A 228150-nucleotide genomic window follows, 5' to 3' on the forward strand; every position below is an offset into this window, starting at 1 on the left:
TGGATTGGATATGAAACAACCAGGACTTGAAGCAGCACTCTGATTTGGGATGCAGGCATCCCAAACAGTGGCCAAACCCACTGCACCACAATACCCACCCCAGGAATATTTTAAAGCACTAAAAGAAAGGAAAGTGTAGAGCAAAGACCCAATTGTAGCAGTAAGTAAAACTGGGAGCTGCAGAGAGAGCACGTGGAGGGGCACTTCTCCCTACCCCAGGCCCTTTGCAGCTGGTTGGTTGAGAATTGGATAGGGGCCTACAATAATCCACTCATCCGTCAGACATGACTGAGTTGCTTTTTATCTGCATAAGAAAGTATTACCATGAATTGATAATCTGATATGCCGGGCACCAGACTAAGTGCTTTGTATGGATTTCCTCTTTTAATGTTCCCACACTTGCAAGTGTCAATAATCTGTTGTGGAGACTGAATAATGTGCCCAAGAATATACAACAGAAACCTTTTCCAAACCTCTGAGACCAGCTTCCTTCTGCAGAAGCTGAATGCTCTACTTGGGATGTTGACTGCTGCCCAAAGGCCCGTACCTTAAAAGCTTAGTTCCCAGGGTGGCACGGCTGGGAGGGGGTAGAACTTTCAGAACGTGGGGCCTACTGGGAAGTCCTTAGGTCATTGGTGGTGTGCCATCAGAAGGTAGTTCTCACAAAGGGCTGTCACAGAGGCCAGGGTTTGGCCCTACCTAGTCTCTGTTGCCATGTGATCCTTCTTCCACGTTCACTCCACCATTTGCCATGGGCCTCTCATCAGAGCCATTTGAACTTTGAACTTGCAAAACTATGTGCTAAAGAGACCCCTCTTCCTTTCCCAAGTAACTTGTCTTGGGTACTTCACTGTAGGAACAAAAAGCTGGCTAATACATGGTGTTTTTGAGCCAGGATTGGAGTCTGGCATTGTTGCTAAAGCTGTGCTTGAGAACGGCAAACGGAGGGAAGACTGGCGAATTGCAGACAGCAGTGGCCGGCATGGGCAAGCACTCAGCAACTGCTGCTCTCAGGCAGGTACTGCCCCTGCTCAGGAAAAGGAGGCTCCCAACACAAGTAAAGATGGGGCCACAGGTGTGCGTTATCCCGACAGTTGTCACATAAGAGATCTGATCCAAGAAGGAGAAAGAAGAATCAAGGTGATTGCATGATGGTGATCAGCAGGGACAGCAGAAGGCAGCAAGAAGCAGGTGCAGGCCGTGGTGTTGGGCAGTTCCCAAAGCTGTCTGTGACCCTTCTATGGAGATAGCCAACATCTTAATGGTAGCAGCAGCTCCTCAAAGCATCCGTGAGAGAGAGATTGGCATTTGCATGTGCATCAAACAGGTGGTGGTAGTCAACTTTTGATGATGGTGGCCAACTCTTGGCAGATGGGGGGAACTCAAGCTAGGGAACAGTCATCTATGGCGATGTTTGCCTCATATGTAATATATTTGTAATATACTAATATATCAGCCAGCGCCGCGGCTCACTAGGCTAATCCTCCGCCTTGCGGCGCCGGCACACTGGGTTCTAGTCCAGGTCAGGGCGCCAGATTCTGTCCCGGTTGCCCCTCTTCCAGGCCAGCTCTCTGCTGTGGCCAGGGAGTGCAGTGGGGGATGGCCCAAGTCCTTGGGCCCTGCACCCCATGGGAGACCAGGATAAGTACCTGGCTCCTGCCTTCGGATCAGCGTGGTGTGCTAGCCGCAGCGTGCCGGCCGCGGCGGCCATTGGAGGGTGAACCAACGGCAAAAAAGGAAGACCTTTCTCTCTGTCTCTCTCTCTCACTGTCTACTCTGCCTGTCAAAAAAATAAAAATAAAAATGTAATATACTAATATATCAAAAGGCAATGCATTACCAGTGTATCATGTATGAGAAAGCCTTTACCCAGTGAAAATCCTATGCTTGTACTTGAGAGAGAAGGAGAGAGGGAGATGTGCAGGCCTGGATGGTGCCTGGAGGCCTACAGGCAGTGAGGCCCTCTCCATTCTGCCAGACGCCGCTCCTGGCTCCTGGTTCCCAGTCTCCCCTCCTCCCTCAGCGTTGGAAGTGGGGAAACCTCACAGGTCAGCTGGTCACAGAGAGGTCCTGGAATAAAGACCACACCGCCAGGTCCCCTGACCCCAGGTGTGACCACATGACCGAGCCCAGGCCAGTGAGGAAACCTGCCTCCAGAGGGGAGGCACCTGCCTCTGCCCCATCTCTTTGTCTCCTCTTCCAAAGGCTGCTCGGAATATGGATGAATGGGAGCTCTGCTCGCTGGTATAGACCACAACGGTGAGAGCCACACTCTTGGGATGGCAGAGTAGGGAGCTGGAAAGAGCCTGGGACTCTCAGGGCTTCTCAGAGCTGGGCCGCCTGACTCCCCTGGCCTTCCTCAGGAGTGGGCAATGATCTTGTCTGGAAGGAGTCATTGTATTTTAGCCTTTCTAGCAAACACACAGGGGACCGTTTCAGGCTCTCAGATTCTTCTGGTCTTTTTTAATTTTTTAAAGATTTATTTTATTTATTTGAAAGAGTTACAAAGAGAAGTAGAGATAGAGAGAGAGGTCTTCCATCTGCTGGTTCACTCCCTGGATGACTGCAACGGCTGGAGCTGTGCCAGTCTGAAGCCAGGAGCCAGGAGCTTCCTCCAGGTCTCCCACGTGGGTGCAGAGGCCCAAGGACTTGGGCCATCTTCTGTTGCTTTCCTAGGCCACAGCAGAGAGCTGGATCGGAAGAGGAGCAGCCGGGACCAGAACCGGCACCCATATGGGACGCCAGTGCTTCAGGCCAGGGCTTTAACCCCTGCGCCACAGCGCCCGCCCCTCAGCTGAGTTTTTCTTAAACTTCGGAGGTTTATAGTTAAAAGGAAAGGAAAATCTCAAAAGAAAAGTGTAAGCTCTGTGGTCTATGTTGGATTTTCAGGAAGCTATTGGTCCCTTGTTTGCTGTTTTGGGGGTGTTTTTCTGTGATTTCCTGGCTATTTATTGAGCCCCCACACTTAGGCTCAGCTGCCAGCTAACTGGGACAGGAAAACGGAACCATTAGCATGACAAGGAATCTGCCGGTAGCCCAGGCTTTCCCAGGACTCAGCTGGCTGGCAAGGGTCTGGGGGGGGGGGGGTTTGGTGCTAGGGAGGAGGGTGTGATAGGGACACGAACTGAGAGAGAAGGGAAGCACCTGCCAGTAGGCAGCTCAGAGATGGATGTGTGTGGACACTGAGCTGGCTGGGTGCACAGGGCCTGCTGCTGGGGACTCTACAGGAGGGCAGGGCACAGGAGAGAAGTGCAGAGTCGGGGGGGGGGGGGCAGAAGTGATTCTCTGTAACATAAGTACCTCCCAAGGAAAGAAGGGAGGAGGAAGAGAGGGTAGGAAAGAAAGGAAAGAAAGAGGTTGCTAAGACTCGGGAAGGAGTTGAGAGCCAGGAGTTGCTTCAATAAATAAATAAGACAAGAAGGGGCATGCAGGTATACCAGGGTAATAGTTCAGCTGGGTGAAACACACACACATACATGCACACGAAGGTACACAAGATGGTACTTCTCATGGAAGCACAGAATTAAATTTTGAATTCTTTGCATCATTTTTTCACAGAACGCATTTTTCATAGACTTTTTGAAAATCTCTAAATGCATGGATTTCAAGATGTTTTTGCACCAGAAAGAAACTGATCTTTCAATTCCATTTTCCATGAACTTTTTGCAGTACTCTTGTATGCAGAGTCGTGAATATATACAGACAGACACGTTGGATATGTGGTAGCCAGCCTCCCACATGGCCTCTGACCTTTGCCTCCGTTGTGTCGTTCACACCTACATGAATGAGGGGTTCATGGGGAGTGACTTCCGAGGTGAGATGGCAAGAAATCACAGAGGCCTCCTCCTTGTCCTCTCCATAAACCGAACTCTCTGGGGGAAGTCAGCCCTCGCCTGGGGCGGGGGGATGCTCAAGCAGCACCATGGAGAGTTTCGTGTGGTGAGAAACTGAGACCTCTGACACGGACCAGCCAGCCACGTGGCGCGACATCTTGGAGATGCATCCTCCAACCCATTGCAGCCCTCAGCTCGAAGTGACTGTGGCCCAGGCCCCAATCTTGATCACAACCTCATGGGAGACTTGAAGCCAGAACACCCCTCTGAGTCCCTCTCGGATTCCTGACCCACAACTCTGAGACAGTTGGTTTCTTAAGGAAATGTGTTAAGCAGCAAGAGATAACCAGTACAAACTAGGAATATATTTTTCCACACATATATCATTTACAATACACACACACATTAGTATTCCGTAAGTAGCAAATTAACATGCATTTATTGGAGAGATATTAGTAAATATTAGGTCAGCGAAAATCACCACTGTTCCATCCCTACAAAGATGGCAACATGTTCTGGATATTATTCCAAGCAGAATATGAATATCTGTTAAGTAATTGGAAGCTCACCACGAAACTTAGGAAGTAAGTACTGTGATAATCTCCATCTTACTGGATAGGGAAACTGAAGCGCAGAGAATTCAAGAAACTTGCTTGAGCATCAAGTAGAGAAGACAGAATTGGATCCCAGGGAACCTGGCTTCATCACTATTAGTGTTGTCTTAGTTTGTGTTCTGTTTCCATGGCAAAATGCCCTGGACATAGTGGTGAATGAAGAATATGCATGATGTATGATGTATGAAGAATAAGTGTGATGTATGAAAAATACATATGATGTAATATTATGATGTATGAAGATGTATGATGTAATATTATGATGTATGAATAATAGGTGGCATGTGTCTGTGCAGGCTGGGAAGTCCAAGAACATGGTGCTGGCATCTGCTAGGCATCCACTGAGGTCCTCCATGCTGCATCAGACCATGGTGGAAGGAAACACAGGATGAGACAGAGCAGGCTGCTAGTTCAAATCTCTCTTCCTCTTCTCTTAAAGCTACAAACGCCATCACCAGGGCTATACTCATGACCTCATCTAAGCCCAACACCTCCTCAAGGCCCCACCTCCAAATGCCACTCACTTATGAGCTGGGGGATTTCGTCCAACACGTAAACTTTTTTGAGACACATTCAAACCATAACAACCATCTGAATGGGTGGCACAGTCTGTTGTATTCCCCTCCCCTGGTCTTCTTTCTCAACTATTTTTTAATTAATAGATTTTTTTAAAGATTTATTTTATTTATTTGAAAGTCAGAGTTACACAGAGAGAGGAGAGGCAGAGAGAGAGAGAGGTCTTCCATCTGCTGCTTCACTTCCCAGTTGGCAGCAATGGCCAGAGCTGCGTGGATCCAAAGCCAGGAGCCAGGAGCTTCCTCCAGGTCTTCCTGGGTGCAGGGGCCCAAGGATTTAGGCCATCTTCCACTGCTTTCCAAGGCAACAGCAGAGAGCTGGATTGAAGTGGAGCAGCCGCGACTCAACCTGGTGCCCATACGGGATGCCGACACTGCAGGAAGTGGAGCAGTCTTACCTGCTGTTCCACAGCACCGGCCAGTAATTAATAGATTTTTTAAAAGATTTATTTTATTTATTTGAAATACAGAGTTACGGCGGGGGTGGGGGGGGCGGTCTTCCATCCACTGATTCATTCCCCAAATGGCAGCAATGGCCGGAGCTGCGCTGATCCAAAGCCACGAGCCAGAAGCTTCTTCTGGGACTCCTACACGGGTGCAGGGGCCCAAGGACTTGGGCCTTCTTCCACTGCTTTCCCAGGCCATAGCAGAGAGCTGGATCAGAAGTGGAGCAGCTGGGACTCGAACTGGTGTTCATATGGGATTCCAGCACTGCAGGCAGTGGTTTTACCCACTAGGCCACAGTGCTGACTCCTACTCAATTTCTGATCCAGTTTCCTGTTAATGTGCTTGGGAAAACAGTGGATGATGGCTTCATTACTGGGGCCCCTGCCACCCAGGCTTCAGGCTGGCCCTGAATTTGCTGTTGTGGCCATCTGGGAAGTGAACCATACGCTATCAAGAACAAGCTTACATTAGTCCTCAATCTTTATGTTGTACATTCTATGAGCCTTGATGAATGTCTAGTGGCATGCATGCACCATTACTGTACACAGAACAGCTTCAATGCTCTAAAATCCTCCTTTTCCCCACCTATTCATCCATCCCATGTATGTCTTTTGTAAGTAGAGCTCATACTACATGTATGAATTATGCACTGTTTTTCTAACTAATATTACATAATGAGCATTTTTCCACATCAGTCAAATTTATAAGCACCATTTTTAGTGCTTGAATAGTACTCTAAGCTTGCGTGGATAAAGCATAACAAAATTAACCTATTCTCTGTTGCTGGGCCTTGAGATTGTTCTGATGGATTTTTTTTTAAGTCCTGGCATGGGGGACTCTTGCCAACTCAACTCAACACCCTTAATTGAAGAACACATTTATCCAAAGACACGTGTCGGCTTCAGCAAGTATGTACAACTCTTGTGATTTAACATCCTTGGCCTGGCTGTTAGAAACTTGGAAACTGTTGATCCTGTAAGTGATTTCTAGCTTGTGAGTGCGTTGGTTCGCCTCGTCTCCACCCCCACCCCCAACCCCAAACCTGGCTTCTAGAATAAGCTTTTCTCAGTTCTCCGGAAGTGGTTCCTTCTGAGTAGAAAATGACTCAGAACTTGCCTTTGGTACCCTGCCTCCTGCAGCAGACCCAGGCTCGGACCTGGATGCCTTTCCGGGATGAACAAGTGCCTGGTAACAAAGAAAGGAGAAGTAGGGACGATCAAGCGAAGTGCTTGTCTCTGAGAAGGAGTGGTCAAATATCTTGGGTTTCTTTTGCTCATCTCCAAATTCCTTCATTTAATTCTACATCTGACTTTAACAGCCTATAAATTCCTACTGGATGGAATTGTTATGACTCAGCTGAAGTTTCAAGTTCCTCTAATCGAAAATCCCCTTTCTGTGTTATTTACTACTTACTATAATATCTCTTTTGCATGCCAGGGGACACCTGGGCCTGTATTTCAGGAGGTTCACAGACCTGTTTGGACTGGTCCATTAGTCAGACTTCCATTAACAAGAAAGAATGATGCACAGCAAACTGGAGCCTCAGGTTTAAATCTCTCTCTCTCTCTCTCTCTCTCTCTCTCTCTCTCTGAAACCTGATGCTCAGCTAGGAAACAGTGTTCTAAATTGTCTGACTCCAATAACCCTCAGAGCTTCTACTGGTATTAGAAGAATCTAGGGGCTGGCGTTGTGGCTCAGTGGGTTAAGCCATGTTCTGCAGCATCCCACACAGGAACCGGTTCAAGTCCTGGCTGTTCTACTTCTGATCCAGCTCCCTGCTAATGTGCCTGGGAAGCCAGTGGAAGATGGCCCAAATCCTGGGGCCTCTGCACCCATGTGGGAGGCCAAAATGAAGTTCCTGGCTGCTGGCTTTGGCCAGCCCTTTCCCCAGCCATTGCAACCATTTTGGGAGTGAACCAGAAGATGAAAGAATGAAAGATCTCTCTCTCTCTCTCTCTCTCTCTCTCTCTCCCTCCTTCTCTGTAATGCTGACTTTTGAAATAAATCTTTTTTAAAAATGTTTAAAAAAAAAAGAAGATTCTAAAGGAATGAGGAGTTGGAAATGGAAAACCTGAATTGACAATAAGACTGTAATTGATTTTGGTTGAAAAGATTATTTATCTCAGTCATCATAGGCAGTTAATTTTTTTCTTTTTAATTCTTAGAAAGTTCAACCTAAGGAGAGTGAGGAATGGGCCCATTGATGTGGTACACTGGTTAAGTCATTGCCTGCAATGCCAGTATTCTGAATGGGCACCAGTTAGAGTCCTAGCAGATCTGCTTCCAATCCAGTTCCTGCTAATGCCTCTGGAAAAGCTCAGATGGCCCAAGGGCTTAGCCTTTGCCACCCACGTGGGAGATCCCGAAGGAGTTCTAGGTTCCTGGATGGAAGATCTCTCCCTCTCCCTCTCTGTAACTCTACCTTTCAAATAAACAAACAAACAAACAAACAAAAAATGAATGTGAGGCATGACCTTAATTTTTATTTAATGTATTCTTGGAAATTCAGATTGAAGAAGAAAAAATTTATCACTTGCTGAATGTCTACCAGATAGTTTATTTTTTTCCCATGAAAATTATTAGGCCACAATAGAATACTGTCTTCATTTATCAGACATTCAATAAAAGATCACTGTGGTACAGATGATAGGGGGGCTAGTGGCCCTTCCTTGAAATAACATGAACTTGGCCGGTGCCGCGGCTCACTAGGCTAATCCTCCGCCTTGCAGCGCCAGCACACCAGGTTCTAGTCCCGGTCCGGGCGCTGGATTCTGTCCCGGTTGCCCCTCTTCCAGGACAGCTCTCTGCTGTGGCCAGGGAGTGCAGTGGAGGATGGCCCAAGTGCTTGGGCCCTGCACCCCATGGGAGACCAGGAGAAGCACCTGGCTCCTGCCATCGGATCAGCGCGGTGCGCCAGCCGCGGCGGCCATTGGAGGGTGAACCAACGGCAAAGGAAGACCTTTCTGTCTCTCTCTCTCACTGTCCACTCTGCCTGTCAAAAAAAAAAAAAAAAAAGAAATAACATGAACTTTGGTTGGTGATTAACAATGAACGTGAAAGATAACCGTTTGTCATAATACTTCAGGAGTTTGGCTTCACCTCCAGCAAAATTTCAGACGCAAAACTGGCCTCATTATTCAGACTGGCTAGGTATATAATAGCACAGCACAGTAGGTTAATCCTCCACCTGTGGTGCCGGCATCCCATATTGCACTGGGTTCTAGTCCCAGCTGCTCCACTTCCAATCCAGCTCTCTGCTATGGTCTGGGAGAGCAGAAGATGGTCCAAGTGCTTGGGCCCCTGCACCCACATGGGAGACCCGGAAGAAGCTTCTGGCTCCTGGCTTCGGATTGGCACAGCTCCAGCCATTGTGGCCATTTGGGGAGTGAACCAACAGATGGAAGACCTCTCTCTCTCTCTCTGACTCTCCCTCTCACTGCCTGTAACTTTACCTCTCAAATAAATAAATAAAATCTTAAAACAGCAACAACATCTGACTTCTGGCATCTTACCTGGCATCTTAGACATGGCACAGACTGCCCTCAGCATCAACCAAGGTTCTCGTAGCAGGGATTTAACCAGGGATGGGACCCAGGGAGCGTGTGCAATCGAGTGGGGGCAGAGGGGTGGGGGCAAGCATGGATGTAGCATCTGAGATGATGTTAAAGCAGTGGTCACTGTTTCAGCGGGTCTGCCAGGTTCAGTCATTGCCCCACCCTAATCCCTCTGTCCTCAACGCCATGAAGCTGATCTTTCATACATCAACAACTTCATCATACGGCCTTTCTTCCTTCCTCCATCGCCTGCCGTTTAATGCTCATACACTTCAGGTTGACTTTCAAGGCCTAACTGCCCCCAAATCCATTAGTAGAAGTTCTAACAGGTTGTAACATCTGGTTATAACCTACCACTACCATGACCAAGCTTTCTTAAGATTAGAAGCTAGTTCCAACTCCTACCACTCCCAGGCTTAGTATCAATTACCCTGTGGGAGCCTGCAGCACCTGCATCCCATATGGACGCCAGTTCGAGTCCCGGCTGCCCTTCTTCTGATTCAGCTCCCTGTTAGTGGCCTGGGAAAGCAGTGGAAGATGGCCCAAGTGCTTGGGTCCCTGCACCCACATGGGAGACACAGAATAAGCTTCTAGCTCCTGACTTTGGATCAGCTCAGCTCCAGCTGTTGTGGCCATTTGGGGAGTGAACCAGTGGATGGAAGACTTTCCTGTCTTTCCTTCTCTCTGTCCATAACTCTGCCTCTCAAGTAGATAAATAAACCTTTTTTAAAAAATCAACCTATGAGAATGGAACTAGAAAATCAATTTCACCAGGTTTTTTTTTTAAGATTTATTTATGGGGTCAGCACCGTGGCTCATTTGGTTGGTCCTCCTCCTGCAGTGCCGGCATCCCATGTGGGTGTTGGGTTCTGGTCCCGGTTGCTCCTCTTTAGTCTAGCTCTCTGCTGTGGCCTGGGAGAGCAGTGGAGGATGGCTCAAGTGCTTGGGCACCTGCACCTGCTTGGGAGGCCAGGAGAAAGCATCTGACTCTTAGCTTCAGATTGGCACAGCACCAGCCGTGGCGGCCATTTGGGGAGTGAACCAATGGAAGGAAGACCTTTCTGTCTCTCTCTCACTATCTATAACTCTACCTGTCAAATAATAATAAAAAGACTTATTTATTTATTTAAAAGTCAGAGTTACCGAAAGAGAGAGAGAGAGAGAAAGAGAGAGAGAGAGAGAGAGAGAGAGAGAGAGAAATCTTCTATGTACTGATTCATGCTCTAAATGGCTACAGTGGCTGGTGCTGGGCCAGGCTGAAGCTTGGAGCCAGGAGCTTCTGCCAGGTCTCCCACACAGGTGGCAGAGATCCAAGCACTTGGGGCATTCTCCACTGCTTTCCCCAGGTCATTTAGTAGTGAACTGGATCAGAAGTGGAGCAGCTAGTACTTGAAATGGTGTCCATATGGAATTCCAGCATCACAAGAGGCAATTTTATCCACTACACCACAATAACGGCCCCAAACACTTTTCAAGGCTCTTCTATCTATAGGACTTCTGAGACTGCAAGAGTAAATCCAGTGCCTCTACTCTAAGAAGTTTAAAAGTCAACTGGGAAGAAGAGGAATTTAGTTCACTGCAGCTTTATGGACTATGTGCTTTGCTGGGGCAGAGTTGAGCTTGGGGTGATTGGAGATTGAGGCTGGCTTTGGGGCAGGAGCCAGTGTGAGAGTTGAAATCCAAAAGGTGAACAGGAGGGGTCAGCGCTGTGGCGTAGCGGGTAAAGCTGCTGCCTGCAGTGCCGGTATCTCACATGGGTGCCAGTTCGAGTCTTGGCTGCTCCTCTTCCAATCCAGCTCTCTGCTATGGCCTGGGAAAGCAGCAGAAGATGGTCCAAGTCCTTGGGCCCCTACACCAGCACAGGAGACCTAGAAGACACTCCTAGCTCCTGGCTTTGGATCAACCCAGCTCCGGCCACTGTGGCCATTTAGGGAATGAACCAGCAGATTGGAAGACCTCTCTCTCTCTCTCTCTCTCTCTCTCTCTCTCTCTCCTCTGCCTCTCTGTAGCTTTGCTTTCAAATAAATAAATTAATAATAATAATTTTTTAAAAAAGGTGAGCAGAAGTTTGGCAAAGAAAGGGAAGTCAGGGCCTGGTAGGCAGAAGGAAAACACCACATATAGAAAAGGTGAGGACAGGCCGGCGCCACAGCTCACTAGGCTAATCCTCCGCCTTGCGGCGCCGGCACACCGGGTTCTAGTCCCGGTCGGGGTGCCAGATTCTGTCCCGGTTGCCCCTCTTCCAGGACAGCTCTCTGCTGTGGCCAGGGAGTACAGTGGAGGATGGCCCAAGTGCTTGGGCCCTGCACCCCATAGGAGACCAGGAGAAGCACCTGGCTCCTGCCATCGGATCAGCACGGTGTGCCGGCCACAGCATGCCAGCCACAGCGCGCTGGCCGCAGCGGCTATTGGAGGGTGAACCAAAGGCAAAGGAAGACCTTTCTCTCTGTCTCTCTCTCTCTGTCCACTCTGCCTGTCAAATAAATAAAATAAATAAATAAAAATAAAAAAAGAAAAGGTGAGGACAAGGGACCAGGTCATGATGCTGAAGTCATCTGTGGACCCAGTCTGTGCTGGATACAGTTGACGAATACATTGCCCATAAAAAAACCTGAGATCACTGAAATCCAATCAACGTGACCTGGGATACCCTCGGAAGTGGTTTAAAACCAGAGAAAGTGCTCATTCAACAGGTACACTGAAACCACCTTCTTAAGGTGGTGAAGGGAATCTTCAGTGTGGGTGGTGTCAACCAATGACCACAGGTCCAATGACCACTGCGTGGCAGCCAGCCAACAGCAGGTGTTTATCACACACCTAAAGCACACCTGACAATGCTGCAGCAGGTACCGGGTGACACTCTAGGAAGTCTTGAAAATTAGTGAAGATTTTCCAAACTGATGATAGAGCTCTTACAGACAAAGCCAACACATGCAACAGAGCACAGATGTGTAGCCCGACAGTACTCACCTGCAAATACAGTGCCGTTCATGTGCCAAGCAGGGGCCAGAGCCTCTCTCTCTCTCTCTCTCTCTCTCTCTCTTTTTCCTAAAAGCAACACAGTGATAATTCACCTAATGGGAGATTCCTCGAGTTGATGTCTCTGAGTTGATCAAATAATTCACTAAAAACCCCTCAAGGTCTCCCCGCTACCCAGGTTCCCTTTCATAGGCTGTCCAGCCTCAGGAGGGTGACCCTGAATACAGCACACAAGACCACTTTCCAAACTTGATCTTCAGATGCTGGAAGCCTTGACAGCATAAGGCAGCAAATGCACCGGTTGCTTGATCTCCTTCTACTGCTTTCCCTAGCACTCGAGGCTCACCCCACTCATTCACTTACTCAAAAACAGCAACTGAGGGCTGATTCTGTCTCAGACATTGGCGAGGCCTGGGATGGAATGAGGATGAGGGAAACACCACGGTTCTGTCCTCGTGGAGTTTATTGTTGAATCTACGCAAGCACCGCCCACTGTAGCCTGTGCTGTTTATTTGTCTGCTAATTCTCCCTTCAGAACAGAAACTCTCAGAGTCTTTAAATCACTGAGAAGAAAGGAAAAAAAATTTTACATCACCGCCCACACACCTACAAACTCATAACCACGTAGTTTCACGTTTCAATGCTTATCTTCATGTTGTGTGATGCACTCGGATACTGTCTGCTCTATTCTTGTTCATTCCTTTCCAAAATGCTGATCATGAGCCACTCAATTTATTCCACCCCCTACTAACAAGTCACAGTCCTAAGAATGAAAAATATTTGCCTTGAGGAGAAAGACCACCTCCTACCTGTATTTCCAGTAACCAGCAAAGGATAAATGAACAACGCATGGTTTTTTTTAGATGAATTAAGATTATGAGAGCTAATTTGCATTAATATTTCAATTAAGAAGACTTAGATGCAGGTTAAGTAGCTTATCATATTCTAAGAATATACTTCTGTGTACCAGTTATATTCACATACATCTGCAGGCAATTTTTTTCAGATAATATACAGATCCTTTGCTGGACATTCCATGTATGCTGATGATGTTATCTGTTTCAGGCACAATCTGGAGATCACATATTTTAAATTCATATGATTAAAAATACGTTCATCTTAAAAAAGTAGTCACGAGGAAGAATTAACTCTTTCAGGTATTAAATGTTCCCTTGCATAGCAAAAGGCACTGTGCATTGAGCTAAAGATTCTGAGGTGGAGATATTATCCTGGATCGGGTCAACCCAGTGCACTCACAGGATGGTAAAAGCAGGCCCAGAGGCCCAGAAAAGGTGGTGAGAGAGAGATTTGTAGATGCTGTGCGGCTAGGTTTGAAGACGGAGGAAGAAGGGATCGTGAATCAAGGAATTCAGAGATCTCAAGATGCTGAAATCAGTGAGGAAAGAGAAGCTGCCTCCAGGATCACAGCCTTGACTCATTTGGGGCTTCTTTTTAAGATTTATTTTATTTATTTGAAAGGAGGGGAGGGTGGAGGGAGTGTGTGTGAGAGAGAGAGAGAGAGAGAGAGATCTTCCAACTGCTGGTGCACTCCCCAAGTGGCCTCAATGGCCAGGACTGGGTCAGACTGAAGCCAGGAGCCCAGAGCTCCATCCATGTCTCCCACATGGTTCTCAGGGGCCTAAGCACTTGGACCATCTTCTCTGCTTTTCAAGGTCTGTTAGCAGGGAACTGGATCAGAAACAGAGAAGCTGAACTCAAACTGCTGCTCTCACACAGGACAACAGTGTCACAGGCAGAAACTTAACCTGCTGCACCATAACAGCAGTCCTCTAGCCCTGACTACTGTCAGCATTTGAGGAATGAACCAGTGGATGGGCACTCTGTGTGTCTGTCTTTCTGTTTCTCTGCCTCTCAAATAAATAAATCAACACACACATACACACACAGAGCTTTTACAAATACCTAAAAGTATGGTCTTGGCGCTGTGGCACAGTGGGTTAAAGCCCTGGCCTAAAGTGCTGGTGTCCCATATGAGTGCTGGTTCTAGCCCCAGCTGCTCCTCTTCCGATCCAGCTCTCTGCTGTGGCCTGGGAAAGCAGTGGAAAATGGCCCAAGTGTTGGGCCCCTGCATCCACGTGGGAGATCCAGAAGAAGCTCCTGGATCCTGACTTCAGATTGGCACAGCTCTGGCCATTGTGGCCAATTGGGGAGTGAACCAGCAGATGGAAGCACTCTGTCTCTGTCTCTACCTCTCTCTGTAACTCTGTCTTTCAAATAAATAAATAAATCTTTTTTAAAAAGTACTAGAAAAGAATATAGGGAGTTTTTCATTTTTCTTTTTCTTTTTTTAAAGATTTACTTAATTATTTGAATGGCAGAGCATGGAGGAAAGGGAGTGATGGAGAAAGAGAGAGAGAGAGAGAGAGAGAGAGAGAGAGAGAGAATATCTTCCATCTACTGGTTTATTTCCCAAATGGCTGCAACAGCCAGGGAAGGGCCAGGTTAAAGCCAGGCGCCAGGAACTCCATCCAGGTCCCCATATAGGTAGAAGAGGGCTCAAGGAGATGGATCAGAAATGGCGCTGCCAAGACTCAAACTAGTGCTCTGATATGGGATGTGGGTGATTCAGGCTGCAGTTTAACGCACTGTGCCACATCAGCCCTGGTTTTTCTGGTTTTGCTTTTTTTCCTTCCTTCCTTCCTGCCTGCTTGCCTGTCTTCCTCTTTCTTTCTTTTCTTCCTTCCTTCCTTCCTTCTCTCCCTCCCTTCTCTCTCTCTCTTTCTCTCCCTCCCTCCCTCCCTCTCTCTCTCTTCCTCTCTCTCTCCCTCCTTCCTTCTTTCTTTCTTTCTTTCTTTCTCTCTCCTTCCTTCCTTCCTTCCTTCCTTCCTTCCTTCCTTCCTTCCTTCCTTCCTTCCTTCCTTCCTTCCTTCCTTCCCCCCTCCCTCCCTCCCTCCCTTCTGTCTTTCTTCCTTTCCTTTTCTTTCCTTCTCTTCTCTTCTCTTCTCTTCTCTTCTCTTCTCTTCTCTTCTCTTCTCTTCTCTTCTCTTCTCTTCTCTTCTCTTCTCTTTTCTTTCTTGAAAATCGAAAACCCAGAAACAATGAGGAAGAGGTCCCATTGTCAGTGGGTGCAATTAGTACTAACCCAGGCAACATTTATCAAAATGAAACATGAGGTGGCCGACACTGTGGTGTAGTGATCTAAGCCTCCACCTGTGTTGCCAGCATCCCACATGGGCTCAAGTTCAAATCCCGACTGCTCTACTTCTAATCCAGCTCTCCGCGATAGCCTGGGAAAGCAGTAGAAGATGGCCCAAGTCTTTGGGCCCCTGCACCCACATGGGTGACTCAGAGGAAGCTCCTAGATCCTGGCTTTAGATCGGCCCAGCTCTGGCCGTTGTGGCTATTTAGGGAGTGAACCAGTAGATGGAAGATTCTCTCTCTCTCTCTCTCTCTGTCTTTCAAATAAATAATTAAATCTTATATATGATTTCCCTACACATTTGTAAGAGAAATATGGTATGTGGAGTAGGAATCCTGATGTGTAGGGAAGACACATACACAGGGAACCGATGCACAGGAAGGAAATTCTGGAAGTGTTCAAGGACAGGTAATAGCCCTTCCCTCTGGCAGGTGGGGCTGGGAGTAGGAGGAAGTCTAGGTTTTAAAACATCTATGTTTTCTGCACCATCCTTGATCTAAGATTGGTGCTTGGGTCTTCTGAAGGAACGAATTGCTGGCCATCGCTGAGGGAGAGAACTGTTGACAGAGTGACAAGTCTGGGGGTTTTGTCTCAGAGGTGTAAGCTACCTGATTTTAAAACATTTTTTTAAAGTGTATTTAACGCATCTCTGTGATCAAAGGAAGCCCCGGATATGGAATTCCGAGCTGATTGGAGAACATGGAAGGCGCTTCTTTAAATCCTTTCCGTTTCCTTGCTTTGTTTTGCTTTCAGCTGTGCGTGAAGCTTCCAGACAGGTTAAAATACGACATTCTCCTCTGTAATTGTCCGGTTACTGCACTGCAGAGCTCCTGTCAGGAGCCAGGCTAGGATTCCCCCCCCCCCCTTTCTTAGACCCCCTTGCACGCCCCACCTCGCCAGCCTCTGCAACAAAATCAAGTCCTTTGAAGTCATGTGAGTTTTCAAGTTGAAGTTCACATCACCCTGCGCCCTACCTAGCCAGCAGAGCCGTGCTGCTTTCCTGGGAGATCTGGTTCCCTGGATGCCCCAGGTGATTCCAGGGCTACTAATTCCTGCCAGAGGGGTCCTGCCCTCCAGGGGGTGGTGGCGGCTGGTGAGTCAGCTACAGCATATCATCAAAGTGTCTCTTGCGCTGCTGCTCCTGTGGTCACTGCCAAGCCCCAGGCAGCCAGCCTTGGCTGCACAGGCTAGAACAAATCCTAGTCCCTCTTGGCTGTAGCTAGCTTGGCTTAGGAGAGGTTCTACCAGCAACCACATAATGCAAAAAGGCCAGTCCTAGCCTGCCAATAGCCTCCCAGGACGGATACAATCTTTGCTCTTCCTTCCCAAAGTGCAGCCAAGGGCAGGCTGCAGACAAGGGGGAGAAGTCAAAGTCAACTGCAGTGTCTGCAAACAGCCAACAATGTTTCAGGATGGGTTTAAGTGGAAAAAGAAAAAAAATCTTGCTAAATCCCAACTGTTACAATGTTTTCATTATGTTCCTTAGTTATGGGTCAATATTGGATTAGGTGTAAATTCTTTGTTCTTAGAGCTTTCCACATCCTTAGAACAGTTTTTTTTTTTTCAAATTAAATTCACGAAACTTAAAATTCAGTTAATATTTTGTATGCAATGTGGTGGATAATGTTATTATGCTTCAATTACATTTCCCTTGAGAATATGAATCCCATTGATGTGGGATGGGCATTTCAATTTGACATTCTTATAACTGATTTAATTATCTCAATATTTTCCTCTATTTGAACTTCCGCTAAACCTTTTTTTAATTAATTTATTTGAATGGCAGAGTGACATTGGTGGGGGCGGGGCACGGGTATACACACACACACACAAACACACACAGAATGAGGGGGAGAGAGAGAGAGAGAGAGAGTCTTCCATCCACTGATTAATTCCCCAATGGCCCCAATGGCGAAGGTTGGACAAGATGGCAGCCAGGAGCCAGGAGCTCCATCCTGATCTCCCACATGTGTGGCAGCAGCCCTGTTACTTGGGCCACCTTCGTAGGCTCATGGGAAGTGGAGCAGCTGGGACTCAAACCAACGCTCTGATTTGGGATGCTGGTGACGCAAGTGGCAGCTTACAGTTGCACTACAACACGGGCCCTTCTGTTAAATTTGTATACAGTGTGCTGTAAGGCCACTCGACCTTCCTGTACATAGAATGCTGTCATTTCCACAAGAAGTACTCTGCCCTTTTCCCTTTAGCCCAAGAAAATTAGTTACAGTTGGTGCTAATACAAAATTGAGTATAAGGCGGCTGTCCCAGGATCTAGAACAGGCGAGTGAACAATTGAATTTTTAAAGAGTATAATGTACATGAGAGCAAAATTTTACATAATTCCGTAGAGAATTTGCAAATATATATTCCGAGACTTCAGTTGAAGGAAGAGTGTTATATGATTAGTGGGATATTCCAAGGTGGTCCAGGGATCAGAGAATTTGTTAGAAATGCAGGATCTTAGGCCCCACTCCAGACCTAATGGATTAGAACCTACATATTTTTTCATTTTGTTTTTAATTTGAGAGGCAGAGAGAGAGAGAGTGCTCCCACCTACTGGTTCATTCCTCAAAAGCTTCCAATGGCTAGGCATGGGCTGGGCTGAAGCCAGGAACCAGGAACTCAATCCAGGTCTCTCATGTGGGTGGAAAGTACTCAATCATGTGGGCTATCATTGCTGCCTGCCAGGGTCTGCATATTAAGCTGTATCAAGAGCCAGGGCTTGGGATCAGTCCCAGGCACATGGGGAGCTTAACCATTAAGCTAGACACCCACTGTAGAACCTGCATTTCTTTTCCTTTTTTTTTTTTTTTTAAGATTTATTTCATTTATTTGAAAGACAGAGTTACAGAGAGAGGTAGAGATAGAGAGAGAGAGGTCTTCCACCTGCTGGTTTACTCTCCAGATGGCCACAATGGCCTGGAGTTGAGCCGATCCAAAGCCAAGAGCCAGGAGCTTCCTCCGGGTCTCCCACGTAGGTGCAGGGGCCCAAGCACTTGGGCCATCTTCCACTGTTTTCCCAGGCCATAGCAGAGAGCTGGATTGGAAGAGGAGCAGCCGGGTCTAGAACCCATGCCCATATGGGATGCTGGCACTGCAGGCCAGGGCTTTAACTCGCTGTGCCACAGCACCGGCCCCAGAACCTGCATTTCAAACAAAATCCTCAGGGACCTGTAAGCACACTAAAATTTGAGAAGTACTAATTTGTTGTTTCCTAATTTATTCTTCAGAAGGTCCCCAGGCAAATGGGCATAAAACTTTCTCTCTCTCTTTTTTTTAAAGTAGAATTATTTATTCCTGTTTTTTCAGGGTTGCTGGGTATGTAGATTTAAGGTGAGTTCAAATTTCTCTAGAAATAATGGTGATTATTGGTGACTCCAAAGAGCCCATCCTGGTGATTTTTTTCTTTTTCAAGACTTATTTTATTTATTTGAAAGGCAGAGTTACAGAGAGAGCAAGAATGAGAGAGAGATAGCTTCCATTTGCTGGTTCACTCCCCAAATGGACACAACTGCAGGAGCTGGGCCAGGCAGAAGACAAAAGCCAGGAACTCTGTCTGGGTCTCCCACATGGATGCAGGGGTCCAAGCACTTGGGCCATCCTCTGCTGCCTTCCCAGGTGCATTAGCAGGGAGCTGGATCGGAAGTGGAGCAGCAGGAACTCGAATTGGCGGCCCCACCCTGGTGATTTCTACAAAGGAAGCTCTATTCCGGCATTTTTGTGTCTGGCTTCAGGCCAGACACCAGAGACTACATATTGTGTTATTCCTTTGTATGAGATGTCCAGAGCAGGCAAATCCACAGCTGCAGAAAGTGGATTAGCGCTTGTTAGAATGACTGCTCATGGGGTGGAATTTAGATAGTAGTGATAATTTTTGAGATTGAATACTACAGTGGTGACCGTTGCACAACTTCATGAATATGCTAAAAAGCCCTAAATTGTACAGTTCTAGGGTGAATTGCATGGCATGCAACTATATCTCAATTTTTTGGAAAAGCAGCCTCATAGTTTTCCTCAAGAAGAGAAGATGGATATGAGGTTCACGCCTGTTTATCTAAAGAGCTCATCCTGCAGAGTTTCCCAAAACAAAGGATGTCCCCCTCCAGCCGCCGCCAATGTTGAGACTCTAGTTATATTTATGCTACCGGTCAGATTTATATTTTATAAAGGTCACTGTGGTTTACAGATGGGTGTGGGAGGATCAGGCTGCAGGGGAGGTCCTGGAACTGGAAAGATTGGCTGCCAGACTAGTTACAACTGTCTAGAGGCTTCAGTAAGGAACATCCAGACAAGACTAGGCCCACCCAGGGACGCAACAAAGGACTGACTTGGGAGCTTGACATGAGCCTGTTTCAAGAAGTCTTAAGAATTTCAAGCCTTTTATTCCTTTTTAAGAAACTTCTTTCTGACCAGGAAGTGTCACCGGGCCCTAGAGAGGTGACTAAGGCCAGGATCTTGCTTTCCAGGAGCAGTGCTGGGAAGACCCTGAGCGGTGCTTGGAACTTAACAGAGCTAAGTACTGTGTAGTGAGATGTGCCTTGTGAAAGGTAGACACCTTCCTAGCGGCGTCATCCTGACCTCTGGCAGGATGCCCACCTAGTCTGTGGTTGGAGGCCGCCTGCGTGCTGAGGGTGGAGGAGAGCGTGTTAGCAGCGGCAACAGCGCGAAGGAAGGCAGAGACCATGGAGAGCTAGCGCCGAGTGTGCATTCGGGGAGGAGTGAGGGCGCCCTGGCTGCCACACAGATTTGGGGAAGAGAGTAAGCACGGGGGTAAAGCAAGAAAAACACGGCCCTGGCAAATTGTTTTTTTCCAAACGGAAATACTGGAGGCACAGCGTGCGAGGGACAAGAGACGACAGAAATTGCTGTGGTTCAGATTGGCACCAATTTCCTTGATGTGGTAAATAAGCCATTTTTCGGCTTGGAGGCGAAGTGATTTTTGAAACAATGTTTTTAGGAAGGCTGGCTCCGGTGAGCGCTGCAGCGAAGACCAGGAAGGGGCAGGAAGGCGCCTGCCGACACGGACACGGAGTGGCACTGCCAAAACTGAGACGAAAGGGAAGGGTGACCGAAGCGCTCTTCCCCCATGTCAGCCGCCATCACCCAGCCCTGCGGCATCTGCCTCATCACCAGAAGTTTGTATCATTAATAAAACATCAGAATGCACCCAGCTGAAAGCCCTGGCCTCAAAACACCCAGCACGTGTTTATTAGAATGGATTAATGCAATTTTTAAAAGCGCACAGAGGGCCCCCCACGCCTGTTGTGTGAAGGAACGTCGTCGGCTCGGGCTTTGCTTTAGGACACGGTGCACAACTGGTACCCAGACACCTACAGCGTCTACCAGCGCGGACCGCCACACCACCCGGCGCGGGCAGCGGAGCTCTCGCTCTGAACACTTAGACGCCCGGCCCCTCTGCGGATCCCTTAGGTCAGTAGATCCAGCGGGGGTGGGGTGGGGTCACCGTCCACGCAGCCAATCAGGGCGCGGCGGCGCGGTCACAGCGCTCCACCTCCGCCGTCCAGCCAGGGTGCCCGCGCACCTGCGTGTCCCTCCGCGCTTTGGCTGGTGCAACCGCTCCTCCCCGGCGCTGGATGGGGGGGGGAAGGGGCGTGGCCTCATCTCTCGCGAGACCGCCTCCTGTGGCCGCCGCCGCCGCTCCTGGCCGCTGACTGGCCGCGCCTGCGCAGCCGCCATGTTCGGTTGCTATGCTGCGGCCTAGGAGACGGGGTGTGCTTGAGGGAGGAGGAGGAGACGGAGGAGGAGGAGGAGGAGGAGGAGGAAGAGGTGGAGAAGGAGGGGGTTGACTGAGCGCCTCCTGCACTCTCACACACAAACGCTGCTCAGGATTACCCGCCTGCTCGCGCCGCGCTGCGCGCTTTTCCGCTCCTCGCGGCTCCCCCACATTGTTCTCCCGGGACTCCTGGGTCTGCAGGGGCTGAAATCGGGCCTGAGCCCGGGAGGAAAGAGACTTGGCTTTGGCCGAAAGGGTCGGCGGTTTGGGGCCAGGCCCCCCGCTCCGGGCTCCCCTCCCCCCGGCACTTTTGGGGGTGTGTGGATTATCTCATCCCCGCAGGGAGGTGGGAGAGGACGCCGGCTGCCCGCCTCCCGGCCGCCTCCCCGGCGGCGCCGGCCCGCGGCAGCCCCGCAGTATGAGGTGGTGCTGGCGGCTCGGGGCCGTGGCGCGGCCGCTGCGGCGGCGGCTGCTCGGGGGGCGCTGAGGGAGCCCCCCGGAGCGGCGCGGCGGACGCGCTTCCCTGGGGCGCGCCCGGGCCTCGGGGCTTTTCTCCTGCAGCCGAGAGGACGCGGCTGGGATACGAAGGTAAGAGGCTCCCGGGTCCCCTCCGGCCTCCCGGCCCTGCGCGCTGCACGCCAGGCTGTTACCTGGGGCGAGTGTGGCTCGTGGGAGGCGAGCCAGGTAGGGCAGGCTGAGGCACCAGGTTGGTTTAAAAGGGAGCGGGGGAGAAAATGACGCTTTCCCCCTTCCTGGGACCTCTGCTCTTGCAGCTCCCGCGGCATCGAGTTGGAATCTGTGTAAATGGGTGAGCTCCGGGGGCTAGGGACGGGATGAGGTGGAGATGGAATGTTCTGTACCTAAACTCTAGGTGAGGCTTTAGAATCTTCTGAGTTTTCCATTGCTGGTAGAATTTTTTTTTTTTTATTGGCTAATGTGAGCGCTTCTTGCAAGCTGCATGAGCAGACCGTGCTTCCCTATATGAAGTTTTAAGCCTCTTAGCGCTTCTGCCAGTATATACCGGTATTCAGGAATCTGTAGGAGGTCCCCTGAAAAAGTTGTGTTGTATGGATGCGTTTCCCAGGGTTTCCTTAAAACGTAACAGTTCACGGTTGCACAGGTATATGTCTGGATGCTTCTGCGAAACTTAGGATGGGAGACTTTCTGTAGGGGCGTGCACCGTGGAGTGACATCAGTGTGTGCAAGGATGATCTGTAGGATTTTTCAAAGCGCTTGCAGCAGAACCTGTCAGGTACCTATCTGTGGTCCACCAGCTGCTTTTCGAATAAGAGACTTTGGTAACACTAAGTTTATGGAACGAGATCTTGGGCCCCGTCGACCCAGTACAACTCATGGGTCACATTTAAAACATGTTTATGCAGAAATCCAAAAAGCCAGTGTATCTGATTTGTGAAAGACGATCTGAGTAGAAAGAAGACAGTAAAAGCCAGGGCATTTTAAAATCCTGGTTTTCTGAACCTTAACGTGATAGTGGAAAAAAATTATTTTTCATCTTTTAAGGGAGGAGGGATGACCTAAAAGCAAGATTATTCCGAGCTCAGAGTGTGCTTGATGGAATACAGTTAGATACAGCAGTTTGAGCTTGAATTTGATTAAATAAATTCAACTTTTTTTTAAAAACTATTGTAAGCCAAATTTGTGCCTTGAACAGAACTTATTTACTAATTCATAAGAAAGAGTGCAATTATTTTGTGACTACCACCATTTTTTTGTCAGAATAAATTTATGCTCCAGTTACCACAAAAGCCATTTTTATATTCTTTGTTAGTTCTGCATTGAAACATGCACGAGATTCCATTATATGATCTTGAATGGTTTTTGAGAGAAACGTCATTTTTGTATGTGGGAATATTTGTGCGTTAGCTAATCTATTTTGAACATTTGGCAAGAGATCTTTAAACACAAGGAGACATCTCTATTGTGCAATGTTTCTTAATATTGAGTAGGTTAAAGTTCATTAAGTTAGCAAATCACAGGTTCTTCAAAAGTAGTAATGGAAGAGGATGTGATTTTTATTACCCGATTTCTAACAGCTTTAGGGCTGTGGGTGTTGAATTGTGTCAAACTTGTATCCCCCCCCCCCCATTCTAATAGAATATAAAAGATCCCTAGTAACATTGTTACTTTAAATTTGTGACACCCAATTTCTAATTTAAGCTAGGCATAAAACCAGCATTGATTGAACACACTTGCTAAAAATACTTTCTAGGTCGGATGTACTTAGAATGCAGCCTCAGGAAAATTCATTTGAACTATTCTGCTGTGACCAATGTACACTTTATTATCACTGAGGGACTTTTAAAAAATTACAAAATCTCACAAATTAGATTTCTTTGGCACAGGCATAGATGGCAAACTTTTTTTGTAGTGTATAAAGTGGGGTAACAAATTATGTGGGATAATAATAAAAACTTTTTTTAAACTTAGTGACTTGTGACTCCACAAACTTAATAACTCTGTGGTATGTATGTCTAAAATACTTTACTTTTGTCTATTAAACATAATTTGAATTGTAAAGTGACAGTACAATGTGCATTGTTATCTGTTTAGTGTTTAGGACTTCCTCTGAACTCCCTAAGGGGAAATCAGTGGTCTTGTTTTTGAATGAATTATCTTTAAGGAACAAAGTAAGAGACCACCAGGTAATTTCAAGGAGATGCTGTTACCGAGAATGCTTTCTTTTCCTCTCTGAAAGTCAGTTAATGTGGTCACTTTTAAACTACGAGAAGACTTCTCCAAAATATGTAGAACTCTTGTTGGTGGGTGTTTAAAGGCAGATGATTAAAAGTTCTCCTTGAATTCCTAATTATTAGAGCAGTGAACTCAGTGCAGCCAAATATGAATTGATTCTCCTCCACAGAATTTAGTTATTGATAGAATTGCATTGCCTACAAACTTGAGCCGAATTTTATTTTTCTGGGTTACTGCATGTTACGAGATTTTTTTTTTAATGTGCTGTTGTCCAGATTTGTTACATCTGCCAGTTTACTAAAGTAAGCTATGAAGCCTTGAAAATGGGTTTAGCTTTCTGGAAATCCTTTTTATTGTTTGCCAGGAAAGTACTGTTGAAGGAAGGTGTTATTTCTTCATCTATATTCAATCAGTACAGATGGTGAGAAGGACTATAATGTGGAAGTACGGTAGAATTCTCTATTGGTGTGGAAGTACAATCTGGGAAAAGCATAATTTATTTCACTTCATTTCATTTGCGTAAGTCAGCATAGTAAAATATAATTGGGATGGGGGAAAAGAGGAGAAATTTATTACATTCTCTTTGGTTTCATTAGCTGCACTTTTCCTCACATTCATTTCATTTCATTGTTCCTAGTAGAAACGCTGGAAGAAAGGTGTGAATATTTGAAGAAATTAGTAAAGGAAACAATGAAAATCAGATACTTTGGACTGTCTTGAGGGGAAGATATTAATGTAGGTGGATTATCATGTTTGGATGTTTTAACCAGGAAGCTATACAGAGTAGTAGAGAGAAAAAAGGATTGAGAAGGGAAGAACATTAGTATTTATTGTCTGTTAAGTGCCAGACAGCCTACAAGGGGCTTTTCATGTTATCCCGTTTAATCATCAAGTATACTTTGTGAGGTAAGTATTATTAATTCTCTGCCTGCCTCCCTTCTCCTTGAAATAGAAGCTAAGGGATATTAAATAACTTGTCCAGGGTCATGTTCCTAGGAAGTGGAATTCAGACGAGCTCTAACTCAAGCTTGTTCTTTGGATCAGTGTTATCCAGTTAAACACTGCCATGATAAAAGTACTTTTTTCCATCCCTTCTTTATTGAGGTATAATTGATAAATGTGATTGAAAGGGTTTTTTTTCTGAACTGTTAGATTGGGTAGCCATTAACCCTGTGTGGTTGTGTAGCACTTGAAATAATTTAAAATTGTGTTTAATTTTAATCGACTTTAAATTGATAGCCAAATGTGGCTGTTAGCTACGCTGTTGAACAACACAGCTTTAGATTTTACTTCCTAGAAAATCTGAGGTCGAGTATTTAATCTTCTATTTGCTTATATATTTGACATTAAGCAAGTTATTTACTTCTTGAGCCTCTGTTTAATCCTTTTGTGAAAATGAAGGGGTTGCCACTAAAACATTATCTGGACCGTCCCTTCTTGCTCTTAAGTGCTGTGTTCTTATTTAAATGTACAGTGGCATCTAGTAGTCACAGCCCTTATATCTGATAGAGCCTCCTCTTCCCAGCATGCTCACCCCTTATGTAAGAACTGCTGTTTAGGCAGTTTCTCTATTTGAGGCATATGTGTGAAGCACACACAAAGGTTGGAGGATAACCGCTCCCCTACCTCACCCCCACCCCCCAGCCCTTACAATAGTTTGGTGAAAATGTTTGTGATCCAAGGCAGTACATTATGTTGAAACGGTATTTGAATCTTTAAAGGCCTCATTTCTGCGTGCCACCTTCTACTTTAAGAATACATAGCAGTTCCCTAACACTTATCAAATCGATTCCAAACTGAACCGTTTGGCCTTGAAGACTTTCTACCAATTTCATTTTATCACCCTTGTTTCTCATTCTTGCTTAAAAATAAAACATGGTTTTTTCCTCTGCTCTTGTTTCTTATGCATACCTAACTCTCAAGTCTATGTGCCTCCTCTTTAACTCTTCCTCAGAAGTCATGTTTTTCTGAAAGAATATTGCTTAATCCAATCACAACCGATCAAGCTTTGAATCCTGTAATAAATGCCCTAGGGTTAACATATGCTTATTTGGATATGGTTTAGTACATCCTATTTATGTGTTTCTTCTCTTTATTTTACCTACCAAAGCCATCATCTGTTTCATTTTACTTAATTAGCTTAGTGTGTTGTTCAGCAATACTGCTTTAAAAACTTGCTAATTTTTAAAAAATAATAGATACTATAACAACATTTACCATTAATTACCACTTGAATAGATATTTTTGTTTCCTTGCAGGCAGTTGTTCATATTTTAAACATAAACACACACACACATACACACACACACTCTTGAGCCTGTTGGCTTTGAATTGTGAGGATTCCGATGATACATATAAAGCTTCTAGCTTTGTGTTTTAAATGGAAGAGTTGATTGATAAGTGGTAGATGAAGGTGCTTCTCCTGGTCTCCCATGAGGTGCAGGGCCCAAGCGCTTGGGCCATCCTCCACTGCACTCCTGGGCCATAGCAGAGAGCTGGCCTGGAAGAGGGGCAACTGGGGCAGAATCCGGTGCCCTGACCGGGACTAGAACCTGGTGTGCCGGCGCCGCTAGGCGGAAGATAAACCTGTTGAGCCGTGGCGCTGACTTATTTACCTGTTGTTAAACTTTGTTGGTGATGGTGGTTTATTTTTACTCTAAAACCAAAGGACTAGGATAATGCTCCAGAGTTATGAAAATTTCTGTGTCAAATCTGACTTTTACAAAAGTATCTACAGTAGATGTTCTTGTTTTGGAAAACCTGATGATATAATTATATGATTTAATATATATATTTTTTTAATTTTATTTATTTTTTTGACAGGCAGAGTGGATAGTGAGAGAGAGAGACAGAGAGAAAGGTCTTCCTTTGCCGTTGGTTCACCCTCCAATGGCCACCGCGGTCGACGCACTGCGGCCGGTGCACCGCGCTGATCCGATGGCAGGAGCCAGGAGCCAGGTGCTTTTCCTGGTCTCCCATGGGGTGCAGGGCCCAAGCACCTGGGCCATCCTCCACTGCACTCCCTGGCCACAGCAGAGAGCTGGCCTGGAAGAAGGGCAACCGGGACAGAATCCGGCGCCCCGACCGGGACTAGAACCCAGTGTGCTGGCGCCGCAAGGCGGAGGATTAGCCTAGTGAGCCGCGGCGCCGGCCAGTAATATATTTTTTTGATGGCTGGTGCCGCGGCTCAATAGGCTAATCCTCCGGCTGCGGTGCCAGTACCCCGGGTTCTAGTCCTGGTCGAGGCGCCGGATTCTGTTCCAGTTGCTCCTCTTCCAGTCCAGCTCTCTGCTGTGGCCCGGGAGTGCAGTGGAGGATGGCCCAAGTGCTTGGGCCCTACACCCGCACGGGAGACCAGGAGAAGCACCTGGCTTCTGACTTTGGATCAGCGTGGTGCACTGGCCTCAGCGGCCGTTGGGGGGTGAACCAACGGCAAAGGAAGACCTTTCTCTCTGTCTCTCTCTCTCTCTCTCACTGTCCACTCTGCATGTCAAAAAAAAATTTTTTTTTGGTATATGGAGAAAGGACATGAACATTCCTTTATGTGATAATTAAACATTTGAATGTCCATTAAAGTGGGAACAATGGTATAAAGGTAAATAAGACATTCTTGTCCTTGAGGTAAAATTCTAGGTTGGTAACATATGTCAATAAACAATTAGAATTCAGAGTGTAATAAAATCTGGGGGAAATGAGAAGTGGCATTTGAGCCTGGTCTTGAAGGATGAGGTGGAATTGATCTTGGTGGAAAGAACAGCATGTCCTAAAATCCAGAAGTATGAAAGGGTGTATGGTGTGTTTGGAGAAATTCAAGTTGTCTTTGTATATATCTATCTCTGAGTGGGTGTGGGTGTCTGTCTGCTCCTGTGTGTGTGTGTGTGCGCGCGCCAAGTGGAAGATGAAGCTCTGTGAAGGTACTTGTGTTGGGGCAATGAGTGGGATCATATTGAGGCTTTTAAAATAGAATTTCCCAACTGGTGTGCCAGTTTGGTGCAGTGAGGCATATCTGAGCACCCAGGATGGTTTCTTTTGGCTTTAAATAGTTCTTTGGTTTGTTCCAGTGTGCTAAAAAAATTGTCATTTTCTTTGGTGCCAAGTTGGGAAAAAGATTGAGAAAAGCACTGTTTTAGATGCTGTATATACTGAAGAGTTTGTGGTACCTTCTCACCCTTGGCATCCAGTAAATCCTAAAATATGTGTAAGGAAGGTCAAATCAAGGTTCTTGTTTTCCCCTCCATCCACCCCTTAATACCTACTGTTTCATTCTTTTGTGTGTGTGTGACTGTGAGGATACATGAGGAACAGCTTTTTCTTGCTGTTATGTTACCAGTGCCCTGAACATGCATTTAGGCTGCCTCTTGGGAAATTGGTATTAACATTAGGGAGTAATTGTAGGTATTTGAATAAGGGAATGGTAAGATTAAATGTAGGTTTTGAAAGGTAACTTCTGACTTTTAGATAAAAATACAAGAATGTAAGGATGGTGCAAGGATGAAGTCAGTCAGGGTGCTGTTGCAGTGGTCCAGGTGAGAAATGATAAGAACTGGAAATGCGAAATAGAGATAAGATTGCATCTATAGCTGAAGCTGATTAGGTGGCTAGAACTGAGAGCCCACTTGGATGTAGGGGAAAGAGGAAAAGAACTGATAATGCTAAGATTTCTTCTTTGGCAGTTTCCCTTTGGAAAGGAAAAGCCAAGTGATTTTTATGGCGCGCCTTCAGTGAACCACGTATTTTGCCAGGCATCAAGGTTGTCATAAGTTCCCCTGAATTGCCTTTAATTAATGTTTTGAAATAATGTCAAATCTAATGAAAAGTCTTAAGAAAAGTACAAGGAGGTCCTGAGTGCTCCTCAACCAAATTTCTTTTTATTTTAAAGGCAGACAGGGAGGGAGGGAGAGAGAGAGAGAGAGAAGGAAAGGAGGAGGGGAGGAGAGAACGTGAAAGGGAAAGAAAGAAATGGGGAATGAAAGAGAGAGACAGAAAATGCAGAGAGAGAGCTCCTGTCCACTAGTTTGCTAGTTTGTTCTCCAAATGCCCACAACAGCCTGTATTAGGCCAGGCTCAGGCTGAAGCCAGGAGCTGGTAACTCAGTCTGGGTCTCCCACGTGGATGGATGGCAGGGGTTCTACTACTTAGCCATTCATTGTCTGCTGCCTTCCAGGGTGCATATTTGGCAGGACACTGGAATCAGGAGTGGAGCCAGGATTTGAACTCTGGCACCCTGGTGTGAGATATGGTGTCCCAAGTGTTGTTTTAACTGCTGCACCAAATGTTTGCCCCCTTTCAGCCAATTTTGAATATTATATTACCTATATTAATGTAACCTATATAAACAAATATATATACTTGTATACTGTGTGTATACACAAGATAAGCTGGAACATCTTGGTGTGCCTGGCTCCCTGTAGGGGCCTCAGTAAGGCCCTCCCTTTCATATGTCCCCAGGAGTAACCTTGGCATTGTCTTTGGCCCTTTCCCTCTCTCTGCTATATCTAATTAAGTTCTCAAGTTTCAGTGAAACTATGTAATCATCTCTCATTCTGATCATTCATTTCAGGGGAATGTGCCATTTCTAATCTCTTTAGACTTGTTCTGAACCATTTGAGAGCGAAATATAGACATCGGGCCCATTTCCCCTAGATATTCTAGTGTGTAGTTACCAAAACATGGACAGGCTCCTACATAACCACCAAGTCAGGAATTCAACGTTGACACAACACTTCCTTCAGATCCCTAGATGCCATTCAAATTTTTTCATCTGCCCCATCAGTATCTCTTTTTACCTTGTGTTCAGGATCCAGTTCGGGATCATACATTGCATTTAATTGTCTTGTCTCTTGAGTCTTTTTCCATTTGGAACAGTTCCTCAGTATTTTCCAGTTTTTTATGACCTTGACAGTGCAGCCCTTTTTTTACTTAGATACATCTGAGGGTTGCTCACATGCAGACCGAATGCATTGTTGGCAGAAATAGCATAGAAATGATGCTGTGCTATTCTTAGTGCTTCGCTGGGAGACATACAGTATTGTCCCACCACAGGTGATGTAACCTTGAACACCTTGTTAAAGTCATGTCTACTGGTTTTCTCTACTGGAAAGTCGTCATTTTTCCTTCTCCAGTTGCTAACTCTTGGGTGGGAAGATACCCAACACTGCCAATATTCCTCATCAAACCTCTGACTACACCAATCCTTGTGTCTACTGGGGATCCTGCCTGAATCAACCATCATTATGAAGGTTGCCACCTACCTTTATTAGTATTCTGAAAGGAGATTTTCCCCTTGTTCTCCATTTATTTACATATTTATATCAGTGTACTCATAGGGTTTTCTGTTTTTTTTTTTTTTTTATTTAACTTTTATTTTGGTGCTCAGATTGGTCCAGGTTTGTCTAATGGAACCCCTGCACGTTGGTTCCTGCATCTTCTTGACATGTTCCCATCCTTGGTGTACTTAAATGTTTGGAGCTCCTTTTATACATTCCTGTCCCAGTTCTAGAATCATTTATCCAGGAAATCTTAATTTCTTTTAAAAATGGAGATGATATTTAGGAACCAGGATTGGGATGGTTAGTATAGTCATTTCTGATGGAGTGCCATCACTTTTGGGGGGTCAGAAGTATCTGTATGTGTATACACAGCTCAATCTATTTTCTGTGCCTAACTCTGTACATATTTTAAAAGTTCACACTTACACAACCAATTCCAGTCTAACACTTCAGGATTCTTTCCGGCTCTTTCCTTTTTTGTATATATAAATCTTTTATTTTTCTTCAGCAGGGAGAAACTGGCTCCCCCTTTCTCACTTATTTACATACTCAGTGTCTGCATGTCCCAGTCTCCTGACTCCACACTAGGTATCTCCTTGCCTGTCCCCTCTGAGCCACATGACATGTGGTCCTCAGGATATGCTGTCAGGTTCTTATAGGGAAGAGATTTCCCCCACTGAATCAGAATGAAATTTGTTAAAACTGTGTCATCCTCAGTTTTAAAGGAGAACAAAGCTGAAATTCAAGAAGGTATATGTCTTTGGCCATGTTGCTGTGTAAATAGCAGAGCAAATATTTTGGAGTTCAGATTTTTCTGATACAGTAGCATCTTCTTTCTCCTACACTGTATAACCTCTGACTACCCGTATCAAAATAGTTTGGAACCCCAAGTGGCAGGATTTGAAGTTGTATGGGTGTTAGCTGAAGCAGTGGGCATGACGGTCACTGCTTATGGAATGTGTGTTAAGTTAGGCTGAGGTTTTACTGATGGAACTCCCCACCACCGTTTTTGAATTACTAAGAACTCTCAGGTGAAATAGCCAGTGAAGAACCCTGAGTCACGGGACTGAGAGGAGAGCGTCTGGTTTGTGTCATAGCAGGCAACGAAGTAGGGAATTTTAAGGTGTCAAATGCTGCTGAGAGAGAGAAGACCAAAAATGCTTTGAATTTGACTCTTGGAAAGTTATTGATGACCTTAGCTAGTTGGTTTTCAGGTAAATCCAGACAGACCACCTCTATCAGAATCATTGAGATGCTGATTAAAAACATAAAGTCCCAGGTCTCATTTCAGACCTTACAGGTTCTTCAGGGTAGGTGTGGAGCAGAGAGGTGGTGATACAGGAACTCTGCTGAAGTGCTGTAGAGCTTTTCTGAGCTGTTCTAGGTTGAAATTTGTTGTCTTATTTTAGCAGAAGAATTACAGGAGAGGGTGTCACAAGAAACCAAACCGAGGAAACTAGATACATAATGTAAACTAGACAAGCAATTCTTAAAGAAATTTGGCTATTAAGAGAAGAAAGATGGTCTCTGGGTCATAGAGAGATAAGGTACAGCATCAGGAAAAATGTCCTTTTTTTATTGGTTACATGCACTCTAACATTTGTTGGAATTAAGAAAAAGAGACTGTGGTAGTTATTTGAAAGATGTACAAACGAAACCATATAGCCACACCTGCTATCAAAAAATGCCCTGAGGGAACTTTAATAGATATCTGGGACAGCTGCCTGCCACCATTTCAAACGATTGCCATCTTATGGTGTATCTTTGGAGTCATCCCAGGGTCAATGTTAATATTACTGTATTATTAGTTATATGATACCTTTTTATTATATAATTAAAGTGTTAAGTAAAAGCTTTTCCCAATCATTTTTATAAAAACACAGATTCTAAGTATATTATTGTATATGGACAAATCACCAACAATTAAATGAAAACTTATTACCAGAAGGAAAACATTTAACCAATCCAGAACCAGTCTTATGCAGTCTTGTGTACTCTTTGAGCATGAGTTGGGTAACAGGCCCTCTGCTTGGCAGTGGGGATACGGAATTGATTAAGACAGGATCTTCATCCTCAAGGAGATTATTTTTCTTTCTTCAGAGGAATTTGAAATTTTGTATAGAATTAGAAATTTAGTACACTGTGTAGATCATAGTATTAGTGTGATTATACAGCTAAAATATGTACAGAGAAGTCACAGTTAATAAATACAGTGGTAAATATTACCAGAACCCTCAAGACTTCTCGATTATCTTTAAAAAGTTATTTAAATTTTATTGTCTTTTTTGAATTAATAATGTGGCTACTTTGTTCAACTTTAAAAATTAAGGAGTGGGGCTGGTGCTGTGGTGCGGTGGGTAAAGTGGCTGCCTGTAGTGCTGGCATCCCATATGGGCACTGGTTCAAGTCCCGGCTGCTCCACTTCCCATCCAGCTCTCTGCTGTGGCCTGGGAAAGCAGTAGAAGATTGCTCAAGTCTTTGGGCCCCTGCACCCACATGGGAGACCCAGAAAAAGCTCCTGGCTCCTGGCTTCGGATGGGTGCAGCTCCAGCCATTGCGGTCAAGTGGGGAGTGAAACATTAGATAGAAGACCTCTCTGTCTGCCTCTCCTTCTCTCTCCGTGTAACTGCGCTTTTCAAATAAATAAATAAATCTTTAAAAAAAATTAAGGAGCAAGTGTTTGGCACTCACAGCAGTTAGATTCCACTTGGGATGCCCACGTCCCATATTATGGTGCCTTGGTTCAGGTCCCAGCTCCACTTCCAAATCCAGTTTCCTCCTAGTGTGCACTGTGGGAGCCAGCAGATGATGGCTCATGTAATTGGGACCCTGCCACCCACAAGGGAGAATGAATTGAATTCCGGGCTTCTGGCTTTGACAGGACCCATCCCCAACTGTTGTATTTGGAGGAATGAACCAGCAGGTGGGTGATCTCTTTCTGTCTGTTCCTGTTTCTGGCTTTCTAATAAAATAAATAGATTTTAAATTTCAATATAATATATGATAGTATATATTGAGAAGTCTCAACACTACTCTGTCCCTGTATGTCCTTCTCTTCCCTGTTCTTTATATGTAACCACTTTTATTTTTTGTATTTTCTACAATATTTACACACATAGAACTAAATACAAATGCAGTTTACTATTTTACCCCTACCTTTCTATATAGAAGATATATTAATATCTTATATATTAATATAATTATATATTGATATTTTATACTATAATATTTTTATTTAATCTGTACCTTAGAGATCAGTTGACTTCAGTATATAGAATTTCCCCTCCCTTTTCCTCTTTGTTTCTTTTTAAAAATAGTGTCACATTCTACTGCGGATATACTATTAAGCTAACTAATTCTAATTATTTGAACTTTCACTATACTTCAGTTTTGAGACCCTTTAACTTGTGTAACTCATTTGTTTTTACTTCATTTTATGAACTCGTGTTCCCATGAGGCATTTTGCATTAATGATCTGCCTGCCTTTCTCAGTTCCTCTACTGCCTAGTTGTGATCAGGCTAAAGACTTCACCTTCATTTCAGTAGCTTAGAGGGAAAAATGTGAGAAAAAAAGAAAGGGCTGAAACTAATTTAATTTGTTGGACTCTAACTGAGCGTTTTTATGTATGCTGTCTCATTTAATTCTCTCCGCCACCCTGTGAGTAGGTAGTACTATTCCCTTTTTAAATATGAGGAAGTTGAGGCTCACAGCTGAGGAATGGCAAGATTTAGGTTTTAGAAGTGAGTTTACTTGCGTTCAGAATCTGTATCTCCTGCTGCTGCTGTCCTGGTTTTCTGTGCTATAATGTCCTATTTTTGAATTCTTGAACTCTAGCCTTGTAGCTGGCTCTCTCTGCTGTCTGCTTTTGTGTCTTACATCAAGAGCCACAAAATTAGACATGTTGTTTGCTGCCATGTTTTCCTGTTGTGTTTTTCTTGATCACTGGGATACCACCTGCTTCTCTGACCTCTCTGACACCAAGGCCCTGCTTACCTGGACCATTGCCTGATGCCTGCTACTGTAAGCTCTGGATATCATCTTCTCATTGCCTGTCTGGAGTATCACTCACCACTGTTCAGTTTCCTCTCTACCCTCAATTTCCCTTTAGTACTTGAGCTTTGGATTGTCAATGTGAAGGTGGGGCAACACTTCAGAAATTATTTGGGATGATTTAAAATTTTCTTTGTTAATTGTTAGAAGTCTATCTTGTCTTGGGGAAGGCATTGTGGCCAGGTGGGTTAAGCCACATTGTGGGATGCCTGTTTCCCATAAAGGAGTGCCAGCTCCAGTCCTGGCTACTCTGCTTCCAATCCAGATTCCTGCTAATGTGCCTGAAAGGCAGCAAATGATGGCCCAAGTATTTGGGCCTCTCCCTCCCTTGTGGGAGACTCCACCGGAATTGCTGGCTCCTAGCTTCAGTCTGACCTAACCTGGCTGCTGTAGGCATTTGAGGAGTGGCAGATGGAAGATCTCACTTTGTCTCTCCCTCTCTGTCACTCTGCCTTAATCTTAAGAAAAAAAAAAAACAACAAAACAACACTTTTTAAAAGTATCGTGTCTTAACTGGACTTTTACAGTAGTCTCCTTAAAGTGCTTTCTGCAATTAGTTTTATCTTTTTCAATTCCTGCTGCACTGTAGCAAGCATAATCTGACATGCATATTGAAACAGAATTTTACATTGTCTCTGTGTCTTCCCATGAAATAAAATTGGAATTTTCCAAGAAGATTAAAATTACTTAAGAAATAAAAACTTCAAAGTATTTTGATATTCTTTTTGTCTTTCTTTTAAAAATGTTTCTTACTGTATGGAAGCAAAATATTACAAACTTCAAGAATTTTCAAATTATTTTATTTGCATTGTAATATAATCCCTATAGTTTGCTTATTTACATTGCCAATTTATCTTACTTTTTCTAGCCCAGTGCGTGTTATAGTCAGTTACATTGACTTACTGAAGAAGCTACTTAGGGAAGTGGGACATCTTCATTGGGAAAGATTTTGTGATTTGGAAAGATTCTCTTGGCTGATTCTCATAATTGGTGACTCACTTTTATTTGGCTTTTTTTTTTTTTTTAAGATTTATTATTTGAAAAAGTTAGAGAGGAGAAAAGAGAGAGAGAGAAAGAGAGGGACAGAGTTCTTCCATTTGCTCTTTGACTCCCCAGATGGCCACAAAGGCTAGAGCTGAGCCAGGCTGAAGCTGGGAGCCACCAGCTTCTTCAGGTCTCCCAGGTGGGGGCAGGATCTCTCACCATGCCCCCAGGCCTGCTTTCCAATGCCATTAGCAGGGAGCTGGATTGGAAGTGGAGCAGCAGGGACACAAATCAGTACCTTTATGGAATGTTTGTCTTACAGGCAGTGACACTACTGGCTCTGCCACATCTCAAGCCCCAAAAAGAGTTGTATAAGTCAGTAGTTCCTCATGTGCAACTCTGAAATCCCAAATCCTTAAAACAACAAGAGTTTTCAAGGCTCATTTGGCAGCCATACTTGCTGTTTAACCTTTGTTCACTAACTGTATCCAGTGTGCGTTCTTCAGGTTCTCTAAAGATGCTTTAAATAACAATGAAGTTGAATATAGAACTTTGCCTTAGAACCAACCAAGAATGTTTTTATCAGCTCTATGTCAACTATTCTGAAATTCAAGTGGTTTGAAACCAAAGGTTTCACACAGAGGATTGTGGGAGTCATCTAGTAACTTCTTAGCAATAGGTGATAAATGGTACTTTGTTTTATTTTTTTAGTGATAATATGGTTGGGATTTTTTTCTTGTTCAATTATTAATTTCATTTCTTTCTGAATACAGTTTTCAGACTATTTAGATGCTAAAGTTTTAAGTATTTTTCTTACCAATTTGTAGTGTTGTATTTTTTATATCTAATATATGAAAAGAAAATGCTGCAAGTTGAAAAATGCATCTACTTACATCATAAAGGAGATGATCTTGTTGCTTTGCTCAAAATCCTGTAATGGCTTTTTGTCTTACTCGGAAAAGCTAAGTTTTTACTATGGCCAGCAAAGCCCCATGATCAGTGGACCCTACTCTCTGTTCTCATCTCGGACCACTCCCCGTTCCCTTTTCTCAGGGCTCACTGGCTTCCTTTCTCCTGCCTGGCATGGCATACATGCTCCGACTTCCGACTTCCGGTCTTTGTGTTTGCTCTTCCCTCTGTCCTGAACACCTTTTCTCAAGTGTTGCAGGCAGATCAGTGACCACATGGCTCACTCTCTCACTTCCTTTCAAGTTTCTTCTAAAAAATGAATTTCTCAGGCCTGCCTTTCCTGATTATCCTATTTTAAATTGTACCCCTACTCCCACATGCCTTCTTCAATATGCCTGCTTCCCACTTCCCAACATACTATATATATATGTTTTTTCTTTATTTATTAGAATGGACGCTCCATGAGAGTAGAAACCTTCATCTTGTTTGTCTGATATCTTCATGTTTTTCTCTGTCTGGCATGCTATGAGACATTCAGATTTATTGAATGAATGAAGGGATGGAGGAAAGAAAAAAGCGAAGCTTTATGCAATCTTTTAATGTATGACTACTTGATTTAAAGCTTTAATAATACATACTCTGTTAATTCTGATTTTGCTAGATTTTTTCAAAGGCTTATTTATTTGAAAGAGTTACAGAGAAGGAGGTAAAAGAGCACACGAGAGCGAGATTGTCCTATCTGCTGGTTCACTCCCCAGGTGGCTGCAACTGCCAGGGCTGGACTAGGCCAAAGCCAGGAGCTTCTTTCAGGTCTCCCACGTGGGTAGCAAGTGTCTGAATTCCTGGGCCATCTTCTGTTGCTTTTGTTAGGCCGTTAGCTGGGGACATGAACCTGCCCATACAGGATGTTGACATTGCACTTGGCGGCTTTACCAGCTGCGCTATGATGCTGGCCCCTTGCTAGAATAATGTGATAAAAACAATACATATTTACATGCTTTTCCCCTTTTAAAATCAATTTTGAAGACTTAGAAAGGTAGAACCTAATAAAATATGATGATGAAAATAATGGCTAGTATTTAGGGTTATTCCCTCCCTCAAAAAAAAAAAAAAAAACACACACAGAGAGTGCACATGCGCATGTCCACTTCCATTCACTGAATCACTCCTCAAGTGCCTCCAACAGCTGGGTCTGGGTCAGGGCTGAAAACAAGAGCCAGGATCTCAATCCAACTTGTCTCCTTGGCATTACGGACCCAACTACTTGAGTCACTACCACTGCCTCCCAAATTCTGCATTAGCTCTAGTCAGGAGCCAGAGGTAGGTATCAAACCCCAGCGCTCTAACATGGGACATCCTAGGCCAAACTAGGTATTTTTACACTGTGCTAAAGACTTCTCATATATTAGCTCATTGAAACTTTTTTTTTTTTTTAAGATTTTTTATTTATTTGCAAGTCAGAATTACACAGAGAGAAAAGTGGAGGCAGAGAGAGAGGTCTAACATCTGCTGGTTCACTCCTCAGTTGGCCGCAATGGCTGGAGCTGCACCAATCTGAAGCCAGGGGCCCAAGGACTTGGAACATCTGCTGCTGCTTTCCTAGGCCATAGCAGAGAGCTGGATTGGGAGTGGAGCAGCCGGGACTCAAACCTGCACCCATATGGGATGCCAGCACTGCAGGCCACGGCTTTACCTGGTATGCCACAGTGCCGGCCCCTCACTGAATCTTTTTGACAGCTCATTTTTGTAGATGAGGAAGCTGAGGCACAGAAATGTTTAGATTGTGTAGATAGTAAGGATTTGACCCCTTGGTCTAATTCCTGAGAGCCCACAATCTTAACTATTAAGTGCTGTCCCTTCCCACGTGTACTACTAGTTTGCGTATTTATAGTTTTGGCCCCTTTGCAGAGCTCCTAATCTTTTTTAAAACTTGATCTTATTTGGCCGGCGCCGCGGCTCACTAGGCTAATCCTCCGCCTTGCGGCGCCGGCACACCGGGTTCTAGTCCCGGTCGGGGTGCCGGATTCTGTCCTGGTTGCCCCTCTTCCAGGCCAGCTCTCTGCTGTGGCCAGGGAGTGCAGTGGAGGATGGCCCAAGTGCTTGGGCCCTGCACCCCATGGGAGACCAGGAGAAGTTCCTGGCTCCTGCCATCGGATCAGCGCAGTGCGCCGGCCGCAGTACGCAGGCCGTGGTGGCCATTGAAGGGTGAACCAACGGCAAAAGGAAGTCCTTTCTCTCTGTCTCTCTCTCTCTCACTGTCCACTCTGCCTGTCCAAAAAAAAAAAAAAAAACTTGATCTTATTTGTGAAAGATTTGATAGTTCTTTTCAACAGACATAAGGATGTAGGAAAATGTGTATGAGCTAATAGAATTGTATTATGTCACCAACATGTAAGAAGTCACTGGCCTTCCCATTATTTAGACCTCACCCCAACTTCAGAAATATTTTACATCATGGCGCAGTTATGCTCTTGAATAATTTATATTCTGTTCTATTTTGTTAGGAAACAAACTGGTTTTGATGTACTAAATTGATTTCATAGCCAGTGAGTCTTGACCTGAAGTTTGAAATAGTTTATTAACCAGTTAGATGCTACTGACATAAAACAGTTGGTTTCTAAGGAAGGATGAAAATTCTAGAAGCTAGCATTCTGGGTGTTTCCCTCTAAAGAAATGTTCTACACCATATCTCTAAGAAGAAAGTAATAGCTGCTGGAAAAGAAAGACCATCAAAATCTGAAAGATGGTATCTCATACATTATAAACCTGGGTCATTGGATTTATTTGTTTATATTTATTGGAGATGCAGGGAAAAAGAGGGAGAGGGAGAGACACCAGCAGGTCTAGATACCAACAGATAGATTGACAGACAGACAGTGATAGGGAAAGAGCTTCCATTTGGTGGTTTATACCCCAAATGCTCACAGTAGCTGGGCTGAGCCAGGTCAGAGCTGGGAGCCGGAAGCTCAGTCCAGTTCTCGCACATGGGTGGCAGAGTTCGCTCACTTTGGTCGTCATTGAGGAACTGGAGCTGGGTCTCAAACCCAGGCATACTGATGGGAGACATGGATCTAGAGTCGTAACTGCTAGGCTGAACACCCACCCCAAGGCTGGGTTTTTAGACAAGGAAAAAAAGAACATCCTCACTGACTGATTCTACTTATAAAAAGATTCGCTTTATTGCTGGGATCTCATATGAAGTAGCCTTAAGAATAAAAATTCAGAAAATTTAGAAAAGGGGAAGAGAACTGTCTGGATGCCGAAATTGTAGTTTTTAGGCAATGAGCTCCACATAGGAGGAAGGGTGGTTCTTTGACTTGCTAAAACTGTTTATTTCTTTTCTAATATATCATTTCCCTGAATTATTTTTCCCCATGTGAATTCTTTGACAGAGATCTAGAAGTATGTATATATATATCTCCAGAATCCAGTACCATGTCTAGCAACTAGGTGCTGTATACACATTTACATAAATAAACAGGTATATTGACGACACAGGTTTCAGGAACTCTGTGTGGGCCTTAGTAGGTCTGGCGATCTCTCGCTCTCTCTGTTGTGTAGGCAAACAGATACACATAGTAATTTAAATGCTGTAATATATAAATAGCATATAATGAGTTGTAAAAGATTAAAATAAGTAAAAAAAAAAAAAAAGGAAAAGTCTCAGGCACACAGATTCAATCCAAGAAATGATCTGAATTAGATCCCTGCAGCTAATAACAAATCTATTTTGACATCATTATTCAGGATTCTTAGCAGGTCTGTAACACGTGAATAAAGTCCATAACAGGCTGTTTGAAGAATTCTGTCTGTACATCTACAATCCGTGTGCAGGTCCAGGGCAGCACATTCATGTCTCAGGTGATTTATTTGACATATAATTACCTGAGAAGCTTTTATTTTGATCTTTTTATTGTTTTATTTGTTTTTAACTTAGATATCTTCCATCTGTTGGTTCATTCCCCAGATGTGTGCAACAGCCAGGGCTGGGTCAACCTGAAGCCAGGAACCATGACCTCCATCTGGGTCTCCCATGTAGGTGGCAGGGACCCAAGTACTTGGGCCACCACCTGCTGCTTCTCAGGCATATTAGCAGGAAGCTGAACCTGAAACAGAGGAGCCTGAACCCAAAAGTCCAGTATGGGATGTAGGTGTTGCAAGCAGTGGCCTGCCCTGCTGCACCACAGCACCCGCCCCATGGAAAACTTCTTTGTTGTAGTGTACTATTTCTTAAGAAATACTATTTCTTAAGAAAGAAACCGCTTTCTCTCTCTCTCTCTCTCTCTCTCTCTCTCTCTTTTTTTTTTTTTTTTTTTTAAGATTTGTTTGTTCCATAGAGAAGGAGGAGACACAAAGAGAAAGATTTTCTGTCTACTGGTTTATTCCCCAAATGGCTGCAACAGGGCAAAGCCAGGAACTCCAGTCAAGTCTCCCATGTGGGGAGTTCAGAAGGCTTTAGGGACAATTCCTTGTACATAATGTTATAGCAACATACTGTTAGTCTAATATCTTATAATACCAACATTTTAGCTTTTAGTTAAATCCAGAGCATTATATAATAAATTAAGAAAATAACAGAGCAGATGGTTCATTTGAGAACATTCCATTTAAAATAACTGTAAAGTAGTGTGGGCCTTTTGGTGCAGTACATAAGATCCTGGTTGGGATGCCCACATCCCATATCAGGGTGCCTGCGTTCAAGTCCTGGCTCACTTTTAACTGCAGCTTTCTACTCATGCACACCCAGGGAGGCACAGCAGTTGATGATTCAGTACCTGTGTCCCTGTTACTCACATGAGAGACCCAGATAGAGTACCTGGTTTTTATGTGGTGCAACTGGTTCTTGTGACCATGTGGAGAATGAGGCAACTGATGGAGTATCTCTGCCCTCTCCCCACTGCCCTCTCCCAAGTAGTCCATAGGATGATAATTTCAGAGAGTGTCTTGTTTCCCAACAAACTTTCACTCGGTGGCTTTATTTTATTTATTTATTTGAAAGGCAGAGTTGTAGAGAGGGAGAAACAGAAAGATACCTTCCATCTCTTGGTTCACTCCTCAGATGCCCCAACAGCCAGGGCTGGGCCAGGCTGGATCCAGGAGCAAGGAACTCCATAATGGCCTCATGTGTCTGGCAGGGGCCCAAGCACTAGGGCCATCTTCCACTGCTTTCCTAGGCACATTAGCAAGGAGATGGATTGAAAGTGGAGCAGGCAGGACTGAAAATGGCACTCCCATGGGATGCAGACTGGGGCCTAACGTGTTGCACCACGAAGCTGGTCCCTCATTCACTGATTTTAACATTCGTTGACGAACCTTGGCTGAATCAGTTGTAGTAATTGTAAAGTGTCAATTTTCTATTTCTGTTACTCCTTTGTATTTGTCCTTGACTTTCTTCTTCTTTTTAAAAGATTTATTTGTTTATTTATTTTTAAAGAATTAGAAGGAGAGAAAGAGATCTTCCATCCACTGGTTCACTCCCCAAGTGGCCGCAACTGCTATGGCTAGGCCAGGGGGCCCAAACGCTGGGACCATCTTCCACTGCTTTTTCCAGCCTTTTTAGCAGGGAGCTGTATCCAAAGTGGAGCAGCTGAGACCCACTGTTACAGGCGGCAACTTTACCTGCTATACCACAATGCCAGCCCCGATGTTATTCTTTAAAGAGGAGTTATTTCTCTTTCACTTAAAAAAAATTAGGTTGGAGCCGGCGCCGTGGCTCAATAGGCTAATCCTCCGCCTGTGGCACTGGCACACTGGGTTCTAGTCACAGTCGGGGCGCCGGATTCTGTCCCGGTTGCTCCTCTTCCAGTCCAGCTCTCTGCTGTGGCCTGGGAAGGCAGTGGAGGATGGCCCAAGTGCTTGGGCCCTGCACCCTCATGGGAGACCAGGAGAAGCACCTGGCTCCTGGTTTCAGATCAGTGTGGTGCGCCGGCCGGTAAACCAACAGAAAAGGAAGACCTTTCTCTCTGTCTCTCTCTGTCTCTCTCTCACTGTCTACTCTGCCTGTAAAAAAAAAAAAAAAAAAAGCAAGGGGGAGCAAACTGTGGCCTGTGGGTCAAATCTGATTGCCATCTGGTTTTCTAAGGCCTGTTAATCAATAATGCTTTCATGATCCATGAATATTATACAAAATTTGGATTTTAGTATCCATAAGGTTTTATTGCAACCCAGCCATCCTTATTTGTTTATATATTGTTTATGGCTGCTTTCATACTACAAAGATAGCATTAAGTTTGCAACAGAGATTATATACTCTGTAAACCCTAAAATATTTTCTGTCTGGCTTCTTACCAAAAAATCTTAACAGTGTTGGTCAAGAATATTAGCAAACTTCACAGTGTTGTCTTTTTGCAGTGATATCTTCAGTTAATTTATATGCTTTCGGGGCCGGCGCTCTGGTGTAAGGGTAAAGCTGCAGCCTGCAGTGCCAGATCCCATATGGGCACTGGTTCAAGTCCTGGCTGCTCCACTTCCCAATCCAGCTCTCTGCTATGGCCTGGGAAAGCCGTAGAGGATGGCCCAAGTTCTTGGGCCCCTGCACCCGAGTGGGAGACCTGGAAGAAGCTCCTGGCTCCTGGCTTCGGATTGGTGCAGCTCCGGCTGTTGTGGCCGTATGGGGATTGAACCAGCGGATGGAAGACCTCTCTCTCTCCCCTTCTCTCTGCCTCTCCTCTCTGTGTATTACTCTGACTTTTAAATAAATAAATAAATAAATGTTTTAAAAATTTATATGCTTTCAGGGTTGACTTTGAAGAGAACAATCAACAAGAATAATTATAGCAGGAGGAAGTAGAAATCATGATGTGATAGAGTATCATCTTTGATAATAGATCTGGATTCAAGTGCGACTCTGTTACCATTGTCTGAGTAAACTGGGCAGCCATTTAATCATTCTGAGGGGTTAAAACTGAACTGACATTGGTTTAAGAATTAGGTGACAGAATGCAGGAGTTCCAGTTATTGCTGTGTAAAAATCATGCCAACACTTAACACAAACTAATCACTTTTTGATTACTTACAGAATCTGTGAATGAGGAATTCAGACAGGGCATAAGATGGTGACTCTTCTCTGCCCTACAAAATCTGCTTGTTCAGCTGGGCATGGAGCCCTTAGGGGCTGGAGGTTCCACATCTAAGAGTGCTGGTTCATATGTTTATTGACTGAAGACTGGGTTCAGAATGTTGATGACAGCACTTGAACAATTCCTCCTGATGGCTTGGGCTTTTTGCAGCATGTTAGCTGTGTTCTGAAAGAAAGCATCTTATGAGGAACTCTGTAAACGCAAGTCTCAAGACTCCTTACCCTCCAGATTCAAGAGAGATGACATTGATCCTCCCACTCCTGATGGTTCGTGTATCTATGCCACTTTTGAAAAAAGCAACATTAAGTCATTTTCTAGTAATGTCAGTCTGATTTTCTCATCTCGTCCATTTTCTTCTATATGCTTCATGACATTCAGGGGAAAAGACATCATTAAGGTTCCTTTTATTATTTGTTAAAGAAAATTACTTGTCTGTGTCAGAGTTTTCAACTTTGGCATTATTGACATTTTGGACCAGATAATTCTTTGTTGCATTTTGTGGGAATACTGTCCTTTGCAATGTATAGCAATCACCAGAAATTTTGTTTTTGTTAAATTTAGTAGTTTAAAAAGTTGGGGCTTGTGTTTTGTGTACCTGTCACAATTTTATTTTCTAGTCACTTTCATTGTATTTGCAAAAATACTGTGGTCTATGTTGTAGTTATCTATTGCTTTATAACAAGTTATCTGCATCCTTAGTGGTTTAAAACAATAACAGCTGTTTATTTTGTTCTTGAATCTAATTTGGGTGAGGCTTGGCAAGGAAGATTGCTCTCTTTTCCATGCAGAGTCAGCTGGGGCAGCTTGGCTGGCAAGTTGGTGCTGTGTGTCAGCTGGAACTCTGGCAGGGCTCAGGGCTGGGGGACCTCGCTTCCTTCTCACATGTGGACTGGGCTTCCTCAGAGGTTGGTGGCTAGGTTCCAAGAATGACTGTCCCCATGACCAACCCAGGTGAAAGTTGTATCTCTGTGATCTAGCCTCAGAAGTCAGCGTGTCATTTTTGTGAACTCTTATTCATTGAGACAGCCACAAAGCTATGCCCAAATTCATGGAGGAAGAGAAATAGACTGCACATCTTGGTGTAGTGGCAAAATTCTAGAAACATGGCGGGGGGGGGGGGCTGGCATTTCAGTGTAGCAAGTTAAGCCGCCCCCACAGCACTGGCATCTCATATGGGTGTCAGTTTGGGTCCCGCTGCTCCACTTCTGATCCAGCTCCCTGATAATGTGTCTGGGCAAGCAGCAGAAGATGGCCCAAATACTTGGGCCTCTGCACTCACATGGGAGACCTGGAAGAAGCTCCTGGCTCCTGGCTCCTGGCTTTGGCCTGGCCCAGCCCTGGCTGTTGCAGCCATTTAGAGTGAAGCAGCGGCAGAAGGAAGACCTCTCTCTGTCTCTCTCTCTTTGTCCCCCTCCCCCCCCATCTGTAAATCCGCTTCTCAAATAAATAAATCTTCTTTAAAAATTCTAGAAATATTGTTGCTGCCAATTTTGGAAAATACTTCCTGCCATAGTGTGTGGTTGATGGTAAATGGGCGGTAGTCTGGGATGTCCATATCCCACATTGGTGTGCTTGGGTTTGATTGCTGGCTCTGGTTCCTGATTGCAGCTTCCTGCTGGTGCAGACTCGGGGAAGCAGCAGTGATGGCTCAGTGGTTGGGTCCCTGCTCTCTGCAGGGGAGACCCAAATTGAGTTCCTAGCTCATGGTCTCAGCCTAGCCCAGCCCTGGCCATTGCAGACATTTGAGGAATGAGCCATGAGCATGAGGGAGTGTTCTCTCCCTCCTCTTCTTTCTTCTTCTTTCACTCTCTCCCTTTGCCTCTCAAATAAATAAATAAAACTTAATAAGAGATATTTTAGCAGATTGAAAATGCACAGCTTGAGAGATACCACTCACCTACTCACAGATGATATTCTGTTGGGCACTTAGATACTAGTTTCTGCAGTACTGGTGTATATTGTTTAACTCCTATACATTTGGGGAGTGCCTTGTTCTGCTTTTATGTAGTAGACATAATATGGCACAGTTGTAGGAGAGACACCAAAAGGCTGATAGAAAACTTGTGCTTGAGTGTCTCTGTGTTCAGTGGTTTTATTGGCCTGTAGGCTTTAGGATTTCGGAGTCTTTTCTGAGTCGATGGTTACTTTTCCCCAGCAAGATTTACAGGATCCTTTCTGGGCAATAAACCTAGCTGCTCATGTTTAGAAACCCAGTTAGCGGCTGGCATCGCGGCTCAATAGGCTAATCCTCAGACTGTGGCGCCAGACACCAGGTTCTAGTCCTGGTCAGAGTGCCGGATTCTGTCCCGGTTGCTCCTCTTCCAGGCCACTTCTCTGCTGTGGCCAGGGAGTGAAGTGGAGGATGGCCCAAGTGCTTGGGCCCTGCACCCACATGGGAGACCAGGAGAAGCACCTGGCTCCTGGTTTCAGATCAGCGCGGTGCACCGGCCTTATCGGCCATTGTGGGGTGAACCAACGGAAAAAAGGAAGACCTTTCTCTCTGTCTCTCTCTCACTGTCCATTCTGCCTGTCAAAAAAAAAAAAAAAAAAAAAAGAAAGAACGAACCCCAGTTAGGGGAGGATATGGGTGCTTCTGTATTAGACACACATATTTTTTTTTGAATACTGCTGAGTACAAAGGTCAGTCCTAGATGCTAATAGAATACAAAGGTACACATGACTTCTGCCTTTAAGGAGCTTGAAGTCTTATAAAGGAAAAACGGGTTTGATAGACTTTAATGCTTAAGTGATATTAATATTAAATGTATATTAATATTCCTACTATAATATTCCTATTAAAGGTAGTATTGTCTTTTTTTTTTTTTTTTTTGACAGGCAGAGTGGACAGTGAGAGAGAGAGAGACAGAGAGAAACTTCTTCCTTTTTGCCGTTGGTTCACCCTCCAATGGCCACCGTGGCCGGCGCGCTACGGCCCGCACACCGCGCTGATCTGAAGCCAGGAGCCAGGTGCTTCTCCTGGTTTCCCATGCGGGTGCAGGGCCCAAGTACTTGGGCCATCCTCCACTGCACTCCTGGGCCATAGCAGAGAGCTGGCCTGGAAGAGGGGCAACCGGGACAGAATCCGGCGCCCCGACCGGGACTAGAACCCGGTGAGCCGGCGCTGCAAGGCGGAGGATTAGCCTAGTGAGCCGCGGCACTGGCCGGTAGTATTGTCTTAATACTAGTGTATCACTTTAAAAATTACAAATTGTTTTTCAAGTACTTTCTACCTCCTTAGCTCTAACATATGAACTCTAAGAGGTCCCAAGTGCTTGGCGTAGGACTCAGAACATAGTGGATGCTTCTTAAATATCTAATTACATAGACAAATGCATTGTTGAATTGTTGTAGAATGATTGCAGCCTCTGGTGTCTGGCTCACTAATTCTTTTCTTCTTCTTCTTCTTATTTTTTTTTTAAGATTTAAAAGCAAGATTGCCAAAGCAGCATGGACAGGGGCTCCAAGATAGGAAAAATTCGGACCGGGCCCGTGGCTCACTTGGCTAATCCTCTACCTGCAAGGCCGGAATCCCATATGGGCGTTGGGTTCTAGTCTGGGTTGCTCCTCTTCCATTCCAGCTCTCTGCTGTGATCTGGGAAGGCAGTGGAGGATGGCCCAAGTGCTTGGGCCCTGCACCTGCATGGGAGACTGGTAGGAAGCACCTGGCTCCTGGCTTCAGATCATCACGGTGTGCCAGCCTTAGTGGCCATTGGGGGGTGAACCAATGGCAAAGGAGGACCTTTCTCTCTGTCTCTCTCTCTCTCTGTAACTCTACCTGTCAAATAAATAAATTAAAAAAAAAAAAAAAAAAAGAAAGGCAAAATCCAAAGGGGCTGGTGGTAGTGGTAGTTTTTTTTTTTTGTTTTTTTTTTTTTTTTTTTTTTTTTTGGACAGGCAGAGTTAGACAGTGAGAGAGAGAGAGACAGAGAGAAAGGTCTTTCTTTTCCGTTGGTTTACCCCCCAAATGGCCGCCACAGCTGGCACATTGCACCATTCCAAACCCAGGAGCCAGGTGCTTCTTCCTGGTCTCCCATCCGGTGCGGGGCCCAAGCACTTGGGCCATCCTCCACTGCCTTCCTGGGCCACAGCAGAGAGCTGGACTGGAAGAGGAGCAACCGGGACAGAATCCGGCACCCCACCTGGGACTAGAACCCAGGTGCCGGTGCCATAGGAGGAGGATTAGCCAAGTGAGCCACGGTGCCAGCGTTTTTTTTTTTTTTTTTTTTTTTTGTAGTCGGGTTTTTAAGCACAATTTTTAGGGAAAAAAACTTAACAGCTTGATATTCAGTTACAAGGCGGGTCACTAATTCTTACACTTGTAAGCAGTATAACATTGAGGGGGTTATATAACCTCTGTTAGTCTGTTTCGTTGTAGATAAAACATATATTTTTATATATAAAAATTAATTGAAAGTTTCAGATAAGAGCTCCTAAGACACTGTTTATGTTTTCCACCTTTAGTTTTAAAGCTCATTGTATATGAAAAGTAGAATTTGCTAGTGTGGAATACTAATGTATTTTAAGTAACTGAAGTTTTAAAAACAACATGCTGCCCCCTAGGGGCGGTGCAGTACTAATTGTTGAAATTTTTATGCTCCCTCATGCAGCATAAACTTATATTTGGAGTGTTAAGATAAACATATTAAGCAGAATTTAAGTTTATTTTGACTTGTTTTAATTTTCATCCTTTCATACTCTACTGACATGTTCATAAGAGAAGTTAGGATTTCCTTTTGCCGCCTCCCCCCCCCAATTAATTTGCTAGTCTTACATTTCTCTTTACTTAAGATTTTCCAGGGATTTCAAAAAGAAATACACATTCTTTAAAAGGTTATAGATAAGGAACTCCAATGGAACATATTTATTTAGAATAAGAGCAGAGATTACAAGTGATGAAAAGGTAATATCACAAATTTTACAAAATTAAAAAACAATTTTTCACTAATTTCTTAACACTCATTTGTTGACTATAGAAATTTAAGTCACGTTTTCAAATGAGATTTTTCTGAAAAACTGGGAGGCAGACACACACACACCCCAGAGGAAAAAGAACTCTGCTGTATTTGTTTACTCCTAAATGCTACAGTGGCTGGGTCTGAGCTGAGCCAAAGTTAGAAGCAAGGAACTCATTCTAGGTCTTCTACATGGAAGTCATCATCTGCTACCTCCGAGACTACACATTAGCAGGAAACTTGAATCAGTAGAGGATCTGGGACTCGAACCCCAAGCACTGATAAGGAATGTGGATGTCTTAACAGGACGTCTTAAATTTGCCATCTTAGCCGTTTTTTACGTATACAATTCAGTTGTGTTGGGTGCATTTACATTGTTACAGAACTATCACTACCATCCATCTCCAGCACTGTTTATTGTTTTTATTTTATTTTATTGAGAGGTAGAAAGAAAGAGAAAAATCTCTCCTCTACTGATTGACTCCCCAGATGCCCACAACAGCTGATACTGGGCCAGGCTGAAGCTGGGAGCTGGGAATGCAAGTCTTTCATGTGAGTGGCAGGGACCCAACTCCTTTAGCCATCACTTGCTGCCTTGCAGGGTGCACATTAGCTGGGAGCTGGAACTGGGAGCAGAGCTGGGACTAGAACCCAGGCATTCTGATACTGGATGTGGGTATCTTTACCATTATGCTTAACACTCACCCCTCTTTTCATCTTTAAAGTCTGCAATTCTATACCTATTAAACAGCAACTCTCTTTTCCTCATTTTACTTTGTGTCTGATTTTGACTACAGTAGATACCTCATATAAATAAAACCATACAAGTAGTTGACCTTTTGTGACCAGTGTATATCCCTTAGCATAGTGTCTCCAGGTCCTTTTGAGTTGTAGTATGCCAAAATTTCCTTCTTTTTTAAGGCTGAATAAAATTAAGTGTCCACTGAAGCAAAATGTTATTTGTTTCTACCTTTTGGTTATTATGAATAATGCTGCTGTGGACATGAGTATACAAACGTCCCTTGGAGACAGCTTTCACTTCTTTAGGATATATAACCTGATGTGGAATAGCTAGATCATCTGCTAATTCTCTGAGCATTTGTAGTTCTTTGAGGACCTGCCATACTGTTTTCCACGGTGGCCACGTCATTTATATTCCCACCAGCGGTGCGCTTCTAGTTTCTCCCCATCTTAGCCAACAGTTGTTACCCCCTCCTTATTTCTTTCTTTCTTTATTTTTTTAGAGGGAGAGGGAGAGGGGAAGAGAGAGAGAGAGAGGATCTTCATATGCTATTTTTTTTTTTTTTTGACAGGCAGAGTGGACAGTGAGAGAGAGAGACAGAGAGAAAGGTCTTCCTTTGCCGTTGGTTTACCCTCCAATGGCCGCTGCGGGCGGCACGCTGCGGCCGGCACACCGCGCTGATCTGAAGGCAGGAGCCAGGTACTTATCCTGGTCTCCCATGGGCTGCAGGGCCCAAGTACTTGGGCCATCCTCCACTGCACTCCCTGGTCACAGCAGAGAGCTGGCCTGGAAGAGGGGCAACCGGGACAGAATCTGGCACCCCGACGGGGACTAGAACCTGGTGTGCCGGCGCCGCAAGGCGGAGGATTAGCCTAGTGAGCTGCGGTGCCGGCCCCCCCTCCTTATTTTTAATAGTAGTAGCCATCCAGATAGGTATAAGATGGTATTTCATTGTGGTTTTCATATTTCCCTGTTGATTTTGAACATCTTTTCTTGTGTCACTGATATCTTTTTTAGAGAAATATCTGTTCAAATTCTATGCCCATTTTTTTTTTAACTTTTGTTTATTTACTTAGAAATCTCTTCCATCTGCTGATTTACTACCCAGATGGCCTCACCAGCCAGGCTGAAGCCAGCAGCCAGGAGCTTCATCTGGGGACTCTCATGTGGGTGACAGGGACCCAAACAGGCCATCTTCTGCTTTCCCAGGCTATTAGCAGGCAGCTGGATCAGAAGTGGAGCTAGAGGGACATGAACCTGTGTCCAAATGGGTTGCTGGCATTGTAGGTGGCAGCTTTACTCACTGAGCCACAAAGTGGGCCTCTCTATAACCATTTTAAATTAGATATTTTGCTTTTGGTCAGGTTATAGGTTTTTTTTGTTTGTTTTTGTTTGTTTGTTTGTTTTTTGACAGGCAGAGTGGACAGTGAGAGACAGAGAGAGAGAGAAAGGTCTTCCTTTGCCGTTGGTTCACCCTCCAATGGCCGCCGCGGCCGGCGCACCGCACTGATCCGATGGCAGGAGCCAGGTACTTCTCCTGGTCTCCCATGGGGTGCAGGGCCCAAGTACTTGGGCCATCCTCTACTGCACTCCCTGGCCACAGCAGAGAGCTGACCTGGAAGAGGGGCAACCGGGTCAGAATCCGGCACCCCGACCGGGACTAGAACCCGGTGTGCCGGTGCCGTAAGGCGGAGGATTAGCCTAGTGAGCCGCGGCGCCAACCCAGGTTATAGTTCTTAATGTATCCTTTTTATATACTGTTGGATTAATTTGTTTTGTATTTTGTTGATGATTTGCACATCCATAATACATTAGATTTATCAGATATATGGCTTATAAATATTTTCTCATTATGGTTTTATTATTCACTTTCTTTTAAAAAAAGATTTATTTATTTGAAAGGTAGAGTAAGAAAAAGAGAGACAGAGATTCTTTGGTTCAAATGCCTATAACAGCTATGGCTAGGCCAGGCTAGAGCCAGGAGCCAGGAACTTGATCCAGGTCTCCCATGTGAGTAGCGGGATTTCAAGTACTTGGGCCACCATCTACTGCTTCCCAGGCACATTGGTAGAAAGCTGGATTAGAAGTGAAGGAGCCAGGCTCAAATACACACTCCGCTATGGGATGCTGGTGTTACAAGTGGCAGTTGAACCCACAGCTCTACAACCCTGGCTCCAATATTTATTTTTTAAATGCTGCTATCACTATAATTACCTTCCTAGTTTCATTTTTGTATTTTTTCTCGTTAATAGATACACAGTTTTTATGTTTTCTTACATTCTACAGGATTTCTGATGTCACTTGTTAATTGCAATTATTTCATAGATTTTTTTGTGTGTGTGTGTGTCTGTGTGTTCATGTCATCTATTAATAGAAGAGTGTTACCCTTTTTTTCCAATCCAGTTGCTTTTTGTTTCTCTTTATTGCCTGATTGCCAGAGAATCTTCAGTACAGTGTTGAATAGAAGTGGTACATATCCTAGTTTTGTTCGTGATATTGGGTGGAATTAAATGTGTCATTCATTATTATGTATGACGTTACCTGGAGTTTTTTGTAGAGACAAGAGTTTGAGGAGAGTCCCTTTTATTCCTGCATTATTGAGTATTTTTACCATGAGTTTGTCAAATACTTTTCCTTTATTAATATGATCAAGCTGTCATTTTCCATCCTATTAATTTTATTTATTTTATGGTTTGCTTTTTGGATTTTAAATTCAGTATGATTCTTGGTATAAGTCTCAGTATGTTTCTTGGTATAAATCCCAGTTGGTTCATAGTATATAATTCCTTTTATGTTTTTTGGGATTTTATATACTATTGGATTCATTTGTTTCATATTTTGTTGATTTGCACATCAGTAGTCATAGGACATATTGGATTAAAGTTTTCCTGTAATAACATGGTCTGTTTTTGCCATCTAGATTATACTGGCCTCATAGTACCAATTGGCAGTCTTTTTCTTGGTTTTTTTTTTTTTTTGGAAGATTTGGTGTAATATTGGTGTTATTTCTTTACTTGGTATAATTCATTAATGAAGATGTCTGTGCTGATTTTTTCTCTGTGAATTTTTAATTATTTGTTCTCTTGTTACATGTCTGTTCACATTTTATATGTCTTTTAATGCCCATTTCAGTAGTTTATTTCTTGGAATTTGATCATTTCTTCTAGGTAATGTAATTTGTTGGTATACAGTTGTTCTTTGTATTGCCTTGTAATTCATTCCATTTCATGAAGATTGAAATGTTTCTTTCCTTCCTGACTTTACTTCTTGATCATTGTAGCTAACAGTTTTTTTTTTCTCCATTTTATGCCCTTCCTTTTAGTTTAATTTTTTTAAAATTATTTTATGAAAATGAAAAGTTGGATTATTGGTTTAATACCTTTCTTCTAATAAAGTTCCTTCTGAACTCTGTTTAAGTGCATCTCATCTGTTTTAATGATGTATTTTTGTTTTTGTTCTTCCATCTCATAGTATTTTCTGATACCTTTTTCTTCTTTAATTTTATTTAAGGTATACAAGTTTCATGTATTTCATATATACAGATTTAGGAACATAGCAATACTTCTCACCTTACCCTCCTTCCCACCCATGCTAAAACCTTTCTTGCTCTTTCCTCTCCTATTCCCACTCTTATTTTTTTTTAACTTTTTATTTAAGGACTACAAACTTCATGTATTCATAAGTACAACTTTAGAAATATAGTGACTATTCCTACCATACCCATCCTCCTACCCACTCTTCTACCCCTACACCTCCTCCCTCTCCCATTCGCAGCCCCATTCTCCACTAAAATCCATTTTTGATTAACTTTATACATAGAAGACCAACTTTATACTAAGTAAAGTGTTCTACAGTTTACATGGAAAAAAAAAACAAAAAACTGTTCCTCAACAGTTGAGACAAGGATTGTTCAAAAATTGCATCTTGAAGTTAATTTCACTTTTTTTTTTAAAGAAGCACCCTAGAATGATACATCTTTTGCGAGCACTTAGACATAATTATAATACAACTGTTTGAGGACAGAAGTCCTGCATGGGAAGTTAGTGCACAGTGACTCCTGTTAATTTAACAACTAATACTATTATGTGTGACATCAGTGATCACCTGAGGCCCCACTTTTAATTTTTACAAAGATTTATTTTCAGTATACTTTAAACTCATAAGGATAACCCTACACTAAGAGTTCAACAAATAGTATGAAGGAAAAAACCGCTGTTCTTCAACAAAGGAGACAAGGGCTGAAAACTGTCATCATATCTCAAAATGTCCATTTCTTTCCAATACATTACATTTTAGGTACTCTTATTAGTTATCCCAGATCAGGGAAAACGTATGATATCTTTTTGGGTGTGGTTTATTTCACTAAGTATAATGGTTTTTTTTTTTTTTTTTTTTTTTTTGACAGGCATAGTGGACAGTGAGAGAGAGACAGAGAGAAAGGTCTTCCTTTGCCGTTGGTTCACCCTCCAATGGCCGCCACGGCTGGCGCACTGCGGCCAGTGCACCGCACTGATCCGATGGCAGGAGCCAGGAGCCAGGTGCTTTTCCTGGTCTCCCATGGGGTGCAGGGCCCAAGCACCTGGGCCATCCTCCACTGCACTCCCTGGCCACAGCAGAGAGCTGGCCTGGAAGAGGGGCAACCGGGACAGAATCCGGCGCCCCGACCGGGACTAGAACCCGGTGTGCCGGTGCTGCTAGGCGGAGGATTAGCCTAGTGAGCTGCGGCGCCGGCCCAGTATAATGGTTTTCAGTTGTATCCATTTTGTTGCAAAAGAAGCATTTCTTTTTTTTTTTTTTAATCTGGGTAGTACTTCATAATGTATATATAACATACTTTATTTATCCAATCTTCAGTTGATGGACATCTGGGTTAATTAAGTATCTTAGCTATTGTGAATTCAGTGGCTATAAACAAGGGGGTACATATAAATCTTTCATATGCTGATTTCTTTTTGTTTGGGTAAATTCTCAGGAGTGGGATTAATGGGTCATATGGTAGGTCTGTATTCAGATTTCTGAGGTATCTCCAGACTCTTCCACAGTGGCTGCACCAGCTTATATTCCTACCAACAGTAGATTAGGGTGCCTTTTTTCCTACATCCTCACCAGCATTTGTTGTTTGTTGATTTCTGTATGAGAACCATTCTAACTGGGATGAAATGAAACCTTAAACCTCATTGTGGTTTTCATTTGCATTTCCCTGATGGCTAGTGATCCTGAGCATTTTTTTAATTGTCTTGACCATTTGATGTCCTTTCTTGAAAAATATCTGTTCAAGTCCTTTTGCCCATTTCTTAACTGAATTATTTCTTTTGTTGTTATTGTATTTCTTTTTTTTTAAATTGATTATTTATTTGAAAGCCAGAGTTACACAAAGAGAGAAGGAGAGGCAGAGAGAGAGAGAGGTCTTCCATTCCCAATTGGCTGCAATGGCGGAGCTGTGTCAATCCGAAGCCAGGAGCCAGGAGCTTCCTCCAGGTCTCCCACACTGGTGCAGGGGCCCAGGAACTTGGGCCATCTTCCACTGCTTTCCCAGGCCACAGCAGAGAGCTGGATCGGAAGTAGAGCAGCTGAGACTCAAAATGGCACCCATGTGGGATGCCGGCACCACAGATGATGGCTTTACCTGCTATGCCACAGCACTGGTCCCTGTTATTGGACTTCTTGAGCTCTTTGTAGATCCTGGATATTAATCCTTTATCAGCTACATAGTTTGTGAATAATTTCTCCCATTCTGTTAGTTGCCTCTTCACTTTGCTGAGTGTTTCCTTTGCGATGTAGAAGCTTCTCAGCTTGAAGTAATCCCATTTGTCAATTTTGGTTGTGACTGCCTGTACTTCTGGGGTCTTTTCCATGAAGTCTTTGCCTGTTCCAGTGTCTTGCAGAGTTTCCCCAATATTCTCTAGTAATTTGATGGTATAGGGTCATAGATTTAGGTCTTTGATCCACTTGAGTGGATTTTTGTGTAAAGTGTAAGGTAGGGTAAGGTCTTGTTTCACACTTCTGCATGTGGAAATCCAGTTTTCCCAGCATAATTTTTTGAAGAGACTGTACTTGCTTCAGGGATTGGTTTTAGTTTGTTTGTCAAAGATAAGTTTGTTGGCCGGTGCCATGGCTCACTAGGCTAATCCTCCGCCTAGTGGCGCCAGCACACCTGGTTCTAGTCCCGGTTGGGGCACCAGATTCTGTCCCCGTTGCCCCTCTTCCAGGCCAGCTCTCTGCTGTGGCCAGGGAGTGCAGTGGAGGATGGCCCAAGTGCTTGGGCCCTGCAGCCCATGGGAGACCAGGAGAAGCACCTGGCTCCTGCCATCGGATCAGCGTGGTGCGCCAGCCGCAGCGGCCATTGGAGGGTGAACCAACGGCAAAGGAAGACCTTTCTCTCTCTGTCTCTCTCACTGTCCACTCTGCCTGTCAAAAAAAAAAAAAAAAAAAAAAGATAAGTTTGTTTAGAGGCATGGATTGATTTCTGGAGTTTCTTTTCTGGTCCATGGGTGTACACATCTGTTTTTGTACCAGTATCAGGCCATTTTGATTATAACTGCCCTGTAGTATGTCTTAATATCTGGTGTTGTGATGCCTTTGTCTTTGTTTTTGTTATGTAAGATTGTTTTAGCTGTTTGGTCTCTTTTGTGTTTCCACATAAGTTTTAGCATCATTTTTTTCTAAATCTGAGAAGAATGTCATTGGTATTTTTATTGGGATTACATTGAATCTGTAAATTGCTTTTCATAGTATGGACATTTTGATGATATTGATTCTTTCAACCCATGAAAATGTGAAATGTTTCCATTTTTTGTGTCTTCTATTTCTTCCTTTAATTTTTTGTGATTTTCATTGTAGAGGTCTTTGACATCCTTGGTTAAATTTATTTCACAGTATTTAATTTTTTTTTAGCTAAATGTAAATGGGATTGATCTTAGAAGTTCTTTCTCAGTCATGGCATTGTTGGTGTATACAAAGGCTGTTGATTTCTTTTTGTTGATTTTATATCCTGCCACTTTTCCAAACTCTTATGTGTTCCAAGAGTGTCTCAGTGGAGTCTTTTGGATCCTCTATATAGAATCATGTTATCTGCAAAAAGGAATAGTTTGACTTCCTCCTTTCCAATTTGTATCCCTTTGATTTCTTTTTCTTGCCTAATGGCTCTGGCTAAAACTTCCAGGACTACATTGAATAGGAATAGTGAGAATAGGCATCCATTGTTTTGTTCCAGATCTTAGTGGGAATACTTCTAACTTTTTCCCATTCAATAAGATGCTGGCAGTGGGTTTGTTGCCTTAATTGTGTTCAGGAATATTCTTTCTATACCCAATTTGCTTAAGGTTTTTATTAAGAAGAGATGTTATATTTAATCAAATGTTTTCTCTTCATCTATTGGAATAAACATGGTTTTTGTCATTCTGTTTGTTAATGTGATTTATCTTGTTTATTGATTTGTTAATGTTGAACCATTCCTGCATACCAGGGATAAATTCCACTTAGTCTGGGTGAATGATCTTTCTGATTTGTTGTTGGATTCGATTAGCTAGTATTTTGTTGAGGGTGTTTGCATCTATGTTCATCAGGGATATTGATCTGTTTCTTTGTTTTATCTTTTTCTGGTTTAGGAATTAAGGTGTTGTTGACTTCATAGAAGGAATTTGGGAGGATTCCCTCCCTTTCAATTGTTTTGAATAGCTTGAGAAGAATTGGAATTAGTTCTTCTTTAAATGTCTGGTATAATTTAGCAGTGAAACCATCCAGTTCTGGGTTTTTTTTGTTGTTGTTGTTGTTGTTGGGAGGGTCTTTGTTACTGATTCAATCTCTGTCTTGGTTATTGGTCTGTATAGGTTTTCTATGTCTTCATTACTTACTTTTGGTAGATTGTATGTATCCAGGAATCTATCTATTTCTTCTAGATTTTCTGATTTGTTGGCATATAGTTCTTTGTAGCAATTCCCAATGATTCTTCTTATTTCACTGGTATCTGTTGTTACATTTCCCTTTCATCCCTGATTTTATTGATTTGGGTCTTCTCCCCTCTTTTTTTAAAATTTTTTTTTTTTTTTTGACAGGCAGAGTGGACAGTGAGAGAGAGAGACACAGAGAGAAAGGTCCTCCTTTTTGCCGTTGGTTCACCCTCCAATGGCCGCCACGGCTGGCGCACTGCGGCCAGAGCACTGCACTGATCTGATGGCAGGAGCCAGGTACTTATCCTGGTCTCCTGTGGGGTGCAGGGCCCAAGCACTTGGGCCATCCTCCACTGCACTCCCTGGCCACAGCAGAGAGCTGGCCTGGAAGAGGGGCAACCGGGACAGAATCTGGCACCCTGACCGGGACTAGAACCTGGTGACCCGGCGCTGCAAGGGCTAGTGAGCCGCGGCGCCGGCCCTAACCCCTCCTTTTTTTTGTTATTTGGGCCAATGGTGTGTCAATTTTTATTTTTTCAAATAACCAGCGCTTGATTTCACTGGTATTTTGTATTTTTGTTTGTTTCAGTTTTGTTTATTTCTTCTCTAATTTTAGTTCTTTCCTCCTACTTATTTTGGGTTTGGTTTGTTGTTTTTCTAGGTCCTTGAGGTACATTGATAGCTCATTTATTTGGCCTCTTTCCAGTTTCTTGATGTAGGCATCAGTTGCTATAAACCTCCCTCTTAACACTTCTTTTGCTGTGTCCTATGGTTTTGTTATGATATATTGTCATTTTCATTTCCAGAGATTTTTTTTTTGTTTCTCTTTTGATTTCTTCTGTGACTTATTGTTCATTCAGTAGCACGTTGTTCAGTCTCCATGTGTTTGGGTATGTTCTAGAGATTCTTGAGTTGTCATTTTCCAGCTTTAATCCATTGTGGTCAGAGAAGATACATGTATGATTTTGATTTTTTTGCATTTGCTGAGGCTTGCTTTGTGGCCTAGCATATCATCTATCCTAGAGAAAGTTCCATGCACTGATGAGAATAATGTGTATTTGGCAACTGTGGGGTGAAAAGTTCTGTAGATATCAATTAGATCCATTTGGTCCATATAGTGTCTATTAGTTCTGCTGTTTCTTGTTGATTTTCTGTCTAGTTGATCTGTCCATCAATGAAAGGGGTTTTGAAGTCCCCTGTTACTATTGTATTGGTATCTATTTCTCCCTTTAGATCCATTTACATTTCTTTTGAATAGCCAGACACCCTGAAATTGGATGCACATACCAATGGTTATTTATGAGTGTGTTATAATTTTCACATTTTTGTGAATTCCCCACATTTTCTGTTATTTCAGTTCTAATGTTATTAATGTTATTCTGCTGTGGTTAGATAACATACCTTGCATGGTTTTCATCTTTTTTTTTTTTTTTTTAAGATTCATTGATTTATTGGAAAGTCAGAGAGAGAGAGAGAGAGATCTTCTATCCACTAGTTCACTCCCCAAATGGCCACAACTTGGGGCTGGGCTAGGCAGAAGCCAGGAGTCAGCAGCTTACTCCTGATCTCCCACCTGGGTGCTTTCCTAGGGACATTAGCAGGGAACTGGAACAGAAGTGAAGCAGCCAGGACTTGGATCCGTGTCCATACAGGATGTTGGCAGCGGCTTTACCTGCTGCGCTAAAATGCATGTCCCAGCTTTCATCTATTATTTATTTAAAAGAGTTATGCAAAGAAAGGGGGGGGGTCTTCCATCCGCCGGTTTACCACCCAGTTGGCCACAACAGCTGGAGCGGCACTGATCTGAAGCCAGGAGCTAGGAGCTTCTTCCAGGTCTCCCATGCATGTGCAGGGGCCCAAGGGCTTGGACCATCTTCTACTGCTTTCCCAGGCCATAGAAGAGAGCTGGATCAGAAGTGGAGCATCTGGGACCCAAACTGGTGCCCATATGGGATGTTGGCACTGAAGACAGTGGCTTTACCCACTACGCTTTCATCTTTTAAAATTTATTGTTTCTTGTTTTATGGCTTGATACATGTTCTGTTGTGGGGAGGGTTTATGGATACTTGAGTAGATACTGTATTTTGTTGTTGGATATGATGTCTTGATAGAATATAATGTATGGGGCTTGATTGGTTTATAATGTTGTTCCTGACTTCTATTTTGTTTTTTATTTTTCTACATATTATTCTATCCAGTATTCAGAATGAGGTTTTTTTTTCAACTCCTGCTTTTCCCCCCCTTTATTTAAGGAATACAAAGTTCATACATTTCATAATTACAAATTTAGAAACATGGTGATTCTTGCTACCTTACCTGCCCTCCAATCCACTCTGCCACCTCTCTTCCTCCTCTTTCTCCTATTCCCACATTCCCACACTTGTTTTTTACTAAGATCTATTTTCAGTTAACTTTATACACATATGATTAACTCTATGGTAAGTAAATAGTTCAACAAATAGGTGCAAAAAAAAAAAATTCCACTACAGTTGAAACAAGGTCTGTTCAAAGTCATTGCTTCTCAAAGTGTCAATTTCTACAGATTGCCTTTTAGGTGCTCTATTAGTTATCACAGATCAGGGAGAACATATGTTATTTATTCCTTTGAGATTGACTTATTTCACTAAGAATGATGTTTTCCTGTTTCATCTATTTTGTTGCAAATGACCAGATTTCTTTTTTTTTCAACCATGGTGTAGTATTCCATGGTATACATATTCCATAATTTCCTTATCCAGTCTTCAGTTGATGAGCATTTAGGTTGATTCCAAGTCTTAGCTATTGTGAATTGAGCTGCTATAAACATCGGTGTACAGATAACTCATATGCTGGTTTCTTTTTGTTTGGGTAAGTTCCCAGGAGTAGGATGGCTGGGTCATATGGTATGTCTGTATTCAGGTTTCTGAGGTATCTCTATATTATCTTCCACAGTGGCTGCTCCAGTTTGCATTCCCACCAACAGAGGATTAGCGTACCTTTTTCCCCACATCCTTGCCAGCATTTGTTGTTTGTTGATTTCTGTATGAAAGCCATTCTAACAGAGGTGAAGTGAACCTCATTGTGGTTTTCATTTGCGTTTCCCTGATTGTTAGTGATCCTGAGCATTTTTTCATGTGTCTCTTGGCCATTTGGATTTCCCCTTTTAAAAAATGCCTTTTTAAGTTCTGTGCCCATTTCTTAACTGGGTATTTTTGTTGTTGTTGTTGTTGAGTTTTTTGACCTCTTTATATATTCTGGTTATTAATTCTTTTTCAGTTGCATAGTTTGCAAATAATTCCTACCATTGTGTTGGTTCCCTCTTCACTTTGCTGAGTGTTTCCTTTGCTGTGCAGAAGTTTCTCAGCTTGAAGTAATCTCATTCGTCAATTTTGGTTGTGATTGCCTGTACTTCTGGAGTCTTTTTCAAGAAGTCTTTGCCTATGCCAATGTCTTGCAGAGTTTCCCCAATATTCTCTAGTAAATTGATGATATCGGGTTGTAGATTTAGGTCTTTAACCCATTTTGAGTGGGTTTTTGGGTAAAATGTAAGGTAGGGGTCTTGCTTCATATTTCTGCATGTGGAGATCCAGTTTTCCCAGCACCATTTGTTGAAGAGGCTGTCCTTGCTTCAGGGATTGGTTTTAGTTCATTTGTCAAAGATAAGCTTGTTGTAGATGCATGAATTGATTTCTGGAGTTTCTTTTCTATTCCATGGATCTACACGTCTGTTTTTGAACCAGTACCAGGCCATTTTGATTATAACTGCCCTGTAGTACATCTTGAAATTTGGTATTGTGATGCCATTGGCTTTGTTTTTGTTGTATGAGATTGCTTTAGCTATTCGGGGTTTCCTGTGTTCCACATGAATTTTAGCATCATTTTTTCTAAATCTGAGAAGAATGTCATTGGTATTTTGATTGGGATTGCTTTGAATCTGTAAATTACTTTCAGAAGAATGAACATTTTGATGGTATTGATTCTTCCAATCCATGAACATGGGAGTTTTTTCCTTTTTGGTATCTTTTTCTGTTTCTTTCTTTAATGTCTTGTAATTCTTTTTTTTTTTTTTTTTTTTTTTGACAGGCAGAGTGGACAGTGAGAGAGAGAGACAGAGAGAGAAAGGTCTTCCTTTGCCGTTGGATCACCCTCCAATGGCCGCCGCTGCAGCCGGCGCACCGCGCTGATCCGATGGCAGGAGCCAGGAGCCAGGTGCTTTTCCTGGTCTCCCATGGGGTGCAGGGCCCAAGCACCTGGGCCATCCTCCACTGCACTCCCTGGCCATAGCAGAGAGCTGGCCTGGAAGAGGGGCAACCGGGACAGAATCCGGCACCCCGACCGGGACTAGAACCCGGTGTGCCGGCGCCGCAAGGTGGAGGATTAGCCTATTGAGCCACGGCGCCGGCTAATGTCTTGTAATTCTTATCATGGAGATCTTTGGCATCCTTGGTTAAATTTATTCCAAGATATCTGTTTTTTTGTAGCTATTGTGAATGGGATTGATTTTAGAAGCTCTTTCTCAACTGTTTCATTGTTTGTGTTTACAAAAGCTGTTGATTTTTGTTTGTTGATTTTATATCCTGCCACTTTTCCAAATTCTTTTATGTGTTACAAGAGTGTCTCAGTGGAGTCTTTTGGATCCCCTTTATATAGAATCTTGTCATCTGCTAACAGGGATAGTTTGACTTCCTCCTTCCCGGTTTGTGTCCCCTTGATTTCTTTTCTTGCCTAATGGCTCTATCTAAAACTTCCAAGACTACATTGAGTAGCAATGGTAAGAGTGGGCATCCTTGTCTGGTTCCAGATCTCAATGGGAATGCTTCCAGCTTTTCCCCAATTCAGTGTGACGCTAGCCATTGGTTTATCATAAATTGCCTTGATTGTGTTCAGGAATTTTCTTTCTATACCCAATTTGCTTAGAGTTTTCATCAATGAAAGTATGTTGTATTTAATCAAATGGTATCTCTGCATCTATTGAACTAATCCTACTGTTTTTGTCTTTCTGTTTGGTAATGTGATGTATCCTGTTTATTGATTTGAGAATGTTGAACCAACCCTGGGATAAATCCCACTTGTTCCTGGTCAATGATCTTTCTGATGTGTTGTTGTATTCAATTGGCTAGTATTTTGTTGAGGATTTTTGTGTCTTTGTTAATCAGTGAAGTTGGTCTGTAGTTTTCTTTCTCTGTTCTATGTTTTTCAGGTTTAGGAATTAAAGTAATTCTGGCTTTATAGAAAGAATTTGGGAGGATTCCCTCTCTTTTAATTATTTTGAGTAGTTTTAGAAGGATTGGGGTTAGTTCTTCTTTAAATGTCTGGTAGTATTTAGCAGTGAAGTCATCTGGTCCTGGGCTTTTCTTTGTCCAATCACTGTTGAATTCTCTTTCTCCATCTAATTTTTTTTAACTTTTATTTAATGAATATAAATTTCCAAAGTACAGCTTATGGATTGCAAAGGCTTTCCCCCCATAACTTCCCTCCCACCCACAACCCTCCCCTCTCCCGCTTCCTCTCCCTTTCCATTCACATCAAGATTCATTTTCAATTCTCTTTATATACAGAAGATCAGTTTAGTATATATTAAGTAAAGATTTCAACAGTTTGCACCCACACAGAAACACAAAGTAAAACATACTGTTTGAGTACTAGTTATAGCATTAAATCACAATGTACAGCACACTAAGGACAGAGATCCTACATGAGGAGTAAGTGCACAGTGACTCCTGTTGTTGACCCAACAAATTGACACTCTAGTTTATGGCACCAGTAACCACCCTAGGCTCCCATCATGAGTTGCCAAGGCTATGGAAACCTTCTGAGTTCTCCGACTCTGATCATATTTAGACAAGGTCATAGTGAAAGTGGAAGTTCTCTCTTCCCTTCAGAGAAAGGCACCTCCCTCTTTTTTTTTTTTTTTTTAAGGGAAAGGATTTATTGGGGAACACCCAACAGACCGGAGTGAAGGGGCGGCGAAGGGTAAGAGAGAGAAAGAGAGTATAAGAGAAACAGAGAGCAGAGAGGAGAGAGAAGAGAGACGAGAAGGGCCAAGAGAGCAGGAGGGAAGAGCTGAGAGAGCACGTGTTCAGGAACAGGCCCTTTTAAAACTTTGCCTGAGGGCGGGCAGGGAAGCAGGAGCAGCGAATCACATTAGGATGGGGGGTGGAGCCTGGCTCAGGTAGCTGGGCCATGCGGCCACCTGGCTAAAACTGCTTTCTCCATCTAATTTTGTCACTTCTTGATTGATGTATTTTGGGGTGTTGTGTTTGCTTATATGTTTATGATGTCTTGCTAATGTTTGACTTTTTTGTTATAAAATATAAAATGTGTCTCATAACACGTTTGCTTGAAAGTCTGTTTTTTTCTGATATTAGTAAAGCCACTGTACTGTTACTGTCTTTGTAGTACATATTTATACATGCTTTTACATTCAGTTTGTGTTTTTGAGTCTGTAGTGTGTCTTGTAATTTAAAAAAAATTTTTTTTAAAAATTGTTCTGCCAATCTTGCTCCCCCCACCCTGCTTTTTGAGATTTCTTTTAAAAATTTATTTGAAAGGCAGAGTTACAGAGAGGGAGAGACAGAGAGTGACAGAGATCTTCCATCTGCTGGTTCGCTCTCCCCGATAGCTTCAATAGCTGGGGCAGGGTCAGGCCATAGCCAGGAGCCTGGAATGCCATCCATATCTCTCATTTAGGTAACAGGGCCCCAAGTACTCAGGCCATCATCCTCTGCTTCCCAGGTGCTTTAGCAGGAAGCTGGATTTGAAGTGGAACAGCTGGAACTGGAACTGGTGCTCACAATAGATGCTGGTGTCTCATGGTGACTTAACCTGTTTTATCACAGTGCTGGCCCTCTTTCTTCTCCTTTTGATTTGTTTAGACTACTTACATATAATGTAAATACAGAGGACCTGCGCTGTGGTGCAGTAATTTAATCCTCTACCTGAGATGCTGACATCCCATATAGTAGTTGGTTCTAGTCTTGGCTGTTCCTTTTCCGATCCAGCTCTGCTATGGCCTGGGAAACTAGTAGATGGTTCAACCACTTGGACTGCTGTTCCCGTGTGGGAGACCCAGAAGAAGCTCCTGGCTCCAGGCTTCAGATTGGCCCAGCTCTGGCTGTTAAGGCCATTTGGGGAGTAAACTAGTAGATGAAAGACCTGTCTTTCCCTTTCATTGTCTGAAACTCTACCTCGCAAATAAATAAAATCTTTCAAAAGAAAAAATACAACAGGGTAGTACTGTTTTGCTAATTGGTTTCTATATGTTTTGTCTATTCTCTGTTTTTCCATTATTACTTTCTTTTATGTAACTATTTTTTAGTGTATCATTTTAATTCTGTCACTTACTTTACTATATATTCTTTGAGTTCATTTTTGAGTGATTGCCCTTGCAATTTGCTTATAAGCAAATAGTTGGTGGTAATTGCTATTTTATATCAATAGTATATGGAAAGTTTGCTTCATATAACTTACCTTCTTTTCCTCTTCTTTTGTACTGTTGTCATACCATTATTGTAAGCCTGTCAGACAGCTCCTATAAATATTGATGTATGTGGTTACCTGTGAAGTCAAATAGAAAAAAGAGTTACAAGCACAAAATATGTTTATATTGTTATTTTATATAGCTATCTAATTACTCTTACAGGTGCTCTTTATTTTGTCAGATTTGAGTTGCTATTTAGCGTCCTTTTGTTTCAGCATTTGGTATTTGTTTCTAGGGCAGATCTGCCAGTGATAAACTCTTACTTTTGTTTATATGGGAACATTTTAAATTATTGTTTTTTATTTTTTTAAAGATTTATTTATTTTCAAAGAGTTACAGAGAGGGAGAGATCTTCCATCTGCTGGTTCAACTCCCTAGATGGTCACAATGGCCAGGATTTGGCCAGGTTGAGCCAGGAGCTTCATCTGTGTCTCCTATATAGGTGGCAGGGGCCCAAATATTTGGGCCATGTTTCACTGCTTTTCCCAAGCCATTAGCATGGAGTTGGCTTGGAAGTGGAGCAGACAGGACACATACTGGCAGCATTTGGGGATGCCAGTATTGCAGGCGGTAGCTTCACCTAGTATGTCAGAATACCAGCCCCTGAAATCAAGTTTTCAGATACAGGGCTGTTTAAATGATCTACTTTACATTTGTTGAATTATGATTGGTTGTGCCTTTTGGGGAATTGTTTACTGTGTCAAATTTGATGTTTGCAGAGTTTAAATGGTGTCATCTATTTCACTGCTAATGTTAGTAATTTGTCTACTTTTTAGTTTCCTTTTTGTATTTTCTTTGTTAGTGTTGCTAGAGGTTTATCGTATTTATGAATCCTTTTGCTCTTCCCACACTATGATTTTTTTTTTGTCTTTTTTTTTTTCATTGATTTCTGTTCTTTGTACTTTTTTCCCTTTTGTTTGCTGTAGGTTTATTTGGCTCTTTTCTATCTGGGTTCATGAGGAAGAAATTACGTTATTTATTTGAAACATTTCCTGTTTCCTATTAAATGCATATAATAATATAAATTTCCCTGTCATCACTGCTGGAGCTGGACTCCGCTAGTTCTGATGTATTGTTTTATAATTTTAATTTAATTCAGTGTATCTTTTAATTTCCCTTGAGCTTTTCCTTTGTCTTGTGGATTACTTAGAAACATGTTGTTTAATTTCCATGTGTTTGAGATTTTCATGTTATCTTTCTGTTGCTGATTCTGTTCTCAGAGAACATACTTTGCATAATTTCGGTTCTTTAAATATGTTTAGATTTGTTTTGTAACTCCAGGATGTGCTCTTCATTGGTAAATAGTCAGAATTTGAAAGTAATATGCATTCTGTTGTATTGGTACGGTTTTTTTTTTTTTAATGTTAATTAGATTCTGTTGGTTAATGTTATGGTTAAATTCTATATTGACACTATTTTCTTCATCACATCAATTATTGAGAAAGATATTAAGTTCTATAATTGTGGGTTTGTCTACTTTTTAGTTTCCTTTTTACAATTTTTGCTTTCATATATTTTACGTTTCTATTTTGTTGGTGCCTTCACATTTAGGATTGCTGTGTCTTCTTGATGGATTGACCCTTTTATCATTATATGGTATTCTCTCCTTGTTCCTGCTGATTTTCTTTTTTTTGAAGCCTACTTAATCTGATATTAATGTAATCACTCCCTTTGTGTTGATTGCTATTTCCATGATATATATTTTTCCATCATGATACTTTTCAGCTGCCTATATTCTTACATGACTGTACTTTTAAGAAGTTCATGGAAATTAAAATTGAAAGGTAAGTATTTTGGTGCAAAAATTTTTTGAAATCTACATATAATTTTTCCAGGATACATGTCTTCCATGAACATTTTGAAGATACTTTTCATGAATTTAAAAAAATGTTTTGCACCAAAATAAGCATCATATATATGATATTATACGTATATGATATATATATCATATACACATATGTGTGTATGTGATGTATGTATATATATGTGTATGTATATGTGTGTGTATATATATATATTTGTCTTTACTTGACAGGCAAAAAGAGAGAGAGACATACAGAGAGAGACAGAGATCTTCCACCCACTGGTTCAATGTCCAATTGCTTGGACTATCCAGACACTAATGGCATGTGGGGTCCAAGCAGTTGGGCCATCTTTGTAATTTTAGTTTAGATAAATCTGTCTCATACCTGTGATTCTTATCCTGATGTTTCAGAATTTATAAACATTTTCTACCTGTTTGACTTTAAAAATATACAATAACTTTATTTTTTAAATTGCATTGTATCTTCCACTATTATTTTATTTAGCAGCTTTTTGTTTTTTAATTTAGATCTTGTGTGGACAGTAATGACCTCACGTTTCCGGTTGCCTGCTGGCAGAACCTACAATGTACGAGCATCAGAGTTGGCCCGAGACAGACAGCATACAGAGGTGGTTTGCAACATTCTTCTTCTGGATAACACTGTACAGGCTTTCAAAGTTAATGTGAGTATTTTATGCCTTTTAAAAAATTATCTGTTTTATAAATTTAAAATAAAGATATATTGAATATGTTTATATTAATATAGATATATTTGAAAACTAGAACCATTAAGTTGTAATACAGTTTGAACAGTCTTATTCAGTTAACAAAAATCTTTAATGTGTGTTTGTTTTTTAGGTACATGTTCTCATTCAGTTTGAGTCTTTTGAAAGTGTTGCTCATTTGATACTATTGACAAACCCGCAGTGCATTGTGATTCGTAAAGCAGATCAGTAATTTGTGGATGTTTATTTTTTTTTAAAGATTTATTTATTTATTTGAAAATCAGCTACACAGAGAGAGAAGGAGAGGCAGAGAGAGAGGTCTTCCATCCGCTGGTTCACTCCTCAGTTGGCTGCAATGGCTGGAGCTGAGCTGATCTGAAGCCAGGAGCCAGGAGCTTCCTCTGGGTCTCCCATGCAGGTGCAGGAGTCCAAGGACTCAGGCCATCTTCCACTGCAGGGGCCCAAGGACTTAGGCCATAGCAGGGAGCTGGATTGGAAGTGGAGCAGCTGGGACTTGAACCGGTACCCATGTGGGATGCTGGCACTGCAGGCAGTGGCTTTACCCACTATGCCACAGTGCTGGCCCTGTGGATGGTTTTTATAAATATGCTTGAAGGTGCTTGAAAGGAATTTGTTCTCTTAAATAATTTACATAGTTCCATTGTAATTGTTCTTGTACTGTTTATAAAGAAGACTTTGCTAAATAAAGATAAATGACAGCCTTGATCTTATCTGAAGTATGCATCAGTAAGTATTTGTTCATGCTATATGTAACTAGTTTCATTTGCTCATTGTTGTTTGTGACTTTCATCCATATGTGTCAACAGTGGTTAGTTAGCTCATTTCATTGCTATATAGGTACTCCTTTATGAATATGCCACAATTTACTGTTGGGAGTATATTTGGATGGTTTCCATTTCGGGCTCATCAAGTAATACTGCTGTGAACGTTCTTGTACATGTCTTAATATACACACAGATTTCCTCCCTCCTTGTTACTTTATTTTTTTTTAATTTTTTAAAGATTTTTTATTTATTTATTTGACAGGTAGAGTTATAGACAGTGAGAGAGAGAGACAGAGAGAAAGGTCTTCCTTCCGTTGGTTCACTCCCCAAATGGCCGCAGCGGCCGCAGTTGTGCCTCTCTGAAGCCAAGAGCCAGGTGCTTCCTCCTGGCTCCCATGCGGGTGCAGAGGCCCAAGCACTTGGGCCATCCTCCACTGCCCTCCCGGGCCACAGCAGAGAGCTGGACTGGAAGAGGAGCGACCAGGACTAGAACCGGCACCCATATGGGATGCCAGCACTGGAGGCAGAGGATTAACCTAGTGTGCCACGGTGCCAGCCCCATCTCCTTGTTACTTTAAAAAATTTCCAACCTATAGGAAAATTGAATGAATGCTAGATTGACCTGGTGTTAATATTTTGTGCATTTGTGTTATCTTTCTTCTGTGTGCTTATTTTTCTGAACTAAGACTTTCCTAAAATTATCATAGCACTTACCACACCCCACAAATTTAGCATCATGAAAATAATAGTATCTAATATGTAGAGCATATTCTAACTGGAATGCTTTATTCCTCATTTCCAAATTTGTATGATGGCTGTCTGTTTCCTACTGTTACCTGTACTTTGAAATCTTTAAATGACATAAAGTATTCTATTCATACCAGTTTCTTAAGCTTAAAATTTTCTTTGTATTATTGTATAGTGGGATCACTTATTTATCTTTTTATCCCAAAGTCCAAGGCATTTCACATTGGAAAAGGGACTGCAGGGTAGTGAAAGTTGCATCAGTGAAAGTACCTTTGAGGAGGTTATTTAACATCTCCAGTGAGTTCAGTGTTAAACTTAATTTCTTTTGTATCTTATCATCTGTTAATAGAGAGTGGAGTATAGGTTGCCAAGCAAAGATAAAATTAAATGAAGGGAAATATGTTTCATAAAAATCTCTGGTTAATACCCACTCTCGTGTATTAGACATTGACATAAGAAAATAAGCCTTTTTTTTCCTGTTACTGACATGTTAGAATCTCTGGAGGGTGGGAATTGGTAAACTTCACTCTTAGCTTAGTATTAGTTAATATTTCATTTTTAACATAATTCTGTATTTGTTTAAAAATATTGTGAAAGATTTGCTGTTTTTTCCATTTAGCATTATTTTTCTGTTGGACATCTGACATGATAGTAATTTGCTGTGTTTTTCATTGTAGTAATCCATCTACTACCTAATTACTTTTTGGAAAAAAATGTACATTTAATATATTTGTATGTTCATATTTATATATTTTAATATATTTTATTCAAGGGAACTTCCAAAAATTCATGGAAAATGGAATTAAAAAGACGATGCTTATTTCCCATGGACTTTTTGAAGTATCCTTAAATATAGTACCTACCAGTTCCAGTAGACCTGAGTATATTACTGGAATAATAAGTACTATGGTGCTGGGAACATTTGCCATTATCTCAGGTATTTATGTTGGGTATGTAACATTTTTCCTTTAAGTGTTTGGACCCAAGTCAAACTATTTTTGTACAAATTGCGCATATTTTAATCTGTGTGACTGGCTCCCCATGAATGCCCTTCACAGTCTGTGTAGTGGTTTGTAGAAGCCTGCAAACTAATTGGGGCTTTATGAGCTTTGATAATTGTTTCTCTTGTCCATTAAGTCTCAGAAATCTTCTTTGTGAGCAGCTGCTAAGTTCACTAACATCTCGGTGTTCACCAGGAAGGAGAACCATTCATTGTTCTTTGAAGATTATCAGGCAGTGATTTGTAAGGTCAGCTGTTGGAGTCTTAACTTCTCCTGACCTAAAAGATTTTTGCACCACAGGTGAAACACTCATTTTTACAAAGATTGCTTTCTTCCTTGTGAAATCAATATATATATAACTTGATTAGATCTCGCTTTTTTTTTTTTCCCCCTGCTGTGTGCATGGAAGTAAGATAAACGTATTAGTGTTGCTGAAGTTTCAAGTTCTGTTTTCACTGTGACTTTGGCGCAGCAGTTTATCTGCTGTGGGCAGCCTGTGGATTGTGTTATCTTCCTCTTGCCCTAAATTCATTGTCAGTTCACCAAAAGCATGTTTCCATTAAGATAAATGTAAGAATGTATACTATCTGTATTACATGGATTGATTTCTTTAACCAGTGAAGATTTTTTGGCCTTATTTTTCCTTTGCAACAGTTATTTTCAAAACTTTTTTTGTTAAGTATTATTTAAGTAGTATTTGTTGAATATTATTCATAGCCCTTACATAAGTTTAATCTGTTAATTCCTTTTAAAATATCAATTATACATACCACTCAGATCTCCTCAAACCTTTTTTCTTAACATTTAGTGCTTTATTTATGTACACAATTTAAAAAACTAAATAATTCACAAGTCATGTAACAAAAACTAGCAGATCCTTGCCCTGTTACTCCTAGGATTAATCACATTTATTTACAGTATGTATTGCCATGGTTCTAATAAACATGGCTTATGTCATTTTTGGTTTTATCTTTGTTTTGGGGTTATTCATGTTATGTATTGACTTTGGGGGATGAGAATTTAGGTCTCTTGTAACTCACTTCCTCTTCCATATACAAATATTTCCTCTTTGTCATTCTCCCAGTAAACACAGTAGCTATATAATAATATTTGGTTAGTTCAGTATTTATTTTCCCTGCAGAGGACTCTGCAGTTGTTCATCCTGTGTTTGTAGAACCTTACTACTGGTCCTGTTGAGCTGATGGAGAGAAAGGGACTGCAGAGGTCGCAGCATGTAGTCTGTTCAGCGTGTAGACTTTCACTTCCTTTGCAGGCTCTGCCGGTTTTTAGTACAGTTAGAATTAATGATATGTACCTGATATCCCTGAGTCCAGATTCCTTCTGTTTCATTTTCTTCAGAGAGTAAATCTGTAAAGACAGTAGGCAGGGGAAGGTGAGAGATGACCATGAAACTGGCTGTTCCTTAAACAAACTTTAAAACCATCTTTTTGTTCACTCCCCTCCAGTTTTTCAAAGTTAATTTATTCCTCTTTTTTTCTAGAATTTGTGGGGGTGAATTAACTTGCTTCTATGCTTTATTTATTTATTTATTTATTTAAGCTTTCTTCTGGCTGTTAGTTGGTTACCACTTAGGTTGCTTTTCATTTTCTAGAACCTTTTTAGTGTTCTGTTTTATTCCTCTCACTGCTGTTTTAGTGTGCCTTAAGCAAACATTTGTGTTCAGTCTGCCATGTTTAACCTTGACAGTACTCAAATTGATTTTCAGCAATGTCTACTTTGAAGGAGAGTTTATTAAAAATCGCACTTTTCTGAGCAAAATTAGATGTTTAGGTAATCCTCTTAGTGCTAAAAATATATAATTGCCAACTTTTGTAGTGTATGAAAATTCTGGGGCTGGCACTGTGGCACAGCAGGTAAAGCTGCCACTGCCTGCAGTGCCAGCATCCCATATGGGCGCTGATTTGAGTCCCAGCTGCTCTACTTCCGATCCAGCTCTCTGCTATGGCCTGAGAAAGCAGTCGAGGATGGCCCAAGTGCTTGGGCCCCTGCACCCATGTGGGAGACCTGGAAGAAGCTCCTGGCTCCTGACTATGGATTAGCACAGCTCCAGCCGTTGTCGCCATTTGGGGAGTGATCCAGCAGATGGAAGACTTCTCTCTCTCTCTTTATCTCTCTATCTGTTTTTCTCTCTTTCTCATCATCCAGCTCTCTGCTAAGGCCTCAGAAAACAGTCAAGGATGGCCCAAGTGCTTGGGCCCCTGCACCCACGTGGGAGACCCAGAAAGAGCTTCTGGCTTCAGATCGGCTCAGCTCCGACCATTGTGACCATCTGGGGAGTGTACCAGCAGATGGAAGACCTCTCTATAACTCTGCCTTCCAAATAATGCTTTAAAAAAAAAAAAGAAGAAAGAAAAAGAAAATTCTGACTTTGTAGTTTGTGATAGATCCTCAAAGCTTTTTTCCTTATATTTTGAAGTGCTTCAAACTATAATTGTTAAGGACTAGAAAACTTTCATTATTCAGATATATAGTTGTATATAATTAAGGTGACCATATTTCTTGGGTTATTCTTCCTGTTGTGTTTTTTTGTTTGTTTGTTTTTAAAGATTTGTTTGTTTATTTGAAAGAGTTGCAGCCAGAGGAAGAGAGAGGTCTTTCATCCACTGGTTCACTACCTAGATGGCCACAAGCTGAGCTGATCCAAAGCCAGTAGCCAGGAGCTTCTTCTGGGTCTTCAACGCGGGTGCAGGGGCCCAGGCACTTTGGCCATCTTCTGCTGCTTTCCCAGCCGTAGCAGAGAGCTAGATGAGAAGTGGAGTAGCTGGGACTTGAACCTGCACCCATATGGGATGCCAGCACCGCAGGTGGAGGCTTAATCTAGTACTCTGCAACGCTGACACCACAAACTATATTTTTAAAGATTTACTTATTTATTTGAAAGGCAGAGTTAGAGGGAGTGAGAGAGAGAGGTGGAAATCTTCTGTTGGTTATTTATTCCCCAGATGGCCACAATGGCCAGGGCTGGCCCAGACTGAAGCCAGTTTGAAGGGCAAAAGGGCTGGACCATCTTCTGCTATCCCAGGCCATTGCAGAGAGCTGGAACCGAAGAGGAGCAGCCTGGACTAGAACCGGCACCCATATGGGATACCGGCGCTTCAGGCCAGGGCATTAACCCTCTGAGCCACAGCGCCGGCCCCATTCAAATAATACCGCTTATTTGGCATGTGGCTGTGGGCAAGCCACAAAATCCCTGAGTTAGTAATTTGATTATACAAAAAATAAAAAATAAAAAAAATAAAAGCCTTTTCTGCAGAAACACATCCTAAGTATATAGCTGGGTCTCCCCATGTAGGTCTAGTGGCCCAAGAACTTAGGAGACATCCTCTACTGCCTTCCCGGGCACATTAACGGAGTTAGAAGGGAAATGGAGCTGCTGGGACTTGAATCAGCACCCAAATGGGGTGCTGGTGTCCAAGGCAGTAGCTTTACCTGCTGTGCTACAATGCCAGTCCTGAATACAAACAGTTTCAAGCCATGTTAAAATCAAGCAAGATTTTTTTTCTATTCACACACTTCTTTTTAAAAAATTTTTAAAAATTTTATTTATTTGAAAGAGAGGGAGGGAGGGGGAGAGAGAGAACACTCTCATCTGTTGGATCGCTCCCCATATGGCCACAAAGCCTGGAGCCAGGAGCTTCTTCCTGGTCTCCCATGTGGGTGGCAGGGGCCATCTTTGGGCCATCTTCGGTTGCTTTTCCCAGGCCATTAACAGGGAACTGGATCAGAAGTGGAGCAGCCAGGACGTGAATTGGCACCTGTATGGGATGCCAGTATCGCAGGCGACAGCTTTACCTGCTATGCGACAAGACCAGCTCCACATGACATCTGAATAAATTCTCTCAGCTTCTCATCTGGGAAATTCTCTTGTTTATCATATAGTTCTTTGCCTTTGAACTTGCTTGATCTAAATATATTCTTAATCTGCTTTATTTTTTGATTTTGAATAATACTTAGGATATGTTTCTGCAGAAACAGCTTTTTTTGTATATACAAATTATTGTCTTGGGTAACTGTTTTAGAATATGTCTTTCTACTCAGTTGTGGATTTGTATTCATATCTATTAAGCAATATGAATCTATCATATTGGTACTTTATTTTCACAGCTTTCACATTTGTTTTTGGTTCTTGTCAATAAAAATGTGAAGAGGCAATTACATCCCCCTTTTTTTTTCTTTTTTACAGATAAAAAAAAATAAAACTCAGGGATTTTGTGGCTTGCCCAAAGCCACATGCCAAATAAGTGGTAAAGCTAAGACTAGAATCCAGTCCTTTGGCCCTTCAAACTGGTGTTTTTATCTTCCACACCATCTGCTATCAGTTAGATGTTATTCTGCTCCATCTCTATGTCCCCGGGTGATCAATGACACAAATTTAAAACTTAATTAAAGTTGTAGCCATGAAAGATTAGCGATAAATAGTCTGTGGTGCTGTTTTTCTTATGATCTTGTAAGCAGAATACTATAATGATGGGTTATTAGGGAAAGATTATTACAAGTTCATATTGCTGCCTCCATGCTCAATTTCATGGGTCTGTGTTGGGACTCGGGAATGAATATTTTAAATGACTTTACAAAGCACACATTCTCTGGCTTTGTAGAGAAATGCAGTTGGGAGAGACTGAGAGTGCCATGGCCTCATTAACATTCTATAATTAGCTATTATTTATAGAGCACATTTTCCTGTTTCAGTGCATTTATTAAATGGACAGAATAAAAAATCCATATTAAATCCTAGCTGTACTTAGACTTACTGTTCTCCTCACTCATGGAATAGGGCTTTATCTTTCGTACTTTTCTAAACTTGAATGAGAAACCTATCTGTAGTTTTACAAAAGGGTACTTTTAGTAAGAGTTCTTGAGGGGCTGGTGCTGTGGCGTAGCAGGTGAAGCCACTGCCTGCAGTGCCGGCATCCCCTGTGGGCGCTGGTTCAAGACCCGGCTGCTTTACTTCCGATCCAACTCTACTGTGGCCTGGGAAAGCGGTGGAGAATGGCCCAAGCCCTTGGGCCCCTGCGCTGGAGGAAGCTCCTGGCTCCTGGCTTTGGATCGGCACAGCTCCGGCCATTGTGGCCATCTGGGAAGTGAACCATTGGATGGAAGACTCTCTCTCTCTCTCTCTCTCTCTGTCTCTTTCTGTCTCTTTCTCTCTCTTTCTCTCTTTTTCTCTCTCTTTTTCTCTGCCTCTCCTTCTCGCTCTGTGTAACTCTTTCAAGTAAATGAATAAATCTTTAAAAAAAAAAAAGAGTTGTTGAGCCCAAACGTGAAACTCTTAAGTGTACTTCTAAAGCAATTGTTCTCAAACGGGGAAGATTTTGTAGCTTCTCCCATCTCTGCTATCTCTTCCCATCCCAGAGATATTTGGCAATATCTGGAAACATTTTCGGTTGTCACATTGGGTGTTGGGTGTTTTTGCCATCAAATGGGTAGAAGCCAAGGATGATGCTAGACATCCTACAGTGCACAGTGCAGTGTTCTCTGCCACCCACAACAGTGATATGATACAAAATGAAGACAATGCCAGTGTTGGTTGAGAAGTTGTGATCTAAGTTTAACATTTCAATAACATTTTTTTGGTGAATAAAATTTTTAAAAATCCTTTATCTGCAGTTTTGATCATTAGGAATTTCTTATTCAGAAAATTCAGTCAAGAGATTTTGTTTTGCTCCTAACCATATGTGCATACACGTACATTTGCTTTCTAAATTGATGGTTTACATTGTCAAGATTCTTGAAGGTTGACTGAACAAAATATTAATCACACACTAGATAAATAGGAATGATTAAATTGACAAAATGCACAAATCTTTTATCTTCATGGAAAGATATCTATTTGAGTTCATCTTTTAAAGGAAGGCAAAGTGGCAAGTAGAATGTTTCAGGTGCTAATTTTGAAATAGAGGGCTTTAAATACACAAAGTAAAATCTGCAAGTCTTATGTCTATTGAGCATTATAAGAGTTCCCCAGGAGCTGTTCACCTTCTACTTTTTTGTGGATTACATTAAAAAAAAACTGACTTTACTAGTCTGTATGAGTGCTAACTAGTATTTCCTTGAGGATTTTGATAGTGTGTGGGGGTCAGAAGTATTCTGTAACCATCATTCTGGTGTCCTCATCACCAGTTTTTGGATGTTTTAATTGTCAGCAGTGTCACATATCATTCAACCTCTTTTCTCAGAATTACTGTATAGCATACCAGTTATGGTAGCTAGCCCCCAAATGTGGACCCCCGTAAGCCATGCCTTTTGCCATTTATATTTTGTGAAGTCCCTCACCCCTTAAATCTTGGCTGATCTCTGTGACTTGCTTTTGTCCTTGGTGGTGAAGTTATCCTTTGTGATTCCCAATTATAAGAAGCTTTGCAGCTTCCAGCTGTATCTCCTCTTGGAACAGTCTATCTCATACTTCAGCTGTTGTGGTAGGAGAAGTTCACACCATATAGAGAAGCCGTGTGTAAGTGTCCTGGTTAACAGTCGCTGCTGGCTTCCCAACCAACACTCAGCATCAACTACTGCTATAAAAGTAGATCATCTTTTAGTATGTCCAGTTCAGTCAAACTTAGATGACTTTACTAGCTGCCATCTAGCTATAACCACAGATGAGAATCACCAGCTGGGCCCAGTGGGTTTGGTATATTACAGTATTTTAAAAAATTATAAAACATAACATAAAATTTAGCAATTTTTAAGTCTAAAATTCAGTGGCCTTAATTACATTTACAGTGTGATATAACCATCACTATCAAAAAGTTTCCAAAACTTTTTCATCACTCCAAACAGAAACTCTTGTAACTGTATAGGTGCCAGTTCATTCCCAGCTGCTCCACTTCTGATCCAGTTCAATGCTTATGTGCCTGGGAAGGCAACATAAGATGACCGAAGTGCTTGGACCCTGCACCCACATAGGGGAATGCACCTCACTGCACTTACATCTGCTGGTTCACTCCCTAGATGGCTGCCATGGCTGGAGCTGTGCTGATCTGAAGCCAGGAGCCAGGAGCCAGGAGCTTCTTCCAGGTCTCCCACGCGGGTGCAGGGGCCCAAGACTTGGACCATCTGCTGCTGCTTTCCCAGGTGATAGCAGAGAGCTAGATTGGAAGTGGAGCTGCTGGTACTTGAACCGGTGTCCATATGGGATGCTAGCACTGCAGGCTGGGGCTTTGATCCACTGTGCCACAGTGCCTACTCTTGTTTATATTTTTATCAAAAGTAATTTTTTTCCTATAAAAATAACCTAGAAGGGAAAACCTAAAGTGCAAAGTAAAAAACTGCTGCTTGCTTTGGTTCACCACTATGTGTGATAAACATGTGTATTCTCACAATGCTTACTCTCTATATACTCTTTTCTTCTCAGAGCTGAAACATAAACTAATTTTTTATTATTTCTTTTTTAACAGTGAAACCATCTGGACCTTGTCTTTTCTTTGTGACAACTTATTGCATTTCTAACTCAATCTCTTTACTTTTTGTTGTATTAATACTTTCTGTTTTTTCTTGAGTCAATTTTAGTAGCAGATATCTTTCTAGAAGTTTGTCCATTTCATCTAAATTACCTGATCTGTTGGCATTTGAAGGGGTCTTCAGAAAGTCATGGAAAATGTGTTCTGTGAAAAGTGGTACATGGATTTCAAAACGTTTTTGCGCCAAAATACATATCTTTTAAGTCCATTTTCCGTGAACTTTTTGAACTTTCTCTGCATTTGTTCATAATAATCTCTTAACATCTTTATTCTATAAGTTCAGTACTAATATGCCTTCTTGCATTCTTGATTTTCTCCTTTTCTTGTTATGTCTACCTTAAGATTTATCAGTTTTCCTGATCTTTTCTAGAACTTTGTTTTATTGATTTTTCCCTATTTAAAAAAATTTTATTTGAGAGAGTGACCATGCACTAGTTCACTCCCCTGATGTTCATAATGATGATGGGGCTGGCCCAGGACTGAAGCCAGGAGTCAGGAACTCAATCCAGGTCTCCTGTGCTGCCTCCCAACGTCTGCAAAAGCAGAAAGCTGGGATCAGGAGCTAGATCTGGATATCAGGTCCAGCTAAAAAAGGCTGGCGCCTGCAGTGCCAGCATCCCATATGGGTGCAGTTCAAGTCCTAGCACTTCCACTTATCATCCAGCTCTCTGCTAATGCCTCAAAAAGCAGTAGAGGATGGCCCAAATGCTTGGGCCCTTGCACCTGCATGGGAGACCCAGAAGAAGTTCCTGGCTTCTGGCTTTGCTCCAGCTCTGGCCATTGTGGCCATTTTGGGGAGTGAACCAGCAGATGGAAGACCTCTCTCTACCTCTACCTCTACCTCTATCTCTACCTCTACCTCTACCTCTACCTCTCTAACTCTGCCTTTCAAATAAATAAATAAGTCGTATAAAAAAAAAACCCACACAGGTAAAGATGCAATATAGGCATCTTACCCAGCATCTTAACCATCTAAATGCTCATACCCTGCTGTTTCTTTTTTTTTTCCTTCTTTTTTTTTTTTTTTTTTTTTTTTGACAGGTAGAGTTATAGACAGTGAGAGAGAGAGACAGAGAAAAAGGTCTTCCTTCCTTTGGTTCACCCCTCTAATGGCTGCTACGGCCAGCACTGCGCCGATCCAAAGCCAGGAGCAGGGTGCTTCCTCCTGGTCTCCCATGCGGGTGCAGGACCCAAGCACTTGGGCCATCCTCCACTGTCCTCCCAGGCCACAGCAGAGAGCTGGACTGGAAGAGGAGCAACTGGGACTAGAACCTGGCGCCCATATGGGAGGCCGGCGCTGCAGGCGGAGGATTAACCAAGTGAGCCACAGCGCCAGCCCCCCCCCCCCCCCGCTGTTTCTTAATCTTCCACTTCAGATATTTCTGCTCAAATTATCATTTAATAGGAGGACTCCATTTTTTTATGTAGATATTTACAGCTATGAATTTTGCTCTGGTTTAGTTGAATCCTATCAGTGGTGGTATGTTGTCTTCATTTTCATTGATCTCAAAGTATTTTCTGACTTCCCTTGTAATTTCTTCTTCAACTCATTAGCTATTTAGGAATATACTATTTAATTTCTATGGATTTGTAAATTTCCTAAATTTTGTTTTTATTGAGTCCTAATCGATTGCGTATATTGTTGGAGAACATTCTGTGTATGATTTGTTTCTGTAAATTTATTAGGGTTTAATGTAGTTTCTCCTGAAGAATATTTCGTGTGTACTTGATAAGAATGGGCATACTGCTGTTTATGCCTGATCTTTCCATTAAGTCTCTCTCTCTCTTTTTTTTTTTTTTTTTTTTTTTTTTTTGACAGGCAGAGTGGACAGTGAGAGAGAGAGAGAGAGAGAGAAAGGTCTTCCTTTTGCCATTGGTTCACCCTCCAATGGCTGCCGCGGCTGGCGCGCTGCGGCCGGCGCACCGCGCTGATCCGATGGCAGGAGCCAGGTGCTTCTCCTGGTCTCCCATGCGGGTGCAGGGCCCAAGCACCTGGGCCATCCTCCACTGCACTCCCTGGCCACAGCAGAGAGCTGGCCTGGAAGAGGGGCAACCGGGACAGAATTCGGCGTCCCTACTGGGACTAGAACCTGGTGTGCTGGTGCCGCAGGCGGAGGATTAGCCTAGTGAGCTGCGGCGCCGGCCTCCATTAAGTCTTATTAGTTCATGGTGCTGTTCAAATCTTCTGTTTCTTTATTGATACCTGCCTTGTTTTATAAATTATTCAAAGTTGAGTGTAGCAGTCTCCAACAATGATTGTTCAATTGCTTATTTCTCCTTTTAATTCTGACAGTTTTTGCTTTGGCTATTTAGAGGTTTTATTTATTATAAGCCCAAGTTGTTATGTATTGTTTAATCAGTTGTCTTTAAAATCAGTTAAGGAACAAAAAAAGGATGTGACTTTTATTCTCTTTTATAATTGTATGTTTACCTACACTGGTGCTCTTTGGTTTTTCATGTGGGTTCATATTACTGTCTGGGGTCACTTGCTTTCAGCCTGAAGAACTTCCCTTTTTTTTATTTTTTTTTTAAGATTTATTTATTTATTTGAAAGCCAGGGCTACAGACAGAGGCAGAGAAAGAGAGAGACAGATATCTTCCATCCACTGATTTACTCCCCGAATGGCCACAACAGCTGGAGCTATGCTGATCCAAAGCCAGGTGCCTGGAGCTTCTTCTGGGTCTTCCCTGTGGTTTCAGTTGCCTACGGACTTGGGCCATCTTCTACTGCTTTCCCAGGCTACAGTGGAGAGCTAAATTGGAAGTGGAGCAGCTGAATCTTGAACTGGTGCCCATATGGGATGCAGCACTGCAGGCTGCAGCTTTACCTGCAATGCCACAGCACCGGCCCCAGAACTTCCTTTTTTTTTTTTTTTTTTAAATTGTTTTTTGAAAAGCAGAGTCAGGAAGGGAAAAAGGAAAAAAGACATTGGGGTGGGGGTGGGGGAGAGGAAGGAGAAAGGTAGTCCATATGCTAGTTTATTCCCCAGATAACCACAATAGCCTTTAGTATATCTTGTAAACTCAATTTGGTGTTTATGTATGAATATCTCTGTTTTGCCTTCATTTCTGAAAGATGTACTCTGTAGGGGGCTGACGCTGTGGCACAGCGGGTTAATGCCCTGGCCTGAAGGGTCAGCATCCCATATGGGCGCCAGTTCAAGACCCGGCTGCTTCACTTCCGATCCAGCTCTCTGCTATGGCCTGGGAAAGCAGTAGAAGATGGTCCAAGCCCTTGGGCCCCCGCACATGCATGGGAGACCCAGAAGAAGCCCCCTGCTCCTGGCTTCGGATTGGCACCACTCTGGCCATTGCGGCCAACTGGGGAGTGAACCAGTGGATGGAAGACCTCTCTGTTTTTCTCCCTCTCTTCCTCTTCTCTCTCTGTGTAACTCTGCAGGCATCCCTACTGGTGGCTTAATCTGCTGGGATGTAGTGCCCGTCCCTGAGAGTATCTGTTTGTATAGCTCTTTTTTTGGTGGTTGCTATTGGTATTATAATTTACATTTATAAATTTCCATAGTATATTGGTAATGATATTTTACCACTTGGAGTGAAATATTCAAGCCTAATCTTTCAGAGATCCTTACCTTCTACCTTCATAATGCAAGTATAATTGCATTGTCTTCCCTCCAGGATAATAAATTATCTTAAATATTCTTTCTGTAGACATCAATGGAATATCAGATAGTTATAATTTTTTTAACTATCAAGCTTAATTTAGGGGCTTTTTATTTTTAAATATTTCAAATATTACAGAAAAGTATAAAGAGTTCATTGGCACACATAGATTTAATATTTAATGATTTTGAACATTCTGCCATATTCACTTTCTAACTTAAATATTATATAGATGCACGATTTTTCTTTTTCTAAAATATTTATTTATTTATTTATTTGAAAGGCATAGTTAGGGCCGGTGCCGCAGCTCACCAGGCTAATCTTCCGCTTGCGGCACCGGCACCTCGGGTTCTAGTCCTGGTTGGGGCACTGGGTTCTGTCCCGGTTGCTCCTCTTCCAGTCCAGCTTTCTGCTGTGGCCCGGGAGGGCAGTGGAGGATGGCCCAGGTCCTTGGGCCCTGCACCCACATGGGAGACCAGGAGGAAGCACCTGGCTCCTGGCTTTGGATCGGTGCAGCACGCTGGCCACAATGTGCCAGCCGTAGCGGCCATTTGTGGGATGAACCAACAGAAAAAGGAAGACCTTTCTCTCTGTCTCTCTTTCTCACTGTCTAACTCTGCCTGTCAAAAAAAAAAGAAAAAAAGAAAAAAAAGAAAGAGTTAGAGAAAGATAGAGATAGAGTGATCAGTCTTCTGTCCACTGGTTCAATCCCCAAATGGCTACAACAGCCAGGGCTGGGCCAGGCTGAATCCAGGAGACTGAGATTTGATCCAGGTCTCCTACGTGGGTGCAGGGGCCAAATACTTGAGCCTTCTTTCACTGCTTTCCAGGGTGCGTTAGCATGGAGCAGAATTGGAAGTTGGTTGAACAGCTTGAACTTGAACTGGTGCCCATAAGGAATGCTAACTTTGTAGGTGGTAGCTTAACCTGATGTGCCACAACACTGGCCCCAGCCATACGACTTTTCTTGAAAGCAGGGATATTAATATCATATAATGTAGACTTCATGACCAAGATACTAAAATTAGGAAAAGGGGTTATATTACTATGTAAAGGGTAAAAATCAAAGAGGACAACAATTATAGAGGCTACCAAATAATATGGCAAGTAAACATGTTTTATACTACATATATTAACTTCCCCAACTGAGAGAAAACATGGGATTTATCTTTGGCTTATTTTCCTTCGTACCAGTGATCTTCAGTCTATGCATTTTGTTACAAATATCAGGATTTCATTCTCTTATGACTGAGTAGTAGACCATCATGTAGTTATACCACATTTTTTTTACCTAATTATCAGTTGAAGAGCTTCAGTGTTCATGGATTGAAACAATTAGTTTTATCAACATATCTATACTACCCAAAGCAATTTAACAGATTCAACACAACCCTTATCAAAATACTAATGACATTCTTTAGAGAATTAGAAAAAAAATCCTAAAATTCATATGGAAACATAAAAGACTCAAAATAGCCAACGCTCTGTTGAAGAGGAATCACAATACCAGATTTCAAAAGACACTGCAGGGCTTTTATAACCAAAACACCATGGTACTGGCATTAAAATAGACATGTAGACAGTGAAACAGAATGGAAACTCCTGAAACAAATCCACAAATCTGTAATCAACTTGCCTCTGACAAATGTGCTAAAACATTCTGTGAAAAAAGGATGGACTCTTAAATAAATGGTATTGGGAAAATTGAGTTTCCATACTAAAGAGAATAGGCTTTTATGTTTAGTTCTGTTTCTCCAATTCCATTGCTCTTTGCTCTGTTGTTCAAGTTTCTTCATGTTATTTCCATTCTAGTTGGAGAACTTCCTTTAGAAATTCCTGTAGCGATAGTCTCTGAGTGATAAGTTCCCTTAAATTTTCTTTTTCTGAGAAAGTCATTATTTGCTCTTCATTTCTATAGAATGATGCAAGTTTTGTGTCAACAGTTGTTTTCTTTCAGCACTTGAAAAATGTATACCTCCTTCTGGTCTTCATGATTGCAGGTGAGAAACTTGTTCTTATTGAAACTGTCATTGTCTCCTTTTTTCTCCTAGCTACTTTGAAGATTTTCAATTTGTGTTTAAGTTTTAGTATTTTGGGGCCGGCATTGTGGCTTAACAGATAAAGCCACCACCTGCAACACCACATCCCATGTAGGCGCTGGTCAATGTCTCAGATATTCCACTTCTGATCCAGCTCCCTGCTAATGGCCTGGAAAAAACAGCAAGAGGATCGCCCAAGTGGTTTGGCCCCTGCCACCCACATGGGAGACCCTGTTCAAGTTCCTGGCTTTAGCCTGGCTCAGTGCTGCCATTGTAGCCATTTGGGGAGTGAACCAACAGTGGAAGATATCTCTCTCTCTCTCTCTCTCCCTCTCTCTCTCTCCCTCTCTCTCTCTCTTTCTCTCTCTCCCTCTCCCCCTCCCTGTTTCTCTTTAACTCTTTCAAATTAATCAATTTTAATATTTTGATGATTAATTTAGGGTAGATTTCTTTGGATCCATTTTGCATGAGAATCAGTTGGAGTTGTTTGGATTCAGTTTGCCTGGAGATCACTTAAATTCTTAGATCTGTGTTTTTGCTTCTGATAGATTTATAAAATGTTCAGGTAATATTTCTTCAAATATTTTATTATCCTAAAACTCTCTTCTCTTTTAGAGACTCTGGTGAAATGAATGTTACATCATTTTTCCCTTGTCCACAAGTCTCTGGAGGTTTCATTTTGTTTTACTCCTCTCTGTCTTTCCTGTGTTAGTCATATTGAATAATTTCTATTGATCCTTCTTTAAGTTCATTGATTTCTTTGTTACCTCCATTTATCTCTTGAGCCCATCCACTCAGTTTTTGTTTGTTACTATATATATATTTTTTTTAGTTATTTAAGTGTAATTGCTGTTTGGTTCTTTTATGTGTTTTATTTCTTTGGTGGGCATTCATAATGTCTCCTTGAAACATTTTTGTGGTGGTTACTTCCAAATCCATGTCAGATGATTCCAGCAGCTGAACTGATATTGGCGTCTGTTGGTTGTCTTTCCTCAGTCTAGTCGAGATTTGCCTAGCTCATGGTATGATGGATGTTTGGATCCTATTCAGTCTTCTCTGTAGCAGAGTCATGTAGGTCAGATAAATACCCTGACCTACTTTTGTGGGTCATAGCTTTTTTTTTTGTTTTGTTTTGTTTTGTTTTGTTTTTGTTTTGTTTTCACCCAAAGACTTATTTGATTCAAAGGCAAGTGACACAGAGAAAGGAAGAAACAGAGAGAAAGATCTTTTATCCACTGGTTTACTCCCCAAATGGATGTGATGATGGGGACTGAGGCTGGGCCAGAATGAAGTCAGGAACCAGGAACTCCATCTGGGACTCTCCTGTGGGTGACAGAGGTCCAGGTACTTAGAGCATCTTCTACTGCCTTTCCAGGTGCATTAGCAAGGAGCTGGATCACATGAGGAGCAGCCTTAACTCAAACCACTACTCCAACATAAGATACCTTTGCTGCAGATTGCAACTTAGCCACCTATGCCTCGATGCTGGTCCCTGTGGGTTATAGTGTTTTTTTGTTTTGTTTTGTTTTGTTTTGTTTTAAGATTTATTTTATTTATTTGAAAGAGTTACAGAGAGAGATCAAAATAGAGAGGTCTTCCATCCACTGGTTCACTCCCCAGATGGCCCCAATGGCCGGAGCTGCGCCAATCCAAAGCCAGGAACCAGGAGCTTCTTCCCGGTCTCCCACTTGGGTGCAGGGGCCCAAGGACTTGGGCCATCTTCCACTGCCTTCCCAGGCCATAGCAGAGAGCTGGATCAGAAGAGGAGCAGCTGGGACTAAAACGCCCATATGGGATGCTGGCACTTCAGGGCAGGCCTTTAACCGGCTGTGCCACAGCTCCAGCCCTGGATTATAGCTCTAATAACAGTTCATTTCCTTAATATTTTCAGTGCCATTCTGTTGTTCTTCGTGTATATGTTATCCAAAGATCTTTCAGCAAACTGTCCATGTATTTCACATTGTGGTTAAGTTCTTATACCTCTTGCCATTTTAATTTTGGTTAGTTTTGCATGTAGTTCACTGAAGGTGTCTACCCACTTTTCTTTCATAAGTCCTCCTTCCCTCCATCTGGGAGATGCCACCTGCTACAGCTCTGTGTTAGAGGTAGTGGTGGAAGTCTGGGCTTCACTCAGTTTCTGCTAACATCACCCCAACTGGGGAAGCTGAACACTGCTTGCTACCAACAGATTAAAATGGAATTTCAGCCTATGTGTTCTGTTTTTGCTTGCCACCCAAGATCCTATGAAAGGACATATTGTGAAGGACTTTATGGTGTAGCTGGGGAAAGGGTAGAAGATAGTTCCTCCTTCCTATCTGTGATGCATAGAACTCTAAGCTCCCCACTTGTTTTCCCTGGGCTTGGAGAATAAGAATACCTCAATCCCCGCCCCCCCCCCCCCCCATCAGGTTTGACAACTTAATAGAATGGGAGAAAACATTTTCAGATTACATATATAATAAGTATTTAGTATCCAAAATACAAAAAGGTCTCTTTAGAGTACAATAACAAAAAGATAACAACCTAATTTACAATGGGGCAATTTGGTTGGACATTTCTGCGAAGATATACAAAAAGCCAACACACATGGAAATATCAACATCATCAGTTGAAGCATATCTTACCTAGCATTGATTTTTGCAAATAGTCTTTTGATCTAATTCTGGCCAGTAAGGCATGAAGCAAAGTTCTTTGTAAGGTAACTTTACAAGGAAGGTACCTCCTTTGAACATTGTCATGTTCAATTATGAATCTTGGAAGTACTGTGACTATACTGCTAAAATCTCACAAGTATAGCCAATACTTGCAGTGCAGATTAACAGAGATGGAAAAAAACCTAGTCCTTGACTGTGTTTCTTATTGCTGAATTAGATTGCTCTGGATTCTGTTGCGCCTCTAGACTTTCTATTGTATGGAAAAAAAAAAGTCCTTATGGTTTTGGCTCAGAGTTTAGATTGTGCCTTGTAGCTGGAAGCTTCCAAACTGCTCTGGCTAATGAGAGGAAAAAATAGCAGTAACTATTAACTACTATTTACCCCTGTGTTTTTCCAGTATATATCTTAAATGGAAAATATTAAATTGACTACTATTTTGTATAGCTGTTTCTTCCAATATTGGATTTTGTTTATTGTATTTTATTTTGTTTACAGTATTGTAGTCAATATTGTTATCAATTTCCAACTTGTTTTCCCAACAGATTTTATCTGAAGGTTGAGCATCCCTAATCTAGAAATCTGAAAGGCTCCTAAATCTGAAACTTTTTGAGTGTCCTGTTAGCACTCAAAAAGTTTTGGATTTGGGAGCATGTCAGATTTTGAATTTTCACATTAGGAATGTTTATGTAAGTCTGTTTAGCTTTTCAAATAAAACTGAAAATCTTCTGAGATCTAAAGCATTTCAAGTCTCAAGCATTTTGGATGAGGGTTATTTAACCTGTATAACATTAGTACCAGTAAGTATTTTTTTAAATCCTATTGATTGGATTTTATTTTTCAGATTGTTGTTTGCTTGTGGCATTCATTAGAATTTCCCATTTACATTTCTTTTGTTACTGACTGCTTCTCTGTGTGTTTTTTATTATATTTCTTTTTTAGGGGATTATCCAATCATGTCTTTTCTGTCACAATTTAGTGGATGTGTAAAGTGATGAAGTTACAGTTACTCATTCTTACTAAAACAGGAATAATAAATAAAGCTTCCATGACAGAATGCTTGTGAGGTTAAAATGTGATATTTCTCCAAAGATATCTGAGTACTTTGAAATGCAAATATTAGTCCTTTATCAAATTTGCTTCAAATAAATTTCACCATCTTTGTTTCCTTTTTGTGGCATTATTTTATACACAATTGTATTTTATCAAATATGTCATGTTCTATTCATAGTTTAAATATAATAATGAAAAACATAGAAAGATGATATGAAGAGGTAAATGAGTTAATGTGGTAAAATATGAAATAAAAAAATACCATAATAGCCTGAAAGTAAAAGACATTTTCAATCAGATTTCTTCATACTTTCATATTTATTGTGTTCTCTTTGAATCAGTTTGCCTAAAGTCAATTTTTTTTTTTTAATTACTGCGTCACATGTGAGATCTTCATTCTCAGATTATTGGTATGGAAACAGTTGCCAATTTAATAGAGGAGAACAAAACATGTAAAGTGTGCAGTCTTATCAAATTTGAATTCAATTTTTTTTCTTTCAGAAACATGATCAGGGGCAAGTTCTGTTGGATATAGTCTTCAAGCATCTTGATTTGACTGAGCGGGACTATTTTGGTTTACAGTTGACTGAGGATTCCACAGATAACCCAGTAAGTTTAAGCTAGTGTTTTATATCTTCATTTCAGTTTTTCTCTATGTTCATAATATAAAGTCCTTTTTAATATATTATTCACTTAGTAAGTTTATTTGGTTTTAATAATTAGAGATAATTCTTTTCTCTTTTTGGTTATTTTCTTGATGTTTTAATCTGTTAGAGGTTATTACCTTCAGCATTTTCACAATTAGCAGTCAGCCTACAAATCTAGTTTCATTAACTATGTGTCTTTGACAACTAAAAAGTAAATCTACTTTATGCCTCTTTAAAGAGAAAAAAAACTAGACATAAGGATTAAAATATCTTGAGATGTATTTTCCTTATAGGAAAAGAAGCCCTCACAAATGAGACCGAGATTACATTTCAGTACTGCACTGTTGCTCCCCCATTCGCGGAGGAACGACACAGGACCCTGCGCTGTTCTTTCTGCTGCTGGTCCTTCCCGGGTTGGCCGCCGACCCCTCCACCTCCGTGGAGGGGCGGCTCCCCCTGCCACTTTCCCCACTTCCGCGGAGGAGTGGCACACCACCGGCCGGCTCTCGGGGGCTGCTCAGGTGTTCCTTCAGATAGATGTTCCTGGTGCATGTTGTCTCTCTCCTCCTTTATAGTCCTCTTTCACCAATTCCAACTCTGCTACCCACACGCCGAGCACGCTGCTCTCCTCCAATCAGGAGCAGCTCCTGCAGTTTATTGGTCAAACTGGAGGCAGCTGCGTAGAAGCTGTTTACTCCTCTCCCAGCGCCATATTGTGGGAGAGCAGATGCATAGAATAAGTCTTAATTCTAGTAACTTAGTCTAGTCCGAGTTGCTCCCCACACTGCACAATGCTTTAGCTTTAGGTTCCTTGGTTTTTTAATGCACTCTTCAATAATTACAATTTGATTCATTTGATTGAAAAGATCACAGTATAGAAATAGAAGATAGTATATGATGACTAATATAAATGGTTACTCTGACAGTTATACATTATAAAACATACTAAGCAAGCATAATTTATTGTGAACCTAGATGAGAGGTGTATTAGCAAATTCTGATTGGATTTTTTTTAAGTTTATAGGCTACACAGTGAGGGATTTTAAAAGATGATAGCCTTTTGATTACTTTCAGGAAATATTTATACTGAAGGAAATACTCTACAGGTTGGAAAAATTGGGAGCCTGAAGAAATGGTTCTCTCAGTCTTTTACAAATCTCTTTATAAGGCTATATTATTAGAATAGCTATGGAAAATACAAATACCGTTTATGAGAAAAGTAGGGTTTTTCTTTCTCACCCTCTAGTTCCTGCTCAGTTGAGATCTAGTTCTCTGAGTGAATAGGTAATAAGAAGCGAAAATGAAATGTTAAATGCTGTTACTCAGCCGGCGCCGCAGCTCACTAGGCTAATCCTCCGCCTAGCGGCGCCGGCACACCGGGTTCTAGTCCCGGTCGGGGCGCCGGATTCTGTCCCGGTTGCCCCTCTTCCAGGCCAGCCCTCTGCTGTGGCCAGGGAGTGCAGTGGAGGATGGCCCAGGTGCTTGGGCCCTGCACCCCATGGGAGACCAGGAAAAGCACCTGGCTCCTGCCTCCTGCCATCGGATCAGCGCAGTGCGCCGGCTGCGGCGGCCATTGGAGGGTGAACCAACGGCAAAAGGAAGACCTTTCTCTCTGTCTCTCTCTCTCTCACTGTCCGCTCTGCCTGTCAAAAAAAAAAAAAAAAAAAAAATGCTGTTACTCATTTTCTTGGTATCCTGTACTGACTTTGTGTTTTCAAAAGTGAGTTGTAGTAAATTATGAGGATGATGTGGATGAAAACAAACCAATACGTAGTCTCTATAAAAATATATAGTTTTGACCTGAGCTAAAATTAAACTTTTCCTCATACTTCGATGCCTTCCCCAGATCACTTGAGCTTCTACAAGGAACTAGAATAATACTGTTATTTCTTGGTGTATAAACTCATGTAAATCACCGGCGCCGCGGCTCACTAGGCTAATCCTCCACCTAGCGGCGCCGGCACACCGGGTTCTAGTCCCTGTCGGGGCGCCAGATTCTGTCCCGGTTGCCCCTCTTCCAGGCCAGCTCTCTGCTGTGGCCAGGGAGTGCAGTGGAGGATGGCCCAAGTGCTTGGACCCTGCACTCCATGGGAGACCAGGAGAAGCACCTGGCTCCTGCCTTCGGATCAGCACAGTACACTGGCCGCAGCACGCCAGCCGTGGCGGCCATTGGAGGGTGAACCCACGGCAAAGGGAAGACCTTTCTCTCTGTCTCTCTCTCTCACTATCCACTCTGCCTGTCCAAAAAAAAAAGGAAGTGAGTAGAAATATCTATATCGCAGCCTTCCCTGGAAAGTGAAGTTGTGAGCCAGGCAAATACATGAAAGGTGTCTGTTACACCTTACTATGTGTGACACTGAGAGAAAAAACGGGATAGTTCTTTAGGTTATCTTGGTAAACCTCATAGGTCAGACACACTAGCCTTTGGCTTGACTGAGATTGACAGGAGAACAAGTCTGCAAAGAGGAAGATACTGACTACTCACCACCGTAGTCATTACCATGGGTAAGGAGACCATGATTCCTGAGGAGGTATTCCAGAAGGAATAATACTGAGATCATATCTGCCACAAGAGATTAAATTCTGTTGCATAAATTTGTACAGAAGAAAACATTTCTGTACATAATTTCACCAGGATGAATATGGAGAAGTAGAAATATTTTGAGCTAGGTCAGTCTTTTTGCTGTCCCCTACTTTTTGTTACTTTGTGTTTTCTATCTTGAACATTTCTTTCTCAATAAATGAAGTTTATTCCCAGGTCCAAGTATCCAAACCAATTCTTCCAGAGAAGTTAAAATCATAGAATTTTAAAGACCCCAAAGAGGCTTTAGAGATTATCTAGTCTAACACCCTTATTTTTCATGAGCCATTACCCAGTCCAAGGAGATGAAACCCAAGCTACTTCCTGGAACTAATGAAACTAGAATCTAAGTCCCCTAATTCCCTGTTCCAATCTTTTCTACTGTACCACAGTTTCAGTATTTTAAAATATTCGGAAGAATCTGTGAGATCAAATTGTGTTCCAAGGAAAGACCTTTAAGGGCACAAATCTAGTAAGTAGTGTCTCATTTCTAGTTGTCATTGTAAAATTATATTAAAGCTTTAAGAATAATCAGTGATGCTGGCGCCGCAGCTCACTAGGCTAATCCTCCGCCTTGCGGTGCCGGCACACCGGGTTCTAGTCCCGGTTGGGGCATCGGATTCTGTCCTGGTTGCCCCTCTTCCAGGCCAGCTCTCTTCTGTTGCCCGGGAGTGCAGTGGAGGATGGCCCAAGTGCTTGGGCCCTGCACCCCATGGGAGACCAGGAGAAGTAAGTACCTGGCTCCTGCCATCGGATCAGCGTGGTGCGCTGGCCACAGCGCACCAGCCGCGGTAGCCATTGGAGGGTGAACCAATGGCAAAAGGAAGACCTTTCTCTCTGTCTCTCTCTCTCACTGTCCACTCTGCCTGTCAAAAAAAAAAAAAAAAAAAAAAAGAGAATGGAATAAGAGTAATATGAAACTTTTATTTTGGATTTGTTAATCAGCCAAATGTTTCATGAATTACAATATCATTTAATTCTCATAATACTCTTATGATGAAAGTGTCATTAAATTTCTTTAAAAGATGAAACATTGAAGGTTGTAAAAGTCAGTTTGTTTGAAGACACATTGGTTAGTTAAGTAGCTGAAATGATGTGACTTCAGATCTGGCTTCAGAGCCTCTGCTGTCTCAGCCACACAGTATTGCTTCCCAGATAGAGGTACACAATTTATTCCAAAAATAAATGAACTAAGCAGAAGAGGTAACACACATTACCATCAGTGATGAAAAGGAACTTGGTTAGAATCTGCAAGAATTAATTCTCTTCTATTTTTAGTTCAGAGTTTTTAATCTTAAAGCTTATCTATATTATTTATACATGTTTATATATTTATATATATTTTTATATGGATTGTTTTACAGGATTAGGGCTAATATTACCTTAGGCTATAGATATTGAAATTAATTTAATTGAACTTACGGTTGATCAACCAAAAAAGTACTTAGCTTTTCTTTTTGTCTCATGAGTAAGAAATACAGAATCTGAGCTAACCTCTGTGTCTTTAGAAACTCATGGTATTCAATTTTAGTGGCATAAACAGCATTACTGGAAAGCTTTGATGTTCTGAAATTTCTCATTCTTTCATTTAAAATCACACCTTTTAGCATAGTGTTGTATAATGGTAATGTCCAATAAGTGTTATGTTGAATGAGTGAGGAAAATAATGAATAATATAGTTATAATTCATATGCATGATTTATTTAACTTTACATGCATTTAAAGTTGGTTATTTCCTAGTGACCTTTATTCCATCATATTATTTATCGAAGTCTTCAGATAGTATTATTCCTGTACATTTCCTCCTCCTCCCCCCAAATCGAAGTACAGTGCTCTTCACGAGGACAAACAGTTGATTGTCAGTTACTATTGGCTTGATCTTTCTGTGCGTTACTTTTTCAAATAGTTTGTGGTTTTTTGGTTGTGAGGTTTTAATGGGTTCTCCTTCTTTCCATTTCTCCTAACCTTGTGATTTTCAAACTTGAGCCTGCATGGGAATCACCTGGAAGGCTTCTTAAAATACAGATTTCTAGACCCTACACCCAGAGTTTCTGTTTCAGAAAGTCCAGTGTGGATCTGAAGAATTTGCCTTTTCAACAAGTTCCCTGTAATGCTAATGCTACAAGTCCAAGCAAATGCATTTTAAAAATAATGCTCTAACCTAGCAGACTGTTAACTAAGACTACTGAAGTATGACATAATTCATTTGGAATAATTTGATTTATCCTTTGAAGATTTCTTTTACGTAACTCAGAGTTCTTGAATTATTCTATTAGGTTTGAGAAAATATAGGAAAAGTCACATAGAGGATGATCATCACTTCAGTAAGCCATGTTTTAGTGCAACATGGTTTCTAAAATTCTTGCTTTTATTTCATGCATGCCAATATTTCTCTTTTACAATCCTTTCATCTGTTATTTCCTATCTCATCTGTTATTACCTATTGCATAAACCTCTTGGTAGCCCGCTAAATACTGTTTGTTTGCTTTGGTCTCTTTCAACCCTGTTGTATTTTGGAGCAAGAATGACAAAGAGACATAGAGAAAAGTGTTTCCAGAAAGCAGCGGCAGCATATTGGAAGATATGGAGTAATGGGACAGGAATGCCATGTTAGAGGGACTGAAAACAAGTTATAATACTGCTGGGATATATAGCAAGAGGAGGGAGAAGAGTTATCCCATAAAGAGATTATATGTAACTAAGGATTTATTTATACATCTGAGATTTTTTGACATGTAACTCTGGTTACCCTGTAGCCAGAGGCTAATAATGTTGCAAACTGGAGGTTGTTGGGAAATTGTTAAAACAATTAAGTTACTAGAAAAAGTTATGATAGGTTGTTAGAGCAGGAGGAGTGAAGTAAAGCAAGTGAGTTAGAGATAATTAGAATATAAAATTAACAGGCCTTGTTGATTTGAAAGTAGTATTGTTGGGGCCGACACTGTAGCATAGTGGATAAAGCTGCTGCCTGCCATGATGGCTTCCCATATGGGCGGGCGCCAGTTCAAGTCCCAGCTGCTCCACTTCCAATCCAGTTCTCTGGTACGGCCTGGGAAAGCAGTAGAAGATGGCCCAAGTGCTTGGGCTCCTGCACCTGTGTGGGAACCCAGAAGAAGCTCCTGGCTCCTGGCGTCAGATCCACCCAGCTCCGGCTGTTGCAGCCATTTGGGGAATAAACCAGCGGATGGAAGACTTCTCTGTCACTCTCTCTCTCTGTCTCTGCCTCTCTGTTACTCTTTCTAGTAAAATAAATAAGTCTTTAAAAAAGTATTGTTGATTTTTTTTCTTTTTCAGTTGTTTATAGAAGTACAGTTGACTCTATATTGACTTTGTATTCTATAAATTTCCAAAACTCACTTATTAATTATAGTATCTTTTTGTAAATTCTATAGTACTTACTACATAGATTATCACGTAGAAAATGATTCGATGTCGAGCCGGCGCCGTGGCTCAATAGGCTAATCCTCCACCTTGCGGCACCGGCACACCGGGTTCTAGTCCCGGTTGGGGCGCCGGATTCTGTCCCGGTTGCCCCTCTTCCAGGCCAGCTCTCTGCTATGGCCAGGGAGTGCAGTGGAGGATGGCCCAGGTGCTTGGGCCCTGCACCCCATGGGAGACCAGGAAAAGCACCTGGCTCCTGGCTCCTTTCATCGGATCAGCGCGGTGCGCTGGCTGCAGCGGCGGCCATTGGAGGGTGAACCAACGGCAAAGGAAGACCTTTCTTTCTCTGTCTCTCTCTCTCACTGTCCACTCTGCCTGTCAAAAATAAAAAAAAAAAAAAAAAAAAACTTTAAAAAAAATGATTCGATGTCATTTTCATACACATGGTTTATTATGTTGATTCTCAATTTTTTTTTTTTTTTTTTTTTGACAGGCAGAGTGGATAGTGAGAGAGAGAGAGACAGAGAGAAAGGTCTTCCTTTTGCCGTTGGTTCACCCTCCAATGGCCGCCGCGGCCGGCGCCCTGCAGCCGCCGCATCGCGCTGATCCGAAGCCAGGAGCCAGGTGCTTCTCCTGGTCTCCCATGGAGTGCAGGGCCCAAGCACTTGGGCCATCCTCCACTGCACTCCTGGGCCATAGCAGAGAGCTGGCCTGGAAGAGGGGCAACCGGGACAGAATCCGGTGCCCCGACCGGGACTAGAACTCGGTGTGCCGGCGCCGCAAGGCGGAGGATTAGCCTAGTGAGCCACTGCGCTGGCCGAGTCTCAAATTTTAAGCCAACCTTATATTCCTAGGTTAAACCCTAGGATGTATGATTGTTCGTGTATTAATAGTGTATTCTCAGACTTTACTAAATGCACATAAGTTTTAGAATGGTTTTTCACTAATTCTTGAAGATTTTCTGTGTAAATTATTGTGTCCTTTTTAAATAGAGAGTTTTACTTCTTTCTTTCTAGTCTATGTCCTCCCCCCACCCAATATCACATAGGCTAGACCACTAGGACAATGATATATGGAAGCAGATTTTCTTATCTTGTTGCCTATTTTAGGAGGAAAATATTCACCAGCTAATATACTATTAGCTGTAGGGTCCCCTACCCCACAATGTCAATGTAACCCAGCATATACTTTTTTTAAAATTTATTTATTTGAGAGGTAGGGTTATAGACAGTGAGAGTGAAACAGAGAGAAAGGTCTTTCATCCACTGGTTCACTTCGCAAAAGGCCACGATGGCCAGAGCTGAGGCGATCCGAAGCCAGGAGCCAGGAGTTTCTTCCAGGTCTCCCATGTGAGTGCAGGGGCCCAAGCACTTGGGCCATCTTCCACTGCTTTCCCAGGCCAGAGCAGAGAGCTATCAGAAGTGGAGCAACTGGGACTAGAACCAGTGCCCATATGGGATGCCTGCACTGCAGGTGGAAGATTAACCTACTGTGCCACAGCACCAGCCCCACTGAGGCATAATTTACATAGAATAAAATTCAATACCCATTCATAATGACAACACAGTAGGACAAGAAAGAAACCTCTTCATTATGACATAGAATATCTACTAAATATATACAGAAGCATCATGGAAATGCTATGTGGAACCACAATGAAATGTCACCACACATCCATTAGAATAGTCAAGATAAAAAATTCTAGCCAGCGCCGTGGCTCAATAGGCTAATCCTCTACCTTGCGGCGCCGGCACACCGGGTTCTAGTCCCGGTTGGGGCGCCGGATTCTGTCCCGGTTGCCCCTCTTCCAGGCCAGCTCTCTGCTATGGCCAGGGAGTGCAGTGGAGGATGGCCCAGGTGCTTGGGCCCTGCACCCCATGGGAGACCAGGAAAAGCACCTGGATCCTGGCTCCTGCCATCGGATCAGCACGGTGCGCCGGCTGCAGCGGCGGCCATTGGAGGGTGAACCAACGGCAAAGGAAGACCTTTCTTTCTCTGTCTCTCTCTCTCACTGTCCACTCTGCCTATCAAAAAAAAAAAAAAAAAAAAAAAAGATAAAAAATTCTTTCAGCAGTAGAAGATGGCCCAACTGCTTAGGCACCTGCAGCCACATGGGAGACTTGAAAGAAGCTCCTGGCTCCTGGCTTCAGATTGGCCCAGCTCTGGCCATTGTGGCCATTTGGGGAGTGAACCAGTGGATGGAAGAGCTCTCTCTTCCTCTCCCACTCCTTCTCTCCCTACCCCTACCCTTACACCTACATCTACCCCTACCCCTGTCCCTACTCCTACCCCTCTAACTCTGCCTTCCCAATAAATAAATTAAAAAAATTTTTTTCAATTCCAAGTGTTAGCAAGGGTCTGAAACAACTGATAATTGCTTGTAGCAATAACACAACCATTTTGAAAAATAGTGTGGCAGTCTCTAGTAAAATGAAATATTGATTCAATATATATCACCCATCTATCCCACTTTTTGGTGTTTGTCCTAAAGAAATGAAAACATGTTATATGAAATCATTTTTCTTTGTTTTTAATATGTACTTATTTGAAAGAGTTTCAGAGAGGGAGAGACAAAGATCTTCCATCTTCTGGTTCACTCTTCAGTTGGCTACAACAGCCAATGCTGGGCCAGACCGAAGCCAGGAGTGTCATCCAGATCTCCCATGTGGGTGGCAGGGGCCCAAACACTTGAGCCATCTTCTGCTGCTTTTCCCAGGCAATAGACAGGGAGCCAGGACATGAACCAGTCGGTGCCCATATGGGATGCCAGCATTATAGGCAGCAGCTTTACTCGGTATACCACAATGTGGCACCTGTTATATGAAATCTAGTACACAAATGTTTATAGTACCTCTGTTTATGGTAGCCCAAATGTGAATTAACATTAATGACCATCAGTAAGGAAGCAGATAAAAGATAATTGTTGTATAGCTGTATAGTGGAACACTGTATGATTACTTTTGTATTCAGTTCTAACACAAACAAACCTGGGGGTTGGGGAACATATAAAAAGGGACACAGGGAACATTTTAGGATGATAGAAATATCTTGTCTGTGATGGTGGTGGTTTCTTGACTGTACACATTTGTCGTAGCATAGACTGAATATTGGAAATGCATGTAGTTAACCTGGCTCCACCCACAATCCATATTCTCTTCTCCTTTGGCAGAGCAACATCTCTACTCTTTTCTTTAGAGTTCCAGCTGTTTCTTTTTAGTGAGATCTTGCATTCTTCCGGTGCATGCCCATTTCAGCTGTCAGCTAGAATTGAATGCAGATTTTAAAGCTAATCCTCCCCACTGGGTTCTTCCTTTCAGGATTTCTTCTTCTATTTCTTTTCTTTTGAGTTCTGTCAGTCCTGAACTCTGCTGACAACTCAAGTCAATAAGATCCTTGTGTAGGATTTGAGCTTCCAAAACTCCAAATGTATAATTCTCACCCATTGTAACTGTTCTGATTTTTGAGGGTAGACTTTCCTTCTATCTGTGCCTGCATCTGTTTGCTCTTCATTGTCAAGTAATACACAAACACATTAATACACAGAATAAAATGAACAAAGCAGACAAGAAATTTATGGGTTTCTTTGAAGATTGTATGTTGATAAGAATTGATAGAAGTTAGAAACATACCAGGGGATTCCAATTCAATCCCATCAAGGTGGCATGTACCAATGCCATCTCACTATTCCAAGTGATCAATTTCAGTTCACAATTGATCATAATGAAAGGACTAAGAGTCAAAGGGAGCACATAAACAAGTCTAGTACCTGCTAACACTAACCGATAGAATAAATAAAGGGGAGAGTGATCCAACATGGGAAGTGAGATACTCAGCAGACTCATAGAATGGCAGATGTCCTAAATAGCACTCTGGCCTCAGAATCAGCCCTAAAGGCATTCGGATCTGGCTGAAAAGCCCATGAGAGTATTTCAGGCATGGAAAGCCAAGACACTCTGGCAAAAGATCTCTGTGAGTGAGATCCCAGTGGAAAGAACAGGTCTTCAAAGAAGGAGGTACCTTTCTCTGAAGGGAGGAGAGAACCTCCACTTTGACTATGACCTTGTCTAAACAAGATAAGAGTCGCAGAACTTAGAGGGCTTCCATAGCCTTGGAAACTCATGACTGCTGCATAGGGAGATTACTGATGCCATAGACAGGAGTGTCAATTGGTAAAGTCAACAACAGGAGTCACTGTGCACTTACTCCTCATGTAGGATCTCTGTCCTTAATGTGCTGTGCATTGAGATTTAATGCTATAACGAGTACTTAAACAATATATTTCACTTTGTGTTTCTATGGGGGTGCAAACTGTTGAAATCTTTACTTAATGCATACTAAACTGATCTTCTGTAAAAAAAAAAAAAAGAAAATAAATTATCAATTCCCAACTTGACTCTCACTGGGATTAAACATGACAATAGGTCTGATCTGATTTCATCATCATTTTAAAAAATCATCTATTATTTTTCACTTTATGTTTCTGTGTGGGAGCAAACTGTTGAAATCCTTACTTAATGTATACTAAGCTGATCTTCTGTATATTAAGATAATCGAAAATGAATCTTGATGTGAATGGAAGGGGAGAGGGAGTGGGAAAGGGGAGGGTTGTGGGTGGGAGGGACGGTATGGGGGGGAAGCCATTGTAATCCGTAAGTTGTACTTTGGAAATTTATATTCATTAAATAAAAGTAAAAAAAAAAAAAGAACCAAACGAGGAAAACTTACCAAAAAAGTGTAGAAGAGTACAATAGATATGTGATAGTTTTCAGGGTGTTACAATATGACTATCAGTGATTAACTTGATAAATTATTTGTGCAACTAGGTTACTGAGCCTCCTCTTTTCTTTCCCTCTCCGGTTGAACAAAGGACACACATACGGGTCTCCCGGTAATAAAGCTGCTTGTGTGTTTTGGAAATGCTGGGAGATGGGAGAGAAGAGAACTCATATAATTATATACACACATATATGTATATGTATAATATGTTATATGTATACATATGTATATGTATATTATATATATGATTATAACCATTTAATTATAGGTTGAGCATCCTAATCCAAAAATCCAAGATCTGAAACTTTTTGAAATGATGCCACAAGTAGAAAATTTCACACATGGAGCACACATTTGGCCTTGCAATTAATACAGTGTCCTTTATCACATTACCTGGGTTTGATTCCTGGCTTTGGCAGCTGACGCCAGTTTCCTGCCGGTACAGGAAGACAGCTGGAATGACTCAAGTAATTGGGTTCCTACCACCCATGTGGGAAACCTGGATTTGTTCTGCACCTCTGCTCTGACACAGCCCTGGCTGCTGTAGACATTTGGGGAATAAACCAGCCAATGGGAGCATGATCCTTTCCTCTTAGCTCCTTCTGTCTGTCTCTTTCTTTCTTTCTCTATGTCTCGCAATTAAATAAAAATGAATTTTAAAAAAAGAATAGAAAGTATCACACCTGACCTTTTGTGATGGGTTGCAGCCTAAATACACATGCTCTAAAAATTGAAATTATCTTCATACTACGTATATGAGATGCATTTGAAATATAAATGAATTTCATGTTTAGACTTGGGCCCTGTCCCCAAGGTATGTCATTATGTAATGCAAATATTCCAAAATCTGAAACACTGCTGGTCTCAAACATTTCAGATAGTTGATACTCAACCTGTATATGCCTCAAAAGTTCAAATGAATCATTTGGAAAACTATTAGAACTATTAACACTTAAAGTTCAGTGAACATTTTTCAGTACCTAGTTATATTTATAATTTAGGAAGCATAGCCCAACAAAATAGCAAATTAATTTTAAAAAATCTTAATCCATGGCCAGCACCACGGCTCAATAGGTTAATCCTCCACCTGCAGCGCTGGCACACCGGGTTCTAGTCCTGGTTGGGGCGCTGGATTCTGTCCCGGTTGCCCCTCTTCCAGGTCAGCTCTCTGCTATGGCCAGGGAGTGCAGTGGAAAATGGCCCTGCACCTGCATGGGAGACCAGGAGAAGCACCTGGCTCCTGGCTTCGGATCAGCGCGATGCGCCGGCCGTAGCGCGCCGGCCGCGGCGGCCATTGGAGGGTGAACCAATGGCAAAAGGAAGACCTTTCTGTCTGTCTCTCTCTCTCGCTGTCCACTCTGCCTGTCAAAAAAAAAAAAAAAATCCATTTCACATATGGAAATAAACTTAAGCAGGAATTTCAAGAACAGTATGAAAAAAAATATAGAATTACAGGAAGATGTGATAGAAGCCATGAATAAATGGAGACATTTCACATTCATGATAAGAATGACTCAAAGTTACATCTCAGTACTACAGTTCCACTGGTAAATTCAATGCAATTGCTAATTCCAATCTGAACTTATTTTGGGGGGAGGAGTGAGTAGATTGGACGACATGATTGCCAAGTTTATCTTGCTAGAGATAGTTATTTAAAATGTAAGCAGCTTGTTTCATAGATACAGAAATATAGTACGATAATGTAGTACTTAAAATAATTGATAGTAAGATGGACATAAACCAGTGGGTAGAAGAAACAACCCAAGAATAGAATTTTACCTATCTGAGAATGTCATTAATTTATGTATTTTTAATAAATATTTATTTGAAAGGTAAACTTACAGCAAAGGGGAGATGGAAAGGTCTTCCATCCACTTGTTCTCTTGCCAGATGCCCACAATAGCCAGAGCTGGCCAATCTGAAGTCAAGAGCCAGGAGCTTCTTCCAGGTCTCCCATGTGGGTGCAGGAGCCCAAGAACTTGGGCCATCCTCTACTGCTATCCCAGGCCATAGTAGAGAGCTGGATCAGAAGAGGAGCAGCCAGGACTAGAACTGACGTCCGTATAGGATGTGAGCGCCGCAGACAGCGGCTTAGCCTACTACACCACAGCACCGGCCCAGAAAATGTCATTTATTGCAATGGTGGCATTTAAGTCAGGAAAGTTGTTTGAACATTTGACTGAAACTGGAAAAATTACATTTAGATTCCTAATTGATACCATGTGTAAAGACAAATTCCAATGCAAATTTAAATATGAAGCAGTACTATAAAAAGTCTGGAAATTTAAAAAAATATTGCTTTGTTACAATCATACTGGGCAACTGTTGTTGCCTAAATTTATAAAGGAAAAGCTGATGGATTTTAGTGCATAACAGTTACAATATACAATAAGAGATACCTTAAAGAAAGTTGAAAGACAAGCTTCCAACTGAAGGGAAATACTGAATAACATGTATAACAAATTGATAAAATCTAGACTATGAAAAAGAGCTTCTATAAACCATAAATGAAAGGTAATTCAACTGAAAATAGAGAAGCCATGAACAGAAAAGTATGCATTAATGAGAAGCATGTGACAGGATGTTCATCCTCACTAGTAAATGAGAAATGTGCCAAATAAAATTACAATGAGATAGCATTGTTATTTGCATATTGTATTAGCAAAAATCTTCAAGATTTCACAATACCTATTTCTGGCAAGGGTTCAGGGAAAAATGCAATCTCAGACCACTTGGTGAGAATGTAAAGTAACAAAGTCTTTTGGAAGGCAGATGGCAGCGTGTATCAGTATTTAAAAAATTCTCCTGTGTGTAAGAATTTCTCTTGCAGCATCATGTGAAATTGGAGGTAGTAATGGAAAAAACTGATGTATTCATTCATAAGGGAATAGTTGAGTAAAGTTGCCACACAAAGGCAAACTGTACATTTATCAGAAAAGTTAAAGGGGGCAGCATTATGGCACTGCAGATTTGGCCCTTCTTGGGAAGCCCACATCTCTTTTCTGAATGCTGTTTGAGTTCCAGCAATTCTGCTTCTAGTCCTGCTAATGTGCTTGAGGGGCCACAGATGATGGCTCAAGTGCTTATTTTCCTGGGTGGAGTTCTCAGCTTCTGGTTTTGGTCTGGCCTAGCTCCAGCTATTGTGAGCAATTAGGGAATAAACCAGAGATTAAGATTTTCTCTCTTTCTACTCCCTTCCCCCGTGTGTGTGTGGGGGGGGGGGGTGTGCGTGCACGTGCGTCTCCCTCTCCTCTCTTTGTCAATCTCTTTCATATCTTTTTTTAAAAGGTTGAAGTATTTGTGTTAACATAGGAAGATCCCAAAACATCTTAGTCAAACTGAATAAAGATAATAAAAATGAAATAAACCATGTCCAGTGAGAACACTGATATATGTGTACACACACACAAACATACACATAATTTCAAAATTCTTAACATGCTTGTGTCCCACAGCATTACAAGGCATACATGAAACTGTAAACAGTGGTAACCTCTGAGGAAGAGAGGGTAGGATTGGGAGACCCAAGATGAAAGACTGGTGTTCTTTGCTGTTTGTATATGTTTGTATGTATGTGTATCATCTGAATATTGTACATTGATACTGTTTTTAGGTATTTTCAGAATGATTTTGTTAAAGAAAACAAAGGGTAAATGACCTTTCATCCAAATTTGGCTACTTCAAATCCTGTGGGAAACTTTAAAAAATTTATCAGTACTCTGTGCCTAGAGATTCATGGTTTATTGGTCTATTCAGACCTAAGTCTTCTAGGAAAAGATCCTGTGAATCTGATACTGACCTTCATTCACAACTGCTCCCTTGGTTTGGTCACCTGATTGTACAAATGAAGAAAGACTTGAAAGCTTGACGGGGAGCAGTAGTGGGAAAGTGTTCAGGTAAGGACTTACTGGGTCTTTCTAGTTTTTCAGCATTGCTTTTGTTTTTATTTTATATACCTAGGGTAACATAGTGAAAGGTAAAGTTGGAATCAAATCTAAAATTTCCACATCTTTTCTCTCTGCTGTGTTTCTGAGCTAATTATTTGTTTACTGTTCTTGGTGGCTCCAGAATTCCTTTATGTGTGAGATGCCCAAGTATCTCAAAAGCTGAGGCAGACATTCTGGCACAGCAGATTAATTGCCTGTGATGCCGACATCCCATATGAATGTTGATTCAAGCCCTCGCTGTTCTATTTTTGATCCAGCTCGCTGCTAATGTGCCTGGGAAAGCAGGGGAATATGGCCCAAGTCCTTGGACCCGTGCACCCACAAATGAGACCCAGATGAAGATTCTGGCTCCTTGCCTCAGCCTGGCCCAGCACCAGCCATTGCAGGCATTTGGGGAGTGAACTAACAGATGGAAGATCCCTCTCTTCCTATAACTCTCCTTTCAGATACATGAAATGTTAAAAAAATAAATTTAAGTTACTATTGGACTTTCTCGTGGAGTGGGCACTTAATATAGCAGTTAAGATTCCCACATCAGTGTGCTGGGGTTCAATTCCAGGCTCCAGCTTCCTGCTAATACTGGCCCTGTGAAGAAACATGATGGCTCAACTAGTTAGATTCCTGGCATCCATGTGGAAGAGCTGGATGGTGATCCTCATCCATAGCTTCAGCCCCTGGCCATTGTGTGAACCAGCAGATGGGATCACTTTCTCTTAAATGAAAAACTTTGTCCCAAGTTTCTGATTTATAACAAATAGGATTGAGTTATGAGAAACAGGTTAATATTCCATTAACTACCATTAAGATGAACAGTGGCAACTATTACAGCTAAACATTTCTAAAACTTGATATAAATGGAGCATTGTACGGATCAGTTATGCAGTTACTTGATCTGTGCTTTCTGTGCGTGAATGGATTCTCTTCCTGCAATATCTAACCTCCACCTTAACCCATGTCTTCACTCCTTACCACTCATCCTTCACCTTCCCCCTCCCTCTGCCTTCACATTTTTAAAAACTGAGTGAAAGTCACTTTCTAAAGCCCTTTGACCACCACTACTGTGCAGGTATTATTTACTTCGTTCCCTGTATCCCTAAAGCAGTGATAATACTTTTTTGAGCTGATATGTTTCCTAACTTAAACATGCTTGTTTTTGGGAACTTTGTCTTGATTTTCTTTTCTGTTACCCTAGATTCTAGCACACTGCCTCATATACAGTAGGCCTAAAATAATGAACAAGTTAAAGAATGAGAAATTGGCTTTGAGAAGAGTGGAAACAGAGCTTTATATCTAAATAGACAATACTGTATGAATTAATGGAGTTGATAAAATAATATCCTTTATTATTGATATTAATATTAGATATTAAAAGTTAAATATATTCAATGTTCATATATATTGCATTGCAGACAGTTAAGAATCTTTTTTCAGATATAGCACAGTAACCCAGTTGGTACAGTTACTGGTATAGAAAATTAAAATATGACTAAATATAGATTGTGATGTAATCTCAATGCCCATTTATTTACATAGTCTGGGGGATTTATAAGATTTATTTTCAAGTTATAATTAAACAAAAATAGAACCTAAGACTTGAAAATATATGTTCATACATAAAAATTTGTGCTCAGATGTTTATAGCAGCATTATTCATAGTATTTAAGAAATAAAACAACTCAAATGCTATATCTTTATGGTGGAACATTATTTAGCAATAAAAGGAATGATATACTACTGCATACCCACTAAGGAGGCAATACTTTTAAACAGCTAATTTTTCTTTTCAATTTAGCAATTTTTTTTTTAATTTTAGATTTAAGTTAACAAGTTTCATATATTTCATATACACAGGTTTAGGAGCATAGTGATACTTCCCATGCTATTCTTCCTCCCACCCTTATTCCAACCCTTCTTCTTCCTCGCTTTCCCATTCCCACTCTTAATTTTTTATAAAGATCTACGTTCAGTTTATTTAATGATCATAAAGTTAACACTATGTAAAAGAGTTCAACAAATAGTATGAAGAAAAGAAACCAGTATTTCTCAACAGAAGAGACAAGGGCTATAAACAGTCATTGAATTTCAAAAGTCCATTTCACTCCATTCATTACATTTTAGGTACTCTATTAGTTACCATGGGTCAGGGAAAACATATGGTATCTATATTTGGGGGATTAACTTATTTCACTAAGTATAATGGTTTCCAGTTACATCCATTTTGTCGCAAAAGACAGAATTTCATTTTTTTTTTACAGTTGTGTAGTACTCCACAATGTATATATACCATAATTTCTCTATCCAGTCTTCAGTTGATAGACATCTAGGTTGATTCCATATCTTCACTATTGTAAATTGAGCTGCTATAAAAATGGGGGTACAGATAACTCTTTTATATGCTGATTTCTTTTCGTTTGGGTAAATTCTCAGGAGTGGGATTGCTGGATCATATGGTAGGACTATATTCAGATTTCTGAGGTATCTACATACTGTCTTCCACAGTGACCGCGCACATTTACATTTCCATCAACAGTGGATTAAGGTATCTTTTTCCACACATCCTTGCCAGTATTTGTTGTTTGTTGATTTCTGTATAAGAGCAATTCTAACTGGGGTGAAGTGAAACCTCATTGTGGTTTTGATTTGCATTTCCTTGATGGCTAGTGGTCCTGAGCATTTTTTCAAGTGTCTGTTGGTAATTTGGCTTTCCTTTCTTGAAAAGTACCTGTTCAAGGCCTTTGCCCATTTCTTAACTGGATTGTTTGTTTTGTTGTTGTTGAATTTCTTGAGCTCTTTATAGATTCTGAATGTTAACCCTTTATCAGTTGCATAGTTTGCAATATTTTCTTCCATTCTGTCAGTTGCCTCTTCACTTTGCTGAGTGTTTCTTTGCAGTGCAGAAGCTTTTTAGCTTGATGTAATCCCATTTGTCAATTTTGGCTTTGATTGCCTGTGAGTCTGGGGTCTTTTCCAAGAAGTCTTTGCTTATACCAATGTCTTGCAGTTTCCCCAATGTTCTCTAATAATTTGATAGTATTGGACTGTAGATATAGGTCTTCGGATCCATTTTGAGTAGATTTATGTGTGTGTAAAGTGTAAAGTAAAGGTCTTGTTTCACATGGAGATACAGTGTGTGTGTGTGTGTGTGTGTGTATACATACATACAAATCCAATATGTGTATATATAGAATATATTGTGGATCTATGAGCCTATGCATTGTATATTTTTATAAATACTGCCAGGTTGTCTTCCATTGAAATAGCACAATTTGTACTTTCACAAGCTTTGCATGAGGGTTCCTGTTTTCTCATATTCTTGCTGTTGTGAGATGTCATAAAAAATTCTAGTCCTTCCTAATAGTCTGTTGAGAAGGAATAAGTTAGTATAGATTTAATTTGTATTTCTCTAATTATGATCAAGATTGAATATTTTTTCATAAACAAGGCCATTCCTATCTCATTGTCTGAATTCCTATTCTTATCCACTGCCTCTTTTTCTTTTTAAAAATTCATTTATTTATTTGAAAGGCAGAACTATAGAGAGAGAGTTCTTCCATCTGCTGGTTCATTCCCCAAATAGTGACAAGGACCAGTGCTGGGCCAGGCCAACACCAGCATCCAGGAACTCCTTTGAGGTCTCCCATGGTAGAAGGGATCCAAGCACTCGGGCCATTTCCACTGCCTTCTCAGGTGTGTTAGCAGGGAGCTCAATCAGAAATAAGGCAATCGGGACTTGAACCAGCACTCAAGGGATTCTGGCATTGTAGGAAGTGATCTAACCCTCTGTGCCACAATGCTGTCTCCACACTGCCTGTTTTTGTATTAATGTTCGTCTTTTTCTTATTGATGTGTAGAATTTTTTCCATGTTTTTTCCCAGCTTATTGTGATGTGTATTACTGTGAGTACCATTTTTACAGTCCAGTAGTGTACTGTAGCATTGTTCCACCTTCATGATTTAAACCAAGAATCTATATCATTGTCATTATAAATAAGTGCTGTCAAAGTTTCCCAGTGCTTATCATTGTATTCCAAGGTGTGTCAGTTTAAAACATCTGTTCGTGAACCTAAATATGATAGCATTTCTGATCTCAAAATATTAGCTTCTGTGTTTTAAAAGTTTTTAAGTATTTGAGGCAGACAGAGCAAGAGAGAGAACCCTCCCACCTGCTGGTTCGTTCTTCAAATGCCTGTCGGACCCTGTATGGGACTGTAGTCAGAAACAAGGAATTCATTCCAGATCTGCCGCTTGAGTTATCACTGGGTCCCCAGGTCTGCATTAACAAGAAGCTGGAGTTAGTTGCAGTGCCAGGTATCAAACCAGGCACTCTCTCTTTTTTTTTTTTTTTTTTTTTTTTTGACAGGCAGAGTGGACAGTGAGAGAGAGAGACAGAGAGAAAGGTCTTCCTTTGCCGTTGGTTCACCCTCCAATGGCCGCCGCGGCCGGCGCACTGCATTGATCCGATGTCAGGAGCCAGGAGCCAGGTGCTTATCCTGGTCTCCCATGCAGGTGCAGGGCCCAAGCACTTGGGCCATCCTCCTCTGCACTCCCTGGCCACAGCAGAGAGCTGGCCTGGAAGAGGGGCAACCGGGACAGAATCCGGTGCCCCGACCAGGACTAGAACCCGGTGTGCCGGCGCCGCAAGGCGGAGGATTAGCCTAGTGAGCCGCGGCGCCGGCCAAACCAGGCACTCTCATGAGGGACACAGGCATCCCAAATGCCAAGGCACACCAACCCCTGAGCTCAGAATATTTTGAAGAACTGAACAGAGAAGGCAGGCTTTGAATGGAGTAATTGTTCTCACATTTTTAGTTAATTTAGTAAATGTGCTGTATGGTATTTTCTAAAAAATATGAAGAAAAAATCATTAGATTAATAGATAAATGGTTGAGAAGATAGATAGGTGGATAGATAAGATAAACAAAATATGTTAAATTATACTGAAAACCAGCTGATCATTGGCAAAGAAAATAGATACTCCCCACTTCCAGGTGTTGAGTTATTCAGCAGGTTTGGTTGGCCCTTCAATAAATAAATATATGTATATATATTTGAAAGTTTTATTTATTTGAAAGGCAGAATGACAGAGAAAGGGAGAGACTAAGAGAGAAAGAGATCATCCATCCACTGGTTCAATCCACAAATGGCCACAACAACCAGGCTTGGACCAGGCTGAAGCCAGGAGCCCAGAATTCCATCTGGGTCTCCCACATGTGTGGCAGGGTCCCAGGCGCTTGGGCCATTTTCTGTTGCTTTCACAAGCATATTAACAGATAACTGGATCAGAAATGGAGGAACCAGCACTTTGATATGGGATGCTGATACCACAGGCAGCAGCTTAACCTGCTGTGTTCCAATGCCAGCCCTCCCATAAATATTTTTAATATATATTGTACACCAAGCCCTATAGTAGGTTCTGACTAGCCTGTCTTGACTGAAACAGATTTTATCCCTTACTTCATGAAGTCTATAATTTAGTGGAGACAAGTAATGAAAAGTTAAAATAATTGAGAAAATGTTATAAAATAAATGTACTGTTCCTTGTTTACTTATTAGACGATAATTGAATAATGGAGCCATGTGACGTATTGGTAGTGTGGTAAATGAAAGTTTCTGAGGAGGCAGGATTTAAGCTGAGACTTGTAGATAATGAAGAGAAACCAGCCCTAGGAAGGAAAGCAAAAGGAGATTCTATGAAAGGGAAGCTTGAAATCGAAGGCCCTAAAGTGGCATCTTTGAGAGGTAGAAGGCCACTGTGTCTGGAGCTGTTGAGGTAGAAGACATAAGAAGGCATGCAAGTCATGGATGGTAAAGCCTTTGGACCTTGCACTGAGAAACCACCACATGTGAAGGAATTATCAAGGAGTGACACAATCATGTTTGTTTTCTAAAAAAACCATTCTGGCTTCTAGAAGCAGGGTGAAGAGGAAAATGGTTACAAAAGAAGCTGAGGAAATAGTTAAGAGGCTATGACCAGAGTGTAGACCAGAAATAAAGAATGTGACCAAGTAGATGGAGAAGGATTGATAAATTCTAGGCATAGTTTGAAGGTAGAATCAAATGAATGTAATGTGTTGGATGTTAAGGATAATGGAGAGAAAAGACTCATGGATTTTGTCCAGCCATTTGTTATTAAAATCCATGATGCTTTGTTTGCATGGATTGAAATATTGGGTAGTAAGAATTAAGTTTATAAATAATGATGCATAGACTTCTATTTGTGTGTTTCTTTAAAAATACTACCATATATTATACCTTATATTCTAATTTTTTAAACTGAAAATGTATTAGCATTTGAAATATTTGCTGAATTCATCTATAATTTTCCAGAAGTAGAGTTTAAGTGGCATTCAGAAGTATTGAGAGTACTTAAAATTCTCACGTACAAAAAGTGTTCCTTCCAAAAACTAAACATTATCTCTTACAAAATTAGTAAATTTTTTTTTGGGAGGGGGGGTGTTGTAATGTTTTAAAGAATAGGGTAGAAGTTATAATAAAATATTTACTAAGAGTAAATTTTCAACTTCTGTAGTTAAATTTTGTATAAATGAGAGTATAAAACCCCAAATTTAATTTCATGAATGGTAAAGAAAAAATTTTAAATCTTGTCAGCTAAAATACAATGAAAATCACTTCAGATTGCTACAATTATTGTAAGCATCTTTACTTCTGAAATAGCAGTTATTACATTGTATAATTTGATAGGAAATTCAACTCTTAAAGCTACCGCACATACTTTCAGTAATTTCTAGCATAAATTCTGTGTTAAATTTGATATGAAAAATTTTGTCTGTAATGTAATGGATTTTTTCCATTCTAAACCTTTTCAGAAATGCAATTCTTGGCACTAATCTTCAAATGGAACACATTTACAAGAATTGATATATTAATTCTTTATGGAAAAAAGCTATCAGATTTATTTATTTATTTTTCAGAGGTGGCTGGATCCAAACAAACCAATAAGGAAGCAGCTAAAGAGTGAGCATATATATTTACTTAATGTTTTAAAAGTATACATTATAAACATAAAAGATTAATGTAATCTGATTAATTAGAACTACTTTTATTAATTCTAGGAGGATCTCCTTACAGTTTGAACTTTAGAGTCAAATTTTTTGTAAGTGACCCCAACAAGTTACAAGAAGAATATACAAGGTGGGTTTATGGAGCATATTTTTCTTGAAAATATTGTCAGAATTCAAATATGAAATTTTGAATTGGGTTAGGCAAAAATAGATTACCACACTGTAATTCTGAGCTTCCCAGCCAGCACAAAGAATAAGTTATGGATATTCTAAGATTATTATTTCCTTCACTTTTGGATGACTAAGCCGCCTTTAGGGGCTCAGGGCCACCCCATCTAGCCACAAGCAGCCTCCTGAGCCATACAAACACTACTGTGACTGAGTAAACACATGACGCTGAATTTGTATCCAACAGACCTACACAGTGAAGAAAAAATTTTTTTGTAAAAGCATGTTCTTTGTATATTTTCATTGAAGACAACATAACATTTATAAAATATATAATAATATAATGTGCAGGCATAACAGTCCATAGGTACCTTTTTATTTCCCTTGGTGTTTTTAATCTTTGATTTTAAAGAAAATGTAATGGAATTTCCAGAGGATGTTGCAGGGAGTGCTGTAGCACGTTCCAGGCTTTACATGCCCACTTCACTGCCCATTTGAAGTCTGAGCTTATGCTACTGTGTTATTTTGTTGTCACTTACACTTGACAAAGTGTGCTCAAGAATGACCCAGATAAACATTTTGGTAGTTTTCTTGAGTGTTAGGTGAATGCTCAGGGTAGAAATAGATAGAAATACCGTCAGTGTGGTAACTGTCGTTAAAATAACCTGAATGATAACCTGAATGATAGAAATAGTAGTTAATTTAAAAATAAAATATCAGAATAAAATGTAAGCATTCTATACCTTCTGTAAAATTCTCAGATATAAAAATACAGGTCATTGACTACATTCAGAATTATCTAAATGACAAGTGCCAAATTAAAAATTTGTACCCACATCCACCTATAGACACATAGTATGTTAGTTTTCAATGAATTGATTATTTATTAGCATACTGTGTTGGAGTGGAGAAACAAAAGAATAATTAAAGATATTTATCTGCAACTGCCAGATCTTAAGTAGCTGTAGAGTTTTCAACAGTAAACCAAGTAAGAAAAATGATGTTGAAATTCTTGAGGGTCTTTTTCGTGTGTTGAGGAGGAAAGGGTATCACTCTTGTAATGGGAGAACTCAGGATTATAGGCTCTGGGTTAGGTAGCCCTTATATTTGAAAGTAATGGTAGCATCTAAGCTAATTTATTTTTGAGAGTTGTGTTATACGAATATCTTCCAATAACCTTTAATCCTTCAGGTTTTGGTTCTATTGTTGTTAGATAAAACCACAATAGATAAAGTAATGATATCTCTTATTAAATAATTCTCAGTACTCTAAAACTTCCCCTAATTTTTCATGTACTCCAATGCTACTAGTATGAATTAATGAAAACTATGAATAGTAAAACAATATTATGTGCATTTTGTTATTTATAGTACATGTGATTACAAATGAAGTATCAGTATCTGCCATAGTACATATGTTTTATGGAATCAGATTTTAAATGTATAAGAAATATTTAATTAAAATACAGATAGCTTAAATTGTATTTCTGTGTGCTTAATATTTATGAAAAATTTCTTAACGTAGCAGTTATCAGTTATATAGCCAGGTTCGTAATTTACTTCACTCAGAAAACTGAATTTCTGCATGGATCTTGAATGTGTTGGTTCTTTTATAGCCTGTTAAAAACAAAGATTTTTTATGTCTCACAATAATTAAGTAAAAATGACTTCCAGGACTAGAAGAAAGTGAAATCAAGTTGGATGGCAGTTGAGGAATTTTGTTCAGTTCATTGGTCTAGAAGATTATGTTTGTTTTCACTAGTGATAATGCTTTATTTTAAAAACTATTTATCATGAAGTGTTATAGGATGTGCTATTTGGTAAAAGGAGTAAATGGCTAGTTTTTATGATTCTCTACCCTGATTACAAGTTAGAATCACTTGGGGGAGCTTTAAACTATGCTGATGTTTTGGCTGCACTCCTAGATTCTGTTTCAGTAGGTCTCGCATGGGACCTGAGTTACGCATGTACAACTTCCCCAGGTGGTTCTGATACACAGACGAGGTTTAAGCTTTAGTACTTGGGTATCCTTAACGGGATGGTCATGATTAGTAACAAGACACTCTCAGCCACATTTTCAGGACTGGTTTAGACCCATAGAATATAAAAAATCTGTGTCTCCTTACTTTGAGATTTCGTTTTGAATTAATAAGAAAAAATAGTGGAGTCCATGTGCTCCCATCAGGTTAAATGTCAGTTAGTATTAGCAAGTGCTGGCATCATTATAGTTGGGTTTCCCCAATTCCTGAGCTATATATCCTAGGTAAGTGTTATTACTTCCTTTTTGCAAATTTAGAAATTGAGGCCCAGCCAAAATTTAAGTAATTTACCGAGTAGCACAGGAGGCTAGTTAGCCTAGAACTTGAATTCTGGTTTCCATTCTAACACTCCTGCTTATTTAAATAAATATATAAGTACATAAGTATGGGTATTATTTGTATAGGAGTTATAGTATTAATGACAAAGACATAAATGACCTTTAAATCCTGACTATAAAATTGTTTACTATCAGGAAACTTTAACTTTTAATGATGAAACCAAGTAGAGCTGATAGAAATATGCTATCTTGGATTAAGTCAGTAATATTTATAAGATGAATTTATGAATTTATAAAATGAAGCATTAATCTTAACAGGGAATTTATATACTTCATAATGTATGAAACAAAATATGCATATCTTGTCTTTTTCCTTTCTTTTTTTAAATAATGAAATAGGTGGTTTTCTAAAAACCTAAAGTACATTCTTTGGTAATTTGCGGATTGTCAAAGATTTTTTTAATGACTTTAATCAGCCTTATTGCAATTTTTAATGGCTTTTGATTCTTGGAATATGTAGTACTTTTGTTTTAATAGGGTAAAACAAAAGTTTGAAAACTCTCTCTTTGACCATTTAAAACTACAAAATATGGTCTTCTGTGAACATTATATAGCAAAGGTGATTTTTGCCCAGGCATTTTGATCATTCTAAATGAAGGGCTTACCCACTGGCAGAGATGATAGTCTTGTTGTGGAATACTTAAGTTTTTGCTGGTTTTAAAGGACACTGGGTATTTGACAATTATAGTAATAAGCAATGGTAGAGAAAGGAACTTGATTTTTTTTTCTAATGAAAGCAAACTTGGGTGCAAATGGAGGTGGACAGCTACTACTCTACAACAAGCCTAATGCTAAAATATTCAACACAAAGCCTGTCCTTAGAACTAGCTTCTTACTTCAGTAAAAAATATTTTCTTTATTAGGTTTTAGTGTCTTGCTGTGTCATCTTTCCTGTATTTCTGGCACTTAACTTTTCCATATCCTCAAAATGTGTATTCCTAATCCTCTCCCTTGATTATGCAAGTCTTTCATTCTTGAGCAGTTTTATAGTGAAAGCTAATGGAAATAAGACATTTGAAGTTCAAATTTTGATTCATCAAATAACTTTAGAGATTTGGATTCATGAATTTATGAAAACTTACTCTTAAAATATCTTTACATCTGCCAAGGTATACATTATAAAGGTAAATATTTAGATATTAATATAAGGGTACATTTTCTTATAACTGAAGTTGTTATAATTCTAATAAATGTCATCTTTTTTTTTAAGGTACCAGTATTTTTTGCAAATTAAACAAGACATTCTTACTGGAAGGTGGGCCATTTAAAATTTTTCTGTAATGGACTTAAATATGTCTAATTCTGCATTGTTTAAGTAGTTTATATAATTGCCATGAAAATAGTTACATGTGTGAATTCCTGTCATCAGATAAGTTAATTTCTTAATCATTTAAATAATATAGAAACTTCAAGTAAGATACTATAATATATATTGAGTACTTTTGAAATTATTGTTTAACCTTGAATTACATATTTTCTCTTTTGTTTTATCAGATTACCCTGTCCTTATAATACTGCTGCCCTCTTAGCTTCATTTGCTGTTCAGTGTAAGTATCAGCCCACATTTAGGTCACATGGCATATTATTTTGTACTCTGCATTGGTCGTAGATTGTCTTTCATGTGGGAGTACTTCAAACATGTTACTATACAGAAGATAGTAACTGCAGAGGAAATATAATGAAATGCCTGATTAGTAATTGCTTTGATTCTTAAAATGAAAAATTGTCTCTGAAATTATTTGAAACCGGCTGGCGCCGCAGCTCAATAGGTTAATCCTCCACCTGCGGCGCTGTCACACCAGGTTCTAGTCCCGGTTGGGGCACCGGATTCTGTCCCGGTTGCCCCTCTTCCAGGCCAGCTCTCTGCTGTGGCCAGGGAGTGCAGTGGAGGATGGCCCAAGTGCTTGAGCCCTGCACCTGCATGGGAGACCAGGAGAAGCACCTGGCTCCTGGCTTTGGATCAGCACGGTGAGCTGGCCGCAGTGGCGGCCATTGGGGGGTGAACCAACGAAAAGGAAGACCTTTCTCTCTGTCGCTATCTCTCACTCTGCACTCTGCCTGTCCAGAAAAAAATAAAAAAAAGAAAGAAAGAAAGAAAGAAAGAAAGAAAGAAAGAAAGATAGATAGATTATTTGAAACCTAGAAGAATGTTGTTTCAGTTTGCTTATGTGGTTACTTTAGAAGTATATTTTACTTCCAAAAATGAAAAGGAATCAATGACACTGCTGATTTGGCTATAATAATAATAGACAAACTTATTTATTAAAGTATGAATATTTTCTTCCCATTATTAGCTGAACTTGGAGACTACAATCAGTCAGAGAACTTGCCAGGCTACCTCTCAGATTATTCTTTCATTCCTAATCAACCTCAAGATTTTGAAAAGGAAATTGCAAAATTGCATCAGCAACATATGTAAGGATTTATTTACTTTCTTGCTTATTTGGCAAACTACTTACTAGCATGCTTTCTGTTTTAAAATACACCTGATTTCATTGCTATATTTACTTAATATAGAACAGTTATTGTTATAAAAAATAAAACAATTGTGAAGAAATGTTGGTAATTCCCATTAAATATATTGGAGTGGGCATTAGTCTTGTGATTAAGGTGCCCGCATCCCATATCAGAGTGTCTGGGCTTGATTCCCAACTCCAGCTTCCTGCAAATGCAGACCCTAGGAGATAGCATTGATGGTTCAAATAATTGGGCTCCTGCCACAACCATGGGAGACCTAGATTGAGTTCCCAGCTCCCTGCAGCAGCCCCAATGCAGCCCCAACAATCGCAGGGATCTGAGGAATGAACCAGCAGAAAAATTCTTATTTTTTCAAATAAAAATTTGTAAGTATGTATATATATTGCTTATTTTATGAATATATATGTTTGTCTTCATTTCTGTTAAGAACAATAGAGCTATATAAAAGTAAATATTTGCTATGGTATGAAGCAATTGTGTGAACATTTTAATAGATAATTCACAGTAGATAGATCTGTCTACATAGTAATTCTTTCTCAGCTTTTAGCTATGTGACAGGAGTTCGTTCTGCTTGGTGATGATCTCAGAGGAGAAAATAAATGTTATGTAATACTAACAAAAGTTTCTTTAAAAACAGCATTTTTTTTAACTTTTATTTAATAAATATAAATTTCCAAAGTACAGCTTTTGGATTACAGTGGCTTTCCTCCCCCCCAACTTCCCTCCCACCCGCTACCCTCCCATCTCCTGCTCCCTCTCCCATTCCATTCACATCAAGATTCATTTTCAATTCTGTTTATATACAGAAGATCAGTTTAGTGTATATTAAGTAAAGATTTCAACAGTTTGCACCCACACAGAAACACAAAGTATAAAGTACTTTTAGAGTACTAGTTATAGCATTAATTCACAATGTACAACACATTAAGGACAGAGATCCTACATGAGGAGTAAGTGCACAGTGACTCCTGTTGTTGACTTTAACAATTTGACACTTTTGTTTATGGCGTTAGTAATCTCCCTAGGCTCTTGTCATGAGCTGCCAAGGCTATGGAAGTCTTTTGAGTTCGCCAACTCCAATCTTATTTAGACAAGGTCATAGTGAAAGTGGAAGTTCTCTCCTCCCTTCAGAGAAAGGTACCTCCTTCTTTGATGGCCTGTTCTTTCCACTGGGATCTCACAGAGATCTTTCATTTAGGTTTTGTTTGTTTGTTTGTTTGCTTTTTGCCAGAGTGTTTTGGCTTTCCATGCCTAAAATACTCTCATGGGCTCTTCCGCCAGATCTGAATGCCCTAAGGGTTGATTCCGAGGCCAGAGTGAAAAACAGCATTTTTTTCATTCATAACAATTTTCAAAATTTTTTTGTGTGAGTGTAATTTTCTGTGACGTACTATTTCAAGAAGAGATTTATTTTGAATAGAAAGTAATATCTACATTGTTTAATGATGTGTAATTAAGTTTTGCTTTTACAAATAAGTTAGAATAATCATGGAGTAGGGCTAGTGCTATGGTGCTGTAGGCTGAACTGTCACCAGCATCCCATTTCAGAGTGCTGATTTAGTTTCTAGCTGTTGTGCTTCTGATCCAGCTCCCTGCTGATGTGCCTGTGAAGGCAGCAGCAGATGACCCAAGTGCTTAGGTCCCTGCCAGCCATGTACAAGACCCAGATGGAGTTCTTGGTTCCTGGCTTTGTCCTGGACAGCTATGTTGTAGCTGTTTGGAGAGTAAACCAGCAGATGGAAGTGCTCTCCCTCTTTCTCTCTCTCTTGCTCTGCGTTTCAAGTACATAAATAAATAAATCTTAAAAAAAAAAAAAAATTTTGTGGAGGACTTAAGCAGTGTTGCATATTGGCTAAGAGTTTTAACTAGAGAGCCAGACTGCTTGTTTTGGAATCTGATAATATTGGTTACTGGGGCCTGTGCTGTGGAATAGCGGGTAAAGCCCCTGCCTGCAGTTCCGGCATCCCATATGGGCACCGGTTTGTGTCCCGGCTGCTTCCCTTCCAATCCAGCTCTCTGCTGTGACCTGGGAAAGCAGTAAAAGATGGCCCAAGTCCTTGGGCCCCTGTACCCGCATGAGACACCTGCGTGGAAGTCCTGGCTTCAGATTAGCGCAGCTCTAGCTGTTGCGGCCATCTAGGGAGTGAACCAGCGCATAGAAGACCTCTCTCTTTGTCTCTGCCTCTCTTTCTCTCTCTGTGTAACTCTGACTTTCAAATAAATAAATAAATAAATCTTTAAAACAACAAAAAAAGATTGGTTACTACCTTACTGCCTTGGCTAAATTGCTTTATGTATCTGTTTCCTTATATATAAACCAAAGATAGTAAAAGTATCTATCTCTAGAATTATTGTAAGTTGTAAGTGAGTTTAAATACACAAAGTTCTTAGAGCAGTGCTCAGGACATAGAAGATACTGAAGAATGGTCAGCTCTTATTATTAAGAAATCTCTTTTGGTAATGGCCCATTTATCTAAAACAAATTAGTAAACTATAACCCATTATGTATGCTTGTAGAGTCCATGCACTTGAATGATTTGTACATTTTAAATGCTTGGAAAAAAAGAAAAAATTTTGTGGCATGTGAAATTTTATGAATTTCAGTGTCCATAAACAAACACTATTTGGAACACAGATAACCCTCATTTGTTTTTATGTGTTTGTGACTGCTTTCATAGTGTGCCACGGAGACCATATGGATTGAAATCTTGAAATGTTTACTAAGTCTTTCAGTGACAGCTATGCTGACTCCTGATCTAAAATAAACTAATGACTAAGAATTTTAATAAGACTGGCCTACTACAAGGGGGCTATAAAATCTCATTTATAATTAAAATTTTACATACATACAGCATACTAGAATCAAAAGGTTTGGGAATAAACCAGATTTTAAAAATATACCAGTAATTGGCTGGCGCCGTGGCTCACTAGGCTAATCCTCCGCCTAGCGGCGCCGGCACACCAGGTTCTAGTCCTGGTTGGGGCGCCGGATTCTGTCCCGGTTGCCCCTCTTCCAGGCCAGCTCTCTGCTGTGGCCAGGGAGTGCAGTGGAGGATGGCCCAGGTGCTTGGGCCCTGCACCCCATGGGAGACCAGGAAAAGCACCTGGCTCCTGGCTCCTGCCATCGGATCAGCGCGGTGCGCCGGCTGCAGTGCGCCAGCCGCAGCGGCCATTGGAGGGTGAACCAACGGCAAAGGAAGACCTTTCTCTCTGTCTCTCTGTCTCACTGTCCACTCTGCCTGTCAAAAAAATAAAAAATAAAAAAAAAAATACCAGTAATGAAAAATCTATGTAAGGAAAAGATTTGTGCATTTAACAAGATACTAACTATATATTTCTATTTTTTTTAATTTTTACTTATTTATTTGAAAGGTAGAGTTGCAGAGAGAGGGAGAGACAGAGAGAAAGGTCTTCCATATGCTGGTTCACTCCCCAAATGGCTACAATGGCTGGAGCAGAGCAGATCAGAAGCCAGGAGCTTCTTCCAGGTCTCCCATGTGGGTGCAGGGGCCCAAGGACTTGGGCCATCTTCTACTGCTTTTCCAGGCCAAAGCAGAGAGCTGGATTAGAAGAGAAGCAGCCAGGACACAACTGGCAGCCATATGGGATGCTGACGTCGCAGGTGGAGGCTTAGCCCACTACACCACAGCACTGACCCCCTCTTTTAAAAAAAAATTATTTATTTTATTTTAAAAACAGATTACACACATGGTGGGGGGGTTCCATCTGCTGGGTTCATTCCCCAGATGGCCGCAACGGCCAGAGTTGCGCCAATCCAAAGACAGGAGCCTGGTGCTTTTTCTGTGTCTCCCACATGGGTGCAGAGGCGCAAGGACTTGGACCATCTTCCACTGCCTTCCCAGGCCATAGCAGAGAGCTAGATTGGAAGTGGAGCAGCTGAGACTTGAACTGGTGCCCGTATGGGATGCTGGCTCTGCAAGCAGGGACTTTACCCACTAAGCCACAGCACCGGCCTCTCTATTTGATTTTAAAAATAGATTTGTCAGATCTTTAAATATCCAGTATAACTGAAGGAACCTTGTATTTAGCATAGTTGATTTATAGAAAAGGGAAATGCATCTGATTTTTGGAAGGAGTTAATTTATGATTATGCATTTGAACTTGCTGGCTCCCTTTTGAAGGTTGTTTTTGCTTTTGTAATTTACTGTCTTTCTTTGCTCTAGAACTGTATATAAAATAGAAATACATCTATTTTTAAAGGCTTTACATTTAGAGCATGATTCTCAAACTTGGGTTATTTTTCTTTTCTTCTTCTTCTTTTTTTTTTTTTTTTTTTTTTTTTTGACAGGAAGAGTGGACAGTGAGAGAGAGAGACAGAGAGAAAGGTCTTCCTTTTGCCATTGGTTCACCCTCCAATGGCCGCCGCGGCCGGCATGCTGCGGTCGGCGCACCGTGCTGATCTGATGGCAGAAGCCAGTTGCTTTTCCTGGTCTCCCATGGGGTGCAGGGCCCACGCACTTGGGCCATCCTCCACTGCACTCCCTGGCCACAGCAGAGAGCTGGCCTGGAAGAGGGGCAACCGGGACAGAATCCGGTGCCCTGACTGGGACTAGAACCCCGTGTGCTGGCGCCGCAAAGTGGAGGATTAGCCTAGTGAGCCGTGGCGCCGGCCTCAAACTTGGGTTATTAAGAGTCACTTGGGACTCTTGTTAAACATGAACAGTTTGGACCTCATCTCTTCTTTCTCAGACCTCGTGACACTGTACTTCAGAAACTTTTTGAAGACCAGTTCTTCCCCAGTATGTCATCCTTCTATTTTTATAAGATATTGGGAAGTAAAATAAAAGTGAATTACTACTAAAATAAAATGGAGAAATAAAACACAAACAGAAGACCTAGTCCAGTATTCTTACAGTTGGATTCAGTAGATAAAACATTATTCCAGGGGCCGTGCTGTGGTACAATAGGTTAAGCCTCTGCCTGCCATGCCCACTTCTGATATAGGTGCCAGTTCTAATCCCAGCTGCTCCACTTCCAATTCAGCTCCCTGCTAATGGCCTAGGAAAGCAACAGGGAATGGCCCAAGTGCTTGGTTCCCTGTACCTATGTGGGAGACCTGGAAGAAACTCTTGGCTCCTGGCTTCAATCAGCCCAGCTCCTGCCATTGCAGCCGTTTGGGCAGTGAACTAGCAGATGGAAGTTCTCTCTCTCTGTCCTCTTTGTCTGTAATTCTGCCTCTCAAATAAATAAATGAATCTGAAAAGTGAAATTACTCTATTGGGTTCTTATAAAATATTTTGATCCTATAAGTTCCTATACTTGTGAATCAATACCTGTCTTTGTACCGCACTCTGAGAAGGGCTGATCTGGTGGTTGCCTCAGAATCTTCTTGCTTTAGAAGAACACAGTAAAATTTAAATGCAAGTCTGGATATGAACCAAATTTTGAGATATAACTGCTTTTAAGTTATATCTTAAAGTGAGTGGCTTTGTTATAGCCATGAGAGCAGCGAACATTTCTTTTGAAACTTACTGTATTATTGTACTTTTGGAAAGTAATAATTTGAGTAACTGAAAATGTGCCCTCCAGAGAAGTTAGGTGTTACTGTTACAGAGTTGAATTTTTATATGTGTTTTGTAAAAGATTTAATTAGACTGCTCAAATTTTTTCAGGTAAATGCCATTTTAAAAATTTGACCATAGTTATGATTGATCTAATTTTTACCCTAATGATTTCTTTACAGAGGCTTAAGTCCTGCAGAAGCAGAATTTAATTATCTAAACACAGCACGTACCTTAGAACTCTATGGAGTTGAATTCCACTATGCAAGGGTAAGTGAACAAAACTTACTTTGATGTTGCTGTTGGCTTAGGTCCTCTTGCTTAGGGTAGTTTCTGTAATTCCTTGATAGATCACACAGCAAGTTGAGTAGTTTGTGGCTGCTACCTACAGAGCTGCACTAAGAAGTTTCTCTGAATGTAGTATTTACACAGTAACTTATGATGCAGTACTTGATGAGAAGGATGGTTAAAATAGATTCTTTGTATTCTTTTTCTTCAAGGAAGTGTTTTATGTTCTAAAGATAATTTTTGCACATCATGAGAAACAATGCCTTTATAATAGTTTACAAAATAATGGTTGAATTATAGGAAAAGCAGTTTTGTGTAATTCTTTGATAATCATGGTTATAAAAGATGCTCTCATCATTTAGTGGCATCGTGGTAATTTATATCTATAAAGCACAAAATGGAGCATATTACCATATTTTGGGTTTGTTTCTACCCATCCCTTTATTAAAATGGAATTTGTTATCACTGGCTTTTCCTGTACAATACTCTAAACTTTTTCCTGTGTCAAACTTTGCTCCCTTTGGAGATTGTTATCCTCTATCCATCAGCACATTTGTGAGTGGCTATTCACTTGTATCTCTCTTCACCTATATTCCTTTTAGTGAGTTCTTTATCAAGAGATTATACTTCAAGAGTACCTGGAGTACAGCCTGTCTCTATTACCAGTGAAAAGTGGGATTACAGATAAGCTTTGATTGAGTTAGCTATAGACTTTATTCCTGTGGGTCAGATTGTTGAGCCTAATAAGGATATCATTCTGAAAAGGGAACTAAGGGCTAAGCTATTCCTTAGGTAGCTATTTTGAATTTATTTTAATGTTCAGACAATCAAGATATCCTCAAATTTCTACTCCATGTAATGGTTTTATCCCTTGGGGCTTTATATGACCATGAGAGGAGTTTTATTCTTCTGTTTTATAAAGTTTATGTCAATCTCTGTGTAAAAAGACTAGATGACTTGCTTTCCTCAAATGATTATGTCTTACAATTCTGTATGTTTGTGCCTTGGAATTCTGTCCAGTTCCATTTATAATGTGTATACATTGGTTGTAGCTCTTAAGACACTGCTCTGGGGATACCTGTATCCCATATTAGCGTGCCTGATCTGAGGACGAACTCCTCTGCTTCTGATCAAGCTTCCTGTTGATACACACTCTGAAGGCAGCAGATGATGCCTCAAGTATTTGACTCCCTGCCACCCACATGGGAGACCTAGGTTGACTTCTGGGCTTTTGGCTTCAGCCTGGCCCAGCTCTGGCTGTTAAAGGCATTTGGAGAGTGAACCTATGCATGGAAGAGTGCTCTCTCTTGCTCTCTCTATCCCTCTCCCTTTCAAATCTAAATCAAGAAGAAATAAAAATAAATAAATGAAATATGTGGGGAACTTGAACTTTTGCTTTCTTTTTGGGTCCATTACTTTTGAACACAATTCTACACAATGTAATGTAGTTGAGACTATTATTACAACTAGATTTTGTTCTTTATTCTAATAGAATTTACTACTGATGGAACTTTATATATGTAAATTATGATTAAAAATAAAACAAACACCCAAAATAGTGATTTTACTTCTTAGCAGTTTTCTAAACATAAGTTTATATTTATAGAGACTGCTTTCAATGAAATATAAAAAGCGTTGGACTTCCTTTTTTTTAAATTTAAAAGACAGGACTAGTTCTCATATCTAATTACCATACTATTAATTTGGTTGAGGTAGTTTTTAGTTTGTTTACATTATTAGATTGTAAAGCTGTTTCTTAGCCCCAAATATAGAGTACCAGACTAAAGGAATTTAAATTTTAAATGGTCGGAGTTATTTAGAAACATATTTTGTACACAAACAGAAAAAGGCTAAGGAAGGACACTTTTCTTACATTGGACATTGAGGGCTTAAGATGAGAATACACAAATACTCAGTGAACCTGAAGAGACATTTTGTGACATTAAGAACAAAAAGGTATGTGGTAGATGAAGGACAAATGTAAGAGAACATTTGAGTTTCAGTTGAATATCACAAGCAAAAGCATATTTGAAATATTTTATTTTTACAAGCAAGATGTTTTCTCTCTGCCTTTAGAATGTAGATTGAAACAAATCAGAGAAATTATTCATCACAAACTCAAATACAATTACGTCTTAGAACAGTCAATGCAGTGGATCTTTTATATACTTGCACAGGGTTGGTTGGCACTAAGGATTACCTCATGAACAAAACACCTGCCCTCGTGGAGGAGGTCACAGGATAGTGACGGAGAAAGAAGGGGAACACAAATTGACAATCAAACACATGAAAATAGTAAGAGGAAAAAAAGAATACTATGGGACCATATGGCAGGAATATCAAATCCAGCTTAAGAGCAAAGGGTTAGAAAAGCTTCTTAGAGGAATTAATATATTTATGAATACAGAAGAATAAATAAGAATTAGTCAACAGAATCATTTTCACTGTAGAACCATCAACATGAATGAAGATTTGAGATCAAGAGAAAATGTGACATATTTGAAAAAATGAAGCATCTAGTAGGACTAGAAGATTATATAATAGAGGAATAAGGAATAGTAAACAAAAGATTAAAAGTGAATGACAATTTCAAGATGGAGGGAAAAAGAAAAAAGATTTGAGGGGAAGGAGCAAAGGGATATGTTATTTTTAAAGCAGTACATAGTGAATGGATTGTGGAATGGGGGTAAGGTCCAGTTCTGCTAGTTTTAACACATGAATAAATTTGTATGACTTCTTCCACAATCAGAATGCAGAGTGATTCTATCCCCTCAGAAAATGCACGCTTGTGCTGTGCCTTTGTAAGTTGAAACCCTAATGTCTGACAGCTGCCATTCTTTCCTCAGAACCTGCACTTCTGTCTTTTCTGAAATGTCATATTAATGGAATCTTACACTGTGTCACCTTTTGAGACTGGCTTTTATTTACACTACTTTTGAGATTGTCCAACATCGTGTATGTTTTCAATAGTTCATTGCTTTCTATTGCTGAGTAATTGTCCTTTGTGTGGGTATAATATGATTTATCCATTCGCCATTGAAGGACATCTGGGTTGTTTCTAGTTTTGTGATAGTATTTGTATGTTTGTTTGTGTTTTATTTAATTTAAAGAGCTGCTATATGTGGGTTTTTGTGTGAATTGTAGTTTCCATTTCTTTGGGGTGAATCTTACAGAGTGGGATTGCTGGGTCATATGGTAAAGACTCTTGTGTGTTTAACTGTAGATAAAATTGCAAAACTATCCTGGGAGCTGTGGCACAGCTGGCTAAGCCACCACATGGGATGCCCAACATCCCATCCCACATGAGGGTGCCAGTTTGAGTCTCAGCTACCCTGCTGCCATCCAGCTCCCTGATGATATTGCCTGGGAAGCTGCAAGTAATGCCTTGAGTACTTGAGTCTCTGCCACCCACATGGGAGACACAGATGCAGTTCCTGGCTCCTGACTTCTACCTGGCCCAGCCTAGGCTGTTGCAATCATTCAGAGGGGTGAACTAGAGATTGGAAATTAATCAGTGAATCCCTGTCCCCCTCCCCACCACCTTTCAAATGAATAAGTAAATAAATCTTTAAAAAGAAACTGCCAAGCTGTTTTCTAGAGTTGACTATACCACTTTGTTTCTCCACCAGCCATGTCGATTGACAAGTTCCAATTGATTCACATTCTTTCCAGCACATTTATTTTGTTTTTTAAGCTTTTTTATAGATATGTTGTATCTCATCACATTTCCTTAGTAATGATTAATGGTGTTCAACATCATGTCTTTGATAAAGTTTCTTTGCTGTTTTTTTTCCCTTTTTTAAAAAAAATTTATTTATTTATTTGAAAGGCAGAGTTATGGAGAGAGAGAGAGAGAGAGAGATCGATCTTTCATCCACTGGTTCACTTCCCAAATGGCTGCAATGACCAGGGTGGGCCAGGCTGAAGCCAAGAGCCAGGAACTTCTTCTGGGTCTCCCACATGAGTGGTAGGGGCCCAAGCCCTTGGGCTATCTTTGCTGCTTTCCCAGGCACATCAGCAGAGAGCTGGATGGGAAGTGGAACAGCCAGGAAATGAACTGGTGCCTGTGTGATATGTCGGCACTGCAGGTGCTTTAACCCGCTGAGCTACAGCACCAGCTCCTTTATTCCCATTTTTAAGTTGATCTCTTAACGTTGAATTTTAGGTTTTTATGTTCTAGATACAGTTTTGTTGAATATGTGATTTGCAGATGTTTTTTCCCAATCATTAGTGTCCCTCTTATTCTCTCAACAGTGTCTTTCATAGAACTGAAGAAAAGAGGTAGATTCTGAGGTCCCTTATTCGGTCACTGATAAAACAGATAGAAAATCAGCAATATATAAAAGATATAAAAAATATTAACAGTGCATTAACAATCTTGACTTAATCAGTCTATAGAGAATGCTGTAGCCAACAACTTCAGACTATACATTCTTTTCAAATGCCAAGAACATAATTTTTTTTTTTTTTTTTTTTTTTTTTTGGACAGGAAGAGTGGACAGTGAGAGAGAGAGGGAGAGAGAAAGGTCTTCCTTTGCTGTTGGTTCACCCTCCAATGGCCGCCGCGACCGGCACGCTGCGGCCGGCACACCGCGCTGATCCGATGGCAGGAGCCAGGTGCTTTTCCTGGTCTCCCATGGGGTGCAGGGCCCAAGCACTTGGGCCATCCTCCACTGCACTCCCTGGCCACAGCAGAGAGCTGGCCTGGAAGAGGGGCAACCGGGACAGAATCCGGCGCCCCGACTGGGACTAGAACCCAGTGTGCCGGCACCGCAAGGCGGAGGATTAGCCTAGTGAGCCGCGGCGCCAGCCAAGAACATAATTTTTGACCACAGTGCTGTAAAAACAATAACAAGGTAACAAAGAAAATATTATCCAAATAGTTAGACAGTAAGAAATATACTTTTGATCAGTTGGTTTTGTGGTGTAGTAGATTAAGCTGCCACCTGCAGCGCTGGCATTCCATATGGGTGCCAGTTCATGTCCTGGCTGCTCCAGTGCCTTGCTGATGTGCCTGAGAAAAGCAGTGGAAGATGGTCCAAGTGGTTGGGTCTCAGCCTCCCATGTGGGAGACCAGGGTGAAGTTCCTGACTCCTGGCTTCTGCCTGGCCTACCCATGGTCGTTGTGGCTGTTTGAGGAGTAAACCAGCAGGTGGATGCGCTCTCTCTCGATCCCTCACGCGTGCTTTTCTCTCTCTCTCTCTCTCTCTAATTCTGCTTTTCAAATAAATAAATAAATCTTTAAAAATATATACTTTTGAATAAGCCATAAGTGAAATAATTTGGTTTTAACCAACACCCTTTTGCTTTCCTCTCAGAACACTCACCTAGAAAGAATTGACAATAACCTGTAAGATTGATTAAAATCAATTGACATAATAAAGTAATCTGAAAGATACTAAATAATTTGAATATATTAAATTAATAGTAAGGACATTGTAGGAACTGAATTTAATTTTTTTGTAAAGACTTTCTTATCACTTTAAAAGAGAAAAGGCACTATCTAGAGTAGTCATCAAATGAGTGGTTTGAGAGCTCACAACACCTATCATCTTTACTAGAAAATCAGTCAGGAACTATTAGACTAAGATTTTAGAATAAAAATGCATAAAAGAGCTATGAGCTATCTAAGCCATTGATCCTCACATTGGATCCCTGTTTTATAAGAATGGTCACAACAATATTAACTATGTTAATATGTTAACTTTGTTTCCAAGTTATCTGAGTGCAAATGTAATCACAGATGGCTTGACTTTAGGTTTTTTAATTAGATATAGGATGCTCTAAATTAGCCCTAAAAATTTTAACCAAATTTTAGGCTTACTTGTGAATATCTTATTTCCATAGGTATTTGTAATAGTGATGAAGATAATTCTACTGAAAAATAACTTTTGCCCTTCAAAGTTTCAAGAAAAGGAAAGCTTAATGATGCTATTTTGATTATTCATTCACTCAATGAATGTTTTTTGAGCACCTACTATGTTCCACGTCCCGTTTATAGACACCGTGGATACAGCAGTGAGTAAAGTAGATAAATTCCCACTCTCATGAAGCTTCCATTCTGGTGGACAAGACAAGACTGTATCAATTATGAGTATACCAGAGTTCATAGGTTGACTCCAAGGAAGTCAAATTCAGTAGCAGGCAGAATATTGCTTTCTACCGATAGAGGTCAGAATAGCAGTCGTCTGTGGAGGGGAGGCTCATGAGGGAGCCTGCTGAGTTTTGGAAAATGCTCTGTATATTGGTTTGTGGTGATTTCCTAGTAGTATATATAGGTATGTTAACACCTGTGTGTAAAACTTTTGATTTGCATAGTTAAGATTTGTACATTTTATAATATGCATATTATACTTCAGTTTTTTTAAAAAAATTAAATAGGTAATAATGTCTGTTCCTGATAAATGCTATAGAAAAAATAAAGCTGAGAGAGGGTATTGAGACAACCAAAATGGGTCCCAGGGAAGGTCTTACTGAGAAGGTAAACAGATTAGAAGGGACTATGCAAACAGCTGGCTGAGGTGGAGGGTATTACTCTAAGCAGAGGAAACAGCAATGAAATAGTAGTGTGTAGCAGTTCAAATAATGGCAGCAAACTGTATGGTTGGTGTGCTGTGAGCAACAAGAGGACAGTGTTAAGAGACGAGGACAGGCCGGCGCCGCAGCTCACTAGGCTAATCCTCCGCCTAGCGGCGCCGGCACACCGGGTTCTAGTCCCGGTCGGGGCGCCGGATTCTGTCCCGGTTGCCCCTCTTCCACGCCAGCTCTCTGCTGTGGCCAGGGAGTGCAGTGGAGGATGGCCCAAGTGCTTGGGCCCTGCACCCCATGGGAGACCAAGAAAAGCACCTGGCTCCTGGCTCCTGCCATCGGATCAGCGCGGTGCGCCGGCCGCAGCGCACCGGCCGCGGCGGCCATTGGAGGGTGAACCAACGGCAAAGGAAGACCCTTCTCTCTGTCTCTCTCTCTCACTGTCCACTCTGCCTGTAAAAAAAAAAAAAGAGACGAGGACAAAGCAGACCAGGGCTTTACAGGACATTATAAGAACTTTGGCTTTTTTTTTTAATTTTTTTTTTTTAAGATTTGGCTATTTATTTGAAAGTCAGAGAGAGGAGAGAGAGAAAGAGATCTTTGAGAAAGAGATATCTTCTGTCCACTGGTTCACTCTCTAGATGGCTGTAACAGCCAGTGCTGGGCCAGGCCAAACCCAAAAGCTTCGTCCAGGTCTCCCTTCTGGGTGCAGGGGCTGAAACTTGAGCCATCTTCTGCAGCTTTTCCCAGGCCATTAGCAGGGAGCTGGGTTGAAAGTGGAGCAGCTGGGACATGAATCTGTACCCATATGGGATGCCAGCATTGCAGGCAGTGGTTTTACCTGCTGTGCCACAATAGTGGCCCCAGAACTTTGGCTTGTAATGATAATCAAGGCCATTAGAGGGTTTGAGGAGATAAAAAGTTATTTACTGAGGCCAGTGTCATGGCATAGCAGATGAAGCTATGGGTGCCAGGTCGTGTCCCAGCTGTTCCACTCCCAGTCCAGCTCCTTACCTGGGAAAGCAGCAGAAGATGGACCCCTGCTACCCTCATGGGAGACCTAGAGAAAGCTCCTGACTTCAGCCTGGCTCAATGCTGGTCATTGAGATCATCTGTATCCTCTCTCTCTCTCTCTGTAACTCTTTCTAATGGATAAATAACTCTTTAAAAAAAGTTATTTACTTATTTTACATTTTTAAAAGATAATGCTGCTATTTTGAGAGTAGACTATAAAACACTATGAGCAGAGGCTATTACAGAAACGGGCATTTAACCTAAAGGTTAAGATGCCTGTGTCACGTGAGTACTTGGGTTTAGTTCCTGACTCTAACTCCGGCTTACTGCTGATTGCAGAACCTAGAAGGCAGCAGTGATGGCTCAGGTTGTGAGAGACTTGGATTGAATTCCCAGCTCTCAGCTTTAGTCTTACCCAGCTGTTGTGGGCATTCAGAGAGTGAACCCACAGATAAGAGCTCTGTCTGTCTGGCTCTCCTTCTCTCTTTAATCTCTCTGCCCCTCAAAAAAAAAAAGTTTGTTTTCTTCTTTTTTCTTTTTTTTTTTTTTTTTAGAAGAAGAAACTGCTAACAGTGATGGTGATTGTAGCAATAGGGTGGTGAAAAGTGATCAGATTTTGAATATAGTTTGAGTGTGGAAATGGCATCTTTTTTTGATGTGCTGGCTCTGGGGTCTGTGAGAAAAACCATTCAAGAATAATTACAAAGTTTTGCCTATGCTTTCATTAAGCTGAGAAAGGCCAGGGAGAAGCAGGTTTAAAAGAATGGATCAACAATTATTCTTGTGATATGTTAAATCTGTGAAGACTTTTACAAATCCATTGCCGACGGAGGAGATTGGTAGTTCATGTAGATTGGAGTTCAGAGGAAAGATCTGGACTAGTACAGACATTTGGGAATGGTCAGCTAATAGGTAATACGTCAAGCTATGAGATCAGAACACAGAGTGAATCTAGTAGATATTGGAAAGGCCCAAAGCCAGGGCATTTCGAAGGTAGAAGTTGGAGTGGTAAGGAAGAACCATGAAAGGAGACTGAAAAAAATCAGTCATTTGGGATGGGAAAGGTCGCCATGAATCAGCAGCAGTTGACTGCATCAGTTGATGCTTATAAGTCAGGGAAGACAAGAACAGAGAATTGGTTGTCACTGGTGGCTCTGCACTCTGAGGGCAGTTTTGAAGGCTTGATGGACAGAGGCCCAAGAACGTAATTTTGAGGGGTTTTGCTGTACAGGGCCAAGGTAATAATAACAGGAAACACCTATGTAGCGTTTACTAAATGTTGGATACCCTTCCTACTGCGTTATGTGTACCGACCCCATTTTATCCTTGACAACAGCCCTGCAAGTCACTTTACCTATGGGGGAAAATGAGACAGAGAAATTAAATTAGGCAGACAAGACCTGTTTCTGTATTTAAGAACCAGCTTATAACTTCTTACCAAAATCTCAGTTTTAACCTATGGGAATTTGAAGACGTTTTGACAGCTGGACTTGAGTAATCAAATACTTTCACAGTGTAATCTCTTAGCACAGAGAAAAGAATCTCTTCTTTCAAATGGAGCTATACATTTGACTTCATGTCATCCTAGAGTTTTCAAATCACACAATAAATTCCCATAATTCTTTTGTATGCTTTCACTCATCATGACCTGTCTAGGTATAGCATTGTTTTATTGTCGACCATCTTCCTGTGTCCAGCATCTTTAGGGCAAATCAGAATAACTTGTTTGCATTCACAAACACTGTGAGGCACGCAAACACTTTTTAAAAATCATTAGTGAATATCAGTTCTTTTTATGTTGCTGTAACTGAATACCGCAGACTAGGGACTTTTAAAGAACAATTTATTGGGTTCTAGAGTTTAGGAAGTCCGAGAACATGACATCAGGATATACTTGGCATCTAGTAAGAGCCTTCTTGCCCCATCGTCATGTGGCAAGAGCAAGCAAGCATGCCAGGGAGAGCACATGTCTGTACAAAGACAGTTGCTCAATAACCCGTTAATCCATTGACTCATTAATTCAGGAATGGCTTGATGCATTTAGATGTACCTAACTACTTTAAAAACATAGTGAGAACTGTAAATTAGTGACATGAAAAAGAAATCTAAATGTGAATCAATGGTATAACTAGTAATCAAACAGTACTTTACACTTTGTGTTTCTGTGTGGGTGCAAACTGATGAAATCTTTACTTAATATGTACTAAATTGATCTTCTATATATAAAGATAATTGAAAATGAATCTTGATGTGAATGGGATGGGAGAGAGTGGGAGATGGGAGGGTTGTGGGTCGGAGGGAAGTTATGGGGGGAGGAAAGCCACTGTAATCCAAAAGCTGTACTTTGGAAATTTATATTTATTAAATAAAAGTTAAAAAAATAAAAAATAAGGGGTAAAAGAGAAAATAATTTCAATATACATTACAGAAAAGTTTTAACTATTCAGATTTTATTATCTATTTGAAAGGCAGAGTGACAGAGAGAGATAGATAGAGACAGAGAGGAAGAGAAAGCCTCCATCCACTGATTCACTCCCAACAATTTTGCAATGGCCAGAGCTGAGTCAGGCCAAAGCCAGGAGCCAGAAACTATCTGGTCTCCCATGTGGGTGACAGAGACCCAAGCACTGCTAGTGCTGGATGGGAAGTGGAGCAGCCAGGACTTGAACCAGCATTCATATAGGATGCTGGCATTGGAGGCAGTGGCTTAATTTCTATTTTTATTTTTATTATTATTATTATTATTTTTGGACAGAGTGGACAGTGAGAGAGAGACAGAGAGAAAGGTCTTCCTTTTCCATTGGTTCACCCCACAATGGCCGCTGCGACCGGCGCGCTGCGACCAGCGCACCACGCTGATCCGAAGCCAGGAGCCAGGTGCTTCTCTTGGTCTCCCATGTGGGCGCAGGGCCCAAAGACTTGGGCCATCCTCCACTGCCTTCCTGGGCCACAGCAGAGAGCTGGACCGGAAGAGGAGCAATCGGGACAGAATCTGGCACCCCGACCTGGACTAGAACCGGAGGTGCCGGCGCCACAGGCGGAGGATTAGCCTATTGAGCCGCGGCGCCAGCCATGGCTTAATTTCTGCACCACAAACACTGGCCCCATAAATACTCATATTTTATAAAGAGTTTTCACAAAGAAATACTTTAGAAAAATTTATTTCTTTATTATTTATTTATAAGGTACAGTGATAGATTTTCCTTCCAGTGGTCTACATTCCAAATACCAGCAAAAGCCAGGTATGGTGCTGGATTGAAGCCCAAGACCCAGAATTGAATCTGAGTCTCATGGGTGGCAGAAACCCAAGCACTGTTGCCTCCTGGACACATTAGCAGGAGGCTGGTTTGGAAGTGGAGTGGTCAGAATGTTAACCAGCACTCTGACGTGGGAAGCCAGCATTCCAAATGGCAGCCTAACCTGCTGTGTTATAACCCCCACCTGGCATAATTTGTTAAAACTTGTAATTGGGGCAGGTGCTGTCCTAGTGCCACTTGGACACCTACAACACAAATCAGAGTTCCTGGATTTAAGACCTGTCTCCACTGCTGATTCTAGCTCCCTGTTAATGCGCTCATTGGGAGGCAACAGGTGATGGATTCAAGGACTTGGGTCCATGCTGCTTATGTTGGAAATTCAGGTTGAGTTCCTGGCTCCTGTTTTTGACCTGGTTCAACCCCAACTGTTGAGCATTTGGGGAAAGAAACAATGGATGGGAGATCTCTGTCTCTTTTTTTCTGTCTCTCTAAATAATATTTAGCAAACCTGTAACTAGACATATAGAAGAACATATAAGAATTTCCCAAAAGAAATATAAATGACTGGGACTGTGTAAGTGTTGCCTCTAATCTAAAATAAAACAGTGAAAACAACGAGCTGCTGATTTTAACAACAAAGATTCCAAATAAAAATATCCATTGCAGATCAGACAGTGGAAAAGTGGAAACTGATACATTGTTGAAATATAAATTGGTGGGGCTGGTGCCGTGGCGCAGTAGGTTAATCCTCCGCCTGTGGCACCATTATTCCATATGGGCGCTGGTTCTAGTCCCAGTTGCTCCTCTTCCAATCCGGCTCTCTGCTGTGGCCTGGGATGGCAGTATTTGGATCGGCGCAGCTCCAGCCTTTGCAGCCAATTGGGAAGTAAACCAGCAGAAGGAATACCTCTCTCTCTGTCTCTCCCTCTCGCTGTCTGTGACTCTACCTCTCAAATAAATAAATAAAATCTTAAAAGAAATATGAATTGGTGTAATTCTTTTTAAGGTAAACATTAATATGAATATAATCTTCTGTCAGTTCCACTTAGGAGACCCTATCCTTTAAAATATTTGTAGTTGTGTGTAAAACAGTTTGTATACACATAAAGATACAGATGAATGTATACCAAAGTGTTAAAATTGGTTTTCTCTGGGAGTAAAGAAAAAAGAGGTAAGGAAGATGAGGAGGTGGTCTTTGCCTCTTACCAGGTATTTGTAAGCTGTTTTACAATTGTTTTGTAATTAAGAACATTATTTTAACAGCTACCACATATCATTTAAAATTAATGTTCCTGTTGTGGATGTTTGATACACCAGTTAAACTACCACTTGGAATGCCTATTGGAGTATATGGTTCAGTTCTTGGCTCCAGTTCTAATTACAGCTTCCTGATAATGCAGACTTTGGGAGGAGCAGTTGATGACTCTGTTTGGGTTCTTGCCTCCCACATGGGAGACTCAGATGGAGTTCTAGGCTCCTGTCTTTGGCCTTGATCCAACCGTGGCTGTTGCAGGTGTTTGAGGAGTAAACCCAAAGGTGGAAGGTCTCTGTCTCTCTGCCTCTCTGTCAGTGTCTCCCTGCCATTCAAATAAAAATGAAAATAAACAAATAAATTAAAAATTTTAAAGTGATTAAGTGGAGGGGTCAGCATTGCATTGTAGCAGGTGCCAGCATCCCATATGTGTGCTGGTTCATGTCCTGACTGTTCCACATCCAACCCAGCTCCCTGCTAATGGCCTGGGGAAGGCAACAGACAATGGCCCAAGTAGTTGGGCCTCTGCCACCCACATGAGAGACCTGGATAAAGTGCCTGGCTTTGGCCTGGCCTAGCCCTGGGCATTGTGGCCATGTGGGGTATAAACCAAGAGATGGAAGATCTCTCTCTCTGTCTCTATCTCCCTCCCTCCCCCCTCCCCCCCTCACCCTGTGTGTGTGTGTGTGTGTGTGTGTGTGTCTGCCTCTCTATAACTCCAACTTTCAAATAAACAAATCTTTTAAAAAAAAAAAGTGATTGGATGGAAATACTGTTTTAGAAAAAATAGTAAAATTCCCATAAGTTTTACTGATTTGAATTATTATATTCTTTCAGTGTGTAACAATACAGAAGTTTGCTAATTAACTTTTCTGTAGAGCAGTTGTCTCCAAAGGAGAGGGGGAAATGAGTCTAGAAACCACAGGGGAAAAGTAAAATAAACAGGGTATAGAAAATATGAGAAATAGAAATTTAGTATATTGAAAATATTAGAATATCAATCATTTCATAGTCATACTAGGTTTCCTTCCTTAGACCTGCTTTTTCAAAATAAAACACAGTTACAGATATGTATATTTTAGTGAATTATTATAAGCTGTATATCCTTGTAACTACCACACAGGCCACGCAAAACTTTACCAGCTACTCTTCTCCCAATAACAACACCCTTTCTTCCTACTTAGGATTTTTTCTTATAAATTTTTTTTTATCACCCAAGTGTGCTTTCCTAAGCTACTACGGCAAGGTTTTTCTGTGTGTGTGTGTGCGCGCATGTGTGTGTGTGTGTGTTTTAACCAGATCATTTTAAATCTTTCTTAATCAGCAGGTTCCTTTCTTCCCTTATTCTTCCTTAGAACTCAGCTATTAGCCAGCGCCGCGGCTCAATAGGCTAATCCTCCACCTAGCGGTGCCGGCACACCGGGTTCTAGTCCCGGTCAGGGCGCCGGATTCTGTCCCGGTTGCCCCCCTTCCAGGCCAGCTCTCTGCTGTGGCCCAGGAGTGCAGTGAAGGATGGCCCAAGTGCTTGGGCCCTGCACCCCATGGGAGACCAGGAGAAGCACCTGGCTCCTGCCATCGGATCAGCGCGGTACGCCAGCCACAGTGCACCGGCCGCAGCGGCCATTGGAGGGTGAACCAACGGCAAAAGGAAGACCTTTCTGTCTCTCTCTCTCACTGTCCACTCTGCCTGTCAAAAAAAAAAAAAAAAAAAAAAAAAAAAAAGAACTCAGCTATTAAAGATCTAGACCATTTCATCTCTATTTTCTTACAGATGGGACTTCACACATATTCATGATGTAATTCAACAGGTTCTTTTGTCCTTTGTATTTCCTTCCAGTAGACAATTTGATCTATTCAGGAATGATCAAACTCACGATCTCTTTGTTGTGTTCATTTTTCAGAAGGGGCATTATGTCTGCTTTTTGCTCAGTTTTGATGCTAGCAACTGCTTATGTTCAGTGGTTAGATTACTGATTTGTTGTAGGCTGCAAAATAAATATAATAATTCTCTTTTTCTTATTTGCTGGAGTACTTTTCTAAAGAACCACTTGCATTTTACTAGCCAGTGATATGGAAAACATTTGCTATATTTTTTAAGTTTTTTTTTTTTTCTACTGACACAAACTACCCTTTTTTTCTTTGTTTGCTTGTTTATTTTAGTTCAAAGGCAGAGAGACAAATAGATATTTGCCAGCTATTAGTTCACTCCCCTAAATACTTGAAACAGGCCTGGGCCAACCTGAAGCCAGGCGTCAGGAACTTCATTTGGGTTGCCCACATGGGTGGGAGGAACCCAAATACTTAAGTCAAGATGGGGAATTTATTTTTTGCCAAGGGCCATTTAGATATTTATAAAATCATTTGTGGGCCATACAAAATTGCCAGCTTAAAAATTAACCTGCTATAGATTTACAGAATTTCAGGTTGTACCTGCAGCTGCTTTGGCAGGGACAGACCAAAGGATTTTATAGGCTTTAAATGGCCCTCAGGCTGGACATTCCCTGCCCCTGACTTAAGCCATCATCTACTGCCTTCCATGATACATACAAGCAGGAAGCTCAATCAGGAGAGGAGGCAGGACTCAATCCCAGGCACTCTAATGAGGAATACAGGCATCTCAAGTGGTAGCTTAACCCGCTGTGCCACAGGCCCACTCCTTGTAGTTTGGTTCTTTCCTTTTATTTACCTAGTTTTCAAAATAATGACTATGAATTCATGGATTAAACATTTTTAATAAATTTCATTATATTGTAATTACTTTTCTTATTGAAGCTTAAATTATCCCATCTCTGGTCACTAGGGGCTCTTCTGTTAGCGCCTATATTTTTTTGACATGACCTTGGTGTTAGTCTGTGATGTGCTTCCTTTGTAAACTGTATTTTTAATTTATTTATTTTTTAACTTACGAGCATTTATGCAAAACACAATAAAAATTTAGCAAAATGAATTTAACATTTACTAGTTACTTAGTGGGCTCTTGGGTATTTCCAGTGATGCCTGCCTGGTCTGTCAGGTATACTCTCTTCATTATTATTCTTCATTAAACTTTGCTAGCATGCTTACTGTTACTGTCTGTCTTGCATATGAATTCTTTTCTTTCATGAAGACAAGAAGGCTTGAGGAGTCAATCCCTGGTAACATATTTGGTGACCATGAAGGGACAAGCATGAGTGCAGCAGTAAGTTCTGTGCAACCTTGTATATAGTATTTTTAAATGCTTCAAGCTTATCTTGTTGGTTTTATGCCAGAGGCATGGAATCAGCCATTTCTCCAAGAAGCCTTGGTATCTTTTAATGGAAATGATAGTTCAAAAGCTCAGGGTGGATGGTAAGGATACTTACTCCTGCCATGTTAGTCATTATTTCTAGGCCTATTAAGTGGGATTTATCTATATTTGTTTCTATGTATGTATATTGAGGAGATACATAGAACATTTTGATTCTTAGAAAACTTAAGGAATTCTAAAATTCTCTTATACATAATCCTTTGCTTTATTCCATATTACACTGAAAACAGTAATTGTAATATATCAATTATTATGGAAATAAACTTTTAAAAATTTTATCTCCTTTTCTCCTTTTTTTTTTATGGTTGCTCTGATTTTTCATTATCATTCCATGTAGTCACTGCAAATTACAATCTCTCCCTTTGAATTGTCGTTTAATCTTTGTTCCAGAGGTAACTCTGTAGTTAAAACATAAAAATTTCTATAATGTAAGTTGATGTCAAACTTATTCTCTAATAGCGTGACTAAGTGTAAGTTTAATGTTACCATCTGAAATCAAGTAATGTGAAGTGATGTCATAGTTCATTGATGCTCAGAGTGTGATCCACAGACTGGAGCTGATCTGTGAACTGTTACGGATCTATGAGAAGGTGAATATAGAAATTAAGTGTAAGCATTTAGGACCTTTTATAGCTGTCTGACATAAAGCATGTTATCAGCATTTTGTATAAGTATTGATATCTTACAGGTTGGAAATTAAAGCAAACATAACTGATCCTTTACTGTATACACAAGATGTCTCCAGAAAGTTCATAAGAAATGCATGTTATGAAAAAATATGCAAGGATTTAGAAATTCTTTGGCATCAACATAAATCTATGTTTAATTCCTTTTTTCCATGACCTTTTTGAATTGTTCTTGTGTAGTTGGAAGAAACTGTTTCATATACAAAATTCAACCCTTGCAAAGCTAACAACAGGTATTTTACATACATTATATGAGACAGATATTTGAAAGAAACATGTAGGTGTTCTCTTCTTTTGTCCTTTTTAAATTTTTTTTTTATCTATTTATTTCATTTACTTGAAGGGCAGAGTGAGAGAGAGAGAGAGAGAGAGAGAGAGAGAGAGGCTGACGCTGTGGCACAGTGGGTTAAAGCCCTGGCCTGAAGCACTGGCAACCTGAATGGGAGCCGGTTCTAGACTCGGCTGCTCCTCTTATGATCCAGCTCTCTGCTGTGACCTGGGAAAGCAGCAGAAGATGGCTCAAGTTCTTGGGCCCCTGCACCCATGTGGGAGACCTGGCAGCTTAACATAGCCTCTTACTTGAGTTTTCTATTTGTTGAGTTTGGTGCGTCTCTTTAATAGTATTCCTTAAATGATTGGTGATCTTCAGTTTTATACTCCTTTGACATTTGTGATTTGTGATTCTGTTGGTTGTTGATGCTATTCTTCTTGTGGTAGCCTTCGTTCAGTAACAGTGGAGGAGAGAAGGAATATGTAGTCAGGTATAGATTACACCTGTAGTTTGCCTTCGTCTGTTTGGATTCTTCATGCATTCCTTTGGGGATCACCTATAATTCTATGTTCCTGTCCCTAGTGCCCACAGTTGCTATTTTAATGGACTGTACACACTTCTACTTCTTATCACTCAATCAAGTTGAGGTGAGATTGTGAAATTAGTAGATGCTAATTACCTTAGCTGTTCCCTACGTCATCATCCTGACAGTAATTTAGAGGCCCTCTCTATTTTGTTTTATTTGTTGTTTCTGTTTCTGTTTCTGTTCCCCATAGAAAAGTCTCTTATCACATAGTCGGGGCTGTAACCTGTACTCTTTTTTCCCTCTGTAAATCTGATTTTACCTACTTTATGTCTTTAAAGATTCCTAAAATGTTTGGTACATTGAAAACAATAAGTGTTATAGATTATTTTATGGTGTTGCATATTATTATTTATCTTCTCTGGTGTTTCTAATGAAGTTGAAAGTAGAAGGAATGATAAGAGCATTATTAGTTGTCTCTTTTAGAATCAGGCTGCCATCTTGATTCATACTTATAACTAACATCCTTTAAAAAAGTGATTTATGACTTATAATAGTATCTAGAAGCACTTATTACTGCTTAACAAAAAAAAAAGCAGCCAAATTAATATACACTACTACAAAATGTTCCAAATGAAGAAGCAAAAGCTGTTTCTAGATTGATTAGCATCTGAGAAAAGTATTTTAGGCCTACTCCTTCTCTCAATAATACAGGATAACTATTCAAATTAGGACAGTTTGAAATTCTCGTTCATATTTCAAAGCACAATTAAAATTTTCTTCCCTGGGGTCTTCCAAACTCAAGAATTGTCCCATACTTCCATGATGTTTCTCATGTGTTAATTGTCAGTCTTCTCAAATATTATAAATACTGTTTTATTTAAGGTTCCATTCCACCAAAAAGTCAGACTTAGTTTTAAATTATGGGAAATCCTGAGATTTTTTTTTTTTTGGCTTAGAGGAATGAGTTTTACTAGTGCAACATTTAAGTTTTATTTGAAATTTGTTCTTTATTTTTAAGAGTAACAATTAACACTTGAATTTATAAATATTTTGTAAATCTCTGTCACTTCTGAAAATGTCTCATTGTGCTTTTTAAAAAACCACTAAACTTATTTTTAAAATACATCTCTGGCAATACAAGTATGCTATTTTAGTTTTTTTGTTTGTTTTTTAAGGATCAAAGTAACAATGAAATTATGATCGGAGTGATGTCAGGAGGAATTCTGATTTATAAGAACAGGGTACGAATGAATACCTTTCCATGGTAAGAACTTGTTACAAACTTAATTTTACCACTATATTACCAAATATGATATGTGATATTAAAGAAGGTAACTGTTTATTTTAATGCTGGCAAATTATTATGGTGCATCTTCTACTTTATCACACTTGGAACCTACAAAAATTATTTCATAATTGCTTATTAAAATACAATGAATTTTTCTTTTAGAGAATCTCTAAATATTCGCTGTTGTAATAACATTAGTGTTTACTGTGACTTCCACCATGGCAGTGCTGTAAGTACAGCATTTCACGTAAGTGCATTCAGTGGAGTGCCCATTTGTTACTTCTGAATAGGCTGCAACAAAGACCCAGTATTTCGGTGGCTTAAATCGGTGCAAGGAAAGTGTGATGTCTCCACTGGATTTATTTCTTGTCTGGAATCACTTTACCACGTTGTCCTTGTCCTCATTGTCCAGGATGACTTACCAACTCACTTTTGTATTCCAGAATTGGGAAAATAGAAAAACAGCATTTTCCACTTGCTTTAAAAGGATAACTTTAAAATTGTAAAAATCACTTAGTGGTCTGGTCTTGTGTATATCTAATATTTTATATTTGTGTCAGTGTGTGTTTGATATATTTTAAAATTTTGAAGAATTTTACAAAACTAATGATTTTCTTTAGGGGAAGAACCAAATATAACAGAAATATATTGTATTAATCTGTTTATTTTTATACCTCCTGAAAGATTTTCAGTATTTATGATTTTTATTTAATTAATTTTTATTTTTATCTTGTTAACATCAATTTACTTTTTAAAAATTTTTTTTTTTTTTTTTTTTTTTGACAGGCAGAGTGGACAGTGAGAGAGAGAGAGAGAGAAAGGTCTTCCTTTGCCGTTGGTTCACCCTCCAATGGCTGCCGCCGCCGGCGCGCTGCGGCCGGCGCACTGCACTGATCCGATGGCAGGAGCCAGGAGCCAGATGCTTTTCCTGGTCTCCCATGGGGTGCAGGGCCCAAGCACTTGGGCCATCCTCCACTGCACTCCCTGGCCACAGCAGAGGGCTGGCCTGGAAGAGGGGCAACCGGGACAGAATCCGGCACCCCGACCGGGACTAGAACCCGGTGTGCCGGCGCCGCTAGGCGGAGGATTAGCCTAGTGAGCCACGGCGCCGGCCACTTTTTAAATTTTTTTACTTTATTTCTGTATTAGAGATAGATATCACCCATCTGCTAATTTATTTCTCAAATGCCACAGCTAGGTCTGGGCCAGGATAAAGCCAGGAGCTAGATCTCCTATGTGGTGGCAGGAACCTGCTCACTTGGGTCATCAACACTGCTGTCCAGGCACACATTACTGGGAAGCTGGAATCAGGAGTTAAGAGTCCAGACACAAAACCAGTTCTTCTAATATGGAATGTGTTGTGTCAAGGCACCTTAACAACTGCACCAAATGCCCACAGCAATTTTTGTGTAGTTATTTTACTTTTTATGGAGATAGTATACCTAACAGAAACAAATATTTTAGCAAACTGCCACAACTTTACTAAAAAAAAAAAAAAAAAAGATCAGTTTCCTAGATAGGTCACAAAACATGAATAGGGAAATGTAAATTCAGGAATGGATTGACAAAATAGATTTCATTTAAATTAAATACTCTGTTCTTTTAAAAGACACTCATAAGAAAAGGCAAGGGCAAGATACGGTCTTTTTCAAAATAAATATCTGATAAAAGAGTTACAAATTGAATCTATAAGGAACTCTTAAAGCTCCTTAGTAAGAGACAACTTGATTGAAAGAAATTGGCAATATGTTTGAATGACATTACTTCCTCCAAAGAAAAAATGGAAAATAAGCACTTGAAAAGATTCTCTTCACTAATGAAATGTAAATTGGGATTGCTCCAGTTAAAAAGACTGACAGTACCAAGTGATGGCAAGAAAATGGGACACCTAGAGATTTATTACATTACCAGTGGGAATGCAAAATACTATGCCAATTTTGGAAAGCAGTTTGGCAACTTTTCCTTAAAGTTACTCATAATTTCATTTTTGGCATGTAATACAGCCAATTCTTTTCCTTTATATCTAGTTTATTCCTGTATATCTAGGAAATCCTAAGTTTGTATAAAGATTTGTCCACTAATATTGGCAGCTTCAGCATTCATCATAGTATAAAATGAAAATCCAAATGTCTGTCAGTTGAAAGAATAAACAAATTATGATACAGCCAGACAATGGAATTTTGCTCAGTATTGGAAAGAAGTGAACCCTCAAAGCATTATGTTAAGTACAAGACACTAGACACAGAAGTCTACATTGCTTGTTGCCAATTTATATGAAATACTTAACTTGGAAACAAATTGTAGAGACAAATATCAGTGTTTGCCTGAGACTGAAAATGATAACAGCCTATTAACTGCACAGAGGCAGGAAGGGCCCTTTCTGCAATGATGGAACTATGACATGATTGTTGTGGGTGGTGGTTATACAACTGAATATATTTGTCAAAACTCATTGAATTGTTCACCTAAAATCTGTAAATGTTATGGTTTATGTACATTATACCTCTGTAAAGCTCATCCATGAAAACTAAATATCACTTAGTGTTTCATCTCAGATCTTGGGGTTTTTTTTTTGTTGTTGTTTATTTTATTTATTTGAATAGACAGAGTTACAGAGAGAGGTAGGGACAGAGAGGTCTTCCATGCGCTTGTTTACTCCCCAGATGGCTGTAACAGCCAGAACTGCACTGATCCGAAGTCAAGAGCCAGGAGCTTCTTCGAGGTCTCCCCTGTGGGGGCAGAGGCCCAAGGACTTGGGCCGTCCTCTGCTGCTATCCCAGGCCATAGCAGAGAGCTGGATCGGTAGAGGAGCAACCGGGATTAGAACCGGCGCCCATATGGGATGCTGGCACTTCAGGCCAGGGCTTTAACCGGCTGCACCACAGCACCGGCCTCTCAGATCTTGTTTTTAAAAAGGATTTATTTATTTATTTGAAAGAGAGAGAGAGATCTTCCATCCACTATTTCACTCTCCAAATGGCCACAACAGCTGGAGCTGGGCCTATTAAAACCAGGAGCCAGGAGCTTCTTTTGGGCCTCCTTCGAGGGTGCAGGGGCCCAAGCACTTGGGCCATCCTATGCTGCACTCCCAGGCACACTAGCGGGCAGCCAGAAGTAGAGCAGCTGGAACTCCAACCAGCATTCATAATGGGATGCTAATGGTGCAGGCAGTGGCTTTACCTGCTATACAACAACACTGGCCCCATCTCACTTCTTCTAAATATTTCTTATATAATTCAAATTGTGTAACATTAACTGCAGGATACAAAAAAATGAAGATGTGGTTCCTACCTATAAGTGCAGATATGACACAGAAAAATTAATTACAAAGCACAATAAGCAAATGTATTAGAGGTGTTAATAATTAACAACCTTTTAAAACAGAAAGCATCAGGCTCAACTAGTTTCACCGTTGAATTCTAACAACTATTTAAGGCAGGAATGATACCAGGTGTTTCTAATATCCTCATGAAACCAAAAGCAAAGGGAACACTTCCAACTCATTGTGTGGTGTGACAATTTAAATAAGAGATTTTCTGAAAAATAGTGGTTTTATTTGGGAATGACATACCAATAGGACTAGGAATGCCATACTAAACTATGTGTGTATTTGAGAAGGTTGAGGCAAGGGAAAGTTTTTAAAGGCAAAAAGTGAGAAGCTTACATAAGCAGCTTAGACACAGACTTGTCTTGGAAACCCAAGGCAAGAGTTGGCATCAGATCCTCAGTGTAGGTGCTGTTGCTGAGCAAGTGTCCTGTTGAGAACCTCTTGTCTGAATTGTTGTAGTCATAAAAAATAGTAAAGATAAACTTTGTTACAAAAATCTGTGGCTAGGCTGGCACGGTGGCTCACTAGGCTAATCCTCTGCCTGCGGTGCCGGCACCCTGGGTTCTAGTCCTGGTTGGGGCGCCGGATTCTGTCCTGGTTGCTCCTCTTCCAGTCCAGCTCTCTGCTGTGGCCCAGGAAGGTAGTGGAGGATGGCCCAGGTGTTTGGGCCCTGCACCCGCATGGGAGACCAGGAGAAAGCACCTGGCTCCTGGCTTTGGATCGGCACAGCGCGCCGGCCATAGCAGCCATTTGGGGGGTGAACCAACAGAAAAGGAAGACCTTTGTCTCTGTTTCTCTTTCTCTCTCTCACTGTCTAACTCTGCCTGTCAAAAAGTAATAATAATAATAAAAAGAAAGTGTATTCAATCTCTCACACTCTTTCTCTACCTGTTGAATAGACAAATTAAAAAATATTTAGCAGGGCAAACTTTAAAATATAGCACTTTAAAATTGGTAGAGAAAAGTTAATGATTAAGGAAAAAATTAAAAAAAGAGAAGACATGAATTATCAATATCATGAGGGAAAGAGGTGATATCACTATAGATCCTACAGTCATTAAAGCATCATAAAATAATATGAACAGATTTGGGTATATGAATTTAATGAATACATTCCCCAATATAGATTAAATGGGCAGATTCCTCGAAAAACACAAAGTGACCCAAGCAGAAACAGAAAATGTCAGTAGTTTTAAATAACCTGTTAAATACACTGATTCTAAAACTGGACCTACAAGAAAGGAGAACTATAGTTACTTGTGAACAAACACTCAAAAATCATTAATAGAACTATAGCTAATTGAATTCAGTAGTACATAAAAGGGCTAATTCATCATGCCCAAATTAGGATTATTCTGGGAATGTAAGGTTGTTTTAACAGCTGTAAATTGATCAGTGTAATTAGCCTTACTATTTTAATTGCTTTGAGAAAATTGAACATTTTTATTCATGAAAAAAATAACCTGGGGAACTATAAGTAAAAGGTGTTTTCCTGTTCTGAGAAGGGAATCTATTAAAAAAAAAATCTGCTAGTGAAAGTCTCAAAGCTTTTCATGAAAGATCAGGAACAGATCTGCTTACTCTTGCTACCCCTCTTCAGCTTTTTGCAGCAGGTTCTAATTAATGGTTAAGGTAAGAAAAAGCTTATAAAAAAGGATGTATAATTGATTTATTTTAGATAAATGTACATATGTAGACTAGCTTAAATAAAAGAATGAAAAAGTTTTATAGTAAGCATAACAAGATTAGAATTGCAGTATTAATATATGCAAACTGGTCCAACCAGTTTAGAAAAGAGTTTCTATCAAAGTTCAGTATATATCTATCAAAAGACCTAGTCATTTCACTCCTAGTATTTAGCCAGATGAAATTAAACCAGATGTCTGTATACAAAAACTTGTACACAAATGTTCATAATAGCTTTATTTGTATAAGCCAAAAACTAGAAATAAGCACCAATCATGAGGTGATAAATATACCATCCATATTGTGTTACATCCATAAAATGGAAATACTCTTCAGCAGGAAAGAGGAAAAACAAGTAGTGCATGTTCTCCTTTATATGTGGGAGCTGAGATTTGTAAAAAATAGTAAAAGAAACACCTGTGTGTAAGTTTTGCTGCAAATATAGTATTTTGTCAGACTTTGATTTGAATCTGATTGTTCAGAATTATATACTACTGTACTTTTAATATCTGTGACTTTTAAAATTTGTATAAGTAGAGTTGACATCTTTTCATTTGATTATTGTTTATAACCCATGTCTATATTCCTGCTGAACTAAAGTTCTTTTACTTTTTATTTGTTGAACTCTTTAGTGGAGCTGAGTCAAGCCTTTGACTAATGTAAATTAAAAATGTTATCTCAAAAAAAATGAAAAATACAACAATGTAGATGATCTCCAAATACTTAGGCTGAGTAGACAGTGACAGATAAAGAAGAGTATATACTGTGTGGTTTTATTTATATAAAATTTAGAAGATGCAAATAGGGGCCGGCACTGTGGCATAGTAGGCCAAGCTTCTGCCTGTGGTGCCGGCATCCCATATGGGCACCGGTTCGTTTCCTGGCTCAGTCAAATAAATTAAAAAAATCTTAAAAAAAAAAAAAAAGCTGAAAAGTAATCTGTAGTGACAGAAAGCAAATCACTGGTTATCTGCAGGGTCAGAAAGTGGTAGGTTTCTAAAGGGGAATTAAAGTGTTAGGAAGAGTCTTTGGGGAATGATAAATACACGCACCATCTTGATTGTGATGACAATTTGCTAAGTATATTCATATGATAAACTTATAAATTGTACACTTTAAGCATGCAACTTTATGTCAGCTATAACAATGAATTGGTTAAAAATAAAGAGGAAGGGGCCAGCGCTGTGGCAAAGTGGGTTACCGATTTAAGTACCAGCTGCTCCATTTCTGATTCAACTCTCAGCTAATGTGCCTGGGAAAGCAGTGGAATATGGCCTAAGTCTTTGGGCCCCTGCACCCAGAAGCTGCTCCTGGCTCCTGGCTCCGGATTGTCTCAGCTCCGGCCGTTGCGGCCATTTAGGGAGTGAACCAGTGGATGGAACACCTTTCTCTATGTCTCTGTCTCTCTCTCTGTAACTCTGTCTTTCAAATAAAAACAATAAGTCTTAAAAAAAAATAAAAAGGAAAAGCAGTCAAACAATGTCAGAAGTAACCACCCAAGCAATATAAAATGAATATGTAATTGCATATTTACCATTCCAGTAGAAACAGAAAACTTCGGACAGTTAGCAAAAAAATATTGTGGTAGAGATGAATACAAGTAGGTCAGTTATTACTAGAATTTAATATGTTGAGGGGCCAGCACCGTGGTACAGTAGGTTAATCCTCGGCCAGAGGCGCCAGCATCCCATATGGGCACTGGTTCTAGTCCTGGCTGCTCCTCTTCCAGTCCAGCTCTCTGCTATGGCCTGGGATAGCAGTGGAGGATGGTCCAAGTGCTTGGGCCCCTGCACTCATGTGGGAGACCAGGAAGAAGCACCTGGCTCCTGGCATTGGATCAGCGCAGCTCCGGCCATTGCAGCCATTTGGGGAGTGAACCTGTGGAAGGAAGACCTTTCTCTCTGTATCTCTCCCTCTCACTGTCTATAACTCTACCTCTCAAACAAATAAAATATATATATATAAAAGAATTTAGTTTGTTGAACCTTTAAATTGAAAGATAATCAAACTGGATTTTTTTAAATGACTTTACTGACATAATTTATGTATGATAAACTTGCCTATAAAATGGAATAATTCAGTGCTTTTTAAATATGTATACAAAGCGCAAAATCACCATAATCTAATTTTGAAATATTTTCATTATTCTGAAATTCTGTCTTGTACCATTAGGAGTCATTTGCCATCCGTGCTCTGCTTTCCACCCATCCCCAAGGCAATCACTAATTACTTTTTTTTGCCTAAGGATTTACCTATTCTGGATATTCTGTTAATTAAGATTATTTACTATGCAGTCTTTTGTGATTGCCTCCTTTGATTTAGTATGCTTTTGAGGTTCACCCATGTTGTAGCTCGTGTTAGTACTATGTTTCTTTTTATTGCTGAATGATAGTCCATCCTGTGATTATACCTCATTTGATTATCAGTTAGTCAGTTTTCCACTTTCAGTCTATTAAGAATAATGCTAAGGGCTACCACCTGTGATGCCACCATCCCTTATGGGCACCGGTTTGTGTCCTGGCTGTTCAGTTTCCATTGCAGCTCCCTGGGCCAACTACTTGGGTCCCTGTACCCACATGAGAGACCTGGGAGAAATTCCTGGCTCCCGGCTCCTGGCTCCTGGCTTCAGCCTGGCCCAGCCTTGGCTGTTGATGGCAATCTGGGAAGTAAACCAGTGAATGGAAGATCTCTGTCTCTCTCTGTTTTTCTCCCTGTCTCTGCAATTCTGACTTTCAAGTAAATAAATTAAAATCTTTTTTAAAGAATAAAGCTAGAATGAACATTCACATCCAAATTTTTATGTGGCCCTGTTTGAATTTCTCTTGAGTATGTAACTAGGAGTAGAATTGCTGGATTTGCCAAACTGTTTTCAAACAAAGCAGCATTACTTCACCTTTTTCAATATACCCAGTCTGGGGAGTGTGAGGTCATTTTTCATTCTATCTCTTATTTGCATTTCCCAAATGGCTAATGCCATCGTACATTTTTCCATGTGCTTATTGTTATTTCATCTGTCTTTGGATTATTAAAACTGGATTTTTAAAAATATATCTGTACACTATTTACAAGAGACTTAAAGCATAAAGAGAGAGTAAAGTTGAAAGTAAAAGCATTGAGCCGGGGCCGCGGCTCACTAGGCTAATCCTCCACCTGCGGCGCCGGCACCCCGGGTTCTAGTCCTGGTCAGGGCACCGGATTCTGTCCCGGCTGCTCCTCTTCCAGTCCAGCTCTCTGCTGTGGCACGGGAAGGCAGTGGAGGATGGCCCAAGTCCTTAGGCCCTTCACACGCATGGGAGACCAGGAGGAAGCACCTGGCTCCTGGCTTCGGATCAGCGCAGTGCGCCGGCCGCAGCAGCCATTGGGGGGTGAACTAATGGAAAGAAGGAAGACCTTTCTGTCTGTCTCTCTCTCTCTCTCTCACTGTTCACTCTGCCTGTAAAAAAAAAAAAAAAAAAAAAAAAAAAAACCAGGAAACTTGCATTGAAAAGATAAAACAGGAGAGGCCAGCACAGTGACATAGCAGTGCCGGCATCCCATATGGGCACTGATTCGAGTCCCAGCTGCTACTCTTCCCAGGTCTCTGCTGTGGCCTGGGAAAGCAGTAGAAGATGGCCCAAGTGCTTGGGCCCCTGCACCCTCCTGGGAGACCCAGAGGAAGCTCCTGGCTCCTGGCTTCGGATCAGCTCGGCTCCTGTCCTTGCGGCCATTTGGAGAGTGAACCAGTGGGTGGAGGACTTCTCTCTCTGCCTCTGCTTCTGCTTCTCTATAACTCTGCCTTTCACATAAACAAATAAATCTTTAAAAAAAAAAAAAAAAGCCTATAGAGACCAAGAGGCAACTGTTTGAGCTACATAATTATTATACAAAATAAGAACCATTTCAAGGGCTTTTATTTGTCGATATTTTTCTGAAAACATAACTATGTACAGAAAATATTTATGGAAAATACAAGTCGTACAAAAATTGACTTTATGCCAAAGAACATTCAGTTCTTAATAAAAATTAAGACCATTATTCATCGTTTGATGTTTTTATGGGATTTGTGAAGTTAAGGTGATTTGAAACTAGCTTAGAATTTTCTTCTCTTGATTATTTGGAAATGAGTAGTTCTTTTCTTTTTATTTGTAGCTTATGTGATTTCTCCTAATGGAAATTAATGTAATTTCTTAAAATGTAGTTAGCTATTTATACAGTTTTTTCAGTTTTGGCACTTGGCTTCCTTTCTTCCCATAAACACAGTCTATATTTTATCCAGTCTTGTCACTTTCCAGAAAAAATGCCCTGTGTCATGTGACAGAATCACCTCAATCTGTTATGTTTCAATGAAAATTCAGGATACAAATGTAAAATTTTTCATTCTGAAATCCAAACATTTCCAGACAAACATGCTTGCATCTGACTCATACATCTGCCTTCTGAAGTGATTGAAGGGTAAGAAGTTGACCTTAGAGAATGTGGAAAGTTTTTTGGATGGATAGGGTTATAAGCTAAGACCCAAAGTTAAAATTACCTTGAAAATATTTACTTAGTAGATTGGGAGATGATCTCAAAGCAAGATTGCTAAGTAAGATTGAATCTTTTTTTGATTTTAGGATTATAATGTGATATTTTATGTATTTGTAATACATGTAATCATACTGATTAGACTAGTGAAAATTTGAGAACTCTCATTCTATGGGATGAATACAAGAAGAGAAACATAGAAATATGAAATAAAAATGCTTTTTAAAATTAAGTACAAATATATTTAGCTCAATGCCATAAAGTGTGAAATTTACATTTTTCCTCAAGTATTGCTTTAAGTGAAGTTTAAATAAAAACTTTAATGTTATTATTTCTTGAAATTTAAATTTTTGATATGTGATTTAATTATTTCTCAAGATACAAAATTGGGGCCCAGTTGCTCCTCTTCCAGTCCAGCTCTCTGCTGTGGCCCGGGAAGGCAGTGGAGGATGGCCCAGGTGTTTGGGCCCTGAACCCGCATGGGAGACTAGGAGGAAGCACCTGGCTCTTGGCTTTGGATCGGCGCAGCGCGCCAGCTGTAACAACCATTTAGGGGGTGAACCAACGGAAGGAAGACCTTTCTCTCTCTCTCTCTCTCTCTCACTGTCTAACTGTGCCTTTAAAAAAAAAAAAAGATACAAATTTGGCAAGTGGAGAGTACATGCTAGATACTCTGACAAAATTTTAGTTGATTAAGCATATAGATTATAATAATTTTCCTATGAGGCACCAAAAACTTTGGATTCTTTAGGTACTGTTTGTATATATACAGTATATTATAAAATACCTAAATATTACTAAATATACAACTTACGAAATTATTTTTGTAATTATTTTTTTAATTTGTTAATATTTTATCTTTATTCAGTAAATAATCTGTTCTCTTTTGTTCAGGTTGAAGATTGTAAAAATTTCATTTAAATGCAAACAGTTTTTTATTCAGCTTAGAAAAGAATTGGTGAGTATTGATCTAATAAGTGATATAAATGAAGTCTTTTAAGAAATGCCCATTCATGATAGAACTTTTCTTTCATACAAGTGACAGTGCAAATACTACTGTTGATAATAGCCTGCTATTACAAGGTGTATTTGTTTCCCTAATGTACCTGTGATTTTTCTAGACATCTTGTCTGCTATCTCTTGAACTTAGAAATTTATTTGTCATATTTGGTGTTCATTGTCAGTCCCCAGGATTCTTTCATGAGAGCAGTAACTGGGCATTTTGTATATTTTTTTTCTACTAAATTTATAGCACTTCCTTTCATAAATAAGCTTGTTTCATTCTAGGTAAACTGATTGTTTAGTGTCTAGTCATTAACTCACCACATATTTCCTTTATATGTTTGAGTAGTAATGTCTTTTTATATGTTAGGATGATGAATTGTCATAGAAAGTACAGTGTTGGAAGTAATTTTGTCTCTTAAATGGTTTTATCTGTTTCATCAAATTAAACTAATTTTATCACTTGCTTTATATTATTTCTAAAAATTCTGAGAAATCTTGGCAGTGCAGATTTCAATATGGTTGTGTGTTTAAAATGTGTTTTAATCAGTTATATTTCATGAAAGGATGCTGATCTAGCAAGTTATTTGGTTTATCATCTATATTCATAAAATATGGAAGTTTTTTTCCCAAGAGACATTTTATTAAAATTAAGCATACCTTGGAAAAGTGCTTATTTTAGGTATACAACTTGATAAAGTATCAGCTCTTCACAGATGAGTATGTAGAACATTACCCAGATTCTGATGATGTTGCTGACACCCATTTTTAGTCATTGCCACTCTCAAGAGAGAAACATTTGTATTTTCTGTATTTGTATCATTTGTATTTTCATGGATTTAGTTTGCTTATTTTTGAACACTAAAAGAATGAAATAATATATGTCCTTTCTTTTTCCTTAACATTGTTTATCAGATTCATACATGTTGTTGCACGTAACATTAGTTTGTTCCATTACGTGTAGTGTTCTCTTGAATGAATGTACCATAAATTAGTTATCCATTCTTTATTAGTGAACAATTTTGCCATTTCCATATTGGTGATATTATGATTAATGCTGTTAATATTCTTATATGTTTTATTGAATATTTAGAGAAGTAAAATATAATAAATCTTATTAAATGGAAAACAGAACAAATCTTTAAGTAATTATCGATGGCACTGTAGATTTTTTTTTAATTTGCCTACTATTATAGTATTATTGGTAATAATGATAATAGTTATAATATCTGATATTTATTTAGAACTTACTTTATACCTGGTAATATACCAACCATTTTCATATCATTTAAGCCTCACACTCATTCTCTGAGGTAATGTATCAGTTTAGAATGTGTTTACCCACATTTAACAACAGCAGTAAAGTTCAGCTGACTAAAGATTGTGTACGGGTTATCTCTGCAGGTAACCCTTTTCTCTCTAAAGTGTCTCTCTGTTTTTAAATACTTAAACTTTATAGAATATGGGTGGATGTTTTGCTCAATAGTTAAAATATCACTTGGAATGCCTATATCCCATATCAGAGTGCCTGGGTTGGAGTCCTGGCTGCACTTGTGATTCTTGCTACCTGCTAACGTGCGTGAGAGACAGTAGTTGATGGCCCCATTACCTAGGTTCCTGCCATCCATGTGTGAAATCCAGATGGAGTTCCTGACTCCTGGCTTTGGCTGGCCCACCCCTAGCTATTGTGGGCATTTGGGGAGCAAACCAGCAGACTGGATGTCTGTCTCTCTCTCTCCCTTTCAAAGAAATAAAATAAACAAAAATCTTTTTTAAAGAGAAACATCAAAACAATTTTTTAAAAATTTTAATTAAATTTCATGCAATGTGTTTATCTCTCAGTACAACATTTTGGGTCCACTGTTTTCAAACCATGGGTAAATTATTTGTCGCTTTCCTAACACAATTCATAGAATGTCACAATCATATATAGCCATTTTGGAACGTATTCCAGGTGTCAAAGGCAGGGAGGGGTGCATGCATTTTAGATGTGCTGACATTGAAAAGCATTACTGTAACATACTCATCATGAGACATTCTTTGTTATTCTACATGATGCTTATGATATGTGATACGACATATAAACTATATTAAAATAAAAGATTGAAATTTGGACAATGTTAAAATTAATAACTTTTCATCAAAAGATATCATTTAGACAGTGAATGAGCAAATGTGTGTATGATATACATATTATAGAAGTCCTTGATTATATATACTATCTGTATATGTTAGTAACTTGACCAGACACTTCACACATGAGGATACATGACCACTAACATGAAAAGGTGTTGAATCTCATTAGTCATCATGAAGTTACAAATTATAACCAACATGTGCTACTTCTACATATTCACCATATAGAAAGACTGATTGTAGTTAGTATGTGGAGCATATAAAGGCTAATGGGAGAGAATATGTTTTCATCTAATCATTCTGGAAAACTGTTGGGCATTTTGTACTAAAGCTGAACATATGCATATCTTATGACCCAGAAATATACATTCATGTCTACCAGACAACAAAACAGAAATGTATATTTATAGTGTCATTATTTTTCTACCCCCAAACTGGAAACATCAAACGTCTGTCAGCAGTAAAGGGTGTAAGTAGGCTGTGGTGTATTCATTACAGTAGACTGCTAAGAGGAAGATAAGTGGGTGAGTTTCTGCTTCACAGCCACATGGATGTGTACCAGCAACGTGTTGAACAAAATAAGCCAGACCTAAAAATGTGTTTTGTGATTCAGTGTATATAAAATGATGAAAGTGAGAAGAATAATTAGCTTTGGGAATATAATGTGGTAGAAAAGGGAGACAAATATACATGTAAAGTGGTAGTGATGATCCATTTCTTGATCTAGGTTGAGGTAAAATGGTTCCATTCATTGTGTGAGAATCAGAACTGTACATGGATTGGATGTATATTTCTCTATATATAGTTTACTTCATTAAAAGTATTTAGTAATTTAACTTTTCTTTTTTTTTTTTTTTTTTTTTTTTGACAGGCAGAGTGGACAGTGAGAGAGAGACAGAGAGAAAGGTCTTCCTTTGCCGTTGGTTCACCCTCCAATGGCCGCCGCGGCCGGCGCACCACGCTGATCCGATGGCAGGAGCCAGGAGCCAGGTGCTTTTCCTGGTCTCCCATGGGGTGCAGGGCCCAAGCACCTGGGCCATCCTCCACTGCACTCCCTGGCCACAGCAGAGGGCTGGCCTGGAAGAGGGGCAACCGGGACTAGAACCCGGTGTGCCGGCACCGCTAGGCGGAGGATTAGCCTAGTGAACCGCGGCGCCGGCCCTAGTAATTTAACTTTTCAAGAACATTAAATGATAATACTTTAGAGTTAATTATTTTTATATATAATTCTAGAATAGTATTCAGAAGTGCTGAATGGCCTCCTTTACTTGTTTATAATAGAGAGGTTATGAAAACATGATGATACATCTTAAAGTTTAATTTGTAGGTCAGAATTTACATTTTGAAGCAAAACATAGTTAATAAGCTTTGAAAAACAAAGTTTCTAAGGGTTTTATAGTTTACCTCTAACTGTGATCCAAGATAAAAGTTCCTAAGATTTGTGCTATTATTGAATGAGGTTCACATTTTATAAACCTTTCCATTTTACTGCTTTTTTTTTTTTTTTTTTTTTTTTTTTTTTTTTTTGAAAACAAAAAAAGATCTTAGGAGGATTACTGTTTGTAAGGCTGGAATAATTTGCCAAAAGTAAATTAAATGGAACATTAGATACTGATGTTTTTTCAGTATTCTCTGCATTTTGTCATTTATTACAGCATGAATCTAGAGAAACGTTATTGGGATTCAATATGGTGAATTACCGAGCATGTAAAAATTTATGGAAAGCATGTGTAGAACATCACACATTCTTCCGTTTGGACAGACCGCTTCCACCTCAAAAGAATTTTTTTGCACATTATTTTACATTAGGTTCAAAATTCCGGTACTGGTAAGTATTGCTTCTGTATTAAGGCTTTATTGTTGAATTTTTTTTCTTCCTTTAATATAAAGTTCTAGTGTATGGAACCATAGAATCCTTGTTAGTAAACATAGCTACTAAGTCAAAATCCCAATGGAGTACAGCCTCTTAAGTTTTTATCAGTAAAAGTTCTGTAAGTTGTTGCGGTATACATCAGGCCTAAAAATCCTGTCCTGTTCACTATATTCCAGGTTATTATTTTCTAATGTAAATTACCAATATTTACTTATTATAGTCTAGACAGAAGTTATAATTTTCATTGTTTTCACTAAATACTTACATGAAAACTTTTCTTTGTTCTAAGACATTTATTTTATTCATAAAGCCAAAATATCTTCTGCATGAGTATATAATACTTACCACTTGATAGTAAACGTATCTATCACTCCTATAAGTTTCCTCAAGTCTCTTTATAACCCCTTTCTCCCTCTTTAGTCCTCAGGCCACCACTTCATTCTGTTTCTGTAGATTGCTTTGAACTTTCTAGGGTTTTCTATAAATTGAAATGAACATGGAGTATTCTTTGTAGCCAACATAATTGTTTTTACTCAACATAATAATTTCCAGATTCATGTTGTTGACTGTATTGATAGTTCATTTCTTTTTATTCTTGAGTAGTATTCTATTGTATAGATGAACTATAATTTGTTCATTCATTTGATGATAGATGTCATGGGTTTTTAAGAGTTTGGACTATAAAGCTGCTGAGATCATGCATGTGGAAATCTTTGAATAGATGTTTGTTTTAATTTTTCTAGGGTAAATACCTAAGAATAGAGTGACTGAGTCATATCATAGATGTATGTTTTAACTTTGTAAGAAACTGACAAACTTTTTTTCAAATTAGTTGTACCATATATGTGCTCACTAGCAGTGTATGAGACTTCTAGCTTCACCGTATCTTCATCATTCTCTGCTATTATCTTTTCATTATGTTCCACTGTCTTCTGAAGAGAATTGTGATGAAATTCAGTTTACCAGTCTGTTATTTATGGGTCTTTTGTCATATCTGAGAAACCTTTGCTTGGTCCAAGGTCACAAAGATTTATTTTTCTGTTTTCTTCTAAGGGTTTTATAGTTTAGCTCTTACTTTTTGTTAGGCCTGGGATCCATTTGGATGTAATTTTTGGAATTCTAATTAGGATTGTGTTGAATCCGCATACCAGTTTGGGGATAACTGAAATCTTAAAAAATTAAATCTTCTTGTTCATGAAACATGGTGTATTTTCTTCTTTAGTTGTCTTTTATTTTCCGAGGCAATGTTTGTAGTTTTCAGTGTACGTGTCTTTTTTGTCAAATTTATCCTTAAGGATTTAATGCTTAAGCATTTCATATTTTTTATCATATTACAAATGGAATTCCTTAATATTAATTTCAGATTGTTCATTGCCTTTAGATAGAAATACAATTGGTTAACTTGTTGGATTTATTGGCATGAAGTTTATAAATATTCCCCTTTTTCTAATATTTCCAGAAACTGTAATAAGGTCACTTCTCTCCTTGATACTGATACCTGATCAGTCAATACTTACTAAGTATTTTTTTTAATATTTTTTATTTATTTATTTGACAGATAGAGTTACAGACAGTGAGAGGGAGAGACAGAGAGAAAGGTCTTCCCTCCGTCGCTTCACTCCCCAAATGGCCGCAGCGGCCAGCACTGCGCTGATCCGAAGCCAGGAGCAGGGTGCCTCCTCCTGGTCTCCCGTGTGGGTGCAGGGGCCCAAGCACTTGGGCCATCCTTCACTGCCCTCCTGGGCCACGGCAGAGAGCTGGACTGGAAGAGGAGCAACTGGGACTAGAACCTGGCGCCCATATGGGATGCCGGCGCCGCAGGCAGAGGATTAACCTAGTGCGCCATGGAGCCAGGCCCCCTGGGTTAAGTATTTTAAACAGTGTGTATACCAAATAAAACTTTTCTTCAGGCTTGTATGGCTTGTGGGCCACCCTTTGCCTACCAAGTCCTAAAGAATAAAAAGGTGACCAAAACATATTTTAAAATCTGTCAAATATAGAACCCCTGACAACCTTGAGAATGATTACAGACTAGAATTAAAATGGTGTAAACTTTAACAAAGTAAAATAAATAATACAGCAAAAAGAAAAAGTGGAAGCAAGGGACTAGTGGGAGGAAATATTTTAATGCCTATTAATAATAATTTGAAATAGGTGGTTTTTAAATGCCCAATTTATTAAGATTTTCTTAATCTTTTTTCTGTATTTTATTTTTGATTAGCAGTAGTCTTTTTCTTTCTTTTAATTCAGAGGAAATCAGGGTGTTTTCCATTAAAAGTGACATATATACAGTCGTAACATTATAATAAAATTATACCTGTCATGTTTCTAGCATTTTCTGTGTATACAATGAATTTCAGAATGATTTCTACTTGCTCATAATGGTGATGATTTCTTAGGGAGGGAACTGTGGCTAAAAATATACATAGCGAATTGTTTGATTTGCTCCTTTTGCAGTGCTTTTTTGTGTTGTTTGAATTACTTACAACAGGTGTGTGTATACCTGTATATAAAATCCTTTCACAATTGGTACTTTCTCAGTGCTCAGAAGATAAGTAACTTACTGGTGATACTGAGTGTTCTGAGACTGGTGCAGTTTTGCATTTCATTCTTAGTACTGAAGTCAGGGGTTCCAAAAGGCATATGCAAGGGTGTATTATGTAAAAGCTATGCATGGATTTCAGAATTGTTGCACTAAAATAAACATTTTTAATTCCATTTTCCACAAATATAGCTACTTTAGTATTACACAGATTTCTGCCATTTTCAAAATGCTCCTTCTTTGTTGTGAAATTCAACTTACTCATCCAGCCTTTAGAGTAATAGTGTTCCATTGAATCTTCTTCAGTGGAAAATGGATGTTATCAGTCATGGTTTAGTCAGGGAAACAAAAAGTCCTTGATATTTCAAACAGAAGCAGTGTAATTAAGGTAATTGGTTACACAGCTATTGGCAAGGCTAGGAAAGCAAAGGAAGAGGCTTATAGAGAAGCAAATGGGAAGAAGTGGGTAATGCCAAAGGATCAGAACCTGTGTCACAGGGCCAGGGTTGTAGCACAGCAGGTTAAGCCTCTGCTTGCAACACTGGCATCCCCTATGGGTGCTGATTTGAGATCCAACTACTCCACTTCCGATCCAGTTGCCCACTAATGTGCCAGGGAAAACAACAGAAGATGGCCCAAGTGTTTGGACCCTTGCAATCACATTGGAGACCTGGAAGAAACTCTGGGCTCCTAGTTTTTGCTTGGCTCAGCCCTGGCCGTTGCTGCCATTTGGAAAGTGAACCAGCGGATGGAAGATTCTCCCCCTACCTCCATAACTCTTTCAAATAAATATTAAAAAAAAAAAAAAAAAAGAAAGAAAAGAAAAACCTATGTCACTTCGAGGCTGGAGTCCACAAGCTTAGACACACTATTAGAGCCATTGTCAGAGCTAGTTCTGGATCCGCCAGAGAAGTGCTGCTCTACTCAAAGATGGAGCCATCTACGTGATGCTTATTTTGCCCTTCCCTTGTCCCCACAACTGTTAAAGCAACTATCAGCATCTTCAGCTAGTCCTGCTCTGCCTTTCTCTACTCTCTGATCTTCTATCAGTGCCTTCTAGAAGCAGAACCTAACAGAAAGCAAAGGGCAAAAGAATCTAGAAAATGGAGTTTGTTGACTTACAGCCCCTACAGAGCAGAAGGAAAGTACATTAGGGCCTACAGTAGCTCAGTTCATATTAAATTAATGTGTGTATCATATTTATAAGTTTAGAAGTTTTGTGATTAAAAACTTTTTAAAATATATCTAGAGGTTTATCCGAGGCACAATTATTGCTAATTAAAATATATCTAAAAGCAATTTTTAATCATCAAAATGATTAATGAAGTTGTAAGTGAAGTAAGAATGTCAGTGTGATGAATGTTTAGCTGGATGCAGTCTTATCCCTAATAGATTTGCCCTAAATAAATTATTTTTCCTTATAATAACCAATTGTCAGGAATATTAGAACTGTGTCACACTTATAAGGTTAGTATGTTATTTAGACAGAAAGGTGGAATTGGATATGTCAGAGGGATTTATTGCTTTCTCCACCAGCTTCCTTATAGACAAACCCTTATCTCATTACAAAGTATTTAAGGAATTGAAATCACTAATATAGAAATATAAAATAATGTTGAACCTTAATTTGTTACCTTCTTAGAAGAAATATAATTTTTAAGGAAACAGCGACTTAGCAACATTTAAAAATCATGCTTGGGTGGGCATTAGTGCTAGTGCTTAAGATACTGGTTGGCCACCCGTGTCACACATCAGAGTGCCTGGATTCAATACCCACCTCTGGCCTGGAAGGCAGCAGTGATGGCTCAAGTAGTTGGGTACCTGCCATACATGTAGGAGAGCTTGATTGAGTTCCCAGCTGGCAGCTTTGGCCTGACCCAGCCTTGACTGACCATTAAGGGCGTTTGGGGATCTCTTGATACCTCTGTCTCTGTCTCATGTGTGTACACTCCCTCTCCCATCTCTGCACCTCAAGAAAAAAAATAGTGCTAATGTTTCTCATTTTTCCATAACATAAGCATGCCATTCAGTTCTCATTTATTTATACCTATGTGATGATCTAAAAGCCACTTATTTAGCCTTAGAAACCTGCATTTGGCTGCTTTTTACATGTTTCAGATAGCTACATTTATAGTGGTTGTATTTGATGTACTAGGAATTTGTGTTCAGTAACACTTAAGTTATGAGCTTCCATGATCAAATTATCTGAGAACCAAGCTTTATTAGCAAAGTTAATTTGAACATATTGTTGTGCCATAAAGGAGAATCCTTTACCCTGCATAAATATATGCTTGCTAGACTAATAAACTTCAGGACAGATCTCCTACTGCCCAACCTCCACAATGTTTCTGTCCTTAATTCCTTCCCATATGCAGAAATCTGCAGTTGCCAAAATGTGGACATGGAAGGAGTTGACGGTATAAGCATTCTTCATGTCTGTGATCATTAGCAATAGAAAAGGAAAAATAGCTTGCCCAAAGAAAGTAGTTCTCCAGGATTCATTAAGGAGTGATGGAAACACTAGCTAACTCTCAGACTTGAAGAGGGATGGCAGGGCTGGCGGTGTTTACTTGAGTTGGAGCATGACCATCTATCTCTGACCCTTGACAGAGTATCTTCAGAGAGAAGAATTCCTCTTGTGCAAAATTATTTCTCCCATGTTGGCTCTTAATTAAGAAGTAGCAAGAAGAGGCTGGCACCGTGGCATACTGGGTTAATCCTCTGCCTGTGGCACCGGCATCCCATATGGGCGCCAGTTCTAGTCCCTGTTGCTTCTCTTCCAGTCCAGCTCTCTGCTATGGCCTGGGATGGCAGTGGAGGATGGCCCAGGTCCTTGGGCCCCTGGATCCGCATGGGAGACCAGGAAGAATCTCCTGGCTCCTGGCTACAGATCAGCGTAGCTCTGGCTGTTGTGGCCATTTGGAGAGTAAACCAATGGAAGGAAGACCTTTCTCTCTGTCTCTCTCTCTCTCACTGTCTGTAACTCTTCCTGTCAAATAAATAAATCTTTAAAATAAAGAAATAAAAAACAAAGAAGTAGCAGAAAGTGAAACGTCTGTGAAGTGTATGTTCCTAATGGAAGGACTGTAAATAAACTTCGTCTGTCCAAGTGGAACTGGAATGTCGTCCAGTCTTTCCTTCCTACTCTGCTTTTTCTGTGCTAGAAATGCCCTGCCTTTTATGAAATGGTAATGTTATCATGTTGTGTGTTGACACTTTATCTTATAGTTCTCTTTAAGATATTGTTGTGTATATTTGTGTATTTCAGTGGGAGAACTGAAGTCCAATCAGTTCAGTATGGCAAAGAAAAGGCAAATAAAGACAGGGTATTTGCAAGGTAAGCTGATTTTACTTCAGTATCTGATTTTTTAAAAAGAAGTATTAAAATTAACTTTTCTAAGTGGTTATAGAATTACCACATCCTTTCCTATATTATGTTGAGAGAATGATACATTTATTGATTCATTTTATATGTGCATTTACCCTGTGCCAAGCACTGTAGCTCTGAATAAGCTAAATCAAGTTATCATATTATGAATATAACATTTTGTTGGAAGATTAGTCTCCTATTTTAAACATCGTTATGTTATCCAGCTCACTTCTCTGTTTAAATCATATCATTAAGAGACAGAGAAATGGCTTTTTATTTGTTTGCCATTTATTTCTTCATTTTTCTAAGAATTTGTTAGAGCCAGTTTGCCTTTTAACTAGTGAAGTTACATGATCAGTTACATTTTAGAAAATAGTTTTATGAACAAGGGTAGAGAATGGTCTGGTAAGTAGAGACTGGGTACCCAGAGACAAAACCAGAATTTAATTGCAGTAGTCCAAGTGAAAATAATAAAGGATGGAGATGGAATGGAGACTAGGGAGCAAGTCTGAGGGAGCTCGCAAAAGTTGATGACCAACTGGGTAGAGGTATGTTAGAGACAGGAGTTTGTCTTTAGTGGAGACAGCTTACATAGGGTAAGTCTTTTAATAGCTGTGTGCTTGGTATCTACTGCTCTTGGAGGCTTGAGAATGTTCATAAGAAGAACGACGGGATGTTGCTTTTGATTTTACTTTGTTTAAATCTTGCTCTTAGTATTTATCCAGATAACTCTCCTATTCTGTGTTTCTGAAGGAGATTTTCCCTTCCCTCCAAAAGTTGAAACTATTCCTTTTTCCTAGTAATGGAAATGATAGTCCATTTTAAAACCCCACCAGTGTCAAATAACAAAGAAAAACTGACATCCCAAAACAATCAATTAAAATTTGGAGGGGATAGTTTTTAATTTGAGATTTGTTTCCACATATATTCACAAAGATATTTATATGTATGTATATACTTGGTTTAAAATAGTTTCATTTATTTTATTGCTTGCTTTTATCACAATATATATCATGCAGATTTTCTTTGCTGCTGAAAGTTTAATAATTTATACCGGCGATAAATCTTTTAACAGCTAAATGTGCTTATCATAATCTAGATGTTAACTTTAGAATTCCTGCCTTGGCCCTGTCCTGCCCTCAGAGTAGGAGCTGCTGCTAGCACTGTCTGAAGCTGTCACAGTAGTATGTTCTGCAAGATGGGAAAATTAATAAAGAATACCATGTGCTCCTTGAAGTAAGGACATTTTAAACAAACAAGCAAAATACTGAAACACATGTTTAGTTTGTTTGAATAATAAAACTTACCTTTTTTTTTTTTTTCTTCATTCTGGGTTGCTATCATCCTGGTTGTCTGATTAATCTACTGAACAGGAAGACTGTTAGTGACAATGTCTTGATGTGGCAAGCATTCAGCTGGTCAGAGCTGTGGTGTTTGGCTGTGATTAGCTAACTTGAATTTGCATTACATAATTTATTTTAGAACTTGCTCAAAAATGTTTTAAATCTTTAAAGAAAAGTTTTAAAATCAATGTGTCTTGATTTTAGATTTATGAGAAATATAGTAATTTTGTCTATTAAACATAAATCTTAACTTAGACACTAATGTGGCATTATTTTGGAAGGGAAACAAAAGAATACAGAGATGCTAATAGACATGACCACAAAAATTATTCACAATTTTCTCCTTTTGCAGTTTCAGATACCATGGTACCCAGTTAGGAAGTAGGAAGACTTGTACAAAGATGCAATGTACAATAAAATGTTAATATGAAATTATTTTCCTTGTAATTGCTCTTGGTGAAGAAACCATTTATTTCCTATCAGTTTCATTGTTTTCATTTTTAATGTGTTTGTTACAGGTCTTAGTACTGTAACTTATTTGTTACACTCATTTCAACACTTGTCAAAATCAGAATTTATTTTTCTTATTCTAATTTTTGTAACTACACCATAACTATATACTTAAACCATTTTAATCCTACTCTAACAATAAGTTTAACTTTTTTCTTACTTGATATTTATTTTAAAAAACAGAACATGTGATTTAATGACTAGTTGTACTTTATAATAGTATGATGTCCCAATTTGACTACCAAATAACAGGTGTATTTGCATATTAAGCTTAGTATCACATGCAAATTATTACTTTTAAGTGTTACTTTAATATTTTTGACCATATAAGATTTTAAATATATGCAGTTACACCTGCATCTTAGCTTTCATTTTATATATATGTTAGTAAAACATATACTTATCAGGTTATTTGATAGAGTAAATATACATTGACAGTAGTGTTGCAATTCCAATATGACAAGCCTAGTATGACTCTCCCATTCCTTTTGTTTTGCTAAAATTCTGTGAATTTTTGTTGAAATAAGTCATCAACGGGGAAGAGATTATAACAGTACTAGGCTGTTTTAATGATCCCTTTATCTCTGCAAGACTAAGCTTTTGTGGGATTGTTTTTCTAAAATACCAACATTTTGTTCTGATGTCTTGATATATGTCTACCAAAATTTTCTAATGCTTTTAGCAATTAATAAGTTACTTATTAAATTATTAAGTTACTATGTATTAGGGAATTCTAGAATTCACGTCATTCTTAGAATTTGAGTTGGCAGTGAAAAACTCAGAAAATATTTCTGCTTATATCATTAGTATGACAAGATTTTTTGATGATGATATTCTTTTTTTCTTATACATGATCTCTGAATTGCTGTCACACTTTTTCATTTGTCATATAATAATATCTAAAAAGAGAACAAAACAGTGTTTTTATACAATACAAAAGTAAGATGCCATAGTCAGAAAATAAGTTTACCACATTGCAAACACAGTGATCAGTGTGGTATGTTTTTCTCTGAAATTTCCACACTCAACAGGAAACATAGACAGCAAGTCTGAGTGGGTGGGTCTCTGAGGTTAAAACTGTTAATAAAGAAATACCTGAAATTTGGTTTTAAATTCAAAACATTTCCAAACGTATTCAGTCCATCAACAGCAGTAACGTTTCCTGACGTTTTATACTTGGTGAGTGTGCTAGATTTTCTTCCTTCAAATGACTTTCTCCTTCTCTTAGAAAATGAAAGTAGTTGATCTCCTGACTATAGTTAGTGAGCCCTCTCATGGCTCACATTTAATACTCTGATATATGAGGAAAGAATAGCTTTATAACATTAAGAATTAGCATTAATAGAAAAGCCACAAAGGCTAAGTTATGGTAAGTTTACAATGCTATTTTAGAAACTGAGTGCATGGTATCATATACTTGATCACTATTTTGTTGTGCCTGAAAGGCTCCTTTTTGCACTGCAATATGAGAAAGTAGGACTAAATGGTATCCTGTGTTGTTAAAAAAAATCCTATGATTTAAACCCATAATGATGGAAAGTGTTCATACTTAATTTACTTTGAATTCACTTATGAAAAGTAAAATCTGATCAGCGTCCCTTTTAGCTAATAACATTACATCTCTTTAGAAAATGCCCATTAGTGTTTAAATTAAGAGGATATTATTATGTGAAACTAAAAAGGTTTTGGCTATGAGTTACTGCAAAGACAGGACACTGAGGTGGTTTGGATTCTTCAGTAACTTAAGTTATTCATGGTGTAGTAAAATTGATAGGCTACATCATTACATTAAAATTTTAGATACTCCTAAATCATAACATTTAAGAGGTAGAGAAGGATCTAAGAATCATATTGTATCAGTAAATGCAGTTATTTGGATATAAAAACTTAAATAATTTGTTTAATAAAAGGCCAGAGCTAGGATTCAGTATAAATGCGCATTATTTTCATGCTTCCTGCTATGTATGCAACACTTTGTCAGATATCCTTTGGTCAGTATTATCATGCTTTTTTAGTTTACTATAGTTCTTTTTACATGTGTAACATATTGAAAAAGGTATTTTAGGCAACAAGCCACTGCAAACTTAATGATATTAGAATTTTATTATATAATCTCATTAAAGGTTTATTCTTTTAATTTTTAAATTTATTTTCATTTGTATTTGGAAAGGCAGAGACAGAAAGAGAACTTCTATCCTGGTTCACTTTCCAAATGCCCACAACAGACACAGCTGGGCCACACTGAAACCAGGAGACCAGAACTCAATTTGGGTCTCCCACGTGCTTGTAGTACACCTATGTGGGAAGCTGGATCAGCAGCAGAGTAGCAATGACTTAAACCAGGCCTTCTAATATAGGATGTGGGTATCTCCAGTGGCAACTTTTTTTTTTTAAGGATTTCTTTTATTTGGAAGAAGGAGTTACAGAGAGAGAGAATTCTTCCATCCACTGGTTCACTCCCCAAATGACCGCAACAGTCAGAGCTGAGCTGATCTGAAACCAGGAGCTTTTTCTGAGTCTCCCACGTGGGTGCAGGGGCCCAAAGACATGGGCCATCTACTGCTTTCCCAGGCCATAGCAGAGAGCTGGATTGGAAGTGGAGCAGCCGGGACTTGAACCGGCGCTGATATGGGATGCCAGCGCTGCAGGCCCGGGCTTTAACCTGCTGTGCCACAGCGCGAGCACCTCCGGTGGCACCTTAACTAGTAAACCAAATTTACCTGCCCTAAAGTTTTAATGTATTGGGTAACTTAATATCACATTTGCTTTATGCCTTGATAATTTTTAAAAATCCATACAAAAGCACGTGCATCGTATATGAGAAGAGGGAAAAAATGATGGTCAACTTTAAGAGAAAAAAAATCTTGATGAGCTAAAAAGTACAGTACTAATCACAATTCCTTCTTACTATTGGAAAATATGAAAGTAAATCCAAATTCACATAATGAAGACCTATGAATCCTGTGAACTGTAACCAAAAATAGTCTTTGTTTTTAACTTTACACAAATAGGTGCTTTCTCTAAATTTCTCTGATCTTGTTTTTGTAGTTAGATAACAGGAGCTGTTTTTATTTTTCTTGTGCTATAATGAAAAACAGTAATTTTTATACGCTTCAGTGAATTTATTACTGAAATATAAAACTGCAGGATGATTTATTGCAGTTTTATAAAATAGCTTAATTTGTTAAGTTAGCTGCCATTTGAAAACTGAATATAAAAAAGCTAGACCTGCAAGAGGCTCCTGGCTCCTGGCTCCTGGCTCCTGGCTCCAGGCTCCAGATCGGCCCAGCTCTGACCATTTCAGCTATTTGGGAAGAGAAACAGCAGTGGAAGACTTTGTCTCTCCCTCTCCCCACCTCCCCCTACCCTTCCCTCCCCCTGCCTCTGCCTCTCTGTAACTCTGCCTTTCAAATAAATAAATAAGTCTTAAAAAAAATAATTAGGGGGCCCAGTGTTGTGGCACAGCAGGTTAGGCTGTTCCTTTGACACTGGGCATCCCATATGGGCACCAATTCATGTCTCAGCTGCTCCACTTCTGATCCAACTCCCTGCTGATGCACCTGGGAAAGCAGTGGAGGATAGCTCAAGTACTTGGGCCCCTGCACCCATGGGGAAGACCAGTATGAAGCTCCTGGCTTCAGTCTGGCCCAGCCCTGGCTTTTGTAGCCATTTGTGGAGTTAATCAGTGGACAGAACATCTCTGTCTCTCTCTGCATCTTGTCTCTCTAACTCTGCCTTTCAAAGAAATAAATATATATCTTTAAAAAAATCACTCAGTTCTCATCTTAATCACTCCGATAGCTGACAATTCCTGGATAGGCAATAAAGCATTTTTAACTCACTACCTCATGACAGAATAGTTAACCTTTCAAAATGTTTTTGTAAAAATCAAAAGAAAACCCACTGACCAGTTATATGTTTAGAAAATGATAAAGTGCAATATGCATAATTATTAGTTTTGTTCTCTCCATGGAAGCAGAGGATTGAGACATTCAGAAGATAATATGTAGAACTTACTTGATACATTCCAAGACAAGCTAGATTTCCAGAAAATCTGCAGTAGCAGTCACCAGTATTGATAAGGTTGATAACATCTGAGAAAATGTCTGATAGCAAACTGCTCCCTTACATTTTTCCTTTCTCTTTTCTTGTTTCTTCTGTTTTTCTTCTCCTCCTCAGTTTCTATCCTACTGTTCCTGGCCTTTTCTTTGCTTCTTCATATAAAGCGAATGTACATTTTTAGGAAATTATTTGATAAATAGCCACTAAATGAATTAATTTATCATAAGTAAACTCTTTATGTTGACTCACCTAGGACATAAGCTATTAAACCAAATTTAGGATTTTTTTATCATGGTTTAGGGTATTAAAATAAAATTATTTTATTTCCCCAGATCCCCAAGTAAGCCCTTAGCACGAAAATTAATGGATTGGGAAGTAGTAAGCAGAAACTCAATATCTGATGACAGATTAGAAACACAAAGCCTTCCATCACGGTCTCCACCTGGAACTCCTAATCAGTAAGTACAAACCAATACCAGGTGAGCATTTTGCTAATTTCTATTTTTTTATTTTTTTTTTATTTTTTTGACAGGCAGAGTGGACAGTGAGAGAGAGAGACAGAGAGAAAGGTCTTCCTTTGCCGTTGGTTCACCCTCCAATGGCCGCCGCGGCCGGCGCGCTGCGGCCGGCGCACCGCGCTGATCCGATGGCAGGAGCCAGGAGCCAGGTGCTTTTCCTGGTCTCCCATGGGGTGCAGGGCCCAAGCACCTGGGCCATCCTCCACTGCACTCCCTGGCCACAGCAGAGGGCTGGCCTGGAAGAGGGGCAACCGGGACAGAATCCGGCGCCCCGACCGGGACTAGAACCCGGTGTGCCGGCGCCGCTAGGCGGAGGATTAGCCTAGTGAGCCGCGGCGCCGGCCTAATTTCTAAATTACTGTGTGTCTCTTGCCTGAAAATGAGGATATATAGAAAGAGCACTCTTTTGGTCACATGTGTTCTTCATTACTCCAGGACATTATTTCCTCTACCTGCCACTTGTTTTTGTGGAATAAGGGAATACAGCATTAAACAAAGAACTCTAGTTTCCCCAGAATTGACTTGCATAGTAAGGGTCCCTTGTCAATAAATCAAAATCTGTTCATAGACTCAAAATCTTTGAGTTGTTTTTGCCATAATCCTTTCCCTTTAAATTCCCAGCAGAATCTCTAAGGGAGCATATATTGTTTGAAAATGCTTTCCAAGTGATTGTGATTCTCTTCAGTTCCCACCCAAATAATTTTTTCTAATCAACCTTATAATTAAGAAACTTGAGAAAAGGGAATTGAAGTGTGTTTTTGTTGTTTTCTGTCTTCATTAGTCGAAATTCTGCATTCACGCAAGAGGGAACCCGGTTACGACCGTCTTCAGTTGGCCATTTGGTAGACCATGTGGTTCATACTTCCCCAAGTGAAATTTCTGTGAATCAGCGATCTCCATCTTCAACACAGGCCAACAGCATTGTTCTGGAATCATCGCCGTAAGAGACTTTTTTTTTCATTTTGCTTCCACATTTTGTATTTTTAAATGTCCCAAATTGCTTCATTTGAAGTAATCTGGGAAATTAGGGTTTTTGGTGCAAGATTTTATTTATGCTATTTTTGGAAATATGTATTTTTTAAAAGATTTATTTATTTATTTTAAAGAGTTAAACAGAGAGAGAAGGAGAAGCAGAGAGAGAGAGAGAGAGATCCTCTGTCCTCTGGTTCACTCCCCAAATGACCACAACAGTCAGAGCTGAGCTGATTGGAAGCCAGGAGCCAGGAGCTTCCTCTGGGTCTCCCACGTGGGTGCAGGGGCCCAAGGACTTGGGCCATCATCCATTGCCCTCCCAGGCCATAGCAGAGAGCTGGATCAGAAGTGGAGCACCCAGGACTCGAACCAGCTGCCCATATGGGATGCTGGCACTGTAGGTAGCTTTACCTGCTACGCCACAGTGCTGGGCCTGAAAATGTATACATTTATAAATGTACTTACTTGTTCCTGAGATTTCTTGAGGCCTTTTCCTGCTACCTAATCCCTATTTTTTTTATTTTTGCTGAATATAGTCATAAATTTCTGCAAATAATGTAGCAATGTGATCAGAGAATAAAGAAATATAAGATTTCTTAATATTTCTTGAAAGATAACCTAACAGTGAGTGGACAGTGTTGAGAAAATTAAAAGAAAAAGTTGAGTGACCAGCTCAGTGAATAAGTGATAGAAAACATGCACACTCCCGCTTTTCTGTCTCTCCTTCTCTGTAACTGTCAAAATATAAATAAACCTTTAAAATTAAAATAGAAAGCATGCACATGTCTTTTTTTAAAATGTGTTTATTTATTTGAAAGGCAGCGAGATCTTCCATCCACTTTTTATTTTTTTAAGATTTATTTATTTATTTGAAAGAGTTACACGGAAAGAGGAGAAGCAGAGAGAGAGAGAGAGAGTGAGAGGACATCTATCTGCTTGTTCACTCCCCAATTGGCCACAATGGCCAGAGCTGTGCTGATCAGGAGCCAGGAGCTTCCTCCAGGTCTCCCCCGTGGGTGCAGGGACCCAAGTTCTTGGGCCATCTTCCGCTGCTTTCCCAGGCCGTGGCAGAGAGCTGGATCGGAAGTGGAGCAGCCGGGTCTCCAACCGGTGCCCACATGGGATGCCAGCACTGCAGATGACAGCTTTACCAGCTATGCCACAGTGCTGGCCCCCATCCATTGGTTTACTTCCCCAGTTGGCTGCAATTGGCAGCAGGGCTAGGTGAGCCTGAAGTGAGGAGACCCAGTTTGGGTCTCCATTGTATGTGGCAAGTACTCAAGTACTTGCTGCCTCCCTGGTGCATTGCCAGATAGCTAGATCAGAAAATTCCAACCACTCTGATATGGGATTCAGGCATCCCAAGCAGCAGCAAACAGTGTCTTAACCTATGTGCTACATTGCCCTCCACTGCACAAATTATTTCTAAAATCCATTCCTGGGATGGCTGTTGTGGCACAGTAGCTTAAGCCACTGTTTGGGATGCCTGCATCTCGTATTGGAGTGACTGGTTTGAGACCCAGCTATTCCTCACTTCCAATCCGGATTCCTGCTGATGTACCTGGGAGGCAGTAGGTGATGGTCCAAGTGCTTTGTTGCTTTCCTGCCACCCATGTGGGAGAACAGGATGGACTTCCTGGCTCTTGTCTTCCACCTGGCCCAGCTCCAGCTGTTGTGGGCATTTAGGGAGTAAACCAGCAGATAGAAAATCGAGCTCTCTTTCTGTCTCTCTCTGTGTCACTCTTCCTTTCAAATAAATGGATAAAGAAATATTTTTTAAAATAAAATCCATTCCTACCTTATATTGGCATACTGGTTAATACATAAATTCAACTTCTTATTTCAGTGTTAATACTATATCAGTGTAATGTATAACCTGCTTATTCTCACATTAATATGCAAAATCTTGATTTATTGGCTTATATAATACAAATAGCTTATGCAAACAAAAACACAGTGGAAGAATTGGGGAAGAAAGTAAAATAGAAGATAAATAGATAAGAAAACTCATTAATTATTGAAAAGGAGAAAGAGATATAATAATATAATAGAGACTGGTCAGATTTAAAGAAAGGATGGATCTGAGTGATGGGTGGAAGAAAGGAGGATTGGTTGGGCCGGCGCCGCAGCTCACTAGGCTAATCCTCCGCCTAGCGGCGCTGGCACACAGGGTTCTAGTCCCGGTTGGGGCGCCGGATTCTGTCCCGGTTGCCCCTCTTCCACGCCAGCTCTCTGCTGTGGCCAGGGGGTGCAGTGGAGGATGGCCCAGGTGCTTGGGTCCTGCACCCCATGGGAGACCAGGAAAAGCACCTGGCTCCTGGCTCCTGCCATCGGATCAGTGCAGTGCGCCGGCCGCAGTGCGCCGGCCGCGGCGGCCACTGGAGGGTGAACCAACGGCAAAAGGAAGACCTTTCTCTCTGTCTCTCTCTCTCACTGTCCACTCTGCCTGTAAAAAAATAAAAAAATAAATAAAAAAATAAAAAAAAGAAAGGAGGATTGGTCAGGAGAGCAGTTAACACTCTGGAAAAACCATGAAAAGATTCAAGTGCCCTAGCTGGACTTCGGTAGAGCTAACCAAGGAAGACTGACTAAGCCATCAAATAGGAAGAGGTTTAGTCATGTAGACATTACAAAGAATGGGAAATAGGACAGACAACACACTGCTCAGTGACCCGTGGGGAATGAGTTGGCAAGAGATAGAATTAATGGAAATTTGATATTTCATTATTTTAACATTTCTAAACATTTGTTGGTTTTCTAATTCTGTAACTTTAAAAAGTGTCATGCATAGTAATTAAGGGACAATGATTTAAAAATCACATATTCCCATGAGATAATATATATGAATCAGATTCAAAAGCCCCCAGAATCATTGCCCTCACCCCTTAAGTGCCTTTGTTCTGCTTTTCTGACCTGAAATGAGAGAACAATTCAAGGTGGATTAGAGTTTTGTTTCCTGTCCTTAGTTCTCAAGAATTTAAGATCCTTGGAGCTTTCTCCTTAGGCATGTATTTTATAAGGCATAAATATGTGTTTTTATTCATTTGAAAGTTAGAGTTACACAGAGAGAGGAGAGGCAGAGAGAGAGAAAGAGAGAGGTCTTCCAAAGCCAGGAGCCAGGAGCTTCTACCAGGTCTCCCACATGGGTGCAGGGGCCCAAGGACTTAGGCCATCTTCTACTGCTTTCCCAGGCCATAGCAGAGAGTTGGATAGGAAAAGGAGCAGCCAGGACTAGAACCGGCATCCATGTGGGATGCAGGCGCTTCAGGCCAGGGCGTTAACCCATTGTGCCACAGTGCCAGCCCTTGTATTTAATTTTGACTCTAACACTGCATTTGAAGTTCAGCCAGATTTAATTTCAAGAATAATGAGAGAGTTTTGAAAAAATAAACTTAATGATAAAATTATGATAATATACATTAGTTGTGTATGGTCAGATTTTACATAAATGATCTCACAGTTCAATTCAAGAGAACTCAATGAAGAAAAATGAATTGTCCCAGTTGACAAAACAAAAACTCTGTATCCCAAAAAGACTTTGTTGATTTTTTTTCCTTGCAACTTACAGACAATATTTTGTTATTCCACATTTATAGATTTTAGTTTTACCATCAGCTAAACATTAAAAAAATTCAAGCAATGTGTTGGATTAAGCACAGCAAGAATGTATACAAGGGCCACAGTGATAATAATCTTCCAGTTATTCTGAGCTAAATTATGTTGGGATAATAAATGAGCTTAATTTACAGTGACTTACAGCAAAGGTAATCCCTTTTTTACATTATATGTATATCATGGGTGAGCTGTGGCTCTTCTCCACATTTTCTTTATTCCATGGCCAAGACTGAAAGCAGTTCCCAGTTTGGAACATGGCTAGTCTCATGACCAAGCATAAGCAAAAGAAGCTTAATGAGCTGTTTCTTAAAACTTCCTTTCATAATGACACATACCACTCCTTTTCACATTTCTTTGACCTAAACCAAGTCACATGGCCAAGCCTGATGTTGGGGTGGAGGATGTAAATATTTAGAACAACAATATAATCTAATACAGTTCACTTTCTAAAAGCCTTATAGCTTAGGTATTAGGCGTCTTTTGTCAATCAACAAAAGTGAGTAGATACTGGGAAAAGTCTCTGCCCAAGTACCACAACAGCAGCCAAGTGGCTTGACACAGCAGCTGTCAACTCTCTCACCAGTGCTTAGGCTCAATGAGGGGATGATTCTTATTTTTTAACAGTATATTTTGTTTATCCAAATATGCCTAAAATGAGAGGTGGTAATTTTCTTTTCCCAGAGGACCACCTGCCTTCCTAGAGATAGATAACTCCAATGATGGTCAGTGCTGTTATCAAGAAATATTTTCTCTTTCCTGTTTTGTTACTTTCTTCCAAACTCCACAATTTCCATAGATGTGTGTTCCCTAGGACACAAGTTGAACCACTGGGTCCCCCTTCTGGCCTTTGTGGAAAATTCACAAGTAATGTTATGCATACTACACTTGTTCTTAAAAGCTATAGTTTCTGGCTCCATGGCACAGAGGATAAACCACCACCTGAGATGCAGGCATCCCACATGGGCAACAGACCAGTTCGAGTCCCAGCAGTTCCACCTCTTATCCAGCTCCCTGCTAATGCGTCTGGGAAAGCAGCAGCAAATGGCCCAAGTGCATGGGCCCCTGCCACCCATGTGGGTGATCCTGGTGGAATTGTGGAATTCCAGGCTTCTGGTTTCATTGGGGCCATTTGGGGAGTGAACCAACAGTTGAAAAATCTCTCCATCTTTTGTAACTCTGCCTTTCAAATAAATAAATAAATCTTCAATAAAAAAAAGTAACAGTTTCTACCTTGAAATTTCTGCTATCATACTTACCTTTTCTTATCAATTTCTGCTGCCACAAATAGAGCCTTATACTCCGTTAATTGGAGTTTTGCCTTCTCACCTTAAGTTATAGACTCTGATCAGATGTAGTTTTGTCTCTTCAGTGATGATTCAACACTCCTCCAGTATTTGTCACATCATTAAGTTCATTGCTTCTGTGATTGTGTTTTATTTCAAAATAGAATAAGGCAATCACTTCAGTTCTTTATACTGTACTAGGTGTTTTTATCTGTGGAACAGCCCAATTTTCAATTTGGGATTTCTCTTTGCTTTATTTTTTGGCTACCCATGACTCCACTGCAAACTTTAAAAATTTGTGGGGAGGGAAAGGTGTGTACATTGTTATAGCAAATTAATAAGTATCTTCATAGGAATAACTTTGAAATGCATTTTAATATATAATTATTTACAGATTTAAGAAAGTGAAATTAGATTTACTAGTATACAAGGGAAAGAAACTTTAAAAACGTAAGAAAATTTTCAAATAGCATTTGCAAGTGATATGTTTAAGGCCTGCCTCCTGCTAGACCTTGTCTATACCTGGGTCACTTGACTCTAATTTTTAAAAAAAAGTTGTGTAAGACAACTTCCAAAATATCACTCTTCCTTCTTTTTTTTCTTGTTTAGATCACAAGAGACCCCTGAAGATGGACAGCCTCCAGCTTTACCACCAAAACAATCTAAGAAAAATAGTTGGAACCAAATTCATTACTCACATTCCCAACAAGATCTGGAAAACCATATTAATGAAACATTTGATGTCCCATCTTCCCCTGAAAAGTCTACTGTAAGTGGCTTCTGCAGCTACTGTCACTTTTCTTTGATTTCTTTAAATCATAAGTTTATTTTAGTGTGAGATAGTTTGGTTATAAATTACATTACAGTGCCTTGTCTTTTTCCTCATTCTTTGGTCATTCTGCCATGATATAACTCAATAGTGGAGTTTACAGTTACTGTTTATAAAATGACTATTGCTTTGGAAGTTAAGTTCTTGATAGATTTGTATAAATTTCAATCTTGCAAACATGCCTGCATGTTCAGGGCAAATGCTAATAACCCATTAAATACTAACTTTGTTATATAATTCACTCAAAAATTATTTATTGAGTACCTGCTATTTACCATGCATTGGTGTGGTCTCTGAGGATTAGACTGAAGAAAATAGAAAAGAAACAAATCCTTGCCTTCAAATACCTTATATTCTGAAGATAAATAGTAAATAAGGTAAATCATTTAAGTGCATAGCATATGTTAGGGAGGAAAAATAAAGCAGTAAGGGAACCAGGAAATTTCAGAAGTAGTATTGTAGTTTTAGGTAGTGGGATCTAGGGATGAACTTAGTGGTGAGCATACAGATGTCTCCTGGAAGAGCAGGTAAGCTAAGGAAACAGCAGGTCCAGAGACAGGTGTCAGTCTGTTTTCTGTGGCTGTAATCTAAGACCTCAGACTGGGTAACTTATAGAGAGTACAGGTTTATTTCGCTCATGGTGTTGAGGCTGGCTAGTCCAAGAGCGTGAGGCTGGCATCTGGTGAGGGCCTGTGGTGACAGAACAACTGGCAGCTCCAGTCTCTCTTCCGTTTCTTGTGAAGTGACTACTGCCATTATGGGGATCCACCCTTATGACCTTGTCTGATCCTTATGTCTCCCAAAGGCACTGCCTCCAAATACCATTAATATATGACGACTCATGGAGGAACACACTCAAACCATAGTAGCAGAAGTATGACTTACATCATCAAGGAACAGCAAGGGAATCAGTTTGGCTAGAGAAAAATGAGAAAATAAGGAAGAAATAGGCTAGACCCTTAATTCCTTCTAGGATGAGGAATTTGGGGTTTTTTGTTTTTTTTTTTTTTTTTTTTTTGGACAGGCAGAGTGGATAGTGAGAGAGAGAGACAGGGAGAAAGGTCTTCCTTTTGCCGTTGGTTCACCCTCCAATGGCTGCCGCGGCCGGCGCACCACGCTGATCCGAAGCCAGGAGCCAGGAACTTCTCCTGGTCTCCCATGGGGTGCAGGGCCCAAGCACTTGGGCCATCCTCCACTGCCTTCCCGGGCGACAGCAGAGAGCTGGCCTGGAAGAGGGGTAACCGGGACAGAATCCGGCGCCCCGACTGGGACTAGAACCTGGTGTGCCGGCGCCGCTAGGTGGAGGATTAGGCCTATTGAGCCGCGGCGCCAGCCAGGAATTTGGTTTTAAACTCTAAATGAGATAGGAAGCAAATGGACCTATCTGAGGAGAGAAATAATGTGATGTCACTTAAGTTTTAACTATATCACTCTGATTTTGTATTGAAAATATACTAAAGGCAAGGTAGAAGTACAGATACTGGTTGTGAAGTATTGCGATATTACATTGCAAGTAATGGTGATGTGGACCATGGTGAGGCAGTGCAAGGCCTGAGATTTGACTGGATTCTGGATATAGTTTTCAAGTAACTCTGGCATGATATGCCAGCAGATCAGATATAAAGTACAAGAAAGGGGAAATCATGGAAAATGTCAGTATTTTTAGCCTAAGCAGCTTAGAAGGATCAACTTGGTATTTACTGAGATGTGAAAGGCCACAGTTGGAACAAGTATGGGTGGAATAGTGGGAATTCATTTGGGGATACATTAAGTTTGAGATGCCTATTAGGAATCCATCTGGAGATGGAAAATGTTGAATATATGATTCTGGAGGTGAAAGGAGAAGTCTGAACTAGAGTTGTGACAGTCAGAGTTGATGGCATGCCAATGCTATGAAAGAAACACAATATTGGAAGAAATCACCGATGAGTGGCATGTAGTTCTGTAAATAAGAGGCTCTAGGAATTGAGCTTTGCTCCTCTAAATTGTAAAAAGGAGGGGACTGACAGAACCTAGCAAAGGAGATGGACAGTATGTAGACAACAAGGTAGAAGAAAACTCGACAGCTGCCTAGTTAAGGAGTCAAAGAGGGAGTGACCAACTTTGTCAGATGTTACTGCTAAGTCAAGTCTAATAAGGACAAGAATTAAATACTAGACTGACGAATGTGAAAATCTTTGTTGTCTTTAATGAGAATAGTTTTAGTGGAGTCGTGTGGATGAAAACTTGGACTGGGAGGGTGGGACTGGAGGAAATAGGAAGTGTGGGCAGCTCTTTTTTAGCAACAAAAAGGAGCTGTTTGGGGCAGTAGCTGATGATGAAGTAGATCCTAGAAAGAGTTTTTGTTTTTGTTTTTAATTTAAAAACTCTTAACAGATAAAAATTGTACATATTTATGGAGTACCCTATGGAGTTTCAGTACATATATGCATTTTATTATGTACAATCAAGATAAATATATATGTATATATATACACACACACACACACACACAAACATTTAACATTTCTTTATAGGGAGAATTTTCAGAATCCTAACTTCTAGTTTTTTGATAGAGAAATATACAGTGCACTAACAGTATCTACAGTCATCCTACTGTGCAAAAAGAAGCCCAAAACCTCTTTCTCCTATTTAACTATACATAAGTTCTTGTTAAGCAACCTGTCCTCATCCCTCCCTGTACTATTGTTCCCCAGCCTCTGACAACCACCTTTATAGTTTTAACTTCTATGAAATCACCTTTTATATTAGACACCACATGTGAAAGATTATGTGGTACTTAACATTTCTCCATGTGACTTACTTTACTTAACAAAAGAGATCCAGTTTCATTCATGATGCTCCTGATGATGAGCTTTTGCCCCTTTTATGGCGGACTAGTATTCTGTTGTGTATATGTATCATTTTCTTTATTCATTCATCAGTGGATCAACAGCTATGTTGTTTCTTTTTCTTAACTATTATGAATAGTGTTAGAATAAACTTGGGAGTGCAAATTTTTTTAAAAAGTATTCACTTCATTTCTCTTCGATACATGCCAAGTAGTAGGATTGCTGGATCACATGGTAATCCTATTTTTAGTTTTGTAAGGAACCTCCATGCTGTTTTACACAATGGCAATACTCATTTACATTCCCACCAACAGTGTATAAGGGTTCCCTTTTCTTCACATCCTAGCCACCCTTTATTATCTTTTGTTATTTTATTTTATTTTATTTTATTTTATTTTAAAGTGAGTGAAAAAGAGGTCCCATCCACTTGCTCATTCTCTAAATGTCTTAACTAAGATTTCTAGCTGGTGCAAAGCCAGGAAGTAGGAACTCAATCCAAGTCCCCTCATGAGTGGCAAGAGCCCAGCTACCTGAGCCATCACTGCTGCCATCCAGGATCTGCATCTGCAGTAATCAGGAGTTGCAGCCAGAAATCAACCCCAGGCACTCCAGTGTAGGACACTGCTTAATTATCAGGCCAAACTGCTTAAATTCCAGGCGTGCCCCTCTTTTGTCTTTTTGATAATAGCCAATCTTACTGAAGTGAGGCGATATCTTACTGTACTTTCAATTCACATTTCTCTTCTGACTGGAGATTTTGGTCATTTTTTCATATATCTATTGGCCATTTGTATACAAAGAAATAGCATGGTTATATTGCACCATAGATCAGTTGGGCCGAATAGGCATCCACAGAATACTTCATCCAGTGGCTGTAGAATGCACATTCTTCTGAACAGCACATGGAATATTCTCCAGGGTAGATCATACTATAGATCACAAGACTTTACAAATTAATACAAAAATACATAAATATGATACTGAGTATCCCCCAAAATCAGATTTGTCCCAAATCTGCAGTTGTTGTGTTGTTTAAAATAAACTAGGGAAATACCTAAAGGGAGTAGTCCTTCCATACAACCTGTAAGTGGGGCTGGGCTAGGCCCAGACTCCTGGTACTCCAGCTACAGTGCCATGATGCTAGATCACCATCAGAGCTCACAGCCCATGGTGACCAGTGCAGCTAGGGGTGGGACCAGAGCCCACCCTGCTGTGGTGCACTCACCCCCAGTGCCATTCCTGCCAGCCACTCATGGTACTGGCTGAAGTATAAGACTAATGACTGGGGCCACAGAACTCCACTTGACACCAGAGCAGGTCCAGAGGCTCCATGTGCAGGCATTAGCCTGGGGACAGGAACTGTTAGCATCTGCTCATTGTTGGATTTTCCCAGCTTGCCACTGAGTCCCAAAACAATCCTTACTATCTGCACTGGGTTGTAGGAGGGGTGGTAGAGGCAGCCTTGCAGCTACCCAGCAGGTACCAGATCATTCACTCCTGGGTCTCACAGTCATTAGGCCCAGTGCAGTCTTGAGGGTGTGTCTGGTGATAATCAACACTGAAACAAGTCCGTCCCAGCAGGGCGCAGGCCTCTTGCCTGATACTGGGGCCAGTCTGGAGACTTTATCCACATGCAGTGTCCTAGCAGCAGGAACCCTTAGGCTTTACTGGACCAGTGTGAGTCCCAGGACGTAGTCCTGTGGCTCTTTGATGCCTGCCCAAGGACGGAGGAGGGGTATACGAGCAGCCCCTGCACCACCCAAAATTGGCAGTAGGCTGAGTCACACCTGGTGTCACAATCACTGGGCCCCATGAAGTTTTGAGAGTGCACACCAGGCCCGCATGAGGCTAGCAGTGATACACACCAGACTGAGCACTTCCCACCAGAGCACAGGCCTCCATCTGAGCCACAGCCAGGTCAAGAGGTGCTATGTAGGAGTGCCAGCCCTGGGGTGGAGGTCTGTGGGCTTTATCAGGTGCTAGATCTCAAGGCAGCAGCAGGCCTGGCTCTGAGCACCAAGGCAGAGTCCTAACCAAGACTCTCCTGCCCACTTTACACAGCTGGAGTCTTGCTCTGCTTTCTGCCAGTGGTTGAGGTTGGGTGGCAGGCCTGGAGGCAGGGGCCATATGGCCCTGTCCAACTCTGAATTTCACTGTGGTGGGCCTGGCACTGCGTTTCAGTTCCCTTCCCCTCTCTCAAGTAGGAAGTGTCTCTCTCCACACTGAGCTCCTCTTAGCTGAGGGAGGGAGGGGTGATATTAACAACTCTTGCCTTCTTGCTTTCTTCCATTCTGTTAACTAAAATGAGCCACTAAGGTCTCTCACATGGCTTCAGTAGTTCTCTTAAAGGTGGCTTGGTGTTCAGATTGCTGTTTGAATTGGTGTCCCTGTGGGGAGATGGACACTGCAGCAGCTTGCGTAGCCACCATCTTGCTCCATCTTGAGTTCTTTCATTAAATCAGAAAGGTGAGAGTATTTCCCAGAAGGATGGGAAAATGGATACTGAAGTAAGAGAATTGTTGGCACTGTCCCTGAGTATGGAAGAAGGAATGGGGTCTAGAGAAAGTAGAAATACAGTTTGAGAGTAATATGATAACTTATCTAATTAAAAGTGTTTATAGGGAATTTACAGAATATATAATTAATTCTGCTTTGGGGTTAAGGGGAAGATTCCCAAGAGAGATCATCTCTGACCTGCATCTTAAGGTATAGAATTAGATGGTTCCCTTCAAAGAATAAGCATCAAGCATACTACATGAAAGAAGCTAATAACAAATAGCCAGGTGTTACATGGTTTCTCATGTGAAGTGTTCAGAATAGTCACACCTATAGAGATCATAAGTATAGTACAGGTTGACTAGGGTTCAGAGAATGGGAGCAGGAGGGAATGGCAAATGGGCGCTCATGGATGCAAGGTTTCTTTTGAGTTGATGAAAATATTCTAAAATTATTAGATGGTAGTGATGCTTGTGCAACTCTGTGACTGTAGTAGAAATATTCTGAAATTAATAGATTTTAAAAGGGTAATGTATATGGTATATGAATTATCTGTCTTAAAGCAGTTTTTCAAAAGCACACATATCAAGCAGAGGAAGTATCATTTGAATTTGTCTAATACTGTGAGCACCTGTGATGTCTGAAGCTTTGAGCCAAGGGTCTAGTGATACTGTGATTAACAAAGACAGACCTGGTCCTGTCAAAAAATTTACTTTCCTGAACCAATATTTTGATTGGAATTATGGTTATTTACATAGTATACATGACAGAAGCATACAAAAGGTTCACTTTATATGTATTAAGGATAGATTATAAATGAAGAAAATAATATTACTTACTTTTTATCTTTTTAAGCCGAATGGCGGTATTCCACATGATAATCTTGTTCTCATCAAAATGAAACCTGATGAAAATGGAAGGTTTGGATTCAATGTAAAGGTAATCTAGAATTTATGTTGTACTTGGATTTTAAATTAATATCTTCTCACTTCAATAATATTTGACTTGTTCTCTTTTTAAGGGAGGTTATGATCAGAAGATGCCTGTGATTGTGTCCCGAGTAGCACCAGGAACACCTGTAAGTTATTTTAATTTTTCAAGTAAATCTTGCATTGTTGGCTTTTTTTATAACTGTATTCTCTTTATTTATTTATATCTTCCATCCACTTGTCCACTCCCTAAATGCTCACTACAGCCAGAACTGGTCAGGCCAAAGTCAGGAGCCAGGAACTTCATCTGGGTTTCCCACATGGGTGGCAGGGACCCAAGTATTTGAGCCATCATGTGCTGACTCCCAGGGTGCACATTAGCCAAATGTTGGTTTGGAAGCAGAGCTGGGTCTCCAACCAGACAATCTGATATGGAATGCAGGCATCCCAAATAGCATCTTAACTGCTGTGCCAAAATTTTGATCCTCAGTGTCTGGTGGATATAACTACTGATAACTTCCAGATGTACATACTACCAATTCAGTAACCTAGAGCGACTGAACCAGTCCTTCAGTCTAAATTATAAACTCCCGAGTTGGGTGTTTGGCCTAGCAGTTAAGATGCCATGGGACCAGCATTGTGCTGTTGCAAGTAAAGGTGCCACCTGCATTGCCAACATCCCATATTGATACTGGTTTGTGTCCCGGCTGCTCCACTTCCAATCCAGCTCCCTGCTCATGGCCTGGGAAAAGCAGCAGAAGATGGCTCAAGTGCTTGGGCCCCTGCCATCCACATGGGAGACCTGGATGAAGCTCCTGGCTCCTGGCTTCAGCCTGGTTCAGTCCTGGCCATTGCAGCCATTTGGGGAGTGAACCAGCAGATGGAAGATCTCTCGCTCTCGCTCCCTCCCCTCTTCCTCTCTCCCTCTCCTCTTTTCTCTCTCTCTCTCTTTCTTTCTGTAACTCTGTGTAACTCTGGCTTTCAAATAAAATAAATTAAAAAAAAAAAAAAAAAGATGCCTGCATCCCATATTGGAGTGCCTGGGTTTAACACCCAGCTTTACTCCCAACTCAAACATCTGAATAATGCAAACCCTGGGAGGCAGTGATAATGGCTCAAATACTTGAGTCCCTGCCATCCATGGGGAACACCTGGATTGAGTTCCTAGCTTCCAGCTTCAGCCCCAGCAATTGCAGGCATTTGTGGAGTGAACCACAGGGTGAGCTTGCTCACTCTTGCTTGTGCTCCTTTTCTCAATGCCTCTCAAATAAATAAAAAATACATTCTAAACTCATGAAAAATAATCCCCAAATAGATCCAGCTTAGATGAGATGTTCTTGTTTCAGAAAATTCAATTGTGGTTCAAGAGTGGAACCGGGGATATATAAAATACATATTTATATATAATTTATATATATAAAATTACTCCTTTCTGAGCCAGCGTGGCACAGAGAATTAAGTTGCTATGTGCAGTACCAGTGTCCCATGGGGGCACTAGTTCATGTCCTTGCTGCTCCATTTCCAATCCAACTCCCTGCTAATGGCCTAGGGAAATTAGTGAAAGATAGCCCAAATGCTTGTGTCTCTGTATCTATGAAGTTCCTGGCACAGCCGTGGCTGTTGTGGTCACTTGGGGAGTGAACCATTAGATGGAAGATCTTCATCTCTCTCTGTCTCTTTCTGTGTGTAATTCTTTCAAATAAATAAATAAGTAAATTACTGTGGCACAGGCATTTGATGTAATGGTTAAGATGCTACTTGGGATGCATGCATCCCCTTATCAGTGAACCTAAGGTTCCAGTTCTGCCGCTGCTTCTAATTCCAGCTCCCTGCAATTGCACACCCTTGGAAGCAAGCAGGTGATGGCTCAAGTTTTTGGATCCCTACCACCCATGTGGGAGAACTAGATTGAATTTCTCACTCTTGACTTCGATCTGGTCCACCCCAGGAAGTTGTGGCATCTGAGAAGTGAACTAACAGATGAAAGATCTTTGTGTGTCTCTCTCAGTCTGTCTGCCTCTCAAGTAAATTTTTTAAATAGAGCAGGCATTTTGGCATAGCAGGTTAAGCCACCACTTAGAATGCCCACATCCCATATGGTAGTGCCTGCTATCAATTCCCACCTCTGCTTCTGATCCAGCTTCCTGCTAGTGCACACCCTGAGAGGCAGCAGATGATGGCTCAAGTACTTGGGTCCCTTCCACCCATGTTGATGACCCAGATGGAGTTGCTGGTTCCTGATTCCAACCTTGCCTGGCTTTAGCTGGTGTTGACTTTGGCGAATAAACAACAACTGAAGACGCACTCTTTCTCTCTCTCTCTCTCTCTCTCTCTCCCTCTCCCTCTCTCCCTCCCTCCCTCCCTCCTTCCCTCCCTCCAAATAATCTTTAAAATGAATAACAAAGAAAAGTGCAGACAAAATTGGGAGAGATAATCCACAATTATTTAACATATATTTAGGGGGTATATGTGTATGTTTAGGACATGAGAAAATGAAAGATTGCTGAATTCTGTCATGTAAAAAATTAGTAGAGAATGCCTAAAATAGAAAAGGAAAACAAAAGGGAGATGTTATTTCAAGGTACAGAGGTAGAGACAAAAAGAGGTAACTAAAATGTTGAAAGTCATTGCCTCAAATCAACTGTGAATTTCAGATAGGAAGGAAAACATGACTTTGTGAATTATCTGATAATTCCACTTTTCAGCATGGCCTCTAATGAAATAATTGGACCAGAAAACAAAGAATACTTGCACAAAATGTTCATTATGGTATGGCTTATAACAGTTTAAAGAAAAAAAATCAATTTGCATCATTGGACTTACTGGAATAAAGCATGCATTGCTTTACAGCTATCGAGGTGATAATTTATGTCTACACAAATCTGAAATTATGTCCACAAAATGGTGTTATGGAAAAATCCATGTTATCCCACATATATTTTATTCTGTTTTTTTAAAAACATAAATTGTGTACATAGAGGAAGTCTATATATATATATATATATTTTTTTTTTTTTTTTTGACAGGCAGAGTGGACAGTGAGAGAGAGAGACAGAGAGAAAGGTCTTCCTTTGCCGATGGTTCGCCCTCCAATGGCCGCCGCTGCGGCTGGCGCAGCGTGCTGATCCAAAGCCAGGAGCCAGGTACTTCTCCTGGTCTCCCATGGGGTGCAGAGCCCAAGTACTTGGGCCATCCTCCACTGCACTCCCTGGCCACAGCAGAGAGCTGGCCTGGAAGAGGGGCAACCGGGACAGAATCCGGCGCCCCAACCGGGACTAGAACCCGGTGTGCTGGCGCCGCAAGCGGAGGATTAGCCTAGTGAGCCGCAGCACCAGCTAATACTTTTTAATATTTATCTAGACTTCCGGCCGGCGCTGCGGCTCACTAGACTAATCCTCCGCCTTGCGGCGCCGGCACACCAGGTTCTAGTCCCAGTCGGGGCGCCGGATTCTGTCCCGGTTGCTCCTCTTCCAGTCCAGCTCTCTGCTGTGGCCCAGGAAGGCAGTGGAGGATGGCCCAATTGTTTGGGCCCTACACCCACAATGGAGAACAGGAGGAAGCACCTGGCTCTTGGCTTTGGATCGGCACAGCGTGCCGGCCCGTAGCGGCCATTTGGGGAGTGAACCAATGGAAGGAAGCCCTTTCTCTCTGTTTCTCTCACTGTCTAACTCTGCCTGTCAAAAAAAAAAAAGTATTAATAGTGTTCTGTATGGGAAATGGAATTACTGATATTTATCACTTTTATAGTCCATATTTAATTATCTAAATCATGACAGTGAGCATGCATTGCTGTTATATTAGAAAAAGCAATATTTTATTTTAATAGCAGCTGTAATAGTGGTTCTTCTGAGAAGTGATTATATTTTTGAATTAAGTCAAGCGTGCACAGGGAACACTGTACAGACAGGATCACTCCCAAACTGAGTTCTCTAACTCTAAATTCTCTTCTGAAGACATAGAAGTTAGTAGTGATTTTTCTCTTCTGCTTCATGGAGCTGTACATTCCCATTAATATTGGCTGCATTGAGCACTTTAAGACAGTAGCACTTTATCATTTTAATTTTTATTGATTTGGAGGCTACCACAGTCTTCCAATTGGAAACCATATTTTGAGTGATTATGGGAAAGGGACAGGATTCCAAATATTTTCATGTTTGTGTGTGTGTGTGTTGGACACCTTTTGAAACAAAATGATTCACAAAATTGTGTAGTTCTTCCCATCTGATAATCCTTTAGCCAGTAGCTATTGCTCCAACGAAATTATAGAGTTTATCTAGACTTTCCAGATTAGAATGAAACACAAATAGAAAGTTAGAGTATATCTGACAAAATGCAGATTAAGTATAAAGGAATTCCCTTTTTTGGTAGTGGATTCAGCGAGAGAGATGCATCACTATGCTAATACTTCTTCTTTTCTGCTATTACTAACTATACTCCACAAAGTAATGTGGGAGGCTGACTCTTTGTTCTCCATACAGTCCACTCACTTTCTGCTAGTATCATTAGCTCCCAGTTCACTTCACTTTGTTGTTGCAAAGACATTCACAAAAATTTGCAACCAAATTGGTACACAGAAGCATCATGCTGATACTAAATAGAATGAGTGTTCAAGTGTCTGTCATCTGCTTCACTACAGACATTGAGGGGAAAAACCATTCAAGAGAATTGGCATAATCTTAAATATGAATATTTCAGATTTTAAAGCCTTGGATTGAATACCTCATCTTTGTCTTCATAACAAATCTATGAAATAACCAGAGCAAATAACTGCTGCTTTTTCAGAGTTTCAGATGTCTAAGATCACACATTTCATAAGCATTAGAGAATAATGTGACTTCTATGGACCAGTGCTCTTTCCGCTGATGACCCTGCCTTCTTGGATTTTGTTGAGTTGTGTTTATGACTGAGTGGTTTTGCCTCCATATCTTCATGCCTCTATCACAGATGTTCCTTCTTTTTATAAGAGTCAGCCAGATTATTTCTTTCTCTACCTGGCTTTTCATTCATCGAACTTGACTGTTTTCATTGCTATGCCCCCAGAACATGCTGTCTGTATTTCTGTTCCTTTTATATCTTTTACCTTAATCACTAGTTTGTAAACAGGCAGTCCTCACTTTGCATAGTAGTACAGGACCATAAAAATGACCATGCAAGATGAAACCATACAGTGACTTTAATGATCAGTTGGAAATATTAAAGTTGTTCCTATGACTTTTAAATTTTTTTCAACATTAAAGTCTTTGTTGCTGTCTGTTATAAAGGTATAGAAAAGTAGAAAAAAGAATAAAACTAATATTGATTTAGTATCCTCTAATCTAAAATATTAGAAACATTAATAATTGTTTTCTTTGTGAAAACATCATGGGCAGTTTAAATAGTACTTGCTTCTTGCATGTTTTATAACTCATTATACAAAGTAATGTCTTATCTTGCCTTAGCAGAGTGTCATAGTACTCTGTAAGTTTGGATCGACTTCTCACATTTTGTCCTTGGACTCTCAATGTTGTGAAATGTTCTGCAATTTTTCATAACTTTGTCTGCATATCTGGAGTCTCTTGAAGAGCAGTAAGATCCGTATTTCCATGGTCACTTATTTCTTCTCCAAATCTCTGTTTAATTCAAACTTCACTTCCGAGGTTAATCACTTTTTATTTGCTGCTCTTTTATCTTTTTTAGTCATTTCCCTCTTAAGAGTATCCATTTTTATATGAGCTTACTACTGGGAGACAAGGAGGAACACAACTGTATACTTTGCTGCTGTGCATGAAGTGAATAGCAGATGTGCGTCGACAGAGCATTAATAGACTTTGAAAGAAGTGATGTGATTGGTAACTGATCATCATGTGTGTCGATCAGTTTTGCAGTGATTTTTGGACTGAAGAGCTGGCTGCAAAGCTTGTACTTCATGAAGTTTATCACACTTAATACATCATGGAAACTAAAATTTGACCATGTTGTTGCGGCCTGATGAGAACTGAAATTTGTATCTAGACTTTGCAAAGTGAAGGCTGCCTGTATCTGTGTGATCATTAGTCTTACGTGTATGTGTGGGCACAAAGTATATCATCAGGAAACAAGTTCTTAGATAAAGAAAGGAAAAAACGATAGTACCTTCGTGGGAAAGCTGGATTTCTGCTTCTTGAAAACAGATGAATGAATGACTAGATGTTGTTCTGTATGTTGTTTTAGTTCTGCAGCTATGGAGTCTGTGAGAATGAATCCCTGTGCGGTACTTTCAGAAATCTGCACGCAATTCTAAAACCTTACGTGCATTACATTACAGGCTGACCTCTGTGTCCCTCGATTGAATGAAGGGGACCAAGTTGTACTCATCAATGGTCGAGACATTGCAGAACATACTCATGATCAGGTGGTCCTATTTATTAAAGCCAGCTGTGAGCGACATTCTGGGGAGCTCGTGCTGCTTGTGAGACCTAACGGTAAGTACTCTATGTAACTAACACTGGATAGTTGCTATAATTCATGAATAGGAGCCAGAGTGATCCTTTAAAATGTTAAGTTGGGGCCCAACGCTATGGCATAGCGGGTAAAAGCCGCTGCCTGCAGTGTCGGCATCCCATATGGGCGCCTATTCAAGTCCTGGCTGCTCCACTCTGATCCAGCTCTCTACTGTGGCCTGGGAAAGCAGTGGAAGATGGCCCAAGTCTTTGAGCCCCTGCACCAGTGTGGGAGACCCAGAAGAAGCTCCTGGCTCCTGGCTTCAAATTGGCGCAGCTCCAGCCGTTGCAGCCAATTGGGGAGTGAACCAGCGGATGGAAGACCTGTCTCTCTCTGCCTCTCCTTCTCTCTCTGTGTAACTCTTTCAAGTAAATGAATAAATCTTTTTTAAAAAATTAAAATTAAAAAAATTTTAAAAATAAAATGTTAAGTCATATTAAAGGAAATGAAATCCATCTGTTGAAGAGACAACTGGACTCAACATGTTAATTGCAACATAACGGAAACAACTAAGTGTCCATCTGCTAATGACTACATAAAATGTGGTACATTCACACAAATTGAATATTACTTGGCCATAAAAAGTATGGAATGTTCTCATTTGCAAAAACATGGTTGGAACTGGAGTTTATTTTATTACAAGAAATAAGCCAAGGGGCTGGCGCAATGGTGCAGTAGGTTAATCCTCCAGCCGCAGCAATCTCTTCCTCTCACTGTCTATAACTCTACCTCTCAAATAAATAAATAAAATCTTTAACATTTTTTTTTTAAAGAAATAAGCCAAGCACAGAAAGATGAATATCAAGCAGGCATCATGGCTTCTGCTTCCAATCCAGCTCCCTGCTAATGCTGCTGGGAAAGCAGCAGAAGATGGCCCAAGCACTTGGGACCCTGCTACCCATGTGGGAGACCCGGATGATGTTCTAGACTCCTGGCTTTGGCCTTGCCTGACCCCAGCCTTTGTAGCCATTTGAGAAATGAACCAGTGGATGAAAGATTCTCTCTCTGTCCCACAGTTACTCTGACTCTCAAATAAATAAATATGACTTGACCTGCAAAGCCACACTGTAAGGGAGAGTAGGGTGACAGTGTCCTTCCCACAAGGAGCACCGGAAACAAGTTTCAGTGAACATGTCTGACTTTATTCACAGTCACGTCTGCCTTTTAAAGGACAGAGAGAAGGAGTGTAACTAACTCAGGGGAACACTAACTATAGGACAGATCCGACACTGGCACCAATATGCCTCTCCAGTCAACTTGAAGGTAGCTTTCTAGGTGGGCCTGGACCACACTTGGGAGCAGTTTACCTGATTGGCAGAAGGTGGGGGTGGGGAGAAATGTGCCTAGGCATCCACCACCTGCTAGCAGCCAGGTTAACTGCTGGATTGCCCACAAATAAATTTTACCAGATGCTTGGGAGGGAAGTTGGGAAGGGAGGGCTAAAGATTGATGAGTACTAGGTTACACTTAGTAGTAAGAAGCTCTGGGGTTCTTTCTCTTAACAAAAAAACTTGAAGATAGTATTCTTTGCTCTCTCCTCCATTTTATATTGACTTTGTTGGTGTTCGTCAAATGTTCCAGTCTTACCTACTTCATAGTCTTTGTACTTGCTACTTCCTCCATTTGGCACATTCTTTTTGATTCTCATGTGACTTACACCCTCACTTCATTTAGGTCCCTGCTAAAAGCTCATCCTCACAGGGCTTTTCTTCTCTCCTGACTGCTTCGATAAAATGGCCTTCCTCTTCTCCCTGTTGCTCCAAGCTGTAATAAGATAACTTGTTGAATGAGTGAGTCAAATTTGAACTCTATTCCACTTCTAGAGCACTTCATAACAAGCTGTAGTTACAGCAGCTTTTTAAAAATCCTACCCATGTAGGCGCCGGTTCGAGTCCCGGCTGCTCCACTTCCAATCCAGCTCTCTGCTGTGGCTTGGGAAAGCAGTAGAAGATGACCCAAGTCCTTGGACCCCTGCACCCACATGGGAGACCCAGAAGAAGCTCCTGGCTTCTGACTTCGAATCAGTGCAGCTCCGGCCATTGTGGCCAATTGGGGAGTGAACTAGCAGATGGAAGATTCTCTCTCTCTCTCTCTCTCTCTCTCTCTCTCTCTGCCTCTCCTCTCTGTGTAACTCCGACTTTCAAATGAATAAATAAATCTTTAAAAAAGAAAAAAATCCTACCTATGTTTTCAGTAAATGATGTCCACTTGCCTGATTGTGTCACCACTTGTCCTGTTGTGTCTGAACAGCTGACTTGATAATTCACTGTCAAAGAGTCGTAGGTTTGGAGAAACAGTAAAGCTCTAGCTTCTTTGCTGATTGCCTGAGTTTCCTGCACAGCACCTCAAGAGCCTCCTGCCAACGAACACCCAGGGGCACCTGGAGCAGTTGGGCCCAGTCCCAGATTAGTTGAACTGAAGCTCCATATTTGCTCAGGCCTTTTGTTCCTGATTCCTTATCACTGCTATGCAGAATAAGGTTAACCCCTCTTCCTTCAGATGCTTGACAACACCTAGTTTTACTAGAAGCCATCCTCCCTTTTTGAGTTTGTGGGTCCCAGAGCCTTCAACCATGATCATGTGGCATAATTTTCACATTCCCTCAACACTGTAAGTCTTCTCTAAGAAAAAATGTCTGTGTGCTAGTGTTAGACATATTCTTCTAGTCTTGTTGTGGACGGTTTACTGTTAACTATAGTTTTAACCAGACTAATTAATGGCTAATGTCATGTTATCACTCATTAAATGCCAGAGAAAGTAAAATATAATTCAAATTCTTCCTATTGCCCACCATACCCAACCCAGAAAAATTTTAAAGTTTCTTTTTATATTTACAATCAAACAAAAAAGTCTGTTTCATCTGTTGGGTATAAACAGGCATTTCATTTTATCTTCTTTATACTCTGTGTTCTTCTCCACTCGTTATCTCTGGACTTTCTAGAAAGATTGAAAAATTTTACAGAATATTCTATTTTAACTTTGCAAGGAACTTGTTCTTTAGACTTGATACTGAGGTGATTCCTTCAGTACTAGATACTTTCTTTCATGGAAAGCAACTTAAATTTTATACCGAAAGTAATTTCTCTCAATTTTACTTACTTATTTTCTCTTGGTAGTAGACCCAAAACAGCTTTAAAAAAATAATAGCTAGTAAGTATTAAAAGCTTTCTATGCACCCATGCCTTTCTTGTATATTCGTATTTAATTCTCATAACTGTCCAGCATGATGCATAATTTGTCCTCATTTAGTGTTGAAGCCACTTTGGCAGCATTCAACTTTTACCACACAGGTTCATGACCACTATTGAACTGGAACGTGCAGAAGTGCATATGACAGCAAAGGCCTGACCTTTTTGCAATTCCAGATTTCCTTGTTTGTGCTTAAAATTAGGAGAGGAACTCATCTAGGGCCTACCTCTTACAAAAATCTTCCTGAAGTTGTGTTATAATCAATATCTGCTATTTTCTTTTTCTTTACAAAACATTAACAAAATGTTATACTTTTTTGTCTTTGGTCCTTCATTTCAGAAATTTATTTTTCTCTAAAATACATACATAGCTGAGGAGGAGCCAGACCTCTTAGATAACCCGCAGTTTTCTATCCACATAGCCCTGAGCCCACCTCCTAGTCCTTTGTGGGCATTTTCCACAGGTCCCTATTCCCAAGGATGGATCAGGTTATTATGCATTCCCTAGGCCAGAAGGGTAGCTAAGAGGCAACAGTTCACAAAGAGGAATAAACATTGAGCTCACATTTGGCCTAGGATGCATGCATATATGTTTATAAATTCTTGTGTTAAAGAAGGGAGCTGAAAAGAAGTACAATTGGGGACCGACTTCATGGCGTAGTGGGTTAGGCCACCACTTATGATGTTGGCAGCCCATATCTGAGTGCCAGTTCAAGTCCCAGGTGACCTGCTTCTGATCCAGCTCTCTGCTTATGAGCCTGGGAAGGCAACCGATGTTGCCCCAAAGTACTTGGACCCCTCCCCAGATGGAGTTCCAGACTCCTTTTTTTTTTTTTTTCCTAATCAATCAACCAAAATAAAAGATGGGCTAAGGATCTAGGGTCTGACTTTCCTTACACTATGAATTCTGGCATAGAATTCTCATTTGAAATCTGGCCTCCCAGATTAGTTTGTAACATGTCGAGGAAAGACGCCAGAGCATGTTTTATATAGCATTATTCAATTTATTTCTAATTTACCATATTTAGTCATTCAGTTTATAAGCTCTGTTAGTGCTCTTGCTCCAGATCAAGCAAATTAAGGGCAGTTTTACTCAGAGCTGACTTTCAGCAACTCCTCTTTTTCTTAATGTCTCTACAGATTATAGACAGTTCCAGCCATGTGGTCAAGGACTTTCTTTTCCCCAAAGGTACAGCAGAGTCCTTCAGCTCCACAGCCAGTCTCTCTCTCCCTACATGGTACACCCAGACTATGAGCTGGTGCAGTTATAAATGAATTTTTCATTCTGAGGCAGAATTAATGAATGTGTCTGGCAAATTCCTATTGTGAATTCCATTAAGATTTCCATGTTTGTGTTTTATTTTAGCTGTATATGATGTAGTGGAAGAAAAGCTGGAAAATGAACCAGACTTCCAGTACATTCCTGAGAAAGCCCCACTGGATAGTGTCCATCAGGATGACCATTCCCTACGGGAGTCAATGCTTCAGCTGGCTGAGGGGCTTATCACTGGAACAGTCCTCACACAGTTTGATGTAAGTAATACTGTGTAGAGATGGGATCTACCTTTGTTTTCTCCGGTTAGCTTCATGGTTTCTTAACTGCCTAATCTGTCCATTATGATGTATAAACTTCCATGATATACTGAGAAGTTTGAAATAAAGAGCTCTAAAATGCAGTTTTTAAAATTGCTCCCAAAATACTATGATTATATCAATAAATGTTTAAAAAGGAGATTAAGAAACTTTAAATGTATGTCATCAAACTAAATTTTTTTCTATTTAAATAGTTGTTTTTATTAAAGGGAACAAACAAGGATAGGCTATTTTAAACTTCAGAGTCTTGATTTATACCTTGTTGTCTGTAATCTTTCTCTGATTTTGGCTAGTGTAGTTTCCAAAACTGGAAAAAACAAAATTGTCAGATAAATCACTATATTGGAAGAATAAGATATTTCTAGAATACTTCTAATCTGTATTTTGACCAAAAAGTATACAGTGAATTTGAAGTGCTTTATTTAGATTGTGTATACTTAATTTGTTTAATTTAGTGAAACTAGATGCTTTTTAATGGCCGTCATTAATGTTTGTTGCTCTGAAATATATATTATATAGAAGTATTTTCATTATAAAGTATTTAGGGCATGTGTCTGGTTTCCTTTTTTAAAGACTTATTTATGTATTTGGAAGAGTTACAGAAAGAAAGGGAAAGAGAGACCTTCTGTCTGCTGGTTCAATCCCCAAATGGCACAGTAGGTCTTCTTCCAGATCTTTCACACGGATTCAGGGGCTCAAGTACTTAGGCCATCTTCTGCTGCTTTCCCAGGCATATTAGTAGGGAGATGGATAGGAAGTGAAACAGCTGGGACTTGAACAAGCACCCCTATGGGACGCTGATGCCCCAGGCAGCAGTTTAACCCCCTGTGCTGCAGCACCGGCCACATCTGATTTTCCTTTAAAAAGTTCTTTGTTCTTATTCTGTGAACACCTCCAAGCTACATGAAAGCCAAATTACTTCCTGCAGACTTGCTGTTCACAACTTTGGATACTTCTACAGGAAGCGAAATTGTTTTCACTTTGTTTTATCATTTTTCAAAATATGATACGTAATTCATATCAGAAACTATGGAATTCATCTTTGCAAGTCTGTTTTAGTACTGTCTTAGCTGGTCAGCGCCGTGGCTCAATAGGCTAATCCTCTGCCTAGCAGCGCCGGCACACCGGGTTCTAGTCCCGGTCGGGGCGCCAGATTCTGTCCCGGTTGCCCCCCTTCCAGGCCAGCTCTCTGCTATGGCCCGGGAATGCAGTGGAGGATGGCCCAAGTGCTTGGGCCCTGCACCCCATGGGAGACCAGGAGAAGCACCTGGCTCCTGCCTTTGGATCAGCACGGTGCGCCGGCCGCAGTGCACCAGCTGCGGCGGCCATTGGAGGGTGAGCCAACGGCAAAGGAAGACCTTTCTCTCTGTCTCTCTCACTGTCCACTCTGCCTGTTAAAAAAAAAAAAAATACTGTCTTAGCCTCAGGTACATCTTGTGTAGATGAGGTATTCAAAGGAAAAAACCTGTTTCCTGTTAGTGTCAAAACAAGTCTGAAAAACAAAGCAAATTGCTGATAGTTTGTTTTCTTTTTTTAGCAACTATATCGGAAAAAACCTGGAATGACAATGTGTTGTGCCAAATTACCTCAGAACATTTCCAAAAATAGATACAGAGATATTTCGCCTTGTAAGTATCTGTTATCGTTTGTTGAGTTTAACCTTTTTAACATAACTTTATTAAAACATTGTTCTTTTAAATTTTTTTCAGATGATGCTACACGGGTTATTTTAAAAGGTAGTGAAGACTACATCAATGCAAACTATATAAATGTAAGTTTCTTTTATTATGCCTTTTGTTAAAAACCTACCTTTGATAAACTGTTAAAGTTCCAAATACTGAAAAAATTTATCAAAATGATACTAATGAAAATAGTTTGATGCTGATTCTTTAATATATAGGAAGCACACTGGAATAGAATAGTCCAGTCCAGAAAAAGACTGAAGAAGTAAATAAGTAGAGTTTTATTTATGGTAGAGGTGGCCTTTTAAATCACTGGACATAAAACAGACAATCCAATGAATGGATTAGATCAACGGTTTAGAATATATCACAGGCCAGCGTTGTGGTATAGTGGGTAAAGCCTCTGCCTGTGACACCGGCATAACATGTAGGTGCCAGTTCAAGGCCCAGCTGCTCCACTTCTGATTCAGCTCCCTGCTGATGCACCTGGGAAGGCAACAGAGGATGGCCAAAGTGCCTGGGCTCCTGTGCTCATGTAGGAGATACAGAAGATGCTCCTGACTCCTGACTTTGACCTGGCCCAACCCAGGCCGTTGTGGCCATTTAGGGAGTGAACCAGCAGATGGAAGATCTCTCTCTCCTCTCTATCTTTCTCTCATCCTCTTGCTCTTCCTCTCAAGTAGATAATTTTTTTAAAAGTAAGATGAACCTGGGGCTGGTGCTGTGGGGTAATGGGTAAAGCTGCAGTCTGCAGTGCTGGCATCCTATAGGGCCACCGTCCTGAGAGACCCAGAAGCAGCTCCTGGCTCCTGGCTCCTGGCTTTGGATCGGCCCATCTCTGGCCAGTTGCAACTATTTGGGGAGTGAACCAGAGGATGGAAGAACCTCCCTCTGTAACTCTGCCTCTAAATAAATAAATAAATAAATCTTTTTAAAAAATAAACAACAACCTAAGTATAAGTCAAGTATATCAGTTTACTTGTAAATACAGTCAGTTTTCATTATTTGAGATATTTTGAGAAATTTCTTTGACCACTGAATCAGCAAATACTGAATTTTAAATACTTTTCTGTTACCCTTTAAAATTATTTTGTATGTGAAATCCAAGCTAAAACAAGTAGCAGAATTTTACTAATGAGCTATTTAAAGATAATTATTTCTTATAACAAGTCTCTGCCTGTGAAACAAGATTCTCTATAAAGCTGCTCTTGAAAACGTAATAAGTGTTTTAGAATATTTTGTATTTAAATTGCATTTTCCACTAATTGAAAGATAAATATACTTAACTGTTGGATATCACCAAGAAATTCTTCTACAGATTAAATGAGAATTGATGTGAGCATTTGATGCAGCAGTTAAGATGCCCACACCCCATATTAGAGTGCCTGGGTTTGAGTCTCAGCTGTACTTCTGATTCCACCTTCCTGCTGATGCAAACCCTAGGAGGCAATGAGGGCTCAAGAACTTGGGTCCCTGCCACCCATTTGGGAAATTTCAGGGCTCCCAGCGTCAGCCGACCCAGCCATGGCTATTGTGGGCATTTGAGTTGTGAACCAGAGAGTGGAAGATATATCTCTCTCTGTCTCTCTGCCTTTCAAATAAATGAAAATAGTTTAACTGAAACCACTGATAAAGATTGTTTTACTAATTGCAGTTTATTGAGAGTTAGGTGTATTCCATTTATCAATTAGTGGATGGTTTTTATATTCCTGATCACAGTATAAAGCAATAATGCGAAATATTTTATTTTTATGTCTTCTTTTTAGATGGAAATTCCTTCTTCAAGCATTATCAATCAGTACATTGCTTGCCAAGGGCCTTTACCACACACTTGTACAGATTTTTGGCAGATGACCTGGGAACAAGGCTCCTCCATGGTTGTTATGTTGACCACACAAGTAGAACGTGGCAGAGTAAGTTGTAGTTGAATTTTACACATTGAGCTCTGTTCAAATTACATTAAATATGCAGTTGAAATATTCATGTTGACTTACTCTTATAATTTCTAAGCTACTTTGCTTCTGGTTTCATGATTTCAGTCATCATGATTAAGTGCATAAAACTTTGACTAACCCATAATGAATGTGATGTAAATGTTAGCTATTATTGCTGTTATTTAAAAGGATTAATTAAAAGTATACAGGGACAGGTTTTGTGGCACAGTCTGTCAAGCTGCCTTCTGGGACACCCTCATTCCATACCAGAGTGCCTGGGATCTTGTCTCACCTTTGCTTCCCATCCAGCTTCCTGCTAATGCACACTCTGGGATGCAGCAGATGATGGGTCAAATGCTGGAGTCCGTGCCACCCACATGGAGCCCCAGATTGAGCTCCAGACTCCTGGTTTCAGCCTGATCTGTCCCTCACCCCTGCCGTTGTAGTCATTTAGAGAGTGAACTAGCAAGTGCAAAATCAGTCTCCCTGTTGCTCTGCCTTTCAAATTAAAAAAAAAAAAAAAGATAAACTTAAAAAAAGAAATATAAACTTATTTTTAATTCTATTTTCCATGAACTTTTGCAGTACTCTGGTTTATCTAGACTATATATGAAGAACTCTTACAACTTAACAAGTCAACTTAAAAATGGACAAGGCCAGTGCCGCAGCTCACTTGGTTAATCCTCCGCCTGTGGCACCAGCACCCCGGGTTCTAGTCCTGGTTGGGGCGCTGGATTCTGTCCCGGTTGCTCCTCTTCCAGTCCAGCTCTCTGCTGTGGCCCGGGAGAACAGTGGAGGATGGCCCAAGTGCTTGGGCCCTGCACCCGCATGGGAGAACAGGAGGAAGCACCTGGCTCCTGGCTTTGGATCAGCGCAGCACGCCAGCCTTGACGGCCATTTGGGGGATGAATGAACGGAAGGAAGACCTTTCTCTCTGTCTCTGTCTCTCTCTCTCATTGTCTAACTCTGCCTGTCAAAAAAAAAAAAAAAATGGACAAAAGATCTAAGTTAGATAGTTCTCCAAAGATATGCAAATAACCCACAGCACAGGAAAAGATGCTTGACATCATTAGTCAGCAGGAAAATGCAAATTAAAACCACAAAGAGATATCACTGCATGTCCAGTAGGATGGCTAAAATGGAAAGGACTGATAATAACAAGTGTTGATGATTTGGAAAAAACAGTACTGTCCTTTGCTGAATTTGTAAATAGTGTGGCCATTTTTGAAAACAGTCTAGCAGTTCCTTGAAGCCTACTTAAACATGCCATAACTCAGCAGTTTCATTCCTAGATATACTCAAAAGAATTGAAAACCTATGCCCACACAACAGTTTGTACACAACCATTTCACTGCAGCATTATTTTCATGGTTAAAAAGGGGAAAGAACTGAAGTCTACCGAGAAAAATTTTAGATATTCTTACTTATTATTACTTGGCAATAAAAATGAGTGAAATATTGATACATCTTCAACATAAGTAAGCCCAGAAAACATGCCAAGTGAAAGAACTTGAACAAAAAGGCCATGTAGTACATGATTGTATTTATATGAAATGTCCAGAATAGGCAGGTCTGTAGGCATAGAAAATAGATCAGTTGGGGCCAGTGCTGTGATGTAGTAGGTTAAAGCCTGCACCTGCAGTGCCGGCGTCCATATGGGCACCGGCTGAGTCCCAGCTGCTCTTCTTCCTATCCAGCTCTCTGCTAATGTCCTGGGAAAGCAGTGGAAGATGGCCCAAGTGCTTGAGCCATTGCTGCTATGTGGGAGACCTGGAAGAAGCTCCTAGCTCCTGCCTTTGGATTAGCCCAATTCTGACTATTTCAGCCATTTGGGGTGTGAACTAATGGTTGGAAGATCTCTCTCTCTCTCTCTCTCTACCTCCCTTTCTCTGTCTGTAGCTCTGCCTATCAAATAAGTAAATAAATCTTTTTGAAAAAATAGATTAGTGGTTGTTTAGGACTAAGGGGAAGGAAAAGGAATGGAATGGGTTAAGACACACAGTGACTGCTGGTGGGTATAGGGTTCTTTTGGGTGTAATAAAAATGTTTTGAATGTGATTGTGGTGATAGTTGCCCAGCTCTTGAACAAAACAAAAACAACAGTGTACTTTAAGTGGGTGAGCTATATAGTACATGATTGATGTGTCATTAAAGCTGTTAAAAAATCTTAAATTTTAATCAGAATATTTGTAGCCTCAAAGCATAATTAGCAGGGCTGGCTGATAGATTTAGTCACTGCCTACAATGCTGGCATCCCATGTGGGCGCCGGTTCCAGTCTGGCTGCTCCACTTCTGATCCAGCTTCCTGCTGATGCACCTGGGAAAGCAGCAGAAGATGGCCCAAGTCCCTGGGCCCCTGCACCCATGTGGGAGACCCAGAAGAAGCTCCTGGATCCTGGCTTCGGCCTTGCCTAGTCCTAGCCATTGTGGCCATTTGGGGAGTGAACCAGCAGATGGAGGATCTCTTTCTCTCTCTCTCTTTTTCTCTCTTTCTATCCCTCTTTCTCTCTGTAACTCTGCTTTTCAAATAAATAAATAAAGCTTAAAAAAAAAAAAAGAAACATAACTAGAGGTAGGTTGTGACACCCAGGTCCCATATCAGAGCGCAGGTTCAAGTCACGGCTCCTCTTTTTGCAATCATTATTCCTGCTAATGTGCTTAGAGAGGCAGCAGATTATAGCCCAGGAACTTGTATCTCTGTCATCCACGTGGGAGATGGGAGCTCCTAGCTCCTGGCTTCACTTTGGCCTACCCATGGCTATTGCGACCATTTGAGGAATGAACCAACAGATTTAAGATTCTCGCTCGCTCGCTCGCTCTTGCTCTCTTTCTCTTTCTCTCTGTCACTCTGCTTTTAAAATAATCTTTTTTAAAAAAAAATTAATGAGATTTATTACCATAAAAGAAGAAAATGACAAAAATTTCAATAGTTGGCAGATCTACATGACGTGTATATGAATTCATCAAATTACTCTTGCACCTTTTATGTAAAACTGAGCATTCTTAAAAGTGAGAATATTATAAAAATGGAGAACTTAAATTCATGTATGTATATAATTTTATTTATTTAATTCTACTGATGTCAGGTTAAATGTCACCAATATTGGCCAGAACCCACAGGAAGTTCATCCTATGGATGCTACCAAGTCACCTGCCACTCAGAAGAAGGGAACACTGCCTATGTCTTCAGGAAGATGACCCTACTTAACCAAGAGGTAAGAAGACAGGCTATCCAGTCATTAAAACTGTTGTGATCAAGGTAAAGACTTTGAAACCTGAAAGTACTTTTAATCTGAATATTGGTTAATAAGAAATAATAAGAAAATTACTGAACTCTATTGCTTCAATGGAAAAGTTTGATATTTTATAAAGAATATTCTTTTATTCTGTAATACATTTCTCATCTCTATAGCTAAATATGAATTGTCAGTTAAAAATAAGTTTAGTAAATAGTACTTATACTGTTACTACTTTGCTATTCATAATAGGTAGGCCAGAGGTATGTTTTGTTATAAAAATGTTTTACACTGAATAATGTCAGTAAAAATTTTTACCTTGAGTACTACAGTAAAATATTTGGATATTTCTGTGGAGATGCAGAAAAAACAGCAGAAAGCTGTCCCTTTGTTAGGAGTAGAGGAGATCCAGCTCCACAGTCCCCTCAGTATTAAGGAGGAAAAGGAAATGGACAGCACCTTCTCACAGATTGTGGCTTTTTTTTTTTTTTTTTAAGATTTATTTTATTTATTTGAAAGGCAGAGTGACAGAGACAAAAAGAGATCTTCCATCTGCTGATTCACTCCCCAAATGACCTTATCTGTCAGGGCTAGAGCAGGCTGAAGCCAGGAGCCAGGAACTCCATCCAGGTCTTCCACGTGTATGACAGGGACCCAGGTACTTGGGCCATCTTCTGCAGCTTTCCCAAGGCTCTTAGCAGGGAGCTGGACTGGAAGAGAACAGCTGAGACTGGAACCAGCACTCCAATATGGGATGCTGGTGTTGCAGGCAGCAGCTAAACCCACTCTACCACAATGCCAGCCCCCAGATTGTAGCTTTTTAATTAGCTAGCTATTCTTAGTCTACTTGGGTCACTCATTTTGTCTTCTAAATCCTGACAGGAATAGAAACTGATTAATAAAAGAGGGTGTCATGCTGCCCATCTTCTCAAGGGTACTAGAGCTGGTACACCCTAATTTTTTTTTTTTTTTTTTTTTAGAAAAAGACATATTTACTTTTCAGAGTGAAAATAAAAGTAAAATAAAATTTATTTTTCAGAATGACAGGGAGAGACAGATCTTCCATCTGCTGGTTCATTCCCTAAATGCCCACAACAGCCAGGACTGGGCCAGGCTGAAGCCAGGACACAGGAACTCCATCCAGGTCTCCCCTACATGGATGGCAGGGGCCCCAAGTACTAGGACCGTCATCTGCTTTCTTCCCAGGCATACTCCAGGAAGCTGCATCAAAAGCAGAGCACCCATGACTCAAACCTGCAGTCTCATATGGGTTACAGGCATTCTAAGAGGTGACTTAACCTGCTGCACTATAGCTCCAACCCCAGTGCACCCTACTTTTACTGTCTGCAGCTAGATGTTCCCTTACCGGTCACTTCAGGTTCTGAAGGGGCAAAAAAAAGAAGGAAGTAGCTGCTAGAGGAAGAACAACAGGACCTGAGAAAGCCCATTCTCATCCTGTCAATGGTTAATCCTTTGGAAATGTCATGCCAGCAGTATGATTAAAGGAAGGGAAGGCGTTTGGCCTAGCAGCCAAGAATGTGGCTGTGTACACGTCCTGTATTAGAACACCTGGGTTCATATTTGATACTCGGCTCCAGCTCCTGATTCCAGCATCCTGGGAGTCAGCAGTGATAGCTCACGTGGTTGTGTTCCTGCTCTTAAATGGGAGACTTGGATTGAGACCCCAGTTCCCAGTTAGAGAGTCAAGATTGGAATCCAGATTTGTCTAAATGCAGTGCTCTTACTCTCTTCTCTCAATCATTAGCTCCCCAAAAATAATTCATCCTTGAATGGAATTTGTATTTTTATTATCTTGTTTTTAGCCTACATTTACTTTGAGATTTGATTTTTCTAATTTCCATAATTTCATCTGTGTTTTAGCAGGATCAACCCAACTTTGTTCACAAAAAATGTCTTCACTTTAACATTTTTGCTTACCTAACAGTTCTTGGTTTTCCTTAAACATTTCTCTGGTTCTTAATTTGTTTGCTTGATTATCATCTTAAAAACAAGGGGCCAGTACTGCGGCGTAGCGGGTAAAGCCGTGATTTACAGTCCCAGCATCCCATATGGGCACTGGTTAGAGTTCTGGCTGCTCCACTTACGACCCAGCTCTCTGCTAATGTGCCTGGGAAAGCAGCAGAAGATCATCCAAGTGCTTGGGCCCCTGCACCAACGTGGGAGACCTGGAGGAAGTTCCTGGCTCCTGGCTACAGATCAGCCTAGTTCCAGCTGTTGGGGCCACTTGGGAAGTGAACCAACAGATGGAAGATCTCTCTTGCTGTCTCTCCTCCCACTCCCTTCTCTGTGTAACTCTGTCTTTCTCTTTTTAAAGATTTATTTATTTATTTATTTGAAAAGCAGTTACAGAGAGGCAGAGGCAGAGAGAGAGAGGTCTTCCATCCACTGGTTCACTCCTCAAGTGGCCACAACTGCCAGAGGTGGGCCGACCGAAATCAGGAGCCAGGAGCTTTTTCCACGTCTCCCATATGGGTGCAGGGGCCCAAGGACGTGGGCCATCTTTTACTGCTTTCCCAGGCCATAGCAGAGAGCTGGATCGGAAGTGGAGCAGCCAGGACACAAACTGGTGCCCATATGGGAATGCCAGCACTGCAGGCAGCGGCTTTACCTGCTACACCACAGCACTGACCCCTAAATAAATAAATATTTTTTAAAAATACTTCACAAATACCAAAATTGAATTGTTAAAAACAGAAGTGATGCAAGCAGCCAAGTCTTAAGTGGATACAACCATTGTTATAAAATGTTTTCTTTCTTTTCCACTGATATTTTGAGTTTTACTGAGTTTATACATTACTTTTTTGTCTGGTGGAGAGCAGTTGGTTTTCTTTCCTTCTAAAATTAAAATAATACGAATATTTCTACTTTAAAGATAATTCCTAAATCAAGGTACATAAATTTTTCATCTTCACTTAGAAAAATGAGAGTCGTCAACTCACTCAAATCCAGTACATAGCCTGGCCTGACCATGGAGTTCCTGATGATTCAAGTGACTTTCTGGATTTTGTTTGTCATGTCCGAAATAGTAGGGCTGGCAAGGAAGAACCTGTTGTTGTCCATTGCAGGTATTCTGTTCTTGTCTTTTATGAATGAATAACTTTCAATATGCCAGTCTTAAAAGAAAATATGTATTTAATTTCGTCCTTATGTTGTACTTGTCATTATAATGATGAGTGAGAACCTACAGTTATGCTCTAAACGTTGAAGACACAAGTGTATTCTAATATATGATTAGCAGAAACTTTATCATAGCAGATAAAAATAATTCCTTCTGTACCAATTCTTAGTTTATCCTTTTTATATGTAAATATCTCTGAAATTGGAATGTGTCTTACAATTGATATTTGATAAGATACTATATAGCAGGCATTTTCAGTCCATTTGTGCTGCTATAATGAAAGGCCTGAGACTAGGTAATTTTAAAAAACAGAAATGTATTGCTGGCATTTGTGGGGGTTGGGAAGTCCAAGATCGAAACACTATACGTTCAGTGTCAGGTAGTGGGGCTGTCCGCTTCTAAGATAGTACCTTGTTGTTAACATCTTCCAGAGAAGACAGATGGTGCATCCCTATATGGCAGAAATGGTGAACCCTTGTACCTTTTTATTATGACCCTAATCTCATCTAAGAGGACTGTCCTGGTGATGTGATCATTTCATAAATGCCCCATCTGTTAATACTGTCACATGATGATAAAGATTCAACATATGGGTCAGCACTGTGGCATAGTGGGTAAAGCCACCATCTACGTGCCGGCATCCCCTATGGGCACTAGTTTGTGTCCTGGCTGTTCCACTTCTGATCCAGCTCTCTGCTGTGGCCTGTGGTCCAAGTGCTTGGGCCCTGTACCCACAAGGGAGACCCAGATGAAGTTCCTGGCTTGGATCAGCACAGCTCCGGCTGTTGCAACTTCTTGAGGGGTGAACCAGTAGATGGAAGACCTCTCTGCCTCTGCCTCTGCCTCTCTGTTACTCTGCCTTTCAAATTGAAAAAAAAAGAAAGATTCAGCCTATGAATGGAGGGGGGAATTTTCAGACCATAACATAGGCAATTTTTTTTAAGATTTATTTATTTATTTATTTATTTGAAAGGCAGAGAGAGAGAAGGGGGGGGGGGTCTTCCATCTGCTGGTTCACTCCCCACATGGCCACAACAGCTGGAGCTGCACCAATCCAAAGCCAGGTGCCAGGAGCCTCCTCCTGGTCTCCCATGTGGGTGCAGAGGCCCAAGCACTTGGGCCATCTTCCACTGCTTTCCCAAGGCCACACCAGAGAGCTGGATTGTATTGGAAGTGGAGCAACCAGGACTCGAACCAGCACCCACATGGCATGCCAGCACTGCAGGTGGTGGCTCCACCTGCTAGGCCACAGCACTGGCCCCCAACGTAGGCATTAATAGAAGTCTGGGGTTTAGGCTGGCGCCGTGGCTTACTAGGCTAATCCTCTGCCTTGCGGCGCCGGCACACCGGGTTCTAGTCCCGGTCGGGGCACCGGATTCTGTCCCGGTTGCCCCTCTTCCAGGCCAGCTCTCTGCTGTGGCCAGGGAGTGCAGTGGAGGATGGCCCAAGTGCTTGGGCCCTGCACCCCATGGGAGACCAGGAGAAGTACCTGGCTCCTGCCATCGGATCAGTGCGGTGCGCCGGCCGCGGTGGCCATTGGAGGGTGAACCAACGGCAAAGCAAGACCTTTCTCTCTGTCTCTCTCTCTCTCACTGTCCACTCTGCCTGTCAAAAAAAAAAAAAAAGAAGAAGAAGAAGAAGAAGTCTGGGGTTTACATTCCCTCCCTCCCAGCAATGTGCTTACCTGAAGCCTGTCAGGATGTTCACTGAGTACTCACTCATCCCTTTCTTGGGATGGTCCTTCTGATGGGAGAAGGAGGGTATATTCATTTCACTACAGGTTCTTGTCTTGTACCTGGAAAATCTTTTTTTTTTTTTTTTGACAGGCAGAGTGGACATTGAGAGAGAGAGACAGAGAGAAAGGTCTTCCTTTGCCGTTGGTTCATCCTCCAATGGCCGGCGCAGCCGGCGCGCTGCGGCCGGCGCACCGCGCTGATCCGATGGCAGGAGCCAGGTGCTTTTCCTGGTCTCCCATGGGGTGCAGGGCCCAAGCACCTGGGCCATCCTCCACTGCACTCCCTGGCCACAGCAGAGAGCTGGCCTGGAAGAGGGGCAACCGGGACAGAATCCGGCGCCCCGACCGGGACTAGAACCCGGTGTGCCAGCGCCGCTAGGCGGAGGATTAGCCTAGTGAGCCGCGGTGCCGGCCTCTTTTTTTTTTTTTTTTTTTTTTTAAGATTTATTTATTTGAGAAGCAGAATTATAGAGAGAGGGAGAAACAGAGAGAGAGGTCTTCCATCCTCTGGTTTACTCCTCAAATGGTTGCAATGGCCAGAGGGGCCGATCCAAAGTCAAGAGCCATCTTTTGGTTCACTCCCCAATTGGCTCCAACAGTCAGAACTGGGCTGATCCGAAGCCAGCAGCCCAGAGCTGCTTCCAGGTCTCCCAAATGGGTGCAGGGGCCCAAGCACTTGGGCCATCCTCGACTGCCTTCCCAGGCCATAGCAAAGAACTGAATCAGAAGTAGAGCAGCCGAGACTCGAACCGGTGCCCATATGGTATGCCGGAGCCACAGGTGGAGGCTTAACCTACCATGCCACAGCACTGGTCCCTAAGTGCATTCTAAGTGCAGATGCATAAAAGGTGCAAAAAGTGATTACAGGTTTTATTTAAAAGGTAAGCAAGTTGACACATACACTCATGAGCAGGCATTGCTCCACACAGAAATACCACTACCCAGCAGGGAGAGAAAGAGAGAGATATGGACAGACAGACCTTCCCAGTTTTTGGCCTCTTTTATGAAGTAAGGGATAGTCCCTCTCCAGGCATAAAGCCACCTGGGAATTACATGGCACCTCCACAAGTTCCACATGGAACTCAATATCCATATTTTCATAGTATTCCCCCTTCCTTTAGGCCTCAGATAAAGCAGATGCATCCCAGGAAAGGGGGCATTTTGATTGACAAGTTCCAGTTCAACTGACCTAAACTACCTACCTGCCTATCCCACTACCAGATGTCCTTATGAACTATGCCACTCAAATATCTACAGGTGAATAATGGCAGATACCATTCCTTCCTTTCAGACCCATGTACCCTTCCACCTTCAAAGGGCAGATACAATGACTGCAGTCTTCGCTGCCACTGACCAACTCAAAACTAAGGAGAAATTCCCTCCTGGTTAGGACCACCTGTGTCAAGTGGCTTACTGAGAATATATTAAGATTTTCATCCTTAAAACTTCCAGCATGTTAAGAAAAGACATTGAAATCATCAAAACACATTGTAGGCCAAAGATTTGAGATAACAAAATGGCAAGAATGGTGAAACATACTGGGTCATTTCATATCTTAAGTCCCCAGTAGCTTCTCTGTTTATATTCACAGATTATACTAAGAGTTCTTCAGGACTATCTCAATGCTAAAGTTTAATTCGAATTAAATTTTATTTTAAAAGCTAATTTATTTGATAGTATAAGATACTTTATTGGGGCCGGCGCTGTGGCTCACTTGGTTAATCCTCCGCCCGCAGCACTGGCATCCCATATAGGCACCGAGTTCTAGTCCCGGTTGCTCCTCTTCCAGTCTAGCTCTCTACTGTGGCTCGGGAAGGCAGTGGAGGATGGCCCAAGTGCTTGGGCCCTGCACCCACGTGGAAGACCAGGAGGGGGCAACTGGCTCCTGGCTTTGGATCAGCACAGCGCGCCCGCCATGGCGGCCATTTGGGGGTGAACCAACAGAAGGAAGACGTTTCTCTCTGTCTCTCTCTCTCTCACTGTCTAACTCTGCCTGTCCAAAAAAAAAAAAAAAAAAAAGATACTTTTTTATGCATTTGTTATTGATTTATTATAGTTCTGTTATTTTGCATTTAAGGGGGTTACCCCAATATGTCTATATACCTTGTTCAAAAGTTGACTTGCTACTTTTGTAATATAAAATATTAAAATGAAATTGTTCTTTTCCTGCATGAGTGTTGCAAGAAGTTTAACAGAATAGTATCAGTAAGACCTTGCCCATATTTGTCTTTTTTTAGTGCTGGAATTGGAAGAACAGGGGTTCTTATTACTATGGAAACAGCCATGTGTCTCATTGAATGCAATCAGCCAGTTTATCCATTAGACATTGTAAGAACAATGAGAGATCAACGAGCCATGATGATCCAAACACCTGTAAGTTCTGTACTGCATGTCCATATGTGTGTCCTTAACATGATAACCTTTGTCATCAACTTATATTCTTAATATATTTTTATCTTTTTAATTCCTCACCAGGAGCTATTAGCATAGGGGTCAGCAGACTTCTGCCCACCAGCCAAATCTGTCCTTCCACTGTTTTTGTAAATAAAATTATATTGGAATACAGCCATGCTTATTTGTTTATGTATCGCCTATGGCTGCTTTCACACCGTAATAGTAGAATTAAGAAGTTGCAACAGATAGCATGTGGCCTGTAATTTCTAAAATATTTAGTTATCTGACCTTTCACAAAGAAAGTTTTTCTAGCACGCACATTTGCCCAGCATGTTAGATCTTGAGTGCTTAAACAGGTGAAGAGAAACTTGGTTGTATTACTTAGGCAAGTGGAATGCTGAGAATGATAGGGTCCCTGAACTGGAGAATCCTGACAAACCTGCTTTGGGTGAAACAGCTCTGTGGAGTTGCCTTTCTTTTTACATAAGAACTTAAATTGAAACAACAACAAATCCTAGAAGTTAAGCCATTTATTTAGTCATTTACTAAATTCCCCACTGATACATAATTATGCTCCAAGGGTCAAAAGAAAAATCACGTGTGTGTGTGTGTGTGTGTGTGTGTGTGTATTATTTTAGACATCCTACTGGATATGAAGAGATATCTTACTATGAAATTGATTTGCATTCCTCTAATAACTAATGGTATCTAGCATCTTTCCATGTGATAGCTGACCATTTATTTGTGTATCTCCTTTGGACTTCTGTCCAAGTCTTTTGCCTGTTTTTAAATTGGGTTGTCATTTCAGAATTGAGTTGTAAAACTTCTTTATTTTTTTTGATAGAACCTCTTACCAGATTTATGATTTGCAAGTATTTTCTTCCCTTTCTGTCCTCTCACTCCTTGGTTGTGTCATTTGAAGCACAAAATTTTAATAACTTATTTAACTTTTTTAACACATTTACTAGATTAGATATTTATATTTCTTTTAAAGAGATAATAAATTATGTATACTTTTATCTACCTTGCTTTTTTTTAACCTAACAAAATATCCTGGAATCAGTCTATAGTAGTTTGTAGACTTGTTCTTTTTGTCTTTTTCCCCGACTAGCAGTATTGTGTTATTATGATATATCACAGACTGACTACTCACCCAGCCCCTAATTGATGGCACTTGGATTGTGTCTACCTGTATTGTTGTTACAAATAGCCAGGCAATGAATAGCCTCATTTGCGAATGTATGTTTTGGTTTCTTTTTGCAGTTTACCTTTTAGATAGATTCCTACAAGTGGGACTGCTGGGGCCAAAGGTAAATCTATGTGATTTTGTTAGGTGCTGCCAAACCCTTCTTCAAAGGGATTGCCTATCTTTAACATCTCTACCAGCAGTGGATGGATGTGTTTTGCCCACAAAATGTGTTGTCCCTTTTTAACTGTTTGCCAGTCTGTTAGAGGAAAAGGTTGTGTCTGTGCAATTGGACATTGTATTTCTTTTATAAGTAAGCCGAGTGACAAGTGTGTCCTTTTTTTTTTTTTTTTTTTTTTTTGCTATTCTGGTTTTTCTGATCAATTCTGTTTTTTATATTGTATTTTTCAGAGTCAATACAGATTTGTGTGTGAAGCCATTTTGAAGGTTTATGAAGAAGGCTTTGTTAAACCCTTAACGACATCATCACATAAATGAGGAAGCGAAAGGCCTGGGATGTGTACTGGAAAACTGCTCTGCAGTGTAGTCACTGTGCCGTGGTACTGCCCACAGGAGATGGCATCCAACAAAGACAGATGGAGAACTCAGAAAACTGAAAACTTCAGCACTGTTGCACTTTATGTCTAAAAAATGTCACTCTTTCAGAATCTGTAACTCATGTGTTTGAAGACTATTTCATGCTTTGCTCCGAACAAATAGTGAATAACTGAGTATGTTCAGGGTAACGTATGAAATGCTGTGGTGGTGCCATGCAGTCCCTTTCTGGTAGAATTGCCACAGACAAGGCTGAGAATTCTCATCATCTCTGTCATACACCTGAATCTTGAAAGCAAAAAGAAGTAAGCGTCAGGAGTCAGCTCTGGTCTTTTCCAGCAGTTCATGGACTGTACTGCTTACCAGATTTTCTTTTTCAAATATTAGCAATATCATCCTCAATATTAGCCAGTACACTGCCTATGGATGCAGCACGTCTTTCCCCGCGCGGCCCTGTAGAGACCTGCTGTTCAGAAGAAAGGTGGAGTTTGCTGTTCCCAGGAAATGCTGCACATTGTCCATTTACCAGCATCTTACAGAAAGTATAAATACCAATCTACAGGTTTTCTTGGATTTAGTAATGTAACCTATATTTACCATAAGGTTGGCTTATTCCAAATCATGTGATTTCACATACTTGATGTAAAGGAATGCATGCATGTGTCTTAACCCCTTAAGTGCCTTGAGACGTCTTTGTATGTCTAATGAAAAGGCACTCATTTGACCCTACTAGGAGGTATGTGTGTATATTGTACATTCTGACATTTTTATGCATTTTGAGTGAGTTCACATTTTTAAAAACAGCTTCTTGTATTGAGAGTTATGCAGTCAAAGAAGGGAAAGGAAATTCTACTTCTTATTCAGTACTTGTATTTTGCCATAAGAAGCAAAGATAATTGTGCTACTGAGTGTGCGCTCTGCTGCTATGGAATTGTTCAAAATCGGCACATTCCTTTACTGAGGGACAGGGATTACAGTTTAGCAGCTCAACTTAAAAAGATGCTTTATTTGAATTTCATATTTATTTTAGTCCCAAGTTTGGAAATGACATCTAACTTGCATATGACAGTTAAACTTTTGGTACTCTGAGCTAAAGTTAGAGAATGACTACTTAATTGTGATTCATTCCTATCCACAGCCAAACTATTACTCTGCAGCACTCATGTCTGTTACAGTCACCATTCTTCACATTGGCCTATTGCTTGGGATTCAGTAACTGAGAAATGAAATATGACTGAATACTTTATCATGTTCATCCTTCAATAACTAAAATTAAGGTTTTCTTGTCATTGTTGTGTATGATTAAATTACTCCAGTTTTTTTTATATAGAGAGAGAGATAGATAGATAGATAACTTACTAAGTTATGAGCATGTTGATAAAGAGACTCTGATTGTCCAGCATGATCAAGGATCTGCTGAACAAGGCTCTGGTTCCTGTTAAGGATGTGGATATTTTCCTCCTCAGGTTTTTTCTTTTTAAGTCTCCAGAGAGAACTTTTGCATTGCCCAGTTTGATCACCCAGTCAAACATTACTTACACAATCATTTTACGTGAATTGTGTTTAAAATAGATTCATTTTTCTAGTGGTTTCTGAATATTTCTATATAGTCCTGACAAAGTTTAGAATGAAATGGTAGATATTTTGGAATGCTTTTTAGTATGAGGCAAAAAAAAAAAAAGTACACTAATAGATCTTCAGTGTAATTTAAATTATGTCACTTCACATATTTAAAATCCATAATAAAATATTTCAGGAAATTAAGCTCCTAAACATAAATAGCCAAGATACCAATACCAGATAAGCTATTATTTTGTCATTTTTAAAGAAGTAAACATAAAATTCTATTACCCATTTCTTCATTTCACAATCAATACAGTACAGTAAATTAACTATAGTCTTATTTGAACATACCATTGTCTACCAACAGATAAATGTAATTTAGGCTGCTGTAAACTGGCAAGTTGAAAAGTGAACAAGTAAAATTATGTTGAGGGCCTACATATTAAGTAACTGTTTTGGCAGTGTTTCATCTAAATTCAGTATCTGTACCTGAGTGACAGAACGCGACAGCCAGAGGTAGAAAGATGGCAGTGGTGTAGGAGGCAGCAGGTGGATGGCATGAGTGGCCTGCTTTTCCATTTAGGGCTGTGTTTACCCTGCTAAGGGTAACTCAAACTGCTGGCAGGGAATCATTAATGCCTGTCTTTAAATGACCGTGTAGTAGAAGTTTAGACAATTTAAATATCTCATGAGTGGATTTTTCATCTCAGAGCCACTTCTCTCTCAGTATTTTTATGTACAGAAAAAAATCCTTTTTTAGAAGTATATTAGGATCTTAAATTTAAAATAAATTATCCTTCACAGCTTCTTAAAACAAACATGCTATGCTTCCATAAGACTGCATCTGTTACAACTAGGAGGTTTCTCACCTGTTTCTCAGTTTAAATTGGTTTCTAGAAATAATCCTAGCTTTCATACACAACGTGCTTCTAGACTCCACCTTTGCCAGTATACTGTTGTGTAATAAAGTGCCAGGCTTTCTGGGTCTGGGCTGCTCGCTGCTCTTCCAGCACCCCTCCCGCCTCAGCCCTGGTAACCCCAACTCACGCAGGAAGTCAGTGCCAACTTTCATTCTGAGAAGTGGAAATCAGTACTGGGTAATCAAGGAGCTTTTGCCAATTCTAAGAAATGTTTGGGGAACCTTCCCCCTGATTTAGGTGGGTTTTTTGCTGTTCATTCCGACTGAACATTTGATTTCTGTCAGCACTGTGCGGATAGAACAAGGGACACTGGATTAGACTTTACATTCACAAGAAGAATTGGTTGTATTTGTTAAACCACTGATTCCATTCAAATTGAAGCAGAGTAAACTGTGCAAAATAACTTTTGTCTGATTCGCTAGGACAGGGGTCGGGGGGAGGGTTGATTTTGATTAAGAGTAAAGAGGACATTTATTATTATTATATGAAAACTGACTTCAAATAAAATGGTGTATAAAGCCATTAAGAAAGTTGCTTGAAGGTGTCAACTGATACATAAATTAATATATATATATAAGTACTTCAGTGCATTTATTTATGTGTGTTTTCACAAAGGCATATGGCCACAGAGAAAAAGGATTATTTTAATTACAGGATCTGATCAAGTCTAATCAGATATCTGTGCAAAAGTCTCCAGTCTCCTGTCTCCACCACAAGTACTGCAACTTTGGAGCTAAAAGGAACTTGAAAGATTTTATGCAATATCCACTCCCCTGACTGCTGCAGGCCAGACCCAGAGGTCCCGCAACGGTAACTGATTTAACAGTCTGGTCTTCTACAGTCTAAGTTTCCTCATTCTCAGTGCGGTGTTCTTTGTATTATACTAGACCCTCAGTAAATTATAGCCTAGTTAATATCAAATTGTGAATTTTAGTCTCTTTCAGCTTGAGAAACGTACTCTGGCAATGTTCTCACTTCATAACCATGACCTTAGAGGATATCACATAAGTTAGAAATAAGTAGACTTCAAAAGTGTCCCCAATTAGGACCCTGATTCAGTGTGTCAGTCATGCTTCCCTGACAAGACATAGGCTTTTGTAAAGTGTTGAGGCCAACACACACGCAGCAATGAAAACATTCTCAACTCGTTAGAAGACTAGCTTTTAAAAGCACTTAAAGCGTAGACTTAGAATGTGTGTCCAACTTAACATGAGGTCGTTTCTGCTCATAATATGAACATGTAATAGAAGTAAAGCATTACTTGTTTCATGATCTTAGCAGGAGAGGAGAAGGAAACATGAATTTGTAACAGTGCTATTTAATATCTGCATTTTGAATATTTAAAATATTCTAATGGTAAGGTTGCCAAAGTGGTTTTGAATTCACAAAAAATATTTATACCACAATAATGTGAGGAGTGTTTACAGGCTCTTTTGTTTTTTAGTAATTATTTTGTAGTACAGGTGAATTTGCATTGAAGTCATTTGTAGTAAATACTTTATGGTGAATATTTGTTGAGATAAACTTCTCAGTAATATGATAAGACATAGATAAATGATGCCACTGCCTGCTTTTATGTAAGCTACCGTATCAAGAGAATAAATACTTTTGTCTTGGTGTTGCTTACCACCCACATTCGTTTCAGCTATCCTACCACAATTTCTAGAACCATTTTTCTGTGGTGCTTACAATAAGTGAAATAGCTGTGTTATTTAAAACCAACTGGATTAATTTTACCAAATATGAGAATGGTTGATCTATTGGCAAAGACTTATTGGTGTCTTGATGTGATCACAATTCACGTTGTAGCAACTGTTTTATAAAATTCCTAGAGAATTATATATACATACAAAGTAATTTACATAATCCTAAAACACTTTTGAATGCCAATTGCTATTAGATAACTTCAGCAATTTTATCAAAAGCCCAGGAAATTAATTCCTGAATTATATGTGTTTGGTTCAACTTTTCTTTACCATGTCTGCAACTGTTACTAACACAATTTTTTATTATCTATAGACTTAATGTTTTCTTAGCAGCAGTTACTAAAAAGCCTTTCAATGTTATCAAAAACAAAAAACTTATGCCTCTTTCTGCCACAATTAGACATTTTATTCTCACAGTCTTGGTGAATTTGTGTTTAAAACGATAGACACCAAAAAGTTGTTTCTGTTTCCATATATAAATTTGCTGCTGTTAACTTGTATATATCTCTACTGCAGTGTACTGTTGGTTTCGGAAATGTTGTTCCGTGATTATTTTTATTTTAGTGATCCAGGCTAAATGGTAGGCTGGAAGTCATAGCTGCGGACGTGCCGTCAGCAGCATGGGCTAGACAGAATTTGGTGCAGAAATAAGTAAACCAAGTTTTTCTTTATTTCCAAAGTAAAAGGTATGATAAGTTGAAAACTAAGGACTACCGTTTTAGGGGATAATTCAAACACTTAACTTCCTGAAACCTATTAAAATTTCCACTGCAAGAATGAAAGTGTTTGAAAGCCGAAAGCCTTGTTAAGTTCATTAAAACTTTCAGTTAAACACTGTAGAATTTTCCTACATATAGTTGTGTGAATGATAGAGAAAATATTTTTCTATGGACAGAAGGTTGAAACTGGTAACTCTAATTTCATTGTTTAAAAGGGATAAAATGCTATTTGTATGTCTTTCGTGCTGTAAAGAAAATGAATGTATCTTTCAAACGATGACTCGAGTCTAAGGATGCTTTGTAAAGTCCGGAAAGGATTGAGAGGAGAAAGGGAAGGTCGTTGTGCTTCGTTACACCAAATGTAATTTTAGGAGAAAAATCCTTTTCCATTATAAGCAAGAGCAGTCTCACCGAAGCGTATTTCAAATACAGTGCGCGTTCTTTGTCACTGTGCTTTGGTTGGGCTCTACTAGAAGCTGCAAAAGCTTTGCACACACTGTTTCTCGGTGTAAAATAACTGACGTCTAGCTGTCTGCGGGTGGAAGGGTGTTGGTGTGTTTCCAGTGGAGGAGAGGTCCCAGGCTGTGGCACAGTGGCAGCCCCAAGTGAGGCCATTGCTGTGAGAAGCCAGAAAACGGTGCCTCCGATTCGCTGCAGTTACTTGGTGCCGAGGCCCCCAACCCAGCAAGTGGTTTTGCCTTTTTATCGGCAGTGCTGTGGACACGCAAGGCCGTGAGCCCCACTGTGGCCTGGAGCAGCGGAGCTCCGTGTGCTCTAGGGTTCAGTAATTCACCTGAACAAAACCCTTTATTTTAAAACAACTTTCGACAGCTTCGTTCAAAAGTTGCATTTATTATTTATCACTCCAGCTGGAGTCAGTGGAGACTTCCATTATTTTGGTTCCTGCTTCAAATCCCCGGCTTGTTACAGATCACTAACCAGACTGTAAAGTAAACATCCTGAGAACTTTAAGGTGATACTTCCTTTACTTTTGCTGCAGATGTTAAAGGATTAGCGTCAGGTGCCGTCAACCCTGGGAGTTGGCAAAATTTAGCAAACTGTATTTGTGATAACCTCAAATTAAGTGCCATGTTGCTAAATCATTACCAGGAAGCCATGGGAGTTAGCCTTAGGCCCGCAGTTGGTGATCTGTGGTTTCCCCGTGTCCACTGCAATCACAATTCAGCCCATTTTAGCTTTTATTTAAAGAAGCTTTTTTTTAACGTTTGTACTCCAAAATGTAGTATTCCAGTTACTCGCCTTCCTGGGCAAGAAAATTCCAGCCCAATTCTGGGATTCTCTGGCACACCCATCTTTTCCCATCCTTCAGTGAGTTGGCAAGATTTGTTCATTCTTGTATTCTGTAGAGTAGGTCAGATTTCAATGCTAAGATTGATTTCTTGAATTTCAAATAGTAGCACTTTATTTCATGCTTACTACTGACCTAATTTATACAATAAAAAGTGAAATTTATCCTAGCAGTTTTGTAAATATGGGGGGAGAGGGCAGAGTGAATTAGTATTAGAGAGCGTTAGATTGGACCCAGGTTTGAATGCTTTATGATGATCTCTTGATAGCTCATTTGGTATTTAAGAGCTGACTTTCTATGATCTTAGCTTTGCCACTTTTCTGTAATTTATATAATACCATAAAGGCTACCCAGTTGGCTGTGTTGCTGGGCTCCGTTGTCTCAGCTCACTCCAGCAAAGTTTGGTTTACCATAATCATTTCTGCTTTGCAGCTTTTGTACATTACATGAATACTTGGAAAGCTATTTGTTTTCAGTGTAGTACCCAGGGGTTGAGCAGATACTGCACCACAAGAAAGTAAGGGGCAGAAGACCCCATGCTTTTTATATATATGTCGAGGGCAGGATTTTAGAAGCTGAAACAGTTTACATTAAGCTGTTTTCATTTTCTGCCAGTAGAATGTATCTGCTTGCACAGTGAAAACTGTCCAGCCCATGTTCCCCAGCATCGGGACTTTGATTGCAGTTCGAATCTATGTTGAAATCTTTTCAAATAAGAAAAGCTAGTCTTTATTTTCTACAGTGTAGGCTTTTAGGACTAATAGTTTATACTCATCAACGATATTTTTAAGCAGTTTTCAAATAATTATTTCTATGTAGAGGGTGTTTTAATTTGGGATTTTTTTTGTAATAGGTGCTATATGTAAATACAAAGGGGGAAAGTCACTTAGTTAAAATCTAGTTTATTTCCTACTTACAATATGATTTTACATTTCTGTCACCATTTATTGGTTGGTTCTACTAAACTTCATGGCAAATGGAATTCACTAGCCCTTTCATTTTTTAGGCTCACTTTCCCCCATTTCATGAAAAGCTCCTTTTCTGTATGGTTTGTTCTCATAATTAAGAGACAGGGAAGCTAAGGATTTATTTAAAATGTGTAAGTTTGAATTTGGTCAACACTGGATAATTTGAAGTCATCCCTATGCATTTGTCACCACGGCTTCCTGTGTGCTTGAAAGGCCTTGTGTATGTCTTCATTTCAATGAAAAATGAGAATCCTGCCATTAATTGGGGTTTCAGATATTTACACATTCTAACAACAAATGGGATAAAAATGCTGGTCTTCATTAAAACTGTTTTAGTCTGAAGAAGAATTTGTGTTCTGTGAAATGGTATTATTACACGTGTTTTGTTGACCATGTTTCATTTTGATTGAAAAATAGTTTTTCAGGTACAAACGTGAAAACATCTCTAGCTGTGACTCTTCATGTTCAATTGCAAAATAAAGATGTGCTTTAGTCACCTCAAGTGTGGGAGTTCCGAAGATTTTTCTAACATATTTGTTGAGGGGTGATAAGTTCGAAGGGGAGGGAGAAGGCTAAGCATGAGACTTAGTTCTAGACTTGGGGGCTCACGTTGTGGCTCTATTCGAGGAAAGGAAACGGATAGGGAACTAAAAGAAATTGAGAAGATTAAAGCCTGTCTGAAGACACTGTTTGCCCCCGCCAGCCCCAGCCCTCTGTTGGAATCCTAGATCACAGTGAAGGACCTCTTTCTCTGCCCGAGTCAGCTTGCAGAAGAAAGACTGAGAGGAAAGCTAATTAACTAAGCGGGAAGTGAAGGAGTGTGACTAGGCCATGTCTGCTCGTATGCAAGTGATGGAAATTGTAATAGCACGAAGGAGGCCCAAGATGAGTTACAACAGCCCCTGGCCTACGGAAAACCCCCTCAAACCAATGACAACTTCTTGTATTTTCTCCAGGGGAAGAAAAATGTGTGCCCGCGTTTGTGTATCCATGCGCAATTTTTCAGTGATACCGTCCGCAGTTGATTTGGCATATTGTAATATTTTTATTTAATTTGAAAGGTAGAGTTACAGAGGGAGAGGCAGAAAGAAAAGTCCTCCATCCACTGGTTCACTCCCCAAATGGCTGCAACGGCCGAAACTGGGCCAATCCGAAGCCAGGACTTTCCTCCGGGTCTCTCACGTGGGTGCAAGGGCCCAAGCATCTGGGCCATCTTCCACTGCTTTCTCAGGCCATAAGCAGAGAGCCGGGTCAGAAGAGGAGCAGCTGGGACTAGAACCAGTGCCCATATGGGATGCCGGCACGGAAGGCGGAGGCTTAGCCTGCTATGCCACAGTGCCAGCCCCGGAATATTTTCTCATCAATGTATTCAAGGGTACCTAGTACCCCATCAGGTGGATATGCCATCATTTAATTTCTTGACGGACACATAGGTTGCTTGCAATTTATGCTGTACAAACGAATCTGCAATATTTAACCTTGCATGAATATTTTGTTAATCATTGCCAGTATGTGCACATGGCAAATTTTGTAGCAGTGGAATTGCTAGGTCATAGGGTGTCTGCATTTCTAGATAGTAATAAATTCTGTTTAATTGTTCCTAGAGAAAATTATACTAGTTTATGCATCAAAGCATGTGAGACTTTTTTTCCCATGTTCTATGAGAAGTGTTTTGTTTTATTATTATTGATTATTTATTTGAAAGAGAGCTACCTTCCATCCACTGGTCCACTCCCAAAATGGCCACGCTGGCCAGGGCTGGGCCAGGATGAAGCCAGGAGCCTGGAGCTTCCTTTGGGTCTCCCACTTGGGTGCAGGGCCCAGGGGCTTGGGCCATCTTCCACTGCTTTCCCAGGTGCATTAGCAGGGAACTGGGTTGGACGTGGAGCATCCAGGACTTCCCAGTACCCATAAAAGATGCTGGCATCACAGGCAGCAGCTTTACCCACTACGCCACAACACTGGCCCCTGAGAACTTTTTTTTTTTTTTTTTTGACAGAATGGACAAAGAGAGAGAGAGAAAGGTATTCCTTTTGGCTGTTGGTTCACCCTCCAATGGCCGCCGCAGCCAACGTGCTGCAGCCGGCGCACTGCGCTGATCCGATGGCAGGAGCCAGGTACTTATCCTGGTCTCCCATGGGGTGCAGGGCCCAAGCACTTGGGCCATCCTCCACTGCACTCCCGGGCCACAGCAGAGAGCTGGCGTGGAAGAGGGGCAACCGGGACAGAATCCGGCGCCCCAACCGGGACTAGAACCCGGTGTGCCAGCACCGCAAGGCGGAGGATAGCCTAGTGAGCCAAGGCAGCGGCCTCCTGAGAACTATTTTTAAACTTAGTTTGCTTGCTTATCTCATAGATGAAATACCTAATTTGACCTATCTTTTCTAAGGAGGTTAAGTAGCTTTTCATATCTTTATTGATCATTTGTGTTTTTTTTTTCTGAAGCCTGTATCAATACCCTTTGCTCATTTTTATATCAAATCATTTAACATTCGAATGTTAATGTTGTTGGCCATGTATGTTACCAAAACTTGTCCATTTTGTGTTATCTTCATCATTTTTCTTTTGGGAGGCAAAGAGGAGGGGCATGTGAACAATTTTAATATTTGCACGAAGGTGTCAGTCTTTTTAATGATCTTTGAAGTTTGGGATAAACCTGCAAAGGCTTTACTCTGATTCCTCCTAACATTCCCTCCTTGACCGAAGAGTTCTTTTTTTTTTTTTTAAGATTTATTTGTTCACCTGAAAGTCAGAGTTACATAGAGGAAGAGAGGCAGAGAAAGAGAGAGAGAGAGAGAGAGAGAGAGGTCTTCCATCCACTGGTTCACTCCCCAGCTGGCTGAAATGCCTGGAGCTGTGCCTATCCAAAGCCAGGAGCCAGGAGCTTCTTCCAGGTCTCCCATGCGGGTGCAGGGGCCCAAGGACTTGGGCCATCTTCTACTGCTTTCCCAGACCACAGCAGAGAGCTGGATTGGAATGGAGCAGCTGGGACTCAAACCAGCGCCCATATGGGATGCTGTTGCCTCAGGCCAGGGCGTTAACCCGCTGTGCCACAGCCCCGCCACCCAAACACCTGCATCATAGGCCCGCACTCTGCCATCTACACTTAGCCTCCTCTTGCCTCTGCTGGCTGCTCTCAGTTTCACCGGAGCCCTTCCAGTGCCACCAGTTAAACCACACTCACCAGAATCAGTCTTGCCTGGGTTATGGCACAGGGGGTTAAGCCACCACCTCTGATACCAGCATCCTGTATTGTTGTGGCTGTTCCAGTCCCAGGGGATGGAAAATTTCTGTCTCTCCTTGCCTCTGTCTCTCCCCCAACTCCCTCCCTCTTTTTCACTCTGCTTTTCAGATATATAAATCTTTAAAGATATTAAAGAACCAGTTGTGCCTGTGTTTCCAAACATACACATTTACTTGCCTTTAATATATAATTTAATATATAAGCCAATGAAATGAGAGTAAGCAGAAAGCTTACTCTGTGAATGGCTGACAAAGGCAGACCATTAAAAAACGCAACGGCGTTTGTAAATGTATTACTGGAGGGACAAGCAGGAGGAAGTTTAGAATACCATGATAGGGCGACGCTGTGGTGTATCAGGTTAAGCCACCGCCTGCAGTACTGGCATCCCAAATGGGTACCGGTTTGTCCTGGCTGCTCCTCTTCCGATCCAGCTCTCTGCTATGGCCTGGGAAAGCAGTAGAAGATGGCCCAAGTCCACGCCCCTGCAACCGCGTGGGAGACCTGGAAGAAGCTCCTGGCTTCGGATAGGCGCAGCTCCGGCCATTGCAGCCATCTGGGAAGTGAACCAGCAGATGGAAGACCTCTCTCTCTGCAAAAATAAGAATGCCGTGGGCAGAACGTGATGGCCGATTCTGCTGGAGTGGGAGGGGGCCTTGGAGCCCGGGAAATCCACTTGGTCTGGCCCTGCCAGGGCAACCACAGGCGCTCCAAATTCAATACATCTATAGTTTTGTGTTGACTAGAAATGAAGTTATAAATATCAAGTGACCCTCAGCAGGAAAAAGGTTCCGCAGCCCTGGCTTAGAAGACCAGCATCCTGCTTGGATTGTGGACGGTGCAGGCCATGCTGGGAGGTCTGCGCTGGAAATGAGGATTCGATTTGGAATGGGACGAACGACCACCCTTGTCACATTGTGGCAAGGAACCTGGCTCTGGCACGCCCGGGTCCCGAGGCTTTGTCGGAGGTTGAGGTTAAGGATGGAGTTTGGCAGAGGGATCGCGAGACAGCAAAGCATTCAGGGGGTCATGGGGGTGTTGGCAGCTGCCGTGAGTGAGCCTTCCGGTGACAAGACGGAGCAGAAAGGAACAGAACGGGAATGGGAGAGTCTCGGCATGGCCAGAGGAGGAGGGGAGAAAAGTGCATTTGGGACAGAATGCGGTGGGGGAGAAAATACTGAGGAGGACAGCACAGTAAAGGGGAGCTGAGAATGAGAGGGAAAAAGACCTCCAAGGGAATTTCAGGCGGCTCGGAGGCAGCCCCTCCCATCAGTCCCATCAGGGACCTGGAAGCGCAAATTCCTTTCACAGACCCTCCGGGGCAGAATCCTTTAGTGAGGAGTCCCAGAGTGCACTGCTTGCCCTGGGCCAGCTCCACATTCTGCCACTGCAGCCAAGCAGGTGCGGGCGCGGCTCTGGCCGGCGGCAGACCTTCATGTTCTCAATGCGAAGCTGGCTTTGCAGGCATGCGTGATGCAAGACTTAGGGCGTCGTGGTGCCTTTCACCAAGATTCCAAAAAGGCCTGGGGGGCCCAGCAGAGCCGCTGCAGGATGGGGCCTCTGAGGGGCCCTCTGATGGGGCAAGTGCCTCATGGAGCTGTGTGTGCTGTGGGAAGACTCCAGGAGAGGGGAGGCATGGCGGTGGGAACCGATAGCCAGGGCAAGCTGCAAGCCATGGACAGGGCAAGCCTGGGAAGCAGCCATGTGCGCAGAGCCCAGCTAAGCCCTCAGAGGCTTCCATCTAGATTTCAAAGGAGGTCTTAGACAACTTGAGGCCCAGACAGACCTGTGGCAGGCCTGGAGCCGCTGCACAGAGACCCCACTAGGACAGTGCCAAATGCTATGGGGTCAGAGTTGCCACAGAGAGTCCCCACCGGGAAGATGCCCCACGGGGCTGCAGAGAAAAGACTTCAGCCTTGGAAGCATAGGCTGTGCCCAGCAAAGCCCCAGGGCAGGGCCACCCCAGCCCTTGGGAGCTCGTCCCCTGCCATGGCGTGTCCCCAGTGCCAGGCTTAGAGCTTTAGCATGTGATGTTTTCCTTGCCGAGAGGGCCTTAGGCCATTGAGTTCATGCCCTTGAAAGGTGGTTCTCATGAGAGGGTTGACTGTAGAAGCTGGGTTGGGCCAGCACTTTCTGTGCCCCCTGGCTCACCGCGTCGTTCTTCTGCACCTGCTCTGCATTGGTCATCCTCCAGGCTCACCAGATGCTGGACCAGTGGGCCAGCCCGGCCTTGGACTGTGAACCTCAAAAACCAGGAGCCACAATAAGCCTCCTTGCTTCATAAGCAGCTTGTCTTTGATACACTGGGATAGTAATGAGCAGCTAACTGACACATCGGGGAATTTACAGACTGGTACAAGAATATGGAACTCAACCAAGTCTAGCGATCTTGCTGCCTGGGGACTTGAGACAGAGTTGCGGAAGTCTGCGACTCTTAGACATTACAGGGCAAAGATCCACAAAAGAAGAAACCAAGTGAGGAAAGATTTCTATAAGTGTACACAGGAGTTACCCTGAGTCCTGGGCTGTATATGAATCTGTGTATCAGCCATAGCCAGAAAAAAGTCACTTCTGAGACAGAACACTTACCTGGTATAAGAGGAAAATTCCCACAAGTGCCCACAGGACTGGGGTATTTCAAGATTCTTTCAGGCAGCATGGAAATACTTTTTTTTTAATTATTTATTTGAAAGAGGCAGAATTACAGAGACAGGGAGAGACTGAGAGAGAAAGGGAGAGAGTGATATCTTCCATCTGCTGGTTCACTCCCCAAACAGTTGCAACAGCTGGAGCTGAGCCAAGCCAAAGTCAGAAGCCAGGAGCTTTATCCGGGTCTCCCACATGGGTACAGGGGCCCAAGGACTTGGGCCATCTTCTGCTGCTTTCCCAAGCCCATTAGCAAGGAGCTAGATGGGAAGTGGAGCAGCTGGGATTCAAACCAGTGCCCATATGGGATGCCAGCTCCACAGGAGGTAGCTTAACCCACTGCACCACAGCGCTGGCCCTGAAAAGACATTTTTGAAAAAATAGGGTATTCAGTAGAGACTCAAGAAGTTCCAAATCTTATAAGTGGAACTAACAAGCCTAGGATACAGGCCGCTCTAGAATTATACTAAAAAATCCTAAAACAAGGTTCCAAAATGGTCCAACTAATAAAGAACGTTTGCTGCATGCCAGGTAGAATCCACATTAAAAATACCATTCAGCAAAACAAAACTACTCATGTCCAACAGACACACTTACTATATAAAGGAAGAAGCACAGAGATAAAGTCAGGGGAAATATCACTTAATAGAAGCAAATTCAGAAATTACAATGATGAAATTAGCAGAAAAAGACAATCCGGCATATTCAGTAGGATTCATCTATCCATGGATGTAAAGGAAAACAAAATAATGAGAGAAATCAAATACTTGACAAATTTAGAGAAGCAGAGTAACAGAGAGGGACAGAGAGACCCTGTGAACACCCACTGGTTCACCCCCAAATGACCACAACAACCAAGGCTGAGCCAGGCTGAAGCCAGGAGCCAGGAAATCCATCCAGGTCTCTCATGTGGGTGGTAGGAACCCAAGTACTTGTGCCATCATCCACTATTTCTCAGGTGCACTAGCAAGAAGCTGAATTGGAAGCACAGAGCAGCCAAGACTTGAACGAGGGACTCCAACATGGGATGCCGGTGTCCCAGGAAGTGGCTTAACCACTGTGCCATAATGCCAAACCCTGAATTTCAATACTTAAAAAAAAAAAAAAAGATCAAATTGAGGCATGTGGGAGGGATGCCAGGGAGGATGGCCCAGTTAGCAGCTCCAGGAATCCATCCTTCCCTCAAACAAAGATTGAATTTGCAGAAACTGTCTAGATTAGTTGTTTGGAAACTGTGAGTCCTAGCTTGGAACACTTGCAACATGCAGAGGAAAGCCTGACACAGAGGATGGTACATTCTGGTCACTTTCAGGTTTTCAAATGGCAGTAGCTACTGGCCCCCATGCCTGAAGCAGGCTGCCATGGGGCTAACTGCCCATGGTCCTGGTCTGACTTGCTGGAGCCAAGGTGGCCAACTAGACTGTCTTCCAAATATTGAGGTTGTGGGTTTTTATTGATGACTGCCTGTTTTGACCACTAAGAGGCCAGGACAGGGGATTGGTCATCATTTTTTCATCCCCACCCCCTTGACCAAAAGCTGCTTCCAGGAGATTAAAGAACAGTACTTGGTTTTCTTCCCCTATTTGGGAGTCATAATGGAACAAAAACTTCAGTGACTGCACACAAAAAGGAGCACAGTCTTTGCAAAAATATTTTGGGAAACTCAGACAAGTGTTTGCAACCCTCAACAACAATTTGCGAGGAATGGAAAAATTAGATTTTCAGGGTTACAGCAAGATAATGCTCAAAATGTCCACTTCTCAACAGCAACAAAAACAAAAATACAAAATACACAAAGGAAGGAAAATACGGCCACTTACAGGAGGGAGAAAAAAAGTTGACAGCAGCCACACCTAAGAAAGTCCAGACATTGGAATTATTAATCAAAGATGTTAACTATCTTAAATGATGTATGAATAAAATAAGAAGACAAACCAAACATAAATTCTGTAACTGAAAAGCACAATAACTGAATTTAAAAGAAATCTACTTCAGGGGCTCAACAGTGGGTTTGAGTGGAGAAGAAAGAATCAGTGAATTTGAAGATAAGACAATTGTAATTATTCAGTCTAAAGAAGAAAAAGCAAAAAGAAAAATAAAAAGTGAAGAGTGTTTGGCCAGCGCCACAGCTCAATAGGCTAATCCTCCACCTAGTGGCGCTGGCACACCGGGTTCTAGTCCCGGTTGGGGCGCCGGATTCTTCCCCGGTTGCCCCTCTTCCAGGCCAGCTCTCTGCTGTGGCCCGGGAAGGCAGTGGAGGATGGCCCAAGTGCTTGGGCCCTGCACCCCATGGGAGACCAGGAGAAGCACCTGGCTCCTGCCATCGGATCAGCGTGGTGCGCTGGCTGCAGTGCGCCAGCCATGGCGGCCATTGGAGGGTGAACCAACGGCAAAAGGAAGACCTTTCTCTCTGTCTCTCTCTCTCACTATCCACTCTGCCTGTCAAAACAAAACAAAACAAAACAAAAAAAACTAGTTTAAAAAAAAAGTGAAGAGTGTTGGAGAGACCTATGAGACACTGTCAAACATATAAAACAAGCTTTGTAGGAGTTACAGAAGAAATAAAAGGGGGCAGAGAATGGCTGTGAATTTCCCAAACCAGAGGAAACACAGTTGTTATATACATGTCCAAAGGCCCAACAAACTCAAAACAGGGTAACTTGAAGACACACACACAGAGCTACAATATAATAATCAAACTGTCAAAACCCAAAGACAAAGAACTTTGAAAGCAGCAAGACAGAAAAGACTTACCCAGTAGAAGGAATCTTCCATGAGATTAATAGCGGATTTCCACTGGCAACCATGGGAGCTGTGAAGCACTGGGAAGTCAGACTTAAAGTTCTGACAGAAAGAGCCCAACAAAACCATGAACCAAGAATTCTCTGCCTGTCAAAAAGAGATTTTTTTAAAAAAATTATTTGACAGTTATAGACAGTGAGAGAGAGACAGAGAGGTCTTCCTTCCGTTGATTCACCCCCCAAATGGCCACTATGGCCGGGGCACTGTGCAGATCCAAAGCCAGGAGCCAGGTGCTTCTTCCTTGTCTCCCATGCTGGTGCAGGGCCCAAGCACTTGGGCCATCCTCCACTGCACTCCCTGGCCACAGCAGAGTGCTGGACTGGAAGAGGAGCAACCGGGACTAGAACCCGGTGCCCATATGGGATGCCGGCGCTGCAGGTGGAGGATTATACATGGCGCCGGCCCCAAAAAAGAAATTTTAAAAGCAAAGGAGAACCAACACTGTGAACGCAGAGCTTCCTTAGAAGAAGTGGGAAAGGCGGCCCTTCAGTCCAAAGTGAAAGGTCGCTTGGCAGAAACCTGAAGCCGGGAAGTGATAAAGGTGAAGGAAAATGGTGACCACACAGTCAACACTCAGTCTGACTGCAGCTTGGCTTCTTCTTAACCTCTGAGGTGAACGCCTGCCCCCGAATCTGCTCCCGTGTTACCCATTCCCTCAGCCTCCTCTGATCTAGCCTCACCATATCAATGCATCTTTGCATCTTTTTTTTTTTTTTTTTTTTTGACAGGCAGAGTTAGTGAGAGAGAGAGACAGAGAGAAAGGTCTTCCTTCTATTGGTTCACCCCCCAAATGCCTGCTACAGCCGGCGCTGTACCGATCTGAAGCCAGGAGCCAGGTTCTTCCTCATGGTCTCCCATGGGGTGCAGGGCCCAAGCACTTGGGCCGTCCTCCACTGCCTTCCCTGGCCACAGCAGAGAGCTGGCCTGGAAGAGGAGCAACCAGGACAGAATCCAGCGCCCCAACCGGGACTAGAACCCGGTGTGCCGGCGCCGCAGGTGGAGGATTAGCCAAGTGAGCTACGGCGCTGGCCATCAATGCATCTTTATTTAGTGTATGCCTGCCACCTTAGGTTTAAAATAGTGGCTTTTCAATTGGGATAAAAAGTCTTATGAAGTGCCTCTGTAGTGTCCGTTCTAGCCATCTATTTAATTTTATCAGTGATTTTCATTTCTTCTTACGGATCCATTTCTGTCTGAACGATTCCGGAGGCAAGCCTCTTGTGTGACACTGTACACGCTGCATCCTGCTAATGCACAAAGAGAGGCGGCTGCTGATGGTCCTGTAAGCACCTGGGTCCATGGCACCCATAGCGGAGATCCAGACCCAGGCCCAGGCTCCTGACCGCAGCCTGGCCCGTGGCCAGTGGCTGCAGGCATGTGAGGAATGAACTAGCAGATGGGGGATCTGTCTCTGTCCCTCTTCTTCCAAATGAACAAATAGATCATCCACTGCCCTCGGCCTCCGTGATTTCTGGTGGAAAATCAGCCCCTAATCTTTTTGAGAATGTTTTGTCCGTGGTGAGTGCTGGCTGCCTTGCTACCGTCAAGACTTCTGTTTATTTTTGGCTTTTGGTAACTTGATTATGACATATCTTGCTGTGGGCATTTTGAGTTTTTTTCTTCTTGCAGTTTATTGGGGTTTTTAACCACGTAGATTGCTGTTTTCAACACATTTGGAGAGTATTAGTTATTATTTCTTTTTTTTTATTTTTTTATTTTTTATTTTTTTTGACAGGCAGAGTGGACAGTGAGAGAGAGAGACAGAGAGAAAGGTCTTCCTTTGCCGTTGGTTCACCCTCCAATGGCCGCCGCGGCCGGCGCGCTGCGGCCGGCGCACCGCGCTGATCCGATGGCAGGAGCCAGGAGCCAGGTGCTTTTCCTGGTCTCCCATGGGGTGCAGGGCCCAAGCACCTGGGCCATCCTCCACTGCACTCCCTGGCCACAGCAGAGGGCTGGCCTGGAAGAGGGGCAACCGGGACAGAATCCGGTGCCCCGACCGGGACTAGAACCCGGTGTGCCGGCGCCGCTAGGCGGAGGATTAGCCTATTGAGCCGCGGCGCCGGCCTAGTTATTATTTCTTTAAATGCACTTTCTGCTCCTTTGTCTCTTCTCCTTTGGTTGTCACTCTTGATGGTGTCTGTATCCGTTTTCTAAGATTATTGCAACAAAATATTGCAAACTACAACTTAAGATGGCTTAAACCAGTAGAAACTCATTATTTCACATTTTTGGAGGCTGGGAGTCCTAAATCAAGATTTGGGCAGGCCCATGTGCTCTCTGAAGGGCCTAGGAGATAATTCCTGCCTATTCTGAGTTCTAGTATTCAGTGACATCTTGGACATATCTATCTTCTAGATGCATCACTTGAATCTGTTTCAGCCATTATATATCTGTCTTCTCACTGTTTTCATAAACATTGTCTTTTCTCTGTGGGTGTCTGTCCCTCGTCAACATTTTCTTTCCAATAAGGACACCAGTCATACTGGATTAGAGTCCATTTTAATGACCCCAAGTCACTACAGCTTACCTCGATTGTATTTGCAAAGACCCTGTTTCCAAACTAGAGCGCAATGACAGGTATTTGGAGGGTAGGACTTCAGCATATCTTTTGAGGAACACAATTCAACCCATTACAGTGTCCCGCAGAACCCTTGAGGTTACGTTCATTGTTTTTCTTTTTTTAAATATTTATTTATTTGCAAGTCAGAGTTACACAGAGAGAGGAGAGGCAGAGAGAGAGAGAGAGAGAGAGAGAGAGAGGTCTTCCATCTGCTGGTTCACTCCCCAGTTGGCTGCAATGGTCAGGGCTGTGCTGATCTGAATCCAGGAGCCAGGAGCTTCTTCCAGGTCTCCCACATGGGTGCAGGGGCCCAAGACTTGGACCATCTTCTGCTGCTTTCCCAGGCCATAGCAGAGAGCTGGATTGGAAGTGGAGCAGCTGGGACTTGAACTAGCGCCCATATGGGATGCCGGCGCTTCAGGACAGGGCATTAACCCGCTGCTCCACAGCGCAGGCCCAGTTCTTATATATATATTTTTAATTATTTAGATATGGTTTCCTTTGGTTCTTTGAACATACTTTATATGAGTGACTTAGTGTTTGTATAAGTTCTATGTCTGGACTTCCTTTGAGACAGTGTATTTACTGTCTTTTTTTAAAAAAATTATTTGAAAGGGAGAATTTACAGAGAGAGAGAGAGAGAGAGAGAGAATGAGGCAGAGAGAGATATCTCCCACTTGCTGGTTCACTCCCTAAATGATCACAACAGCCAGAGCTGGACCAGTCCAAAGCAAGGAGCCAGGAGCCAGGGGCTTCTTACATGTCTCCCACATGGGTGGTAGGGGCCCAAGGACTTGGGTCATCTTATGCTGCTTTCCCAAGCACATTAGCAGGGAGCTGGCTTGGAACTAGAGCAGCTGGGACTTGAACTTGCACCCATATGGGATGCTGGAGTTGCAGGTGGCAGCTTTATCTGCTAAGCCACAATACTGGTCTGTATTTACTGCTTCTCGCCCTGTGTATGGGCCGTAGTTCCTCTCTTTGTTCCTTTCTTCCTTCCCTGCTTATTTTTTCTTTCTTTCTTTCTTTCTTTCTTTCTTTCTTTCTTTCTTTCTTTCTTTCTTTCTCTCTCTCTCTCTCTCTCTCTCTCTCTCTCTCTTTCTTTCTTTCTTACAAAGATTTATTTATTTATTTGAAAGGCAGAGTTAACAGAGAGGCAGAGGCAGAGAGAGAGAGAGAGAGAAAAGTCTTCACTCCCCCAAATGGCTGCAATGGCTGGATCTGGGCTGATCCGAAGCCAGGAACTTCATCTGGGTCTCCCATGTGGGTGCAGGGGCCCAAGCACTTGAGCCATCCTCTACTGCTTTTCCAGGCCATGGCAGAGGGCTGGATGGGAAGTGGAGCAGCCGGGACTTGAAGTGGCACACATATAAGATGCCGGCACTGCAGGCGGTGGATTTACCTGCTACGCCACAGTGCCGACCCCAGGCCATAGTTTCTTGTTTCTTTGCTTATCTCATTTCCTTCTTGAAAACTGGTCGTTTCTCCCCTTATTTGGGGTTTCTTGCTGTTAACATTGTTTATTGTCATTTTTTATTTAAGTATTTTCCTGAACTAATTCCCTGAAGTTCATATTTATCGTAGATGCATATGGAAAGTTTTGTTCTGTTGGCTTAGTGATCACTGTATGATTAGACAGAGATTTCCTTAAATGCCTAAAAACAACAAGCCTCCCAAGCTTTTGCTACAAGGCTGTGTGTGTGTGTGTGTGCATGTGCGTGTGTATGAGATGTGCACATCTTCAACACTTAGCCAGGTAGTTTACAACTCTGCCATATCTTTCACTTCCTGCTAGCCAGAACCTCAAGTTCGCCGGACGTGAGAGCTAAGAGCCTTCAGATGTTCAGATGTTTCCTGAACAGCTTCATAGCACTGGGAATGTTCACAGCCCAGCGAATGAAGGTAGCCTACTAGATTCCCGGAAATACACACATCAGAGGCGTTCCAAGACCTCCACAGGTATCTCATTCCCCAGCTTTTCATCTTTCTTCATCAATCTATTGTTTACCGCAACTGTTACATAAATAAATAATTAAAAAAAATATATATATGTGGATTTATGTAGAATTAAATAAAAGCCTCTTTCTATAGGACTAGGTTTAGAATGTTAGGTTTGGGGATCTGGAAGAGATCTCAGAATTTTTTAAATATTTATTTTATTTATTTGAAAGGCAGAGTGACAGAGAGAGAGAGAGAGAGAGAAAGAGAGAAGACAGAGAGAGATCTTCCGTCTGCTGGTTCACTCCCCAAATGGCTGCAATGATAGGGCTGCATCAGGCTGAAGCCAGAAGCCTGAAATTCTGTCCGGGTCTCCCGCATGGCTGGCAGGGATGCAAGCACTTGGACCATCTTCTGCTGCTTTCCCAAGTGCATAGGCGGAGAGCTGGAGACGCTTCCAATTCCGGCATTTGATAGATAGACTCTGCTTCCAGGATAGATGAAGCCGAGTCTAAGTGAGACAGTGGCAAGGTGGTTGCTGCTGCCCCTTCTACTAGGTGATCCCCTGATACCTTGGCGAGCCCTGGTGTCAACTAACAGTCAGATGCCATGCAGGCCTCTAAAGACCTAGTTCCTCAATGTGGAGGCCACTAATGAGCAGTAGTAACAGCCGGCTAGCTTGTTTGTTAAGAAAGACTCTCAGGCCCCACCCAGCCTCACACCTTCTCCCAAGATCCCCAGTGACTCACTACACATTAACGTCTGGAAGCCCAGAGCCGGGCTCCTTTCTTCCCTTGAGTCAGCCTTATCACGGTTTCACCATTCACAAACCTGATGGCCAAATGTTCTCACTTCCTCTCTATTGCCCAATACTGTGAGCTCACCTGGAGCCGGCCACCATGTTTTGAGTTTTTCCCCAATCCCTGTACGGAAGGAGCATGGGCCACCCTATAAGTCGAGCTCTGTTGCAGATAATTCTGAACCAAGGGATGCATGAAATGTGGAGTCATGACACAAGACTGCTAAGAGTTTTTGCCTTAAAATGCCCCAAAGTGGAGGAAAGCCTGCATGCTTTGGGAGAAGGAACGGTTTGTCTTCAACTCCCCTTTCCCTGCCTCTTCTGCATACTGCCCCCCCCCCCTTCCGTCACTCAGCGGAGGTAGCTTATGCTTTGGTGGAAGATCTGACTCCTCCCGGGAGTACTCACAGAGGTGCGGGGGGCGGGGACCTTCAAGTACGAGGTTCCAGCTCAAGGAAGCTTTAGCTGGGTAGAAGGAGCCGCCTGTCACCTGAAAGGGGGCCCCAGCCACAGCCCCGTTTCTGGAGCCCCCAGCCTTCCACTGTAGCATCCTGGGATCTTTGCTCCCCACTCTGTAAGATCCACGTGCTCTTACATGTACTAATGTATGTTTTTGAAAAACGTTTCAGGTAGCTACTTCAATGCAAGTCTCCTACTCACCCAAAGAGAAGGGTGCTTTCATTTTCATCTGAGACCTGACAAGTGTTTTAGATCTCTAAGCTTCTAAAAGTCCCTTGGCAGGATGCTCATAAGATCCTCCCTCTTACAGGTGTGTGTGTGTTTACTTAAAGTTTGCGGAGGATGATGTGGTTGTATCATTAAAAGATGTCTTGTTTATTTAAATATTTGTTTATTTGAAAGGCAGAGTATGAGAGAGACAGAGCAAGCGAGATCTTCCATCTGTTGGCTCACTCCCAGATGGCCACAACGGCTGGGTTGAGCGAGGCTGAAAAAGCCAGGAGCCAGGAGCTTCCTGGAGGGTCCCCTACCTGGGTGCAGGGGCCCAAGCATCCGCGCCATCTTCTGCTGCCTTTCCAGGTGCGTGAGCCGGGAGCGGGATCGGAAGTGGAGCAGCCCTTATGGGATGCCAGCACTGCAGCGGCAGCTTTACCCGCTACGACACAGCGCTGGCCCCCATTTATTTCAATTAATTAATTTTTTGAGAGGCAGAGCTCCTATTCACTCACCCAGGCTGCCATCTAGAGCTGGGAATCTAATCCAGCTCTCCCATGTGGGTGGCAGGGAGCCATCACCACAGGGCCCTAGGGTCTGCATTATCAGAAAGCCGGAGTCAGGAGCCAGACCCGGGCATTGACCCTAGGTATGTGAGCCTATCCAGCTCTAACTACTCGGCCAGGTGCCCACCGCTTACCAAATGCCCACCTCTTCCGGGTGTTTTTTGATAATTGGTTTTGCTTTTTTTGACTTGCTTTATTTGTATGCATTTTTGGGGAGGGTAGTGGTCTCTTAGCGTAGCATCTGATAAGTCCTCTTGATACCACTGTCCCGAGGGTGTTTTCTTTTCAGCGGGGGCCTTTGGAATGTGGCCCTTCCATCCTCAGGAGGACTGCATCTCAGGTTGGAATTATCTCTGATCCAATCTGCTCGGAATACCTCCGCACCAATGGCCCCAAGGGCAGCCAGGACCAAGGCTAGCCAGGAAAGCAAAAACGTGGCTATCAGGATAAGAGGAGCAGACACTGCAGGCCTGGGACAGAGGCCCTTAACGATTGAAAGGGTTGTGATGTGAAAGAGGGATTATGTTTCTTCTTGTGGCTAGGGGTGATTTATCATGAGATAATCCGATTCAAGCTTCAAGGTTCTTCATGTGTGTGGGCCCCTTCCCATACCTCATACCTAGTTTCGAGTTTTTTTTTTAATTAATTTTTTTTGACAGAGTGGACAGTGAGAGAGAGAGACAGAGAGAAAGGTCTTCCTTTGCTGTTGGTTCACCCTCCAATGGCCGCCGCAGGCAGCGCGCTGCGGCCGGCACACCGCACTGATCCGAAGCCAGGAGCCAGGTACTTCTCCTGGTCTCCCATGGGGTGCAGGGCCCAAGCACTTGGGCCATCCTCCACTGCACTCCCTGGCCACAGCAGAGAATTGGCCTGGAAGAGGGGCAACCGGGACAGAATCCGGCGCCCCGACCGGGACTAGAACCCGGTGTGCTGGCGCTGCAAGGCGGAGGATTAGCCTAGTGAGCCACGGCGCTGGCCTAGTTTTGAATTCTTAAAGTTGTGTTATTTCACACTCACCTTCAAATTATATGCATCGCTCATCAAGGGCATGCCGAACATACACTTGTAATGGCATTAAACATATTATGTCTTATAATGTAATAACAATAGATTGTTTATTCTGCATGTATAAATATATATTTAAAAGATGTATTTATTTGAAAGGCAGAATGACAAGAGGGAGAGATACACAGAGAGATCTTTTATCCGCTGGTTCTTTGCCCAAATGGCCACAACCGTCAGTTCTGGGCTAGGCTGAATCTGGGAGCTAGGAACTCCATCCGAGAGTACTTGGCCATGTTCCCCTGCCTTGCCAGGTGCATTAGCAGGGAGCTGGATCAGATGCAGAGCAGCTGGGGATTCGAACCGGCACTCCAATATGGGATATGGGATTCTGCTGTCGCAAGGGGCAGCCCAGTGGGGCCGCTGTGTTTGAGGAGCAGGAATTCAGTGTCTCTGGTGGGAGTCAATTTTCAGGCTAATTTACCGCAAAGTCGGGATGTTGCAGGGGAGTACTTATGACTGGGAGACAGAGTGACCGTGTTTATAGGGATACTCTGATCCGACCTGAGCACAAACGCCTTCCTGTGACTTAGGCCCTTAGGTTCCATCCTCCTTCCCCCCAGTCTTCCTGTGGCCATCACCCGTCTTAACCTGTTTCTCACATCGTCCCC

The 228150-nt window shown here is 41.1% G+C and overlaps 1 protein-coding gene across 9 annotated transcripts; it reads left to right on the forward strand.

Moving 5' to 3' along the window:
* The first annotated feature begins 20882 nt into the window (after nucleotides 1-20882).
* PTPN4 (protein tyrosine phosphatase non-receptor type 4) lies at nucleotides 20883-211755 on the forward strand. 9 transcript variants are annotated; one of them, XM_051848751.3, is made up of 28 exons: nucleotides 20883-21484; nucleotides 66275-66429; nucleotides 86348-86455; nucleotides 108110-108152; nucleotides 108230-108329; nucleotides 111954-111998; nucleotides 112238-112290; nucleotides 113038-113158; nucleotides 118926-119013; nucleotides 134189-134260; nucleotides 137027-137115; nucleotides 147551-147614; nucleotides 151450-151622; nucleotides 157478-157546; nucleotides 163827-163952; nucleotides 164794-164952; nucleotides 170492-170651; nucleotides 176894-176977; nucleotides 177060-177116; nucleotides 183251-183407; nucleotides 187981-188147; nucleotides 189745-189835; nucleotides 189917-189978; nucleotides 191656-191802; nucleotides 194910-195038; nucleotides 197997-198145; nucleotides 202171-202306; nucleotides 203925-211755. In XM_051848751.3, the coding sequence occupies exons 2-28, from the start codon at nucleotides 66292-66294 to the stop codon at nucleotides 204009-204011; spliced, it is 2874 nt and encodes a 957-aa protein (XP_051704711.3). In that variant the 5' UTR covers nucleotides 20883-21484; nucleotides 66275-66291; the 3' UTR covers nucleotides 204012-211755. The 9 variants fall into 9 exon arrangements, with proteins under 9 accessions (XP_051704711.3, XP_051704712.3, XP_017198279.3 ...); XM_051848752.3 differs by having other exon boundaries at nucleotides 108251-108329; XM_017342790.4 differs by lacking the exon at nucleotides 134189-134260.
* Nucleotides 211756-228150: the final 16395 nt, after the last annotated feature.

This window comes from Oryctolagus cuniculus, chromosome 3, assembly GCF_051225735.1.
Source record: "Oryctolagus cuniculus isolate XC-2025 breed Fujian yellow rabbit chromosome 3, ASM5122573v1, whole genome shotgun sequence".
Lineage (NCBI taxonomy): Eukaryota > Metazoa > Chordata > Mammalia > Lagomorpha > Leporidae > Oryctolagus > Oryctolagus cuniculus.

Excerpts from the sequence above, each read along its gene's own strand:
- PTPN4 (XM_051848751.3), top strand. The coding sequence starts at position 66,292 with ATGACCTCACGTTTCCGGTTGCCTGCTGGCAGAACCTACAATGTACGA. Across the intron at positions 111,999-112,237 it reads CAAGACATTCTTACTGGAAG|ATTACCCTGTCCTTATAATA; the intron begins GTGGGCCATTTA and ends TTGTTTTATCAG. Across the intron at positions 157,547-163,826 it reads AAAGACAGGGTATTTGCAAG|ATCCCCAAGTAAGCCCTTAG; the intron begins GTAAGCTGATTT and ends TTATTTCCCCAG.